This window comes from Lissotriton vulgaris, chromosome 7, assembly GCF_964263255.1.
Source record: "Lissotriton vulgaris chromosome 7, aLisVul1.2, whole genome shotgun sequence".
Classification (NCBI taxonomy): Eukaryota; Metazoa; Chordata; class Amphibia; order Caudata; family Salamandridae; genus Lissotriton; species Lissotriton vulgaris.
Window position 1 is genome coordinate 903,566,653 of NC_141695.1, and position 288,358 is coordinate 903,855,010.

At 47.3% G+C, this 288,358-nt stretch overlaps 1 protein-coding gene across 1 annotated transcript; it reads right to left on the bottom strand.

Moving 5' to 3' along the window:
• Positions 1–18,464: 18,464 nt before the first annotated feature.
• On the bottom strand, positions 18,465–203,891 carry MAML1 (mastermind like transcriptional coactivator 1). Its single transcript, XM_086931342.1, has 5 exons — positions 203,003–203,891; positions 163,261–164,694; positions 136,635–136,916; positions 62,765–62,882; positions 18,465–19,591 (listed from the first exon to the last, which is right to left on the bottom strand). The coding sequence occupies exons 1-5, from the start codon at positions 203,312–203,314 to the stop codon at positions 18,594–18,596; spliced, it is 3,144 nt and encodes a 1,047-aa protein (XP_086787468.1). The 5' UTR covers positions 203,315–203,891; the 3' UTR covers positions 18,465–18,593.
• Positions 203,892–288,358: the final 84,467 nt, after the last annotated feature.

The following is a 288,358-nucleotide window of genomic DNA, read 5'->3' on the forward strand; positions in this document are numbered from 1 at the left end:
GGGATGGCTTGGGGGGTTCTTTTTATTTGTTTGTTGTTGTTTAGGGCCGCCCCTGCGCAGAGTGTCGAATTTACGCGCAAAAGTAAAAATCTGGCCAAGCTCATAATCATTCCTATCTCTTTGGAATTTGTATGATTTTCTTGCCACGATTTTTGCCTCCTCTTTTTTTAGGCGTTCTTGCATGATTTTTGAAAGTCTATTCTTTTCATCCTCTTCCCTCAGGCCATCAATTTCTTCTTGTAAGTCCGCTATCTCTGTAAGGAGTTTGGCTCTGTCTATATCTGCATATTTAATGAGCACCTGCACCGGACGTCGCGATGCTTCTAAATTAATTTCTGCCCACTCCTTCATCAAGTCGGCGTTTGGATTTTCATAAGTGGGGGCTGTTAATATTCTTAAGCCCCGCGGGATGCGGTTCACCTCAATGTAGCGCTGTAGTGACTTCGACTCCCACCACTTAGCCTGTTCCTGAAATGACTTTTTTTCCAATAACTTGAAAAGTTCTTTAATTTTAGATGTACTGCTGCCACTAGCTTCAGTGTTTTTCTTCCCTTGTATGTTATCTTACATACATATATACATATATATACATATATATATATACATATATATATTTTTTTTCAGCTACTATGATTATTTTGTTCGAAAGTGTAGTGTAACTTATTGCATGTGTACAATGCGTGCAATTTTGTCAAAGTCTAAGAATTCAGTGCCCCTCCTATTAGAAGCCCCAAAACACAGTGCGTTTGACGTGATGAAACTTGAATATTTGAGGCGTGTGTTTGAAATGAAACCACAACTGAGATCTGCGCATCCTAAAGCACTGAAATAATGGGCTTGTGTAGCTAATGAGAAAAGGCATAATTTTTTTTTAAATGTCTGATTGGTAAGACTGTTAATAATTGGATGAGGGCAAGATTGTGTTTGCGCAAAAATGTGGGGCGTGAGGAAGTGCTCGAAATTGTGGGTGCATCTCCTGTAACTACTAGTGAAAAATCAAGAGAATAAAAATAAAGATAGGAAAAAAGGGTGATTCTGAGGACTAAGTTGAATTTATGGATGAATTAGTAGTTGGGATAAGACCACCTGCTTATAATGAGGTGCAGGAACAAATTCCTGAGCCAGAGTTGTGAGTCAGGTGAAAGGGAAGATGATTCAGAGACTGGTGAATTGTCAAAAAGTGAGACAAGCTTTGTGAAAAATATGGCTTCAAAAGAGAGTGCATTTAGAGGAATTTGTGGATTTAGATATTTACTGTTATAAATAATAACATTAAAAAATTGGCTTTTGATAAACTAGAGTTTTTGGATCTGAAAGCAGAGAAGCACGCATTTTGTACATATGAAAAGGGGTGTGAATCTAGCTAAATTACTGTTATAAATAATACAATTCAAAAATTGGCTTTTGATGTGTTTTTGGAACTGAAAGCAGAAAAGCACGCGTTTTGTACTTCACAGAATAGCTGAAGAAATGGGTCTGAATCTAGCTAAATGAGCTTGTGAATCTTATCAAATTAGAAAGAATCTTAATTACAATATAAAACCATAGTACATATTTCAGAGAAATTATAGATTTAATCAGAAACAGCGAGAACCTGAAAAAGCACTATGATGCTAGAAATGGGGTCTATAGTTGGCAGAGGCTTGCACCCTGTCCAAGCAGGGACCCATATCTTAGTCAGGGTAAGGGAGTTACACACCATAATAACCCATGCTAACTCTGTTGGTAGCTTGGCACGTGCAGTAAGGCTTTCTCATAGGCAATGTGTAAAGCATTTGTACAGAAACATCCAGTAAAAGTGAAAACAGAACAAAATGACACCACACCAGTTTAGAACAATAGCCAATATTTATCGGAGTAAATGAAGACCATAACAACAATCTAACATACACAAGCAAAGATATCACCTGTAAAATGTTCAAAATAGTTCAGTCCACAGAGAACTATTGATGCATCACTTTTATCACAAAGTACTTGGGATGTGTCAAAATCAAAGACGAAAAAAGATGCAAGGGAGGCGAGGTGCTGGAAAAGTAAAGTGATGCGTTGGTTCTTTACTCCCGGAGGTAGTGATGAGTCGGTTCCTTACTTCCAGGGGAGGTGATGTGCTCGTTCCTTATTGCAGTGGAGGGGAGTTGATGCGTCTGTTCCTTACTATGAGGGGAGGTGATGCATTGGTTTCCTGACATGCGACCACAGTTCCTTACTGCTGGGCAACATCGATGAAGAACTTAGCACGCAGGTTCGATGCCTCGAAAAAATCCAGACACGCTAGATTGATGCAGCGAAACAGGCTTTGCGTCTATTTTCCAGCTGTGAGCAGGTGGTTTGTCGATTTCTTCAGCTGCACAGCAGGGCCTGCGTTGGAGTCAGAGCGGGTGCCAAGGATGTGGGTGACTGCTCTGAACTCGGGCTGTGGCTCTCTTTCAGCTGCAAGGCAGGCGCTGTCTCGATTATTCGGCCGCACCGCAGCAATAAATTGTTTTTTCAACCGCACGGCGCTGAAGGTCGATGCATGGATTTTCTTTATTTTTCTGCAGGAAAACCTCCAATGGATTTTCTTCAGTTCCTTGCAGGAAAGTCACCTCCATGGGACCAGAACTGGAATTAGCACCACTTGGCAGGACACAGCTCCTAGCCGAGGAGTTCAGGGCCTACAGATGAAGTATTTGATGGCCCTGAGACTTGTTTACAAGAGCCAAGCACACACAAGCCCTTGGAGCACCTTGGCAAGCAGGATACAAAAGCAAAGCCCTGTCCTTTCACTGCCCAAGACAGAAGCAGGAAGCTTAGGTCAGCACAACACAGCAACAAGCAGAGTGCAGCTCCCCTCCTACAGATTCTTTAGCTCCTCTTGGCAGGTTTTCCTCTTAGTCTAGAAGTGTTCCTAAGTTATGGTGTCACAGCACCAGTACTTATACTAGTGTTTGCTTTTGAAGCAGGCAAACTTAAAAGGCAAGCCTCTGTAGTGTACAAGGCCCTGCCTTTCCCTAACTTGGCCCCAGACACACTACAGGGGGGTAGAGACAGCTGTGTGTGAGGACAGGCAGAGCCCTATGTAGGTGTCAGTGACAACTCCTCCCTCCCACCACTCTAGCTCAGGAAGATCCATCAGCCTGGTGATGGGCCATCAGGATATGTAGGGCATACCTCTGCTCTCTTTGTGTGACTGTCTAGAGTGAATGCACAAACAGCCCAACTGTCAGTCTAAACCAGACGTGTATTTCAGAGGCAGGCAAAGTCCCAGAATGGTAAAGCAAGAAAAAAACCACTTTCTCAAAGTGGCATTTTCAAACACGCCATTTAAAAAAACAACTTCACTAAGGATGTATTTTTAGATTGTGAGTTCAGGGACCCCAAGTTCCAAATCTCTATCTCTTCCCAATTGGAAGTTACATTTGTGAGAGGTTACAAAGCAGCTCCAATGATAACCTATGGGAGAGATGGTCCTTGCAGTAGTCAAAAACGAATTTGCCAGTATTTCACCATCAGGACATGTAACACACCAGTACATGTTCTACCATTCACATACACTGTACCTTGCCCATGAGGCTACCTTGGACCTACCTGAGGGGTGCTTTACATGTAGAAAAAGGGACAGTTTGGGCCTGACAAGTGGTTGCGCTTTCCAAGCTGACATGGCACTTTAAATCTGTACACACAGACACTGCAGTGGCAGGTCTGAGACATGGATGCAGGGCTACTCATGTGGGTGGCACAATCAGTGCTGCAGGCCCACTAGTAGCATTTTATTTACAGGGCATGGGCACACATGGTGCAAATTAGTAGGGACTTACTAATACATCAAATATGCCAATCATGGATAACAAATCACAATCATTATTTACACAGGGAGCACTTGCACTTTAGAACTGATCAGCAGTGATAAAGTGGTGCCCAGAGTTCTAAAACCAGCTAAAATCAAATGCAAAACACACTCCAAAACAGGAGTTCTGAAGCATAAAGGCAGGATTAAAACACACCAAAGATGCCATGTCTAACAGGTGCTCTCCCCCAGCTGAAAGTGGGGAGAACTACCTAACCCCATGGGAGTTCTCCTCACTAAGGAAGAAAAACCTGAAAAAAACCATCAGCATTGGCATATTTTGTGCCAAGGCGGGTCCACCGTAAAGTCCATTCCCTGTAGGGAGATGGACCACCTCAACATTTTTGGGTTCTCACCCTTCCATCTGCATCAACCATGTGAGAGGTCTGATCTGTCTGAACCCAGAAGTGAGTCCCAAACAAGTAAGGTCTTAGCTTATACAGGGCCCAGATCACAGGAAAGTTTTCCCTTTCAATTGCACCTCTGTTCCAGGGGAAGTAGCCTCCTACTAATGAAAGTGACAAGTTGATCTAGGCCCTCTTTGTTCAGCTGCAAAAGCATAGCTCCCACATCATGCTCTTAGGTATCAGTCTGCACTGCAAAGTCCCTGGAGAAGTCAGGAGCCTTGAGCACGGGCATCAAGCACATGGCCTCCTTTAGGTTATCACAAGCAGTCTGGCATGTCTAAGTACAGATCACCTGACATGGTTGCTTCCTTGAACTCAGTTCAGTCAAGGGGGCAACAATGGTGCCATAACCCTTGACAAACCTGCGGTAGTACCTGGTGAGACCTAAGAAGGCTCTCACCTCTGTCTGGGTCTTGGAGGTACCCAAGCAAGACTGATGTCAATCTTGATGCGTAGGGGCACCACCTGGAAGCTTTGATGTTCTCTCTTCTTTTGTCGACTTCTGTCTTCACTTGTCTTCCGGTGTCTTCTCCGGTGATATTTCAGATGGTTTTTCGATTTTCGTTGATTCTTCTCTCCAAAGTTTTAGAGCTCCTTCATTGTTGATTCAGGCGCAACGGCGGAAAAAAGAATCTGATGATGGCGACCAAAGGGGGGAGCTTCCGGAAAAAGTGCGTTGACGCCCACATGGTCCACGAAAAAAAAATAAAGTGAAGAAATACTACAATTCCGTACCCAACCACTAGATGGCGGAATAATGCACAGCATAGTGAATCCAGAAAGATTCATGCTGCAAAACGAATAGTTTCTTACCTGTCGGTGTAGATTTGCAGCTTGAAGATATTTCTGGATTCACTATGTTGTGCATATTCCGCTATCTGGTGCTTGGGTTCGGAATCGGAGTCTTTTTTTTTTTTGTTCGTAGCCCAGGTGGGCGTCGACGTCCCACCATTTGGTGTACCTTCAGTGACGCCGGCATGCTTCCGGCGGAAGCTCGCACCCTTGGGCGCCATCTTTGGATTCTTTTTTCTTTTTGTCCTTGTAGTGAATCCATGGCTATGTTTGTTAAACCTTTCTCCAACGTAATTCTTTTCATGTATCTTGTAAGCTTCAACGTGCTTTCTATTCCATGTGTTTCCACCTTCTTCTCCAGCCTCATCTTTCTGGCGGAGGGGGTGGGTTTCGCTAGTGAATCTAGAAAGATCTTCAAGCTGCAAAACTACACCGACAGGTAAGAAACTATTCGTTTTGCAGCGTGAATCTTTCTGGATTCATTATGCTGTGCATAGATTTTGTAGCGGTTTTGTTACTTTTGTGGCGGCTGGGTCGTAGATGAGCGTTGGTTGTTGAATATATGTTGAAGCACTCTTTGTCCTACTTGTGCTTCCTTGTTCATCTGTACATCCACGCAATAGAGCTTAGTGAACGTGTGCACAGAAGCTCATGTTGCCGCCAGGCATATGTCCAGAACTGGTGTGTTGGCCAGAAAAGGAATTGTTGCTCCGTTCTTTCTGGTCGAGTGGGCCTGTGCCCCTCCTGTTAGCTCCTGGCCCGCTTGTTTGTGGCAGAATTGTATTGTTTGTGCGATCCATCGAGCTATGGTGTTCTTAGTTACTAGTCTATCCAGGTAACTGTTTGCGAAGGATACGAAGAACTGTTTTGTCTTCCTGTGTTCCTTCGTCCTTTTAAATGTAGTGCATCACTGCCCTTCTTGCGTCTAGAGTGTGGAGCGCCCTCTCAGCGCTTGTCGTGGAGTTCTGGAAGAAGCTAGGAATTTGAATACTCTGATTCATGTGGAACCTTGACACCACCATTGGCATGAAGTGCGGATCTATTCTCATCACGACCCTGTCACTGTGTATCTGGATGTAGGGTTCCTGCAGTGTTAGTGCCTGTAGTTCGCTCACCCTGCGTAGCGAGGTGATTGCTACCAGGAAGGCCGCTTTCATTGTCAGCATTTGCAGTGATGCCTTGTGGATGGGTTCGAAAGGTGCTTTCATGAGCTCTGTCAGTGCCACATTCAGGTTCCAAGCCGGCGGCAGCATCCTTTTTGGTGGCGCTATTCTTTTAGTCCCTTCCAGGAATCTTTTTACTACTTGAGATGTAAAGAGGCTTCCCCCTGTTTCTCCTCTTGTGTATGGCACAATCGCTGCCAGGTGTACCCTCAGCGAGGATGAGCTTAGCTTAGCTTTTATTAGGTGCGTGAGGTATCTTAGCACCGTTGATTCCCTGGTCAGCTTTCTATGGAGTTTTTTCTTGCAGCACCATTGAGTGAATCTTTTCCATTTTTCCCCATAGCACTTGCGTGTGCTGGGCCTTCTTGCCTCCAGCAGCACCCGCAGGGTGCTCTCTGGTAGTTTTAGATGTGCCAACTCTAAGTCCTCAGGAGTCAAGCTGAGAGGCTGAGGCTCTCCGGCTCTGGGTGTAGAACGTCTCAGTTTTCCATGGAGAGTAGGTCTCTTCTTTTTGAGAACTTGTGGGGTGGGCCCTGCACCATCTCCATTATCTGTGAGTACCAGGTCTGCCTGGCCCATTGTGGTGCCACCAGGATGAGCGTCATGTTGCTCGTCATGCATTTGTTGAGAACCCTGGGGATCAGTAGTATCGGGATACGGGGGGAAAGCAGAGGCAAATGTTTTTGACCAGCTTATCCATAGGGCATTCCCCTGGGACAGTGCCTCTGGTTGTCTGGATGCAAAGTACTGGCATTTTGCATTCTGGCGTGTTGCAAACAGGTCTATTGTCCGAGTGCCCCACCTCCTGAATAGTCTCTGTTTCCTGTATGTTGAGTTCCCACTCGTGGGATGCTAAAGTCTGCCTGCTGAGCCAATCCGCTTCTACATTGTCCTTCCCTGGCAGGTGTATGGCTAACAGGTCTATTTTGAGTGGTATTGCCCATCTCCAGATTTCCTGTGCCAAGCTTGACAGAGGGAATGATTGAGTTCCCCCTGCTTGTTGATGTAAAACATTGTTGTGGTGTTGTCTGTTTGTATCAGCTCTAGGTAATAGATGTGTTTGACCGCATCCGCTGGGCTCCGCAGACCCCTCACTCTGAGCCTGTTCATGTGTGCGCCCCATCCCTTCTGGGATGCGTCTGTGGTGATGGTCACTGTTGGGTCAGGTGGCGTTAGAGGCTTTCCAACGTTATCCTCGCTTTGGTCCACCACTTCATTTCTTCCTGCACCTTGTGCGTTACAACCACTAGATCCTCCCAACTTCCTGTAGCTTGTGACCATTGCTGTTGCAGCCACTCTTGGAGTGCTCTCATCTGCAGGCGTACATTGGGGACCAGGTGTATGCATGACGCCATCATTTCCAAGATCTTGCTCACTGTCCTCACCGTCAGAGCTTGCCCCTTCTGGTAGTGACGTTTCTCCCTCAGTAGGCTGAGTGTCCTCTTTTCGCTGGGTAACACCCTGCATTGGACGGTGTTGATTTGAGCTCCCAGGAAGATCTTCACTTGCTCCGGTTCCATCGAGCATTTTCCCCAGTGTATGGAGAATCCCAGGCTTGCTAGCGTTCTTGTGACCTGTTCTGCATGATCCTTGCATGTCCTGTAAGAGCTTGCCTTTACAAGCCAGTCGTCGAGGTAGGGGTACACGTGTATCCCCTCTCTTCGCAAATGTGCGGCCGCTGCTGCGAGGCATTTGGTGAATACCCTTGGTGCGGACTTTAAACCGAATGCCAGGGTTGTGAATTGGTAGTGATCCTTGTTTACTGTGAATCTTAGCATGTGCTTGTGCTGCCTGTTCATGGGGATGTGCAGATACGCATCTTTGAGGTCTATGGTGGACAAGAAGTCCCGGCCTTTATCTGTGGGATGACCTCTTGTAGGAACGTCATCTTGAATTTTTGAGTCTTTACATATTTGTTTAGGAACCGTGGATCCAGGATGGGTCTTAGGCTTTCGTCCACTTATGGCACCATGAAGTAGTTTGAGTACACTCCCCTGTTCCGTTCTTTGAATGGGACCGGTTCGATGGCCTCTTTGAGGAGGAGTTCTTGAGCTTCCTCTTTGAGCAATTGCAGCTCCCTTCCAGAGTGCTCTCTTTTCTTTGGCTTTCTGTTTGGCGGTCTCTTTTCCAACTCTATGCAGTATCCGAACTGAATGATGTTGAGTATCCACTTGTCTGGTTATTTTTCTCCAATCTTGGAGGAAAAATCTCAGCCTGCCTCCTACTGGTGTTACATTTTGTGTCTTGTCCGTGTAGCCCTCTCCTCTTTGCTTTTCCGTTCTCTTCCCTCGGAGGGTTTGAGTGGGTGAGCACCTTTTCCTGTGTGAAGTCACTTAGAGGGGGGTTGTTCACCACCTCTCCTTCTCTGGCTCCGTCCGTTTCCTCTCCCGCGAAAGGACTGGCCCCTGTTCTGGTAGTTCCAGTTTTGCTTCTGCTGGCCCTGGTGACCTTGGTTGTCACTCTGTTGACCCTGGTGGAACGCCTGGTGTGGTTGTCCTTGCTAGTTTCCACCCCTTCCGTTCGGCCTCCGCGAAGGAGTGCCTCTTCTCATCCCCCTGAATTGCAGGGCCCCCCCATGGACCTTGCTGTCTCGTTGTCTTTCTTCAGTTGGGTGAGTTTCTCATCAACTGGGGCTCCGAACAGTGTTTCTCCATTGAAAGGGGTGTTCAGGATGTTGTTTTGAAACTCCGTCTTGAAGCCTGAGATCCTGAGCCAGGCTTGCCTTCTCTCTCTGATTCCTATAGGCATCAGCCTGCTGGATGTTTCTGCCCCATCAAAGGCTGTCTTCAGGCGCGAGTTTGCAATGCTTTTCCCCTCTTCCACGAGGTGAGCGGCTCTCTACTGGTGTTCCTCTGGGAGGTGCTTGCGCAATTGGTTCATCTCGTCCCAATGCTGGTACTGGTGCCTGGTGAGAAGGGCATTGGAGTTTGCCATCCTTCAGTGCATTGCTGCGTTTCTCTCAATTTTTCTGCCTGTTAGGTCCATCCTCCTGCTTTCCTGGTCAGGTGGTGGCCCAGCTGTTGTTGGGACGTTGGCCCTTCTTCTGGCCGTTGCGGCTATAATTGAGTCTGCTGAAACTGTCCCCTGGATGTAAGGGGGGTCCTGGGAGGAGAACTTGTACATTTTCTCCGTCCTTGGCGTGACTGACCTGCAGGTAGCTGGTTCTCTGAATGCCTCTTTGCCCTGTGCCATGATACTCTTTACCATGGGCAGGAAGAGGCTTTTTGTCTGTGCGGGGAGCAAGGTTTCCAGCAGGAAATCTGCCTTATCCTTCTCCTCCTCCAATTTGACTCCATAAGCTGCTGCAGCCTTCTTGATGACCTCATAGTAGGCCCCAATGTCTTCTGGCGGCGAAGGCCTCGAGGGGTAGGTCTCCACAGCCTCCTCCGGGTTTTCTGCCTCAATGTCCTGCCAATCCTGGTCCTGAGCCGTTGAGGATCCCGACTCGTAGCTCGAACGCAGGTCCCCATAATCACCCTCTGTGTAATAGAGGTCCTCCTCTTCTCCCTGCTCTGAGGGCTCCGGAGTTTTCGGTGGCTCTTCGGCGTCGAACTCCTCGTGTTCTTCTATCTCTTCGAGGACCGTCGTGGGCTTCAAAGGGATCCTATAGGTTTTCATTTTGTCTTCGAAATCCCTCTTCCTCTGGATGATTTTTTCCATCTCGGCCTCGAGCCTTCTTTTCTTTCTCTCCATCTGTGCGGCCTGCTCGGCGTCGAGCGTTTCGGCCGCCCTCTTAGACGGCCCCGTCGACGTTGACGCGGCTCTCGGCTCCTTCTCCTTCGAAGTCGAGGATCCCTTCATGGGAGCTTGCTCCAACGACCTTTGCTTTTCGCTGGTCTATGCCGTCTGGGAGTCCTTCGAAGGATCCGCTGGGCTGTTTATCGGGGACCGCAGCTTCGGTCGTCGAAGATTTCAACGCCGGTGCTCCCTTCGAGGTTCTAGACTCTGATTTTTGAGAGTCAGCCTCAGGTTTTCGAGGCTCTGTCGAGAGTTTCGGGGTCGTAGACTCTCCTACCTTGTCTGACGATTTCTTATCGGTCTCTGCGACCCTGGAGACATCTGGACCTTCGGCGATGTTGTCCTCATCGGTGGAGAGGCCCAGGTCGTACAGCGACAGGGCCTTGCCCTGCATCGTGTGGTGAGCTATCCTCTGTTTTTTCCAGAATCCTCAGCGTCTTTGGCGTGAAGATTGAGCAGGCGTTGGGAGTCCTTGCTACCGTGGTCGATAGGCAGACAGAGGTTGCAGACCGGGTGCTGGTCTCTCTGCGCGTACTTGTGGTGGCAATTACGGCAGAATTTAAATGGTGTATTGTCCATTACAGCGCTCAGGGGTCCACCTGTGTGCGCATTCTCCATCGGACGTCGAAGATCTCGAGGTTCCTCTCCTTCATCGTCCCAGCTCTGATGATCTTCTCCTGGTCTTCGAGTTTTTTTCCTGAAGAAATTCGCGTATTTTTCTGCTTTTCTCCTCCAAAACAGCTGGAGCTTCACGCGACGATCCAGACCCAACGGCGGAAAAAAGAATTTGAAGATGGTGTCCAAGGGTGGGAGCTTCCACCGGAAGCATGCCGATGTCACCAAAGGTATACCAAATGGTGGGACGTCGACGCCCACCTGGGCTACGAAAAAAGAAAAGAAAAAAAAGACTACGATTCCGGACCCAACCACCAGATAGCGGAATATGCACAGCATAGTGAATCCAGAAAGATTCACGCTGCAAAACTAACTCTGTACATGGATGAAAATAACTAGTGGGATTTATCAACAACTACCACAATGGTTGCAATATCATTAGGAAAACTCTTCCGTAAATATTGGATATTAGTAAAGAACAACCCAACACTCACGGATGAGGGCAATGATTGCCCGCAGATTGGGTGAACTGCAAGAGTCCTTTTATTTATAGCACCAAATGCCCGTCACAAAACGTATGTGGGTATCTTTTATGTTATATTCCACATAAAGAAAAGCTATAGGCAGAGGCAAGGGTACTCAACAATTTTTTTTAAATCCTGTATTGACAGACACTTGTATAGTCCATTTCTATCCCGGGCAAGGCCTAAATATTTTCTAGGTATTCAAGAGAGCAGCTATTAATTATTATTTATAAAACACTTCATACCCCTGGCTATATCACTAAATGCTCCAATTTGCATCAGGTCCTACGCACCTTTCAGAGCGCAAGTTTGTAACAACTGTTGGTTATACAGGAGCTGTGCATAAGCATGGCTTGTTGCAGAGTGTAAAAGAATGGTTATACTCTTGTTTGCAAGCAATTACCTAGCTTTAGGGACGGACTGTAATATTGGCAGAAAGAAACCAACTACTTGCCTGTAATAATTGTACTGCGGCTGGACTTTGACATAGGCGGAAGTTTGTTAACTCACCGTGAACTTCACAGTAAGCCCACAATGCCCGTTAATGTAAACTCCATTTTTCCCCCCTTTTCTTTCTTCACTTGGGAAGTGAGATGGGCACATATGAATCTAGAAGAGCTTCGAGGTACCACTGTTAGTCACAGGTAAGTAACTATGTAGCTACTTTGAACAATTCTTTTTGAGAAAGTCATGAATGCAAGCTTAGTCCCCTCTTCCTGGTAAAGAGTACCTTTGGTTTCACCCCCAGGGTTTTGTTCACTAACTGGTAACAGTAGTTTGTTTTCAGCACTATGTATCTTGCAATGGTACCTTTACTCACTACTGTACGCTGTGCCGGCACTGTGAAAACCTATACGGTCTTCTGATGCACGGTGTTTCTTGTATGTAGAACATGATCCCCCCCTTTCCTTCTTTCAGCACGGTGTATACTGTTCTCTGCTCTATAACTTGGCTTTTGGAAGAAAGTCAGGAGACTGATGGCCTTATTAATATGGTACGGTGAGACTTCCTCAGGTAGGCACTTAGGGTGCTTTCTTATAATAACCTTATCCTTGTAGATGGCCAGATCCAGTTCCAAGACTTCAGTATACGCGGCAATTGCTGATAAGTGGGCAGATGTTAGAATAGATCTCTTTACAACGTATGCTTTATATCGCATGCCATTACAATCCAGTCGTTACAACGACTGCGTTGGTACAATGCGTACCATTACATTGCATGTCGAGACGACTTGCTTTAGGAAGCGTTTGATTTAGGAATAGTATAATTTACTATTCCTACTCCAGTTTATGCAACAGCAGGGAAGGTGTTGGATTGTAAATCCAACACCTTCTGCCCCCTACAGCAAGTCATGGTAACAACTTGCTATGTAATGGTTTGCATTGTAACAACGCGATCGTTGTAGCGACTGCATTGTAATGGCATGCGATCTAAAGCATGAATTGTAATTTTCCCTGTATGTTAGCTTGCAGTCCATATGGGGTGGAAGGTACCTCTGAATGTTACTGATTTATCATCCACACCACGATGGAAATTGCTTTACTAGAGCACACTAGCTATCTGTTTCTCATTGGAGCATAAAACTTTGCGGCAGAAGGGGCTCCCTTTTTATATTCAGTCTGTATTCTGGTAGGTTCTAAGCGACTAAAATCATCTGTCTCAGGAGCTAAACCATTAGTTGTAGCCTCTGAATCTGGAGAGAAACCCCTCCCCCCTGCATTATGAGTGTGTCCTTATGTACTGGGACCTTGGAATTTCCCTGTATTACCTGTATTAGAAGGAGGTACCTAATTTTCTGTGGTCTTGATACCACACAAATCATTTCTGGTTGAAAAGAATTGGCAGTTGTAATTTTCTATTTTCAAATAGGTCTACTTGGAGAGTGCCCCGTTATAGGAATAATCTTTCAGCGAATTATGGTTTTAGCCCACATTTGTGAGAGAGTTGTAAGTCTGCTTAGCTCATTCCAGCTAACTGATGTGTTTGTCCGCCTCCTGCGGTCAAACACAGCATTATCTTAGAGGTCTCATTTATGCTCCACACCCTAGACACACAGCTGCTATGATGGCTTGTGTTTGAGGTGCCTTGAATGTTCTCCCATTGAACATATTTTTTTGGTTCCATCATTTTAGTTCTTTGCTGAATCTGTTTGTTACAGCCACTAGGCTCACATTTGCCCATCCTTTTTGACCATTAGTTGCTCAGCCATTCTTGAATGGGTCTCATACATAGTTGGTATGATACTACTTCAATGTATCCCGTACAACGCATTTACCACTACAACAAGTTAAAAGGCAATACAAGATCTTTCTTAGCCATGGAAGATTTGGGGTCGGGTAGTGTAGGATTCAATTATGGGAAGTATATATATGGGGCATGTTGTTTTTGTTTTTTAAGAGTTCAGCGATAGGTAGTGTCTAGGGTTTGTAAGTGTTTTTAGGAGTCAGGGAAAGGTATTGTATAGGTGTAGTAAAGAGTTTTGCAGGTTCAGAAATGGGTAGTCTTAAGGGGAATAAACGGTTCTAATGGTTTAACGATGGGTAGTGTTAAGGAGTGATAAGGAGATTTTCACGGCTCAGATGGGTAGTAATGAGTTGGTAAAGCTCGGGGTTGAGTGGTGCATAGGGGTACTAAGGTGTTTTAGGGCTCGTGGATGGGTTGTATATGTAGGTAGTGAGGAGTTTTAGGACCCGGGAATGGGTGGTACGTAGAGGCAGCACAGTTTTTAGTGCTCAGGGATAGGTGGTGCATAGAGTAGTACAGTGTTTTCAGGGCTCAGTGATCGATGGTGCATAGGGGTTATAAGGGGCTTTTAAGGTTTGGGGGATTAGTACATAGGGATAGTACGGAGCTTTTAGGGTTGAAGGATGGGTGATGCATAGGGTAGGTAAATGGGCTTAGGGATGGATGATGCAAAGGGGAAGTAAGGAATTGTAAGGGTTCAGGAATGAGTAGTGCTGAGGGGGTAAAGGTTTTTTTCGTTTAGGGAAGAATATCTGAGGGGTAGGATATTTTAGAGTGTAGGGATGCGTTGGAATCAATGGGAATATAGGAAGGGGATACAACTGAACAATTTAAATAAAATCTTGTATATTTCATGTGGGCAAAGAAATGGAAAGCTTGTGTCAAAACTTCAAATTAGACTAATCAAGCTATCTATTCATTTGTGGCTTTTTTACACAGTGCTTCTCTTTCCACTTGAGTTCCTGGAACCTTCCTGGTAAACCTTATAGCAATTTATTTCTCCCTTACTGTAAATTACAAGACAGTTTTCGAACAATAAGCACTTGTGTTTATGTGCAAACCACAGTGCCACAAAGATGAAGATCAGAGATATAAGAAAAAAAAACAGGAAACAAAGTCAGCAGAAAATGTGCAGCAGATCTTGGGTTCTTTCTGGCTGAAAAAGCTATTGCGTGCAGAAGTTTCAGAAAAAAATGTATACATCAATTTGAATACACTAGCAAAATACTTTTATTTATTTTTAGTAATGATAGGACAAACAGATGTGAGCGTTCAGTCTTTTTTGGTGTAAACCAGGTGTTAAAGTATAGCAGAAAAATAAAGGTATTAATGAGGTCATGTATACATTTGAATTACAAAAAATACAAATCTCAGATGTTAGCATCAAAATTTCAAATATTTTCCATTTACAAAGCATAAAAACTTACCACACCCCCAAAGAACATATATATATATATATAAAGAATTATACAGTTCTTTTGAATCTATAAAAAGTAAAAAATATACAGTCAAAAGACCTAAATCTTATTCAATCTTTCATATAAAACTGTAAACATTTTATTTACACATGGGAAATGTGTAGTACAAAATAAACATACGCACCCTTTCCACGGGTTTAGATTTTGGAAGGCAGCAAAACGTTCCACAGTGATCGATTTATCTTTCTCCCAATCCCCAAACCTCATTGACTGAGGTACCCTGAAGGTACATAGAAACCAAACTGTGGATAAAAACAGGGCTGTGGGGAGGGACAACCCACCTCACTCCTCATCCTGCAAGGAGTTTGAAGGTTGAGCCACAAGGAAAAGTACGATGTGAGGCAACATCAATGCCCAATTGCAGAAAGTAAGTAGAAGAACTCAGTTTTAGAAAATAGCAAGTCATGTGGACAGGTTTTACCTGTTGCAAGTGTGCAAAAAATGTTTTTTTCTGTAGAAAGATTTTCCTGTCGCCAATGAGCCTGTGCTTAAAAAACAGATGTTATACTACTTTGAACACATTTCAGAACCTCCTCATTTATAAAGTATTTCTTCTTTCTCTTAGCAATGTGAGAAATGGTTCTGGCCAGTCTAGGAGTTGCAGGAAATTGGGACAGGCCATTTCCAAAAAACCTACGATTTCGCCAACCTACCCTCACCCTCTAGCAAGTCAAGGCACTACAGTACAAAATGATGACCCATGTGTTACAAATGAGAGGATACAGCAGTCACTCTGAGCCCCTGGCAGACCATGGACACAATACATAAAACACTGTTCAAGTGTAGATGAAAGGACAAGTTCACCTTAAAAGTCACACAATTTCACCATACAATCAATTGTTTAGGATGGGATCTCTCAACACTGTTGACAATTAAGGGAGCTTTGTGCATGTTCCTTTGTTGAAGAGTTCATTAGGAGCAAACACTGGCATCTGAGAGCTTACTACCAAAGGTCCACCTTTTATGTTAAGTCCGAAATTTGAGACATACCCATTTCTGGCACAAATCAGAGCTTCAAGATTTGTGAATCAACCAATAGCATTCCCTTTACTCAAATTAAAATTTCCAGATTAATGTTTGTCTAAGACACTTAAATGACACGCCTGGTGGTATTATAAACTACCAGTGTGCACCATGCGTTTTTCTGTGGGTGCTCAGTGTGATAAAAAGCAACAAGCTGTGACTTCTACCAAGCAAAACACTGTCAGTGTGGGCTAATCTAAAACTATAGTGTGCATGCCCACATCTACTAAAATAAAAGAGAAAAGAAAAATGTTAGTGTAAAAAATGTAGTTAGAAGTCAAAGTGCAAAATGTGCTAACAATGAAGGAGATTGTGAAAGTTAATAGAAAGTCTGTCCCCACGCTTGCAATTCAATAACTTCATCTCCTGACACGGACAAATACCACACACCTGCCCAAGTACTCGTGAAGTAGTAACATGCAAAGGTAATTCCTCATTCTTGAAGCAATGGCACATAATACATACACTGGCTGACCTACACTGTCCCCATCGTCTTGGGAGCTTTCCTAATAAATGCCTTGAATACTATATCCAAGCAGCACAATTATAATCATACGCCCTGGGAACAGGGTGAAAACACGGGCCTCATCTGAACAAGGTCATCCTAAGAGGACAGCTGAATTGACAGTTTAACAAACATCTTCAGCAAAGGGCTTTTTGGGTGGTGAACCACTTAAACTTGCTGCTATACTGTGTTTATGCAAAACATTTTGAATGAACAAAAGCCTCCCTCGCGTACTTAGTATGCTCACAAGGAACTCCATGAATTCCGTGCCTTCCGGTATTTATTTTCTATACAGCAAAATAGAAGACTGCAAAGCAAATCTGGAAATAGTCATAAAAGGTGTGTGTCAGTGTTGAATTAAAAACACCTTCAAATTAAAGGCCCCAAAGGCACAAACACAATCAACGTTCTTTTTTCAGGCTTAGGTATTCTGTAAAGCAGGATGGTGTACTAATGAAGAATAGTTAAACACCAGACTATTAAAAAATTAACCCTAGATATAAATATCGAATACATCCGAGACAAACAGCATGAAAGATCTTTCCCAATGTAAAATATCTGCGGACACCAAACCTTGACTGACTGCTTCAAAGGTGACTCCCCCAGTTATGAAATGCAAATATTTGCATGAAATTATTTTCTCAATAACTTCACTGTATTCAACCCTGGTACTATAGCAGTACAGGGGGGTGGCATGGACAACTGCACCAGTTCACAGGGATTAGCAACAGCATACCGTTTATCCTTTCTGATTGACTACAGAACAAGTTTCAAAGACCCAACTGATACTTTTGTAAGGTGCACTTGAGCAGGAGCTCGACAAAAAGCAATGTTCATTTTTCAATGCAAACTCCCATAACGACAAGGAAATCTAATTGGGATTACATAGCACTAATACGTTGTGGCAGTAGGGACATGATCCCAAAGAGCCAGCTGGTTTTATGCAAGGAAAACCATGAATCTTGTTAAAACTCAACTCAGTTTCTGGATAGTAACTGATGTTTGAGAAAGCTCCTATAAGGAACAAAGACTTCAACCACAAGCTCAATCTACCAAAAAGATAGGTTGTTTGCCAGAAGCGTCATCCCAGCAGCATGAGGCCTTTTAAAAGGTCTTTTGAGGTAGAAGCAGCAGTCTTGGCAGTATCGGAGTACGGCAAGTGCAGTTAATCAGGCAAAAAAATTATACTCAGGGGGCCCAAGGCATCAAGTCGGGAAGAGGTGTACGAGATCCATGTGATGCATCCCAAATGCACTCCAAAACTCAGACCCATTTGCCTTCCATACTTTTAAAACAAGAAAACCAAGAACTGCTAGTCCTTAGGCCATGTAGGCTTACCAGTACCGCATAAGGGGAGGCAAGAAGCTGCAAAAGGAAGCGAAAAATGGCAGGCAGAAGGGAATGAGAGGGTTTAAGGTACAAGGACCGGGGGGTGTAAGTAGAATACTACAGTAATAAATAAATTGAAAAAAGTAACAATTGAAAGAAAGCACATGAAGTATATTTTAAAGCTAGTAAGACTGATGTGGTCCTGGGTTTACCTTGGAAGCACAACACAATGAGATGACAGGAAAGAAGAGTGAAGCCAGCTCACTCTTTATGCACTTCAGCCTCACAAAACCAGCGAAAAAGACGACGAAGGCTCATGGACCTAGACATTTACAGACTCTGCCACTAACAATTCAAATGTCTGGAACCATCATGTCTCATGGAAAAGTCCTTAAAAGAGAGTGCCCTAGGTCCACTGCCATGTTCTTCTACAAAACAGTCCTAAGTGTTTTCACAAGCGCATCCCATCCAATCCTACTGCCCAGGTTCATGATCATTCAAACCACCTCCTGTGAGCACCTTCTGAGGTATGAGGTGCTGGGCAAGTACAGCCATTACAAGAGCCAGCAATACCTTAGTGTAAAGTCACATAACCTTTTATAGCAGTTTATAATTGCTTTTAGAGTATTGCCCAAGTCTCAAAGCTTTTAGGGGCTTGTGGTTGTCGTTAAGTGATTGCCTGCTCACACAAAGGAGTCGGAAAATAGATGCTGGAACTCAGACTGCTCAGGGAGATTAGGGTCTCTCTTCCTTGGCTGCTTCCACTACATCTGCACAGCAGAAGTGGTTACATATCAGTGCCAAGCAGAACTGTTGCAGGCTTACCATGCGACAAAAACCTGGGGAATTTCTAGCTATTTCTCCTCAAGGAAGTATGAACAGATCATCTTCAACGCCCACAGGTTTTGGTCCCATGAAAAAGCAGAAAACCAGAATAAAAAATCATGACTTAACGTGTGCCAAGCAACTCATCCAGATCATCCATCCATTCCTCAGAAGTCCTATCTTTCAGTAAAGAGTCAATCAATTCTGCATCAGCAGTCAAGCCTTGCAATCCACTGTTGCCTGACTGGCTGCCATATGCAAATGTCAGCTCTTGATTGGACGTCCTTACTTGGTAACTTTGACCACAGTGCAGGCCAGCTCTATTGGCTAGTTGAGGATTTGAACTTTGGCTAAATCCAGCCATGTCAGGCACTGTCTGGCTTATGCCAGTCATCACTTGCTGGGGTGGTGCTGGCTGCTGACCAGGTGGATTGGTCCTTTGCTGAGTGCCCAATGAAGTCATCATCTGCCCAGTAACTGCAGAGTTCATTGATGCCATTGGCCTGCTTGCACCAAGACCTATCGGAGGCATTCCTTGTGCAAACTGCTGGTTGGCCATTTTGAGCTGGCTCTGCTGAAGGTGAAAACTTGTGGTCGCATTAAACTGCCCCAAACCACTACTTCCTTGGACCTGGTTGTTCATATTTTGTAAGGTTTGGTGCTGCCACGACGGATTTTGAGCAGTCATTGCTGTTGGCAACCGGGCCATCTGGGGCTTGGACAAGGTAGGATTTAATGCCCCCTTACTATGCTGCTGCTGTGCCATATTAGTGCTCCCCAAGGGGTTCTGTCCGTATCCAGTAGGAACCACACTGCCCTGAACCAGGTTTGGCTGCCGTTGCATTTGAGGCTGTCCGTTGGCCATCGTGGCCTGGGCTGCATGAGTCTGAACCATCTGGGAGATACCGGAGGCCATATTGTACATTCCTCCTCGCTGAACACTCTGCATGGTCGGATACTGAGCCACTCCGCGCTCCTGCTGGTTGGATCCTGGGGGCACCGAAGAAACAGAGTTGTGGCCTGCTCCGATTTGTACAAGGGTTTGAGATTGAGAGAACACCCGTGTGCTGCTCGAATTGGACTGCCCTAGACTGTTCACCCCGGTGATAGCTGGAGAAGACCCTGGAATACAGAAAATGTAACATTATTAATTGGCCAAACAGAGCTGGACAGTGAACTGCTTCTTTGCAGCTCAACTTCGGAGAGAGCTTATGAAAATATGTTTTTTCAAATTTAATCATCAAAGATGGCGGAAAACAACTTGGCCTGCAAACATCGTGATATGCTAATACGTCACCTTTAGATCGTAAAGTTTTGGATATGTTGTAACCAAGAGATCAGGAAAAATATTCATTTTAGCATGTTCAATCCTTTTGAAATATTTAATTTTTACATCTGAAGTGTGGTGCACACTAAAGTTTTATAGAAATTATTAACACAATTTTTTTATAATTCTATTTTAGAAAGGATGAGGTTACTTACCCTGTAAGTAGCTTTTCTTGGCATGTAGTGTGGTAGATTCACATGCTTTGCATAATCCTGCATTCTAGTGTTGGGTCCGGATGTGTGCAAGTTGTTTTTCTTCGAAGAAGTCTTTTAAGTCATAAGGTAAAGTGGCTCCTTCTCTTGGTGATAATGCAAATCTAACTCCATTGTTAGATTGTTTCCCCGCAGGTGGGGGAGAATGGAGTGTGAATAATGAATAGTAAAGAGATGTCTATGCGCATGAAAAGGAAAAACCTTCAACGGCCTCAGGTGTCTGGGAGGGCGGAGAGCGCATGTGAATCTACAGCAGTACACACCAAGAGCAGATGCTTACAGGGTAAGAACCTAATATGTTTGAGGCATGCATGGCTGCAGATACACATGCTTTGCAAAGACTATAAAGCCAGTGCTCCCCAAAATACGGTGGCCAACCTGTGGGTTTTGCATTTGTTTGGAAAAGTGTATATAAAAGAGAGTGACCTACATTAGCTTGTTGGCATACTAGAACATTCTCACACTGTTCGGTAAAAGTGTGTGAAGTAGATCAAGTGGCTGCCTTACTGATGTCAGCTAATGGGATACTACCCAGGAAAGCCACTATTTTAAAAGAAGTGTGTGCTCTAGGGGGTGTAGGTAACGTTTTTTTTTTAGCTTTGTGCTAACATGTCTGAATACATTTAATTAAACATTTAGAAATGCCCGATTTAGACATGGTCTTTCCTTTGTTAGGGGCGCTAAAGCAACAAAGAGTTGTTTGGTATTATGGAAATCTTTGGTCTGTCACTAATACACTAGAGCTCTTTCAACATCCAGTGTATAAAGAACGCTTTCCGCTACTGAATCTGGTTCAGAGAAGGAAATAGGTAACTCAACTGATTGGTTAAGGTGGAAAGGGGAAACCACCTTTGGAAGGAATTTTGGGTTGGTGGGAAGGACCATCCTATCTCTGTATAGTAGGAAGAAAGGTTCTTCCAACTACACAGACTGAGAATAATATTGAGATTCCATGTGGGTGCATTCCTTAAAGGCCTTACTAACAGACACTTTAAACAAAGATAAGTGCTACCTGTTTTGTAGATAGGCAGCCACTGCAGCAAGATGTAAGCCTTTTGAGTGTAAGCAAGGCCAGAGAGCAGTAATTAAAGAAGGTAGCAAACAGTGTTTAGCATAGTTGCATTAAATGGGTAAATGTGCTTATTAGGTCAGTAAAATACTAATCTTTTCCACTTAACAGCATAACATGCTCTAGTGGCAGGCCTACAAGCGTCTTTAAGAATGGTCATACATTCAGGTGGGTGATTCAGGTAACCAAATTCTATGACATCAGGAGCCAAATTGTAAGGTTGAGTTCCTTTGGATTTGGATGCCTGATTTCTCCATGGTACTGAGTGAGAAGGTCCGGGCTGAGGTGGAGCTTCTCGTGGGGAACTACTAAGAGTTTGAGTAGTGTTGTGAACCAGGATGTGCAAGTTCAAGTGGGAGCTGCTAACATGAGGCTAAAAGGTGTGCCTGAACTTTCGAACCGAAGGCTGAAAAGCATAGGCAAATTTCCCTGACCAGTTCATCCACAGAGCATTGCTTTTGGATAGATGGTGTGGGAACCTAGAGGCGAAGTCTGGGCACTTTGTGTTGTCTGCAGTTGCGAACAGGTCTATCTGTGGAAATCCCCACCTGTGTAAGTAGGGGAGGAAGACTTGGGGTGGAGTTCCCACTTGTGTACTTGTTGCCACATCCTGCTGAGGAGGTTGGCAAAGTTGTTGTCTGTGGCCGAGAAGTGTTCCGCTAACAGATGGATGTTGCGATGTATTTCCAAATGCCAAATGGTTTGAGAAAGGAGTGATAACTGTAGAGAGTGTGTCCCACTGTTTCTTGTACAAAGTACGTGGTTGTCATATTGTCCATCCAGACTAAGATAACCTTGCCTATTAGGTGAGGTAGGAATGCTTTCAACGCTAGGTGAACAGCTTGAAGCTTGAGGTAGTTTATGTGAAGACCTTAGTATTTGGTGTCCCAGAGACTCAGAAATGACAGAACCTGTAAGAATTATTGAACACTCCGAAACACAAGATAAATAAACAGACATTCAAAGGAACAGTACCATGTTTAAATTGTGGTAATTGCCATAACATCATGAAGGGTGCTAGTATTACTCACCCGATGAAAGGTCATAAAATTCCCTTAAACCTAAATGCAACATGTGATACAACCAACATCGTATACCTATTGAAATGCCCATGTGGATATGGTTATGTGGGCCACACAGAACGTAAACTTAAGACTCGTTTGAATGAACACAAAAGTAACATAAGAACAGGGCTAATAAAATCAACAGTGGCAGCACATTTTATGGACAAAAAGGATAACATAAGCCAATTGAGGGCTTGCGTGTTGGAAATAGTCCCTAAAAAGGAAGGACCTTTGAATAAAAAAACCCTCTTACAGAGGGAAAATCATTGGATCTATCACTTGTGCAACCTCAAACCAAATGGACTAAATGAAAGAATGGAATTTACGTGCTATTTATAATGTTGAGAGATTACTGTACATTGTGAATTTTCCAGCAATGGTTTATGTCTTAGAAATAGTATTGACCACACCATGACACTATGAATGTAATCGTCCATCACATTTAATCGTTTTTATAGTGCAGGACCCGCGAGATTGACTCACAGCAAACGAATGCATAGAGCCCGCAGAGCATGTCACCCGTGATAGTGCTCTTCGTGTCGATAAAGTTAGCCATACACTGCCTTTTTTTAAAAAAAGGCGGGACCCTTTTAATGTGCGCATGCGCGAGACTCGCGTTTGAACTAACTACGTTGAAGTTAAACGGAGCGGAGGGGCTCCGCGTAGCTGAAATTCTAATAGTTGGGAGAAAGGTGAGAGGCGAATACTGGGCATAGTTACTTACTAACGGCAAGTCGATCGTACACTTTAACAATAGAACGCCCGTATGGGCAGCAGCCAGCGCGTAATGGTTACTAACACGCACAGAGAATGAGTAGTAGCATCACACACTAACCGACGGTTAGAATCTGTAGGTGGTAAACACAGCAGGTATCGCACTGGATGCATATCTCGTATATCAAAGATAGTATACATAGAAAAGCCGAAGCGAAAGTATTGCATTTAATGTGTACATTAACGAAAGAAGTTATCCAGTGAGATAGAATGGAACTTTAAGAGTTACAAAGTGTGTTATTTGTTTAATTTTCAGGCGTTCCCTGATGAAGGTGCCGAATGCACAGAAATGCATTGGAACGAGGAATGATTTACATTTACGCCTAATATGATCAAATAAGAATGAAATGTGAATTAACATGCGGATTTAAGAATTAAAGAACTTTGATCAACCGAACCACCGAATGAACATTATCATTTATTAGAGCTGGTATCCAGCACATGAAGCTTGTGCCTAGGGTGATACGCCTGTGAGGCAACAGGCGTGCAACTAGTGGAGCTATCAGATACACCTCAGGAGGGAGGTGATACCCCATAGCACGGTCTAAAAACGCATACAAAAAACAAAGGAGCGGTGCACAACATATTGACTAGAAGCTATTTGCACATCCCCCCACAGGGAAGTGGCACGCCTGTTAAAATGCAGTATGAGGATATAACCCACTCGACGGACATAAGAGCGGAAACTTTCGCATTTACTGCAGAGGCCAGTGAAAGAATCTATTCATTAATCCAAACGGAAACTACTGAACACACATACAGTCGCAACAAGGAACAACATATTAAACATCTTCTCTATCTCACTATAAAGAAGATCAATCAGCGGCTCCACGCCAGCACTATGGTAAAATATCCCAAAGCACAACGAATTCCCAGAGGCCTACGGATCGCCCTAAGACCATCCTTGTGCAAAAACTCCAAACCCTTCACAGATCGCTGGTACGCAATTCTAAACAAATGTAGTTTAGATTTGATACTGCTAATAATAGAATAATTATCTAAGATTCTTGAATTCTTGAAGATCTCAAACAAGAAATCGAAACCACAACAGAAGAACTCAAAAAGGAGTTTCAGAAGATGAGTTAAAGAAGATACTAGATGATATTAATAACCAACTTCTGCGCCACACTGAAGAGGTGAATGAAAGGAAATTAAGAAAATATAAGAGAGACACATTGGATTATAAATTACAAGAGGTTTATACCTGGGCCGAAGTCTATGCCAAACGTCGCCAAACCAAACAATACACGTCACAAACGTCTTCTACTGATAGCGAAAAATCGGCGAAGAACTACTAAAACACCTAGGCCACAGAATAAAGCAGCACAACCCACATTGGAGCCTTTTTTAGTCGAAGGCCCAGAAGAAACAGAAGACCCCGGCGGGGACGCAACAAAAGCAAAAGAAAAATCTCAGCCACAAACGAGGTATGTGACTTCAAAGAAGGACAAAAAGAAAAATCATTGAGTGACCAAGAGAATCTGGTTATAAATATTTCAGATCAGCATTTGAGTACAATTCAGATAGAAACGCTACAACGAGGTTTGTCATTTGTACCCACAGCCCGAACCAATCAACTGGAACTAGAAGTGAGCCTTTTCAAACTGACACGGAAAATGAAACTTCGAAATTTTTTTGAAAATGTGGTAACAGATCCAACACCTAAACAGGAAGACGAATTGAAAGGATTGAAAACCAAAAGTACTTACATGCCACCCACATCGCACAAAACCATTGACTTGTTTGAGAACTTATGTAAACAAGAAATAAGCAAAATCAATACGAATATGAAAAACAAACATCGTAATATGTCCAACAAAAAGTTTGGGGTCATAGAAAGCATAGCGAATAATGAGAAGATAATCGGTCAGAAAGCAGATAAGGGAGGAGCGATGGTGATTCTTAATACAACATTCTATGAAAACACAGTTAAAGAACATTTAGAGGATCCAAACTTGTATATGGAGATCCAAGCAAACCCAACGGAAGACATGAGAAGGATTTTACAAGACATCCTTAAGAAAGCAGTGGACAACGGGACAATTAGTGAGAAAACTAGAAAGTTCCTAACACAAGACAGTCCAAAAAGCCCAACCATGTATATGGTACCAAAAGTACATAAAGACTTGTTTAAACCTCCTTGCCGCCCAATCGTCTCCACAAAAATGAGTATTCACGAACCAGTTGGAAAGTTTATTGATAAACACTTACAAGCCTTTGGTTTATAAGAGTCTATCATACATAAAAGACACGACAGACTTCTTGACAAAACTGCAACATGTGAGAACGATGGATGACAGTGTAATGGCGACAGTTGACGTAAAATCGTTGTATACTTCGATACCACACAAGGAAGGCCTGGAAGCCATAGAGAGTGCCTTATTGCAGAGTTCATACCCCCAAGATTTACAAGTCTTTTTGATGGAACTTATGCAGTTTACACTATTCAACAGCTATTTTTGTTACAAGGAGAAATGGTTTATTCAATTAAATGGTACTTCGATGGGAAATTGCGCCGCCCCGGCGTATGCTAATTTGTTTATGACAGCATTTGAAGATCAACATGTCTACCACGATGATGAATGGGCTACCAACCTCCTCATGTATGTGAGGTTTATAGATGACATCTTTCTGATATGGAAAGGCACAGAAGAGTCATTAAAACAAAAGTTGGAGATCCTGGATACCAAAAATGACAGAATCGGATTCACATGGAACATAAGCAAAGATGTCATACAATTTTTGGATGTAGAGATCACAAAAATAGGCAAAGAATTCAATACCAACATATATCGTAAGCCCACAGACAGAAATAATCTTTTACAATATAAAAGTCACCATCCTCAATCATTGAAAACACATCTACCCTACTCTCAATTTCTTAGGGTAAAAAGGCTGGTATCTGAAGAAAAGATGTGCCTACAACAGCTAGACACAATGGCCAAAAGGTTTGAGTCCCGAGGATATCCGGAAAAAATCAAAGAATCAAGGGAAAGAACCCAAAGTAAAACAAGGTCTGAGTTGCTAATAGCGAAACCAAAAATCAAGGAACAAAGAATTACGTGTGTAAGTAAATATTCCAACGTAAGTGCAAATTTCAAAAGAATCATCCGTAAAAACTGGCAAATGGTTACGTTGGAACCAGACTTCAAAGGAATATTCCAGAAGGAACCGCTGTTCGCATTCACCAGAGGGAAAAACATAGGAGAATTATTGAACACTCCGAAACACAAGATAAATAAACAGACATTCAAAGGAACAGTACCATGTTTAAATTGTGGTAATTGCCATAACATCATGAAGGGTGCTAGTATTATTCACCCGATGAAAGGTCATAAAATTCCCTTAAACCTAAATGCAACATGTGATACAACCAACATCGTATACCTATTGAAATGCCCATGTGGATATGGTTATGTGGGCCACACAGAACGTAAACTTAGGACTCGTTTGAACGAACACAAAAGTAACATAAGAACAAGGCTAATAAAATCAACAGTGGCAGCACATTTTATGGACAAAAAGCATAACATAAGCCAATTGAGGGCTTGCGTGTTGGAAATAGTTCCTAAAAAGGAAGGACCTTTGAATAAAAAAACCCTCTTACAGAGGGAAAATCATTGGATCTATCACTTGTGCAGCCTCAAACCGAATGGACTAAATGAAAGAATGGAATTTGTGCGCTATTTATAATGTTGAGAGATTACTGTACATTGTGAATTTTCCAGCAATAGTTTATGTCTTAGAAACAGCATTGACCACACCATGACACTATGAATGTAATCGTCCATCACATTTAATAGTTTTTATAGTGCAGGACCCGCGAGATTGACGCACAGCAAGCGATTGCATAGAGCCCGCAGAGCATGTCACCCGTGATAGTGCTCTTCGTGTCGATAAAGTTAGCCTTACACTGCCTTTTTTTTTAAAAAAAAAAGGTGGGACCCTTTTAATGTGCGCATGCGCGATACTCGCGTTTGAACTAACTACGTTGAAGTTAAACGGAGCGGAGGTGCTCCGCGTAGCTGAAATTCTAATAGTTGGGAGAAAGGTGAGAGGCGAATACTGGGCATAGTTACTTACTAATGGCAAGTCGATCGTACACTTTAACAATAAAACGCCCGTATGGGCAGCAGCCAGCGCGTAATGGTTAGTAACACGCTCAGAGAATGAGTTAGTAGCATCACACACTAACCGACGGTTAGAATCTGTAGGTGGTAAACACAGCGGGTATCGCACTGGATGCATATCTCGTATATCAAAGATAGTATACATAGAAAAGCTGAAGCGAAAGTATTGCATTTAATGTGTAGATGAACGAAAGAAGTTATCCAGTGAGATAGAATGGAACTTTAATAGTTACAAAGTGTGTTATTTGTTTAATTTTCAGGCGTTCCCTGATGAAGGTGCCGAATGCACAGACATGCATTGGAATGAGGAATGATTTACATTTACGCCTAATATGATCAAATAAGAATGAAATGTGAATTAACATGTGGATTTAAGAATTAAAGAACTTTGATCAATCGAACCACCGAATGAACATTATCATTTATTAGAGCTGGTATCCAGCACATGAAGCTTGTGCCTAGGGTGATACGCCTGTGAGGTAACAGGCTTGCAACTAGTGGAGAACCTGTAAGGGAGCACCCCATCTTGTGAGGGATGCGTGGAACAGGGTCTAGGGACGGCTGCCCTTTTGACAGGCTTTATGTGTTCCAAAATTGCAGAAACCGAGATGTGCAGCTGTCTATCAACACTATATCCTCTAACTGACTAAGTGACTGAAACCACTGTGGTGCTGAACATTCTTGCAGCGGACACAAATTTAATTGTGCAAGTGACACTATGGCGACGCACAAGGGTTTTGACTGTTAATTGTTGATTGGCTTGAAATTGTGGCAGCAGTATTTGGAAATTTTGAATTTGTGCTTTATTGGGATATGCTAACTCTACTTTTGTGTTGGGAATAGCCCCCAGATACAGCTGAACATGTAAGGGTTGAAGATGGGATTTTTTGGACATTGATGTTAGCAGATCTATAGTAGTGTGTGTTGGTGACACAGAGGGAGGGTACTGGCTTTGATAAGCCAGTCGTCCAGATATGGGAAGACACAGATGTTTTGTCGGCATAGACGTGCTGCTACCACCGCCAAGCATTTGGTGAATCCCCATGCGAGCAGTTGTAACCCTGAATGGGAGGACTTTCAACTGGTAATGTTTGCCAGCAATGACAAACCAAAGGTAATTGCAGTGAGCTTGATGGATCGGGACGTAAAAGTAAGCGTCCTTTAAGTCTAGTGCTGACAAAGTCACCTTGCTGGAGAAGTGGGATCACTTGTTGAAAGGTGACCATATGGAAACGCTGTGACAGAATGTAATGATTTAAAGGTCTGAGATCAAAGATTGGGCGTAGTGAGCTGTCCATTTTGGGAAGGAGATATGGAGTACACCCCGGACCGTTAACGTTGAAGAGGAACAGGCTCTATAGCTCCTTTGAGTGAGAGTGCTTTTATTTACTGTTTGAGCAGTTGTTGATGTTCCAGAGAGCATTTCTATGTGTAAGGTGGAATGTTTGGAGGCGTGCTATAGAGCTCCAGGCAATAACCACGTTGGATAATGTCTAACACCCACTGATCCAATGTTACGGATTGCCAGGTGGGGAAAAACTGCTGTAATCGACCCCTAACAGGAGTGATATGATCGGGGGTAAGTAGGGAGTCACTGCTTAGTGTTGGTTGGGGATTTATGTGAGGAAGCACCTTGCCCCAACCTTTTGAGTGGTTACCTCTGTACGTGCCTCTAAAATACCCTCGAGGGAAAGTTGTGAGTCTGTGGTCTGTAGGAGGAGGAAGAGGCATCAAAAGGTGCTGCTTTGGAGGCTGCCCTGTATGAGGAATGAATAAAGAAACCACAGGAGGTGGGTATCTAGAGTGCACCCAAGGACTTAGCAACCTACGTGCCCTTCATATTCTCTAGCACTTGGTCCAACTGTGGGCCAAACGGGTGTTCCTTGTCAAAGGGGGCATTTAAAAGTGTCTTCTGTGCTTCTGACTTAAAGCCAGCGATGCGCAGCCAAGCATGTCTGCGTATAAGGCACAACTAATGGAGGAATTGGATATTAATTTGTCCTCTAGGACAAGTTCTTGCCTTCTCTTTCTATGCTCCTCTGGAAGGTACAGGAGGAGTTCCTCCAGCTCGTCACTGTGGGTGTGTTCTTATCTGGCTAAGATGCCTTATGAATTTGCAATCTACCAGTAATTGGCAGACTGGGCAGCCACACATTTCCTTGAAGCATTAACGAGTTTAGACTACCAGGAGTTGGAGCGTCAGCAGTGGTTTACGAATTATCCCTTTTACGGGCATTTGAGACGGCCAACGAGTCAGGGTGAAGTGTCCCTTGAATATAAATAAGGACTGAGGGTGTGCTTTGTATTTCTTATCGACCCTGTGAGTGATGATATGTGCTAGTGCAGGGTTTTTAAAGACGTCATCTGTGTGACGCATCATGCCCTTCAACATAGGGAGGTATTGGGACGCCCTATGTGTAGTAGAAAAGTTTAAAAAAAAGAAAAGACCCCTATGATATGCTGCAACTCTACTGACGAATGCTTGATATGAGGTAGTGTCATCAGGAGGTGAGGGTTTAGCAGGGTAGAGGTCTGGATCAGTGTTTGCTGGGGGATCCACATCATAATCCGACCAGGTGTCTGTGGTTCATCATAGAAATCATCCACCCCCCTTCTGCCCACCCGGGAAGGTGTGTGGGGATCTCTGTGGCGTAATGTTTAGGGGATCATCCTGACAATGAGGTGGAGAGAGTGTAGGGGGAGGAAGGAAGGGTGGAGGTAGTGGTAATGGTGGCGGAGAAGCAGGTGGATCAGGGTCTTGTGGCATTGTCGAACAAGTTACTTCCCTTCGGTAACGATACATTAGAAACATTACTTAGTGATAGATTCCTTACCTTAGAATTACCCCCAGGCGTCAGACTGGATCTGGGAAGTTTTCGCCAGCAGTACCCCTGCGCGTTGGAAGTTGGCGTTGTGCAGCTCTGCGTCCGTTATTGGTGTTGTGGTAGCTGAGATGGCGTCACGGCAGCTACTTAGAGGCCTTCCTCGCGAGTTGATGTCAGTCTCTACATGACTTTCCGCGCCAGGAACACAGAGCCATGATAAATACTGACCACTGGTGCATTGAAACTAGGGCCTGAAAGGGATGACCTTAACCCTAGAAATCAGTTCGCAAAACGTGGAGGATGGGTGGGACGTTAAGGAATCTATCACTTACTAATGTTTCTTACAGATATATTGTTACCAAAGGTAAGTAACTTGTTCATCTGAAAGAAACACGTAGTGATGCACGAGTTACTTACCTTTAATAACGATATATCTGTAAGAAACATTAGTGTTGGATTCCTTACCTTAGAATATCCCTAGGTGTCAGACTGGATCCGGAAAGTTTTTGTCAGCAGGACCCTGCGCGTCGCTAGGCGTCATCTGCGGCTGGATGACGGAGTACTTAGACGCCGCCCTCGCTCGCTGACGTCAGTTCTGTAAATAGCTTTCCGCGCCAGTAACGCAGAGCCATGATAGAATCCGACACTGGTGTCATGAAACTAGGGCCCTGAAAGGGATGTCCTTTACCCTAGATGTCGGTTCGCAGAACAAGGAGGATGGGTGGGACGTTAAGGAATCTATCACTTACTAATGTTTCTTACAGTTATATCGTTACCAAAGGCAAGTAACGTGTGCATCTGAAAGAAACACGTTGGTGTTCGATTCCCTACCTTAGAATAGATACCCCAGCAATACCAACACCGGTGGTGGGTCTGCGAACCAAGATCACACCAGAAAGGAAAGGAGAAAAGAACGGCCGAAGAAGCCATCTCTCCGGACTTGGCTGTCCAGGCAGTAGTGCCTAACAAACGTGTGCAGCGAGGCCCACGTAGCTGTCTGACAGATGTCCTGCAAGGGGACTCCCCGGCCCAGGGCAGTAGTAGCCACTGTAGCCCGAGTGGAATGGGCACGCAACCGAACAGGAATCTCCTTGTTCATCAAGGAGTAGCAAACATTGATGCACATGACGACCCACCGAGAGATGGTCCGCTTGTGCACCGCCTGTCCCTTCTTAGCGCCCACATAACCAACAAATAGCTGGTCGTCCACTCGGAACTAGCATGTGCGATCTAGATAGAAAGAGAGCGCACGTTTTGGGTCCAGACGGTGGAGCCTCTCCTCCTCCTTCGAGGGATGCGAAGGCGGAAAGAAGGTGGGCAAGGTGATGGACTGCCCGATGTGAAAGGCTCGTCCTCCTTTCCTGCCCAAGGTAGTCACCTTGACTACCTTGGGCAGGAAAGGAGGGCGTGTCCTGAGAACTACTTTTTCCGGATGGACAGAGAGGTAAGGAGTCTTTGAAGATAGAGCCTGGAGCTCACTCACTCTCCTGGCAGAGGTGATGCCAACCAGGAATGCAGTTTTAAGAGTCAGAAGACGAAGAGGACAGTTATGAAGTGGCTCAACGGGAGCGCACATCAGAAAAGTCAGAACAAGATTCAAGTCCCACTGGGGCATCACGAAGGGAACAGGAGGAAACGTGTGTGATGCTTTTCAAAAATCTATTTACAACAGGGGACTTGAAAAGAGAAGACTGATCAGGAAGCCTTAAGAAGGCTGAAATGGCCGAGAGGTAGCCCTTGAGAGTGCCCAGAGCAGAGCCCTGTTGGGCTAGAGACAGAAGGAAGAGGAGAACCTTTGAAAGGGGGCAGAGAGTGGATCCACAGCCTTTGCTGTGCGCCATGCCACAAATTTGTTCCACCTGCAGACGTATACAGTTTTGTGGAGGGACGCCTGGCTGCTAGAATCACATCACAGACTTCAGGCAGGAGGCAAGTCAAATGGCCTCAACTGTCGCCGCTCAATCTCCACTCATGGAGGTGGAGACTGGACAGTTTTGGATGGAGGACCGCCCCCTGCTGCTGCGACAGAAGGTCCTCCTGAAGAGGCAGATGAATCAGGGGATCGACTGACATGCTGAGTAGCTCAGGATACCAGCATCTTCTTGCCCAGTTTGGAGCCACAAGGATGACTTGGGCCCGGTCTCGCCGGGTCTTCTTCAGCACTCAGGGCAAAAGTGGTATAGGCGGAAAGGCGAACAACAGACCGCAGCTCCACTCACAACGAAAAGCATCTCCGAGAAAGTGCCGCCTTGGAAATTCCAACGCGCAGAACTGATGACACTGTGCGTTCTCTTCGGTGGCGAATAGATCTAACCAAGCCTCTCCCCAACACAGAAAGAGACCTTGCACCACGTCCGAGTTCAGACGCCATTCGTGATCCATCATGCACCCGCGGCTGAGTTCATCCGCCCTGACGTTCAGGGAACCTGGCAGGTTTTGAACCACCAGGGTGACGCCCTGGTGTTCCAGCCATGTCCAGAGGCGCAGAGCCTCCTGACAGAGGGTCCACGACCCCACCCCGCCCTGTTTGTTGCAGTACCACATGGAGGTGGTGTTGTCCGTGAACACCTGCACTACACTTCCCCGGACAGAGGGAAGGATAGCCTTCAGTGCAAGACGGATCGCCCGCAGCTCCAGAAGGTTGACAGAGCCAGGACTCCGCCGGAGACCAGAGGCCTCTGATCTCCCTCTCTCCCATGTGGCCCCCCCCCCAACCCAGGAGGGATGCATCTGTTACCACTACCCGCTGACCCAATCGCGGTCCGTGAGGCACCACTGCAACTGACTCGCAGTGCCCTCCGAGTTTCAGGACGTGGTCGGACAGGTTGCCCTGATGCTGAGCCTATTGAAACGTCAGGTCCCACTACAGAGCCCGCATCCGCCACCTGGCGTGATGCACCAGAAGGATGCAGGAGGCGATCAGCCCCAGGAGCCGCAGCGTCAACCTGACAGAGACTCGGGATAAAGGCTGAAAGATCGGAATCAGAGCCTGAATATCCCGAACGCGCTGTTCGGGGGGATAAACCCGAAACTTCGCCGAGTCCAGAACCGCTCCAATGAAAAGGAGCTTCTGATAGGGGCACAGGTGTGACTTCAGCACGTTGATGGAGAACCCCAGAGTGTGCAGGAGGTCGGCCGACTGTCTGGGGCGAGCCCGCCTTCAACAACCAATCGTCGAGATCGGGGAAGACTGAAACCCCTAATCTGCGCAGATGAGCTGCGACCACCGCCATCACTTTCGTGAACACCCGTGGGGCGCTGGTAAGGCCGAAGGGGAGCACAGTAAACTGAAAGTGCTCATGGCCTGCCGTGAACCGCAGGTAACGCCGGTGGGCCGGCAGGACGGGGATGTGGAAATACGCATCCTGCAAGTCTAACGCTACCATCCTGTCTTGTGGGTCTAGGACGGCTAGAACCTGAGCCAAAGTCAGCATCTTGAACTTCTCCTTCCGGAGGAAGCCGTTGAAGCTCTGTAGGTCCAAGATAGGGCGTAGACCTCCTTTGCCCTTCTTGGGTACCAGAAAGTAGTGGGAATAACCACGTCCTACTTCTGGCCCAGGAACGTGTTCGATGGCCCCCTTGGCCAAGAGGGCCGTAACTACCTCCTGCAGAAGTTGCATGTGATCCCCCGACATGCAGTGGTACTGCAGTGGCATGGCTGGAGGGGTTGCCTCGAAGGGGAGGGAGTAGCTCCTTCGGACGATTTGCAGCACTCACCTGACCGACATGATGGTACGCCAGTGGGGGAGGTGATGGCGGACCCTGCCGCCCACTGGCAACGAATGGGCCTGAAATGCCAGACTAGGAAGGCTTAGAGGCAGTTGCTGCAGGGGCGGGTGTGGACTGACCCTGCCGGTGTCCCCCGGTACCGCCACGGCGGTAACCACGTCCACGACCGCGTTGTGCCTGGGTCTGTGGCTGGCTGGACGTGTGGGGGCGCCCCTTCCCTGGCCACGAAAGAAGCAAAAAGCGGAAGTTTGCTGGGGTTGGCCGAGGCCCAAGGGCTTGGCCGTAGCCCTAAAGTCCTTGAAATGCTCCAGCGCACTATCCGCCTTGTCGCCAAAGAGGCAACGGCAATCAAAGGGCTTGTCCATGAGGGTGGCCTGGAAATCCCCCCGAAAAGTTGGCTGACCTCAGCCAGGTGTGGCGGCGAACCGCCACTGTCGTTGCATTCGCCCTACCCAGCGAGTCCGTTGTGTCGAGTCCACACCGTATGGAATAGCGTGCTGCATCCCGCCCTTACGCAAGGGCTTGGGCGAGCTTTGCCCGGGCCTCCTCCAGGCACTGTGGCAGCACCTCCGCAACCGTATCCCACAGAGTGGGTGTAACGGCCCAAAAGGCAGGCGGTGTTGACAGACCGCAGCCCCAAACTCAAGGAGAACAGTTTCTTCCCAAACTGATCGTACCTTTTGGATTCCCGATCCGGAGGAGCGGTCGGGAATGCGGTCTGGGATGTAGTAGCCTGGATCACCAGGCTCTCGGGGGTGGGATGAATGGACAGGAAACTAGGGTCGCCCGGAACCGGGTGGTGGCGTCGGGCCACGTTCCGATTCATAGGGAGGCCTGTGGAGAGCTTGGACCAGGTGCCCAACAGAACGTCGGTGAGGGCTTCGTTAAACGGCAGTAGAGGCTCAGAGGAGCTTGCCTGCGGTTGGAGCACCTCATTGAGGAGGTTAGTCCTCACTGCCGCGACAGGGAGCCCAAGAGCCAAGGCCTTGTCCGCCCTGGTCAACACCATGCTGCAAGCAGCCCCCTCCTCTGTAGCCACGGAAGGAGGAGAGACTCCATTGTCAGGTGAAGTGTCCAGACCACTGGCCTCCCCTAGCTAGTCTGCCCAGTCCTGGCTCAACTGGCACTGCAGGGCCAGAGGGTCCTCAGACCCGTCTAAGTCCTCCCAGTCATCCTTCTCCTGATAGTCAGGGAAAAATGATGGAGCCGGGTCGTAGGTTAATTGCTTACCTGTCGTCGCCGGAGACGGCGCCGGTCCGACGCCAGACCGGGACTGGGGACGACGTCGTCCGGGGACAGCGTTGTGGGCGACACCCTCTGGGTCGGCGCCAGCGGAGGAATCATAAGGTCGACTGGCGACGATCCGGATCCAGGCATGGATCCTACAGGGCCCTGCGGCGTCTGGACCGGAGTAGACGACGGCTCCGGGGCCGAAGCACCCGACGGCGCCGGAGCCACCGGCCCTCTAGGGCTCCCAGACAGACCCGCAGGGCCTAAAGGCGCCTCAGAACGGTCCGTCGGAGGGAAGTGACTCCACAAGGCCACGAGGAAGTCACGTATCTCATCCGGTGTCGCGAGCAGCCCAGGGACCGGCGGGTGTGGAGCTGGACGCGGTGCTTGCGGCTCCAGCGGAGCCGCGTGGGCGGTGTCGCACGACGTCCCCGGCCGCATCGCGCGAGCGTCGGGGGGAGTCCGAAGAGCAATGACGCCTCGGGGGGAGTCGGAAGAGCAATGACGCCTCTTTGACTTCTTTTTCGAGTGCCTCGACTTACCTGAGGACTTGGAGCCCGACGAGTGGTGGTGACTCGTCGAGCGGCGATGACTGTGGCTCCTCGACCGGGACCTCGAGCGGCGCAGAGCCGACTGCCAGAGCTCGAGCCGCTTACGGGACCGCTCCTATCTAGCCTTCGAGGTCAAGGCCCGGCAGTCGAGGCACGACTTGTCATCGTGGTCGGCCCTGAGACAGTAAAGGCACCGACGGTGGGGGTCGGTGACCGACATTAAGCGGTGATAGTCCTCGCAAGGTTTAAAACCAGGCATCCCTACCAGCACCGTGAATCGAAGGTCGACTCGAGAAGTGATCAAAAAAGTTAGTCAAAAAATGACTAAGAGTACTGCTCTTCCCGGATCTGCGCTTACTGGCGCGGAAAAAAGAATTACTGACGTCAGCGCACGAGGGCGGCGTCTAAGTACTCCGACAGCGTCATACCGGCGATCACGACGCCGCTGATGGACGCGGAGCCGCAGACGCCGCCTAGCGAAGCGCAGGGGGTACTGCTGATGAAAACTTTCCGGATCCGGTCTGACGCCTGGGGATATTCTAAGGTAAGGAATCTAACAATAACGTGTTTCTTTCAGATAGATTCTGTAGGAGAGTAGGGTCTGCAATCCTATGATCACCCAGATTTTTTGCTTTTGTTTCACTGGTTTACGACTTTCTCTGGCTGTGGGCCTGCCAATCAGACCCACAGCCTGGCTGTTCTCTCTCTAAATTACAACATGTACCCTAGGTGCATTTACCAATTGGTACTGGGCCACCTTATCAGACCCTGTAACTCAGGGCATAGGTGTACCCAGGGCCTACCAGGGGCTGAAGCATGTATTATGCCACCCCTGGCTGGCCTCCTAAATTTGACACAACTGGCTGCATGACAGCTGGGGCAAAGTCGTGTAATCACCCTTTGCTGTAGATATAGTATACCTATATCTAACCCTAAAATGGACACACAGATTCCTATCAGTCACTCCTATGGCAGGCCTTAACCATCCTGAAGGCAGAGTGCTTGGAATCGTGTGAGGTGGTGCTCTGGCATGAGCTGAGCCTGTCTGCAGCTTGCGGAATCAAGTCCTAATAGCTGTTCCATGATATCGCATACCATATACTCTTAAGTGCATTATAATCCTCGCGGTTAAATGCTATCTTTGGTATTGCTTTATCAAAACATGTCGAGTAAGGTGTCATACGAATTGGAATACTAACCCCTCGCCAATTCTGGCGACGGGGTTAGCATTCCACCCTTCTAGAGGGACACGACATGTATGTAACTGTGAACCCCGGTTAAAGTTAAACGAAGCCTCAGCTCCACAAAATAGATGCTGCCACCACAGACACGAGTCTGACCCCCTGCAGCTGGGAGTCCTTTCAGCGAGGGGAGCCTGGACAAAGGGTTTCCTGTCAGGGGCGGTGCTAGCACCGTCCCAGACATGGTTTTGTGTATCCTGGGTAGGCAGGGCTTTTCAAGAAGGTGACTGCTGAGTGGCACCCCGGTGCTCACTACACATAGGCCAGTCAGAACCAGTTCCAGGGGCACACCAGCCCCTGGCCTGGGGAAGTCCGGCATGGGAGAGGGGTGTAACCACCCCCCTCCTAGTCCCACCCATAGGCAGGACCTAGTCACCGGGTCAGCCCCTTTTTTAGTATAAAGATGGGAGCGGGCCCCCTGTTCAAATTAGATCATCTTTGGAATCAAGACACGACTTTCTGCGAAAGGACTTCAAGATTTCCTTCTTCAAGATTCTCCCTTGTGGCTAAGGAGTAGTCACCCTGCATCCGCAGGCACCATCCTAAGAACACTGCGGTCTGCTGCAAGTCCTTCTTCACGAATCCGACGACCCAGCTCGACGAGACCCGGCTTCCCTGGCACCTCTGACCTCTACTCACCTCTACAGCAAAGCTGAGAACCGTGAGTGCGACGAGACCTCGAGGGACCGACGATCGCCAAGACTGCACGACTTCTTTGCAACAAGCCCACCGTGTGCTCCACTGGTGAGTGCTTTGGGGTCCGAGAAGCCCCAACCCTGAGCAGCTCCAGCACCGAAGATCAGCCCTCCAGCATCTCCACGATCTGCGTGGGGCCCTTCTGCTTTTGCGTGCTCACCGCGCTGTGTGGCTACTAGCCGGCTGGCTTGTGGCCTTCTTCACGACGCCCGACGACATCACTGCTGCTGGTCTGGTTGCTCCAGACTGGCCCTTGCTTCCTTCTTCAAGAGAGGCACCCCGGACCCTCCTGGTCCACTCCAGACGCCATTTTGAGTCCCCCGCGTGGGCTTGAATTTGCCAAGGCTTTGTTGCCCAATCCTGGGTCCAGCGACGCCGACAGCTTCAATCTTCGTGGGACAGCTCGCTCCTCCATCCTGGTCGCCGACAACGCCTCCTGGTCTGTGAGATCTGCGAGCACAGCGTCACCCACTCACCTAGTCGAGGTGACTACCATCCGGTGCCCTCCTTGTGCCACCTGACTACTGGCTAGTAGTCTCGAACTTGGTCCCCTCTGCTTTCAGGTGTCATCTTCCTTCGATCCAGGCTTGGATCCATCGAACTTTCTTCACTGGTCGCCTGCCAGCAACTTCTTTCTTCCAGGCTCCTGGTCCGTCTACGAGGATTCCCGACGTCTTTTGAGACCTATGCAGCTGCAGCCCCTGGGTTAGGTAACTTCGGCATTTCGGTGCCCCAGCATAGCCTCACTATCCAAGGGTCCGAATCCACTTTCGTTTTCCTCCTACCAGGTCGGGTTCGCCCGAGAACACTAACTTTGTCATTACTCGCTACCATAGACTTTGTCCCGCATCACGCGTGAGAGTGCACACTCTGCACCCGAGTCCCCTAGGCTTCCTAGAAGTAATCTGAAGATTCTAAAGTCAAGTCCTAGCGATTCCTAAGCCTATTAGTACTGTACTTACCTGCTAGTAATTTCGCATTCCACTTTCAGAGTATATGGTTTTCCGTGCCCCTCGGGCATTTGTATATACTGTGCTAACTTGAGTATTTTCGTAAGAGTTTTGTTTTGTGCTCAGTACCCTGTCCTCATAAAGAGTACAGGGCTGTTGTGATTCTTAATAAATATCTTGTTTATTTTCATAACACTTGTGTGGTGTCCTTTCACTTGGTATTCAAGGGGTATATGTGTGGTAAACAGCTGGCTTAACACGCCCTCTCGAGTCTTTAGCCTTAGACTGCTCGTATCCACGCTACTAGGATAGCTGGTCTATAAGGTTGACTTACAACCAATCATCAATAAGGGTTGCTGGACTGATACATAGTGTTCACTAGAATAGTGACCACTGCAGATCAGGCCACCTTCTCACAGATTCCTTACCCTAGAACAGATACCCCAGCAATACCAACCCCAGTGGTGGGTCTGCGAACCAAGATCACACCAGGATGTCCCAGAGAACATAACGGCCGAAGAAGCTGTCTCTCCGGACTTGGCTGCCCAGGCAACAGTGCTTAATAAAAGTGTGCAACAAGGCCCACGTAGTTGCCCGACAGATGTCTTGTAAGGGGACACCACGTCCCAATGCCGTAGTGGCAGCCATCACCCTGGTGGAATTGGCACGCAGCCCCACCGGAGGTTCCTTCTTCGCCAGAGAATAGCAGGCTTTTATACACAAGACGACCCATCGAGAGATAGTCCGCTTGTGTATGGCCAGACCTTTCTTGACACCTACGTAGCCAACAAAGAGCAGGTCATCCACCCGGAACTGTTATGTGCGATGGAGATAAAATAAGAGTGCACATTGGGGTCCAGACAGCAGAGCCTCTCTTCCTCTCTGGAAGGGTGAGGAGGCGGGAAGAAGGTGGGTAAAGTGATGGTTTGCCCAATGTGAACGGCAGTGACAACTTTTGGCAGAACGTGTTGCCACGTTCCTGATGACCATGTTGTAGGCCCCAATGTCATCTGGCAGCGAAGGCCTCGAAGGGTACGTCTCCACGGGTTCTTCCGGGTTTTTGGCGTTGAGGTCCTGCCACTCCAGGTCCTGTGCCATCGAAGATGCCGCGCCGAAAATCGTTCGCTGGTCATCGTCCCCTTCTTCCTCGTAGTATAGGCCCTCTTCCTCTAAGTGTTCCTGGGGCTCGGGGGTTTTCGGCAGTTCTTCGGCGTCAAACTCCTCCTCCTCTTCTATTTCCACGATAGTCGTCGGCATTTGACGGAATCGTGAACCTTTTCATTTTCTCGTCGAACTCTCTCTTCCTTTGCAGGATGTTATCCATTTCGGCCTCAAGCCTTCTCTTCTTTCTCTCCAGCTCGGCGGCCTGTTCGTCGTCGAGCGTTTCGGCCGATCTCTTGGACGTAGTCGTCGACGTCGAAGCAACCTTCGGGTCCTTCTTTTTCGAAATCGAGCAGTCCTTTTCGGGGACCTGCTTCGACGACCTTGGCTTTTCCCCAGTCTTCGCCGCCTGGGAGTCCTTTTCGAAGGATCTGCTGGGCTGTTGGTCCTTGGATGCAGCTGTGGCCGTCGAGATTTTCGGCGCCAGCGCTCCCTTCGAGGAGTTAGACTCTGTTTATCGAGAGTCTAACTCAGGTTTTCGAGTCTGTCGGGGTCGACGTCTCTCCTACCTAATCAGATGTTTTCTTATCGGTCTCTACGACAGTGTAGTCATCTGGTACCTCAGCGATGTTGTCCTCGTCTCACTGGAGAGGCCCAAGTCCCGAAGCGACGGGGGTTGGCCTTTGCCTTGCATGCTGTAGTTGGCTCTTCTCGGTCTCTCTCTAACCCGGAGGGTCTTTGGGGTGAAGATGGCGCAGGCGTTGCAGTCCTTGTTCTAGTGGTCGACCGGTAGGCAGAGGTTGCAAACCGGGTGCTGGTCCTTTTGCGCGTATTTGTGGTGGCAGTTACGGCAGAATTTAAAAGGTGTCTTGTCCATTCCTGTGCTCAGAGAGCCACTTGTGTGCGTATTCGCCGTTGGACGGCGAAGTTCTCCTCCTTCTTCGTCGTCCCGGCTTGGTGATCTTGTTCCACTGTGTCTTCTCTAATCTTTTCTGTGTACAATTAGTCTTTTTAGTCTTCTTTCCTCCAAAAACTCTGGAGCCTCTCGTGACGATCCATACCCAACCTCTGAAAAAAAAATCTGGCGCCCAAAGGTGGGAGCTTCCGCAGGAAGCGTGTCGATGTCACAGGAAGTACACCAGAAGGTGGGACGTCGACGCCCACCTGGGCAACAAAAAAAAAAAAAAGAAGAAAGAAAAGACTACTATTCCGTACCCAACCACTAGACCGCGGAATATAGCACAGCATAGTGAATCCAGAAAGATTCACGCTAAAAATATTAGTAATGCCTTTGAGGAATCTATTTACAACAGGGGACTTAAAAAAAGAGGGCTGATCAGGGAGCCTGAGAAAGGCCGAAATAGCAGAAAGGTAGCCCTTGATAGTGCCCAGAGCAGAGCCCTGCTGGGCCAAAGAATGTAGAAACAGTAGGACTTTGATGTGCAGCATGCTGTGCACCATGCCACAAATTTGTTCCACCTGCAGGCGTATACCAACTTAGTGGAGGGACGCCTGGCTGCCAGAATGACATCACAGACTTCAGGAGGCATGTCGAAAGGAATCAACTGCTGCTGCTCAATCTCCATGTGCAGAGGTGGAGACTGGACAGGTTTGGGTGGTGGACCGTCCCCTGCAACAGAAGATCTTCCCGAAGAGGCAGTCGAATCGGGGGATCAATGGTCATACTGAGTAGCTCGGGATACCACACTCTTCGAGCCCAGTCCGGAGCCACAAGAATGACTTGGGCCGGGTCATGCCTGATCTTCTTCAGCACTCTGGGCATAAGCGGTATAGACGAAAAGGAGTTCAACAGACCACAACTCCACTCGCGACGAAAAGCGTCGCCTAGGAAATTCAAACACGCAGAATGCAAATGCTACTTACCAGTATGCATCTGTTCTTGGCATGTAGGGCTGCTGACATTCATATCTGTGCATAGATCGCCGCCTAGTGTTGGGTCCGGATGATTGCACATTGTTGTCCTGGAAGAGTCTTCGAAGTATCACGAGATAGGTGGCTCCTCCCCTGGACTACAGTGCGCATGGGCATCGCCTCCATCCCCAGATTGTTTTTAGCCATTGGCAGAGATGGAGTGAAGTATGTGAGTGATGACCATGCTATGAGCATATATATATATATGAATACTGCAGCTGCTACAGGCGCCGGGGAGGAGGGCGGGCGATATGAATGTCAGCAGCCCTACATGCCAAGAACAGATGCATACTGGTAAGTAGCATTTGCAGTTCGAGGCATGTGGGCTGCTGAATTCATATCTGTGCATAGAATACATAGCAGTCCCTCCATTAGCGGCGGCCGCCCGTGCCAGCTGCAGCAGTTTGGAAAAGTGTCTTGAGAACAGCCTGCCCTACAGCTGCCTGCTGTTTGGAGTGCACGTCTACACAGTAATGTTTAGTGAAAGTATGTGTGGTAGACCATGTGGCTGTTCTACAAATATCTTCTAAGGGAATGTTACCTAGGAAAGCCATAGAGGCCCCCAACTTCCTGGTGGAGTGGGCTCTTGGTGGGATAGTGAGAGTGCGTTTGGCTTTAGCGTAACAGATTTGAATGCACTTCACGATCCACCTAGCGATCCCAGCTTTGGAGATAGCGTTTCCCTTGTGGTGTGTGGCAAAAGCAACGAAAAGCTGCTTGGTTTTGCGAAAATCTTTTGTCCTGTCCACGTAGTACATCAAGGCTCTTTTAACGTCAAGGGTGTGGAGCATCCGCTCCGCCAGCGTCTCTGGGTTTTGGAAAAACACCGGCAACTCAATTGTCTGGTTCATATGGAATTGAGATACAACCTTGGGTAAGAATTTAGGGTTAGTGCGGAGCACAACCCTGTTAGCATGAACTTGGAAGAAAGGTTCTTGGATGGTGAGCGCCTGCAACTCGCTAACCCTCCGTAGCGATGTAATTGCTACTAAGAAAGCAACCTTCCAAGTCAGAAACTGAAGCTCACAAGAGTGCAGTGCTCGAAGGGAGGACCCATCAGTCTTGTAAGAACCACATTGAGGTTCCATTCTGGAGCTGGTGGGGTCCTTGGCGGAATGACTCTCTTGAGTCCTTCCAAAAAAGCCTTGATAGCAGGGACCTTAAAAAGTGACAGGTGTTGCCTATTCTGGAGGTATGCTGCCATAGCAGACAGGTGAATGCGGATGGAAGAGTACGCTAAATTGCATTGGTACAGGTGGAACAGGTAACAAATGATGTTTTGAATGGAGGCATCTAGCGGGTCAATACCGTGGTTAACACAGTAAATGACAAACCTCTTCCATTTAGCCGCATAACAAGCTCTAGTAGTGGGCTTCCTTGCCTCCCGAATGATGTTCATGCAATCGGGAGGAAGATTGAGGTAGCCAAACTCTAGGACTTCAGGAGCCAGATCGCCAGGTTGAGCTGTTGCGGATCTGGGTGCTGAATGTCGCCATGGTTCTGCGTCAGAAGGCTGGGAGTGAGATGAAGCCTTTGATGCGGTACCACGGAGAGCTCCAGAAACGTGGTGTACCACGGTTGGCGAGCCCACGTTGGAGCAACCAGGATGAGAGTCATCGAGTGCTGCCTGAGCTTGCGTGCCACCAGCGGTATCAGAGGTGCTGGGGGAAAAGCGTACGCAAATCTGCCTGACCAGTTCATCCACATCGCATTGCCCTGTGATTGCGGGTGTGGGAACCTGGCGGCGAAGCTTTGGCATTTTGCGTTCTCCTTTGTGGCGAACAGGTCTATCTCTGGATGACCCCACCTTTGGAAGTACGGTTGGAGTACTGATGGGTGTATCTCCCACTCGTGCATTTGATGGCTGTGCCTGCTGAGCAGGTCCGCCATCTGGTTGTCCTGGCCCGGGAGATGCTCTGCCATGAGGAAGATGTTCCTCTGAATGGCCCACTTCCACATGCTCTGAGCCAGATGAGACAGCTGCGGAGAGTGTGTGCCTCCCTGCTTCTGAATGTAGTACATGGCTGTCATGTTGTCCGTCCGGATCAACACGACTTTGTTGCACAGATGTACTTTGAACGCCTTTAAGGCCATGAAGATTGCCATCAGTTCCAACACATTGATGTGCATCTTCCGTTGCTGTAGTGTCCATAGTCCCTGCACCGTGTACTGGAGTACATGCGCTCCCCATCCCTGGAGAGAAGCGTCCGTAGTCAGGATAATCTGTGGCACAGGCTCCTGGAACGGTCGGCCCTTGCAAAGGTTTTGTGGATTCCACCAATGCAGAGAGCTGTATGCCCGACCGCTCACCAACACTAGGTCTGTCAGTTGCCCATGAGCCTGAGTCCACTGACGTGCTAGGCACTCCTGAAGCGGACGCATATGTAGTCTCGCGTGCGGGACGATGGAGATGCAGGAGGCCATCATGCCTATCAACGGCATGAACACCTTCGCTGGAAGCGAGTGCTGAGGTCTGAATCGTTGGATCAGCGTTTGGATACTGGCGATTCTCACTGAATTTGGCTGCGCAGTGGCTGCCAGAGTGTCTATTGTCGCGCCCAGATACTGCCGTATATGGGCGGGTTGGAGATGGGATTTTGGATAGTTCAGCGAGAATCCCAGATCGTGCAGGAGATGAATGGTGCGGGACACGTGGTCGACGCACTGCTGTTCTGACTTTGCCTGAATGAGCCAGTCGTCCAGATATGGATAGACGTGGACGTTCTGGCGTCGTAGATGCGCCGCCACAGTCGCCAGACACTTTGTAAAGACTCTTGGTGCTGTGGTGACCCCGAACGGCAGGACCCTGAACTGGTAGTGCTGGTCTAGAATCGTGAATCTGAGATACTTCCTGTGGGAAGGATGCAAGGGGATATGGAAGTATGCATCTTTTAGATCCAACGTAGCCAGGAAGTCCCCCTGTTGGAGCAGAGGGAGTACCTGCTGCAACGTGAGCATATGGAAGTGCTCCGAGAGAATGTACCGGTTGAGGGGCCTGAGGTCCAGATGGGCCGTAGGGATCCGTCCTTTTTGGGGATTAGAAAGTACAGAGAGTAAACCCCTGTTCCCCTTTCTTGTAGTGGGACGAGCTCTATTGCTCCTTTTTGCAGCATGACTTGAACTTCCTGCTGCAACAAGTGCAAATGCTCGCCGGACATAGGACGGCTTCTTGGAGGAATGTTTGGTGGAGTGGAAGTAAGTTCCAGACAGTAACCGTACTGGACAAGAGATTTGACCCACCTGTCCGTGGTGATGGGTCTCCACACGGGCAGGAACTGCTGGAGTCTCCCCCCGACTGGTGTTGTGTGGTCGGGGGGCAGTGACAAGACGTCACTGCTTGTTGGCGGCGGTGGACCTGGAGCTGTTGTTTCCACGTCCCCTGCCCTTGACATTGTTGCCTCTGTAGCCACCTCTACCCTTGTTGGTGTATGAGGATTGGGTATTGCTCTTGTAGTACTGGGTTGACTGCGATGCCTGACTCCTTGAGGTGCCTCTGGTATTGGAGCGGCGAAAGGAACCACCCCGAAACTGCTGAGACTGGAGGGCCCCCATTGACTTAGCAGTGTCTGTATCTTTTTTCATTTTCTCAAGCGTCGCATCAACCTCGGGACCAAACAAATGGTCAGGATTAACCGTCTGGTTGAGGAAGGTTGTTTGTATATCAGGTTTAAACCCAGAGATCCGAAGCCATGCATGCCTTCTGAGCAACACACTGGTGTTGATTGCCCTGGAGGCCGTATCAGCCACATCTAGCGCACATTTGATGGAAGCGTTTGTAATGAGCTTTCCCTCTTGAATTAACATTTCCCCTGCCTTCTTGTATTGGTCAGGCAAGTGCTGGAGCAGTGCTTCTAGGGTGTCGTAATGAGCCCTATCGTATCGTGCGAGTAGGGCCTGCGTGTTTGATATGCGCCAAATGTTTGCTGCTTGTGCGGCAATCCGTTTCCCTGAGGCCTCAATATTTTCAACTCTTTGTCTGGGGGAGGAGCGTCACCAGTTGTCTGTGAGTTCGCCCTCTTGCGAGCGTTGGATACCACCAAAGAGTCCAGTGGCAAGTGTCCCTTGATATATGTTGGATCCGAGGGCGCTGCCTTATATTTCTTATCAATGCGTGGATTGATGACACGCGCCCGAGTGGGCTCCTTGAAGACCTCCTGCGCGTGCTTGAGCACTCCTTTGAGCATTGGCAGAGTCTTGATTGACTTTTCAGCCACTGAGAAAGTGTCAAATAAAAAGTCCACATCCACAGGGTCGGAGTGCAGCTCGACATCATGGTTAGCTGCAGCTCTCTCGATCAAAGCGTTGAAGGCTGCAGAGTCCTCAGTCGGCGATGTTTTCGCCGCAAAGAGCTGCGGTTCTTGACCCGACTGCGGGTCCTCGGGGTCGCCTCCGGCAGTCCAAGGTTCATGTTCCTCCTCCGGATCCGAGTACGCTGGATAGTTGTACTCGACCTCCTCTTCGTCACCATCACCTGCGGTAGAAGGAGTCGGTGAACGCGGCAAGTCTTTTGGAGACGCCGGCTCCATAGGTGCTGAAGTACCCGCAGAGCCCTTCTTGTTCTTGAGAGGAATCCGAAAAGGTTCCAACAACGGCTCCGTGGTGATTCTTCTTTTGAGGAGGGACAGTTTCCCGGTATTGGCGTCGATGATGACCTCACGACGCTCTTCCTCCGCAAGTGGCTGGAGCCGAGGCGTTGGCACCATTGAAGACGCATTGGGCGTCGACACCTCCTTCGAGGGCACGCCTGCCCCATGCTTCGAAGCGAAGGCCTTCGGCGTCGACTTCGGCGGCAGGGTGAAGCGGATAGGCGTTTGCGCCTTTGACGGCTTCAGTGCGGGCTTCAACACCCCCTCCTCCTGTTCGGGAAGGACAGATACCTTCCGAATCCGTTGCAAGGACTCCTCGACCTTCTTCGAAAGGGCTGGAGAGGGCTTGACCGGCTTGGGCGACTTCCCAGTCTTGGGAGTGGTGTTGGCGAGAGGTCCCGTCTTCGGAGCCGACGCTGCGCCGTCCTTGGCCCCGACGGCCGGAGCCGGCGCAGCCAGAGCCTTGGGATCGCCTTGACGCTTCTTCGAAGCCTTCTTCGGGTCAACGACCGCGACTATCTTCGGCGCCGACGCAGCTGCGTCGGTCGACTTCGCCTTCGGCATCGACCCCGAGGCCATCGGGTCGGCCATCTTGGCGTGACTCTCCATGTCGGCCATTTTGGTTTTCTTAGGCTTTGACTCCTCCAGAGCCTTTAGTACAGCTTTCACTTTCGGTTTTGGAGCCGGAGCTGCAGATCCCGAAGGCTTCACTTTCGTTTTCGGAAACGGGAGTGGCACTTGCAAAATGTCCGTGGCCGGGCCCGGAGGCGGGGCTGCTGGACTAGGAACGAGGTCTTGGGTAAGGCCCGAAGGCGATCCCTCGACCCGGGCCGCAGGAAGGGGGTCGACCCCTGAGTCAATTTGGGGATGCTCTTTCTCCGAGCTATCCCCCACGGTGGCAATGGCCCCATCGTCGTCCCCTACCTCGTCGCCGGCTTCGTCAAACTCCTCGTCTCCTGCGTCGTAGGCACCCTCCTCGGACGCAGGGCTAGAGTCCGAAACCTGTTGGACATCGTCGTCTCCGACGTCTACTTCGAAGATGTCGTCCGGCGGGGGCGCAGACATCTGGGCCTGGAGTCTCGCAGCGCGACGAATCTTGAGGGTCTTTTTGCACCGGAACCTGGAGCAGGCCATACACCTGGCCTCGTCATGGTCCGGCGACAGACAAGTGTTGCACACTGGGTGCACGTCGAGGTGCGAGTATTTCGAGTTGCACACCGGGCACTGTTTAAACGGCGTCCGTTCCATGTCTGGAGCGCCGTGTAGGCCCGTCCGCGCCGACAGCACGCGGAAGGGCAGCAAGAGTTCGGAGCTGAAGTAACAGTAAGACCCGAACGAAAACGATACCGGCGCCAAGCCTAAAGACCTTTTGGTCTCGAGTAAAGAGAGTTAACAACTATCGGTTCCGACAGAGGGAACCGACACACATCCGAACCCAATGGCGGAAAAAAAACAATCTGGGGATGGAGGCGATGCCCATGCGCACTGTAGTCCAGGGGAGGAGCCACCTATCTCGTGATACTTCGAAGACTCTTCCAGGACAACAATGTGCAATCATCCGGACCCAACACTAGGCGGCGATCTATGCACAGATATGAATTCAGCAGCCCACATGCCTCGAACCTGCCGACATTGCGCGTTCTCTTCGGTGCGAATAGATCTAACCAAGGCTCTCCCCACTATTGAAAGAGACCTTGCGCCACGTCCGAGTGAAGACGCCATTCGTGATCCCTCATGCACCTGCGGCTGAGTTCGTCCGCCCTGGCGTTCAGTGAACCTGCAAGGTGTTGAACCACCAGGGAAATCCCCTGATGTTCCAGCCATGTCCAGAGGTGGAGGGCCTCTTGACAGTGTCCACGACCCCGCCCTGTTTGTTGCAGTACCACATGGCAGTGGTGTTGTCTGTGAACACCTGCACTACTCTCCCCTTGACAGAGGGAAGGAATGCCTTCAGTGCAAGTCGTAGCGACCGAAGTTCCAGAACGTGGATATGGAGCCTGGACTCCGCCGGATACAGAGGCCTATGATCTCCGCCTCTCTCATGTGGCCCCCCCCCCCCCCATCCCAGAGGGACGCATCCATCACCATTGTGTGCTCCGGTTTGGATCTGCCATTGACCCAATGCCGGTTCGTGAGCCACCACTGCAGCTGGTGTGCAGTGCCCTCTGAGATCTGGACGTAAATCGGACAGGTTCCCCCCGATGCTGCGCCCACAGGAACTTAAGGTCCCACTGCAAAGCCCACATATGCCATCTGGCCAGCAGGATGCAGGAGGCCATGAGGCCCAGCAGATTCAGGGTCATCCTGACCGAAACCCAGGAAAGAGGCTGAAAGATCGGAATCCTAGCCTGAATATCCTGGACTCGCTGTTCGGGAGGATAGGCCCGAAAGTGCATTGTATCCAGAACCGCTCCGATTAGGAGGCGCTTCTGAGAGGGAATCAGGTGCGACTTCGGCACATTGATGGAGAACCCCAGCAAATGCAGGAGGTAAGCAGTAGTCTGGAGGTGGGACACGACTGTCCGGGGCGAGCCCGCCTTCAACAGCCAGTCGTCGAGATAGGGGAAGACTGGATCCCCTGATCTGCGCAGATGAGCTGCGACCACCGCCATCACTTTCGTGAACACCCAAGGGGCACTGGTAAGGCCAAAGGGGAGCACGGTAAACTAAAAGTGCTTGTGGCCTACCGTGAACCACAGGTAACGTCTGTGGGCCGGCAGGATGGGAATGTGGAAATATGAGTCCTGCAGGTCCAACGCTACCATCCAGTCTCCAGGGTCGAAGGCAGACAAGACCTGAGCCAGAGTTAACATCTTGAACTTCTCCTTCTGGAGGAAGCGATTGACGTCCCTGAGGTCCAAGATAGGACGCAGGCCCTTGTCCTTCTTTGGTACCAGAAAGTAGTGGGAATAACTACCACGTCCTACTTCTGACACTGGAACGCGCTCGCTGGCCCCCTTGGCCAGGAGGGCTGCGACTTCCTGTTGAATAAGTACCAAGTCATCCCCGACATGCGGTGGTACTGGGGTGGCATTGCTGGTGGGGTAGCCTCCAAGGGGAGGGAGTAGCCCCTTCGGACTATTTGTAAAACCCACCTATCCGAAGTGATGGTGTGCCAGTGGGGGAGGTGATGGTGAATCCTGCTGCCCACTGGTGTTTGATGGCCTGAAAGACTGGACTAGGAAGGTTTGGAGGGAGTGGTGGCTGGGGTGGAGGTGGACTGACCCGCCCGCTGGCACCCTGACCCGCCTCTGCGGATTCCACATCCGCTCCGAGACTGTTGCTGTGCAGGCCAGTGACTCTGAAGCGAACGTGTTGGGCGCCCCTTCCGTGGCCACGAAAGGAGCGAAAAGCAGATGGTGGAAGAGGGTGTGTGGCGGAAAGGCCCATGGACTTGGCCGTAGCCCGCGAGTCCTTAAAGCGCTCTAACGCACTGTCTGCTTTGTTGCCAAAAAGGTGAATGCCATCAAAGGCAATGTCCATCAGGGAAACCGGTAGTCCTTAGCCAGGCGTGGCGACGGATCGCCACTGTCGTGGAAAATCGCCCTGCCAGCTTGTCGGCAGTGTCAAAGTCACATCGAATCGTGAACTTTGCTGCATCTCTCCCTTCAGCAATAGTTTGAGATCGCACTGTCTGGGCCTCCTCCGGACACTGAGGCAGCACTTGTGCCACTGTATCTCACACAGACAGGGAATAACGGCCCAAGAAGCAAGCAGTGTTCACAGATCGCAGCCCCGAACTGACGGAAGAAAAAATCTTCTTACTGAACTGCTCCAGTTTCTTGGTTCCCTGTCCAGTGGTGTGGAAGGGAATGCGCTTGGGGACTCAAAGGCGTTGTCAAACAAGCTCTCAGGGGTCGGGTATTGAGAAGGGAAAATGGTGTCGCTCAGGGCCAGGCGATGTCTTTGGCCACGCTCCTATCTAACAGGAGCCCCTGTGCTGGACCTGGACCAAGTGCCCAAAAGAACGTCTGAAAGTGCATCATTAAAAGGCAGCAGTGGCTCCGCAGAGGTAGCTGCTGGCTAAAGCACTTCTGTCAGGAGCTTAGTCCGGACGGCCACTGTATGGCCACTGTAGCGAGTTCGAGGTGGAGAGCCTCGGCCGCCCTATGCAACACCACTGCGTAACTTGCACACTCTTCCATAGCCACGGTAGGAGGAGTTAGCATACCATGGTCAGGAGAGGTATCAAGACCACTGGCATCCCCGGTTCCTCTGCCCAGTCCGGGTCAAACTCACACTGTGCTGTGAGAGGGTCCTCCGACCCCTCCCAGTCCTGCCCTTCTTCCGAAGGTTGATGAACAGGCCGAAAATAAGGAGGATGGACATAGGTGTAGAAAGGCCCCATCGGTGTCGGAATCGGCGACGAGAGACGCTGTCCACATCAGGGCTGAAACTGGGGACGGCGTCGTCCGGGGGCACGGGCGACGTAGGAGGAAGTGTCACAAGGTCAACCGGCGTCGACCGGCAGCCAGGCCTGGATCCTTGGGGGACCTGCGGCACCGGAGTCGACAGCAATGCCGGATCCACCGGCAGAGAAGGGCGAGGGCCCACAGTTAAGCCCGGCAGGGGCCGACGGCCTAAAGAGGCGGGCCATGGCTGACAGAAATTCCTGCAGCTGGGCCGGAGTCGCCGACGAACCCGGAAAGGGTGGGTAGGCCGACCGACTGCGTATGATCTGCCGGATCCGCTGGGAAGGCACCACCTGCACCCTCAGCCGCAAAGGGAAGGCGGATACGATGACTCTTGATCGACTTCTTGCTTATTTATTTCAAAGGTTTTAAAAAGTGCAAACAAGTCCAGTGAGGTATCAGAACGCTTTAAAAGATTGAATGGTGGTATACAATAGATTTAGAAGGGGAGGGTACTATTGGGGTAAAAATAGGTAAATACAATATAAAATCAAAAACAAGCAGTACAAAGTCCCGGATACTTTTGGGATTAAAAAAAATAGGTAGATACATTAAACAAGAAGGCACGCAGTCTCAAACTCTTAGGTGGGATGCCCAGGAGTGCAGGGTAGGTATCAATCGTAAAAGTCATGGATAATGCCGAAGTGGTGGGAGGAACAGATCGTTGAGGTGATTGTAATATGATCGTTATGTGAGGAATTTGCCCATTAGGAACGTTTTGGTCTACTTTTTAAAGCGTGCCAAAGACAGAAGTCTTCTGGTGGCGGCTGGGAGAGAGTTCCATATTCTTGGAGCGGCCCCAGAGAAGGCTAGTTTTTTTTCCCGGAAGCGTGCTGGTTGGAGAAAAAGGTCTCTGGCAGATGGGGAGTTTCTGGCTCCTCCAGATATCACGAGTTTCTTGGAGAGAAATGCAGGGGAATTGGAGTAAAGAGACTTGTGAGTAATGCAGGCCAGTTTAAGTTGGATTCTGGCCTCAAGGGGAAGCCAGTTCAGAGTTTTTAAGGTGGGGAGAGATGTGGTCGAATTTCTTTGAGTCAGTTAGGAGTCTGCTGGCGGCGTTGAGGCAGGCTTTCAAAGGGGCCAGAGAGCTCTTGGGTAGCCCTGCGAGAGTAGAGCATACATTTTTGTTTAAATCTTTTTATTAGCATTTTGCACATTTTTAGGTACACTCTGAGCAATGCCCATTTATTGTGAATAAATGTTTGGCAGTAGCATATAATCAAGCTCTCAACAGGAGAGGATGTAGCAGGTAAATTGCATAACAATGACTACAAGGATTCCAAAGACCGCGCCTATCAGGGGGCGCATCGGAGTTAAAAAAAAAAAAAAAATAATAAAAAAAGAAGAAGCAGGTCGTACCACTGCTAGATGTGTAGATAAGTCAGACATGGTACAAATTGCATCAACTGTAAACATAGGCTGCAACAAAAGGAGGACAACATAGAACAAGAGAGGGTAAGAGTCGCTTGAGACCTGCCGCCTCATTTAGTGCACACGAGAGGGGGGCTGGATCAATCAGGACTCAGGGATGAGGTTCTATAACCAAAAGGTCAGGGTGTTTTGGAATTCAGGGCTACTCAGAGCCCATAGGGGCGGAGGATGGGCCGAGAATATCCGCCTCGGCTAGTACATGTGGGCACCCTATGTTAGTGACCGATTCCCGGAGATTCAATATTATGTCGTCCCACTGAGGCGCTATGGTAAATTTGCAGAGACCAAGAAGGTCTTCCCGACGGAGTGCCATCCCTTCTGCTTCAGCACAGTTGGGCAGGGATAGACGTCAGGCGGCTGTGTGGGGTAGCAGAGGGGATTTCCATAGCTTGGTAGAGAGTAGAGCATCCATATTTGAGTCTGTAAAGGACTGGGGCCTGGATTGCCGTTTTTTGGTCAGAAGTGTCGAGGAAGAGTTTCAGGTTTTTTAGGTAACTCAGGTGAAGGGTCACTTGACCCTATTCCTCCTCAAATTCTAAAAAAACTGGACAATACCTCCCTTGAACTCATCATGGAGCTTCTAAACTCCTCTCTAAAAGAAGCCACGGTACCTCCCGCATGGAAACATGCGATGGTAATGCCTCTATTAAAAAAGGCTAATGCGGATCCCAGCATTCTGGCCAACTTCCGCCCCATCTCACTTATCCCAGTATTTTCTAAAATTTTAGATAAACATTAACTCTCAACTTTCCACCCATGTTGAGCTAAACAGAATCCTACATCCATCACAGTCAGGCTTCAGAGCCGGCTTCTCAACAGAATCTACCTTGTTGGGAGTCTCAGAAAGCATCCGCTATAGAGTCGACAGGGGGGAAACCGTGGCACTCATCCTGCTGGATTTGAGTGCCGCATTTGATACGGTTTCCCATCCCATCCTCATCAACGCCCTTCGATCATCAGGCATCACTGGCTCTGCTCTCAATTGGCTTATTAGCTTCTTATCTAACCGCACCTTCCAAGTCTTCTCCTCCTCTGCTGCTTCTCAAACCTTCACATCTGCGTATGGAGTACCACAGGGTTGCATCCTAAGCCCCTTACTCTTCAACTTATAAGTCAGACCTCTGGCGTCTATTGCGGAGCAAGCTGGGCTCACAATTTACTCCTACGCGGATGACACCCAGATCATCTACTCCCTTTCCTCAGACCCTTATGCCCACTCATCCGCCCTCTGTTCAGGACTGAGTAACATCGCAGCCTGGATGTTGGACAACAAACTCCAACTGAATGGACTCTGCGAAATCCCTTGGAATAACGCTTGACGGCAGCTTAAACATGCAGGGCCATATCAACTCGATGGCCAAAACCGCCAGATTTATTATTATTATTATTATATTTAAATTTGTAAAGCGCTCAGCTACCCGTAGGTTTCCCGGCGCTAACTCAGCAACTTCTAGGCACTGAGAAAAGGTGTTGATTAGGTAGCTGAATGGAATTGGACACAATACCACTCTCTGGGGACCCCAACACTGGCCCGCCCAAATGGGCACCCCACCCACTCCCTCTAAATCAGCTCGAAACTTAGGAGTGCTCTTTGACAATCAGCTATCCATGAAAAGCCATGTGATCAAAACTTCTTCCACCTGCATCACAATCATTAAATGGCTGCGCAAAATCATCTGGATGCTGCCTGTGGATACCCAGAAAACTGCTGTCCAAGCTCTAATTACTTCCAGACTGGACTATAGTAACATCCTTCTTCTGGGCGCCAGCAAAGAGGTAACCCGAAAACTCCAAACCATTCAGAACATGGCAGCACGACTACTCTGCAAACTACCCAATACCGCCCCCACCTCTAACTCCCTCCGCACACTACACTGGTTACGCATTGAAAATCGCTCAAAATTCAAAGCACTCTGCATTATGCACAAAATAAACAATGGTTTCGCCCCACCATATCTCACATCTCTGGTCCATCAACACTGTCACTCCGCACTTTGCGTTCATCTAATCAACACCTTTTCTCAGTGCCTAGAAGTTGCTGAGTTAGCGCCGGGAAACCTACGGGTAGCTGAGCGCTTTACAAATTTAAATATAATAATAATAATAATAATAATAATAATAATAATAATAAATCTGGCGGTTTTGGCCATCGAGTTGATATGGCCCTGCATGTTTAAGCTGCCGTCAAGCGTTATTCCAAGGGATTTCGCAGAGTCTACAATGGTAGGAAGGCAGTTTAGCGGTGTGATAGCCTTGATACATTCTTGGATGTCTGGATTGGTTTTGGGTGGGGAGATTAGAAGAAACTCAGTTTTATTTGCTTTAAGTTTGAGCTGGTTCGCGGTGAGCCAGTGAACAGTCAGCTTCAAGGCCTCATTAAGGGAGGGAATGTCCCCAGGGGAAGAGATTTTAATGTAGATGTGTGTCGCCCGCATACATGAGGTAGGAGATATTGGTGGTGCGTAGCACCTCTGAGAGGTTCAAGGTAAAGATTGAAGGGGGTAGGGGAAAGGGTTGATCCTTGTGGGACTCAAACCGTGATCCGAGAGGGAGCGGATAGGTTACCGTTGATGAGCGGACTCTGTGAGCGATTTTGGAGAAAGAGCCTAAACCATTCGAGGAAGGTGCCATCCAGACCCATCTTGAGTTTGAGGCGTTCAAGGGGTGTTTTGTGGTTGACTGTATCAAATGCCGAATATAGGAGGATTAGGAGACAGTTTTTGGCTTGGTTGAGGGCTTGGAGAGAGTCATCCACGATATGGAGGAGGGTGGTTTCAATGCAGTGTCCAGGTCTGAACCCATATTGGAAGTCATCTAGAAGGTGGAAGTTGGTGATGTGTCGGCTCAGCTGCTGTTACACACATTTATCCAGAACTTTGACTAGGAGTGGGATGTTTGATATGGGGCCGTGGTTGCCGGCGGAAGCAGGATCCAGCGTAGGTTTTTTTAAGATGGGGACGACTTGGCCGGCTTTAAAAGAGTCAGGTATCAAGCCCTGTTGGAGGGAGGCGTTGATTATTGCAGTCCAGGAAGGGATGATAGCCTGAGAGGCGGGAGCTAGGCAGTTGGTGATGTTTCGCCTTACCTGACCCCGAGTGTGAAACGCGACAAACAATGGTGGTGGCCCTCGACCTCCCACGAGACCGGGACCTTGAACGGCGCGGAGCCAACTGCCGGATTTCAAGCAACTTCCAGGACTGCTCCCGAAAAGTCTTCGGCACCATTGGCCGGCAGTCGGGGCACGACTTGGGGTTGTGGTCGTGCCCCAGGAAGTAGAAACGCATGCGGTGCGGGTCCGTCACTGACATAATGCAATGACAGTCTCCGCAGGACTTAAAGCCGGGCATCCCTATGGCACCAGGTGTCGATCGACTCGAAAAATAGAGACAAAAAGGCCTCGAAAAACTCCGTCAAAAAGTGCCTGGAGGTACCGCTCTCTGCGGATCTGCGCTTGCTGGCGCGGGAAAAGAAAGAACTGACATCAGCGCAAGAGGGCGGCGTCTAAGTAGCTGCCACAACGTCATCGTGGCGACCACGACAGGCGCGAAGCCCCACAAAGCCACCTTCCGACAAACAGGGGTACTGCTGACGAAAACTTTCTGGATCCAGTCTGACGCCTGGGGGTAATTCTAAGGTAAGGAATCTATCACTACGTGTTTCTTTCAGATCTTTCTCTTTTTAACAGGCATCAGCAAGTCACTTGCTTTCTGAATGGAAAGTGGATGCTTTGATTAAGGGGGCACCAACACTAATCTTTAATAGGATGCGGCCAGCCTTAAGCTGGATATATATATATATATATCCAGCTTAAGGCTGGCCGCATCCTATTAAAGATTAGTGTTGGTGCCCCCTTAATCAAAGCATCCACAAGTCACTTGCTTTCTGAATGGAAAGTGGATGCTTTGATTAAGGGGGCACCAACACTAATCTTTAATAGGATGCGGCCAGCCTTAAGCTGGATATATATATATATATATCCAGCTTAAGGCTGGCCGCATCCTATTAAAGATTAGTGTTGGTGCCCCCTTAATCAAAGCATCCACTTTCCATTCAGAAAGCAAGTGACTTGCTGATGCCTGTTAAAAAGAGAAAGATCTGAAAGAAACACGTAGTGATAGATTCCTTACCTTAGAATTACCCCCAGGCGTCAGACTGGATCCAGAAAGTTTTCGTCAGCAGTACCCCTGTTTGTCGGAATATATATATATATATATATATATATATATATATATATATATATATATATATATATATATATATATATATATATATTTTTTTTTTTTATTTTGGATCGAGACGTCCCTGTGTGGTCTGGCTCCACCATAGTGCTGGGAGAGGATTTTGGTGCTGGTACTGAAAGGTTCGATGCCAATACAGGTTTGGGTGCTGAAGGGGTCGATGCAGACATGGCTGGAGCAGAGGAAGTGGATGGCGGTTTGGTACAGAACCTGACAGCTGTGTGTGTACTTTTGGTGCGGAGCCCGATGGCGGGCAGCCGGAGCTGTTGTTCGATGTCCACCACGGCCTGTTGCCACTGGTGGCCCGGCACCCTTATGTTCGGTTGAAACAAACAAGTTTCTGAGGTGGCAGGATGGGGGACGTGAGTACTCTCAGTATGGGGACCCTGTGGAAGACCCTGCATTTGGAGATCGATCTCCAAGTCGGAGTCCTGCATGGAAACACTCTCTTCCTCAGCCGCAGAGGTTTCGTGGAGTTTCTCCTCCTTGATATCGTGTTGCCCGAAGATTTCAGGTATCTACCTCCTGACACTGCATCTCCATGCGACGTGCCCTTCAGTTCTATAAGTTCTTCTTGATTCAAAAATGATTGGCGGGCCTCGAAGACTCTGTCCTTGTGAGCGGGAGACAAGCACAGGTTGCAGAACTGGTGAAGGTTGGTCTGCGGGTACTTAGCGTGATACCTTGGGCAGAAACGGAAAAAAAGCCGTTCCGTCAGCAGGGCATTCTAGACGAAGCCAAAGAAATGGAAAGGTAGGCCCGAAAGAGCAAGGAACAAAGGCCACAGTTGGAGCGCATCAATCTGTCATGCGAAAGTCTTCGAAATTTTGAAATGCAAAGATGGGAACACATTCGATAACAATAGACTCGGGTAAGGGTGGATTACTAACCAAAAGCAATCTGAAACGGTCTTGATCCGGAGCACAGTAATACACGCCCCACGGTGGAAAGAAAACAATCTAACAACGGAGTAGATACCCATGCTCATTATAACCAAGAGGAGGAGTTACTTTACCTCATGACTCGAAAGATTTCTTTGAAGCAAAACAACGTGCACACATCTGGACCAAACACTAGATGGCAGGAGTAAGTAAAGGCATGTGTATTTACAGCCACACATGCCACAAACATAACGTTACAAAGTTTCCAAGTTATTTTATGTATCAAATTCGGAAAAACTTCTATTAAATGGCAGGTGTAGGAAGCTGGCTCTGTATATACCATACCAAAGTAAGTATAGTGTGCACAGAGTCCAGTGGATCCCCAGAGACCTAGCAGATAATACCTTACTCTGTTTTGTGGTAGTGTGGTTAAGCAGTCAGGCTTATCAGAAGGTAGTGTTAAGCATTTGTTGTACACACTCGGGCAAGAAATGATGTCACACACTCAAAGATTAAATCCAGACCAACTGTTTGTAAAAAAAAAAAAAAAAAGGTATTTTGTTGTTTTATTTCTATAACCAAGATTTACTTAGTAGCAGGTAAGGGAAACTGTTCATAAAATGTTACTTTTCAAAATATAGTTAACACTGGTTTTGTAGGGACATCTAGATTACTTTTGCAGTTGAGAAAACGATTTGTAAACTGTTCAAAAACACTTCAAATTACTTTTAGACTACTTTTGGATTACTTTTCTAGTTTGGCCTGAACCACACTCCTAGCACAGTTTAAGCAACACAGGACATTGCTAAACAGGCTAACTCTTGTCAGGGCACTAAGTTACTTTTTGATGCAGTTTAACACTTAAAAGAATTTTCAGAGAAAGCCCACCATTCAGTCCTATGGAGAAATACGAAGTGTTTAGTTTACAGGTAAGTAGAAGGTTTTACGATTGGAGTTTGGGGGGCAGAAACAAAGTTCCCCAAGGTTCAGGTTGGCACTCAAAGGGCACCACAAGCGGCACTAGGGTGTCAAGCTGCAGGGTGCCAACGTTAGTCAATGGGGCTAAGAGGCACCTTGGTTGGGGGGTTGCTCTCGGACAGGCAACGTGGTCTTGGGAGTCAAGCTCATAGGCTTATTTTAGGCATACGTTTTTGGTGTCAAATGTATGGATGCAATAGCAGAAAACTCACAAAAAGGTGCTTAAAGACTGGTCTGGCAGCATGCTTTGCGTAAAGCACAGGCTGCAATTAATGTTTTAAGACACACCCTTAATTAGTCAGGCCATTCCCCTTTTTGAAACCCCATCTTTTTCATCGTACTTAAAAGCACTGTGATCCACAACAGCCTTTTGACTACAGACTACTAAAAGCTGTCTAGTCGGCAAAAACTAAAAATTGTTATGATGCAAAACTGGAGTTTATGGAGTCCAATCTAAAGCTTGTGCAGCAGAAAGAAGTAGCAAATACTTAGCTCCTCTGCAGCACTCACTTTTAGCATCTCTGGGATGGCGGAAGCACAGTTGATTTATGGGTGGCGGGGGACATGGGTGTTGTGCACTTAACTGAAAGAAAGCAGAGGGCCTGACATTCTCCAGTGTGACACCCTAGGCTGTGATTGTAGGTATCGGCGCTCTTGGTCCCCTTCAGCTGTGGAGCGGCAGTATTTGTTTCCTGGGAAAGTTGATCCAAAAAATGAGTTGTGACGGTCATTTGCTCACTGGCATAGCAAATCCAAATATCCTCAGCTTCTTAGGGACTCGAGCGCAAAGAGAGAAACAGGGGCGAGAGAAAGCAACGTGGAGCCGGGTGGGTCAAAAGAAGCAATACAGAGGGCGGGGAACTAAAGATGGATGCAGTGGCAGAAGCAACATGCAAGGTAGGTTTAAACAACACGGAGGTTGTGGGAGGGAAACAAACAAAGGGGATATAAAATAACGTTGAACAGGGGAGGAAAGGTAAACAAGGTGAGAGGGCAACAGGAGCGGGCAGGGGAGAAGCACACAGGCACAAGAGGGAGAGCAACACAGTGGGAAAGAGAAGAAAACAAGGGAGATAGGAGGAAAATATGCACCGTTGTGGAATGCTTAAACAAAAAGATAAAGGAGCACTTGAAAAACTGACCCAATGGAAGTGCTCTTGGAGTCAAATGTATAAAGAGAGAAACACGGGCCAGAGACCGTAATGTGGAGTAGGAGGGAAGGGGGCCATGAGAAACAATACAGTGGGTGGGGCATATATTGGAAGATAGGGTGGGGAAAAGCAACAGGTGGGCGAGTGGAGCAAAACAGGGCACGAGTGGGGAAGAACACAGCATTTTTCTTTAGCAAAGCATACCTAAATACACTTTACTTTTCATTGTGCAAGGTCCAACTTTGGGTTTCTCCAAACAGGGTTTTCCCTTAGTTGTATGCTTGTGTTGCTTATAGTTTAGTTGTGTTGTGTAGCTGCCTTGTCGGGCGCCAGGACGCTCCTTAGCTGGAGCATCTGTGCGCCAAATAAAAATCACATAACATAACATAACATAACAATGCAAGATTGTTGCTTGGTCTTGAGAATGGATTTTTGATGCTGACTGAGGATGTGAAAAAAAACACAAAACAATGGTCTGAGTGAGGCAGAATGGGGCATGGAATCGTGCATTTCTCATCTGGGTGACCTGCTCTCTAGGAACCAGGATGAAAAAACCTCCAAATCACTAACTAGTCATTCACTAGTGATTGCTACTAGACATTCTAATTTCGAGAAGAGGAACTACATCTGGCAAGACAGTAATGGTTCAAAGGGCTGTCCCACAAGTCTAGTGTGCACGACAATAAAGAGTATAATATGCTTTACATGCCATGTAGACTGCCGTCATGTTCAAGAAATTGATATGCACTTTTGTTGATGGGTCTGTCCACAAGGCCTGCACGGTCAGGCTGTGCAGCTGTGCTCTCCACCCGGCAACTGAGGAATCTATGGAAATGGTTACCTGTTTTTCAGGTTAATAAATGTTCTGCCTGGGAAAATATTTTGTTTTTCCACCATATGAAAATATGCGGACTGAACTCTGAGCTCTACCAACACTAGATCCCCCCACTGACCCATTGCTTGTGACCATTTGGATGCCCAAAGAAAGTTTTAATTTTTTTTTTTTTTAACGGAATGTGTTGCTGGTCTTTATCAGCCAGTAGTCCAGATATGGTTAGGCATGAATAGCAGAGCAGATGACCTGCTAACACTGATAAACATTTGGTGATTATCCTTGGGGCTGTTGTGATCCAGCAAGGTAATCCATTAAATTGATAGTGTTATCCACTTGCAACCAATCTAAGGTGGTGATGTGCCAGATGGATGAGGATAGGAAAGTAGGCACTCTTGAGATCTGTGCAGGGCACATGTTCTACATTGAGAACATCTTGAAATGCTCAGACTGCATAAATTACCAGCTTGAGGTCAAGGATAGGCTTTAGTCTGCCGCGCTACAATTACCATAGGGCCTTCGGGTGACAGAGGATGGATTTAAATATCTGTGAATATTTTTAACTCCTCTGGAAGATCTATCAATTCGTTGGACTCTGGGACGGTTGTTGTCTAACTTTCAGACTGATGTTGCTAGGTGGAGTGGTCTCTCCCTCTTGTTGATGGTGCAGGCTGCTCTCTTTAAAATTATACACGCCCAAATACACATTTTCCAAATTCCCAAACAGTATTCACCAGAATTAATGAGGGATTGAGGACACTGTTGTGGGATGTGGGCCACCCCAGGATATCACTCCGGACACTACAATGCTCTCAATACAATGGGGGGCTGGCACTCTGACATTTAGGGTCATTACTTAATGGCACACATCATTAATATCAATGATTGGGTCTATGCCACTCATGAGCATCCAAAGTTCAGATTTGAACAGCATTCTTACCTACACTACCTTTATGGAGGGAGGGGCTCCCATAGGCTAGCACCAGAGAAAAAGGTGACATTTGCATGGGTGAAGGCGAACAAGATATTGGGATGGGCACACAAAATCACAAGGGAAACACCCTATTGGAAAGGAACATGTTTGAAGGAGGTGGCGAAGTTGCAGGGCTTTAAGGCATGGGACATTATTGGCCTCTCTAAAGTCAGGGATGTACTTGAGGAGGGAGACAATATGCCCTTTACCTTGGCGCAGAGGGTTTACCATTACCACCCAACTCAATTCTTGAAACACACTCAACTCCGCCAAGAGTGGTGAGCGGAGAGCCTTGGCGAGAGGGAAATGCTAGAATATGCCCCTTTCGAGGGACGCATCCTAATGGGGAACTGGACAGAGATGCCATATCCCAGACGTATAGAACAATAGACAATAACATGCCTGATTTCCCGGGCCGCCTCAAGGAGAGATGGCAGCAGGACCTGGGTGAGTTTGAGGCTATTGATTGGGAGGTGGAACTGATGCACCCACTTGAGGTTTCAATTGGGGCTCGTCTGCTCCTCATACCGTTTAAAATCCTTCACAGTGCATTATGTCAGTAGCAGACTGCATGCCATGGGCAGGGCACCAATAGCGAGCAATTTATGCTGCAATATGGTCTTTTTTGCACATAATATGGGCACGCCGCTTACCCAGAATTAATGGTCAACTATCACTTGGGTGCTCTCCTGTGTATTAGACACACAAATTCAACTTGACCCGAAATATATACTATTGGGTGTCCCGAATGATGTTGACCTCCCTTGCTTCAGGTTCCTGTTCAGAGCTTTAGGCTTAGTGGTGGCCAAGAGGAACACAGAGAGGCATTGGGGTGCATCTGAAGCCCCCTCAGACAGGAATGGAGACAGGGAATATATCTCTACATGGCAGCCGAAAAGGTGACATACCAGAGTAGAGGTTGTCGCCGTAACTTTTATACAGTCTGGGGCTGGTGGAGGACATACTATGGGATGAATATTACTGAAAGGTCTTCTGGAACGATGAATGGCACACCAGTAGTACAGGTTCTACCGAAATGAGGGGTTTATCACTGTACCACATATATGCTGTCCAGGGTCTATCTGTGTTTTTTTTCCTTTATGTCTGTGTGGCCGGAAGTTAAAGATACACCTTCTACGATGCCTGCATGATGGCACCAGTTGCTCGACAGTTTTGTTTTCACTGGGTATTTGTAGAAAGCAAAAACAAAAACATTTATAAAAAAAGAAAAAAAACAGAAGGATAGGCTTTAGTGTTCAAGCATTTTGCAATGAGGAAGTACAAGTAGCATGTCCTTGGACATCTTTGGTGTGGAAAAACCGGTTCTATAGCACCCTTGTTGAGAAATGCTTGAACCTTCTCTTTCAGCAAACTTTGATGTTCCAGACTGAATATGTGGGGTGGGATGTTTGGTGGTGTGTTTTGCAACTCCAAGTATCCTGGACAACTGACAAGACCCATTTCACCAAAATTAATTTCTGCCGTTGAGGGAAGGAATACCCTGATCCTTCTACCGAAAGGTTTTGTTTGATAGGGGTGGGGCAGGGCTGAGGATGGGTAATGGTAGGAAAGTCATTGCCTGGAGGCGGAGGTGCCCTTCCCATAGTCGCCTCTCAAGTTTTCTCTGGATAAAGTTTTCTGAGCCCGTCAATGCCAAGTGGTCTCATGGAAAGTGGATGGATGAACTGGCGGGGCCTCTTTGGCATAGTCTTGGAGAGCCAACAGAATTGTGCACTTTTTAAAGTAGCCGGACTTTTTTTGATCTTCTCAAGGGCTTATTCAAGGTGTACTAAAGAAGAAGTTACTTACCTTCTGTACGTATATTTCTGGTAACAATCTTTTCTATCTAAGCGTAATTTTATCAGCTTGTGGCCTCTAAGCTCCTAGGGACTATGCACAAGTAACGTGTGATTAGAAGTATCCATCAGAAAACCAGTGTAATAGAAAGGCAAAATGTATCAGAAATTCTTTACTCGTCCTACCTGGGAATTGGCCAACCTGCTGCTGTGGATAGGAGTTTTGTGCCTGGTCCTGGTATTGAGGAGGAGGTCTGGTCAGATGCCGTTGCAGCTGCTGTTCTTGCTGATGGCGCTGCTTCTCCTGCAAACACATTTAAAAGAGTTACTCTTCAAAATGTGGGGACAGGAACATGTCGAAAGTACAACATAATTTATTCAGTCAAATTCCATCACTAAAAACACCCCACAATAACCCATTTTGGTTCTTGCTAGCAATGATGTGATAAGTCAAAGGATAACAAGGAGTTTTGGCCAAGGCCCTTCTATGCTCAAAGAGGGAAGTTGCCACTAGGATGTCCAACCCCCAGTCTGCAAATACTTTGGGGTTGGATGCCCTAGGCAACATAAACCAAAACCAATGGCCTTGTCCCATGTGATAGTCAAATGGGTCTGGCTAGCCAAACAATACACCATATTTTGTATTGTAATTGTATTTATATAGCGCTTACTACCCCTGACGATTCTAAGCACGCTACTCTGGATCCCAAAAAGGATTAGTGGTGGATTAGTATAGGGAAACAGGAGTTCATTTGAGCAGTGGACATGCAAGTCTGTTAACTGAATAGGATAATGGAGGGAGGGAAGAGTCGAGAAAGTGTTATTGGGGAGAGCATAGCAGTAAGATCAGGTTCGGCATACGTAAAAGGAGAGCTAGAGGAAGGAAAAGTTTCTAGAAATAGATTAGGCAGATCATAGTGGTAAAATGAGGTTTAGGATGAGGTAGAGGATATATTGAGAGAGGTATAGGGTGAGACGGTAGTGCATTAGAGAGAGTCGAATGTTTTTTTTTCCTGCAGTAGGAGTAAAGTAATAAATATTTAAATAGATCAGTACATAGAGAGGGTATACATGTACAAGCAAGATAATATATCGAGATTTAAAGTTGTATTTTATATACTCAGACTTTCAAATGTTGCTGTACTTTAAGCTAATTTATTTGTGCATTTTTTTTAAATTTCACATTTTCCTCAGTATTCAAATAATGAAGCATTTGTAGATAATAAATTAGCATATTGACATTGTGATCGATAAATAAAACAGACTCGTAAGCATCTATTTAAGTAACTTATATGAAAACTATGCAGTAACCTATATGCATGTTAAGCATAGAATAATATATATATTTAACAGTGTTAAGTCGACCGAAGGATATCTATATAATATAAAAACCATAATTATACACATTTGTACAAAGAAATGCACTTATCTACATGCACACATGTTTATATACATAGGGATATGCTGTACATTAGTATTGGAGTATGGTGGTTATGTAGGAAAAAGCCAATTACTGACTAGTCTTCTGAAGAGAAGATCGTATCCGTGGATCTTTTGTTTGGGGATAATAAATGCCATAATGTGGCTGCATGAACAGAGAAAGATGTACCACCTATGGTTTTTCCCTTGCATAGTGGGATTTTGAGCCGAGGTGCCAATGTAGAGCGGAGGCTACATTGATGAATGTATTTGGCGATTTTATTCCTGATGAAAAGCAGTCTTTTTTCATGTATTTCTTTGTGGGTGATACAAAGCAGCTTGAAGGTGGATCTTCTGGCAACTGGTAACCAATGTAGGGCCCTGAAGTCAGAGGAGAAGTGGGCTTGTTTCTTTATAGGTAGGAGTAATCCAGCAGCAGAGTTCTGATTCCATTTTAGTCTTTTCATAGTTGATAAAGATGATCCGTGGTAGAGGCCACTGGCGTAATCCAGTTATTACAGTACAAGAGAGATACAAGCTTCAACCTTGTGTGGAAATCCCAGTTTGGGGGAAGATGCATTGCAGAGTTTTCATTGTGATGAAGAATGATCTTGCTAATTTGTCCCCTTGGGCATTCATTAATAACTTGGGAGTCCATGGTAATTGCAAATGCTACTTACCAGTATGCATCTGTTCTTGGCATGTAGGGCTGCTGACATTCATATCTGTGCATAGATCGCCGCCTAGTGTTGGGTCCGGATGATTGCACATTGTTGTCCTGGAAGAGTCTTCGAAGTATCACGAGATAGGTGGCTCCTCCCCTGGACTACAGTGCGCATGGGCATCGACTCCATCCCCAGATTGTTTTTAGCCATTGTGGCCGAGATGGAGTGAACTTTGTGAGTGATGACCATGGCATGAAATGCATGTAAATACTGCAGCTGCTACAGGCGCCGGGGAGGAGGGCGGGCGATATGAATGTCAGCAGCCCTACATGCCAAGAACAGATGCATACTGGTAAGTAGCATTTGCAGTTCGAGGCATGTGGGCTGCTGAATTCATATCTGTGCATAGAATACATAGCAGTCCCTCCATTAGCGGCGGCCGCCCGTGCCAGCTGCAGCAGTTTGGAAAAGTGTCTTGAGAACAGCCTGCCCTACAGCTGCCTGCTGTTTAGAGTGCACGTCTACACAGTAATGTTTTGTAAATGTATGTGTGGTAGACCATGTGGCTGCTCTACATATGTCCTCTAAGGGAATGTTTCCAAGGAAGGCCATAGAGGCCCCCAACTTTCTGGTGGAGTGGGCTCTTGGTGGAATTGTAAGAGTACGTTTAGCTTTTGCATAACAGATCTGAATACATTTCACGATCCACCTAGCAATACCAGCCTTGGAAATAGCGTTACCTTTGTGGTGTGACGCAAAGGCAACGAAAAGCTGCTTAGTCTTTCTAAAATCTTTGGTTCTGTCAATGTAATACATTAGTGCCCTCTTGACGTCAAGGGTGTGGAGCATCCGCTCTGCCAGTGACTCAGGATTTTGGAAAAACACTGGCAACTCAATTGTTTGGTTTATGTGGAATTGAGACACAACCTTGGGTAGAAATTTAGGATTAGTGCGGAGCACTACCCTGTTCGCATGGACCTGGAAGAAAGGTTCCTGAATTGTGAGGGCCTGCAGCTCACTAACCCTCCGTAGCAATGTAATTGCTACTAGGAAAGCCACCTTCCAAGTCAAGAATTGAAGTTCGCAGGAATGTAGTGGCTCAAAGGGAGGACCCATCAGCCGTGTAAGAACCACATTGAGGTTCCATTCTGGAGCTGGAGGGGTCCGTGGTGGAATGACCCTTTTGAGTCCTTCCAGGAAAGCTTTGATAGCAGGCACCTTGAAAAGTGAAAGGTGCTGTCTATTCTGGAGGTATGCGGCCATCGCAGACAGGTGAATGCGGATGGAAGTATATGCCAAATTACACTGGTACAGATGAAACAGGTAACAGATGATGTTCTGAATGGAAGCATCTAGTGGATTGATGTTGTGGTTTGCACAATAAATGACAAACCGCTTCCAATTGGCCGCATAACAGGCTCTAGTAGTGGGCTTTCTTGCCTCCCGAATGATGTCCATGCAATTCGGAGGAAGGTTAAGGTAGCCAAACTCTAGGACTTCAGGAGCCAGATCGCCAGGTTGAGCTGTTGCGGATCTGGGTGCTGAATGTCGCCATGGCTCTGCGTCAGAAGGCTGGGTGTGGGGCGAAACCTTTGATGCGGTACCACGGACAGTTCCAGAAACGTGGTGTACCATGGTTGGCGAGCCCACGTTGGAGCAACCAGGATGAGGGTCATCGAGTGCTGCCTGAGCTTGCGTGCCACCAGCGGTATCAGGGGTGCTGGGGGAAAAGCGTACGCAAATTTGCCTGACCAGTTCATCCATATCGCATTGCCCTGCGATTGCGGGTGTGGGAACCTGGCGGCGAAGCTTTGGCATTTTGCGTTCTCCCTTGTGGCGAACAGGTCTATTTCTGGATGACCCCACGTCTGAAAGTACGGCTGGAGTACTGATGGGTGTATCTCCCACTCGTGCATCTGGTGGCTGTGCCTGCTGAGCAGGTCCGCCATCTGGTTGTCCTTGCCTGGGAGGTGTTCTGCCATGAGAAAGATGTTCCTCTGAATGGCCCACTTCCACATGCTCTGAGCCAGATGAGACAGCTGTGGAGAGTGTGTCCCTCCCTGTTTCTGAATGTAGTACATGGCCGTCATGTTGTCCGACCGGATCAACACGACCTTGTTGCACAGATGTACTTTGAACGCCTTTAAGGCCATGAAGATTACCATCAGTTCCAACACATTGATGTGCATCTTCTTTTGCTGTAATGTCCATAGTCCCTGCACTGTGTAGTGGAGTACATGCTCTCCCCAACCCTGGAGAGAAGCGTCCGTCGTCAGGATAATCTGTGGCACAGGCTCCTGGAACGGTCGGCCCTTGCAAAGGTTTTGTGGATTCCACCAATGCAGAGAGTTGTATGCCCGACCGCTCACCAACACTAGGTCTTTTAATTGCCCATGAGCCTGAGTCCACTGACGTGCTAAGCACTCCTGAAGCGGGCGCATATGTAGTCTCGTGTGCGGGACAGTGGAGATGCAGGAGGCCATCATGCCGATCAACTGCATGAACACTCGTGCTGGAAGTGAGTGTTGAGGTCTGAATTTCTGAATCAGCGATAGAATGCTGTTGATCCTCACTGAATTTGGCTGTGCAGTAGCCACCAGAGTGTTTATGGTCGCGCCCAGATACTGCCGTATGTGAGCGGGCTGGAGATGGGACTTTGGGTAATTCAGTGAGAATCCCAGATCGTGCAGAAGGTGAATGGTTTGGGACACGTGGTCGGCGCACTGATTGTGCGACTTTGCTTGGATGAGCCAGTCGTCCAGATAGGGGTATACGTGGATTTTCCGACGTCTTAGATGCGCCGCCACTGTCGCCAGGCACTTTGTGAAGACCCTGGGCGCTGTGGTGACCCCAAAGGGCAGAACCTTGAATTGGTAGTGCTGGTCTTGAATGGTGAACCTTAGATACTTTCTGTGTGAAGGATGCAGGGGAATGTGGAAATATGCATCCTTGAGGTCCAGAGTTGCCAGGAAGTCCCCTTGCTGAAGCAGTGGGAGAACCTGTTGCAGAGTAAGCATATGAAAATGCTCTGACAGAATGTACATGTTGAGAGGTCTGAGGTCCAGGATGGGCCTGAGAGATCCGTCCTTTTTTGGGATTAGAAAGTACAGGGAGTAAACCCCTGTTCCCCTTTCCTGCAGTGGAACGAGCTCTATTGCCCCTTTTTGCAGCATGACCTGAACTTCTTGCTGCAACAAGTGCAAGTGCTCGCCGGACATAGGACGGTTTTTTGGAGGTATGTTTGGTGGGATGGAAGTGAGTTCCAGACAATAACCGTACTGAATAAGAGATTTGACCCACCTGTCCGTGGTGATGGACCTCCACACGGGCAGGAACTGCTGGAGTCTCCCCCCGACCGGTGTTGTGTGGTCGGGGGGCAGTGACAAGGCGTCACTGTTTGCTGGCGGTGGAGGACCTGGAGCTGTTATTTCCACGTCCTCTGCCCTTGACGTTGTTGCCACGGTATCCACCCCTACCTTTGTTGGTATATGAGGTTTGGGTGTTAGTCTTATAGAATTGTGTGGATTGTGACGCTTGACCCCTTGAGGTGCCTCTGTTATTGGAGCGGCGAAAGGAACCACCCCGAAACTGCTGGGACTGAAGGGCACCCATAGATTTAGCGGTGTCAGTGTCCTTCATCTTTTCGAGTGTGGCATCTACTTCAGGTCCAAACAGGTGGTCTGGATTTACTGTTTGGTTGAGGATGGTGGTCTGAATGTCTGGTTTAAAGCCTGATATTCTGAGCCATGCATGCCGGCGCAGCAGAACGCTAGTATTTATCGCTCGTGAGGCGGTATCAGCCACATCTAGGGCACACTTGATGGAGGCATTGGTAATGAGTTTACCCTCCTGAATCAGCATTTCTGCACCCTCCTTATACTGATCTGGCAAGTGCTGTAGAAGTGTTTCTAGGGTGTCATAGTGTGCCCTATCGTAGCGTGCAAGTAACGCCTGCGTGTTTGATATGCGCCATATATTGGCTGCCTGCGCAGCAATACGTTTCCCTGATGCCTCAAACACCTTTGATTCCTTGTCAGGGGGAGGAGCATCACCCGTGGTCTGTGAATTGGCTCGTTTACGTGCGTTGGAGACAACCAAAGAGTCCAGTGGCAACTGTCCCTTGATGTATGTTGGGTCAGTGGGCGCTGCCTTGTATTTTTTATCAATGCGAGGATTGATGACTCTTGCCCGGGTGGGCTCCTTGAAAACCTCTGGCGCATGCTTTAGCACACTGTAGGAGAGTAGGGTCTGCAATCCTATGATCACCCAGATTTTTTGCTTTTGTTTCACTGGTTTACGACTTTCTCTGGCTGTGGGCCTGCCAATCAGACCCACAGCCTGGCTGTTCTCTCTCTAAATTACAACATGTACCCTAGGTGCATTTACCAATTGGTACTGGGCCACCTTATCAGACCCTGTAACTCAGGGCATAGGTGTACCCAGGGCTGCCAGGGGCTGCAGCATGTATTATGCCACCCCTGGCTGGCCTTCTAAATTTGACACAACTGGCTGCATGACAGCTGGGGCAAAGTCGTGTAATCACCCTTTGCTGTAGGTGTAGTATACCTATACCTAACCCTAAAATGGACACACAGATTCCTATCAGTCACTCCTATGGCAGGCCTTGACAATCCTGAAGGCAGAGTGCTTGGAATCGTGTGAGATGGTGCTCTGGCATGAGCTGAGCCTGTCTGCAGCTTGCGGAATCAAGTCCTAATAGCTGTTCCATGATATCGCATACCATATATTCTTAAGTGCATTATAATCCTCGCGGTTAAATGCTATCTTTGGTATTGCTTTATCAAAACATGTCGAGTAAGGTGTCATACGAATTGGAATACTAACCCCTCGCCAATTCTGGCGACGGGGTTAGCATTCCACCCTTCTAGAGGGACACGACATGTATGTAACTGTGAACCCCGGTTAAAGTTAAACGAAGCCTCAGCTCCACAAAATGGATGCTGCCACCACGGACACGAGTCTGACCCCCTGCAGCTGGGAGTCCTCCCAGCGAGGGGAGCCTGGACAAAGGGTTTCCTGTTAGGGGCGGTGCTAGCACCGTCCCAGACATGGTTTTGTGTATCCTGGGTAGGCAGGGCTTTTCAGGAAGGTGACTGCTGAGTGGCACCCCGGTGCTCACTACGCATAGGCCGGTCAGAACCAGTTCCAGGGGCACACCAGCCCCTGGCCTGGGGAAAGTCCGGCATGGCAGAGGGGTGTAACCACCCCCCTCCTAGTCCCACCCATAGGCAGGACCTAGTCACCGGGTCAGCCCCCTTTTTTAGTATAAAGATGGAAGCGGGCCCCCTGTTCAAATTAGATCATCTTTGGAATCAAGACTAGACTTTCTGCGAAAGGACATCAAGATTTCTTCTTCAAGATTCTCCCTTGTGGCTAAGGAGTAGTCACCCTGCATCCGCAGGCACCATCCTAAGAACACTGCGGTCTGCTGCAAGTCCTTATTCACGAATCCGACGACCCAGCTCGACGAGACCCGGCTTCCCTGGCACCTCCGACCTCTACTCACCTCTACAGCAAAGCTGAGAACCGTGAGTGCGACGAGACCTCGAGGGACCGACGATCGCCAAGACTGCACGACTTCTTTGCAACAAGCCCACCGTGTACTCCACTGGTGAGTGCTTTGGGGTCCGAGAAGCCCCAACCCTGAGCAGCTCCAGCACCGAAGATCAGCCCTCCAGCATCTCCACGATCTGCGTGGGGCCCTTCTGCTTTTGCGTGCTCACCGCGCTGTGTGGCTACTAGCCGGCAGGCTTGTGGCCTTCTTCACGACGCCCGACGACATCACTGCTGCTGGTCTGGTTGCTCCAGACTGGCCCTTGCTTCCTTCTTCAAGAGAGGCACCCCGGACCCTCCTGGTCCACTCCAGACGCCATTTTGAGTCCACCGCGTGGGCTTGAATTTGCCAAGGCTTTGTTGCCCAATCCTGGGTCCAGCGACGCCGACAGCTTCATCCATCGTGGGACAGCTCGCTCCTCCATCCTGGTCGCCGACAACGCCTCCTGGTCCGTGAGATCTGCGAGCACAGCGTCACCCACTCACCTGGTCGAGGTGGCTACCATCCGGTGCCCTCCTGGTGCCCACTGACTACTGGCTAGTAGTCTCGAACTTGGTCCCCTCTGCTTTCAGGTGTCATCTTCCATCGATCCAGGCTTGGATCCATCGAACATTCTTCACTGGTCGCCTGCCAGCAACTTCTTTCTTCCAGGCTCCTGGTCCGTCTACGAGGATTCCCGACGTCTTTTGAGACATATGCAGCTGCAGCCCCTGGGCTAGGTAACTTCGGCATTTCGGTGCCCCAGCATAGCCTCACTATCCAAGGGTCAGGATCCACTTTCGTTTTCTCCCTACTAGGTCGGGTTCGCCCGAGAACACTAACTTTGTCATTACTAGCTACCATAGACTTTGTCCCGCATCACGCGTGAGAGTGCACACTCTGCACCCGAGTCCCCTAGGCCTCCTAGAAGTAATCTGAAGATTCTATAGTCAAGTCCTAGCGATTCCTAAGCCTATTAGTACTGTACTTACCTGCTAGTAATTTCGCATTCCACTTTCAGAGTATATGGTTTTCCGTGCCCCCCGGGCATTTGTATATACTGTGCTAACTTAAATATTTTCGTAAGAGTTTTTGTTTGTGCTTAGTACCCTGTCCTCATAAAGAGTACAGGGCTGTTGTGATTCTTAATAAATATCTTGTTTATTTTCATAACACTTGTGTGGTGTCCTTTCACTGGGTATTCAAGGGGTATATGTGTGGTAAACAGCTGGCTTAACACGCCCTCTCGAGTCTTTAGCCTTAGACTGCTCGTATCCATGCTACTAGGATAGCTGGTCTATAAGGTTGACTTACAACCAATCATCAATAAGGGTTGCTGGACTGATACATAGTGTTCACTAGAATAGTGACCACTGCATATCAGGCCACCTTCTCACACACACCTTTGAGCATTGGCAATGTCTTGACGGTCTTTTCAGCCACTGAGAAAGTGTCAAAAAGAAAATCGACATCCACTGGGTCGGCGTGGAGGTCGACATCATGGTTGGCCGCAGCCCTTTCAATCAAAGCGTTGAAGGCTGCAGAGTCCTCAGTTGGTGACGTTTTTGCAGCAAAAAGCTGCGGCTCGTGTCCCGACTGAGGGTCCTCGGGGTCGCCCCCCGCAGACCATGGCTCATGGACATCCTCTGGGTCCGAGTATGCTGGATAATTATACTCGTCCTCCTCGTCTCCGTCACCCTCCCCAGCGTTAGAGTGAGTGGGTGAGAGGTCCAGACCCTGTGGAGATGTCGGCTCCATAGGGGCAGATGCACCGGCAGAGTCCAACTTCTTTTTAAGGGGAATATGGAAATGTTCCAGCGCAGGCTCCGGAGTGATTTTCCTCTTGAGGAGAGAGAGCTTGCCTGTGTTGGCGTCGATGATGACCTCTCGACGCTCCTCTTCTGCCAGTGGTTGATGCCGTGTCTTCGGCACCACCAATGGTGCCTTCGGCGTTGAAACCAGCTTTAAAGGTACCCCGACTCCATGTTTCGGAGCGAAGGCCTTCGGCGCCGTTCTCGGCGGTAGCGTGAAGTGAATCGGCTTCTGCGCCTTTGCCGGCTTCTGTGGAGGCTTGTGCGGCACAGCGTCCTTTGGCTCGGTCGCCGCGGCTTCCTCCCGAATCCGCTGCAGGGACTCCGAGACCTTCTTGGTGAGGGATGGGGAGGGCCGGATCGGCTCGAGCGAGTCCTCCGAGTCCGGATGTGAGTCGGCGACCAACGCAGCCGTCTTCGGAGCCGACGCGGCACCTGCCTTCGCCTTATCGACTGGGATTGGTGCAGTCATAGGCTTGGGGTCGTCCGGACGCTTCTTCGGGGCCTTCTTATGGTCATCGACCTTCTTGGCGTCGACGCGACTCTTTAGAGCGTCGACCAGCTTTGGCGTCGACGCCGCCGCGTCGGGGGTCTTAGCCTTAGGCTTGGGCACCGTGATCTTCGGATCGGCCATTTTGGCGTGGCTCTTAGGCTCGACAGCCATTTTGGATTTCTTCGGCGCCGAGGTCTCCGGCGCCTTTGACCCAACCAGTGCGACTTGCACTTTCGGTTTCGATCCTGATGGTGTTGACCCCGATGGCTTCACTTTCGGTTTCTGGACCGGGAGTGGCGCATCACTAATGTCCGTGGCCGGGCCAGGAGGCGAAGCCGTGGGACGAGTATTAGGGTCTTGGGTAAGGCCCGAAGGCGATCCCTCGACCTGGGCCTTATGATGGGGATTGACCCCGGAGTCAGTCTGAGGATGCTCCTCCTCTGAGCTATCCTCCACGGTGGCAATTGCCCCGTCGTCGTCCCCTACCTCCTCGACGACTTCTTCGAACTCTTCGTCTCCCGCGTCGTAGTCTTCGCCCTCCGACGCCGGGTTAGAGTCCGAAACATTTAGGACGGTGTCGTCTTCAACATCCTCTTCAAAGATGTTTGCTGGTGGGGGTGCCGAACTCTGGGCCTGCAGTCTTGCGGCCCGGCGTAGCTTGAGAGTCTTCTTCGACCGGAACTTGGAGCAGGCCATACACTTGGCCTCGTCGTGGTCCGGCGACAAGCACTTGTTGCACACAGGGTGCACGTCGATGTGCGGGTACTTTGAGGCACACACTGGGCACCTCTTAAACGGACTTCGTTCCATGTTGAAGTAGTCTGGAACGTCGTGTAGGCCCGACCGCGCCGACAGCACGCGGAAGGGCAGCAGTTGATCGGAGCCGATGAATAACCAACCCGACCGATAACAATACCGACGCGAGATCCTAAAGACCTTTTGGTCTCAAGTAAGGAAAGTTAAACAACTATCGATTCCGACAGAGGGAACCGAAACACATCCGAACCCAATGGCGGAAAAAAACAATCTGGGGATGGAGTCGATGCCCATGCGCACTGTAGTCCAGGGGAGGAGCCACCTATCTCGTGATACTTCGAAGACTCTTCCAGGACAACAATGTGCAATCATCCGGACCCAACACTAGGCGGCGATCTATGCACAGATATGAATTCAGCAGCCCACATGCCTCGAACATCAAGGTTTCTTAATTCCTTAGATACTTCAAGAGGTGGTCCCATATCATCGGGTCAGAGGAAGAGTATAATTTTTTTAATCGCCACCTGTGAGTATTTCAGTTTTGGAAGCATTTAATTTCAGACGGCTCCATGTAATCCACGGATCGACTGCACTGAGGCAACTGAAGATTTTGGAAAATGTTGGCACTAGGTCATAGGACCATAATACTCTGTGTGTAGCTTTTTTGTATTTTAATATCCAGTGCGGCTCCACTAATGAAGGGATAGCGGGATCTACAGGAGGATTTTTATCTTTATACCCTCTAGCCATTCCTTCCTAAGTGGCTCCCTGAAACAACGTCGAGCCCACCATGACCTTTAGGAGTCAGGGTGAACCCGATGATGAAGCATGACACTACTAGAGCATGTGAGGGCTATAGTCACAAAAGGAATTGCTTCCTTTCCCACAATCTAGCGGGTAACAGTTGAAAGGTCACTTGCATTTTTACCATTTCATTCTTGGAGCTATTAGACTGTGTCTATAAGCCCGTGGGGTACTATTTGTGGCAGAAGATTTAGTACGGGAGGATGTATCCCCACCAGGAGTATCCTCTCTGCCCTTGAGGCTCTGGAGGAGGTTCCCTTCTCTTGGTAGCTGTAGTTCATGCTCATTGTTAGATACCTTTTTGAACTGGAGTCATTTTTCCTTTGCTCCATTTATTCCAACTTGAGTAGGTTATGTCACTAAGATCTGCTTTATGCCTTCCATTTGGGACATTAACATTCTGCAGCAGCTAACTTGCGTATCCTCTTGCATGAAGATATGGTCATATGGGTCAAGCCAGAAATCTGTGCTACATGGGAATAAGTTCCAACTGAAACCCTAGCTTTCAGAAAGGAATAATATAACTTTTCCACAGGAGATGCTAGACTACATCAGGACGGTGAGGCACAATGTTTCTGACAATCAGTATATCCCAGACTTCTTTCCGGCCTGTGAGACAGCCAACAGCTCCTCTATGTGGAGGTCCCTCTCACCAGCTTGGTCAGGAATAAAGAACCAAGTTGCAAGACTAGCTTTCCTACATATGACACAACCAAGACCTGTACATCCTATTAAGATAAGATGTGTTGTGCACCCGGGAGCAGAGCAGTCTTTGGGGAATATAGAGTCATCTACTGTAGAGACCAGTTTGCACTGCCCAGGTAAGCACAGCTACTGTAGTAGGTGGCGAGATCTGAAAGGTCGCCAAACACAAGTTTCAAGGTTTAAAATTACGTTAAGGCTAGAACTGTTGGATTATTTTATTTGGTTGTGCCAGTAGAAAAAAGGGTTAAAAATAGAAAAAGGCTTGGGGTGCTAGGTAACTTAGGATCCCTCCCTCACTGCCTTATATTGGTCGATATATTTCAGTCTTACCTATGTAGTAAACGTATCCAGGGGCTTTATTTGTTACCAATGGGATCCCCCATTTCTTCGTTAAGTGCTTTCTACTTAGTGTGAAAATGAGTGATTGAACATACGAGTGATCAATGGACATTCTCTCACTGTATGTAGCCTAACTTCCTTTACAGAATTATTACTGGAGTTAGGAGGACACACCATCTGGGTTTATCATGTGCTATATAGAAAATGCTCCCTCAAGGCGTTTGTGGACAACCTATTGCGTTCCTCCTGGAACAGAGCCCAGGGAACAGGAATATGTTAAAGGACTACAATAGAGAAAACCTCCTCTTCTATCTACAAGAAAAGGAAGGCATCTCTGACAACAGGATACATATGAGGCACTCTCACTGAAGCAAGTTGAAGGGCTTGGGTTAAAATGATTTGTCAGCTGCTTCTACTTAGTTGTTTAGACAAATATAATATCTGGCATAAAACCTTTACCCGGCATTAATCTAAGGATGCCTCAATGTACTTTAGATTTTACCAATAAAGAGCTAACAATTCTGTGCGTATTAGATCCAAATTCATTTACTTTCAGACATCAAGAGGCATTTATGCCAGTAAAGTCTAAAACGTTATTTTATTTAAAATACAAGGTTATAGGCAACTTCCAAAAAAACAGCTTTTGAATGATAATTTAAAAGTTGCCATCATGGAACTTAAATAAAACAAAAATGAGATTTACAACTCGATACTGGATATACCTAAACCTCTCTATATTTGCAGGTCATCCATATGCAGAAGGAAGGCTAATCTCTGTACAGTTCTTATTTTAGTATAAATGATCTTAAAAGAGTACAAGACGAACTGGTAAAAGATGTTTGACCTAAACAATATATTTCATGTAATCCGACAATTTTTTTTAAAACATGGTCCTCAAGGCATGCAAGGGTAAAGTCAAGTAGTGGCAGATGTTACTTCACTAGTTTCCATCTGATGTTGAAGACGTTTGTCAAGTTTGCCACTGTTGGGCAAACCTGTACATTTGGAACTATGACCTGTTTCAAGATAAAATCTCGTTGTTTAGAGGTTTAACCAATCTCCTTAGGCTGTGAGAAGTTGGATGAGAAAGGGTGTACATGAAAGGTTCAAAGAATTTCCCAGTCAGCTTGACACTGAATTTGTAAGATAGACAACTTAGGTCTATTCATTGTTTAAAAAACACCCCTTCTTTAAAAGCCCTGACCAACCCAAGCTTCTTTTAAAAGAAAAAGAACACACTGCCATTCAAGACAGTAGCTAGCCAAGCCGGGGAAACCATCACCTTGGAATTTATTTTTTTTATTCTATTTTAGTGAACCATACCTTTTTCAGCCATTTGCATCAAGTGTTCCCTTAGAGGACGTTTGATGTTTAAACAATTCGACTCAGACTTTGCAGGAAATGCAACATTTAAATACAAACCTTTAGGCCCTACAACTTATGAAGAAATACGATATAAACTGGCCCTTGAGAGTGCAAAGGAAAATCTTTAGAAAAAAGTGCCACTCCTACAAATATGGCAGCATGGTGGCTTCTAAAAATAGATAGCCCACCCAGCTACTTGAGGACACACTCTGAAGACTATATTTAGATGACAGTCTAACCTCACTTTCCCTGTCAACGCCTGCTTATTTGGGTTTATTGGCTACTTTTATTTTGTGCAGAAAAACCGAGTAGTGGTGAAAAACACTGCATACTACCACATATTGTCAGACTTAAAAATCAACAAAGTAAAAGACAAGCATACCAGATGTCAAGGAAGTAGAGAATTAAGGCCTGCATGCAGTTTTTAAAGGTGAAGAGATACTTTACAGTAAGAGTAATACCCACCTCCCAGCGGTGTTGGTCACCACCCCTCGCACTCCCACTTTACAATGTATCCTCCTGACACAGAGAGGAACATCCGGTGCGCAAGGAAAGGAGGAAAAGCAACGCTAGGAGACCTCTTCTGCGGGATGGTGTCAGAAAGGATTAGGTAGAAGCATATCTAATTCATAGCTCCTTTACTGCACTGACCCTTAATCCAATTGAGACAACGGCTCTGAAAGGTCATTTACTCTCTGTACGGCAATGTCAATTACATTTCTCCCCTCAAAAGTCCTAGGTCTGTGATGAAGTCATCCTTTTCTCCCGAAAAAAGCCTAGAAATAATCATTACGAGAACCTGAGCATGCACTTCTAAAAGCACTTTAGGGACTATCTTTGACTGCAAAAAGGGAGCCTCTACTAACACAAAAGATGTGAAAATCAATGCTTGCTTGTCATGTAAAAAAGTCTACATAACCTAATAAGAACAAGATGTCACATGAGGCAAAAATAATGTTTTAAGCGTTTCTGATAAATGAACGGAAAAAAAAGCGTTGAGCGCGTGGTTCTCGGATTTTTCTCCAAGATTATTGTTATATATTATTATTTACGATACAGGAAAACAAACTGAAGGACTGTCACAGTGTGCATGCTGGATTGTCGTGGCCCAATGGCAGCCTTAAAGTGACAGTATAGTTTTTTTCCACTCTGCTAAGCCATAGGCTTAGGACAACAATTTTTCACTGTTAAAAGTGAAAACAGAAGGTCTGTTTTAGAACAGCATTGCTGCTATACGTTTTAAATCAATTTTTTTAAACTTTAACCTCTTCCGTGCGTCAGACGGCCACTGGCCGTCTGACCTCATGGTGGGTGTGTATGCTGATTTGGGCACGCGTAGAATTCGCCCGCACAGCAGCGAAATGTGCGCCACATTCAAGCGGTTATAATGGAACCCTGAACTTTTTATATTTGTTTGGCTTTAAAAGTTTAGATAAGTAAATCAAGTGTTGCATTATGAGGAAATTGAATCAGTCGGAGATTTTTTCCCCCTCACTTTTAAACATTTTCAGTACCCTGCACAAATGCAGGAGTATTCAATATTCATGTGTTTTAATAAATGTCTCCACGCCCGACAGAAAGGAAAATGTTACTTACTCAGTAAGCATCTGTTCTTGGCATGTAGAGCTGTAGCTTCACATGCTTTGCATACTCCTGCCATCTAGTGTTGGGTTTGGATGTTTGCAAGTTGTTTTGCATTGAAGAAGTTTCTCCAGGCACAAGGCAGGGGACTCCTCCTTTCGGCGATAGTGCGCATGGGCATCAACTCTATTGTTATATTGTTTTCCAGCGGAGGGCGAGTATGGAGTTAGTAAAGGTAGAATAGAGATGTCCATGCGTATATAAGAGAAGGAAGAACTGCAACAGGTACAGGTACCCGGGGAGGTGGGTGGGCGCATGTGAATCTACATGCCAAGAAAAGATGCTTACTGGGTAAGTAACATTTTCCGTTCAAGGCATGCGAGCTGTAGATTACATGCTTTGCATAGACTATACGCTGAAAATACAAAAAATAATGCGGCGGAATAGATCAGAAAAAGGATTATTTTTTTTTAAGAAAATTAAATTAGTCCCTCACATGGAAAGTAATATCCGAAAACTTATTTTTTTTAAAAACCAACAGGGGTATTTATATTTATATATATTTGTTGAATGGGACAATACACACAAATATATATACAAAAAACAACACATCTGTACATCAACATCAATCCTGGTTACCCTATTTGCTATTACGGATGCAAAAAAAATCCAGATACAATAATCAATAGCAATCCGTATACAACGAAAGAAGATAGCCTTAGAACAAAGCATAACCGAGGGATTTTTTTTTAAACCTCTTTCGAAATTTGACTGTGGAATCATTTCTTTACAATTAATTCAAACTTTTGAAGGGCTTCTCCAAACTGTGGAGTAGACTAAATAAGAAGTTTTCGGATATTAATTTCATTTAATTTTCCTTAAAATAATAATCCTTTTTCTGATCCATTCCGCCACATTATTTTTTGTATTTTCAGTGTCTTTCTGCCCAGATGTGGTTGGATTATTAGGGCCAACCCCCTTCATATTAATAGTTTGCATAGACTATACATCAGTATTCTCCCAAAGCAGTGGCTAACCTGTAGCTGTAGCAGTGGTTTGAAAAAGTGTTTTAAGTACTGCCTGGTCCATATTAGCTTGTTGCCTCGCTAACACATCTACACAATAGTGTTTGGTGAATTGGTGAATGTGTGTGGTGTAGACCATGTTGCTGCCTTACAGATGCTGGCTAAGGGAATATTTCCTAAGAAGGCCACAGTAGCCCCTATTTTGCATGTGGAATGTGCTCTAGGGGGATATTGTCAAGGTTCTTTTCGCTTTCACATAACAGGTTTGGATATATTTCACGATCCATCTTGCAGTGCCATTTAGAGATGGGATGGCCTTTGTGTGGAGGCGGAAAAGGCAACAAAAAGTGGTTTTGTTTTACAAAAATCTTTTGTTCTTTCTACATAATATAGTAGAGCTCTTATAACATCTATGTAGTGTGTGTAGAGCTCGATCTGCTACAGAATCAAGTTGAGGAAAGAACATAGGTAGCGCAACAGTTTGACGTGTAAAGCAGAAACCACTTTAGGTAGACATTTGGGATTGGTTCGATGAACCAGCTTGTCTTCGTGATGTTTAAAGAAAGGCTCTTGGATAGTTAGTGTCTGGAGTTTGCCAACTCTCGGTAGGGAAGTGATTGCAATAAGAAAAGAGGAATTGGAAATTAACACCTGTGCATCGGTTCAAAAGGTGGACCCATTAGCCTTGTAAGGACTATGTTCAAGTTTCATACTGGTGCAGGTGGAACTCTTGGTGGAATTACTCTTAGGTCCTTCCATAAAGGCTTTAATCACTGGTATTCTGAATAGAGAGAAGCGTTGTCTGTTTTGTAAGTATGCAGCTACTGCTGCTAAATGCAATCTAATGGATGTACAAACTAATCCAGATTGCTGCAAGTGTAAAAGATAAAATATGATGTTTTGTTCTGAAGCATCGAGGGGACTGACATAGAATATAACAAAACATTTCCACATTGCTGCATAACATGCCCTAGTAGTAGGTCTCCTAGCCTCCTTTAGGATGTTCATACAGTCTGGTGTTAATTGTAAATAACCAAACTATGACTTCAGGAGCCAAATCTCCAGGGTGAATTCCTTGGGATTTGGATGCCAGATTTCTCCATGGCTTTGAGTGAAGAGACTGGAGTTGAGATGCAGCTTTTGGTGTGGAACTACTGAGAGCTCTAACAGGGTGGTGAACCAAGGTTGACGTGCCAAAGTGGGAGCTATGAGAATGAGTTTGAGGGATGATCGTCTGAGCTTCCGACATATCAGCGGAATGAGTGGAAGAGGCGGAAAAGTGTAGGCAAATATCCCTGACCACTTTATCCATAGGGAATTGCCTTTGGAAAGCGGGTGTGGGAACCGGGAGGAGAAGCTTGGGCATTTCGCGTTTTTACACCATTGGCCTGCTATGCATGCTCCTGGCGCCCGGCTCCCCCATGCTTTGACTCTGCGATCCCCCGTGTGTGCGATGAAGGCCTGTGAGTGACTGTCCCCCCCCCCCCCCCCCCACCCTGTGGACCGCTATGCTTGTTCCTGGCGCCCGATTCCCCCAAGCTTTGACTTTGCGATCCCCCGTGTGTGCGGTGAAGGCCTGTGAGTGACTGCCCCCCGCCCTACTCTGCTTGCTCCTGGCGCCCAGCTCCCCCACGATTTAACTCTGCGACTGCCACTCTCCCCAACCCTGGCAGCCCCAGTGTGCACAAATTACCCCCTTTACACACCATCCACTTAGTTGCCCATAAGTAGGGGGAGAAAACACAATGCCAGAGTTGTGGATCCAGAGCGCAGGATGGACGGGCAGGTCTCTCTCAGCACAATGTGCCTGCTTAAAGTGAGGTCCAGTCTCACTTCCCTGCGATGCATTGCCTGTGAGGAGCGAGCACTATTTAGCACTTGTACTGAAGAGTTGTGTAGTTACTGTAGTCCGTGTGCTTAACCCCGCCCGCCCACCCTTTGTTGTCAATGTGCATATCCCTCTGTCATTCTCTGTATGCATGACCACACCTGCCCACCCATCGTTGTCTGTGTGCTTAACTCCACCCGCCGTTGTCTGTGTGCATAACCCCGCCTTCCTACCCTTTGTTGTCAATGTGCATATCCCTCTGTCATTCTCCATCTGCATAACCACACCTGCCCACCAATCGTTGTCCATGTGCATGACCCCGCCCGCCATTGTCAATGTGCATAACCTACCCACCCTTGTCTGCATGCATTATCTCGCCTGCCCGCCGTTATCCATGTGCCTAACCCTGCCAGCCTGCTTTTGTTGCTGTGCATAACGCCTTTGTTTGTTTGCATAACACCACCTGCCATTCTCTCTGTACAATACTGTGCATGTTGTCCTTGTGCATATCCCTGCCCATCCTCTGATGTCTGTGTGCCTATCTCCATCCGGCCATTGTTCGTGTGCATAATCCCACCCACCTGCCATTGTCCGTGTGCATAACCCAACCTATCCAATGTTTTTCATGTGAATAACCCTGCCTGCCCTGCTGCTGCGGTCCTTGTGCAGAATCCCAAACGACCACACTCCATTGTTCGTGTGCGTATCCCCATCTGCATACCCTCTGTTGTCAGTGTGCATATCCTTATCTGCGGTTGTCCGTGTGTATAACTCCGCCTGCCCTCCCATTGTTGTCTGTGTGTATAACCCCACCCGCTATTGTCTTGTGCGCATAACTGCACAATTACCCCCCACCCCACTCCAGTGGAGGATACCCGCATCTCTCCTCTACCCCCTCACACTTAGTGAAGTCAAACCCCAGCACTATTGCTTTTCTTGTTAGAGGCATATGCATGCATTCTGTTGTAACTCATCCTGCAACCCACACTTTTCTTGCACAGGCAGTGAAATGCAATGCAATAGGTCTTACAATTGCGCGAGTGTTGGACCTGGGGTTACCAGTCCACATAGGATAGCATGACACCGAGTAGGTAAGACTAAACTCAGAGGCACATTGTGTTATACTTGCATCACACCTCGTTCAGTAACTCAGCGCCCATCCACTAAAAAGAAGGACTCTACACCATGTTAGAAAAGTATAAAATCTTTATATTCTCTTTTGGTTGCAAAAATCAATATCACGTTTACATTTGCGTCAGTACAGTTGTATTACTGGCTTTTGGTTCTCTGATCACCCTTACTTGGTCAACACATATTTGTTTAGCAGATTAATGGTGTAGTTAAACTCACTTTACTATTCCCCCTCTCTTTATCTGTAAGAGGATTGGACCCTAGGCAACTCTGTTGTACTCTGTCACCCTGCCTAGGTCTCTAACTTAACATGTATGAGTTCTACACACTCTATTATGGGTCAATACAAATTACCAGGCAAGAATGTAATTAAATTGCTCTAGAAAACATTTCACAAATTATCAGGCAAAAATGTCATTAAATTGCTCTAGAAAACATTTCATCCAGGACTTTAAATCCAGCAGACAGTTATTCTTAGTCTCTCAACCCAGCCGTGATGTATTCGGCAGTTCCCACTCGTTAGCCGTTCTCCTGCCGTTTGACTTTCCTCCTCTAAAGAACTGTGGGGAGAAGGAGCATGGTTACAAATGCCTTCCCCCGGTCTTTGTTCCACTCCTCCCTGTCTCTCAGCAGAACCTTAACAACTCCATGGGCGACAGAGAGGCACTCTCAGCACCTGGGGCTCCCACCCACACTTTCTCAGTCTTACCAGGTTCTGCCGGATATCTTCCTGCTCACTCGCGCCTCTGTGGTGTTAATCTGTCCCCAGCCCTCACGATGCAGGAATGCAGCAGCTGACCGGGCCAGGCTTACACAGCGGTTCTCACAGTACTCCTCTCGGCCTGGTGTCCCGCCCTCCTCTCGCTCGTCAGAGAGGGTGGGTGCAACACGGGCCGGCCTCCTCTGCTTCCCGCCCCCTTCTTCCGGCGCACGCTGGGGGCAGTGTTCACAATCTCCCGCAATGCAATCCCCGGGGAACTGTCACTCCGCTCACCAGAACCGGGCCCCCTCGCCTTTCCCTAGATCTCCTCAGCGGGGCCCGAGGGCGCTGTCAAACCACACCGGAGGCACAGCTCGGCAGCGGGGACTTCAGCGGACCAGAGGCCCTTAGGTAGGATTACGTTTACTCCGCGTTTGGACACGAAGAGTTCTGGGGGCAGTGGCGGTGTCTACCTAACTTCCCCTTTTCCTTATTCTGTACAATGACAGCAAATCAATTTAGATTATGGCTGCAGGGGTGGGGGGAAACATGTCAGTCTTAAGACCCTATAACTCCGAGCAGTAGTCAAATGACGGTGAGCTCGGGCAGGATTGTAAAAACTTGGTCCCCCTCAGCCTGGCTGCTTTCCACCCTCCTTTTCCCTCCGATCAGAGATCCCTCATCGGCTAGGTGCGTGACCGGGTTTCTCTCAGCAGTTCAATGGAGAACAATATTCCCAAACAGGTTGGAGGGGTTCAGGGCTCGGTCAGCTAGTAGGGGGCAGCGTCAGATGAAAAGGTCAGAGAGTCCAGTACTAGACAACTCCCCCTTCGCAGTGCACCTCCCTCCCCACAGGCAGCCTCAACTCCTGACCTCTCTCTCTGGTCACTCTACAAAATGGCCGCCCTGACACTGGCCTTTTATAGACGGGCCTTTGCCTATCAGAACCAGCTGGAACGTTCTAGAACCTTTCCCATACACTCCTATGGCGCCAGTTTCTGAGGTAAAAATATGTGACAGTTAGAAGCCACCATTTTGTGTGGACAGCTAGGCCTCAAAAAAATTAGAGGGCAAGGTAGCACCTAACCCCAAAGACCACACCAAAAATTCCAATGGACATAAAAAATAGAAAACTTAGGAGGCAAAAAGGGAACAAAATAAATAAATAATAGGAGGGACCACCCAAAGGGCTCTTTTGGAAAATTGGGGCCCCTGCCTGAAAGGATAAACCCTAGCAAGGTCTAGTATTTTTTTTTGTAAAGAATAGACTGTACACACCGGGTTACGTGCACTTGTATTTTATCTTGTTCCAATCCTGCTCTTGAATGTATCCTTTCTAGGATGAACCACGCTATGTTATCTGGTGTATGGTTATGTTCTACATAGTGGCTCACCATAGGTGCTGCAAATTTTTTTGTTCTTATTGCTGACCTGTGTTCTGTCAGTCTGACATTAAGGGCTCTGCCTGTCTGTCCTACATAACCTTTTTTACACGGACAAATGAGGTCCAACATACTACAAGCTCCCATCTACAAGCAAGAGATTAGTTTTCAATTGTCTGAATGTAAGTAATATGCTACTTACCAGTATGCATCTGTTCTTGGCATAGAGGGCTGCAGAGTGGTACATTATGAATAGATCGCCATCTGGCGTTGGGCTCGGATGATTGCACTTTGTTTTTCTCTTGGAGAGTCTTTTGTATCTTGGTGACTCCTCCCTTGGTTGGTAGTGCGCATGGGCATCGGCTCCATCCTTAGATTGTTTTGCCATAGTAGGGTTAGATGGAGTAGTGTAGTAGAATACAGATAAGAATGCCCATGTAAGTGTATCTAAATAAGATAATGTTGGAACAGACACAGGTTTCCGGGGAGGCTGGGAGGGCATGTACCACTCTGCAGCCCTCTATGCCAAGAACAGATGCATACTGGTAAGTAGCATATTCCGTTCGAGGCATATGGGCTGCAGATGGTACATTATGAATAGACTATACAGCAGTTCTCTCCCTAGCGGTGGTCGCCCGTGTCTGTTGCAACTGTCTGAAATAAAGTTTTTAATACTGCTTGTCCCACTCTAGCTTGTTGTGTTGTGTGCACATCTACACAATAGTGTTTTGTGAAGGTGTGCGGTGTAACCCAGGTAGCTGCTTTGCATATGTCATCTAGTGGAATGTTTCCCAAAAATGCCATAGATGCTCCTAGTTTACGTGTAGAGTGAGCTCTAGGAGGAACAGTTAATGTTCTCTTTGCTTTTAAGTAGCATATTTGAATGCATTTTACAATCCATCTGGCAATGCCCGCTTTAGAGATGGGATTGCCTTTGTGTGTTGGAGAAAACGCAACAAATAGCTGTTTTGTCTTTCTGAAAGTTTGTGTTCTTTCTATATAGTACAATATGGCCCTTCTAACATCTAATGTATGTAGGGCTCTTTCTGCTACTGTTTGTGGTTTTGGAAAGAAAACCGGTAATTCCACTGACTGATTGATGTGGAATGCTGAAATTACTTTTGGTAAGAATTTTGGGTTTGTTCTAAGAACCACCTTATTTTGGTGTAACTGCATAAATGGTTCTTGAATTGTAAAAGCCTGCAGCTCACTTACTCTTCTAAGTGACGTGATAGCTATGAGGAAGGCCACCTTCCATGTGAGGAATTGTATTTCACACCTATGCATAGGTTCAAAGGGTGGCCCCATTAGTCTGGTAAGTACTATGTTGAGATTCCAGACTGGGGAAGGTGGTCTTCTTGGTGGAATGACTCTTTTGAGTCCTTCCATGAAAGCTTTAATTGCTGGTACTTTAAACAGGGAAAGATGTTGCCTGTTTTGTAGGTACGCCGCTATAGCTGCGAGATGAACTCTTATCGAGGTATATGCTAAGTTACATTGCTGCAAGTGTAGTAAATAGCAAATGATTTGTTTAGTGGATGCGTCCAGAGGGTTGATGTGCTTACTGTTACAGTGTATAGCAAACCTTTTCAATTTTGCTGCATAGCATGCTCTGGTGGTAGGACGTCTTGCTTGTTTAATGATTTCCATACATTCTGGTGGTAAATCTAAATATCCAAACTCTATGACCTCAGGAGCCAGATCGCTAGGTTCAGTTGTTTGGGATCTGGGTGCATTATTTCTCCATGGTTCTGTGTAAGATGCATGGGTAACAATCTTAGCTTTTGATGTGGTACTTGTGAGAGTTGTAGCAGTGTGGTGAACCACGGCTGCCTTGCCCACGTGGGTGCCACTAGTATCATGGTCATTGAGTGTTGCTGCAGCTTCCGAACCAGTAACGGAATTAGTGGTAGAGGAGGGAACGCGTAAGCAAATTTGTTGGACCAATTTATCCATAGTGCATTGCCCTGGGACCGTTGGTGTGGGTACCTGGATGCGAAGTTTTTGCATTTTGCGTTCTGATGATTGGCAAACAGATCTATCTCTGGTTGCCCCCATTTTTGGAAGAATGGCTGCAGTATTTGGTCGTGCAGCTTCCATTCGTGTACTTGTTCTGACTGTCTGCTTAGGATGTCTGCTATCTGATTTTGAACTCCTGGTAGGTGTTCTGCTAACAGATCGATCTTTTGCGGAATGGCCCATCTCCAAATGTCCTGTGCTAGTTTGGATAGTTGGAGAGAGTGTGTCCCCCCCTGTTTTTGAATATAATACATTGCAGTCATTTTGTCTGTTCTGATCAGGACTGCCTTGCCTGTTATTTGCATTTGGAAAGCTTTTAGTGCTAGAAATACTGCTAATAGTTCTAGGTAGTTGATGTGCAGTTTCTTTTTCTGCACACTCCACTTCCCCTGCACTGTGTATTTGTCCATATGCGCTCCCCATCCTGAGAGCGATGCGCCCGCTGTTATTATCACTTGTGGAATTGGCTCTAGGAACGACCACTTCAGAGAGCGATACGTCCGGTCGTTTACCAACACCAGATCTGTAATCTGACCTTGAGCCTGATTCCACTGTGTCGCTAGACACTCCTGTAGAGGACGCATTTGTAGTCTGGCATGTGGTATTAGCAGTATGCAGGAGGACATCATGCCTAATAGTTGCATAAACACTTGTGCTGGTAGTGAGTGTTGTGGTTGAAATCTTTGTATTAACCCGACCATTGTTTGTATCCTGATTGGGTTGGGGTATGCTATTGCCTTTTCTGTGTCTATCGTAGCCCCCAGGTATTGCTGAATCTGGTTTGGTTGCAGGTGTGATTTTTTGTAGTTCACCGTGAACCCTAGGTGGTGCAGCAATTGAATTGTCTTCTGTGTGTTGTGAAGACATTCTTCTTTTGACTTGGCCTTTATTAGCCAATCGTCTAAGTATGGGAAGACATGTATTTGTTGTCTTCTTAGGTGTGCTGCCACCACAGCTAGGCATTTTGTGAAAACTCTTGGTGCTGTTGTGACACCGAACGGAAGGACTTTGAACTGATAGTGTTGTCCTTCTAATACAAACCTTAGGTATTTTCTGTGGGCTTTGTGAATTGGGATATGAAAGTAAGCGTCTTTTAGATCCAGTGTAGAAAGAAAGTCCCCTTTCTTCAGTAAAGGGAGTACTTGTTGGAGCGTGACCATGTGGAAATGCTCCGAATTTATGTAAGCATTGAGAGGTCTGAGGTCTAATATTGGTCTTAGGGACCCATCCTTTTTGGGGATCAGGAAGTATAGAGAGTATACTCCTGTTCCTTGTTGATCTTTTGGGACCTTCTCTATTGCATGTGCTAGTACTTCTTCTCTTAACAATGTCAGATGATCTTGACTCATTGGACGCTGTTTGGGGGGGATGTTTGGTGGGGTAGCTGTGAGTTCCAGGCAATAACCATGTTGGATAATTTGTCTCACCCACTTGTCTGATGTGATGTTCTCCCAGACAGGTAGGAACTGTGATAGACGTCTCCCGACCGGTGTTATGTGGTCTGGGGGGAGTTCTATGAAGTCACTGTTTTGGTGTTGAGGCGTTGCGGTTGTTATTATTTCCGCGGCCTCTACCCTTGTTGTTGTTACCTCTGTAACTGCCTCTTGAATTACCTCTGGGTGATGTTGGTGTGAAAGAGGTGGATTGCTGATTTGTTCCTGTATTCTTTGAGCCCCCTCTATAGGTGGATCTACGAAAGGAACCTCTTTGTGTTGGCTGTTGCAATGCTCCCATTGACTTAGCCGTTTCTGTATCTTTTTTCATTTTTTCTAATGTCTCATCTGTGCTTGAACCAAACAGTGTCTTTTGATCAAATGGTTTGTTCAGTAGGGCCGTTTGTACTTCCTGTTTGAATCCTGAGATTCTAAGCCATGCATGTCTCCTTAACATGACACTGGTGTTGATAGATCTTGCTGCAGTGTCTGCTGCGTCTAGGGCGCACTTAATGGAAGTATTAGTTATTATTTTACCTTCCTGTATTAACTGATCTGCCTTTTTCTGATGTTCTTTGGGGAGATGTGTGATGAGTTTTTCTAATTCATCATAATGTGCCCTGTCATAATGTGCGAGTAGTGCCTGTGTATTGGCTATACGCCAGCTATTTGCCGCCTGTGATGCTACTCTTTTGCCTGATGCATCTATTAATTTTGACTCTTTATCTCCTGTAGATAATGAGTTTGCTCTTTTACGAGCGTTTGAGACCACCAGCGAGTCTAGAGGTACATGCCCTTTAATAAATATTGGATCCTTTGGAGCCGCCTTATATTTTTTATCAATTCTTGGGTTTAACACCCTAGCCCTCACTGGGTCTTTGAATATTTCTTCTGTGTGACTGAGAAGACCCTTCAACATAGGAAGAGTACTTGATGTTCTTTGTGCATTAGGTAGCGTCTCTAACAGGAAATCCTCTATTTGAGGTTCTGTATGTATATCTACTTTATGATATTTTGCTGCCCTATTAATGAGCTGCACAAACCCTGTGTTATCATCAGGTGGTGAAGGCTTTGAGGGATATAACTCTGGGTCGTTGTCCTCATCTGACCCTACGTCATAATTTTCCCATGGGTCATCCTCATCTGGGATGGTTTTGTCATCCCCTTGAGGTTCTCCCTCCCCTAGATCACTGTCTACATCAGACTGAGGTGTAGCTGGTCTTGGTGTGGAAGGTGTAGGAATATTTGGCCTAGTGTGAGGAATAGGAGAAGAGGGTGTGACTTTAGGTCGAGGAGAAGCAAGAGGAGTTATATTTGTCCCCATTGTTCTCTTTTTTGAAGGAAGAGATTTATCTTCTGTCTGTTCATTCTTTCTCTTCTTCGTGACTACTTTGCCAGTTTGCGGATCGATAAACAAGATCTTTTGTTTGGGATCTGTCTGTTGCTCCTGAATCGGTACCGAAGGTCCTGGTTCCGAAAGGTGCTTATGTTTTCGATCGTCAGTGTTTGGTGTTTTCGGCACCGAATGTCTACTCGATTCCGACTTCCTGGGTATCGAGTGAATCTTGGACGACGAATCATATTTATGTTTCGACATGGAATGTTTCGATACCGAGCTTTCCCTTGTATGTAGCCTCGGTGCCGAAGTCGATGTCGCCCTTTTCTCGGATCCGACATGGTGGGAGTCCGAGTGTTTTGGTTTCAGTTTCGGTTTCGTTGCCGGGCCCGAGGGCGGGGCGTCGGAAACTTTTTTCTGCGGTTTGACCGGGCCCGAAGGCGGGGTCGTTACCGCACGGGGTCGGTTTTTCGGTAAGGGGACGTCGTCACTCACGGTTTGTTGCTCGACGAGTTCTTCAACCTCTGACTGGTCCCCTTCCGACCCCGACTGATCCTCTTCTTCCTCAATTTGCTCGTCTCCGAACAGCTCCGGGATCGCCTCCGATTGCATTCTGGAAACCTCGTGTCTTCGAGCTCGACGATTTCTAATCGTTAGCTTGGAGGAGAATGCTGCGCAGGCTTCGCAGTCCCTGGATTCGTGTTCAGGCGATAGACAGAGGTTGCACACCTCGTGTAGGTCCTTGTGTGGGAACTTAGCACCACACGTTGGACATTTTTTGAATGGAGTCCTTTCCATGGACTCCGGGCTTGACTGCGTCGAGAAAGGCCTCCTGTTCGTCGACGTAGATCCAAGTTTTTCTCTTCGATTTTGAATTTGCAACGCGTCGGAATGGAAATGAAACGCGTCCGATAACAATACCGTCGAATTGGAAAGGGAATACGCGCCGATAAATCACTTTTCTCTGAAGTTGATCTGGAGCGTCTCGATCCTCATCCGAACCCGATGGCGGAAAAAAACAATCTAAGGATGGAGCTGATGCCCATGCGCACTACCAACCAAGGGAGGAGTCACCAAGATACAAAAGACTCTCCAAGAGAAAAACAAAGTGCAATCATCCGAGCCCAACACCAGATGGCGATCTATTCATAATGTACCATCTGCAGCCCATATGCCTCGAACATATTGTATTGAGAAATCCAGTAATAGATGTGTATATTGTATATAATAGCTTGAGAAAAGTGTAAAATATGTATATACATTTATAGTTTCTATGAATATATGTATATAAGTGGAGATACGATAGCACCTAACCAGGCAGGGCCGACTTATGGCAATGGGTAAATCACAACAAAATTGACAGATAGAATCAATGATATAGATAAAAGAACAGAAGTAATTACCTAGACGTTGAGAATGAATAACATGTTGTAAAAGAGTAAATACTAAAATATTGTCTTTCATCACTATAGCCACTGTTGATAAAAAAAGAAAATGCAGAATTCCTGAGGAAGGCGAACGGCCGAAACGCGTTGAAGGGAATATATTCTCTGTTGAAGAAATGAAGCTATAAATTTTTCAAATATTTTAAGGATTATTTAATGTGAAATTATTGTCATGTATTATATGTAAAAAATCTTTGTACAAAAATAACAAAAATGTGTTGATATATATAAAAAACAGAAATGAAATAAGAGTTAAGAAAAAACAATAGAAAGAAGAAATATAAATAAAAACGCTTAACAGAAGCTACTTGGTGGAATATTGATTTATCTAAATACAACGTCTAGTTTACTCAAAAAGTACAAGTGCACGTAACCCGGTGTATACAGTCTATTCTTTACAACAAAAAAAAACACCCAAAGGGCTGACAGGTCTAACACGCGTCCCCCCAGCTGAAAGTGGGGAGAGCTACCCAACCCCTTGGGAGTTCTCATCACTAAGGCGGAAATACTTAGAGAGACCGTCTGCATTGGTGTGGTCCACTCCAGGCCGATGTTCCACCCGGAAGTCCATTCCCTGTAGGGAAATAGATCATCTCAACAGCTTGGGATTTTCTCCCTTCATTTGCATTAGCCAACGAAGGGGTCGGTGGTCGGTCTGCACCAGGAAGTGCGAGCCAAACAGGTATGGCCGCAGCTTCTTCAGAGCCCATACCACCGCAAAAGCTTCCCGCTCAATTTCACTCCACCTCTGCTCCCGGGGAAGCAGTCTCCTGGACAGGAAGAAAACAGGTTGATCCAGATCCTCTTCACGGAGTTGCGATAACACCGCCCCAATGCCATGTTCTGACGCGTCTGTTTGGAAAATGAATTCCTTGGAAAAATCAGGGGCCCTGAGGACTGGAGCAGCACACATTGCTTGTTTTAAGGTGTCAAAGGCTTGCTGACAAGCCTCTGTCCAGACTACTCGTCTGGGTTGCTTCTTGGAAGTGAGTTCAGTTAAGGGTGCCACAATGGTGCCATACCGTTTCACAAAGCGACGGTAGTAACCAGTGAGGCCCAGGAAAGCTCGGACCTCGGTTTGGGTCTTGGGGGGCTCCCAGGCCATGATAGCCTCAATCTTCGCCTGGAGGGCAGCACCGTTCCCCTGCCCACCAAGTGGCCTAAGTACACCACCGACCCCTGCCCGATCTGACATTTGCTGGCCTTGATTGTCAAGCCAGCCTGTTTCAGGGCCTGGAGAACAGCTTGTAGATGACACAAGTGGTCCTCCCAGCTGCTGCTGAAGACAGCAATGTCATCCAGTTAAGCAGCGGAGAAGGCCTCCATCCCAGAGAGGACCTCGTTCACCAGCCGCTGAAATGTGGCAGGGGCGTTCTTGAGCCCAAAGGGCATCACACAGAACTGGTAATGGCCCTCAGGCATGGAGAAGGCTGACCTCTCCCCTGCTCCATCTGTTAGGGAGATCTGCCAGTACCCTGAGGTGAGGTCAAAGGTACTCAAATATTGGGCAGCTCTCAGTGGGTCAATGAGTTCATCCGCCCTCGGGTTCGGATGCGCATCAGTTTTTGTTACTGAATTCAGTCCCCGGTAATCCACACAAAACCTTAGTTCTGGAGTGGTGCCCGGTGGGGCAGCTTTTGGTACCAGAACCACCGGACTGGACCAGGGGCTACTTGAAGGTTCAATCACTCCTAGCTCCAGCATCTTAGTGACTTCACTGTGGATGCTGGCCTACACCTTATCTGACAGCCGGTAGGTCTTAGACTTCACAGGAGGGCTGTCTCCTGTATCCACATCATAGGTACACAGGTGGGTCCTTCCCGGGATAAGGAGAGAACAGCGAGGAATATTGCTCCAGGACCTGGCAGCAGTCCCTCCGCTGTTCAGGAGTCAGGGATGGTGAGAACCACTCCCTCCACCGACCCATCCTTTTCCTGAGACGAAAAAAGATCAGGGAGAGGTTCGCTTTCCTCTTCCTCTGCTCCATCAGTCACCATCATCAAGATGACCTCGGGCCTCTCATGGTGGGGTTTGAGACGATTGGCATGGATCACCCGATGGGGCTGCCGGGGGGTCTTAAGATCCACTAGATAAGTGGCCTTACCCTTTTTCTCAATCACCTCAAAGGGGCCTGTCCAGCGATCCTGGAGGGCACTGAGCTCACCAGGTTGCATCATCCACACTTTTTGGCCAGGCTCCAATTCCACAGGGTGAGCATTGTGGTCATACCACTCCTTCAACACTGCCCAAAGGGCTGATAGGTCTAACAGAGATTAAGCTATTGTCATTGTAAATGACAATGCCATTTATTTATCCGTTTTCAAAACGAACACATAAAAAGTTTGACATTTACAATGCCAATAGCTCTATCTTTTGCAAAGGCGAGACCGTTGTATTGTAAATGCTTGTTTTATAGAGCTATGAGATCCCAGCCAATGACAGAGAAATGTGAATATCATTATTTTAGAACTGTATTCAACAGTATAAAACAGGCTGCTTCAAAATAGAGTAGGAGACACCTTGATTTGGGCACCAGATGGCAAGGACGGACATGATGAGAGATGGGAGAGAAAGGGATGGTGAGATTGGAGTGCATGTTAAGAAAAGGCAGAGGAAACACCTTGCTTTGCAAGGCATTAGTTCTCATTATTGAAGCAGGTGCAGTAGGATTTTTGCTCAAGGGCCTGAGGGGACCACTGAATCACAATCATTAATGCTTTACTTTAAACAATCATTGTTAAATGCATTAGGTTGCCTATGTGATTAATAATGAGCTGTTTGTGTAGGCAAAACCAAAAAACAAAGTTATCCGACTTGATATCCAAGTTGACTGGCGGTACCCGGTTAAGTATTTGAGCAACATAAAACCTGAAGAGAAAACGTATGCAAGAGAAATTTTATATTCAATTAACCCCTTGGCCGCGGCGGTAATTCCGCTGGGTGGGAATGGGTGTGGGGAGAGGGGGGGGGGGGGGGGGGGTCACACTATGCTTGTGACGGAACCACTCAGTCACAAGCCACGGGCGCGCTGTGCTTATGACGGAGTGGTTCCATCACCGCTCCGCCCACTCATTAATTCGCACACACAGGCAGGAAATCAGTGCCGCATGGGCGGAGCGGCTGCTGCGTAATGGAACTACTCCGTCATGAGCTCATGATGGAGTGGTTCGGTCACTAGCACGTGAGTGACGTGAGATCTTCATACAGGCTTGTGCAGGCACATTAATATAACTGCCTCAAACAAAGTCATAAAACCGAGGTCAAGAACTTAAGCCCACACAAAATATAGAGTGAAATCAAATCAATACTCTGCTGTGTTGTCACAATGAAAATATCAAAAATGTAAGCTGTTTCAATGCATGCAGACAGAGAAAGTAAACCCCCAAAAATGTTCCACAGAACAGCAGATGGGCACAGTAATTCAGCAACGGAAACTGATAAGAGCCCCTTTTAAGATATATTAAATACAATAGATTTCATAAGCACAGCGCAAGAGCTGTGCAGGAAAACCTAAAAGGGGGCTTGGAGGCTCATTTTCCTTGCTAGTATTAATGCAGATGGCACTCTTGCTGCAAAAAGAGAGGCAATATGTAGGAGGTTTTTTTTCCTTTCAGAAAGGGACAGAGTTTGTTTCAGAAGTGAAGTGGTAGTCAGGCATTGTGAGGAAGGAGTGAAAGAAAGGAGTCCAACTTCAATTTTTTTTACTATAGGGGGAGGGGGCCAGGAGCAAAAACTTTTGAAGGCCTCTGATTTAGAGGCCTTGAAAGATGCTATGTTATTCTCAATTCTAGTGATCAATGCCCTGGAGGAAGCACGTTTTGCAAACACTTTCCTGCCTTGCTGAAGGATACTGGGAAACATTGGTAGATGCACGTTCCTTTTACATATTAAAAATAAATTTAAAAAAAAGATTTGGTGTCTAAAAGAAATTGGGTATCCCTTTTTTTAAAATCTCCATTTTCATTCCAAAATTGTCTGCTGCCCTCTTGACTATTTTATTTATTTATTTATTTATTTAGGGATTTGTAAAGCGCCTGGTGACCCGGAGGCATCCCCGCGCTGTGAGGGCTAGAAATTGGCCAAGAGGGGAGGAAAAAACTTATTTAGGGAAAAGCAGAGTTTTGAGCTGCTTGCGAAAACGCAAGTAGCAGGGTTCCAACCGCAAACTGCAGGGAATCGAATTCCAGCATGTGGCTGCCTTTACGGAGAAGCGACGACCTCCAGTACGCACCCTCCTGAACTTGAGACATTTGCCAGTCGCTCCTTGTCCGAGCGCAAAGATCTCGAGGCTTTGTAAGGGGTAACCATCTCTCCTAGGATCGAAGGGCCTTGTCCATTGAGGAGCTTATGAGCGATGCCTGGGTACATGGAAATATCAACTGATGTGGAAGCTTTTGAAGGATATGCATCCAATTACTCTTCGGAGGAGAGTGCGGCTATATTCTCCAATATTCTGAATTCTTTCCCTATGTGCCGCCATCTCTTGTGTCAGGTGTACAGTATTTCCTCCTTCATCACGTCCACGTCTTATTCTACAAGTAGTGTTGCTAGGGGGGTTTCCGATTACTGTCTTAAGTATCTTTAACCTCAAAGGGATTTTCATTTGAAGGTGTCTGCCCTCATCCAATTTCAAGGTCGACTGTCCCTGGAAGCAGAGCCAACGTCTTTCAGGAGCTCCTTACAGATGTCTTTCTATTGACCTGGTAAGATGGAAGAATTTAAACTCTTTTGGAGTCTAGGGATTGCAGGGGTCGAAAAATGTACTCGCCCGCTCGCAAATGCGAGTGAATTTTGTGAAGGGCGAGTCAGTTTCAAGGCCTACTTGACCGGCCTGGCGAATGCTATCTGGCAGTGGTGCAGTAGCATGTGAAGGCTCTAGGGGGCAGCATCATACGAGTGCAGGTGGTGCGGTGCAAGGCTCTAGGGGGCAGCATTCACGCACCACCTAACTTAGTGGTGGTGGTGTTGTGGTGCGCTGCCTATTGTTTGGGTGCCAGGGCCGTCAATCTTGTAGCGTGCGAAAGCGCTACCAATGACGGCTCTGGCCTGCCCCGCGCTGTGCTTCTTAAAGTGCAGCAGTGACGTGGCACGCCACCACGTGCTCTCCTCGGTGGAGTCAAGACTCGGGACAGAGTGCAGGGCGATTGGGCCTGCAGTGGTGAGTCCGTTTCGACAACTTGCGTTAACATTTCGTCAAACGAGGCTGAGCTGACTGGTCTGTTACGCTGAGTGGAGTATCCACACTGTACATGTGCCACCCTTTCCCCGGCCTAGCTCCGACTGCCTCCCTCCACCCCCATGACGATGGCTGATTTCATGTGTGCAATGATGTGTTCAGAGCTACTGCCTCGCTTTGTGTACTTGTCAGTCACCCTTGCTCCAGCTCCCACCCTCCACCCCCACGACGGTGTCTGATTTATAGGGGCAATGACCAGAGCTACCGCTGTTGTGTTTTTAAATAGCAGTCAGAAGAGATTCAGCGCTGAAAGAACCTCGGCGCTGCCAATCAAATTAGTCCGGAATAAATTAGAGGAACATTATAACAGCAATCACTAAGGAAGCAGCGCAGAGAGTGGTATTATCCTGCCTGTTTATCTCGTTGTGGAGCACAGCATCTTTATTCCTTAATTAGAGCATTTGTTACCGTTCTGCCTCTGCGTCCACTTTTGTAGCAGCTTGCCTTTTCCTGCCACGTTATGTTCCGAGTGTATTTTAGTGGTCCTTGAGCATAATGAGGTATTTCATGTAAAGAATTTTTAAAGGGTTGTGAGTTTTGAACATTGGTAGGACTCCCCATTGTAGAACCTGGATGAGCCTAGCAGCCCAAACAAGTGAGATTTATCCACTCTCGGACAAATGCAGCTCTTAAGGCTTCATAACTTTTTTTGTAAGTAAAATTGCTCTAAATGATTCAGGTGTTTTTGAACACAGAGCTATTAATGAATCTGGTATTTTAAACGTCCTTCAAAGTACTATGCTTTTGTGAAGGTCGACCACCTCTGCAGTGTCTTAATATTCAGGAAGGAGTAGGGGAATGACCCCAAATGTGTCCAGGAATTAGTTTATTAAAGAACATTTGAATATAACAGTTACTTAATCCGTTAATACTCCTGTCAAGTAGACAGCATTGGTGTGAGGTACTAAGATGTGTGTGCATGTGGTGAAGTCTGAGTGAGTCCAATACGCAGACTTTTATTTTAAGCACAGTCTACCATACGTCCATTAAACACTAGAGGGCCCTAACCCCCTCATTTCCTTTCACTTGATTTCACTTGTTTTTAGGTTTTGCCTGGCGAAAGATGCGCTCTGCGCATCTTTTTCGCGCAGGCGAAAAACCTAATGATTATGGTAGGGGAGACAGGAACGGCCCCCGTCTTCCATTGGCTAGCTCCATAAATGGAGGCTAGCCATTGGAAGACGGGCCTGTCCGTCAATGCCGGACCAGATTCGGGGGCGTTCCCGAGAATTTTTGGCTTTTGGCGACGTCATGCTACGTCAGCCAAAAGCCCTCAGGAACGCCCCCGAATCTGTTCCAGCATTGACGGCACCCGGAAGAAGTCCAGGTGAGTGCTTGCTTTTATTTTTTGGCCGTTTCCCACCCCCTCTCCCGCTCTCCGTGTCTTCGGCCCCGTTCCCGCCCCCCTCCCGCTCTCCGTGTCTCCGGCCCCGTTCCGGCCCCCCTCCCGCTCTCCGTGTCTCCGGGCCCGTTCCCGCCCCCCCTCCTACTCTCCGTGTCTCCGGCTCCGTTCCCGCCCCCCTCCCGCTGCCTCTCACGCTCAGTGCTTTATTTGTTACTTCAACAAATTCGTCTAAAAACTGGGTCAGTTTACACGCACCGTCCCCTCAAACCTCTCTGCAAACGATACCTCTACTTCCCGCATTCGCGGAATGTTAGGGCCGTGAGGCTGCGCGGGTGGAGCAGAGAGCAGAGCCCCGCCTCGGCTGCTTTCAGTTTCGTTTTTCACACGCACCGTCCCCTCAAACCTCTCTGCAAACGATACCGCTACTTCCCGCATTCACGGAATGTTAGGGCCGTGAGGCTGCACGGGTGGAGCAGAGAGCAGAGCCCCGCCTCGGCTGCTTTCAGTTTCGTTTTTCAATAAAAGAAAATAAAACACGAGAGACACGCCGAGTTAAAAGACTGCGAACGGACAGAGGATATTCAGTGCTCGCCGGGCTTTATATGATATTCACACTTGGCGCCAGAAGAGAAGCAGCCAACGAGCAGGAGACCCGGACTACTTCAGTCAATTGGACTCCTACGAACGAACAAAAGGAAGCAGGTCCTCCCGTAGTGATTGGCTGACATGGGTGCACCAGCTGGCCGCTAGGAAGACAGCTGCAAGAAATCGTTCGTGACCAATCAAACGCTCCGCGGGAAATATGAGCCTGCCTGACTGTCAGGACCTGAGAAAGCACGCGCAAATTCTTGTTACACAAGCGGCAGCTTTATTTGAAAAAAATCCCGCTCCGTCGGCCATAGTATGAAATACAAACTTCACAAGACAGAAAAGTCTCTGCAAAAATACTGCATGCACAGACAAAGTTTGGAAAGACGTCAACTCGGCCGTGCAGTCTGTGGCATTTTGCTTGTACGATTACAAAGTCAGAGAAGACCTACAAATGGTGGGTCGTAAATGCATGGCATAGGCTGGTGCAGGTTACAAGGAACACGGCCATCCGCGCTGGGATTGGCCCAGCCGGCCGAGCCTCCGCCGCGTCATCGGGAGGAGGAGTGGAGAGCAGGAAGCAAGAGATCTGCCGGAAGAAGTCCAGGTGAGTGCTTTGTTTTTTTGTTTGTTGCTTTATGTCCGTGTGTGTCTGTTCCCGCCCCCCCTCCCGCTGTCAGTGTGTGGCCGTTCCCGACCCGCTCCCGCTCTCCATGCCTTTCCGCCCCCCCCTCCATTGCATTGTAAATGCTTGTTTTTATGTGCTTGCACCCTGAGAACTACTCATCTCACAGGGGTGTAGAGGGGAGATCTGAGGTTGTGAGCTCCTCAAAACACTCACAGGTGTCAGTCACATCAGTCAGGCTATACATGGGATGGAAGCAGGTGGTGGGGCGGAGGTCTAGTGTGTACATCAAGAAGGTATCTGCTTCTGTGGAAGAGAAAAGGCCCTCCGTGCATGTCCAGAGGAATGGAACGAGAACGAGTGCACTAGTATCCAATCTGAGGAGGAAGAAGGGCTCTCCGTATCGACTTTTAGGGGCAAAGGCTAACTAAATGCTCCACTGGGGCACATTTGGAATGCGTGCAAGACCACTAATGCAGTGTAGATTTGGAAGCGCAACTATTGTAAGCAGAGACACGTGCACCCTAAGTGATGGTATTGCACAATATGGTTCAGTACCCTTCGGGAGCGACGACCAAATGTGCTTCCGATTTAAGGTAGTTTTTTGCTACATATGTGCCCTAATTTGCTGCATCCTTTTTCGTGGACAAATGTGCACTAAGTACACACCTACCACTGGAGATTACGGCATTACTAATGGGCAGTACTAGCACACCTTGGGCGGAGACATCCGAATTTGTGTGGGTGGGCGATGGAGGTTAGAGAGAAGAACCTACCATTAATGTGTAGATTCTTTGGATATTACGGATCTATATTCTGCTGAAATACTGGTTTAATGATGGAAATTATCCGAGAATGTGCGGCTGTCTTGGCGATAACCGCCTGTAATGGGGAGGGCACCTGTGGCAGGATCCTGGCATCTTAATGTCAGGCACCTCTGGAAGGTACCACTTTTCAGTTTGCTAAGAAAAATGAAAGACCCATTCATAGCTTGTGTACATTCCTTTGATGAGTTCGTCTCCGGGGATGCGGGCCCTGTGTGCACCATAGGTGAGTTGGGGTAGGGGTTGGGGTAGCTGTTCAGCACTCAAACTCTGTAGGTGCAGGCTGGACCTTAAATGGTATGGAGAAAGACTTTGGCATACTATAGGATAAGACGTATGCTTCCTTATGAAGGGGATGCGGTAGTGCATGGGATCTGGTGTGCAAGACTACCAATAGAGTGGGGTATTTTTGCGCACCTATACCCCTTGTGTGATGCACCATTGGAGCTGCAATTTTTAGTGCTAATCAAGGATGACAGAAGTAGTTTACTACAGACTGCTACTACAGGCTGCTGTGCAGCACTTAAAGTCGAGACGTGTAGTATTGGTAAACACTTTTTCAAACCCTGATTAATGTGCAACATTTATTTGAGCTATCTATCCATAAATTGGATCACCCATTACAGATTTGAAAGGATCTCTGGGGGGATGGATTGGGGAAGGGGGGGGGGGGGAGTTAAATCGTTAAAATGAACATAACTGAGGGTGGCTATTCTTAATGTGAAGCTCCTTGTTTTAAAACATTTCAAAAACTGGAATAAACCTTTGTGTTTAGTGTAGTGAATGTGCACATTATAAATTATTACTATTTATTTAAGTAATTTGTCTCTGAATCGTGACAGATATTGTTCATTACTATCCACTACGCATTTGTTCCTTGATAGTCTTGACAGTGAATGAAGTTAAAAATTGTAATTAGCATTGTAATAAGATACACATGGGTACGAGCACAACTGTCACAGCATTTATCAACTATCATGTGTTTCTAAGGATAGAATGAACGCGTAATCGGGTGAAAGAGTGCTGGAAAGATGAGGAATTAAGATAATTGAGTGTTATTGGCTTTGTTAGGTCCAACCGTCTTTCTTTGGTGACTGTCCTTGCTGCTGGAGACTAGATTTTGGCATTTTCATTTGTTTTTTTGTTTGTTGCTTTATGTCCGTGTGTGGCCGTTCCCGACCCCCTCCCGCTCTCCGTGCCTTTCCGCCCCCCCTCCGTTGCATTGTAAATGCTTGTTTTTATGTGCTTGCACCCATCGGAGTGATCCACCACTTCCTATGTAGGCGTCCACCCTGTCCAACCTTCCCTCCCTGTAAGCCTCCACCCAGTGCGCAAGCATATTCATGCCCCCCAATCTGCCGTGTCCCCCCCTTGCTATGGGTCCTTTCCTCTGCGCTCCGCCCCTAGCCACTCCACCCTCCAACTCTTCAAACTCTACTGGCTGATGCAACCCAGCTTGCTGCTGGCTAGGCATCCCGCTCTCCGTGCCTTTCCGCCCCCCCTCCGTTGCATTGTAAATGCTTGTTTTTATGTGCTTGCACCCATCGGAGTGATCCACCACTTCCTATGTAGGCGTCCACCCTGTCCAACCTTCCCTCCCTGTAAGCCTCCACCCAGTGCGCAAGCATATTCATGCCCCCCAATCTGCCGTGTCCCCCCCTTGCTATGGGTCCTTTACTCTGCGCTCCGCCCCTAGCCACTCCACCCTCCAACTCTTCAAACTCTAATGGCTGATGCAACCCAGCTTGCTGCTGGCTAGGCCGCAGGCTCTGTTCCACCACTTGGGACTCCCCCCTGCCTCATACCCCACCCTTCTGCGCATCCCCCAAACTCACATAGCACCACGTGAAGCTCAACAGATGCAGCTTGTTTATATCCTCCCCCCTCGATACCCATAAAGAGCGTCAACTCTACTGATACTGCATGCTTCCTCGCTTCTTTACAACTCGTGGCCCCATAGCTGTGCACACTGTGCGGATGGTCCGCTGTGCCCCGACTTTCTTCTTCTAAACAACCCCCCCTTGGTCAAGGGTTCCACCACGCCTGACTCCCTAGTGTCTCCTCACCACATCCCCTCCCCTCCCCTCCCACCTGCAGCGCCGGCTCTCACTCAGGCCGCGCCCCAGCCCAAGCTTGAGGGCCCGCCCCCTATTTCCAGGTAATCTGTTCACAGTGTGGCACCTCGCACTCACCTCTTCAACGATGGCCCTAACCCCCTGCCACTTTCTCAGGTGGAGAAAATACTACAACCGTGGCAGCAACACCCACCAATGCCTGCCTCTCCACTTATCATGAGCTCTAACCTTCCAACCTCCCTCAGGAGCCTCATCACCTGTGCCACATGAGTGTCACTGGATACGCTTCACAGTAAGGCACTCATGAACAAATAATATACTGGGGAAACGTTTAATACCACAAAGGCTAATTTACCTCACCAGAAATTAAACACTGCTGTGCTTCCTGCCACCAGGTCACCTGAACATAATATGGTGGAAGGGAACCCAACATGACCCCTTAAATATAGATTGGGATATTTTTGTGCGACATATGCAGTCCAATACAAAATGGCAGTCACTGGACTGCACCACCCTCCTAATCTGCCCAGGGGGCAGACTTCCCACTGGTCAGCTGCCACCCAAAATACCCCATGTGAAGAAGCATAACTGGTGCTCTATAATAATTACTGGATTTTCTAGGGATGCCCCTATCTTACATTGAGGTTCTAGGTCACCCTTCCGTGCTCCCTCCGAATGCAACCTTTTTTTCACCGAATGTGGAATATTACACAGTGCGAGTTACCTCAACTTTTTTGCAATTTGGTGACGGGCTCACTCCTTGATTAATCTGTCAAAATATTAATTTGCATTTTTCTGGTTGGGGTTTAATGACAATGCCATTTATTTATGTTAAAAAAAAAAACAAATAAAAATAATGTCAAGAGCAATGCCTATAGCTCTAACTTTAACAAAGGCAAAACCATTGCATTGTAAATGCTTGTTTATACTTGTCGTCCGTGTTTTCTCTTTGTCACCTTCTAACTATCTTTCTATTCTGCCAACTTTTCCCCTTTCTGCCTTTTTGGGTCATGATCTGATGACCAAAAAAGAAGTCCCCGTCGCTAAAATGAAGTGCCGGTACTCTCTACCTACCACCCCTGGCACAGCCTATCTTACTGTTATTACCACACCCGAAAATCTTTTCTATCCTGCACATTATCTTATACATGGGTATAAGATACATATACATATACATCTTATACAACGTTTTCCTGGGTTGTTGGCGCTGCAAATATTTTGAAAAAAGTCCATTATGCGATCAATTTGTGGGTCGAGTGCATTTCTGTTAGGTCGAGTAGAAAAGTCTACTCACTCGACCTGCAGGTCAAGTAAGATTTTTTAGATTTGTCGAGCCCTGGCTTGCATTTGTGCACATCAGATTTTTTGCTCAAAGACATTGGCATCCTTACCAGCTCCTGATTTCTTCTCATTTTTAGGTCGAGGACCGGAAATGCTGACTTGCCAGCTTATGGTTGGAGATTTAATGATTTTGAGTACGGGGCTTGAACCCGACTCTGTACTCCACCTCTCCTCGATTGGCTGGCTTCCTAAACAAAGCCAGCCATTGGAGGAGAAGGGAGTCACTCGAAACAAGCCCCGTCTCTTTCGGATTTGGAGGCGTGTTTTTGGCGTTCTTTCGCCCTGTGATGTCAGCCGTCACTCAGAACCCAAAAACACGCCCCCGAATTTGCGGAGCTTTGTGGCCGCCATTTTTTTTTCTACACTGATTTCCAAGTAAAACAAAATGCCTCCTGCGGTTCCGATCTTGAACGTTTGGCTCAAGAAGGGTTTTTGGGACTCTGCTCCGGTCTCCGGTATATTCCAAGACGCTGGCTGTCCCTCCAGGTATGGACGCCGCTTCTCGCCTGTTTCAGGTGGACGGGGGCAGAGGAGGTTTGTGCAAACGCGGGCTCCGGTAGATTACAAGACCGTGGCGGCTCCCGTCAGGTACAGGCGCCGCATCTCACCGGTTTCAGCCGCGAAGGGTGGTGCAAGTTGTTTGTGTGTCCTCCATTACCGAGCAAGCGGCGGAGAGCACCAGAGGACCGGCAAACTTCGGGCGGCTGTTGGCGGACGGGATCTGCTGCGCCGGAGCGCCTTCCCACTGCTCTGGCTGAAGGAGTGTTGGTCCCGAGGATCGGAGTCAACGGTCCCCCACCCCCCCCGCAGAGACTCACTGCCTGCGCGGCCGATACCCAGCCTTGGAGAGGGTGAGTCACGCGCTCGGGGGCTCGGGGATGCCGAGGTGACCGCGCTGACATGGTTGCCTTCCCAGACATGACCCGCCCATGCTCAGAGACTGCAGTGCAGGCAGTGAGCTCGATGCAGACCCTTGCAGCCGGTGCATGATCGGCCCAGGCTTCTTACCATCTTCCTAACCTGTTTGGCTCGGCTCGTCCCCCCTTCTGTCTGGCTCGGCTTGCCCCCCCTTCTGTCTGGCTTGGCTCGCCCCCCCCCCTTCTGTCTGGCTTGCCCCCCCCCTTCTGTCTGGCTCGGCCCCCCCCCTTCTGTCTGGCTTGGCTCGCCACCCCCCTTCTGTCTGGCTTGGCTTAGCCCCCCCCTTCTGTCTGGCTCAGCTCGCCCCCCCCCCTCTGTCTGGCTCGGCTCGCCCCCCCCCCTTCTGTCTGGCTCGCCCCCCCCTTCTGTCCGGCTCGCCCCTCCTTCTACCCGTCTTGCCCTCCCCCTTGTCTGCCTGGCTCGGGTCCCCCCCCCCCCCCCCCCCCCCCCTGCCTGGCTCGGCTCGACCCTCCCTTCTGCCGGGCTCGACCCCCCCCTTCTGCCTGGCTCGGCTCGCCCCCTCTTTCTGCCTGGCTCGGCTCCCCCCCATCTTCTGCCTGGCTCGCCTCGCCCCCCCCCCCTTCTGTCTGGCTCGCCCCTCCTACCTGACTCGCCCTCCCCCTTTTCTGCCTGGCTCGACTCACCCCCCTCTGTTTCTACCTGGCTCGGCTCCACATTATGCCTGGCTCGTTTCCCCTCCTGCCTGGCTCGATTCGCCCCCCCCCACCCCCCCTTTCTACTGGCTCAGCCCCCCCCTCCCCTCTCCTGCCCGGTCTCTTGCTTGGTTTAGGTTCTGGTTTTGCGTTTTACCCTCTTGCTTCAAGTAGGGTTGAAGTGACGTGAAGGGGTAACGGGGTCGGGGGGAGGGGTAAATGCCGGCAGGGGGTGTCCTCTGCCGGGTCTGGAACGGGGAAGAACCAGTTGGATCCAAGAAACTGTAAAGGTCCAGTTTGGGGTCTCCGTTCCCACGGCAACTTCCGGTGGGGGTAGAGGTTACTTGTATTCTTCAATGCAGCTCGGGGGTGGGGGGGTAGTACTCTGTAATGCAGGCTGGGGTAGGGAGTAGTATTGTGCAATGCTAACTGGGTGTTTACTTTATACAAATGTGACAGGGCATTCTTTGCCAGGCTTACATTTATAGGATCTGGCGCGCTGAGCTGAGGCTGTGACCCCCCCCCCCCCCCCCCCAACTCACGCCATGACACTAGGAGACCCCCCGACCCTTCCCGGAAATATTAATTCTTTGCTCCAACACCGGGGGTGTTTCTGTGCCCGTAGGTACACCCGCCATCCCTGGCTAATAGGTGGTGCTCTTGGGTGCAGGGTATCCCTGTGTCTCCTCTGCTCTTTGGATGCAGGGGTGTCCCTGTGTCTCTTCCGCTCTTGGGTGCAGGGGTGTCCTTGTGTCTTCTCTGCTCTTGGGTGCAGTGCTCTTGGGTGCAGGGGTGGCCCTGTGTCTCCTCTGCTCTTGGGTGCAGGGGTGGCCCTGTGTCTCCTCTGCTCTTGGGTGCAGGGGTGGCCCTGTGTCTCCTCTGCTCTTGGGTGCAGTGGTGTCCCTGTGTCTCCTCTGCTCTTGGGTGCAGTGGTGTCCCTGTGTCTTCTCTGCTCTTGGGTGCAGGGGTGTCCCTGTGTCTTCTCTGCTCTTGAGTGCAGTGGTGTCCCTGTGTCTTCTCTGCTCTTTGGTGAAGGGGTGGCCCCTTGTCTCCTCTGCGCTTGGGTGCAGGGGGTGGCTCTGTGTCTCCTCTGACCTATTCATGTGATATATCACCTTAGGGTTACTGCTATGTTAAATAAATATTTTAGTGATCCTCTGTGTGTCCTTTACTTCTTGAGAATAGAAAGAGAGAAAACAGAAGAGAGAGGGAGGCGTATGAAAGTTCACTTACACAATTCCCCATTTAGTAGCAGTAATTCCCAGTTTTATCACATTTCTTTTTCTCCACTCCTTTGTTGTATCCTTCAGCCATTTGTTCCATCATTTCTTTCTTCTGACGTTCTTTCTTTATTATATTCTCGCTGACTTCTTTTATTTCCATTTCTCCCTTCCTTCATTCACTCTGTTACTGTCTTTCTTCCCCCTCTTCCCTATTTCTTTCATTCTTTCTTATTTCTGTTCTTTTGAAAAACTGTCAAAAAAGGAACCCCAGTAGCCCAGAGGGGCTACTCTTATAATAATCATTACATGTAGAGCCAAGGGTCAGATGTACGAATAGACAGATCATCAAAAGTGGTCACAAATTTAGCTCCAACTTTTTACAATTCTGCGATGTGACCTACATGCTAATAATTACATCGCAAAATCGCTATCCACAAGGGGCATCAGAACGACTAGCTTAAATAAAATTAACTAGGCAGGTTGCTATTTGTGACTCCCTGTATTTGATGACACACAAAAAAATATGGTCTACAAGGAACAGTAGACCATCGTCCCTGTGTTTTATTCCCGAAAAGGAAGGGTGTGTGTGTGTGTGTGTGTGTGTGTGTGTGTGTGTGTGTGTGTGTGTGTGTGTGTGTGTGTGTGTGTGTGTGTGGGGGGGGGGGGGGGGCTGTGTGTGTGTGTGGGGGCTGTGTGTGTGTGTGTGTGGGGGGGGGGCTGTGTGTGTGTGGGGGGGCTGTGTGTGTGTGTGGGGGCTGTGTGTGTGTGTGTGGGGGCTGTGTGTGTGGGGGATGTGTGTGTGGGGGCTGTGTGTGTGTGTGGGGGGGCTCTGTGTGTGTGTGTGGGGGGGCTCTGTGTGTGTGTGTGGGGGGGCTCTGTGTGTGTGTGTGGGGGGCTCTGTGTGTGTGTGGGGGGGGCTCTGTGTGTGTGTGGGGGGGCTCTGTGTGTGTGTGGGGGGGCTCTGTGTGTGTGGGGGGGGGCTCTGTGTGTGTGGGGGGCTCTGTGTGTGTGGGGGGGCTCTGTGTGTGTGGGGGGGCTCTGTGTGTGTGGGGGGGCTCTGTGTGTGTGGGGGGGCTCTGTGTGTGTGGGGGGGCTCTGTGTGTGTGGGGGGTCTCTGGGTTTGTGGGGGGGCTCTGTGTGTGGGGGGGCTCTGTGTGTGGGGGGGGCTCTGTGTGTGGGGGGGCTCTGTGTGTGGGGGGGCTCTGTGTGTGGGGGGCTCTGTGTGGGGGGGGCTCTGTGTGTGGGGGGGGCTCTGTGTGTGGGGGGGGCTCTGTGTGTGGGGGGGGCTCTGTGTGTGGGGGGGGCTCTGTGTGTGGGGGGGCTCTGTGTGTGGGGGGGCTCTGTGTGTGGGGGGGGGCTCTGTGTGTGTGGGGGGGCTCTGTGTGTGTGGGGGGGCTCTGTGTGTGTGGGGGGGGGGGCTCTGTGTGTGTGGGGGCTCTGTGTGTGTGTGGGGGCTCTGTGTGTGTGTGGGCTCTGTGTGTGTGGGGGCTCTGTGTGTGGGGGGGGCTCTGTGTGTGGGGGGGGCTCTGTGTGTGGGGGGGCTCTGTGTGTGGGGGGGGCTCTGTGTGTGGGGGGGGCTCTGTGTGTGGGGGGGGCTCTGTGTGTGGGGGGGGCTCTGTGTGTGGGGGGGGCTCTGTGTGTGTGTGGGGGGCTCTGTGTGTGGCTCTGTGTGTGTGGGGGGGGCTCTGTGTGTGGGGGGGGCTCTGTGTGTGGGGGGGGCTCTGTGTGTGGGGGGGGGCTCTGTGTGTGGGGGGGGGCTCTGTGTGTGGGGGGGCTCTGTGTGTGTGGGGGGGCTCTGTGTGTGTGGGGGGGCTGTGTGTGGGGGGGGCTGTGTGTGGGGGGGGCTCTGTGTGTGGGGGGGGCTCTGTGTGTGGGGGGGGCTCTGTGTGTGTGGGGGGGCTCTGTGTGTGTGGGGGGGCTCTGTGTGTGTGTGGGGGGCTCTGTGTGTGGCTCTGTGTGTGTGGGGGGGGCTCTGTGTGTGGGGGGGGCTCTGTGTGTGGGGGGGGCTCTGTGTGTGGGGGGGGGCTCTGTGTGTGGGGGGGGCTCTGTGTGTGGGGGGGGCTCTGTGTGTGTGGGGGGGCTCTGTGTGTGTGGGGGGGCTGTGTGTGGGGGGGGCTGTGTGTGTGGGGGGGGGGCTCTGTGTGTGGGGGGGGCTCTGTGTGTGGGGGGGGCTCTGTGTGTGGGGGGGGCTCTGTGTGTGGGGGGGGCTCTGTGTGTGGGGGGGGCTCTGTGTGTGGGGGGCTCTGTGTGTGGGGGGGCTCTGTGTGTGTGGGGGGGCTCTGTGTGTGTGCGGGGGCTCTGTGTGGGTGTGGGTGGCTTTGTGTGTGTGTGGGTGGCTTTGTGTGTATGGCTCTGTGTGGGTGTAAATGCAATAGGTCATGCATTTGCGAGCGATTAACCTATTGGCATTGTAAATGACAATGCCATTTATATTAAGCTATTAGCAATGTAAATGACAATGCCATTTATTTAAGATTTTAAAAAAAAAATTGTCATGAGCAATGCCAATAGCTCTACCTTTAATAATGCCGAGACCATTGCATTGTAAATGCTTGTTTCTATCTTGAGGCATTGTGGTCTTAGGAAGGACTCTATGCACCAAACCACTCCCTGCTGGAATAACGTCCACAAGGGATGGTTAATTTTGGTGTTCTTCCCTCAGCCTCCTTGAAATTGAACTCTGAAATCAACTGAGCATTTCTCTTATGCATTTCTGGCTCTGAGTATCCGGTCATATCTGTCGACACCCAATGTGCAGGTAAAACCTTGTGCCTATGTATCAGCCTTGGACTTAAAGTGTACCGACATAGAGACTATGTTACGCAACTGCTTCAAAGTCCCTTTTTGGAATTCTTCAGTGGCTACTACAGGAGCTACCGCAATGCACCTCCCAACCCAATGCAAAATAAACAAGCATTGGTATAGCTAATAGGTCTCGCCTTTGGGACCTTATAAGTGCTGGATAACTAAACACTTATAAGGTCACAGAAAAGTCGCACATGCACCCCTTTAAAGTTTTGCAGTGCGAATACTTTAATGCTGCCCGTCAGATATCCAGGGTGTGTACCTAAATGGATGTGCACACAGATCATAAATTTACTTGGGCGTTCTTTATGTCCTGCAATAAGATACAGGTAGTTTACATCCATACTCCAATTACAATCAACTAGGGAAGTAATGGACAGCTGCATTACCCATGAGATTTAGCAGTAAGTAGAAACAAATTTTTTCGTACAGAAACTTGTGTCTGTCAACACAGATGGCAGGGATAAAGTTCGTATAAGCAAATCGGAAACCTCTGGTCTTCATAGGTGTGGAGTGCTGCAGTCGGGCCGGAGCTGAATTTTAATCAGGGAGACTGCAATGTGTTTGCAGTTATACTGACGGCATAAATTACGGCAAGCCCGACTCTGCACCCGCAGGCACCAGCTCCCAACTGTCAGGGCAGTCGGGAGGCAGCAGGAAAGGTCGGAGGTGCCAGTGAGATGGGGCTGGACACGGAGAGGAACAGAGGAACCAAGGAAGAGAGGGGAAGACGAGGGAAGAAAGGAGAGGAGGAAGAAAATAAGATGAGAAGAAAGGAGGAGGGGTGACGAGAGAAGAGAGGGATAAAAGGAGGAAGGGGTTTAGAGGGAGAACAGAAAGGGAGTGAAACTCTAGGATCGACATGGATGAAAGAAGAGAATGGAAGCAATAACAAGAGGAAGATCAAAGGCAAGGGAGAGCGGTGGCTGGTAAAACAAGCGCTGCCCCCTCAGGTAACATGCCGCTTCTTCTCAGTGTTGAAAGCAGGGAAACATAAGGTGTGCACCGCGGATTTAAAAAAACAAGTGGGATGGGTGGGGGAGTGCGACCAAGAGCACACACAGCGTTTCCTGTGTGGAGCGAGCAGGGGTACCATCTGTTTGAAAGTTAATTACAAACAGATGGTTTCAAAGCTCACTCCTGCAAGGGAATTGCCAAACGTGCAAGCGTTGCCATTGAAAGCAATGCAAAGCGTGCAAGTTTTTGGTCGAAAAAGTTAATCGATTCCTAAAGGTCTCCTCGTATGCAGCGCATGCGCGATGAGTAGGCGACACCTGAAAAGGGAATCTAAAATGGTGTTCACATAATGGGGCATTGTGTGCTCGTCACTATCAGGCTCTATGTCAACACCCACTTTTAGTAGAAGAAAAAAAGTTTCTCCCTAAAGTTACAATTCCAAACACAATCAATAGAAAGTGGGATTATGTCCAGCATGTGAATCAAGAAAAGATTTCACCCAGCAGAAGGAAAGGAATATGCTACTTACCAGTATGCATCTGTTCTTGGCATGTAGGGCTGCTGACATTCATATCTGTGCATAGATCGCCGCCTAGTGTTGGGTCCGGATGATTGCACATTGTTGTCCAGGAAGAGTTTTCGAAGTATCACGAGATAGGTGGCTCCTCCCCTGGACTACAGTGCACATGGGCATCCTCTCCATCCCCAGATTGTTCTTCGCCATTGTGGCAGAGATGGAGTGTAATACTGAAAGTGATGACCATGCCTGAAAATGATTCCGAGTGCTACAGCTGCGACAGGCACCGGGGAGGAGGGCGGGCGATATGAATGTCAGCAGCCCTACATGCCAAGAACAGATGCATACCGGTAAGTAGCATATTCCGTTCGAGGCATGTGGGCTGCTGAATTCATATCTGTGCATAGAATAAATAGCAGTAACCTCCTTAGCGGCGGTTGCCCGTGCCAGCTGCAGCAGTCTGAAAGAGAGTTCTGAGAACAGCTTGTCCTACCACGGCTTGCTGTTTGGAGTGTACATCTACGCAGTAGTGTTTGGTAAATGCATGTATGGTGGACCATGTGGCTGCTCTACATATATCCTCTAGAGGAATGTTACCTAGGAAAGCCATGGATGCCGCTAGCTTGCGTGTGGAATGCGCTCTTGGGGGAACTGTTAAAGTGCGTTTAGCCTTGTGATAACAGATTTGTATGCATTTAACAATCCATCTGGCTGTACCGGATTTGGAAATAGGGTTGCCTTTGCGTTGTGGAGAGAAGGCAACAAACAGTTGTTTAGTCTTTCTAAAGTCTTTTGTCCTGTCGATGTAATACAGGAGAGCTCTTTTGACATCTAAGGTGTGCAGTGCCCGGTCTGCCACTGAATCTGGGTTTGGAAAGTAAACTGGCAGTTCTATGGTTTGATTAATGTGGAACTGCGAGATTACCTTAGGCATGAATTTGGGGTTGGTGCGCAGCACTACCCTATTAGCATGAATTTGTAGGAAGGGCTCTTGAATTGTCAGGGCTTGAAGCTCACTGACTCTTCGTAGCGATGTGATGGCTATCAGAAAAGCCACTTTCCATGTAAGAAACTGTATCTCACAAGAATGAAGAGGCTCAAAGGGTGGCCCCATGAGCCTGGTGAGAACGATGTTTAGATTCCAGACAGGCGAAGGAGGGTGTCTGGGAGGGATCACTCTTTTAAGGCCTTCCAAGAAGGCTTTAAAGGCAGGCACTTTGAAGAGGGAAAGATGCTGCCTGTTTTGAAGATAAGCTGCCATGGCGGCCAAATGTATCCTAATGGAACTATACGCTAGATTGCATCGATATAGATGCAGCAAGTAACATTTGATGTTTTGCGTGGACGCATCTAGCGGATTAATGTCATTGTTGGAACAGTAGATGACAAAACGTTTCCATTTGGCTGCATAGCACACTCTAGTAGTAGGTTGCCTTGCCTCCTTGATCAATCAATCAATGACATTTATAGAGCGCGCTACATACCCGTAGGGTCTCAAGGCGCAGGGGGGGGGGGGGATGCCGCTACTGCTCGAACAGCCAGGTCTTCAGCTTCTTCCTGAAGGAGAGGTGGTCTTGGGTCAGGCGCAGGTCGGTTGGGAGGGAGTTCCAGGTCTTGGCGGCCAGGTGGGAGAAGGACCTTCCTCCTGTAGTCGCTCTTCGGATGCGGGGGACGGCGGCGAGGGCGTGGTTGGCTGATCGGAGGTGGCGTTTGGGAGCGTAGAAGTTGATCCGGCTGTTGAGGTAGCGCGGGCCTTGGTCGTGTAGGGCTTTGTGTGCGTGGGTGAGGAGGCGGAAGGTGATTCTTTTGTTGACGGGGAGCCAGTGAAGGTCTCTCAGATGTCGGGTGATGTGGCTGGTTCGTGGGATGTCGAGGATGAGTCTGGCTGAGGCATTCTGGATCCGCTGGAGTCTCTTCTGGAGCTTGGCGGTGGTACCGGCGTAGAGGGCGTTGCCGTAGTCCAGTCGGCTGGTGACGAGGGCCTGGGTGACGGTCTTCCTGGTCTCGGTGGGGATCCACCGGAAGATCTTCCGTAGCATGCGTAGGATGTTGAAGCACGCCGAGGAGACGTTGTTGACCTGCCTGGTCATGGAGAGGGAGGAGTCCAGGATGAAGCCCAGGTTGCGTGCATGGTCTGTCGGTTTGGGTGCGGTGCCCAGGGCGGGAGGCCACCAGGAGTCGTCCCAGGCGGAGGGGGAAGAGCCCAGGATGAGGACCTCCGTCTTGTCTGAGTTCAGTTTCAGGCGGCTGGTCGTCATCCACTCGGCTACCTCTTTCATCCCTTCGTGCAGGTTGGCTCTGGCGTAGGCGGGGTCGTTGGTCAGGGAGAGGATCAGCTGGGTGTCGTCGGCGTAGGAGATTATGCTGAGGTTGTGTTTGCGTACGATGGCCGCGAGGGGGCTCATGTAGACGTTGAAGAGGGTGGGGCTCAGAGATGATCCTTGAGGGACGCCGCAGATGACTTCGGAGGCCTCTGACTTGTACGGTGGTAGGCGGACTCTCTGTGTTCTTCCGTCGAGGAAGGAGGTGATCCATTCCAGCGCCTTGTCCTGGATTCCGATGTTGCTGAGGCGCTGTACTAGGGTGCGGTGGCAGACCGTGTCGAATGCCGCGGAGAGGTCTAGGAGGATGAGGGCCGCTGTTTCTCCATTGTCCATCAGGGCTCGGATGTCATCGGTGGCGGCGATGAGGGCGGTCTCGGTGCTGTGATTGGCTCGGAAGCCGGACTGTGAGGGGTCGAGGGATCCGTTCGTCTCGAGGAAGGCGGCCATCTGCTTGTTGACGGTCTTCTCGATGACTTTGGCTGGAAACGGGAGGAGCGAGATGGGGCGGTAGTTCTTGAGTTCGGTGGGGTCCGCTGTTGGTTTCTTGAGTAGAGCGCTGAGTTCGGCGTGTTTCCAGCTCTCAGGGAAGGTGGCGGTGTCGAAGGATGTGTTGATGATGTCTCGCAGGTGGGGAGCGATGACAGCGTCGGCCTTGCTGAAGACGTGGTGAGGGCAGGGGTCGGTCGGTGATCCGGAGTGGATGGAGTTCATCGTGCGGATGGTGTCTTCGGTGCTGATCGGGGTCCAGGCGTGGAGGGTGGTGGTGGGGGGTGATTGTTCGGTCATGGTGTGCGTTGGTTGGTTGTTGAAGCCGTTGTGTATGTCCGCGATCTTGTTGTGGAAGTATGAAGCGAGTGAGTTGCAGAGGTCTTGCGATGGGGTGATGTCGTTGTTTCCTGCGCTGGGGTTGGAACGCTCTTACACGATGTTGAAGAGTTCCTTGCAGTTGTGTGCGTTGTTGTCCAGCCGTTCCTTGAATGCTGTTTTCTTGGCGGCGCGGATCAGCTGGTGGTGCTTCCGGGTGGCAAGCTTGAAGGAGGTCCTGTTGTCCGGTGTAGGTTCCCTTCTCCAGACTTTCTCGAGGGCTCGGCAGTTCTTCTTGGAGCTCTTGAGTTCGTCGGTGAACCATGGGGCTTTCTTGCTGCCGGGTCTGCTGGGCGGGGTCCTCAGCGGGGCGAGCTCATCCGCGCAGCTGCTGATCCAGCTGATGATGTTCATACAGTCAGGGGGCAAGTTGAGGTAGCCAAACTATGACCTCAGGAGCCAAATCGTAAGGCTCAACTGTTGCGGATCTGGGTGCTGAATGTCTCCATGGCTCCGAGTGAGGAGACTGGGCGTGAGGCGCAGCCGTTAGTGAGGCACCACTGAAAGTTCCAGGAACGTGGTGTACCAAGCCTGCCGTGCCCACGTTTGAGCAACCAGGATGAGCACCATGGAGTGCTGCCGCAGTTTGCGCGCCACTAGCGGTATGAGTGGGGCTGGGGAAAAAGCGTACGCAAATCTGCCGGACCAGTTCATCCATATCGCATTGCCCTGAGACTGCGGGTGTGGGAACCTGGCGGCAAAGTTTTGGCATTTTGCGTTCTCTTTTGTGGCGAAGAGGTCGATCTGTGGATGACCCCACTGCTGGAAATATGGTTGGAGCACTGAGGGGTGAATCTCCCACTCGTGCATCTGATGACTGTGCCTGCTGAGCAGGTCCGCCATCTGGTTGTCTTTGCCCGGGAGATGTTCCGCCATGAGGAAGATGTTCCTTTGGATGGCCCACTTCCACATGCTCTGGGCTAGGTGAGACAGCTGCGGGGAGTGTGTGCCTCCCTGTTTCTGGATGTAATACATGGCAGTCATGTTGTCCGTCCGGATCAACACGACCTTGTTGCACAGGTGCCACTTGAACGCTTTCAGTGCCATGAAGATTGTCATCAGCTCCAAAAGACTGATAGGCATCCATAGTGTAATGGAGGACATGCGCTCCCCAGCCCTGGAGAGATGCGTCCGTCGTCAGCACTATCTGTGGGACAGGCTCTTGGAACGGTCGCCCCCTGCATAGGTTTTGTGGATTCCACCAATGCAGAGAGTTGTATGCACAACCGGTCACCAACACTAGGTCTTTCAGATGCCCATGAGCCTGGTTCCACTGTCGTGCTAAGCATTCTTTAAGGGAACGCATGTGCAGCCTCGCGTGCGGGACTATGAATATGCAGGAGGCCATCATACTGATAAGCTGCATGAAAACTTGCGCTGGGAGCGATTGTTGAGGCCTGAACTTCTGAATCAGCAGCTGAATGCTGTTGACTCTGGCAGAATTTGGCTGCGCTGTTGCCATTAGAGTGTTTAATGTTGCCCCTAGGTACTGTTGCACATGAGCGGGCTTAAGGTGCGACTTTTGGTAGTTTGGTGAGAATCCTAGACTGTGTAGGAGGTGAATTGTGCGTGACATGTGGCTGGCACACTGCTGGGCCGACTTCGCTTGAACAAGCCAGTCGTCCAGGTAGGGATAGACATGGATGTGTTGTCTCCGAAGGTGCGCAGCCACAGTTGCTAAGCACTTGGTGAACACTCTGGGGGCAGTGGTGACCCCGAAAGGCATGACCTTGAATTGGTAATGCTGATTGTTGATGGTGAATCTGAGATATTTCCTGTGACTTGGGTGAATGGGAATGTGGAAATATGCATCCTTGAGGTCCAGGGTTGCTAGGAAGTCGCCCTGACTGAGCAATGGTAGGACCTGCTGTAAGGTTAACATATGAAAGTGTTCTGACAGTATGTATTGGTTGAGGGGTCTGAGGTCCAGAATGGGCCGCAGAGAACCGTCCTTTTTTGGGATTAAGAAGTACAGAAAGTACACCCCTGTACCTTGCTCTTTTGCAGGCACGAGCTCTATTGCCCCTTTTTGCAGCATGGAGGGTACTTCTTGCTGCAATGAGTGCATGTGCTCTGCGGACATAGGACGGTGCCTTGGGGGTAGGTTGGGGGGAGTGGAGGTTAGTTCTAGACAACAGCTGTATTGGATAAGTTGTCACACCCACTTGTCTGTGGTAATGCCTTCCCAGACTGGCAGGAACTGCTGGAGTCTTCCCCCAACAGGTGTTAAATGGTGGGGGGCAGTGACAAGGCGTCACTGTTTGTTGGGAGCAGTGGATCTGGCATTGTTATTTCCACGTCCTCTGCCCTTGGCGCTGTTCCCACGATATCCACCCCTGTTATTTTTTGTATAGGTGGTTTGCGTGCTCCCTTTGCTGTACTGGGCTTGCTGTAAGGCTTGTCCTCTAGAGGCTCCCCTATTACCGGAGCGACGAAAGGAACTGCCCCGAAACGGCTGTGACTGCAGAGCCCCCATGGATTTTGCCGTCTGTGTCCTTTTTAATTTTTTCAAGGGTTGTGTCTACCTCGGGACCAAAGAGGAAGTCAGGGTTAACTGGCTGGTTGAGCAAAGTTGTTTGAATCTCTGGTTTAAACCCAGAGATGCGGAGCCAGGCGTGACGTCTCCACATTACACTAGTATTAATTGCCCTAGCTGCCGTGTCTGCCGCATCCAATGCACATTTGATGGATGCTTTAGAAATCAAATTCCCTTCCTGTATGATCATTTCTGCTCCCTCTTTGTAAGCATCAGGCAGGTGTTGCAACAGCTGTTCTAACGTGTCGTAGTGAGCCCTATCGTATCTAGCCAATAGGGCCTGTGTATTTGAAATCCTCCAAATATTAGCAGCCTGTGCTGCCACCCGCTTTCCTGACGCCTCCGAAATCTTTGATTCTTTGTCCGGAGGAGGAGCATCACCACTAGTTTGCGAGTTCGCCCTCTTGCGAGCATTGGCCACTACGAGGGAGTCCAATGGGAGCTGGCCTTTGATGTAGGTAGGGTCCACAGGAGCAGGCCTATACTTTTTTCAATCCTAGGGTTGATAACCCTTGCCTTTGTGGGCTCTTTGAAAATGTCTGCAGCATGTTTGAGGACTCCTTTTAGCATAGGCAATGTCTTTGCCGATCTTTCAGAGGTGGAGAAAGTATCAAATAAGAAATCTTCTTCCACAGGTTCTGCGTGCATTTCCACGTCATGGTTGAGGGCTGCCCTTTCTATCAAAGCGTTAAACACCGCCGTGTCTTCAGTAGGCGAGGTTTTGACATTGTAAGACTGAATGTCCGGTGCAGCTTGTGGATCACCAGGGTCTACAGCATCAGTCCATTGCTGAGGCTCCTCCTGATCAGTGTCAGTCTGATAAGTGAACGCCGTCTGACCGTATTCATCACCCACGTCCTCCTCGCTTTGCGCTGGAGAATATGCCATTTGTTGTGAATAGCTCTCAACATGTTCAAAGAGAACTGGTGAGGTGGTAGAGTCTTTTTTCCGTTTAAGAGGGATTTTATAGGCCTCCAAGGGATGTTCAGGTGCGATCTTCCGTTTAAGAATGGTGAGCCTGCCAGATTCCGAGTCGATGAAGAGTTTCGACTGGTTGTCATACGAGGGTTCTTGGAACACAACCCCCTCAGGAGTGGACTTCGAAGGCGCGGACACTGTTTTGGACGGGTCGGTGCCTTTGTGGTGCTCTAGATGCTTGGCTCGAGCCGGCGGCGGCAGACCGTATTTAATTGGAGGGTGACCTGTGGACGGGCCGACCTTCTTAAAGCTTGCCGTAGTGTTCGATCCGAGCTGCTTCGGCGACCCACTAGCATGCTTGATTCCTTGCGTGGACTCGAGCTCACGGTGCGTAGCATCTACGGCCTTGGGAGTCTATGCAATATGCTGCTTCGGGTCGGTTTTGGTCTTCGACTCGAGAGCTTTGCCCAGTAGCGGTTTGAACGCTGAAATCTTTGGCTCGACAGCCTTTTTGGTCTGGAGACCTTTGGTCGTCGCCATGCTTGGGCATCGACGTAGACGCCGACTGCGTCGAGGTGACGTGCTTGACTGTAGAGCCTGGCTTCGGCGCCCCGGTCTTCGAGGCGGCGCCCCCTTTCGACCCCGAAGGGTTGCCGACAGTCTTCGACTTGACTGGCGTCGATGTGTCGGATGGCGCCGATCCGATGACCACCTTTAGTAGTTTCGGTTTCGGGATTGGCTCTGTAGGTTTCGGTTTTGAAAGATCGACCGATGGCTCGTTTGAAGTATTTTTATCCAGGCCTGGACGCGGGGCTATAGAATGTGGAGTAAGATCTTGGCTAAGGCCTTCCGGCGATGCCTCGACCTGAGCCGCAGGGAGCGTATTGTCAGTATTAGGCCCCGCTACTGCGGTTGGGCCTGCCTCATCACTGGAGTCGTCATTGACGGCCCTGATGGCCTCTGCGTCGTGCCCTACCTCGACGACGTCTTCTTCATGGACGTAGTCCTCATCCTCTTCGTCCACATCGAAGTTGGAGTCATGCTCCGACGCTGGGTCCGACTGCTCGTCAGGATCTTCTTCGTCGGCGCCTTCTTCATCACCGGCCCCGAAGATGTTGACCGGCTCGGGCGCCGACTTCTGCGCTGACTGTCTTGCTGCTCGTCGAACTCGAAGAGTCTTCTTGGACCGGAACTTCGAGCAGGCCATACAGCTGGCCTCGTCGTGGTCCGGGGATAAACATTTATTGCACACTGGGTGCACATCAATGTGAGGGTATTTAGAATTGCAGACGGGGCATCGTTTGTACCGGCTCCGTTCCATCGTCGTCGTAGTTTGGGCCTTTGGTGTCGAAAGTCAAAATCTGCCTTCGACGTCCGGTTCGAAGAACTGGAGAAAAACAGGCACCGAACCAGACACTACCGACGCCCCGAAGGCCTTTTGGCCTTAGTAAAGAGTTATAACAAAGTTTCCGAACTGGAGTCGAGAAAGTACATCCGAACCCAATGGCGGAAAAAAACAATCTGGGGATGGAGAGGATGCCCATGCGCACTGTAGTCCAGGGGAGGAGCCACCTATCTCGTGATACTTCGAAAACTCTTCCAGGACAACAATGTGCAATCATCGGGACCCAACACTAGGCGGCGATCTATGCACAGATATGAATTCAGCAGCCCACATGCCTCGAACATGCTACTTACCCAGTAGGCATCTGTTCTTGGCATATAGAGCTGTAGAGTCATATGCTTTAGCATAGATCTTATCTTATCTTATGCTGTATTTATAAAGCGCACTGACACCGGAGGTTTCCTGGCGCTGTGATTAAGATTCAAGGTGAGGACCATAGCTTAAATGAGGTTCGAGAAGAGCCAAGTTTTTAGGCTCTTTCGGAAGCTTAGGGTGCCAGAGGTTTTAATTTGAAGGGGGAGGGAGTTCCACAATTTGGGTGCTAGATAGCTGAATCTGCGGCCGCCCAGTTTCTTTAGTTTAACCACAAGAGTGGTGAGGAGGTGGAGATGGGCAGAACGTGGTTACGAGCCGGGCAGTGAGAGTTGATGAGAGATTTCAGGAAAGCCGGACCCTTGGTCTGCCGGACCTTATAAACCAGGCAGCCTATTTTAAAAGCAGCTCTTTGATCGATTGGCAGCCAGTGCAGCTTGGCCAAGAGGGGTCTAGCGTATTGCCATTTGGGGGCTTTACAGATAAGCCTAGCTGCCTGGTTCTGCACCAACTGAAGACGATGAAGGAGGGACTTAGGTAGTCCCCAGTAAAGAGAATTAGAAAAGTCCAGGCGGGAGAAAACAAGACAAATGACGATTTGCACCAAGGATTCGTAGGAGAGTAGATGGGAGATTTTACGAATTTTTCGTAACTGGAACACGCTGGCCGAAATGATGGTACCGACATGGGTTTTAAGAGAAAGGTCGGTGTCGATGGTAACCCCCAGGCTTTTTACCGAGTTCGAGGGACTAGGGGGAGTGCCTAGCTCGTTTGGCCAGAAATGGGGGCCCCAGTATGAAGGGCTAGTGCCGGGCAAGATGAGTTCCGTCTTCTCAGGGTTTAATTTAAGCTGGTTGGAAATCATCCATTGTTGGATGTGAAGCATCACTGCCTGAAAGTCGGATGCAGCGTCAGGGGTGTCTAAAGGAAAAATAATCTGCATGTCATCAGCATAATTGAGGACAGTGCAGTTCCAGTTACTCAATGAATGGATCAGTGGACGAAGATATAAATTAAACAATAATGGGGAGAGGGAGGATCCCTGAGGGACTCCGCAGGTAGTGGGGACCTGGGTTGCAGTAAAGGGGCCTAGGTGGACTGTTTGTACTCTGCCCGAGAGGAAGGACTTGATCCATTCCCGGGCTGGTCCCTGGATGCCCGCCTGTCCGACACGGTGGGGAAGGAGGTCATGATCCACCGTGTCGAACGCGGTCGATAAATCCAGGAGGACCAGTGCCTGGGGGGACCCTCTGTCGGCATTCTCCCGAAGGGTGTCGAGAACTTTTAAGATGACTGCTTCAGTAGAATGTGCTGGTCTTAAGCCAGCTTGATTAGGTTCCAAGAACCCAGAGCTCTCGAATGCCGAAAGGCAGGTGGTCACGTAGGCCTCCAAAAGTTTAGATGTGTAACGCAAAAGAGAAATGGGCCTGTAGTTAGCAGGGTTGGCGGGGTCAGCTCCTGTTTTTTTCAGAAGGGGAACCAGAATGGCTTTCTTGAACGCACTGGGGACCATGCCAGTGCTGAGGAAGGTGTTCAGAAGGGGGAGAATGCGGTCAGGCAGGGCAGCAAAAATCGCCCTGAGGATTGGGGGGGGACAGCAGACCCTGGGAGATCCCGATTTGACACGAGTGGTGAGCTCTGAAAGAGTGCTGATGGTGATAGGTGGGAACTGGGTGAAAGAGCAGGGATTGAGAGGGGGGGGGGGGGGGAGTCAGAGGGGCTGACAGGAGTGGAGAAGGGGATAGCATTCTTAATATTTACAATTTTCTGAATTAAGTAGGAGTTGAGCGCATTACAGGTTTCTTGGGTGGGGGCCTGAGTTGGAAGTACTCTATGATCGGATGAGAAATCGTTCAGAATTTTGAAAATTTCTTTAGATTTATTACTGGCTGTGTCAATTCTTTCCGTAATATGTGAGGCCTTTGCTTTAGTGATAGCGTTTTTATATTCATTGCGGGCCCTCACAAACTCAGCGCGGTCCTCCTTGGAGTAGCCCCGTCTCCAGTTGCGTTCTAAATGGCGTAGTTTGGATTTTTGTGCTTTAAGTTCCTCAGGAGAACCAGCGATGGGAGTTGCCATGTCTGGTATGAGCAAATTTAGTGAGATGGGCGAATCTATCACTGGCTGATAACAGCCAGGTGGTTATTCCGACCTGCATAGAGTCGATGCCTGATTCGGGGTGGATGGTGGGGCGGGTGTTGGCCAATAAGTCAAGGAACCCCTGGGAGTCATAGGAATTCCATTTACGACACAGTCCACCAGCCATCTGGAGTTGGGTCCCGATGTTTGCACTTTATTTTGTGTGAAGGAGTCTTGTAGGTGACCTCTCCTTTCAGTGATAGTGCGCATGGGCATCAACTCCATCCTTGGATTGTTTTCCCATAAAGAGTGATAATGGAGTTAGTAAAGTAGTAAAGATAGATGTCCATGTAAATTGTATCAAAGTAAGATATCACTGCAACAGGTAAAGGTACCCAGGGAGGTGGGTGGGTGCATATGACTCTACAGCTCGATATGCCAAGAACAGATGCATAATGGGTAAGTAGCATTTTCCATTCCAGGCATATGAGCTGTAGATCATATGCTTTAGCATAGACTATAAAGCAGTTCTTTCTGAAGCAGTGGCTAACCTGTAGCTGTAGCAGTTGTTTGAAATAGTGTTCGTAAAACTGCCTGACCCACAAAGCTTGTTGATTTGCTAACACATCAACAGAATTATATTTTGTGAATGTGTGTGGTGTAGACCATGTTGTAGATTTGCAGATGTCTTTATGGGTATGTTTCCTAAGAATGCCATATAAGCCTCTAGTTTGCATGTAGAGTGCGCCCTAGGGGGAAATTGTTAATGTTGTGCGTTTAGCTTTAATGTAGCATATTTGAATATACTTAACTATCCACCTTGCAATGCCTGATTTTTTCGAATGGATTGTCTTTATATGGTGGAGCAAAAGCAGCAAAAAGTTATTTGGTTTTCCTGAAAGATTTTGTTCTATGTAGTATAGTAATGCCCTCTTGACATCTAGTGTGTGAAGGGCACATTCTGCCACTGAATCTGGTTGAGGGAGAGAGAAGAGAACTTTTGGTATAAATTTTGGGTTAGTCCTACGAACCACTTGTTTTGGTGTATTTGTAATATGGTTAGTGCCTGAAGCTCACCGACTTTTCTTAAAGAAGTGATGGCTATGAGGAAGGCTACCTTCCAGGTGAGAAATTGCATTTCAAATTTGTGCAATGGCTCAAAGGGTGGACCCATGAGTCTTGTAAGGACTATGTTGAGATTCCACACTGGAGAAGGTGGAAGTCTGGGGGAAATGAGTCTTAAGGTCTTCCATAAAAGCTTTAATAGTGGGCACTCGAAAAAGAGACAAGTGCTGTCTATTTTGCAGATATGCAGCTATTGCAGCAAGGTGTAAGCCACAGCTTTCCAAACTTTTGATGTTGGTGACACACCTTTTTGTGAAAAAAATTTCAGGGACACAGTAATGCATGCGCAGCGAGCAAGCCCAAACACCTTAGGGGGTTGCGAGAAATTTTTGAAAAGGTAGTGGGCAAATGGTGCATTTCCATGCAATTTTGAGAAAGCAGGAAGATTAATAAAGCAATTGGTAATCTGGTCGAACAAAGCCATTTACTGTCAAAACTGAGAGTAAGCAAGGTTAGGTTTGTGCATGAAACAAGAATATAATCATGCACACATTGACACATGACCCAGTGATTTACGGCACAACCCCACCCACACACAACCCCACACACACAAAACCCTACACACCCCCACGCACACACACAACCCCATCCATGATGTCACTTGCATACTGCCACACACACAACCCCAACACCCCCCCCCCCCACCACACACAACCCCCCCCCCCTCCCCACACACACACACACACTCCCACATTCAGGGGGAAAAAAATCAATATAACTGAGAGACACTTAACAGCAGTCCTGGGAACAAGGCATGTTGTGATGTCACAAGCTGTGATGTTTCTTCATGCGATTAATAATCTCCACCAAACACAACAGTCGCATAGTTCGAGCAAGTTATCACCAATTTTTGGCTCATCTCAAATGCCCAGATTACCGCAATTGTTGCTGGTAACGTCAGAGCAAGTACACTGCCTTAAATAATTCCACTATGTTAGCTGTGATAGAGTAATGAGCTGAAGAAGTATATGGAAGATCTACTATCTGCGAGGTAAGGTGCTGATGTTAACAGGCAATCACTGTGTCTGAAGCACTACCTACTTTCTTGTAAACCAATAACATTTGTTTGTAAAAACAAACTGACTCGACGGACATATTAGCATTTTATTTTCCTTCACTAAGTTGTATACCCGGTACTACATTTCAGCCTGTGTCACCCTACTCTACTTGTTTTCTACGAAAATAAGATCTGGTCTGTTCTTCCTCACATGGTTCAGAGTATTATTTAGCATATTTTAATAACCTTGCAGAAATCTAAAATGTGTTTGTGATGCGCTCTTTACACTAACATTTTCATGGCAAATCTGTATTCCTATCAAATTAACGTTCCTTTTATTCCATTCAAAATTAATCGTGCGGGGTGGGAGGGGCCTACCACCTCATCTACTCCTATGTTTCCTGCTTTAACTGGCATTTTAATTTACCAAAATATTTCTTGACCGGAGCCACCAAAATCCTTATCACACTGGCTGGATATACAGGATTAAAGCAAATGAAGCAATATCCCTCCTTCTGCAAAGCACTGTTTTCACCTACAGCCATGGGCCTAACCTCCCACTTTGTGATCCACCCAATCGAATGTCCGAAAAAGCGAGAATAAAGGAACCCAAAGGACAGTTGCGCTGCTCTTCACTGTGACCTCTGTGTCTGGCATATACACCTGCGTGCAGCAGAAGGATTTATGATTCTTCAGCTCCCCACTCAGACGTAATCTGGTCCTTCGAGCGGAGCCACAAATGCAAGATGAATGGCACGTCGCCAAACTCCGGGGGACAAAATAGTGGGAGATATATTTTAGCCTTTATTCTGGGAGAGGACATGTTCTAGTTGAGAGCAACAGATGTTTGTCTCCGCGAGCGAATAACACCTCATTATCAAGCCCTCTGCACCATGTCGTGTGGGGTCAAACTCTTGGACTTCTGAGCTGCGCTTTTGCCCTGTGTGGTGTATATGGACATGCACTCTGCTGCATTCAGAAATCTCAGGACTGGATTGCGAAAGGATGGAGGGCGGAACGGTTCTGACTCATACATAAGTGCCATTGATAGACTGCTGCGTTTACCACAGAATTTCACAGGCCATGGAGATGGGGTAGATGAGGAGAGACAGCAAAAGGAGGTATCAGTGTCCCAGCAAGGCCGCGCGCTCAGGGCCGTGAGCAGCGCCGTAGCACCCCCGAAGGGGGGGGGGGGCGAAGGGGGGCCGGGTGTTCAATACTCACTGGAGCTCCTGTCCACGAGGCTCCACTCTGCAGCTGCTCCGCCTTCCGCCTTCACGTCGTGTGCACTTTGCGATCACTGAGTGAGGGGGATAGAGTCGCATTCCCTTAATATCGGCCGGCCGGCAGACATCATAGCGTCGCATCGCGCGACACACCTACGTGTGGGTCGCAACACATTACAGTGTCGCGCCACACAGTTTGGAAAGCTGTGGTGTAAGCGTATGGATGTGTACGCTAAATTAGAACGTTGTAAGTGTAATAGATAGCAATGATGTCTTGAATTGAAGCATCTAGTGGATCGATGGGATTGATGTTACAGTAAACGACAAACCTCTTCCACTTTGCTGCGTAGCATGCTCTTGTGGTAGGGCGTCTAGCCTCTATGATAACATTCATATAGTCTGATTAAGATTAAGGTAGCCAAACTCTAGGATTTCAGGTGCCAGATTGCAAGGTTGAGCTGATTGGAATCTGGATGTCTTATCGCTCCATGGTTCTGAGTAAGAAACCTGGGGGAAAGGTGTAGTTTTTGGTGAGGACCTACGATAGAAACATAATTGTGAACCAGAGTTGTCGGGCCCATGTGGGAGCAACTAGGATAAGCATCAGGGACTGTTTTTTAAAAAATTTATTTTTATTTGCATTTCCAACACAAAACATAATAAGCATGTCACATTGAATCGCCCACCAGCTTCTACCCTACCACCACCCGCCACCCACCTCCCCCAGCATAGCACAAAACATAACAATGCATTGATATAGGAGTACCCATCATCCGTGTAGGAAATTAACAGCATCCAAGTCCTCCCTCTATGCAATAGGGCTGCCTGAATAACCTTCTCTACCCCCTCAGAGCCCCCCCATCCAGGCCATAATAACGTCGCCATTCCCCCCACACTCTGGAAAAAGTCTACAGGCAGCCTCTCGCTTTGTAAGTAACTCTTTCAGCCGCCATATATATGTCCATCCCCCTCCTCCAGTCGTCAAGTTTTGGGGAGGGGGGTGGGGGGGATCCCCATTTCTGGGCCATATCCCTCTTGGCCACCACTAGTGCTAGTGTCAGGAAGATGAGATGGGGTTGAGTCAGATCTACATTGTTCGTTATCCCCAGTAGATCTAGTTTGGGCTCCAGGGGTAGGGACACTTCATGTATTTCCCAGAGTTCTCTCATTATCCTGGCACAGTAGCTTTGGAGGACCCCACACTCCCAAAGGGTGTGATAAAAGTTGCCCTCGGCATGGCCACATCGCAAGCAGCTAGGGTCCGTGGCTCACCCCATCCGGTGTAGGCGGAGTCGATCATAGTAGACTCTGTGGAGGATCTTGAATTGGATGAGTCAGCGTCGAGATTTTATTGCCACTTCCCTAGGGTGCATCAGGGCAGTTTCCCAGTCAAGCGTGTCATCTCCTCTAGGTCCGATTCCCACACCCTCTTCAGTTTCACCAGGCCGTCCGGGATGTTGTTAAGCAGTGTTTTGTAAGTCAAGGGAACGAGCTTGGCTTGAACCTGGTCCTGTAGTAGGTGGCCCTCCAGTGGAGCATATTCCATCAGGGGGTCCGAGAGCGCCTCTTCCGCCTGCCAGGCATGGCGTACTTGTGCATTTTTAAAAACAGAGGTGCAGGCCATACTCTGCCCTCAAATCCTGGAAGGACTTCAAGGCTCCCTGGCGCTGGAGGTCACCCAACACGGAAATGCCAATATCGTCCTACTGCCGGAAGCCTTTCAGCTTATGTAATTCCGGTAACCATGCGCATTTCCAAATTGGGGTTTGTCTCGATGGTTTATGCCACCAGCCTATTCGACTTTTCGCCCTGTCCCAGAGCTCTACGGTCACCCTTGTTGCCGATAGTAGTGCTGCCTTCTCCTTCACTCCATAGATATAGTGCCGGCAGTTGTGACAGTCCAATTTCCTCCTTTCCAATCTATACGTGGGGTAATCCGCCGGGGCATGTAACCAGTCACTGATTGGTGCAATATGTTCCGCCCAGTAGTATGCTTCTACGTTTGGGAGTGAAATCCCTCCATTAAACTGGTTCCTCAGTAGAGTCTCCAGCGCTATCCTAGGCTGTTTCCCCAACCAAAGCAACTCTCTAAGGCCCTCATTTATTTCTAGAAAAACCTGACGCAGAAGGGGAAAATACTTGTTTTGTAGAGCATAAAGGAACCTCCGTAGAGTGATCATTTTATACATCGCCGCCCGCCCTAGCACTGTGAGTGGGAGGGAGGGTCTTCCACCTGCCTGCATCCTCTGAAGTTCAGTAGAACCCGTTGGATGTTCTTCGTATATGAGACAGAACTACTACTTATGTAAATTCCTAAATAGACAAACCCTTCAGTCGTCACCCGTAATGCCTCAGGTATAGCCGGCCCCAGGTCTCCCCCCCCCCCGGGGTTGTACAAGACCGATTTATGCCAATTTATAGTATAGACTAAGCATGACCCATAATGGTCCAGCAGAAAAATAGGCGCGGTATTGAGACCTCCGGAGATGTAACATTCAGCAGGAGGTCATCCGCGTACAACGAGATCTTCTCTTCATACCCCTCACCTTGGTGGATTTTAAAACCAGATATCTGACCATCCTGCCGTATTGCACATGCCACCACCTCTATTGTGAGGGCAAATAGAAGCGGTGACAGGGGACATCAGTGACTGGTCCCTCTTTGTATAGGGAAATCCTCATCCGCGTACAACGAGATCTTCTCTTCATACCCCTCACCTTGGTGGATTTTAAAACCAGATATCTGACCATCCTGCCGTATTGCACATGCCACCACCTCTATGGTGAGGGCAAATAGAAGCGGTGACAGGGGACATCAGTGACTGGTCCCTCTTTGTATAGGGAAATCCTCCGAAAGGGTACCATTAACTTTAGCCCTCGCTCGTGGGTCCGCGTAAAGAAGCGCAATCCACTTCCTAAACTTTGGACCAAAGCCAAACTTCATCAGCACACTCTCTAGGAAAGGCCAGTGCACCGCGTCAAACGCTTTTTCAGCGTCTAAAGAGAGAAACACAAGGGGCTTGTCACGTACACACACCTCTATCAACCAGTTGTGTGCCCTCCTCAGGTTGTGACTAGTTGCCCTGTCTGGCAAAAAACCCGTATGATCTAGATGAATCAGGCCTGTTATCACATTTCGAAGTCGGAGGGCCAGGCTCGCCGCTAAGAGTTTCACCTCCACATTCAATAACGATATAGGGCGGTATGATGAGCACATTTCCGGCGGTTTGCCCTGCTTATAGATAGGTACTATCGTGGCCATGCGGAGATCTGGCGGGAGCATCCCTTCCTCCAACGCCCCGTTGAATAGGGCCAATATATGCATGGTGAGGAGGTCTGCCATTCTTTTAAAGAATTCCGCTGGGAACCCGTTGGTGCCAGGAGATTTCCCCGGGCGCAGCTTAGCGATCGCTTCCCGCACCTCCGCTATAGTAATCTCTGCCTCCAGATTCTCTTGTTCTTCCACTTCTAGACTGGGGGTCTTAACCTCCTCTAAATACTGAATAATCTCAGCCGACGTGCCTAGATCTCTAGCTCCATAAAATTCTTCATAATAATCTGCCAATGTCTGCGCTAACTGAGCGTCTGTTCTACTAGGCCTGCCATCTGCACCCACCACCTGATCCACCCACCTCGCCTCCTGTTCTCTGAGACTCAGCCATGCCAACAATTCTCCCGATTTATCCTCCACGTCGTATAATCTATGCAAAGTCGCCAGTGCCTGCATCCTGGCCTCGTTGTTCATCATGTCCTTATACTGCTGCTGGGCATCCAGCACCCGCCGGAGGGTGGGTGCTCCCCTGCCCATAACGTGTTGCTGCTCCAGTTCAAGAATATGCGTTTCAAGGTCCCTAACGTCCCCCTGTTGCCTTCTCCTGTCCTCTGCTATCATATTTTGCATTTTATCACGAAGGACCGCCTTCATGGCCTCCCAGATCGTCACTCCCGACTCCACAGAGCCCAAATTGTCCGCCAAATAGGCTTTCACGTCCGCCCAGAATCCTCATAAGAGGTCCCTATTCTGTAGATCCCAGGCAGCCAGCCTCTACCTCCCGGCCCTCGCCCCCTGTCTCAGTCCCAACGTCACAAACAGCGGCGAGTGGTCGGAGATGCCACGTGCCAGGAATTCTGCTCGGCTTCTCGCATCCAGCACATGGCGGGGTAGGAAGACAATCTAGTCGGGAGTACACCTTGTGCACCCCTGAGAAATAAGAGTACACCCTAGCCTCTGGATGAAGCCATCTTCAGGTGTCCGTCAGCCCAACCATATCTGTAACTCGTGCTGAGGCGAGTGCACCGAAAGGGCCTGACGTTCCCCGGATCTGTCCAGTGAGGGGGTGCATCACGTCATTAAAATCTCCACCCACCACGTGCTGCGAGTCCGGCATGCTCAGAATGATATCAGTCACCTGTGCAAGGGTCCTAGCCTATAGCCTAGGGGGGCATATACTGACACCACCGCCATCTTCTGGCGTCTCCATGTACCCGTCACTTCGACATATGTACCTTGTGGGTCCGACCAGGTGTCTGTAACTATGAAAGGAGGGGATTTCCTCACTAGAATTGCCACCCCTCTGGAGCCTGACGTGTACCCCGCATGGGCCAGCACCTTGTGTGCCCCTCTAGCCAAGAATATGCATTGTGTCCCCTGTAGGTGTGTTTCCTGCAAGTACTATAGTAGGGGCCCTCCGTTTCACTAAGGCCATGACCAATCCCCTCTTTATCTTTGTACCCCGTCCATTAACATTCCAGGTGAGTATTTTGACCGATCTATCATCTCTTTCCCCTGACCCGGAGTCACCCACCCTTTCAGAAGACATCAAACTGGGTCAGGACATGTCCCGGTAGTCCCCTGTGTAGGGTCTATAGGTGTGGTGAACCTTCCCCTCTGCGGCATGCTTAAAAACAAAAAACCAGAACCTCAAACCCCCCCCCAACCTACCACCCTCCGAACCCTCCCGCCCTTCGCCAACCCCCCCCCAACTAGCACACCCCAAGAATATCCCCCACCCCCTCCCCAGTCCAGACCCATCGCCATCCTAACGACAGAGATACAGCTGTTCAGGTGAAGGAGGTCTGTCGCCCACCCTCTAATAACCTTGCTACGAACTTGCCCGCTTCACCCCTTCACAGGAAGTTTGTACCAAAGCATAAACCGCCTACATAAGACTAAAGAAACAACAGAACAATATAAAGCAATCCAAGTACTGTTAATATAAACAGTAATAACAAGGGGAAAAAGAAAAGGGGAAAAAAGGGTGAGGCGAACAACAACTTGCGTGCTCTTGGCTACAGTGTCCACGACTGGCTAACCCCTTGTGTCCCTTCATCACGAGTTAGAGTTCTGTGATTCACCCCGCGAGGTCTCTGTGTCTTGCGTTTGTCCCTGCTCCATATCCTTTGTGGCGGTCAAAAGGGAATGCATCGATCGTCCTTCCAGGTCCTCCCCTTCCGAGGTGGTGTCACCAAGTTAGTCTTCCCCCTCTGAACGTGCCTCCTCTGCCTGTCAGGCAGCAAAAGCGCGAGCCCGTTAGCCGGACCGAGCCGAGGGAGGCTGCACTGTTCCGTCTCCCTCTCCGGGTTCCAGTGTCCCCATACAGGGCGGCCGCCAAGTCCCGGCTGCAACGCCGCCGTCTCACTCGCTGCAGCCTCTGTGATCCGTGAGAGTCTGCCCCAGGGTGGTCCCGCTCTGGCAGCCCCCAGTCCCCAGTCTGCTCAGAGGTAGGCGTTCCTCCAGCCACTGCAGCGTCAGGGAGGGTTTGCATTTCCCAACCACTAACGGAATGAGCGGGAGAGGTGGAGAAGCGTAGGCAAATATCGCTGACCAATTCATCCATAGTGCATTGCCTTTGGACAATGGGTGTGGATGCCTGGACGCTAAGTTTGGGCATTTTGCGTTTAGGTGGGTGGCGACCAGATCTATCTCTGGGAAGCCCCACATTTGGAAGAATAGGAGGAGAACTTGAGGGTGGAGTTCCCACTTGTGGATCTGCTGTCGTTGACGACTGAGCGCATCTGCAAGTTGGTTATCTACTCCTGGATGATGTTCTGCAAGGAGCTATTTCTTTTGAGGTATGGGCCATCTCCAGATGCCCTGTACTAGCTGTGAGAGCCGGAGCGAGTGCGTCCTCCCTTCCTTTGTATGTAGTACATCACTGTCATGTTGTCTGTGCGAACCAAGACAGCTTTGCCTACTAGATTTAGTTGAAAGGCTTTCAATGCTAGAAAAATTGCAAGCAGTTCAAGATGGTTTATGTGGAGTTGTTTTGTTGCAGAGTCCACATGCCCTGAATGATGTTTTACCAGATTAGCTCCCCAACCAGTAGGGATGCGTCTGCCGTTAGCACTATCTGTGGGATCGGTTTGAGAAATGGCCACCCCTTGGAAAGGTTTTGTATGTCCCACCACTGCAGAGAGCGAGGAGTAAGGCCATCTATCAACACCAGATCTGATAACTGACCTTGAGCCTGGTTCCACTGACGTGCTGAGCATTCCTCTAGGGGGCATTTGAAGTCTTGCATAAGGAACGATTAAAATGCAAGAAGCCATCATCCTGATCAATTGCATGAACACTCGGCCTGGTAATGAGTGTTGAGGTTGAAACTGATATATTAGAGCTTGCATGTTGCGAATACTAACTGGGTTGGGGTACGCTAGAGCTTTGCGAGTGTCTATTGTGACTCCTAGATACACTTGTGTGTTGGATGGCCGGAGGTGAGACTAGGTGAGGTTTACGGTGAACCCCAAACCGTGAAGCAGTTGGACTGTCTTTTGAGTGTGATGTGGGCAGCTTTGTTATGATCTGGCTTTTATCAGCCAGTCGTAAATGTAAGGGAAGACATTAATGTGCTGCCTTCTTAGTTGAGCTGAGAATACTGCCAGGCACTTAGTGAAAACACTGGGGGCTGTAGCTACTCTGAATGGGATAACTTTGAACTGGTAATGTTGTCCGTCTATCACAAACCTGAGTTATTTTCTGTGAGCAGGGTGAATGGGAATATGGAAATAGGCGTTCTTTAAGTCTAGAGTGGACAGAAAGTCGCATTGCAGAAGTAGTGGAAGCACCTATTGGTGTGACCATGTGAAAGTGTCCGACTATATGTACAGATTCAGCAGTCTGAGGTCTAATATGGGACTGAGAGAGACGTCCTTCTTGGGAATTAAGAAATACAGGGAGTACACCCCAGTCCCTTGATAAATTAATGAGACAGGTTCTATAGAATTTTTTTAACAGAGATAGAACCTCTTGCTTTAAGAGTCTGAGATGTTCCGGTGACATTGCATGTGCTCTTGGAAGAATATGTGGGGGGAATGCTTGTAAGCTCCAGGCAGTAACCATATTGAATAATTTGTAGCACCCACTTGTCTGACGTGATTGAATTCCAGACAGGTAGGAATGGGGGAGAATCCCCCGACAGGAGTGGAATGATCGGGGGTAGCAGAGGGAAGGGTGATTGGTTTTTGCCCTTGTAAGAGGAGGAGGCATTCTCAGTGGACACAGTTTTTGAGCCATCCCTGTAAAATGAGGGCAAAAAGAAACCCTACTGGCAGGCAAGCCCCCATGGACTTTGCGACCTCAGTGTCTTTTTTTCATCTTTTCCAGCAAGGTATCAACAGCTGGGCCGAAAAGATGCTCTTTGTCAAAGAGTTGGTTAAGTATGGAGGTTTGGACCTCCGGCTTAAATCCAGAAAGTCTGAGCCAAGCGTGTCTGCGTAATAGTGCAATGGTGTTAATTGCACAAGCTGCTTTGTCTGCTGCGTCTAGTGCACATGTAACGGAGGTATTGGTGAGTCATTAGCCCTAGATTTATATTTGTCAGGCAAATCTTTCATGAGTTTTTCTTGCTCATTGTAATGAGCCCTGTCATAACGAGCTAGCAGCTCCTGGGAGTTGGTGTTGCGCCAGTTGTTTGGTACCTGTGAAGCTACTTTTTTATCTGAGGCATCAATAAGCTTGGACTCCTTGTCAGAAGGAGGAGTCTCTCCTGTGGCTTGTGAGATAGCCCTCTTACGTGCGTTGGAGAATACAAGAGAGTTTAAGGGCAGTTGGCCTTTAATATAAATAGGATCGGTAGGAGCGGATTTGTATTTTTTATCCACTCTAGGTGTGATTATTCTTCCCCTTACAAGATCTTTAAAAACCTTGTCTATGTGTTTTAACAGGCCTTTTAGCATTGGCAAGGTATGAGTAGTTCTTTGTGAGGAATTAAAAGTCTCAAAGAGGAAATCCTCTTCCAAGGGCTATTTATGAAGCTCTATTCCATGATAATGAGCAGCCCTGTTAAGGAGCTCGATATAGCCAATGTTGTCTTCAGATCTGGAGGGATACAAATCAGGCTCATTATCTGTATTTGGATCTGTGTGGTAAGCCTCCCAAGGGTCAGTATATTGTAGTGGATCCTGATCTTCATCCCCTTCATGCTGTGGGACAGGTGCAATTGGTGTTGGTGGTGAATTTGATGGTGTTGTGGTGAATTTAATGGTGTAATCAAGTTAGGATTAGGAGGAGGAGGAGGATAAGGAGGTGGAATAGAAGGAGGAGAAGGGTTAGTACCCACATTCTTCTTAAGTGGGATAGGATAGTCCTCTGGTAGGTCGATTTTCAGTTTTTTTTGGAAGGGTTGCCTGAATATGTCCTGTTTTAGGGTTTATCACCAGATTTTTCTGTTTTGGGTCCAAAGTTGGCTCATTGGACGGAGGGTCACTGGGGAGAGTGTCTTTTCTCTTTACGTGGTGATTTCGGCGCTGAAGGTTTCGGCTCCGAGCCTTTGGGTAACGAAGGTTTCGGCTCCGAGCCTTTGGGTGGCGAAGGTTTCGGCTCCGAGCCTTTGGGTGGCGAAGGTTTCGGCTCCGAGCCTTTGGGTGGCGAAGGTTTCGGCTCCGAGCCTTTGGGTGGCGAAGGTTTCGGCTCCGAGCCTTTGGGTGGCGAAGGTTTCGGCTCCGAGCCTTTGGGTGGCGAAGGTTTCGGCTCCGAGCCTTTGGGTGGCGAAGGTTTCGGCTCCGAGCCTTTGGCCTTGGAGGGTTTCGGCTCCGAGCCTTTGGCCTTGGAGGGTTTCGGCTCCGAGCCTTTGGCCTTGGAGGGTTTCGGCTCCGAGCCTTTGGCCTTGGAGGGTTTCGGCTCCGAGCCTTTGGCCTTGGAGGGTTTCGGCTCCGAGCCTTTGGCCTTGGAGGGTTTCGGCTCCGAGCCTTTGGCCTTGGAGGGTTTCGGCTCCGAGCCTTTGGCCTTGGAGGGTTTCGGCTCCGAGCCTTTGGCCTTGGAGGGTTTCGGCTCCGAGCCTTTGGCCTTGGAGGGTTTCGGCTCCGAGCCTTTGGCCTTGGAGGGTTTCGGCTCCGAGCCTTTGGCCTTGGAGGGTTTCGGCTCCGAGCCTTTGGCCTTGGAGGGTTTCGGCTCCGAGCCTTTGGCCTTGGGAGGGTTTCGGCAACGAGCCTTTGGCCTTGGGAGGGTTTCGGCTCCGAGCCTTTGGCCTTGGGAGGGTTTCGGCTCCGAGCCTTTGGCCTTTGAGGGTTTCAGCTCAGAGTCTTTGGTCTTGGAAGGTTTCGGGTCCGAGCCTTTCAGTGTCTTGGTGCCAAAGGTGTCGGTTTGGGATCAGAGTGGGGCTGGCTCGAGTCCGAACCAGAAGACTTCTCTTTTTGTTTCAGAGCCGGGCCAGAGGGCGGGGCATCAGAAACTTTTTGTCAGTGCCGACCTGAACCCGAGGGCGAAGGAGGGACTATAGCCTTTGTCTCATGTGGAATGCGCACAGGGGGATCTGTACTCAGGGTATGCTGACCCGCAGGGATGTCTTCTTCTTCCATATCGGAGTCTGCCTCGGAGAACTGCTCCTCTTCCTCTGGCCGTTAGGCTGGGTGTTGGGTTTTGTAAACTTCCCCAAAGGTGTCCGGAACAGAGTTGCTCTGATGTTGCAACTTGTGGCGTCGAGACCGACAATCACGAAGTATCTTTTTCGGTCGGAATGATCGACACGCGTCACAGTCCTTCTCGTAGTGTTCCGGGGACAAGCGGAGGTTGCACACTTTGTGCAAGTCGGTGCGTGGGAATTTAGCACAACACTTGGTACATAGCTTGAATGGAGTCCGTTCCATCGCCTGCTAGCGCGGTCGGCACGGGTAGGCCCAACGGCCTGCCTCAAGTTTTCCGGTAGAAAGTTTTTCAAAGTGGGACGATGAACATTGAACGAGGAACCGTGATTGTTAATACCGTCGAAGGTAATGGATTGATTGTTGAAGGGGTCCGAAAACTGTACCAAACTGGAGTGCAGCAATACAAAACCGAACCAGATGGCGGTAAAAAACTATTAAGGATGGAGTCGATGCCCATGCAAACATCCGGACCCAACATCCTCTATCAGTCGATTTTCTGAAAGGTCAATTTGTGAAAGATGTTAAAATAAAAATAACTTTCACTTATGGGTCTCTTGAAAAAACATTGTGCAGCACATCTGGTTTAAACCTGGTTAGGTGGACTGAAGTGATCGAAGTTCTGTACCTCTAGTTACTGAATAATAGACTGAGCTTCTACGTACGAGGGTCATGACTGCTTCAACCTTTACATTTTCAGGTAGTACAATCTTCCAATGTTGCCTGTTTGGTGCATTTAAGAGCCTACCTTGATGGTGGGGACCAAAGTATTCAAGTCAAGATACAGTGCATGGAGCGTAAATAAGCTGATATGGTAGAATACCTTCTTCGGCGACCACCTGCCATACACCTGTAGCAGAGTCATGTGACCTCCACATCTGGTCCACTAGGTGTTGGCCACAAAAGCACCTGATAATCATGCAAGCTCACTGTAACGCCTCCCTATAATATAGACCATGATCCCAGAGCAAGGCACAAAGATTAAGGTGGGCATCTAAAGTGCACACCCTATCTGACAGTGACTAACACCCTCTCCAACACAACTTTGTGGGACTTGTGTTGGTGGTAGTGGGATTCCTAGTTAGGGGACAGGTCTTTAGACCCATCGTCTTGAAGCCTCTCTTGCAGGTAAAGTGCTGTCAGTCTAAAAATCAAATAATTTAGGACAATGGAAAAAAAATTATTTGAGCTCCAAACAGGTGAATCTACAGCCACACATGCCTACAAACATCAAGTTTAGCTAACTTATGTAAGGCAAGTGCCTAGATTTTGAGGGTGCTTTTGACGTTACAAGGACACTCAATATCAATGTAGCCCTCAAGAGCCTTTGCCTTTCTAAAACAGATCTTCAACATTCAATACGTAAATGGCGAACAGATAGTTGGATGTTGATTACCCCCAAGGCAAAGATTGGTTGAAAATGTGATGTCCTTTGTGACAGAAATGCTTCCGCGACCTCCTTCGAAAGGGGCCCTGATGTAAGATAGGCTGTACAATTCTTTGACTTCCCAGAGTGCAAAATGTCCGATTAAGGAACATGGTTCTGTTTTTGCAGTCTGTTTGCTTATCACAGAGTTTTGGTCCTCCAAAATGTGTTTTAAAAGAATTTACATTCTTCCACTATTTTAAAAGTTTGAAAATATACCTGCATGTGGGCACACTGGATTGTTTTTTCCACACAGAGAACTCTTTACAAACTATGATGAAAATGGCTGAGGGGCTGTCAAGAACAGTGTCAAAGACAACGCTTTTCAAATAAAATTCAACAGAACAACCTGCCCCTCAAAGATGTTCAGTGGACGAGGAATTAAAAAAGAAATATTAATCTACAGAATATATCATCCCTTTTAAAAACACTTTGGGATTCAGCTTTGGGATTCCGCTCATCAGTACATCTATTCAGAGTATTTGAATAAGACAGTCCCATTATGGGAAACAGGTTATTGACAGCATTTGGAGAGTCCAAAAAATAACAGTACTAAACGTTATCTAAAACATTATTTTACATAATAATCTGCAAAACAAACTGGCAAGCACTACCATTGTTTACCACCTGATGTTTCAGGCCACTTTATAAACCTATTGTCTGGTATTCCCCAAGCTTTGGAGACCTAGGGCCACCACCCTTCACGGTCCTGCTGGGATAAGGTACCGAGCATGTGCAGGTGGAGACCACTAGCTTTAGTACACACAGTAAACCTGCACATAGGAAAGCCATAGGTACATATGACAATAATATTTTCCTCCAAAATCAAAACCTAACAATCATTTGCTTTATGAAATGTCCATGCAAAAAACGTAAAGCCACCTTTCCAGCTAGCCAGAAGAAACAAAATCAGCAGGATCAGAAATTTGGGGTTTTGCTCCCTTTTTATGCATCACAATAGTTGGTTTTAAAAGAGGGGCATCATGTATATGTAGGTAAAGGCCAGGTAAATAGAATGTTAAAGATATTAAAACTCAGCAAATCAGTGCCCTCCATCTATGCTGAAAAATCCTATACAACAGACAGAAAAGAAAAAAAGATCAAATTTGAAAAATCAGAAATTCACTTTTTGGTAGTGTTGCAACATCAGAGGATAGAGATAGAGCTCACAATGAATTTCTTAGAAATGTTTTTTCATGATTTTGTTATGCTTCCCCAAGGTCACCAAATAGGGCCTCCTGGGAGTCAGCATTCTTGTGAGAGCTGAATAGTAGTGGTGTTGTGACCTTGATCGTTTTGCAGCTTTTTAATCAATTGACCATGCCACCATTTGTCCAGTGCCTGTGTGCAACATCAAAGACAATACCCTACTTTGAGGCCAGTTATTTGGCATATCAGTAGTCAGTGTCACTTCCACCCTATTATTCCAATCTCCCGACTGGAGAGGTCAGACAACTTTGAGGATGTGCTCTTCTCTAACCTTTCAATCAAACCTTTGTTAAGAGGATCTGATACGATTATTACACTTCTGAACTATGCGGCCAGGCCATGCTCTGGCTGCATAGTAAATTATTGGTTTTCGGCTTGTATATAAAATTTTGACCAATGGACTCCCTGCCAGCGACCTACGCTAATGCCAACAAGATAAAGTTGATTGTTTGGGTGAAACTCCCAAGTGTGATTAGTTTGTCACCCCCTAACGAATACCAGTCAAGAACCATTTTTAACAGGATGGTAAATCCTTCCACTTAGGAATCAATATCCACTTTCAATTTCCCCCACAAATCATCCAAGACTCAACTACAGACACAGATGATAGCCTCTTAATCCTCACCAATTAGAAGTTTAACCAATCTAAAACTTCTAACCCAACAAACAAAACTATGATGTCAAAGTAAATAAACAGCAGTCCATTTAAGTATGCCAAGTATAGCTTATATTCTGGGGCCTGCCAGTGCCTCTGTCAATGCAATCACTTAAGGAAGTAAAGACATCATCCTAACCTAGTCAGCCAAACAGAGAACAGGCAACCACCATATGACATACATTACTCTAGCCTGTGCTAGAAGCTGGTAGAATATTCCAGTACCTGCTCCGCAATAAGCTGCTGCTGCCTCTGGCCCATCAAGAACTGGTGTTTCTGCTGCTCCATCAGCAGCTGTTGCTGCTGCTGCTGCTGTTGTTGCTGCTGCTGCTTTTGCTGGTCTAGTAGCATTTGATGCTGCTTCATTACAACTGCTTGCTGCTGGTTATTGAGGTACACTGTGCTGTTATGGGTACCTGCCATCGACACCACAGGTGCCTGAGTACCAACACTGGGGCCCTGCACAGAAACTGCAACCCGGGAAACAGTTGTTGCTGGGGTTTGGTCCTGCAAAATTAAACAGATTAAAATGAAATACCAAAATACGGAGGCAATGTGTGCTTCAAACACTACGTACAAAAAGCTATACGACAGTAAAATGGAAGATAAAAAAAACACACTGCCCTAACGCAAGACAATTCCAATAAAAAAGTAAAAAAGTCATACATGTAACGTAGAACTGTGTTAACATTTTCAAGGGGGATAACTTAATTTAACAATTCTGGAAAATATTGGATTATGCACAAGGGACAGTGCTTCGGGTCAGACTACCAAAATAAGGAAGCTGACATTTGAGAAAGCAGCCAAAGATCAAACCTTGCCAGGGAGCAATAGAATGCTGTACATAATGTGGGTAAGAAAGTGGTTCGGGGTCATATTTAAAATTGGGAACTCGTGACCACTTATATAAGCAAGTGGAAGTGAAACTCTCTATAGGGCTGCAAAAGCAAAGTGATTCCATATCAATAAGGTCCTCCTTAAAGAAAATGAATTTCGGCACTTCTGATGTTCAGGAGTTAGTGGAATATGTCTAAAATTTGTAGATATATTTTGGTTTAAATCCTGTGAGCAAGGCTCGAGAATACTGGTCTTCAAATCTATTTTTAGCTTCTGAATTTCAAGGGGCATCATTGAGCCTTATCCTGCATGGACCTCGTGAGATGGTTTGTGTTTTGTTTGTGGCAGTTTCAGTGGCATGCCATTTATTATTGTTTTATAGCTATTACCCAAGATCTTCAAGATGGAAAGGAGATTACAAGGGCCACCAGTGCTGAACAATTAGACAGGGTAGTGATGTGGTCCTACAATTTCAGCCCATTAGTAGAATAGCAGCTTGCAAGGTACACATTAAGGAGCTGGTGATTTTAAAGTGAGTCAAGGTGCAAAGTTTTATTCTGCATCTAAAAAGAGCTAGTACTAGGCCTGTTCATGAAACTGGTCTATTGGTTTTGTGCCAACCATGCTTTTCATGCCTTTCAATATGATGGAACGAATAGTTTCTTACCTGTAGGTAAGAAACTGCAAAATGAATAGTTTCTTACCTGTCTGTAGTTTTGCAGCTTGAAGATCTTTCTGGATTCACTATGCTGTGCATTATTCGCGGTCTAGAGGCTGGGTCCTGAATCGTAGTGTTTTTTCAGGGTTTTTTCCCTATAGCCCAGGTGGGCGTCAACATACCACCTTTTGGTGTCCTTCATGTGATGTCGGCACGCTTCCTGCTGAAGCTCCCACCTTTGGGCACCATCTATGGATTCTTTTTTTCTGGTTTTTGTGTCATGTTTGTTCATCCTTTTCCAATCATTTCAAGTTCTTCCTCAATCTAGAGGAATTCCAGATTTGTCTCTTTAAGATGTCTGATTGTATATGGTCTTTGTATTTCCTCCTTCTCCTGCCTCATCTTTCTGGTGAAGGTGGGTGGGTTCGCTAGTGAATCCAGAAAGATCTTCAAACTGCAAAACTACACAGACAGGTAAGAAACTATTCATTTTGCAGCGTGAATCTTTCTGGATTCACTATGCTGTGCATAGACTTGGTAGCGGTTTGTTAAATTTGTGGTGGCTGGGTGGAAGATGAGCGTTGGTTGTTGAATATATGTTGAAGCACTTTCTGTCCTACTTGTGCTTCCTTGTTTATTTGTATATCCACACAGTAGTGCTTAGTAAAAGTGTGCACTGAAGCCCATGTTGCCGCCAGGCATATGTCTTGAATGGATGTTTTAGCCAGGAAGGCTATTGTTGCCTCCTTTTTCCTGGTAGAGTGGGCTTGTGCCCCTCCAAGTAGTTCTTGACCTGCCTGCTTGTGGCAGAATTGTATAGTTTGTGCGATACATCATGCGATGGTGCCCTTTGTTACTGGTCTTCCCAGGAAACTGCTTGCGAAGGACACAAAGAACTGCTTTGTTTGCCTGTGCTCTTTAGTTCTTTCCATGTAATGCATTACTGCCCTTCTAGTGTCCAGAGTGTGCAGTGCTCTCTCCGCGCTTGTGGATGGTTTTTGAAAGAAGCTTGGTATCTATATTGTTTGGTTCATGTGAAACCTCGACACCACCTTTGGCATAAAGTGTGGGTCCGTTCTCATTACCACCCAGTCATTGAGTATTTGAATGAAGGGTTCCTGGAGCGTCAGCGCTTGTAGCTCACTTACCCTGCGTAGCGAGGCGTTTACTACTAGGAAGTCTGTCTTCATTGTGAGCATTTGTAGTGAGGCCTTATGGATGGGTTCAAAAGGCACTTTCATAAGTTCTGATAGAACTAAATTAAGGTTCCATGCCGGTGGCTGCATCCTTTTTGGTGGGGCGATCCTTTTAGCCCCTTCCAGGAATCTCTTTACTACTTGGGATGTAAAGAAGCTCTTTCCCGCCTCTCCTCTTTTGTAGGCTACTATCGCTGCTAGGTGTACTCTCAGCGAGGTAGAGCTTAGGTTTGCATTTAGCAGGTGTGTTAAATATTTTAGCACAGTTGATTCCTTGGTCATTTTATTGTGTAGTTTTTCACTGATGCACCATAGTGTGAATCTTTTCCATTTTGCCACATAGCACCTCCGTGTGGTAGGTCTCTCTGCCTCCCGTAGCACCTGCAGTGTGCTCTCTGGGAGTTTTAGGTGTGCAAACTCTACGTCTTCAGGAGCCATGCAGCTAGGCAGAGGCTCTCTGGCTGTGGGTGGAGAACCTCCCTGTTTTGCATGGAGAGCAAGTCTTTTCTTTTTGCGAACTTGTAGGGTGGTCCCTATGCCATCTCCACTATTTGAGAGAACCAGGACTGCCTGGCCCACTGTGGTGCCACCAGAATCAGTGACATGTTGCTGGATCAGCACTTGCGGAGTACCCTGTGTTTCAGTGGTATCGGGGGAAAAGCATGGGCAAATGTTTTCGACCAGCTTATCCACTGGGCATTCCCCTGGGATTGTTTCCCTGGTTGCATGGATGTGAGGTATTGTCATTTTGCATTCTGGTTTGTTGCAAATATGTCTATTTTTGTTGTCCCCCACTTCTTGAATAGCTTTTGCGTTTCCTGTGCATTGAGCTCCCACTCGAGGGATGCAGATGTCTGTCTGCTGAGCCTGTCTGCCTCCAGGTTGTCCTTTCCTGGTAGGTGTATAGCCAGGAGGTCTATTTCGAGTGGGAGGGCCCACCTCCATATCTCCTACGCTAGGTTGGATAGTGCAACTGATTGTGTTCCTCCCTGTTGGTTGATGTAGAACATCGTTGTTGTGTTGACGGTTTGTATCATTACTCTTTGCTTCTACAGTTGTTTCTGCAAGGATTTTAGGGCAAGGAACCCGGTCTTTAGTTCCAGGTAGTTAATGTGCTTGATCGCATCTGTTGGAGTCCACAGACCGTGCACCGTAGAGCTGGTTCATGTGTGCTCCCATCCCCTCTGGGATGAGTCTGTGGTGATGGTCACTGTTGGGTTTGGTGGTGTTAAAGGCTTCCTCCTGGTTAAGTTCTCCTTGTTCCACCATGCTATTTCCTCTTGCACGGCGTGTATTACAGCCACTAGATCTTCCCAACTTCCTGTAGCTTGTGATCATTGTTGTTGGAGCCATTCCTGGAATGTTCTCATGTGGAGTCATATATTGGGGACTAGGTGTATGCAGGACGCCATCATCCCCATGATCTTGCTCGCAGTCCTCACGGTCAGAGCTCGCCCCTTCTAGTATTGACACATCTCCTTCAGCAGGGCAAGTGTTCTCTTGTCACTGGGGAACACCTTGCTCTGTATGGTGTTGATCTGTGAGCCTAGAAAGATCTTCGCTTGTTCCGGTTCCATTGAGGATTTCCCCCCGGATTGAGAATCCTAGTTCTGTCAGCGTCTCTGTGACCCGCTGTGCATGTATTTGGCATTGTTTGTAGGAACTTGCTTTTATTAGCCAGTCTTCAAGGTAGGGCTATACATGAATCCCTTCCCTCCGTAGGTGTGCTGCTACCCTCCAAGGCATTTGGTGAAGACCCTTGGTGCGGTTTTTAGTCTGAAGGCCAGGGCTGTGAACTGGTAGTGCTCTTTTTCGATGGCAAATCTCACTAGATGTTTGTGTTGTCTGTTCATGGGAATGTGTAGGTAGGCATCTTTGAGGTCTATGGTGGACATAGAGTCTCTGTTCCTTATCTGAGGGATGACTTCTTGTAGGGATGTCATTTTGAATTTTTGAGTCTTTATGTATTGGTTTAGGAACCGTAGATCCAGGATGGGTTTTAACGTTTCGTCCACCTTTGGTTTGAGGAAGTATTTGAGTACACTCCCTTGTTTCTTTCTTTGAATGGTACTTTTTCTATCGCCTCCTTGTGGAGGAGTTCTTGTGCTTCCTTTAGGAGCAGCGCAAGTTCTTTTGCTGAGCGTGCCTTTCTTTTTGGTTTCCTGTTTGGAGGCTCCTTTTCCAGTTCTATACAGTATCCGAACTGTATGATGTTCAGTATCCATTTGTCTGTTATTTTCTTCCACTCCTGGAAGAAGTGTTTTAGTCTGCCTCCTACTGGTGTTACATGTTCGTTGATCCCTGATTTTAGAGCGTGTAAAACTTTTTTGCTTATTTTGTTGTGCCCCTCTCTTAGAGGTGTTGTGTGGGTGGGCACGTTTGGTAGAGCGGAGTCACTTAAAGGTGGTTTGTTGGCCCCTTCTTGTTTGTCCTCGTCCATTCGCCCTCCCACAAAAGAACTGGCCCCATGGCTGGTATTGCCAGGTTTGCTGTTGCTGGCCCTGCTGCGCTTGGTTGTTGCCCTGGCAATTCTGATGGAATGTCTGATGTGACGTTCCCGTCTGGTTTCCCCCTCTTCCGTTTGGTCTCCCTGTCGGGGTGCCCCTTCTCATTCCTCTGAATTGCAACGCCTCCATGGACCTTGCAGTTTCATTTTCAGTCTTGAGTTGCGTCAGTTTCTCATCTACTGGCGCTCTGAACAGTGTTTCTCCATTGAAGGGTGTGTTCAGAATATTAGTCTGGACTTCCGGCTTGAAACCTGAGATCCTCAGCTAGGCATGCCTTCTTTCAGCAACCCAAATCATCATGAGCCTCCTGGATGTGTCTGCCACACCCAGGGCGGATTTTAGGAATGAGTTTGCCACGTTCTTGCCATCTTACACCAGGTGTGTTGCTCTCGGTTGGTATAGTACAGGGAGGTGTTGAGGAGTTGTCCGACCTCCTCCCAATGCTGGTACATATGCCTGTTGAGTAGGGCATTAGAGTTGGCAATGTGCCAGTGGATAGCTGCATTCTACTCCATTTTCCTTCCAGTAAGGTCTATCCTCTTACTTTACTTCTCTGGAGGTGGGCCGGAGTTTGTGGGAATGTTGGTCTTTTAGGAATGAGTTTGCCACGTTCTTGCCATCTTACACCAGGTGTGTTGCTCTCGGTTGGTATAGTACAGGGAGGTGTTGAGGAGTTGTCCGACCTCCTCCCAATGCTGGTACATATGCCTGTTGAGTAGGGCATTAGAGTTGGCAATGTGCCAGTGGATAGCTGCATTCTACTCCATTTTCCTTCCAGTAAGGTCTATCCTCTTACTTTACTTCTCTGGAGGTGGGCCGGAGTTTGTGGGAATGTTGGTCCTCTTTCTGGCTGCTGCTGCAATGATGGAGTCCGCCGCAACATATCCCAGGATGTATGGTGGATCCTTAGAGGAATGTTCATACTTCTCCTCTGTCCTAGGTGTGACAGACCTGCAGCTTGATGGTTCATTGAATGCTTCCCTTCCCTGGCCCAGGACACTTGGGAGCATGGGTAGGAATGGACTCCTAGTTTGAGTGGGGAGCAGGGTCTCCAAGACGAAGCAGGCTTTTGGTTTCTCTTCCTCCAGTTTCACCCCATATGCTGCTGCCGCAATCCTGATGACCATATTGTAGATGCCAATGTCAATATCATCTGGCGGCGAAGGCCTCAAAGGATACGTTTCTACGGCCTTTTCCGGGCTTTCAGCGTCAAGGTCCTGCCAATCCAGGTCCTGCGCCACCGAGGATGCCGAGCCTACACTTATTTGCTGGTCTTCCTCGCCTTCTCCCTCGTAATAGTTTAGGCCCTCTTCCTCTTGGTGTTCCTGGTGCTCCGAAGTTTTCAGCGGCTCTTCGGTGTTGAACTCCTCTTCGTCCTAGACTACGATGGGAAGGTGAACCTTTTCATCCTTTGGTCGAATTCCTTTTTCCTTTGCAGGGTGCTGTCCATTTCGGCTTTGAGCCTTCTCTTTTTTCTCTCCATCTCGGCGGCCTGTTGGGCGTCAAGGGTTTCGGACGAACTCTTCGATGTCGAAGTTGCCTTTGGGTCCTTTTCCTTCGGCGTGGAGCGCGCCTTTTGGGAGACGTGCTTTGATGACCTAGGCTGGTCTTGTGTTTTCGCCGACTGGAAGTCCTTTTCGCAGGATCCACTGGGTGTGTGTCCCTGTATGCAGCTGCGTTCGTCGAATGTTTCGCCGCCAGTGCTCCTTTCGAGAACTTAGACTCTATTTTTCGAGAATCTGTCGGGGTCTTAGAGGTCGGCGTCTCTTACCTCCTTCGTGGTTTTTGTATCGGTCACTACGACCGTGTAGTCATCTGATCCCTCGGCGATGTTGTCCTCTTCCCCACTGGAGAGGCCCAAGTCCCGGAGCGACGGGGGTTGACCTTGGCCTTGCATGTTGTAGTTGGCTCTCCTCTGTCTTTCTCTTACCCGGAGCGTCTTCGGAGTAAAAACCGAGCAGGCGTTGCAATTGTTGCTCTCGTGGTCGAACGGCAGGCAGATGTTGCAAACCAGATGCTGGTCCTTCTGCACGTATTTGTGGTTGCAATTGCGACAGAATTTAAAAGGTGTTTTGCCCATTCCTGCGCTCAGGGGGCCCCCTGTGTGCGCATTCTCAGTTGGACGTCCAAGTTTTCGATGTTTTCCTCCTTCGTCGTCCCGGTTCAGTGGTCTTGATTGTGAGATGTATTCTCCAATTTTTTTTCGGTGGTTTTCAGTCTTTCTTCTCCTTTTCTCCAAAAACTCTGGAACCTCTCGGTGACGATCCAGACCCAACGGAGGAAAAAGGTATCTGGAGATGGCGCCCACAGGTGGGAGCTTCCGCAGGAAGCGTGCCGACGTCACAGGAAGGACACCAAAACGTGGGACGTCGACGCACTGAGCTACTGAACAAAAAAAAACCAGAAACAAATACTACAATTCTAGACTTAACCACTAGACCGTGGAATAATGCACAGCATAGTCAATCCAGAAAGATTCATGCTGCCAAACTGGTATATTTTGTGGTGCAGGAGACTTGTCATGGAGGCAGTAATCTAACCTGTGTTTTGTAAACTGTAATCCAACAGAACTCTAAACCTTTTTGCGCAATATGGGTACATCCAATGGTACGCAGTTTATCACTAGAGACTTCTATCACCATGAAATGGCTATGAGATGACTAATGCATGAAGTAATTTGATTGACAATCAAGACATGAATGCTTTTCCACTTGCACTCGGGGAGACTGCCTATTGGCTGTCACCTAGCAATTCTGTGCAGTCTGTCATGATTTGGTGTCAATACCTGGTTAGTTGAGAGGTGGGTGGAAGGAGTAGTTTCTGTCCTGTATCTCCAGTTCTGTAGTAGGGGTATCTTTGTTTTAGTCATAATCTAGTGAATAGTCCTGCTAATGAGCGTGGACCCCGGAGCAAACAAAAATAATCTCTTAAATTGTCAGAAAATGCAAACCTGCACAGACACTTAAGAGAGAATTTAAAGACAGATAATGCAGCCTATATCCACAGGCTACACTGTCCAGTACTTCAACTAGAAATCCCACCAAAAACAACAAACAGCACAGCCTGTCCAGTTTTTCCTCAGAGAAAACTTCCCTTTTCTCACGAAAGCCTCTGGAATGATAGAGATGAAGGGGTGGACAGACAAGCCCCATAGGTTGCCATTATGTGGCTCAGACAGGGATACTGTGCCTTTAAGAAAACTTTCCAAAACTCTCTCAGTATCCAAGAATGCACAGTAGGTCCCTTTTACTATCAGTTCTTTTTTGAAGGTGTAACACGCCAGACCTGTAGCATTCCTTACATGAATATCATTCTCCACCAGGGACGAGGGCGGGCGCTTATGACTAACAGAGATACCCCTACTATAGAACTGGAGTTACAGGACAGAAACTACTCCTTCTGTAGTAGGTGATCTCTGTGTATAGTCATAATCTAGTGAGTAGAATGGCAAGCCCATCCCCACACTAAAGCGGCGGTGAAGAAGAGAAATAACACCACTACTGTGCGAAAAGATTTCGCAGCCAAGCATGCCCAACCTGAGCATCTGTCCTGGCATCAGTGTCCAGACAGTAATGCTTAGCAAAGGTATGGACCGACTTTCAAGTGGCCCCCTTGCAGATTTATGCAATGGGAACATTACGTAGCAAAGCCATCGTGGCAGCTTTGCCCCTGGCGGAATGAGCCTTAGGTTTACCCCCAAGGTCTTATTAGCCTTCTGGTAAAACAATTGTATACAGGACACGATCCACTTCGAAATGGACTGTTTAGAGGAAGCAAGACCGGTCCTGACTGATCCATAATTGATAAACTATTAGTCTGACCTACGAATATCTTTGGTTTTATCCAGATAAAATTTCAACACCCTCCTAACATCCAGGGAATGTAGAGACCTTTCCGCTGGAGATGAAGGATTCTGAAAAAACGTAGGTAAAGTTATGGTCTGGTTAACATAGAAATCAGAGATAACCTTTGGAAGAAATTTAGGGTGAGTACGCATAACAACCTTAGCAGCATGAAATGCGGTATAAGGTTCTTGGAAACACAACGCCTGAATTTCACTCACCCTGCGTGCCGAAGTAATGGCCATTAGGAACGCCGCCTTCCAGGACAGGTGCTGCAACGAAGCCTTATGAATCGGTTCAAAGGGCTCCTTCATCAATCTGGACAGCGCCACATTCAATTCCCATGAAGGCGAAGGAAGCCGTACAGGAGGGAATACTTTCTTCAAGCCTTCCAAAAAATCCTTGATCACAGGGATCTGGAAGAACGAGGTCTGTGAAGGGCATTTCCTGTAGGCAGTCAGCGCAGCGAGATGAACCTTAATGGAATGAAAATTAAGGCCAGACTGCGCTAAATGTAACAGATATGGAAGGATGACATCTTCCTTACATGTCGTCGGATCATAGCTCTTGGACTTGCACCAGATGCAGAGTCTCTTCCACGTGTAAGCATAAGAAGTCCTAGTGGAAGGACGATTAGCCTCCTTCAGTATGTCCATACAATCTTCAGGAGCCATGCCGCCAAACTCAAAGACGAGAGGTTGGGGTGCACCATCTGCCCCCGAACTTCGTGAGAAGGTCGGGCCGGCACGGCAGCCGTATGTGAGGAAGGAGAGACCGGTGAAGCATCTCCGTGAACCACCACTGCCCGGGCCATTCCGGGGCAATCAGGATCATCCATGCCCTGGACTGGGACAGCTTGATGAGCACCGTCGGAATCAGGTGAATGGGTGGAAAAGCGTACAGAAAGCTGTTCGACCAGTTGATCCATAGCGCATTCCCCAGTGTCCCCTGCTGGTAGTACCTGGATGTGAAGTCTCGGCATTTGCTCTTTTTGGCGGTGGTGAACAGATCTACGTCTGGAGTCCCCCACCTTGCAAAGTCTTCTCCTAGTACTTCGACGTTTATGACCCATTCGTGGTTTTCCTGAATCAGTCTGCTCAGTGCGTCCGCCTGAACATTCTGCACACCTGGATGGGTAGCCGTTATCGCCAGTCCTCTGGCTAGCAGCCAGTGCTAGATCGCCTGCGCTTCCTGCGACAGGGTGCGCGGTCTCGAACCCCACTGCTTGTTGAGGTTTTCATCGTGGTCGTATTGTCCGTCTGTACAAGCAGAGAGTTGGTCTGGAAGGACGGATGAAAGGCCTTCAGTGCCAAGTTAACTGCTCTGAGTTCCAGGAAATTGATATGATACGTGAACTCAGTCGGGGACCACGTTCCTTGGATCTGTAAGTCTCCGGAACGCATCCATCACGATAGTCTGTGTTGGAATGTCCTTGTGGAAGGGAACCCCTCTGAGGAGATTCTCCGCTGAACAACACCACTTCAGAGACTGAAGAGCATCCAGAGACAGTCGTATCTTGTCGTCCCAAGACCCTTTCCTCTGATCCCACCGATCCTCCAAGCACTCCTGCAGCGGTCTCATGTGCAGGCGTGCGTTTGGCGTGAGGAAAATACAAGAGGCCATCGACCCCACTGTTGTAGATGGAGCGCATAAGAGTCTGAGCCTTCCGAAGGAGTGATAATCGTCTTTCCTCCGAAGGAGATACGCTTGCCGACAGCGTGTTGATGGAGGCCCCCCCCCCCCCCCCAAGTACTGAATGCACTGGACCGGAGTCGGGACAGACTTGGACATGTTGATGTGCAACCCCAGTTTGTTCAAGATAACGCACGCCCTCCGGAAGTGCGCTTGAGCTTCCGAGAAGGAGGAGGCGTTGATCAACCAATCGTCTAGGTACGTGTAGAAAAACACCTTGTTCTTCCTCAGGTGTGCCGCTACCACTGCCATACACTTCGAAAATGTCCTGGGCGCAGACTTCAGCCCGAATGGCAGTACTGTGTACTGATAATGATTGGCTCGCAGGAACTTCCTGTGTTTCGGTGCAATGGGCACATGGAAGTACGCATCCTGTAGGTCTATAGCACATAGTCAGTCTCCCCGTTGCAGCTGAGGGTAAATCTGATGCAACAACAGCATGTGAAACTTCTCTCTGCGAATCCACTTGTTTGCTTGTCGCAAATGCAGAATAGGCCTGAACTCGTTCTTGTCCTTCTTGCGAACCAGAAAGAACCAGGAGTACAGACCTCTTCCCCTTTGAGACAGAGGGACATCTTCTGTAGCCCTTTTCCTTAACAGGGTATCGGCCTCCAGCTGGAGCTCGCGCAGCTGAACCTGCGAGCTGATCGGTGGAATTGCTGGAGGTGGGCGGGTGAACTGAAGACTGTATCCATTGCAAACAATATTCAGCACCCACTTGTCCCAAGTAATTTTGCTCCACTCTGCCAGAAAATATTGAACGCTTCCCCCCACCGGAGTGGGTAACGGGTGACAGGGAAGTAACCGCTCAGGGTCGAGACCCGGCCGGGCCTTTGGACGCGGTGGCAGATTGTTGACCACTCGTGCCCTTCTTAAGCTTCTGGAAGGGCTTCCTCTGGAACTGCTGCTGTTGCTGTCTAGACTGCTGTCCTCACCCTCCACCTTGTGCCCCATATCGTCTTTGGAACGGGCGGTAGTTTTTCTTTTGGTCCTTGGGCTTCTCCAAGCCCACTGCTGTCAGAGTCTCGGCCTCCGCCTTCATGCGGGCCATCTCGTCGTCAGCGTGCTTCCCGAAGAGGGACTCTCCCGAGAAGGGCAGATTGGCCACCCTCTGCTGGGCTTCAGGCATTAAAGATGTAAATTTAAGCCAAGCGTGGCGCCTCTGGTTGATACCATGGCAGTAACCATGGGCTGCCAGGAGTGACAAGTCTGCAGCTGCACTGATAAGCCGGCTGGAATCTTCTCGGCGCCGACGACGTCGAAGATGACGACAAGGATGATTTCTTCGGCAGCGACCTCGACGGTGGTCTCGTCAGTCCCCTCGACGTCATCTCGACCCAGAGCCCTGGGGAGAAGGGGAACAGACCGCCGTCATGTCTCTCGCCGCCGTCGATGCGATCGGCGGACAACGGCGACGCTTTCTGGCCTTCTTGGCGCAGGGGAGCCCCCCCCCCAGAGGCCTTAGCACGTGCAGAGAAGGCAGATCCAGCCTTTCCAGACCCACCTTGATTCTGCAGCCTTCTTTCTTACAGTCCTTGGAGCCTAATCTTCCTTCTGTCTCTCAGGGTCCTGGAGGAGAAAGACTGGCAGATCTCACACTTCTCAGGAAAATGAGAAGCAGGGAGACACAGGATACACAGTTCATGCGGATCCGACTTGGCCTTCTTCCTGGAGCACTCCGGGCATTTATCAAATAATGCAGGCATATTTGATAAAAATAGAGTGCTCAGATGATAGAAACAAGGAAGAGGGCACCAAAACACGTTGTGTGAAAACACTTAAAAGTGCAAAAAATTCTTTCATAAACCCAAAAAAGGAAGAGCTCAATGCTCCAGGGTCCTGCTAGCAGGAGCCGGAAAAAAGAACTGGAAGTAAAAGGGACCTGCTGTGCATTCTGGGATACTGAGAGAGTTCTAAAAAGTTTTCTTAAAGGCACAGTATCCCGGTCTGAGCCACATAATGGCAGCCTATGGGGCTTGTCTGTCCACCCCTTCATCTCCATCATTCCAGAGGCGTTTGTGATAAAAGGGAAGTTTTCTCTGTGAAGAAAAACTGGACAGGCTGTGCTGTTTGTGGTTTTTGGTGGAATTTCTAGTTGAAATACTGGACAGTGTAGCCTGTGGATATAGGCTGCATTATCTGTCTTTAAATTCTCTCTTAAGTGTCTGTGCATGTCTGCATTTTCTGACAACTTAAGAGATTTTTGATTGCTTCGGAGTCCACGCTCATGAGCGGGACTATTCACTAGATTATGACTATACACAGAGATGCCCTACTACAGAAGTAAGAGCGATGTATGCATGGTTCTCCATAGGATTTTGTGTTTGGACAGATGGGGGTGAAATCAAACTATACTGGCACTAGTGGGGTCTTTATGGTTCCTGGACAAAGTTGCCTCCAGGGAAAAGACTTCCGGTCCAATACCTCCTATGTCTTGCTCTGCCCAAGAAGTCAGGACCCAGCAATAGCCCCTTATTGGACCCAAGGAAAATAGCTCCATTTTACAAAAAAGCAGGTGAAAGTTCCCTTTGGTAGGTGGTTGCCAATGAGCTGTATCACATTTATTGAAATTATAAAGTAGACGATTACCAGAGGATGTCCTGACCCTAGCAGAATTTATGAGACAGTAGCTACTGAATAAATAGCCAATGTTTAAGCTGCTTCTTGAAATCTATCAGCTTGATCAAGCTCTGGGGATGAGAGGGGAGCAGGTTCCACTCTGGGCATCCTGAAAGACAAATTGCATACCACCTTATTGAATTTTCTCAAGCTCGAGAATATTGCAAACGCGGGCAAAAGAGGATCGTGGGATCTAAAGGAAGATTAAGGGGTGCACATTTGTTTAATAAATGCGGAACCTAAATTATGTAAAGCCTTAATGCACATACACAGACTCTTGCAAACACTGAGTTTATCCACTGGAAGCCAGTGGAGCGAACAAAGATGATTGGAAATGAGTGCATGACGTTGCAGAGGTAATTTATTTTAATTTTTTTTAAACATGCAGTTCTGTAAAAGTTGAAGTCAATGGAACCGACAGACCAGCAGGGCTAAGTACAATGACTTGACATAATCAAGACAAGAACACGAGAACTACTTGAATAATGGAGTATTGGGCTAATGTTGGAATAAAAGGCAGCATCTTTCTTCAGTTCTTAACGAGAACAAGAACACAGAACTGTTTATTTATGAAGTAAATGGCAAAGAGTCATCCATGAGCCCCAGATTTCGGACAGCATGGGCTAAAAACCAGAATGAACCAAATTCAGCAAGCCATCAATTACCTGTTCAATGAGAAGAAACACCACCTAAAATGAATACTTTGGTTGTACATAGATATCCAGTCCTACACTGTTTTTTGCCCTTTTAAAAAATAGTCTGATGCAGAATCTCCATTCCTATCAATTCTCAATATAATCAAAATAACGGATGACTCTTGATAAACTCAGCCAAAGGAGTTACATACAAATTTTAAAAAGTCAGGCTCAAGAATGACCCATGTGGAAATCCACAATTTGAGGCCTTGAAGGTGATTTTAAAGCTGGCAAAGCTACTGCTTAACCGGGCCGCAAATTCCGCCACGGTGTTGGCGGAATAATGAGTGGGCGGGGTTCGGACGGCCCCCCGGCCGTCCTCAGCACACGCCCACCTTGACATCAGCATGGAAGGGGTTAACTTCTACCAGTGGAGAACGAGCCAATCCAGGACAAGCTCTCTTTTTCCAATCTCTGCCAAACTATTTAAAATCAAAGTATGACAAACTGAGTCAAAGGCAGTAAAATTAGTGCCACCTGGTTGAATATCATGTAAAGTTAATTTTAGACATCAACCAGAGCAATTTCAGTGCCACAGTGAGGTTGAATTCCTGCCTAAGAGCAGTGATGAAGAAATTTATTGGAGAAATGTTTTTAAAAGCTACTTATTTACAATCTTTTCTGTAACTTTTGTCCCATACAGCAAAAGTGATACGGGGAGCTAGTTGCTTGGATTAAGAGGCTCAAATAAAGGCTCATTTTCAATAATGGGACCATAAATGCACGTTTCCAATAAAAAGGGTACATGGTCCGTTTTAAAATCAGAATTAGGGAGATAGCAAGAGGGTACGCCATTGAATGGTACTCGGATATGAAATAAACTAACAGTGAAATTATCATCTTGGGATCTGGATTTAGCAGATTTAATTGTTTGAATCTGTTGTCACACATCAATGTACTACTGTTCAATTGTTGTCTCCACTATGAGAAGCCTGGGCTAACAATAAAACTGACCAGTTACTTGTTGGAGACAAGCTAGCTTCATCTGCTAATTCAGAGTTACATTTTATACCCGAAAGGGCTCTGCAGTGATTAGAAGAAAAAACAGAAGACTACTGGCAGGAAACTGTGGCTCCCCCTAGACGAGATGGGAACATAATATAGGACTGTAGAAAAGACTTGCTGTTGCAACCCTGATCAACAGAAAGAAGAAGAATGCCTGACATGCAGGGAACAGTAGGGCAGGGGCAAAATCAGTGGGCCTTGTCCTCTTCTTAGCTTTGGCACGTCTTCTTCGGTCATTCTTTTCTTCTTAGTCGGTTCTTGTCTGAGGCAGCAAGGTTCAGGGGTGCCCCCTAAATACTAGATTTAGGGGCGTTATAGCTAAGTAAAGGTTGTGACCAATGGATGCCTTCCTTGGGGTGGGTACAACCCTTATAAGACCCCCTCCAGCGGGAGGGGGGCATATGCATCAGTCAGGTTGGCTGGATCCAATCTGCAAAATGGCGGGAAATGAGAGTTGTGTTTCACCTCGCCTCCCCCATCTGAGGGGTGGGGTTGGCAAAGGTGGGCACGCCTCCCTCCCACACTTGGATTTCCCACTGATTCTCCCGCCCAAAGTGGGGGTCAGAACCGGTGGCAGGCCAGTTGCTGGAAGCAGCCAAAGGCCAGAGGAAGCTCACAAAGAGGCAAGCCTTTAAAGCTTCCCCTTCATGGACCCTGCCCAACCTGGGGGAGGAGGACTGGCATCTCGTCCCAGGATGTACATTGTTTTAGACCCACAGGAGTAGCAGGCTCTCCACCCAAGGGTCCAGAAACATGTCTGGTGGTGCCAGCTGGTGAGCAGGCACTCAGCCTGGCACTAGTGTTAGGTCGTTTTTCAGCGGCCATCTCCAAGATGCCCTCTGTGTGCATTTTACATTAAATCCCACACAGACATCAGTGTGGGTTTAATGTGCTAAGAAGTTAGATACCAAACTTCCCAGTTTTCAGGAAAGCCAATATGGTATGTTGGAGTTCGTAATGACAAACTCCCAGCACCATATACTCTTAATGGCAGTACTGCACTTACAATGTCTAAGAATTGGCTTAGACACTGTAGGAGTACAGGGCCCATGCACCTGTACCTTCACCACTGGTATAGGGCTGGCTGATCTATGCCAGGGCAGTGGGTTGTAGGCATGGCACACAGGGATGTGTGCCATGTCGACTCTTCACTTTGTTCAGCACCAAAACATGCAGCCTGCAAAAAAAAAAAAAAAAAAAAAAGGTGTGTGTGGGGATATATATATCTATCCTACTGGCAGTCGCCAGTAGGTAGTTCTAGTTAGGACCTAGTTACCATAGTATAATCGCAACATTCTATTCCCAATAACTTTGCCACCGATTGACAAATCTTCGCGAAAATTTCAAAACTCTTGGGGCGCTCCGATCTTGAAAGTTTTGGGGCGATTCGGCAAATGATGGCCGAGAAAAAAGGGGGGTCCCAAAACATGTTTTCCCCAATGCAATTTTCCATAGGAAACTTTAGCTACGACTACAGACCGACCTGCTGAACGGAATTACACCAAATTTGGCAAAAGGGTAGCCCTTGGCAAAAGGTAAATTTGTTCAATAGTTGCTGAGAAAATCAAAATAAAAAAAAACATTGATATATAGGAGGCGTGCAGGATCCGCACACCCTCCCGATCACGAGCTTCATGCTAATTGGCTGTCAACACTCCAAACCAGGAAGTCTTGGCAGCCATCCTGTGCCTCGGGAGAACCGAGGCACAAGATAACAGAAAAACTAAGGTGCAAAACAAGAAAAGGGGGCAGGGTAGAAACACCCTGACCCCCTAGGCCTGCTTAGGGGGTCGGACATGGACCCCTAGGGCCAAGCAAAATGTTTTCCTTCTTTTTTTTTTTTTTTATCGCGGGATGTGCGGAGGATACACAGATCCGGCTGCGAAGATGAAAAAAAAAAAGAAGCTTCGTTATTAATTAGCACCCGTGGGCAACTATAAAAATATTTGCTGGGGCCCAAGGGGACCCCCGAGTCACAGGGGCTTTCTAGAAAAATTTGCGGGGGGCCCAGAGCCCCCCTTTTTAAAATGTATGGGGGTGGCCTCAAAGGCCCCCCTAAGCCCCGGGGACCGCCACCCCAGGGCTGTCTAATTATTGTGCGGGGCACACTGCCCCCGCGGACCCCCACCCCCGGGCTTATATTTAAATAAATATCTGTGTGGGGGATGTGCCTCAGGGACCGCCACCTCCCCGGCTCAGATTATTAGAATAGGGGGGGGGGGGTATCCTTGACGGAACCCCCCCCCCCCCCACACTCCCCCCCCCCCCCTGGCTTTGCAAATGGTGGGAGGGGGTCCGCGCGGCCCCCCTCCTGGAGGCCTTGATGACCCTGGGGCATAATAGGGCAGGGGGATTAAAACTACCTCTCAAAATGTGCTATAGGGTGCGTTGTAAATGTAAATTGATACTTGTATAGCGCACTACTCATCCGCAAGGGCCTCACGCCGCTTGTAGGAATACCGCTGTGGAACCCATCCTGGCTTTACCTGTGAGGCGTCCACTCCTGGGCTCCCCCAAGGTGAGGCCAGGCATCCTTAGCGTTGTGGGGGCCGTTGTGGAGATTAAGCAAGCTATTGCCCAGAGTTGCAGAGTGGGACTCCATGATTGGAATAGGCACCGAGGCGAGAATTATCAGGTCCGTGGAATTTTGAGTCCAAGACCCGCCGGGGAATCGAACCCTGGTCCCGGGCTAGACCTCTGCATCAGGGTCTGCCGCTCTAATCATTGAGCCACACTTGCGTTTTAATTTGGGAATAAAGTCCTCTTGAATCCGGAGGGTCCCTTGGGTCCAACTAGCCCACCAGGTATCTCCAGTAAGCGCCACATAGCTGCGTTGCAGAGAGGTGTAAAAAGGGGCACGGCCTGGACCACCTCGCGCTTACTGGAAGCACCTGGTGGGCAAGTTAACGCCCAGGACTCCTCAGGATTGAAGGGGAATTATTTCCCCAAGTTAAAACGTGCCACGGGATACTATTCCTGGCTGCTAGACTAGTTGCAATAAAATTAACTCTAGTACAGGATACTCTATTTGTTTCAGACAATTGTTCTGCCAATCCAGGCTAAGCTCCTCAAATAATTTTAGATGATGGTCAACCATCGGGTGATGGGAAAAAAACAAAAGTTACAAGCAGTTATTCAAGCAGTTAATCAAGCAGTTATTCATACTTCCCAGGTGATTCATTTTGATCAACTGGACATATTACTATCATGCAACAGAGTTATACATCCGGGAAAAATGAGGGAAAAGGAAAAGCAGCGGAGCATGGTGGACAGCTTGGCAGATGTTGTGGAGTTTCCAATGGTGGGAAAAAGAGACAGATACTTTACTACTCCCCCTCCATTTGACAACTTAGACGTTCCAAGACTTCAACTACATTCTGATCCCTGTTCACACACTTGGCTGTGCAAAACCTTACATTACTTGTGTTTGGCAAGAGAGGAGTACAAGGCATGGATAGACATCAGATGTTTAATGGTGAAATCAAATCTTTTAAGATGCTATATTTCCGATAACGCTTTGGACGAAAGGGAGTAGTTTCAGTGCAAGCAGGTTGGCAGTCGAATGTCATCCAGATCAGGGGGTCTTGAGAGAACACAAATCCTTCGGGAAATGGATGTTGAAAGGAAACCATAGTAAATACCTCCTCTCCAATCTGTACACTTTGATCCTCACAGAAAGGACACTGTGCCACAAAAAGTGGAAGAGAGAACTAAGTTGAGACATTACACAGAAGTGGAATGGGGTTATTGTACGAAACACTAGTCCTTTAGCAACACAGAGGGGATTGAAACTCAATGAAAAATATCTATGTCCTGGCACTATACACCAATGAAGCTATACAACTGAAACCAGTACAAATGAATAAAGGTGTTGGACAGGGAACATCCGCAATGGCATTGAACATAACTTGCTGCAGAAGCGGTATCCAGGGCCATGAATAAAATGTTTGCAATCACGCTCTAACTGGACATGCTTCTGTACCACTGAGGGAAATTTGTTAGGTCCTATAGAAGGAGACCAGTGGTGCTGGCCTTGGTAGCGGTGCTCCAAACTTTACTAGAACAAGGCAGGGAAGAGGACCATGCAAGACTAGATATATGCAACATGGAACTCCCTAGCAATGGAAAATATATTTCTGTCAGTAAATCACAAGTCTTGAGACTTTGAGACGGCCTGGGCACGATTGTCAACCTACCACTTAAAGAATTAAGAGAGATGACTTGCCAGAGTTATGACCTGTTGTGTATCATTTTAGGACCCTAATGTAAGTTTGCTGATTCATGCCCTTATATAGGTATAAATCACCATATCCTTATATAGGTATAGAAATCATAACCATATTTAGGCATAGCTCATGCAGTCCAAGTACAGCAGGGCTACTTCTACTAGTTCCAAAAATCCATAACGATTTCTTGAAACCCGCCTTCAGCAGTCAGGGACTTCCCCTTGCTTGAGTATTGATTTATCCAAGAACTAATGGAGTTTTCAAAGAACTGAGACTCTTTGATGACAATATTATGTCCAACTGTACGTCAAACTCGGCACCTTGAAGGTATAAATATGCCTACACTCGCCCAAGCAAACACACAGTGGTTTGGAGCAGTTAGACTATCTACTTGCCCGACGCGCCCTTCTACAGCAAGTGCCGAAGGAAGCCGACCCTCCAGCAGACGCACTGAGAGAGACGCTGTCTTTTCTCCTGCAGAGAAATCCAGCTCCAGTGTTTCCAAGCTACCCTTGCGGGTTGTTAGGAAATAGAGTCCTGAGCCTGACCTTCTCCATTCTAAACTAAGGTAGGTAGCCGATTAGACCCGTAGAGAAATCTGGAGCAGATTCTTGGCAAAAGAATACTACATTTATGCTACACCTAACTTACTTCTTCCCTCGTACTAAGCTTAGGTTAGGTACCCCGGGGTGGGTGTATTTTAGAAGCACCAGTTGAGTACTTTTAGCCTCTGTTATTTATGTATGTATTTATATATGGTTTAGGAACCATACAATGCTCTTACAGTATTATTTTATTCTACTATTTATACTGTACGCATTATATTTTACAGTTTTACTATTGTAGCAGTTCATTTCTTATGCTTGAGAAAGAAGACTGTTCAATAAAACCTTTTATTGAAAACGCCCGTCTTTCTACTTTCTCTGCACCTCTAGTGAAACTAAGCATGCACGATTGACTGAGTGAAATATCTATCTATTGTTTCCACGACTCTGAAGATACGTTTTATCTTGGGGAAACAAAGTTGTCATGTTTATGCGGTTGTCGGAGACTAATCCCTTCTTGTGAATTCGAACAAGTTTCTAGTGATCTCTGAGCAAACTGGCACACACAATTAAATCTAGTATATTCGATAGAGACCTAGTCGACCTCAGTCCTACGTCTAATCTATAGGATATATTATTCCAAAGCGCAGAGCCTATTGGGAATATAGGAACTACACTACAGACCAAGTCCTTGAAAAAATATTTGCAAGTATGGGTGCTGCATGGGTACAGTGACTCATGGAGATGATGATGAATCCAAAAAACAGTGGCACCTAGATTGAGATGGATACAAAGGATCTTGGCGCACTCATACTTATTTTTTTACATTGATGACTTTGAATAGAAACTCTTGGCAGAGTCAGTCGAGGTAGGTGAGTTTGCTGGAGGAGGAGAGGTAGTACACATATATAATTTCTATCAGGCCTGTAAGTTAATTGGGTAAGATCATGTATCTTCCCTATGCCGCGTGTATACAGCTGAGCTCAGAAACATGCCCTTCAATCTGTACTATGGGTGCTGCATAACTTAACTTCTGAAAGAAATTCTCATCTATGTGCTAAGCCAGGTAGCCTTGAAAAAAAGGATTGTGTTATGGACTTGGCAGTTTTATTTCTTATATATCCCAGTGACTTACAGCCCTACTTTCTTTAGGGAAGTATACTCATAATGCAGGTCTGTTAGGGAACAACAGTTAGAAGAGAGTGGCGGTGGAAAAATTGCACATACAATCATTTCAGGGTGGTCTGGGCTTCTCAGATTTCAAATGTTTATTTGGCAGCCAACTGTAGAATGCGGTGAAGTGTTTCAATGAAGAACCTACTAACAAAGCTGACATCCTGTACTGAGATGTAAGAGGTTTGGGGAACTAAGTCCACCCCTGTGAAAAGCCCCTGGCACAACATCTATGAGGCTGTTTATGGTGGTCAGACATCGTTGGAAACACTGCACAAGGAGAAGAGGAAAATGTGTTGCATATGCACCAAAGATCTGATTGTGGACAGTCCCCACAGTCGCTGAAGGGGTTTGTCGAGTAGGTAGAGCATCTCGGAATGAGCAAGGGATAATCATTCTGGAATGCTGAATGTTTGACAATATGAGAAGGTCTAACCCAATACCAGTAGATCACTTCTAAACATACACACTATTGACCCAATTGGCAAGATTGAAGTGGGATGTGGAACTCGGGGACATGTGATGGGAGTACTGAAAGTCCTCCTGATACACACCATTAGGAAACAAGCATTGGCATAGCACATAGGTCTCGCCTTTGGGGCCTTATAAGTGTTTTGCCAGAGCTATTGGCTTTGTTAATGTGTTTAAGCTATGTTGTGGTTAGAGGGGCTCCTACAGCTTTGGGCCCCAGTGTCACTACACCTGCTGAACCATCTAAATAAAGCCTCTATCAAGGTAACTGCAATTTGACTGCCCATTTATTAGTAAAATATAGCAATATTAGGGTTTTTAAGATAAGTTCTGACAAAAGGGTGATTATTACCCTGTTTAACAGTGCACAATTTATTAACCTGAGAAAGATGAAAGGTGGAGATGGCCTACCAGATTTTGAACTTGTTTTCTGAATGAGGAAGGGGGAGAAAGAGGAAGGGTCATGCCATTGAAAGAGAGGGAGAGAAAAACTGGATTATGCTTCAAAAGAATTCTAGAATTTGCAAGAATTAGTAATAATCAGCAGAGGCAAAAGACACTGAAAATAACATACTTAAGTACGAACTTGATCTGGACAATCACTCACTTTTTATCGATCAGGATTCCTTTCAGGGCCTGTGAATGCATCATTATTGAAAACATATTTTAATCAAGGATGCCGCGCATTTCTACATCATGTGGAGAATCGCATTACGCGCACAATGATTTAGCAGTCACTGTAGGCGCACCTGAGGAATTGCATACCTGCCGCGGAGTGATTGCAGTCCCCAACACAGTGCTTAGCTGTCTACGCAGAACACGTCTGATTTTAACAGCGCGTGGTCAATTGCAAAAGATTTGTTATTGAGAAATGGCTGCTGCGGAGCAGACACAAAGAATGCACGCACAGCAGGCAAAGATGGATTATATTACATTGATGGGTGTAGACAGGACTTTGGCCTGTGATGGCTTGTATTTTGTCCTTTGCTGTCCAAATTCACTCTTTTGAGCATAATAAAAGTGGCTGCCGAATGACGTGGAACCACAACAGTGTAATCTACCTTTTTTACAACTAGGCTTTAAAGAAAAGCATCGCCGAGGTTTGGTAAAGGTTTGCACAACACGCAAAGACAAATAACATACCGCAATAGAACACGGAGTGGAGCGTCTGAAAGAAACAAGCACGGCACGAAAGTGAAAGCGACTGCGAGACAGGCAAATGTAAACAAGCGCGGCTATGCTAATTAGAAAGAGATGGCCCATGTGCATAGCGGCTCACTCCCGCAAAGTGGATGCCGTGGGAGTCAACATTTTGAGAAAAAAGTGGGACATGTATCAGCTCTAGGCCAATTGAGTGCTTTCTTTTCTGAAAGACAAACGCAAAGGCCATACAATTACTGCAACAATCAGGGGTGTGGAATTTAATAAAATATCTACTTGTCCATGGGGCAGGTTGTTTCATAAATCTACTTGCCCTGTAACAAAATCCACTTGTCCCTTTTGTGCCATGTAATGCGGCGACAAATTACGGCAGCAATCTCATTATATAAGAGTTATGATATAACCTCTCTAATTATGCCAGGGCTCGAATCATAGTAGGATTGCATACTAGCAATTCCCTTATGCTGCCACGTTTCTGCAGGTCTGCATACTGGGCTGAAGGTATTGGTAAGAAATAGTTCAGAATAGAATGCCTTTTGAGTCTGTGCAAACCTACTGACATGCGTGTTGGGTTGCACCAACTCTTTTCTAATATTTTCCTGTACTGAAAAAGGTTGGAAATTTACTCTTGACAGTCGCAGACTTAAAACTTCTTCCAGGGTTGGGAAAAAAAAGGTTGGAGGAAAAGTGAACTTGAAACATTAAGATTTTCACATGAGACCATCTACACATGCATATGTGCTCATGCTAAAATGCAGTTCACAAATAATTTCTAGGAGTACTATTTCTTGGCCTACTTCTGTAAATTCTTGTGAATTCATGGAAACTGTATATATGCACTTAATGCAAGGGTATATACCATGGATGCACTTTGAGACTTTCGTTAATAATTGGGCTTCTAATTAGGCCTGGCGTTAACCATGAACTAATGCGTGTAATAAAATTCTGTATCTCTCTCGCTCTCTTTTTCTCTCTGTCAGATGGCTTCACTGTCAGTGACCGTATTCTGCTCTTTGACAAGGAGCATATTGGCACACAAAGTAGTTTTGTTCAGTGCCCGGAACTGCTGTGGCAATGTGTGCTTTTTGAGACCAAAAACAATTTTTGCTTTTGCCAATGCTTGTTAGAATGGTGAGGGCCCAGCAGCTCCCACACGGATACGGTTTTACAAAAACCATGCCTGAACAAGTCATGCATTGACAAAACCAAAAGGCTGACCAATTTCAGACCAACTGGCTTTGCCAATGCTTGTTTATTTTTGTTTCCGATAATCGTATTTAAACTGGTTACACTGATTTTCCATTATGAATAGGTTTTGGGAAATACAAGCATACATCAACATGTTGCTAAATGATGCTGCAAAGATATGGTACCTACAATCTCACAGTAGCAAAATGTTTTTTTTCCTACTTTTATTTTGAAAGGAAAAAATCATCACTCTTGCTTTGAAGCTTCGGCAAATATTTGCATATAATCAGAGAGCATTCTGGGAACATTATACTTAGCCTCATATTACTAAACTTTGAAAACGTGTATACACATTTATACTGAAACCACTGTCAGTAGTGCAGGCAGACTTTACAGTGTTTACTTTTAGTGCTCACCCTAATAATAAAGGCTCTGCATTAATGAACCATAAATACAAGCTTGAACAGCAGTTAACACATGGACACAAATATTACCTTAACTGCAGACATTGCCCTTTCCTGATCCATAAAGTAATTCTGTAAACTGTCCTACTTGTCCCAAGGACAAAATACACTTGAAAACTTGTTGCCCTTGACCCCAAACAATATGTCCTGGGAGTCGGGCTATAGGAATTCCACATCCCTGACAATAAAAGGCCACACGCACGAGTTTTAGCAAAGTGCAGACCGATTCCAAGAGGTCATCTCCTAGACCAGAGCATGTGCGCTGCACTAGGCTCGACCTAAAAAAGTAGTTAAGATACTGTACAGGATAGCAGCTGACATGTGGAAAACCTGTCTAGAAAAAATAAGAATGGGCTGGGTGTCGGACACTGTCACCAGGTTTTTCAGACTACAAGTTGGAGTTAGTCACAGGAATTATTGTCACAGCATCTTGAAATATGTTCTTTCAATAAATACAATGTAATTACCTGCAACTCACTTATCTTTCTTACTCTAAAAAAATTTAGGATTTATGTCACCCACCCAGAAAAACATCCAAGCTGCAGAGCAGGTGAGAAAGTTTTACTGAATGTCATGGGGAATGTGTTCATTTTAATTTTCCATATTACTGGTGGAACCTATCAACACTAGCTTGAGATCTACTTACTTAAGCTATGATCTTACCCGAAGAAAGCTAAATAGGCCCATAAATTCTCTGACTTGACCTTTGTACGAGCAAATCACACTGTTGCCATGTCCTGGAAAACAATTAATGGTCCTAGATATGCGGACTGAAAATCTGATGCATGGAGGTAAACAGAAAGTACTATCTTGAGATAACAAGTTTAGGAGTTGGGTGTGTGTAAGCTGCAATGGCCCGAGCTGCATTACTTGTTAAGCTAGCCAGGGAGGAGAATGACAGGATTGCAATGAAAACAAATTAAATCAGAACGACAGTGCACAAATGCAATTTATGAGGATTTATTTATTTATTTATGGCATTTGTAGAGCGCTCTGCAACCCTACGGGCATCCTGGCGCTAGGTACATATAGCTGAGAATGCTGTAGAACTGAAGAGGACAGTGGTCAGGGTGCTAATCAATTAGATTTTTGGGAAGAGCCAAGTTTTAACCTTTTTCTGAAAGGCCATCAGTTCGCTTGTTTTCCTGATGTCGGTAGGGAGGTTGTTCCATAAATGAGCTGCAGCTATACTGAAGGCTCTTCCCCCACAGGTGGCCTTCTTGATCATAGGAATGCTGATAAGGTTTAAAGATGAGGATCGAAGACAACGGATGGGCTCATACCAGTTAAATTTATTTTGGAGTGGTCGGGGGCCTAGCCCATGAACTGCCCTGAAGACAGTACATAAGGATTTGAAGCAAATCCTCTGTTGTATAGGCAGCCAGTGGAGGTCGGCTAAGGCAAGCGTGGTAGAGGATCTTCGTTCTCGAGAGAGTGCCAGTTTAGCTGCAGCCACCTGGATACTTTGAAGTCTGGAAATGAGATAGGCAGGGGATTCCAGCAAAAGGGCGTTGCAGTAATCCCGGCGGCTGAGGATGATACTCCTGACTATGTTGGCTCTGGTCTGTGGGGGCAGGAGAGGTAGTAGCTTTCGCAGTCCTCGCAATAAGGCAAGGGAGCTGCTGACCTGCTTGTTGACGTTGGTCTCTAGGCTCAGGCTGTTATTGATAGTGACTCCGAGATTCTTCACTGATTTCACTGGGGTAGGCGAGTCTCCCAACGACTGAGGCCAGAAGTCAGTAGGTAGACTTTTGGGGATTCTTCCTACCAGACAGTGCAGTATTTCAGTTTTGTCACTATTAAATTGTAGAGAGTTCTGGTTTAACCAGAGTGACATTTCTAGCATGCAAGTGTGGAAGGTCTCCAGTGAGTTTGCATGAGCTCCATCAAGAGAGATCATTAGCCGAGTGTCATCTGCGTAAATTATCACGCTGATGCCATGGCTTTTAATGATCCTCATCAGGGGCTGCATATAAATGTTAAAAAGTATGGGGCTGATTGCAGACCCCTGTGGAACCCCATGCAGAACTTTAACGAACTCTGATTGATATGGAGGGATAGCTACTGCCTGCCATCTATCCGTCAGGTAGGAGCGGAACCAGTCAAGCGAGACACCTCTGACTCCAATGTTCTTTAGTCTTTTTATCAGGATGTCGTGGTTCACCGTATCTAATGCGTGGTAGTATAGGGTGGTGGTTCCAAAGACAGTGCAGATTGGTCCAAAATGCTGAACTATATATTGATGGCCAGGAGCAATCAGACGGAGGTGGGTGTGTGTCCAACATGAAGGTTTTGTTTAAGATCAAGATTGTAAAACCTTAACACTGTTATGTAGCCTCTACTTTAAGCCGATCATGCGACAGAGAGGGCCAATGGTGGATGATTAACCTTTAAAGGAGTACTATGTAATTAATAAAAGCTGTGAGGTGGGGAACAAGCTGACAGGAAAATGCCCTTGCTGTGTATCATGCTGGAGCTACAAATGTATTGTTTTATTTAATGAAAATGCAATATAAATGTGAATACATTCATTAGCCACTATGACACAGGATAAACAAAAATGCAATCATACCTGATTGTGTGGCACCAGTGGTCTGCATGTCATTAAAGCTTTCCGTTTCATCAACATAATTTGAGCTTGTTCTTCTGTCATGTGAGACACCTGTGCCTGCTGACGCTGTTGCTGTTGCTGCTGAAGGTAAGCCAACATGGCTGCCTTGTTAGGAGCCTGGGCTGAATTTCCGGGACCACAATCTGCCTTGTAATGGGTGAGGGGTTTAGTATTGCCATAGTCCAGCATTGAGTTTTGTCCAGCTACAGGGTTTGAGTTCAAAGTGTTAGGCTGATGGGGCAGCATGCCAACATGGTTCTGCTGAAGGTAGTTCCCACTGGCCCTGGGGGAGCTCTTGTTTGCCATGTTAGGCATTATGAGTTTCTGGTTATTGAAGTCCTGCTGGTAAACCAAAGGGCTCGAGGGCTTCTCTATGCTGTATGTGACACCAAGTGGGCTCCGAGATGGTCCTGGCTGCTGCCAGTTGGGCACTGCATTGGACTGGTGAATCTGCTGTGCCTGCTGCTGTGCCTGCTGTTGATTTTGCATCAACTGGTCTCTTTTCTGCTTGGCCGCAATCTGTTGAAGCTGATGTGCTGAAGACATCTCTTTGGCAGTTCCAGTTACCTGGCCAGACAGCATCACACTAGGTAATGGCCGCTGAACATTTTGAGTCTGCTTAGGCACCTGCATCAAGGATTGGTTAGCATTTTCAGTCACTACTGGGTTAGATGTCTGAAACATTGCCTGAGAGCCACCAAGAACTGGGGACGCCCTGCTAGCAGGCACAGATCTAGGCCCAGAGGAGGTGGATCTAACTTGTGGGGACCCAATTTGCTCTTGCTCAAAGGCTGATGGAGAAAACTCAGTCTTGATATGAATGTCTTGTGCCAGCGGAGCTTGTGGAGCCAAAGTTGAAGCTTCTGGGTCCTTTTTCCCCCCAAAGTCTTCATTAAATAGATCCTTCATATCCTCATCAGGCACAGACCTGTTAAGCTCATCAATAAGCTCCTTCCACTCCTGTTCATTTAGGTTTAGGTCAGGCATCAAGTTATTCTGTGAAATTGAACTTCCAGTGCCTGAAAGCATGCATGGAAGATCATCTACTGGTTCTTGCTTGAGGTCTTTACTCAGGATGTGGAAAGCATCCTCCATGTCACTACTGCCGTTCAGCTGGAGGTTAGAATCAGTAAGACACTTCTTGTTGATTCCATCCACTCCCACTGAGTGATTACCGTTAAGCTGCAAGCCATCGCCAGTAGGTGGTTTGTTGTCAAGCGAGTGCATAGGGGACACTGGTAGCATACCGTTGGAGGAGCCACCACTGCCACCGAGACCATCTTCAAGGCGTAACTTTTTAGACACGGAAAACAAGTCTCCATACCCATTTGCCTGGTCTCCATTCTGAGGGGAGGAAGTGTTGTCCCGTTTTCTTTTCACAGTCTCATGAAGCTGCTGCAAGACAAAATATAAAACATGGATTAGATCTACTAATACTAATAATTAAACCTCTTAAAAGATACCAGTTTGTAGTTATGCACATACTACTGACTCTGGAAGCTACAGATTGGTGTATAAAAACATGCTCAAACAAACAGAATAACGTATATATGCACTTGCGAGGGCAACCCATTTAGCTTGCAAAGTGTAAATCGTCTTTTACTAGAAATGTAGGTGGTGCTTATGTTCATTCATGAGATAATAGCTTCAAACGACTACACTAAGAGCAAACTTCCTGACAATAAATGTTCTATGACAGCAAAAAACAAAAGCAGAACACAAGGGTTTAGATAACAAAAATGTGACTTTTTACAAGAGCAACATCAAATCAAGGAATGGATTCACACTCTTACCAGTGAGCTACATTCCAAGGTCACATGACAAGCAGAGTGCTGCTGGATTTGTCGTGGCTATCAGATTAGCCAAGGTACCCACAGCAGATAAAAGCCAAGCAAAAGAGTAAGTGAAATTCTGTGAACACAATGTCTTCAATATTAAGCCAAAAATACACACAATGTAGTAAGTGCATCAATCTGTAATATAGGTCTCCCTTTATACTGCTCCATTCACTGAGATGGTGCCCTTTTGAACGCCGACTCACCATTTTTAGGTCTCGGGCCTAGCCTAAACACTGCATACGCAGTGTGGGCGGAGCCCAGAGTCCTGTTCCAGGGGTTTTGAAAATGGCCCTTGGATTCCACAATGCTCGTTCCCTTGTGGAATCCAAGGTCCAATTTCATTGGCTTTTGGGTGCGTGCTGCTTTCAAACAAAACATGCAATAGGCCATAGGCGGGAGCGTAGCTCCGCCTATGGCCTATTGGTGTCCGTTACACGCACCAGAGGCCATAAGTTTTAAATTATCGCGGCTTGACAGCCGAGATAATTCAAAACATATGCTCGCAGTGGTGCGCGCACCACTGTGGGTTTCTTTTTAGGTCTTGTTATCTGCTTGTTTATATAACAAGCAAATAAGAGCACGCTCTTTGAGGCACGGGAGAGCGGAGGCGCAGGGGGCATGGGTAGTGCAGCTCTACCCCCACCTACCCCGGCCGGGCCAACTTGTCTTCTTGCCTTTCTGTGGCATTTATTTATGCACCTGAGGGTCGGACAATTGCTATAGGCCGGCAGGGGCAAACACAACCTGCATATTAGTTCTGGTTTATGATACCCCTTAGAGCGCATAGTAGAACCTTTGAACACGTTTCCACAATAATCTTGCATCATCAACCTCATGTTCACACACGAGTAACTTTACTCTCTTACCGGCCAGCACAAACACCTTGAACGGCTGCACGAGCTTGAAGAGCTCAGACTGGCTGATGGGATGAAAGGCTTAGAGATCTCGCTCTCTGTTGCAGAGTGAGAGAGTGCAGAGTGAGAGAGTGCAGAGTGAGAGAGTGCAGAGTGAGAGAGTGCAGAGTGAGAGAGTGCAGAGTGAGAGAGCAGAGAGTGAGAGAGCAGAGAGTGAGAGAGCAGAGAGTGAGAGAGCAGAGAGTGAGAGAGCAGAGAGTGAGAGAGCAGAGAGTGAGAGAGCAGAGAGTGAGAGAGCAGAGAGTGAGAGAGCAGAGAGTGAGAGAGCAGAGAGTGAGAGAGCAGAGAGTGAGAGAGCGAGTGCAGAGAGAGAGAGAGTGCAGAGTGATGAGTGAGTGCGCAGAGAGAGAGAGAGTGAGTGCGCAGAGAGAGAGAGAGTGAGTGCAGAGAGAGAGAGTGAGTAGAGAGAGAGAGAGAGTGAGTGCAGAGAGAGAGAGAGTGCAGAGTGAGAGTGAGTGCAGAGAGAGTGAGTGGAGAGTGAGAGAGTGAGTGGAGAGTGAGAGAGTGAGTGGAGAGAGAGAGTGAGTGCAGAGAGAGTGAGTGCAGAGAGAGAGAGTGAGTGCAGAGAGAGAGAGTGAGTGCAGAGAGAGAGAGTGAGTGCAGAGAGAGTGAGTGCAGAGAGAGAGAGTGAGTGCAGAGAGAGAGTGAGTGCAGAGAGAGAGTGAGTGCAGAGTGAGAGTGAGTGCAGAGTGAGAGTGAGTGCAGAGAGAGAGAGTGAGTGGAGAGAGAGAGTGAGTGGAGAGAGAGAGTGAGTGGAGAGAGAGAGTGAGTGGAGAGAGAGAGTGAGTGGAGAGAGAGAGTGAGTGCAGAGAGAGAGAGTGAGTGCAGAGAGAGAGAGAGAGTGAGTGCAGAGAGAGAGAGAGTGAGTGCAGAGTGAGAGAGAGTGAGTGCAGAGTGAGAGAGAGTGAGTGCAGAGTGAGAGAGAGTGAGTGCAGAGTGAGAGAGAGTGAGTGCAGAGTGAGAGAGAGTGAGTGCAGAGTGAGAGAGAGTGAGTGCAGAGTGAGAGAGAGTGAGTGCAGAGAGTGAGTGCAGAGAGTGAGTGCAGAGAGAGTGAGTGCAGAGAGAGTGAGTGCAGAGAGAGTGAGTGCAGAGAGAGTGAGTGCAGAGAGAGTGAGTGCAGAGAGAGTGAGTGCAGAGAGAGTGAGTGCAGAGAGTGAGTGCAGAGAGAGTGAGTGCAGAGAGAGTGAGTGCAGAGAGAGTGAGTGCAGAGAGAGTGAGTGCAGAGAGAGTGAGTGCAGAGAGAGTGAGTGCAGAGAGAGTGAGTGCAGAGTGAGTGAGTGCAGAGTGAGTGAGTGCAGAGAGAGTGAGTGCAGAGAGAGTGAGTGCAGAGAGAGTGAGTGCAGAGAGAGTGAGTGCAGAAACCTGATCACGTGGTATTCGGTCACGTTGAATCGCGGAAGTGATAAAGAATGTTGTGAACGCGGGTCGAGTTGTTATCCGAGCCGTGGATGAGCCAACATTAGGTGATAACGTGGGGAGCCGCCAGTTAGCTGGTGAGTAAACAATGCGTGACAACACGCCTTTTCCTGAACTTATAGTTAGATGCCCTACTGAGCTTTCCACGTTCGCGTAGCTACCAGCACTATGCGACTATTTCAATCGCCACAAAGTAGCGTAATGAAACCTATAAGTGCACTTTTGTTTTCCGGTTTTCTGAATTTCATACGCCATCTGGTTTTCAACCAGCTGCCAGTATTTTCAGGGGCACAGACTAAATAATCTCATTTGTTTCCGTCTTATTGGGGATTAACTTTACTTTCACGTTGCTTTTAACCAGACGCTGACGTGAAGATTTCCTCCACCATGGACTCATGGGGATATTTATTTAGGAATAATGAAGTAAGTCATGAGAAAAACTTGAAATGGTTTTATCACCTATTGTAAATCTAAGCGATTATAATATCCTTTCAAGACTAATATCATTGTGTTATATAAAAAAAGAGAGATTATAAATGACCTGTTTTTTCGTCTGTCTGCTTGCTCCCAACAGATCCTAAAAAGAAGGCTTGTCCTTCATTATGTTTGGGATGAAACTGGAAATCTAGCAGAGTGAGTTCCATAATACAAAGGATTACCAAGCTCAGTCCTGAGTCTTCTGATTATATAAGCGTGATTTTACTGTGTAGACACGGGTAGGGATATGTAGTATTACTGGCCCGTACGTTTTTTCTCGAAGGAAAACGGTCTATTTTAAACTTAACCATTTAAAGAAGATCCCAAGCGGGAACGAGTAGCCATGATCTAGTACGACAAAATGTTACTTGTTACTGCAGAGTAACATGAGGGACCGAAAAGATAATCCACTTCCGCCAAAAAGGTTAACAATGATGGGGGTCTACCTATCCTTCTAGCAGAACGGCAAAAGGTTTTAAGTATGTTTTTTTGTAGTAAACACACTTGGTTGGGTTGTGTCACAGGGTGAGTGATTGTTAGTTTACAGTAAATACTGTGGAATAAATTTGAAACGGAGGAAATATTTTAATAATGAATGGCTATAAATTTTGCTTACCGGTTTCTTTACAGATTCCATAAACCTCATAGAACAGAGGTAATGCACAACAGTCTTTTACCAACACAAGGAACACAAGTTGGTAAAAACGCGTCTTATTTGAAGATCCATCCACCGCGAGTAGACACTTTAGGGGGTGTACTGCCGCGCTGGGTGAATTTTTTTGCTGGTCCTGAGGAATGCTGGGTCGAACAAGACTAGATAGCTGAAACATATCGACTGATTTTTAGGACAGGGAGTTCAAATTTGCTTAACTCTTATTTGTCCGTTTACACACACTGATTTTAACTGAGTTCGAATCACCCCTCCATTAAAAGTGTTGGTTGAGGGAGTGATCTATACTCATTTTAATTTGCACTTTTCTGTTTGGTTTGATGTATTCTTACACGTACTAACCACAGGAACCAGATGAAGATAAACGGCTCACTACCCAGTGTGGGTGCCTGAGGGTTCCTTTTTTACTCTTGATAATTTCACTACCTTTTTTCTGACACAGCTAATAAGTTTGCATGGGGCACTGATGGGTGTCAGTGGATGGTCTGTCTCACCGTTTCTCCTTTCGAGCTCTATGTATTTTACAGTTTAAGATACTCTTTAGTTGTTTTTGATTGATTATCCCAAGGGGTGGAAGAGTATTCTATCTTGCCCTTTCTCTCTTGTTGTTTATACATTCATCAAAAGAGTGCCAGAAATAACATACATGAAGATACCACAATCAAACTTTAAACCACCTACCAACCTAACCTCTGGCAAATACTGAAAACCAATGTTTTAAAAGCATTTCCCCAAAAATATCAAAGCTGCCCACAACTGCCATCTCACAAAACCTTCTTGAAAAGCACACCAAAGCAGACTTTGCACTCTGAAGAGGTATCTTACCTCAGATGGTGTCAGGGATATCAAAAACAATTTATATATTTTATGTATGGACATACAATTACAAACGACTAGGTTTAAAATTGATAAACTGTGTTAGACCTGGCATCTTTTGGCATGTATCCCCTGAGATTTTGCTTTCTGCCTCCCGGTTTTCTACTAGTGGGCCTGCAGCACGGATTGTGCCACCCACGTGAGTAGCCCTAAAACAGTAACTCAGACCGGTCATTGCAGAGTCTGCGTGCAGATTGTACCTGCTATGTCAACTTGGCGGGTGCACCCACTTGCCAGGCCCTAAACCCTCCCTTTTCTACAGGTCAGTCACCCTAATGTAGGCCCAAGGTAACTCTGTGGGAAGGGTGCAGTGTATGTGAAAGGTAGGACATGCCCGGTGTGTGTGGCATGTCCTGATCGTGAATTACAGCCCATTTCACTATGGGAAGGCTACCTGTTCCCCATAGGATAGAACACGAAGTTTGTTTATAACATCTTATAAACAAACTGGCCCTGGGAACTAGGTGGGAAAATAAAGTTTAGTACACCTGAACTCAGAATCTAAACATGTATCTATTAGTGAAGTTGATTTTTCGGTCTCACGCGTAGCGGTGCACAGCACAGCACAGCAGTGCTTGCGCAGCAATGCTCGAGACATTTAAGGGAAAAACGGGGAATTGCACACGCTATTGCGTGTTAGTTTCCTTTTCAGCTCCCCTATTGGCCTTCACGTGCGTCTTTCTAAAAGACTGCATGCAATTGGCCCGAGGCGGGAGCATTGCTCCTCCCATGGCCTATTGGTGTCTATTACGTGCTTGGCGCGCGTAATAGACACCAATAGGCCATGGCTCGCAGTGGCCCGGGCGCACCACTCGGGAGCTTCTTTGTTGTTCGAGCGGATGTGAATGCAAACGCTTTCCCTGCCACTTGTTTTTTGGCTTTCGCTTACCTGTTCCCCATTTCTCATCCCATCTGCCACTCTTCTCCCTGCCCATGCATCTTATCCCCTTACCCACTTTGTGTTCACACTTCCTGTCCCCTTCCCCCCACCTGCCCTTGGTCTCTTACAGGCTTTACCTCTTTCTGCCAGTCTCTCCTTTAAATACGTCTTTGCTCTGAACAGTGCCAGTGCCTCTCTCCACAGTCTCCCAATATCTGAACTGGTCTCCTTTCATAGCGCCTACAATCTAGCGGTCTCTGCCCTTCATGCTCTCTGCCCCTCCTCTGCCTGTACCTCTCTGCGCTTGTTTTTTTAATGTTGCCAGTTTAGTGGTAGATTCTGTTTCGATGGCACTCATGCTGAAATACGGGGCTCTTGGATTATTTGCCCTTCATGGAAAACTTAGCAGGACAGTTTTCCGTAACAACAATGACCAGTGCTGGTAACAAACTCTGTCCGGTGTAGAGCAAGGGGCTTGTGGGGCAGTTAGCAGTACGCGTGGTTCAAGAGGTGAAGATATCTTGTGTACTGACTTCATAAGGACTGCCTGCTCTAATCTGAGTTGCTATCCTTCAGTGAGTTTGTACCTGGTGTATGTGAGGGTAACCTTCCAGAACTCGACCAGCATTTGCCCTTTAGTGGATTCAGACATTTCCAAAAGTCAGTTTTCTTCTTATTCGCCTGACATCGTCTGGGCAGCCCCATGGTTCTCAAGAGGCTGATCTTACAGGCACTAGTTTCTACTTGACCTGGGTTGGTCGTTGATCAGCTTCTGGTCTTGTCCAGCTAGTCTCTAACTGGAGACTAAAGTGGGTGCCATGCCAGGAGAATGCGCTGTGGACCTGATTGTGAACACTGACTTGGGAATGTGACCGTGAGGTGGCTGGGTCGGTTCTGCTTCCGAGTCACCCAGGGGCACGTGGACGCACACGTGTTGTCCTTTATCAACTAAATGCAGAAGCATAAAGTTCCAAGGACTTGGCTCGTCCTGACACAGCCCCCAGAGCAGTTATGCTTCTGCTATATGAAAGTCTTTTCTTGGCCCATTGCCCCCTCACAAACTTTATTATTCTGTGGTAAAACCAACACGATTCCTCTTCATCGTTGATAGCTTGCTGCTCACAGCCGTGACTAATGTAAACTGCAGGCCTAAATCCAGGCGAGACCAACAATTTCGCTTTCCGTGCTTTGGAATGGTGGCAATAGGCCCACAAGTTCTTCTCTGCTCTATGGCCACAGGAATGGAATCAGGCATTTGAACCAAGGTAACCTCACGGCAGACTCGGCGCATTGCCAGTCTAGTTGATTCAGCCCACGGCAGAGCTGGGTGATCATTGGCTAGAGGAGCGTCAGCTTTTCGCACTTGTGCGCCCTAGGCCCTTTCTGCCATAAACAGTTCCTCATTTCATCCCTGCACGGTAGTACGAATAAGGCGGTGCAAGCAGCCATCAAGCCACTAACACTTCTGTTGCTTTATGGTAGATGCAGTGCAGTTCATGATCTTTTTTAAGTACTCACACGTACAAAATTGGTTACCGTCCATTTGGGCGCATCCAGAGCTTGCGTGTCTTGATGTGTTATTGTCCATCTTAAGCAGAAAGTAGCTGGTAGGTTTGGGGTGCTTAATGCGGTCTCTAAATGTGAAGCACCACTGCAAGCGAAAACAGGAGCATCCCATGGCATGTCAACTAGATAACTCTGAGAGGAGGGAGAACACTGCCAGCAAGTAGGTAGCAATTATCCATTGCATTCTGGTAGATGCAGTTCAGTGTTTTGAGATTACTCTCCAGTAGGCAAGTGCTTGCCATCAGCGTGTGTGCAGCCAGTACTTGCATTTCTGGGCAAGTTTCTTCAACTCTCGTTGCCAACAGTTCGTTACCTATGAGCAGTTGATAAGACCGTGGACTGCTTGTCATGTGCGGGTCCATCGCCATCTACTTCCTAGCCACTGTGATTACTCTGTACTTGCTGCTCTCAGATGGGCCAAAGTCAAGAGACCTTGGGGATTTGTACTGATGTTCCCTCTGGTGATGCTCTTGCCTTCTTTTAAAGATTAGATCCTTCCCCAAGCACCCTGGGGAGATAACAGTGCCGGAGCAAGGTTGGCTGGATAGTATTTTTCTCTGTGAGACCTGGTTACAAGAATGCTCTAGTCTTAATTTAAATCTAACCATTTCATGAGGGTTCAAGATCCTTCGGTGTGACAGAATAGGAAGAAGTGGTACAGTAGCTATTATTTTCTGGAAGTCCCTTGTTATAGATGTAAATAGAGAATGTACTGGAGTCATGTCTGAAATGCTAGTATGTAGTTTGCGTTTGACATCTACCTTTCTTTCCCTGATATTGGTTTATTTTCCTCCTAGCTTTGAGTAGAAGTTTGTAGGATTATGCTGCTTGATTTCCCTTAATCATTCTATTCAAGTCGGAGTTGGAAGAACTTTGTCTGAGACAGAAAGTTTGTACAGAAAGCATGTGCGTACTTTTGATCTGTGCTCTTTTAGGTCAGTATGTTGAAAGGAATCGAAACGCCGTCAACCACTTGAATAGTTGCACACAGTCAAATCAATGTATTCTACCAGTGTGTTAACTATCAGGGATAGCTTGTTTCTGTATTAACATTGACCTAAGCTCCCCTCCACTTGACGCCTGACCAACTTTTTGTTTGCCCTAAAACAAACCGTTTCTCTGTATGTTTTCTTTAGAAAATCAGATGCAGGAATGTGTCCCACTGTATTGTTTGTTTGTTCCTTTGATCATTTATCACGTTTATTTAACTAATTCAATTGTGTCCGGCTGGACACCAATGAATATAGGACTCATTGAAGGCTACATTTTATTTGTTTTACCTTATATCCTTTTCTAAGGACCACTGTTGTTATTGAAACTGCTACCCAAGATCCTTAGCTAACTACGGGTTCCCCTTGTATTTTTTTTAACCCCCCCTTTTAGGTCACAGCATACTTTGCTAAAGACATCTTGGAGGCATTCAGGGACTTTCCCTAGGAATGCGTTTTGCCCCTTGTTTACTATTTGGATTTGTGGCTTGTAACTCACATTTTCTGACTATTTGCTGCCTCAATTTATTTTAGGCTGTCCACTTCAGTTTTTCCCTCCCAAGGAGCAAAGCCTTTTCACCTCTCCTTGTATTCTCCCACAATTTCTCCTTTCAGTAAACAGTTCTGTAAACTTTGTTCCTATCGTGTCACATTTGTTGTGCATTCAAAGACAGCGGTGAAATGTTATGGTACATCTCCTGAGGGAGCTTGGTGTTTACTTTTCTTTCCCTGACTTCAAAGTGAGAGGATTTGTAACTATCTTGCTGGATACTTGGGAGTAAGAAAGGTTTTTTCTTTTTCCTTCCACACAACATTTAAATGGACTGTGTGTATTTCAGAATTAGGAGAGCACAAATGGAAGCACTTTTTTTGATAATTCTGAAGTGTGTTGGAAACCAATACTTTATGATCAAATCAATACACTAGATGCAATTTCCACATATCGTTTGGGCACTATATAGTTTAATTAGTAAAAGTGTCCGTGCAAAAGTAAGTCTTTTCAATTGAAAATGTGCGGTCTTTAATTGCAGTGTCCTACCACACCAAGACTAAGCCACTGAATGCCTCTGCACTGTACTCTGCACCACTCCACTTTACACCACTCTATGCCACTGCACTCTGCACCAAAACACTGCCACTCTAATCTACTCTATGCCACTCTACTCTACCCTGTCCCACTCAGTCATTTCACTTCACCCCCCAACGCCAAGCTGCACTCTATGCAACGCTAACGCACTGCACGCCACTCACTTCACTCTTGTCTACACTACTCCACTTTATTCTACACTATTTAACTCTAAACTGACAAAATCTGCTTTGTGCCACTGAACTCTACGCTGAATTACTGCACTCTACTATGCGCCACTAATCTGTTGCTGCAGTCTACACCTCTCTGCACCACTGAACACTGCATTCTTTGCTAATGCACTCTGCAGCACTGTAGCCTACACTGCACTCTACTTAGCAACACTAATCTACGCCACTGTATTGTACGCCGCTGCGCTCTACACCACAATACTCTGCAACATTCAACACCAGTCCACTCTACACCTCTCAACTGTATGCCACTCTGCGCGACCTGCAATGCCTCATAATAGTTGCCTGTAGAGTTGGGGAGGGGGGCAATGTCTCAGCAGATGGATGAAAGCATGCAATCCAATTCAAGAAGTATTTAGAAAAAGTCTGATGGGATACCCTAAGAAGGTAATGAAGAATGTTTAATATTAGAATAGGCAAAAAGAACTAGTCAATTAGCCCAGCGATGTATTAACAATTCTTAATAAATTCTAACCATCCTTCTAAATTGCTGAACGGTTTCTCCAGCTAAAACCCTTTTAAGATAATTCTCTATGATCTGTGGCATGTGCAGCTCTCCATGAGCTGCCTCGGAGTCCTGTATTAAGACATCTTAGTCTCAGTTATGTCGGAGTTTCCAGACTACTACTGTTATCCCATCAATATCTTTAAAGAAATGTTCCTCTTGTTGAAGCTCAGGGATATTTTTCCTCCTTGTAAATAGAGGCTCACTAAAAGCTATTTCGGTACTCTGCGCATTTAAGATCACTTGTTATTATTACTACTCTCAACTGTACTGGTTTTATCACCGTAAACTGGATAATAATCGGAGTGAGTCCTGGGAGATTAAGTGATTTGCCCACAATCACAGGATAGTCAGCAAATGCTGTAAATCAATCTGATTCTCAGGTCCTAAGTCGACAGCTCTGGGAGTGTGGCCTATATTAATTACTAACTTATCAGAAGATGAGGGCTTACCTCTATTTTATATAATATAGAGATGGCAACCTGGCCATTGCTTAGCCCTTTGTTGGAATCTCTGTCATTCTGCTTTATTACATCCTAAATGCACACCAGATTCCATGTGTCACTTCCATCCCTTTCTCTGGCTCAGGGAGCAGGCACAGATTCATTACATTTAATTGGTGTCCATTCGCTTGCGCCTTAATTAAAGTGCTATTTAATTAAAGTGCAATTTTTTTTACATGGGTTGCTGCTTTCCGCTCACCCACCACCTTCCATGTTGCTGTTCGCTTCGCCCCACCTCTCCGGTCTGGCTTATTTTGCTTTCATTGGGATTGTTACACAACACCGAATTCCACAACTAACAATTGCAATCAAACCCACATACATCAACTCCATACCAAACTGCATAAAAAAGCACATTGCCATTTACGACAATAGCTCTAACTCTCACAAATGCAAGACCTATTGCATTGCAAATGCTTGTTACATTCTTTGTTTGAAAATACCACTTTTAGAAAGTAGGTATTTTCTTGCTCAATCATCCTGTGTGCCTCTATTGGAATGTGGATTGCCTGTCTGGGTTTTGGATGACAGAAGGCTGGGGAGCAGGAGTGTCTCCAGATAGTCTAGGTAGGGTCAGTAAAGGGCTGAATACACTTGGGCTGCAATGGGGGAAGGGGTTTGGAGATTTCCTTGCACCTTAAAGGGCCTGGTCTGCCTCTGACCATGCCGTCTCCACCTCCTGCCAGGAAATCACACCAGAGAAGGCAGAACGGGTTCTGGCTGGGCACAGAGACTCCTCAACTTTAGAACTCTTCAAGAAGACTGCCAAGAAGAAGAGCTGGAGAAGCTATGAGGAGGGACTAGCACTTCTCTGTGTGCTTCCCTGTGTTGGCCTGCAGTGGCTGCTTCAGTCTTGGGCAGTGAAAGGACTGGACTGAACTGTTGCAATTAACTTGTCTGAGTTTCTCCAGGGCTTGAGGTAGAGCTTGCCGCCGCCCCCCCCCCTCCCCCAAATTCAAGTAGTCTCAGGAACAGCATAGACTTCAAGCTCTTCTGCCCTCAGCACTGGGGACTGTGTGTTTTGTGCTGCAACAGAAGAAAAGCAACTAGAGGATGTTTACGGCGCTGCTGCCGACTCAGTGTCCTGAAGGCACCGCCAAGGGCACCACCGCACCGTGACCCTGGTCTCACCGAAGATGCCTGCTGGCGCCGCCACCGAGCCGCTGCTCGCACTGCCACCTGTGGGCACCACACTCCCCACCGCTTCACGGCGACGCCGTGGCACCGCAGAGGCCACTGCCGCACCACGACCCTGGTCTCACCGACAACACCTGTTGACGCCGCCACCAAGCAGTTGCTCGCACCGCGACCTGTGGGCACTGCACTCTACTCCGCCTTACTTCACAACAATGCCCTGGTATCCCAGACGACGCAGCCCACGCCGAAATTGACATTGCTGCTTGCACCGTGGTTCGAGGGTACCGCTCTTATAGTTACATGACACATGGCCCTCATCCCGCACCGCAGCCTTGGCCTACCGACGCCGGCACCATCGACTCCAGTTCGTCAGCCGACAACCCTTCAGCACCGATGACAACGCAGCTTGAATCGTGACCTTCCAGCACCGTGACGACCACCGCCTTCATCTTGGACCTCAACGCTGGTCTCACCAACGACGCCATCCGATGCTGCCACCGAGCCGATGCTCGCACTGCGACTTGAGGGCACTGCACGCCGCACTTCGCACCGCAGCACACAACACCTGTAGACGACTGCTCTCCTGACTCCATCAGAGAGAAGATCGACCTGCAACGTGTGTGACTTAGAGGGTCCCGACGACTCCTGCACCGACCTCCGGAACAGACGCCTGCGGACGCCGTGTTTTCGGAAGCGCAACGAGAGGTCATTGATGTCTTGCATTTCCAAAAGGTACTGTTTGCACGTCTTCCCGCCACCCTAGCTGGCCCGCGACACCGCGGTCAGCCAGAACGGTTTGATCACGATGCCATGATAGCCCCGGACGGAGCTAACAACATCAAGGAACTATTTTTAAAGCATATTTTGATAAGTGAAGATTTTGAAGTACTGTATTGTGGATTTTTATTGTTTTTGGTCTTTTCTTAAGTATATAAAAATATTGGATATTTTTCGTAACTGGTGTGGTGTCCTTTTGTAGTGCTTACACAGTATTAATTTTGGTTATGTGCAAATGCTTTACACACTACCTCTGAGATAAGCTACCAAGGGGTGAGCAGGGATTATTTTAGGAGTGTAACTCCCTTATCCTGACTAGGAAGAAGGGTCCCTAGTTGGACAAAGGTGCAAACCCTTGCCAAATAGAGACCCCCATTGCTAACAAAGTGTAAGTAAAACAAATCTTAGCGGTGTTCACAGTCTTCTGGATAAACTAGTCGAGGTGGACCGTAGTCCCGCTCACGTCAAAAAAGGCTTCAAATAGTTGGGACAAACACAACTCTAGGTACACAAAGGAGTGCAACAGATGTAAGCTGCAGGGACCTCTAGAACAATTCAAATCTGATGTGTTACACAGTCAAAAACTCACTGTTGGGCAGGGATACATTATATAAAATGGTGTTTGTGGTAAAGGGTGGATGGTGGGGTGTTTGGTGTAGACATAATAAATATACATAAACATCCCATTCTGTCTGCCACATACTACCTTTACGCATCACAGGCAGAAAGGATAGTCAATGTATTGTTCTAAGATTAAAAGATTGTGTGTCTATCATTATCAAAATATCAGGGTGCACGATAGAAAGATGGGTCTTGGAGATTCACACAAATATTTGAGCTTCCCAGATAGTGGCAGTCAACAAATAGGCATTGACCCCCTACCCGGATGAGTCTCTTCCAAAAACTGAACGGCACGCCATGGAGAATAAGAGGACCTGTGATGATCCATGGTAGCAATAACCTACACAAACAGCCAGAACCCACATGGATGGTGATGCAATTCATCCAGAGCTGCCACACATGATGCAAAAGAAAGGTATTATAATGAGATAACTCCTTCAATGGAACAAGTTTATCCTGAAGAAGCTTAGTCTGTGCAGGGATTCCTTGGTTGAAATACCATGGAAAGTAGGTGATATCTGGGGCACAAAAGAGCTGAAGAGTATCTTAGAGAGGAGAATACGTATGTTAGGCATTTAAATACACACAAATGAGACATCATGCGCTATTATAAAACAATGTAATATATTCAGGAACATTCCACCCTAGAAAATAGAGGGCGGATGGATCCTTTACAACAGAAGATGTCCTGAACTTAAAACCATTAGCCAGAATTATTGATTGATTGTAAGTCAGTAAAAACGAAATTGGTAAGGGAAGTTGGTGTGCAGGCTGGAAGACTGCAAAGTGGTATTGAAGAAAAGTGACCAAAAGAGCAAGTTTCAAACTAGTGCAGCTCGCATTATTGCATCAAACTAACTATATTCGGACCCAACAAAAGTTTTAGACTCATACAGTCTGACCTATGTCTGAGAGGCTGGGACTTGAGGGGGAACTATTTTCACAGTGGGAGTGTCTAGTGATGTGGGAGTTCTGGTGCAAGTTGGAAGACTGCCTTCTGGCAATGCTAAAACCTTGCATTGAACAGGTTGTTAAAACTATGCTACTGCGGATCAGGGATGACCATCCACCACTGACATACAGCAAACCGGTTTGCGATACTAGCCTAGGGGTGGCCAAGCAAGGTATCACAAGGTTATGGGCAAAAAGATTTTCTCCCAAATTCCGAGACTGGTGTATGGCTGCTGAACGGGTCTACATAAGAGTAGTGAATGCCCATGCACATTTACAAAAATGTGGGGCTAACGGATTGAATTCCAGAATCTTTCATGAGGTAATGAAAATCCTCGAGGAACAAGAGGCAGCTGATGTCCAGAGATTGCTTAAGGTCTCTAGCTATATGCTTTTCCATGTTTGCCAACCCCACAGATGCAGAAGTGTCAAATTATAATATTGATTACAACATTATGCTGGTCATATTGATCTGATCCATTATTCTGACTAGCTCCATGGTAATATGCTCAACATCCAATTGAGTTACTGATAATATCATTAAAAGTGGAAAACAAAAAAGTTTCTGAAAAAAGGTATAAATTGATATCTACTGTGTTAATTTTTTCTTTGCCTACATAGTTTACATATTGCATGCAAACTACAGCCAGACTTACTACAAGCAGGGAAACCAAGACCGTGGGACACCGACACAGGTGTCACAACGTGTATCGCTTTAAATTCAGAAAAGAATGCAACAAAATGGTTCTCCTCCATTGGAAAGGGAGGGTGCTTCACATTCAAGTAGTGGAATTTGCTAGAGTTTACAAAAAATCCAGCAGGGAGAAGACCCTAGTGCAATACATGTTGTATACCAATAAGCGTTGACCAAGCCTTCAGGTTTGGATTTTGTAAAGGGTATGCACTGATGACACAACATCCATGCCTTAGATCACACAAATGTCCAGAGAGCAATACAGACGTACATACTAATGCAGCACACACAAACACACCTGCAGGACAATCAAGCACACAGACCACTGCACTGACACTAGCTAAAAGGCCCACGACACTCAAACACAGCTACTCATGGGAGATGTAGTTCCTGTAAACACAGACCTACAGGTAGTCCAAGAAGGCACATGTAAACATACAAAATCCTATAAAACACACATGAAGCTGGTATAACAAAATGTGTACATAGGACAGCCAGGGTTCAAGGCGGATGGACCAATGGATGCAGGCTTTCTGTATACTTTGCCCTAATGTGCAGCACATAAAAAGATGTACAAAACCATGGAGAATAAATGCCCACTGAATCCTTGATCTGTCTGAAATGTTAACATATGTCAGTCTCCATGCCCATACAGTAGACAAAATATAGAAGAAAGAAAATAGTAGTACTACACTAAAAAAATCCGTCCATGCCATGACGGTGAAAAAAGTAGTAAGTAACAGATCTGAGAAGGCACCAAGGATCATGGAATGATGGAACACATTTGTTTACTACTTCTCAAACTAGATGGCAAATTGCAGAACAGTATTTACAAGACTGGATATGAACACTGGAATTCTTCACCATAAAACATGTGATGAATGTAGATTACAGCCTTCCAGCAAGAGTGGTATTAAAATTATTGGGAACAATGTCTAATGAAGAAAAGGAACAGTGTTAAAAAAGCAAGGGGAAACTTCAGATTATGGTATGAAATAGGCAGTCAGGCAATGGGCAAGCTAAACTGGACCTACACACTATCAGCAGTCCCATATTAAATGCAAAGAGTAAGCCCAAGGCAGATTTGGCTTTTAATCTTGTACAATAAATTAATGGCTAGAAAATAGGGTCACACGTAGATGAATGGGCCAATGGATGCTTAACCGGTGCTGGTTACATTCAGGCTTAAGGCCCAATTAAAATTAAACCCATTGCGGAGGAAATCACTTTTAAAGTAGAGATTGAACTTGAATATAATTTCAACTAGATTACTTAAATCTCTAGATTCCAGCTAAAACGACAACTTTTTGTGCTACTGAAATTCAGTACCTGCATCTCAGAGTGTGATATCTCAAGATTACGTTAGCCAGACTGATCCATACAACAAAACAGCATGCATCCTGTGCTTTCATTTTATATATTTTTTCTGCTAATTAATGAAATGAAGCGAACCGATATTTCTGGAAGATAGTGATTCATTAATCAAAGGCTAGAAACATTATTTCATATGCATATGGATACTAACGCCAATCCTATTTGCACACTGCACTTTGTATACAAATGCTTACATTATATTCATGCAAAAAGTATATTGGATACTTGCAATATGGACAATTTCATTTAATTTGATTTGTTTTCCCACTTACAAAGGAAAACGTATTCAGCAGCATAATCAATTGTTCAAGTTTTAGAGCCATGAAAAGCATAATTTAGCGTGTATTTATTTACAATCACATCAGACAATCCGTTGCCTGTAATACATCTTCGTAAAGAGAACACCAGGGATTAAAGACTTGTTACCATGGTTTGGCAAGTCCACAAATATTCAACCAATAGGAGAGACCTTGATTTCTAAAGGTGTCAAATCACTGAAAACTAGCAGATGCCCTATTTCTCTCTATGAAGCAGTCCTAAAGTCTGTAATCACTTGCCATGTCACCTTTCAGTTTACGTTCACTATGCTTTGACAAACGAAAGCAGCAAACCACATCAAAAGAAATGGTACCTGAACAATTCAGAGTGCTCTAATTGAGCTGGGGTAGTTGCAAAGTGCTGGTTCTTGAAACACCATTAAACAAGCATTGACATAGCCAATAGGTCTCGCCTTTGGAACCTTATAAATGTATAGCCATGCAACACATTATACTGGGTGCTGTGCTGCCAGGGATTGAAGAGCTATAAAACTACTATACACCGGGTTATGTAGTGTGATTTAGGAATACAAGTTTGCCTCAGGAAACATTCATGGACACACTACAAGGCTTTTTAACACACAGACAGACAAGTGTCTCGATGAAAATCAACAGCACTATAGCATTCTGTGTGTAACTGCATCACTAGAATATTGAACAGCCTATGAAAAAAAAGTAGTGACGTACTTTCCAATGGCAGAGACGCCGCGCTCCTTCTCCCACAAGCCTCTATTCACCAGGCACCCTTCTCCAGAGTTGTCCATTGAAAACACTACTTGACCCATATGTTTACCAGCAAGCCCCTGGCCTTGCACTCTGTCCAAGTCTAATGGGTATAGGACCACTGGACATTGCAACAACAACAAAATGCTCCCATTTGTCAGGTAGAGTGGAAATAATGAATAAACAGAGGCGGCGTTGGAATCACTTAATATATGTGCACCTATAATGAATAAACAGAGGCGGCGTTGGAATCACTTAATATATGTGCACCTAAAAAACATTTAACCTGACCTTGTGTAATGTAACTGGCGCGTTTGTAAAGCGCTTCAATACCTTTGGGTCAGTCGAGTTTGCCCTCTATATAAATACCCCCCAAAATGTATCTGACATTACGTAATGCAACTAGTGCTCATGTAAAGCGCTCAAACACCTCTGGGTCGCTCAAGTTCACATTATATATCAAAAAATGCCTCATAGTCCCCGGTGAGCTGCCGTGAACGTGCTTTCAAATTAGAGCTCTGAGAAGGGGAGGACAACAGGAAGAGGCAGCGGAGCCGGCATCAGCGTCATGGGAGGAGGTGGGAGGTGTGAATGCTGCTCCCATTTGTCAGCTAGAGGGGAAAAAAATTCATAAACAGGGGTGACGTCAGCCTCACTTAACCCGTTCGCTGCTTCTGTCAGCCAAGGGCCGTCGCAAGCACTACCTCTGTAGTGCTGCACACGTCCGTTGGCCGAGGCGGCCCTGCCCTATTAATAGAACGCTCCGCACCGGTGCGGAATGTTCGAAGCCGCAAACGGGTTAATCTGCGCACACCCAAAAACAAAAACAAAATAACCTGACCATGTGCAATCAATGTATGGTCAATATAATTGTGCAATGTAATTTGCGCTTTTGTTAAGCGTATCAATATATTTGAGTCAGTCAAGTTGGGACTCTTTAAAAATGCCCCCAAAATGAATCCGACTGTGTTATGTAGCAAGCGTTCATGTAAAGCGCTTCAACACATTCAGGTCACTCGAGTTCACATGATCTAAACAAGCGTCAGAGAACATGCAATGGGAGTTGCTTAAGCCTTACCCTTAACTGCGCTGCAAGGTTGGGTTGTTGAAGGTCTGGTGACCGTGGCTCGCTAAAGCAACAAGCAGCAAACTCTCCTTCCCCGGGTCGTGCTCCTGGTCTCCACCGAGGATGATGTGGTTGGCTGGTCTTGCCACTGTACATCCTTTTGGGCCCCTCGCTTGCGCCCTCTTCCTCTGCCCCAACCTCTGTCTAAACAAGCATTGGAAATGCAATAGGTCTCGCATTAGGAAAGTTTGAGCTATTGGTCTTATAAATGACATTTTTTTAATTTATGTGTTGTTTTTTAAAATAGCTAAATTAATAGCTTTGTCATTTACAATGCCAATAGTTCTAACTTCCGCAAATGTGACACCTATAGCATTTGTAATGCAACACGTTTTGTATTTACATGACTTAGATGTATTGATATAACAAATAACAATGGCTTTTAATTTTTTTAAATAATTAATACTTAAATAATGTATTTAATTTGTAATGTCAGTAGCTTAAACTTTTGTAAATCACTTTTGTGAAGATTATGTTCAGTGTTTTTATTGTGTCGAAAATCCAAGAACAGAAGTGAAATATTGACATCTTTTTGTGATTTATAATAAAGCTTGAAAACAGCTTGAAACATTGAAAGAACATATTTGAACCAGTGATGCTGTGGTTGCGCTGAGTGACGCTGTGGTTGCGCTGAGTGACGCTGTGGTTGCGCTGAGTGATGCTGTGGTTGCGCTGAGTGACGCTGTGGTGATGCGATAGCTAGAGTGAGGGCGATAGATAGCTAGAGTGAGGGCGATAGATAGCTAGAGTGAGGCCGATAGATAGATCGATAGAATAGAGGGAAGGGCCAGGGGTGGGAGAATAAATTGCAATTAGAAAGTTGCCATTTTAACCATATTCTACTCTAGAAACCGAGGCAACAGATCAGGCCAATGAAAAAGGACACTACCTCTTCAGCGCTAATTTAAGAGATTTTGACTCTTCCCTACTTTCTAATGTAGTGCATTTGCCTATGCATCAATTGCTTAGCTAAGCACTTTATTGTCAGGAGCAAAAATGCCTCTCTCTTCTATTGGCATGTGTGTCAAATTAATTGCTTCAAGAACAATGAAGTCTTATGCTATCTATTTTCCCATAGTATGGAAAGCAGTTGTGCAAGTGATCACAGCTTGGGGGACACATATCTACTATTGGTCATGACCACTCTTTGTAGTGCTGTTCAATGCATCGGGTTTCTCCTATGCAAGACCCTCCATTGTTTGGTACCACCTCAGGTATAGTGCTATGGCCAATCTTTTTGATCCAAGTAGGCAGAGATCAGAATCCTGCTCTAATGTGAGTGGGATGATTCACCACTGGCAAACCCATCCCGAGTCAAACATACCTATGCCTTGGTTTCTCTAGAAGCATAAGATTATACGTAGTACCAACTAATGTTTGCTTGTTTCTCTGCCATATGCTGATCGCAAAGTTTAGTTATGCCCACTAGTGAGATAAAACTATCTCAGACAGCTGTTCTAAAAATTGTGATAAAGATAAAGTCTATGTGCAGTTAACACAATCAAGTTATACAAGTCTACACACTAACCTTTGAGAGTAAAAAAGGAATACATGTTGATTGAGCACTGGAGGCATACATGAACTGGAAGAAATGTACACACACATATCTGGTCAATTGAGGTCATTGCTGGAAGTTGGGCCAGTTGTTCAGATAAGGGCATGAGTTGCGTTCAAGCCAAAATGGAATTAGTTAGCAAGTGAGAGGGGTATCCTGCCTTAATTGCACGAAAGGTACGTCTCTATACCCTGGACGTGATCGACAAAAATGCCAGAGGTAGGTGTTCTGTAATGAGCGTCACATAATTTGACCCCAATGACAGAACAGAAGGTGCCTCAAATGTCAAAAGTGAATACTAATTCTACCACAGAAAGTGCACACAAGATGATGCCTACTTGACACATAATTTAGCAAATCACATCGCATAATTTGGGCCTCCATTGCCTCATAATGTCAATGGCCTGCATAGAGGGCATTAAAACCTCATGTAAGCAATCAGAAAATATCACACATAAGCAAAGCGAATGTATGGCACTATAAGGGAACACTATTGCAAATGAAACTAATAAATAAAATAAAGCGGCCCTCCCGAAGTACGTGCTAAAGTGCCAGGTCACCCAAAATTAATGCAGCCCAGGAGATCGGGTCACACCAATTAAACAATACTGCACAAATCGCAAAGCTCTTACTCGTGAAAGCCTTTCAAGTGGCCGTCGAACTGTCATTTTATTTTGAAAAATGATTGTAGGTTTGGCGTTATTTTTTGTGTACATTTACCCAAAATTACAATATTACTGGAGATGGGCGAGGTGTTGGCCTAGCGGCTAGGGCGCACGACCTCTGACCTGGGATCAGGGTTCGAGTCTCTGTAGCGACGCCAAACATGCTGTGATTCAGAGCAAATCACTTATCTCCCTGTGCCTAACAAACACAAGTCAATGTTAACTAGAAATAAAAACTTTTCTTCAATAAAAAAAAGCTATCCACCTGAGCTATCTCGGTTCAGTTCGGGTTTATGTTCATTAATATTAGCCTTTAATGTGGGGACTGAATACACAGAGGAGAAATGAGTAACCCAACCTCTAGCGAAAGTAGCGTTTTAATAATCCGATCACTAGATTAAACCAGGGAGGTGTCGTTTTTGCAGGTAGACGACACTGAGCATCCGAATACAGAATTAATGAGTAAAAGGCTTTGTGAATCGGGCTTAGAGAAAGTTCTTCTGTTTACAAGCAAAGTATGCAGAGGCAATTGTTAGTACACTGATGTGTTTTAAGCTAGGCCCTTAATTACATTGGCCACGCCCCTTTGAGAGGGCCCACTATTTTTTTCATCCCACTTAAAGCCCTGCTCCTGAGGGTATTCATACTTAAGGTATGATTTGGTGAACTTGGATTGCCCCAGAGATAGGGAAAATCAGTGCTTAGTCAGTTAGTATTGTGTATGGTAGAGTCACCGTCATTCTGTTACAGACTATGTGGGTTGACAAAAAGTGTCATGGGAAAAACAATTAAAACTGTGTTACTGTAAGGGCGGACGTAACTTACCCAAGCATGTTGTAGTCTGCGGAAGGAACGGACGCAAAACAGAGAGTAAAAAGTCTAATATGGTCCTTACCCTATAATTAACAGTAAGTGATTGTACAGGTGTACAGTGACTTATGGCGATCTAACCTGAAGGCGCAGTGAACACAAACAAAAAGTGCTGTGAGATAGAGAAGAAAGGTAGGGAGTGCAAAACGAAACTTGAAAATCTAATGTCAGAGAGATTGTAACTCCTAATGCGTCCTGTCTGCGTGAGTGCTTTCTTTACAGAAGTGCTTCCGAATGTCGTGAAAATGAAATTGTTTCAAACAGTAGATATTAAAATTAAAACTGGGAAATAGTGGTGGCCGGGCGGCCTTCATGTAAGGATGGTTGGTGTAGTGCACCCTTGAGATTTTGGTGTGCGATGAAATTAGCCTAGAGTGGGCCCGGGAAAAACTTCCTGTCGTGGTTTGTATCTATCCAAGGTACGGGAACGGTCTCTGCTGTTGTATTTATAAAGTAGTGAACACGTCTCATGGTGCATATAAATGATAATGTCTACGATCAAACGTGTCTCGTACCAGAAACGAGGGGCCTGGCATGGTATGAAAGAAGTCATATTGGAGACAAGGGGAGTTGCTGTGTGTGAAAGTCGTGTTGGAGACGGGGGATTGGGTGAGACCGAGTGGTTGTATGGGTGTAGCATGAATCATGACACAGGAGTTGGCCAGGTGCGTCATCGGTCATGAGTGAAGGGCTGGCTGTGGCAGGAGTCGTGGCACAGGAGCTGGCTGAGTGTGGCAAAAGTCACGACAGAGGGGCTATTTGGTATTGGAAGACGTGATGAGAGGTGGGGTGTGGCACGAGGCATGAGAGGGGCTGTGGTGTGGCAGGTGCAATGAAACAGAGGGGCTATCTGTGCGTGGCAGAAGTCATGAGAGGGCAGGCATGGTGTAGTTGGAGTCATGACAAAGACGGGCTGCGCATGTCTTGGGTGAGGAGGATAGTATGCAGGCTCGTGGGGTGGATGAGCTGGTGCGGGGGGTGGATGAGCTGGTGGGGGGGGTGGTGGATGAGCTGGCACAGGGGGTGGAGGTGGATGAGCAGGCGCGGGGAGACATTCACAACTTTCAAAAAATACTTGTAAGGTCCCAAAAGCGAGACCTATTGGCTATGCCAATACGTGTTCTTTATGCTCCTGAGTGTAAGCATAACACCCCGTTAAACAGAATAAACAAACAAAAAATTTGCACATCCTGGCAACTAGAAGCATGACCTCAAGTTCCTTCTCAGGCTGTTAAAACTGAGCTCTGCACTTCGGTGCAACATGCATGTTAAATGCCCCATCCCGGCACATATACACACACCCACTTCCCTTCCTGAAACACTGAGCCAAGTGATGCATATTCTGACCAACGACTGAAGGGTTTATGTAAGGGCACCAATAATTGGATAGAGCTTACGATCCAAGAGTAAGAAAGTTGCCATAAAGGTAACATTTATCCTAGCCCTCACCTTGTCTGAATTAGTGTGTAGATTCCATGGAAAATGAAAATGAGAAAGAAAGATAGCTCTGGACAGCCAAGATGTATCTTGCATCACAGCATTGAGTGTGTATGTAGTGCTGGCAGAAAGCTTGTGTGTACAGTCCATGCAAGTGCTGTTATGTGCCTCCGACAGGTAAAATACCTGGTTTTGATTTGGAACTCCCGCTGCAGTAGAGGAACAGAGTGGTGAGATTTATGGGTATGAAAGATGAGGCATCATGTGATTCTAGGCAAATCACTTAATCTCTTGGCCTTAAAAATGTGAAATGCTGTTCGGTGCTCGGGTAAGGTGCTATATAAATCTGCAACAAAAAATGATAAATATGGATTCGCAGTATACAGAGAGATGGTGAATGGGAATTATGGGTCTGTGATTCCCGTCAATAAGGGGATATACACCACTGATCAGTATAGTGCTGCTGCCTCAGCTTCTGGGTATGTTTATTAATATTCCAATATTGCCGACACATATGCTATGGGCAGCCCATACAGTTAATGTAAACAACAAAGAGTAAACTGGGGAGGCACACTCACGGTGTCTTACCGGGTTTGGGCGGGGAAAGCGGCACTGGCAAGTAGCACTGTCAGCAGTGTGTGCTCATTTTTAGGTCTCGGCTAGCCGCGCGGAAACGCGTCTCCGCCGAGATCTTTTGTCAGCGAGTGTGCTTCCCAGGAGACACTCCTGGCCGCGCGCAGGCGAATCTAAACTGGCACGAGCATAAGTACGAGCGCTGCGCGAGGCTCCCACACAACACACGCATGCGCATATATAGAAACAGAAGCCCTCACGCACGCACATACATACAGAACCCCCCCCACTCATACACACACACGCGCGCGCACACACACAAACACATACACACGTGCTCCGGAGCCCCCCCCCCCCATTCCCCCCTTCCCCCATCCCCTTTAACTTACTGTGGCAATCTGGGGGACTCTGCTCTCCGCACCGGCAGGGAGAGTTGACGCTGCGGCTCTTGGTAGCTCCTTTCCCGGGACTCTCTCTTGGTCAAGGGAGCCCCGCAACACGTGTGCAACGTCCTGTTGTCGGCCCCGGGGCTCTCCACGCTCGCAGGAGCCCCGGGCCGCTCCACGCATTTCCTCCGCCTGCCTCCTCTTCCGGTCCGGACGCGGCTCCGCCCCCATCACAGGCGACCTTGCCTGACTTCCGGTGCGGCCGCGGCGGAATTCCGGGATGACTACAGTACTTGGTTAGGTAATGCTCTGTCTTTATAATCTTATTTCTATGTATAAATACTGTCATACGCTTGTTTTGACTGTGAGGAATTTGTGCTTTTCTTTATTTGTCTGTATCTATTCCTCTTTGGCTACAATGGGGCAGTGCTGACATGGTCCGCCAGAGTAATGAGTGCAGAGTGCAGAGTAATGAGTGCAGAGTGCAGAGTGCAGAGTAATGAGTGCAGAGTAATGAGTGCAGAGTGCAGAGTAATGAGTGCAGAGTGCAGAGTAATGAGTGCAGAGTGAGTGTGCAGAATGCAGAATAGTGAGTGCAGAGTAGTGAGTGCAGAGTAGTGAGTGCAGAGTAGTGAGTGCAGAGTAGTGAGTGCAGAGTAGTGAGTGCAGAGTAGTGAGTGCAGAGTAGCGAGTGCAGAGTAGCGAGTGCAGAGTAGCGAGTGCAGAGTAGCGAGTGCAGAGTAGCGAGTGCAGAGTAGCGAGTGCAGAGTAGCGAGTGCAGAGTAGCGAGTGCAGAGTAGCGAGTGCAGAGTAGCGAGTGCAGAGTAGCGAGTGCAGAGTAGCGAGTGCAGAGTGAGTGTGCAGAATGCAGAATAGTGAGTGCAGAGTCGTGAGTGCAGAGTCGTGAGTGCAGAGTCGTGAGTGCAGAGTAGTGAGTGCAGAGTAGTGAGTGCAGAGTAGCGAGTGCAGAGTAGCGAGTGCAGAGTAGCGAGTGCAGAGTAGCGAGTGCAGAGTAGCGAGTGCAGAGTAGCGAGTGCAGAGTAGCGAGTGCAGAGTAGCGAGTGCAGAGTAGCGAGTGCAGAGTGAGTGTGCAGAGTGAGTGTGCAGAGTGAGTGTGCAGAGTGAGTGTGCAGAGCAGTGAGTGCAGGTTCAGAGTGGTGTGTGCTGTTGAGTGCAGAGTGCTGTGTATTGGCAATGTAAATGACAATGCCATTTATTTATGATTTAAAGAAAAAAGAAATGTCATGAGCAATGCCAATAGCTCTACCTTTAATGATGCCGAGACCATTGCATTGCAAATGCTTGTTAGTGTCTTTCTGCTGTCCCGCTGCCGCTTGTGGAGGTGGACAGACAGAAATGAATATTACACTGAATACAGTCTTGTCTCATCCTGTTCCCAGAATCGAACAGTATATAAATACAGAAGCATGCCCAAAGTGGGCCTTATACCGCTTGTCGGTGGGAGGGAGGGGGGGATGCACTGACCTGTCTTCTCCATAGCTGGGTTTTTGAAAGAACACCTATGTGCCCCAAAGGCAGAACCCACAGCGCACCAGCAGCTGGTGAAACCCAAACATCCATAATTACTTGAGCTCAGTAGTTTCCAGATGCCCGCCTGGGATGAAAGGGCTCCGTGTCCGGTGTCAATGCTCCCCCTCCCATCGGGTGCTCCCGGAAGCAGAGGCATGCAGGCATCACAGGCAGAGCTCAGGTTGTGCGTGTTGCGGACAGTGCACGTGCTGCCAGAGTAACGGCATTCATGGAAGCACTGCACAGGAGACTGTATTCAATACAATGCTAGTGAGGGAGGCAGCAGAAGGGTGCCATACTTCTAAAACAAAAGGTGCATGGCCACCGCGCTGGAACAAGAAGTGTGGTGGCCATGCCGCTTTCTTTTAGCAACAGGGCGCCCGCTTCACGGATGCAGAGCAATGGAGAACAAACGGAACAGATGCCCGGCGAAACAAACAGGAATGCAGGGGCAGCTGAGGGGGGGCAACATGGGAGGAGGTGGCAGCTACGGGCACAGAAGGGCAAACAGTATCACACGCTGTGCCAGGGACACAATGTTCAGGAACTTAAAAAAAAATATATTGAACAGAAAGTAAAATAGACAAGAATTGACCGTACTGCCATGAAAGCAACACGGCCGCCGTGAAAACGTAATGCGAGGCTCTTGGGAGAGCACTGTAAGCCTGTAAACAGGCACTGGCCGCATCCGCGCCTCGGGCTTAAAGTTAAAACAAGTCATTTGCAAGAGACCTTGAAACATGAATATACATACTGGTTGTATGTTCGTTGTCCAGTTACAGAAGTGGATTTCATTGTAAAAAAAAATTACGTTGAAAAGGTAAAAGGAGAGGGAACGGGGAGAGGGTGGGAGGGATGAGAGAGAAGACAAGCGGCAGGGGGGGGGGATGGAAGGGGGGGGGGGGGGGAGGGCAAATGGTGGCGGCCTGAAGCAGTGGAGTGGGAGAGGTGAAGGGGGAGTCACGGGGAGATTAAGGGACAGAAGGCAAGCGGCCGTGAAGTGCGGGCAGGGAGCAGAGCCTTTGAAGAGCCAGAGTGAGTGAAGTGAATAATTAGGGGAGGAGAACTGGCAGGCTGATAGGCAGAAGGCTCAGGCCTGCACTTCCCAAAATCCTCTGGAGAGCCCTTGCTTGGCCTGAAGTATGGGTTGGCTGCATTAGGGCTCTTTTCCTATTCCTACGGAATAGGAAAGGCGAGCCCTAAAAATGGGCGCAAGCACAGGTAGTAGTGGAAGGGGCCTGGGGAACTAGGGTAGGCCTGTGGCATGAGAATACCATGCAGGAAGCTTGACTGAACACAGGTAGGACTAAAGTAGCTTTCACTGTGGTGGAGGGCACAGAGCTTCAGCTACCTACAGTAGATAAAAACAAGCATTGGCAAAGCCAACAGGCTCTCGCCTTTGGGGCCTATTGACTTTGCCAATGACTTACAGCCATTTAGCATTCCCAATGCTGTGCAGCATGACTAAAGAATATACAAAAAAAGCTTTTGATTCTGGTAACTGATGTTTGTATATGTAATCTGTGGTTTCCAGGGACAAGAATAAACACATCGTTTTCAGAAATAAAATGCCTGGAGAAAATACTTTGATAATTATGTGGTCCTAATCTAAAGACGGACAATTTGCAGAATCTAAAAATCCTGCAATAATGGGTGAATCTCAAAGCCACACAGTCCTGGTGTGTCACATATTGGTGTACTTCTGGAGTAATTATAGCAGATGAGAAAGGTAAAATTGTGTATGGGGTAAGTTCATCACCTTCAAGGACCTACTCAGAGTAGTGTTGTTAGCACCATAACCCATATTTATAGGTCTAACTATATCACATCTTATTTTTTCACGTTCAGCGCCCGGCTGGGTTCCATGTGAGTATTTATTTCTTCACTACACTCAAGGTGCCACACCTTTTACACAAGGCTGCACAGACTACCCTTCAGGTACTACACTGACTGTTCTCTCCATTTACAAGCTCAGCTGCTTAATCACAGCCACATACTGACGTTATCCCTCCCTCTTTTTGTAGGTGTCCCTACACCCCTAGGTCCTGAAGAGACTCTACATTGCACACAGGGTCGAAACGCCTTCGGCTGTTCACAAAATCGAACCATTTAAAACCAGCACTTATCACTGTATAGAGCGCAGTTTATATACTGTATATCTCCTAATGGTCGTCTTTATGATATATAGGAAACAATGTACAAATGTCACAATTATGTAACCACTGTTTAGGTTCTATTTTTCTCTGGGACACCATTCACTATTGTTAGAGTATTATTTAAATACCATGTGTGTATTTTGTTTCAAAAACTGTATACATGATTGCCCATGAAATTCAAATTTAAGGTGTGTTAGACTGCTCCTCCTTTTGACATTACATCTAAACCATTACATTGCCATTGTGCATTTCTATATCAAGATTAAGTTGTCATTAGTCCACATGAGCCATCGATTTTGATAATAAATTAAGTACCCTGGTTCCAAGTGAGTAGGGTTCCCTTGTTTTTGGTTCTCAACACCCTGGGCAGCTGCATATGTATGACACAGGGCGCCTGCCGCTGCACAAGATCCCTTAAAGTGCAACTGGTATTCTGTTTGTCAATCACATCCCTCCATAGGACGTTGGTGTTCGAGGGCGCAACAAGTTGGGGGTGGAGGGGGCAGACATGGGTCACAGCTGTATATACATGATGTGTAACAGGATGGCTCTATGAGCATCGGGTCGTGAGGAAGAGGTCAGTAACACTTCTCAGATGAGCACAGGGAGGCAGTGACTGCTCAGGGCAGAGGGGACACACAGTGTAAACAAACAAACAGTAGGGATTATGTGCACATGAATAGCATCTCTAGGTGGGTGCATGAGATCACATGGGCTGTGGTATGTGCACGGATACCCCGGCTCTCAGTCACATCCTGCACAGGCTGCACTCACCTGTCGAGTCAGGCACGGGGGCAATCCCATAGGCATGTCACTGGTGCTGACTCAGAAGTCGGTGCATGCTGGAGGATGGACAAGAGCAGGAAAGCGAAGGGCACAAAAACGAGGGTGACAATGGCCTACAGAGCTGTGCTGCCATGGACCAGGTGGGCCCCGGGCTTTAATGCCACTGCTGTGCACCTAGAGACATCGAGGAGGTGCTGCCTCATCTGGTAAAAAAGGTGCACTTGGGGCACAACCCAGCACAAAAATCTGACACTCACCAGGTGAATTTTTTCCTGCACAAATGGGAAAAACGTTGCCCATTTGTGCGGGAAATAGCCCCTTCTGGCACGCTGCTGGCAGGGCGATTTGGAGGCTGAAGTGGTAATCCTGTTTCCGCCATGCGAGTGTGTGCCGCATAAAAAAGTACTTAAGTAATCAACTACATGAAGAGTAAGAGCACATTTAACAGGTGAGGTCTTCATGGGAGGTTACAAAAGTAGAGAAGGAGGGACTACTGAGCATATTACCCAAAGAAAGGCAGCCATTACCGAAGGACAGTAAAAGGAGCCAATTACAAAGATGGATGGGGCTTAAAGCCCATATTCTAGATGCCGGATGTCTCAAAGAGACAGCGCATGTGCAGCCTAGGCAAGACCTTACAAGAAAAACACCGCCCCAGGCGGTGGATCACAGGCTTGCAGCAGGTCACATGTTGGGCCATGGCACCTGTATTGCCAGCTGTATGTTGGCCATAAAACATAAAAGACTGCTTCTCCCTGTTGTGTGTTAAATGTGTGTGGCGGGGGTGGGGGGTGTATGCAAATAGCAGCTAGTCAACCAAATTATTCAGCAGTGAGTATGGAAAGGGGCAGGGCATATGGGAAACTTGTTTACAACTAAATGGTCCTGGCCCCCTGATATACCTCCGTAAAAAATTGATGTCCATACATTTACATTTTTTATTTGTGTTCTTGGATCATTAAGAAGTCATTTAGCTTGGGTAGACATTGCTGATCCGAGTCGAATTTTTCTAGACGACAATTGTAAAAATGGCGTATGTGTTGCAGTGATGATGCCGTATTTTAGGAACCGTGAGACCTACATACTTCATTTTGGTGTCAAGTAGTCTTAGAGACAGAAAATAAGTCCTCAGAGCAACCCTTCCGACATTTTCCAAAATCGTTATAATAGAGGAAGAAGAGATATATAGAAATGAAACAAATCGTGTTTTTTTAAAAATCTTTTAAGTATACACCAAACAATGTTTAAGATCTGAATATGAAAAAATAATGTTAATTACTCCTAGTTTAGACACATTCTCATAGTTTCACTTTGTTTCTGCAATCACTCGTATTTCATTTGCAGAATATTGAACATTTGAGAAGAACATATAGAAAGGGACATCTTTTTGTAGCACGTTTTGCAAGTACATGCAAGTTCTGTGGGTAAAGGCTTTAGAAATGTGTTGGGTTTTAGCACCCCATCAATATATTCCCAACCAAATTCACATGGATCTTTATCTACATATGCAGGATCTAAAGCATTTACACATCTTCTGATCAAGTAGAAAACTCTTTTAATGTGTCCACGCACAAAATAGGACGTCGGTGGAATGTCATGTAGCGGGACTGATTTCTTGAACTCACTGTACTGAAGACTGTCAAACACGCGACAGTCAAAACTCGTTTTCCACAAATGCACAAGGTATTTTTCTACGTCTTTAAAGTCACATTCTTCTTCTGTCTCAGCAAATCCTTTTAGAAACGTCACCATTCAGCAGTAAAAGCTTCAAGCTGTTGTCCAAATTTGCTCATTGTGTTATCACCCGTAAGAATATGTGCCTTGATAACACTGGGCAACTCTGGGTCAAGTTACTTGTACAGAATATGAAGTGGGATTGTCTTTTCTCGCCTGTTCCACAACGTACCCATAACTCTGTCAAACCTTTACTTATGAACATTGTAACAAATCTAAGTAGTACAATAATAACCGTCTGTCATTTAACAGTAAGTACTCAATTGGAACCATTTAGAACAGCCCACTCAACATGTGGCACACACCAAGGTCCTCGTCCTCCAATTTTTTGTTAAGTTCTTCAGCAATATGGCCCTTACATTTAGAACATCTCTCTGGAGGCACAAATTCCTCATTGACAATCATTCCACATGCAATAATTGGAAGAATTTCAGTGTTCACTAAAGCATCAGCAATGTTTTGGCGAGTTAACATCTCCAAGTTCATCTTGTTTGATGTTGATGACCAGAATTTATCAAGTTGCACAGGTATAGGTTGCAAATTTTCGATGCAGGAAATGTCAATTGTTCCACTTGTAGGCATTCATCTGATTCTCGTACATTCTTTGACAGATAGTTTAAGATAACTGTCAAAGACAATGTGCAGTTCTTGCAGGATGCACACTGACTTGTATATCTGTAAACAGTCTTAACTACCTCTCCGACGTTTTGCATGGATGAAATCTTGACCTTTTGCAATTGTGATATACAGTCCACAACAACAGCAGTTTTCAATGAGGGGACCATTTTGAATTGAAATTCTTAAGGTGAAAGTTTTGTTTTCAAGCTCTTGTACAAGTTCGTGCTTCACTAGTTTGGTTTCAGCTCCATCAAATAATGGCTTTGTTGGAAGAAGACCATGCAACAGAATGTCCTTGATAAATTCACCAGTTTCTTTTGCTGTATCCATCTCTCTATGTATGTGGTTTTTTTTGTAACCTGTTTTTAGTGGCTGTTTGGACGAAACTCCTATTATGGCAATTAAAGAGTGAAGTTTAGCTTTAACAATGTCAAACAGCTTTTTCTCTTTCAATAGAAATCTCTCCTGCTTCAGTTCTGCATAAAGTTTTGATCCATATTCCAGGGCAACTAGTAGGTGTCTTTATATCTTATCCACATATTGTTTAGTCACTAACTTGTGTAGTCAGACAGGCTCAAGTCATTTCAAAGTGGTTTCCTTTGCTGCTCACATCTTCCAGCCTACAATGCGAAGTGTTGGCCAAATTCTTTCTGGAGAAGGTGGAACGCATCTATAGAAGCTTTCATCCAGGGGACACCTCCAGCGGCACAGGGAGGAACGTGTCCGCGGGCTCTGAGACCTATTCTCTTGCGCGCTCCCATCCATCTCTCCTAAAGCTATGGAAGCACTGTTTGTCAAAGTAAAATCATGGTCTCTGGATGACCCTATGAGACCTAATGCTTTCAAAAATTCCCATCAGTGTCTCCTGCCTGAGTGCTTCGAGTTAATCTACCTCTATCCTCGGCGGTGGTCCCCAAGACTTGGAAACACTGCAAAGTGGTCCCCATACTGAAAAAAACAACACAAGATGTGTCCAAGCCAGAAAACTTCCGACCGATCTTGCTGCTTCCGTTCTGATCTAAAATCATGGAATCGCATGTCAATTCGATTCTAACTCATTACTTGGAAATAAACTCAATACTAGGCACATCCCAAAATGTGTTCCTTCCTCGGCACAGTACAGAGCCCGCTTTGCTGGCGGTCATATAACAGCTGAGGACCGCCTCGGATGCCGGCAGAACTACAGCGTTAGTTCTGCTGGATCCGAGTGCAGCCTTTAACAAGGTCTCCCACGAAATCCTGCTCCAACGCCTGGAGGAGATCGGGGTCAACAATAAACACTTTTCTTGGTTCTCGTCTTTCATGGCCAATCTGACTTTCCAAATAGCTGCCCCTCCTTTCTCCTCCCACACAAACCCATTATCCTGCGGTGTTCCCCAGGGGCCAGAACTGAGCCATACCTTATTTAATGTGTGTGTGAGACAATTGCCGCTGATGGCCAAAGCCTGTGGAATCTCCTTGGTGTCAAATGCTGATGACACCCAGCTGGTGATCACCTTTTCCAACAATCAAAGCCAGGACGCGGCAAAATTCAGATAAGATTTAATAGCCATCTCGGAGTTGATGACCGCTAATTATCTGCAGCTAAACTTAGCCAAATCCGAGATCCTTCTGGTAGGCAGGGACTTCCTTCTCTAGGGCAACTAATGAAAGGTGGTCTAAAGCTCTTGGAATGCCCCCCGTACCTAAATCTGTGGTGAAGAACTTGGGTATTATGACGGATAATGAACTCAATGTTGATGTGCATGCCAAATCTGTGGCAGGGAAATGTCTCAGACTGTTGCGAGGTCTAAAACCTATACTTGTTTTTTTTATTCTCAACCCCGTCGGCTGATCATCCAAGCCTCCACCCTGGCCTACTGGACTATTGTAACATGCTACTTTTGGGTTCCAACAAATCAGTGATCAAAAGATTGCTGTGGCCCGTGCTATCTTTGCCCGCCCTAAAAACTGTCATGTTTCCAACCTCCTCCACCGACTACATTGGCTACCCCTTGAGCAAGGAGTTCGCTTCAAAACGCTATGTATCACCCATAAGATTCTCTCAGGCATTGGCACAGGAATCCTGAGTGAGCTATGCTCCTATTGTGTACCTATACGAGCGGTTCGCTCGGCCAACATGCTCCTTGCCAGAATCCCACGAATACGGAGGGTCAGGTAAGGTGGTCGATCTTTTAAGCGGTTGGCCCCCGCCTTATGGAACTCCCTTCCTCTCCATATCTGTAGCATCAAGATCACCTGACTTTCAGAAAGCTTGTGAAGACCTGGCTTTTCTCCCACTGCTAATCCTTGTTCTGCTTCCCCACTCAGTGTTCTACTTCAGCGCTGGGACACCCCAATGATGGGGCAGCCATGGGCTATATAAATATTATAACATAACATATTATACCATTCAAAAAACACCTGTTTACATATAATGGGCAGAGAACCGCGGTTGGCATTAAAGAACATGGAACAAATCAGATGCTTATTTAGAAGAGACTGCACAGAGGAAGGCAACACTCAATGACGCCATGAAATGGACTACCATCCCATCCAAGCAGACCACCAATATCTTACAATAAGGGCCTCTGCTGGACTATACTGCCGAATATGATAAATACCAATAACTCAGGACCAATTAAATCTTACATGAAATTAAAGTGAAATCTTTGAGTCACATTGACATCATAGACCGTTCACATGGTAGCCACAATAAGCAACGGCAACAAAGGTCTTCCAGGATGCTGCAATTGTTAAGCTTTTCCCTGCATTTCAGTGAGGCTCTTTTATTTAAACCTAGTAGTAACTGGTCATAAAACTGAATGCAGGTAAAAGCATGTGGCAGGAAGCACTGCATCTACAAAATACCATTAATTACAATGAAGACTCCAAAGTTCAATTGAAAAGGGCCATACTTTGTCAAAGGAGAGCCGCACTAATGAGGTTTTTCATTCGGTTTCATGGCTGCATTGGTGTTGAGTAAGCTTTGAACTACTATAATCCCCGCCTCTGGTCCAGACATTGAATACAAAGCCTCCTAGCTATCGAAAAGGAAAGTTTTCAGCCCTATTTAGGACACAGAGGTGGGGATTAACCCCACCCACCAATCAGAGACTAGTATTCCACTCTAGGGTTTGTACAAGGAGCTCGGTGTGTGAGGTTTTTATTACCGGCGAGTAATTAATTCCTGGTTACACTAGTGTAACTGTTCAGGATTGTTCAATACATTATGATTTGTGCTTAAAAAGATTGTGTGATGTTGCAAGTATTGGACTTATTAGTGTATGAGATGCTTGGTGGCTCTCCTATGTATACAGTATTTGTCTCCACAGTTATGGATACCTCTAAATAAGAATAGGATACTGATGACATGATATTCATCCCACGAAGAAAGAGGGAGATTACACACTGATAAAGCACTATGTAATATGAACTACCTATTGATTGCATGTTGTGATTCAGGTTTTTTTTATTTCCACTTTCTCTGGTGTTCATGGAAAAGAAGTTTATTGACATGTTAATATTCCTTGAGGCTGCTGCGTTAAGTGAAGAAGAAACAGCATAATTCGCACCTCCGTGTCCTTAGTAGAATTGAAAACTTTCCTTTACGATAGCTAGGAAATGTTGTATTCAAATCGGAAACAAAGGAAGTTTGCTTCAAATGCGTGTTTAGAGCAAGCAATATCCACATTAATAAAGGTGGATACTAACTAGATCAACATCCATGCACACACTGACACCGACCTCACATGATGCAAATATTTATAGAAACCCTCATACAGATACCTATGCATGCATGCACAGAGCAACACAGCGACGGATATCTATATAAAAAAAAAGACCAGGACATTTACAGATTAACACGTAGAGACGTGCACACTAGCCTACAGCAACCCATAGATGGACCAGCAAACATGCAGACACCAATGCACTCAAGGCAAAAGACAAACAAGTGCCCATTACATTAAATAAATATACAGAAATCCGTTACAGATGCATACAGTAACAAAAGAAACATGCAAACAAACACACACAAGATGACGAAATAATGGGAAATGGAGATCGTAGTGAGTGTTACCAGTAATTCACGCATCGGCTTTTCCTGTGGTGATTGACTGCTCCAGTCATCATCCCATGCACATCCAGTGGTAAAAGTATTTTTTTTGTTTAAACAGAGAAACTGGAATCAAGAAAAGTCAGATGGATATGGCACGGGGAAGTGCCAACACAAATATTTCGCTCACTGATGAAGCGTTGAGGGATTAAGTTATGAATGGCAAAGCAAGGGAGTGCCCAAAGTGTTGGTTGAGAATCTGAGCATGCCACAAATACTTTTAACAATGGGTGTCAAATAAGAGCAGAGGTTGCAAATGTTGGCATGCCACTGGAAGTACTAAAGAAACAAGGTCATGAAAGAAATGGCCGAATTAAGTTAAGCCACTGGCGATCACACGGGGATGCGTTCCAGCCTATTGTCTTTCACCCACTATGCAAATCTGTCTTAGTCCTGTCCAAACTTCCAGGTCAGGTCCTCTTCAGACAGGAACATGGTCAACCCTAGACTGCTTTCGGCCTACTTAGGCCTCATCTTTGAGATATAGCTTGAGTTCTTGGAGCACAGGATCTAGGCATATCCGCTGTACATTCTATTCTGCATTCACTGTCTCATGGTGCAACATGTGAAAACAAAAACCACGCATGTAAAATGTCAATAAGGGCTTCTTCTGAACAGAAGGGGAAATCAAACAGCTGTCTAAGATGGCTCAACACACCACTTCGTTTGATATTTCACCGCAAGAATATGCAAGCAAAACTTAAGAACCCTTGAATGGAGGGAATCATGTTCTCTGGTGAGGCAAAACCATGGAACTTGTCAGGTCATTCCAACCAAAAGGACCCGGCAGTCACAGAATCAAAACCAGAATGTGTGTCCTTAGTACCGGCTCTGAAGGTTCCAGAATGAACTCTACTTACGATATGAATTACTACACCCCTCTTTTCCTAACTTTCCATCCTTTCCTCCTTACATTTCCTTCTCTATTAAAATCTAACCAGCAAGAGGGCAATCACATTTATAACAATGTACTAAGGACCTATGCCAATTGTGGTCTACCCACAACAGTATTAATGATTGTATACAGTATATAAAAACAAAGTCCCCAACTTAAATATAAAAACTTCGGTGGAAAAAAAAACGAGTGTAATCTGCTCTACTGCTTGAAATTCCTCGTCCGTGAAGCTGAGATGAACGAAAAACTAAAACCTAACACCCTCTTTATACCAACAGTGTGCTTCGTCCCCTATTCATAACGCCCAAGTGCAGGCATGCTGAGGACTGGATTACCTCCGCAGTTCGTTAGAAAAGAAACAACTAGTACTCTCAATACTGCAGTGACGACATATTCTTCCCCCAACAACCAACCTGTAAAAGTGCCAGGACATTGCCATCAGCACCCTGGAGAGGGTTTGCCCTCCAACAGCGCCACTTCAGTGCTTTTATGAGGCAAAAGAGCGTAAGGAAGTCACGGAGCATATAAATGGCACCACCCCGCTCTCTCCAATAGTACACCTCTTGACTACCATCTCGCTGACAGGCCCTCAATGTAACATTATCACCTCTAATTTTTTGTAACCAACTCCAACCTTTAGGGTTCCCCTCTGACCGAACCGGCATGGTTTCACCGTAACACACCTTTCTCTGCAAGAGTGAAGGCACAAACGATTGAAAGACACTATTGGCGTTCCTCTTTTCTTGACGGTACAAGTATTGGCCGATTGGAACTACTGTGGCCCTTCTATCGAAGATGCACATTTGCAGTGTGACAACCGCTATGAAGTGGCCACTAGTCGACAAAATACCTAAATACATTTTCCCTGGCTTCACTTATTTTTGCTCCTTCTTCGGGCCAGCTTCCTCTTACACCACCCACGAAAACCTTCACGACTCTTTCGTCAGAATATACACATTTTGCATAATTGTCTTCACAAAATACCTCCCAATCGTTCGGGCAGGGGCTTCGCAACAACAATAGTTGTAACTATTATGATGAATAGGTAAAAATGTACAGTCACATCTTTTTATCCTTGGATCATTAATAAAAAAAAAAGGACATGCTGATCTTATTATACTGCAGCTGGTAACAGGGGCCAAAATGATCACGCCAACTGCCATCATGCTACCGCTCTATGAACTTCTACAGATACCAATATCCCCACAATGTCCAAAACGACTTCATGCAATACCACTCCTCCCAAGCTCCGTGACAGGAGTGTGATATTAGTATAGCCTGACGCTCACAACATATTGTTTAAGTCCAAAATAACAAGTTTAGGGTTTTTAGCACACTGAACAAGAGTGTCTATCCTCTCACAGCACAAATCCTTGGGATGCCGGTTTACAATACCACAGTGTGTAGCTGTGAAAGATAGTCTGCCACTAAGGCAAAATATGGCTCTAATAAGTTGTTCAAAGCTGCATATATAGTTTATTAATACAAAGCATTTATTAGAGCGCATGCTAAAGAAATGCAATGATTACAGCTTCCAATACTGGCAGCAGTTGCAGTATACACATGTGTACACAGTAGCAAAAATATAAATATTTTCAAGCTACTTATTAATGCTTCTAGAATGCTAAATACTGTAAAACATTTTTATAATCGACATTATGTACAAAATGAAAGTAATTTAGGTACCCCATACCAAGCCTATATACCCTTGCATTGGTGCATATTAACAATTCAAATAGGTTTGCAGATGTAGACTGTTTTAACTACTTTAATGTGCGTGGCACTCCACTTACTGTTGTGGGGGTTCTCTCTCTGTGTGTCAGTTGGTTACAGACTGGCTTGGGATGAGACACGTCCTTCCCGCAGGCTACTCATCAAGTTAATAAAGCCTTCCACATACTTACCTCGCCTTCAAGAGTCTTCTTTAAAGCTTTCATGACAGACCTTCTAACCGCACTACTGACAACGTTTTGTGAATTCATTTTTTTCCATGAAAACACACTATATATATATATATATATATATACATACATACACATATACACACACACACACACTTGCGAATTTATTATAAACGACTGCAAATTCTCTTTCCCTACCCGCACCCCCGACCCCTTTCCTTACCAAGGAAAAGGCTAAGCTACTATTTTACTGTGAGAAGTGATCAGAGAGGATTTGGTGATTACCGTTAAATATGCGAACATGATGCGAGCATGCTCAGACTCACACGTTATCGCACACTACCAATTTCTGCATAATCTAGTCCCAGCATGTAGGTTTCAGAAAGATGGCAAAATCAGTGCCTAGCAACAATCGGAATATATAACGAGTCATGGCATAGTCACTGAGACAGTTATCAGAGATTTGATATAAGAATGCCGTCATAATCGTCTACCTCACTGAAACCAAGAGACAAGTTTCTTAAAATAAAAACAGGACAAGACGAGTTATAAAGCATACTATCGACAAGTAGACAATTTATAAAATTCTAAACTCCAGCATTAACGTCAACGTTCTATATATTATGTGCACCTGTCCTCACGCCTGCATCCATGGCCTGAAATGCAACCTTACTGTGGTGATACGGCTTCTGCCCGCCGATCTCCTATTCTTGTACCATGACTTCCTATTAGCAATGTCTCCACCTCCCTATAAATCTCCGCAAAGTGGTGCCACCTGATTGCCAATCTATAGAAGCCATATATTACCACTACTCCACCAGGGTCCTTACCGCTATGACGGCGCTGTTGCTCCGGTCCCCATCTGTCCCTGTGCCGTTATCACCGCCACCGGACCCTGCCACTCCCCGGTCACCAGCCCCTGAGGCGATGGATGGCGCCCGGTGCTTGCCTGCTCGCTTTGCCTTGGCTTGGAGGCAGCGTTGGTGCAAGCTGTAAGTCTGTTGTCGCTCTAAGTCTAACCGCTCGGCCGAAACTGCGTCGTAGCGGCTCTCACAAGAGCCGTGATGCCGGCGGCAGAGTTCGATCCGGCGACGGAGGCGTTCCATCACCGCACTGTGCCGGGGCACTGCGAACTCCGCCATGGGAGGGTAGAAGTATCTACCCCCAGGGGGTGTACATCGAGAACCCGGGACTGGGCTTCAGAGATCCCCAGTCTCGGGTAGAAAGACCAGACAGCACTGCCGCAAATCAATATCCAAGGTAACCACCAGTACAGTTTCTTCGCTCCAAGATTGGCCACACAGAATCCCCGGTCTTGGGTAAAAACAGTCCAAATGCTTGATGCCACTTTGGCGGAACGGAGTCACCAATTATACCCTTAAACTCCTTCGTTCAGGATCCAGCTGGACACATCGCGCTGTACTCAAGAGGTCTCCTGGCACTGCCGCCAGTGATATGGCCCGCCTCAGTTTCTTACTACTCCAGGCCCAGACGTCCTGGGACAGATCCCTCTGCTCGTAGAAGGCCTTTAACAGTTCCTGGGAGCGCCTGGAAAGGATTTCCAGGGCTGGAGGACCGCCGCAAGGGATGGAACCTCGCAGAGCCCCCTGGCCTCCCAGGGCCCTGGGCTCCTCCGGTCCTCAGAGGTTACTATCTTGCGCCCAGCCTCCGCCCGCCATTGTTATCTTTCTCTCTTCGGCCATCTTGGAAATTGTTTTCGGCTCTCAGGGAGTTCAGCGAAGGGGGCTGCGTTTGACGTCACTACGCTCATAGGAAGGACGGGCAGCACAGTATCCGGGATATTTACAAACCAATAGGAACTCAGTGAAGAAACCGGTGTAAACAACCTTACGCCCTAAATTACATTGACAACTTCCGGAGCGACAATCCTGATTAGTTTAAAGCGGCAATGTTTGGTCGGTGGCGTATTGTATTATGTAGAGGTGGGCGACCCACTGAAGGCTCGAGACAGTTGGTAGGCGCTGGCTTAGCTCGAAGTTCTCTTGGACCCTCGAGCTTAAAATGAGCCGGGCTTTACGATGCGCACCTGTGCTCTCTTCCTCCGTAACGATTCTGGTAATTATGCAAGGAAGCTTCCCATAACTTTCTTTTCAGACGTTGGGAGAAAAGAAAGGAGGCTCGTTTGATAGTTTTTTTCCAAGCACTCCCCCACCCCTGTCCTCTTTTGCTCGGGGAAGTCTCTTTCTATTGGTCGTGCTTGTCTGTGTGTCAACGGGACAAAACCAATTGGGCAGAGAGAGGGAGAGAGTGTACATCTCCCACGTTCTGAATTTTTGCCGAGGTAAGTGGATGTAACCATGTATGCATTAGTTTTCTTCGCAAATAGCCAATGGGAGTTTTGTTAGATGGAGCATGTGTGTGCACTTTATTATGCTGAATATATAAGACTGGACTTCCGTTTTCATTAGACACAAATAATAACAAGCATTGGCATAGCCAATAGGTCTCGCTTTTGGGACCTAACATGAGTTTAGTCGTTCACCACATTATCCCGGGTGCTGTTCCGCCAGGTATTGAAGAGCAATACAATTACTACACACAGGGTGTGAAAGAAAGCGTGAATAGTTTTTGTGCAATGAAATGGTGCTGGGTGAGTGTGTGTAAGAAACAGCAGGACTGTACCATAAAAAATGCATACATCTTGACTGTTCGTAGGTAGACAAATCAATGAAAAAAACCAGCAAACACACAACCCCTCGGTCCTGAGACCCATCCAGGCAGCCTTGCGCATCACCCCTCCACGAAGCGCCTAGAGGCGGTCTAGTGCGCAAGCCCACTAAGTTCTATTCCGGGCCCTCAAGGAGGAGGAAAGTGGTGAGGCTTCCAATACCAAGCAACGAAGGACGAGGAGACTGTAGAGATGACTCTTACTCCAAGATCATAAACAAGTTCTTTATTGGCAACTCTGCTAAACACCGCAAAGACGATCACAACATATTGCCGTTCCCTCATCAACTGTCCGTCCCTGGAACCCCACGCATGCACCCTTATTCTAAGAACACACAGACATTCTGACAAGGAATACTACAACACAACACATCTTACACCTTAACAATAATAAAAGAGCAAAGGAAAATTATGTATAAACTACATACAACAAAAAAAAAAAAAACGAATTAACATACAGTCCTAAAGTCTGTGAGGAACATTCTTCCAGTTCTTACTTCATCTTCCACTTCGTCTTCCCACAACCAATCCTAGAACATAGCTGCAGCCCCCCGACATCCTCCTCTTCCGTTTTATATATTTTACACTAGCTATTCGACTCACATGCCATACAGTCACTCCACAACTCCACATGGCTTGGGAAACACACTTCCTCCCTTTGCCACTTTCCCCACTTCTTAGTTTTTTTACCCAGTCACCTACTACAAGTTCTTCCACCCTTGTCACACTCTTTTTGTCAAAGTTCTCTTGGTACCCTTGTTGTGCTTTTATAATATTCCCCTTAACTCTTTCTGGTGACGTACTATCCATCCATCCTCTCATGAACACTTTCCTAGCACTCATCGTCACAAATGGACAAAACCTACCCACTCCATTCCTGCTCTGGACTGGAGCAACAAAATCAAAGGCAAACAAATTCCAAACCATCTCAAAACATCTTTCAGGTGACAAAGATGGTCTTAACTTTGTTAAACTTTTATTTGAATCAACACACTCCCTGCATTCCCTCACTACCCTTCCCAACTCAATATCAACACCTGCCCACCAGAATGAACTTTCCACTCTTCTCTTTGTCCTAACAATTCCAAAATGTCCTTCATGACGTAAACCTACTATTCTTCCCCTCAAAGTTCTGGGTGGTATGACTTTCCCTCCTCCGTAAACAAATCCCGATTCTACACTCAACTCACCTTTCACATTCCAAAAGTGCCTTCCTTCATCTGCATTCGGTTTCCCTTCACTCCAAACTTCAAAAACCTTCTTTTTTTTTTTTTTTTTTTTTTTTTCCTCCATCAACCCATCTTTTCCATAATGCAGAAGCCAATCAATTGACTTCTCAAACTCTTCCTCCACCACAGCAATTTGATACCCATTCCACTCACTCCTAGGTACTTCTTTAATCGGTAAGGGCAATCTACTCAAACAGTCCGCAACTTCACTTCGTACACCAGGAACATATTTAATCCCGTAATTGTAATCCTGCAATATCTTTGAAGGTCTTGCTGTAATGAAATATTCCATTTTCCACACACAACCAAAGGCCCCCCTTGCTGTTGCAGAATAAAGTTCTTCTGCTGGTGTCAAACTCCTTGATGCAAATCCAAAAACAACTTCTTTTCCTTCACCATCATTTTGTGTTAAAACCGCACCCATCCATACCGATGACTCAACCCTCTCAAGACTGCTTTAAAATCACGCTCCACGCACCAACACGTCTCTTTTAGGTACAGTTCCTCTCTTTTTTTTTTTTTTCCTTTGCCACTCAATTCCGCTTTTATCGCGCTATAAACGCTTAATGTATATGCGGTCAATCAGTACCAAAATACGCTTCAATTGTCCCGTCCTCCTCACCTCTTAACTTCATTCGCTCAAAAGTTTATCTCTTCATGTATCATGCCTTCCTTTCTCAATGATCGTCTGTATCTTCTTATCACTTCACTTCACTTCACCTCCTCAAACTCCGTGGGTCCACGCAGAGTTGCCCAATCCTCGTCGCCAAAATTGTAGAGATGACTCTTACTCCAAGATCATAAACAAGTTCTTTATTGGCAACTCTGCTAAACACCGCAAAGACTATCACAACATATCGCCGTTCCCTCATCAACTGTCCCTCCCTGGAACCCCACGAATGCACCCTTATTCTAAGAACACACAGACATTCTGACAAGGAATACTACAACACGACACATCTTCCCCCTTAACAATAATAAAAGAGCAAAGGAAAACTATAAATAAACTATATACGACAGAGACAGCAATCCTCTGAAGGAATGCACCTTTAACTAACTAAAACAGCAAATATGCCTGTGCTCGCATTACACGTCATAACTCCGAAACCATTCACTACTCATTTTCATTCTGTCCCAACCTTTCACACTAGAAAAAGGTGATATGTTTAAAAAAAAATGCATTAGAATGGCGTGTGCTGTATTTGTTGGGAGCTCACGCACTCTATTCAAAGTTTCACTTAAGGAGAGCACAGATACAGTGCTCATTTAGCTGGTGCGATGCTTCTCGCATGCATGTGTGTGTAAGTATACATGGGCATGCCTTTTCCAGACTATCTTACTTTTAGCACCTCTGCCTCAAATAAAAAATGCGAAGCAAAATGCTTAGGCAAGTTTCACAACGTTTTTCATCACTACCTGCACCTATGCAGTTTTTAGAATTTGAAGCAGATATATCAGTGTGTTATTTCCACCCATTAGCTTTCCAACTCAGACAGCAGCTCTTTAACCAGGGATATTTCGAAACACACAACATCCATGATGTTATGTGACCTCTTAGCCTGACAGAGCGGTGCTGGACAGGGTTGCGGGATGAAGTAAGCTGAGAACAGGAAACATCAAAGATGCTGATGATGGGGGAAGGAAAAAAACACAATCGGTGCATTGCACGTAGTCTCTGGGGCCCGAGGTTTTACATGTCGGAGTCCGTGCAGGACTGTTGTGCGTGATGCACAATAAATAGATGCAAATCCAGTTTATTGTGTTTAAAGCTAGATGTTTCTTAAAAAGTATATAGAAGTATGTCTGCCACACAATGAAAGGTCAATGTGAAAAAAGGATGGTAGGACCTTTGTTGAAAGATGGGATACAAAAGTTTTGACTTGTATATGTGTGTGTGTGTGTGTGTGTTTAAGTATATTTACATCATATGTACAGGGCACATTCTGACATCGGGAAGGCATGGAATAGCTGTCAGCAATTCAGTAACTTTCCAGTGCCAACAATATAAAAGTGTAAAAATACTAAGCCTGGCCCCATTTAGAAAAATAAACCATCCCCAATACGGAGAGAAGCAGAAATGTCCCAGTTCCCTGCGGGTTCAGTGTGTGATCTGTGAGCTAAGACACTTGATACAGACACCCCTCCACTGAGGGGGGTGTGACTCATGTAAAACTTTTGTTTCTTTTTCAGGACTCTTGGAAGGGCCCAGGTGCAGAATTTGATCGGGATTGGGACATTTCCCAAGACCACGACGTATGGGGTTACCTCAGTAGGCAGGTTAAGTATATCCCTAATATGCTGTAGATGGAATGGCGCTATGATTCGGTGGCAACTGGGTTTGAGGGCCTTGGGAATATCATTAAGGCCCCTCCTCTACATGGGGGACATGCTGTTGTGTCAGGAGCCCCATTAGTGAGGGTAGTGCTATACACCATAGCATAAGCTCCAGAAGCGACTGACTCCGGGGGGGCTAATCTACCTGGTCTGCGAAACCCCCCACCTTAATTAGAGCCAGAATTTCAGACACTCTGGTCTCAATGTTATTTAACCTAGATAGAATTGGTTCGAGTGTGGCATGTAATACCGCCATGAGTTCGGAAATTAAATCCTTGCTAAGAGAATCCCCCAGCAGGACATGGTAGATTAGAATCGAACAGGGGAACCACATGGGTGCTTGAAGTACCTGATTCCACATTCGCCCCTCCGCTTACTAATGGAGCCAGGGGGAGTTGAGTCAAGAGGTAGGGCCCTAATTCCCCATGCCTCCTCCAGTGCTATACTTCTGGCTACCAGGAACCCCCATGGCCTAAAATTATCCCTTTCACCCTCCTGGGGATTACCACATGTGAGGGATGACCTGTTGAAGATTGAAGTGGGCTACCTCTGGCTAGCATCAGCCTTCTTTCCACTGGCTCAATTTCTTCGGACACCACTGAGACTTTAATTGTCGTGACTCGTGGTGTTTTGGGTGGCGAGGATGCCTTTACAAAAGGAACTTTCCTCTTTCCCATGATTGAGCCACTCAAATGACACAACCCTTTCTAGCCAGCAGCCACGGAGCCATCAGGGCCCCTCCAGAAACCCTGTGTCAAGCAAACCGCAGCAAGTCAAGCCCACACAATAGTACAATCCCCACCCGCTAGCCCTTATGTGAAAATCAGGTGGTTCGCCCTGACCAGTCACCAAGCGCTAATACAACAAAGATCTGCTAAAAGCACCGCCCAGTGAGTCCAGAACAAGACCGAAAATGTTGTTGGTCCCTGCCACACTTGCTGCATGCTTGGAGCCAGACCTGTAGAGCCCTTGGTGTTTCTCCTGCACTTAAGGATGTTCTTAAACCAGACTACAATTAATCCAGTACCTTGATCTGTCTGGAGATTGGCCCCACAGCACACCAACAACAAGCCTAGGACGGGGAGTAAAGAAAAAAGACCAAAGAGGGTGGCCCGCCTGCCTCTTCCTGGTGCTGGCAGGCACAGGACGGTCCTGCCCATGGACATCCCTGCATGACTGCAGTGCGCCTTAAATGATGCAAATGATCCTGAGGTGCGGTAGCAGAGGGAATTGTGAAACTTGCAATCTCCAGCCCCCTCGTCCACAGCGGCTCTCCCCAATGATGCTTCTGTCAAGGATGCTTTGGCAGCTGCCCAGAGTCCCTCTCAGTAACAAGTTATGCAGAATGATGGCCACACTCCCAAGAAAACAACAAACCCGACTGAACACGTCCCCCAGAGTGAGGGACTGTAGTGCATTTTAAATGGTGCAAATGATCCTCAGGTGCGGTAGCAAAGGGGATTGTGGGACTTGTATTCCCCAGTGGCAACAATCTCTTCCGCAGCTACTCTCCCCTATGATGCTTCTGTCATGGGTCCTTTGGCTGCAGCCCAGAGTCCCTTACAGTAACAAGTTATGCAGAATGATGGTCGCATCAACAAGAAAATATCCAAACATACTGAGCACGTCCCCCAGAGTGCCGGACTTCAGTGCACCTTAAAGGGTGCAAAAGGTCCTCTGGTGGTCTCCTCCACAGTGGCTCTCCCAGTGATGCTTCTGTCAGGGTCTTTTGGCAGCGGTCCAGAGTCCCTCACTGTAACAAGTTATGCTGAATAATGGTCGCACCTATAAGAAAACAGCAAAACCAGTTTTGACCCGCCCCCCTTTCTGTACTCTTGTTTTATGCTGCTCTAAATAACGCCTAACAAAGGGCCACCTAAATAAATAACTTCCAAAAAGGCCAGTGCAATGAATAAACAATACGTTTTTCAGGTATATAGTGTGGCGTATAAAACGTTAATGTCAATTGTCTTTTGACATTTAAATAACTGTACTCTGGTGTTTTTCTTTATTACAGATGTAGCGCTGAAAGGTTGTGGTCATTTTCCTCAGATAAACAAACAAGGTATCTAGCGACAGGCAACGTTAATATTGCCAGGCTGCTGTAATTAATATAAACACAAATGGACCTTTTGTTGCCTTAGCACGTTAAATGTGTCTGATGGACACTGAAAGAGGTGAAGCTTTACCGCTTGCTTAGCTCTGGGGCGCCTGGAGCACTGTTTTGCATAGAATGTGCAGGTAGGGTTGAGCTGAGGTTGCCCTGTTAGATTCCTCCTTGGCTATCACCACAACTGGCAGTAGGATAAGACGGTTAAGTATAAAGCAGTTTGCAGAGTAACCTGGAAGCCATTAATCTTTTATTTGCTGCACTCAAACCTCGATGAGTTGAGAATGTATCAATAGCAATATCAGTGAACTGCGCACTGTTAAAATGACAGAGCTATGCCTGATTGCAATGGTTTATGCTCAATGAGCCATAGCAGCCAAGTGGATTTTGTCTCATGTGACACCATCAACTAGTCCATGTTATTTACCAGTTGCACTTTACATTCTGTGTGTTGTAGTTTCCCTTTTAGTATTAGGAGTATAGGATTGAAAATCTCAGCATGGATATTTTTCTACATTTCTTTTTAAGTAATCTTGACGTATCTGTTTTGCACAGAGCATATACTTTCTGTGGTATCTCCATTTTTTGCTGGCTAGTTTACTTTTTTTTTCTCCTGGCTCAGATTGTGCTTCAGCTCTTCGAGCCAAGCCAGGCCTCTTGTCCAGATCATAGCACTCACAAAGTTTCATTGTCCCTCGAAGAAACATTTAAAAATAATTACAATTTATAGTGATGTCACAACAGTGATCATTAATCTGATTACGCATTGAAATTTTGCACAAATACCAGAATATATAAAAAAAAAAAGTGTATTATTTATTCAATTGGACTTTTTAACGTTTTTATCAATTGCAGCCTGGCAACGGACATACTACCAAGATTGATTGGTAGTAGTATATGAAACACCTTTTTCCTTGGATTATGGATAATTAAAACACCATATTCAACAGAAATTCAACATAACAAATCATCAAATTTGTAGTCAATAGAATTTACATATAAGCAAAGCTATGTTGGGCGTCGAAGTTTTGGTCCCCCGTTGGTCTATAAGATCCTCAGGACCATCATCATGACGATAATGTTGCACATTTAAATCTAGTGTAAAAAGAATATATACTTACCATCCCTGCATCTACAAGAGGTATCGTCTGCTCAACGCATGAAGACGACAATGGTGAACCACACCCACGGTGTCAACACAAAATCCATGTACCAGAAAACATGCCACCACACACTTGTGTTCCCAATCTATGTGACATAATCAACATTGAGCTACAACAATTTAAAAAACTCACTTCTCAAAATACTTCCAGCCGGAAGTGATAAAGGAGATTAAGGTATAAATCCCAAGAATCTAATAGAAAAACAGAAGACGTCCAAATGTCATTTCTCTATAGGACCCTAAAACTTACACGAAACACTATAGGAGTCAATGACAGTACTCACAAGTCTTCTTGAATATTAGAGCATATAACCGCCTAAGTCATATTGAAACCAGAGAATAATATTAACTCAGTGTCTCAACTGAGTAGTCAAGAAACCTTTACCCCACATGATGATAAGTGTCTAGATATAAAGGAATACTCACAAAGTTAATTGTATCACACGTATAATTGCCTGAAATAAAAATCAATGGGCTATATCAATACCAGCCTCATAAGTTGCAAGGCACAAACAGATGTTTTTCAACTAATTTGTGGAAACCTTAAACCCATCAGAATAACACCAAACGTGGCAAGGTGTATGTTGTACTCACGAAATAGATCGTTACGCAAGTGTTTAAATCGCCTGAAATAAAGCAAAAACAAAACTTTTGATATCAGTAAAGGCTTAAAGGATTGTGAGATGCAAAAAACTGTTTGTGAGCCGAAATCGATCAAAGCAGACACTTACTTAATGCTGAAACCAGCGTTGCAGATCATAGCACAGCCGGCTAGCCCACCTCTAGTATTTCCCCACATAGGGCTGACTGAAAACTGAACATTTTAGGCCTGCTTCTAACAAGGCTACTACTCCCAGCTGAGAAACACCATTCTTTTTAATCCAAAATGATTCATGTGGTGCTGTACAAATGTTCACTTGAAAAATGTGTAAACTCTTCAAGTATCTTTGGGCTCTGCCATGTTGGACGGCTCTGACAATTGTACTGCAGCCTCGCGCACAGAAGTACCTTCGTGTCACGACCTTCCTTTGGCTGAGCACTGAAGTTAGCATAGATACTTTTGCCTTCAGGATGCAATGTTAGCACATAACAGGCCCGAGTTTTCCAGAGTAAGCGTTCCCTTCTTGGCTACTGCTATAAGATATAGTATCAGAATATTTATAGCACTTACTACTCCTTTTAAGTTGCTGAAGTGCTTTACAGACTGGAAGCATGCTACTCTGTAGGATGTTTACATAACTGTATGAGACAAGCTTCCTTAATAACACCACTCGCTTTCCTGGTCGGGCCAGCTGAACAGTTTTCAGTTTGAATACCTTGCATTTAGCTCTAGATACTGGTGGGAGTACTGTACCCATGGAAAATCCAAAATTCAATAGTGCACCCAGATGTTGTGTGGATCAGGGTTGGTGTTAGCCTTAAATCATGAGGCAATATGCCTTGTAGGTAAGGTTGAAAATGAGTTCTATATCGAAGTTTAGGAAAACCATGAAGGTTCATTACAAAAATTCAAAGGTACAATACAGAAATTGTACATGCAGATGCAGCAATAGTCATTTTAAGGCCTAAAGTTATTGCCATGAAGACTTTCAATATTAAAATCAGTGCATAGCACTAGGCAACATCAGAAACAGACTAAGTCCCAAATATGCAGCTAAATCAATGAAAAATCGGGCAGCATTCAAAGGAGTCAATAAAGTCTTCTGGCTCACCCCCACCCCCCAATACAAAGGTTTAAATAGCTATTTCCTTCACAAGAAAGCAGTAAAATCACAAATTCATCATGGTATGAGCAAAAAATTACATTCTCAACAAATCATATAACAGTAATTTGAATCGTCATATAACCCTATCACCTTAGCACTAACCCATGTTATGAATATTGATTTGGCCCTTCTGATCTAATTTCGTACGAAGGTGTCAGAACAAATTAGTTACACAAACAACAATGAACAACTGAATTAATCAAAATACCACTTGCAAGCAAAAGGTCATTGGAAATTATTACTAATGCTTCCTCTGGCAGGCCCTCTTCAAGATCAGTACCCCTCAGTAATAAACAATCCACATCTTGAAGCACATACTGTATATTAGAAATATAAACAGAGTACAAACATAGTGATACAACATCCATTTAAATAAGATGGTGTTGAGGCCTAACTGAAGCCTAGTCAGCCTAAGCCAGAAAAGCACATTTTAGCATGTCATAGCGAGTTTTTTAAAATTGTATTCGTTTTATATCTGCATACACATGTGAATTCTTAATTACTCTGCACACTATTATTAATGCACATTTTGATTTAAACCCACAAACGTTTTAACAACTTGTTCTTTGATCCTCCTAGCAGAGGATCATAAATAGATATGACATTTAAAATAACTTTTTGATATGTTGGCATCAAGCAGAGGAAAAGCCTGCATGAACCATCTGACTGCTAGGGCTTCCCCCTAATTATGGTGAGGGTAGGATGGTGGTGGTTGTTAGGTGTTCAGCCATGCAGCCTTGAAAGGTTGACGTGTAAGTGCTCTTTAATAAAGCAGCTAATGGTACTTTGTAATGGTTAGTTACAGTACTAAGAAGCAGCCCTGACTGGGGTTTTAAGTAGTACACCAAAAAACAATTGATTATGTTAAAAAGGAATGAAGCGCAGCACGCATAATTTTCCTACCAGCCCCATATATTTTGCATTCTTAATGCAATGGAGCACAGAAATAAGGCTAGGAAAGGGAAATTAACTATTGTTAATCTGAACAGGTGTTAAGGAGATGTGGTCTTGAGTCTAAGTGACCGACCTCAGAGGCTTAGGTATCCCTCTCCACCATTTGTGCAAACTATGTATTCCTGTGTGTATCATATGTCGTATTATTTTACTCGGCCTGGATTTTGTTTGCCAATATTCCAGCGTGCAAGGACGGGGTCTGATTTGCAGTTTGTGCTTTATGTATCTTGCTATACATTATCAAAAAAACAGCCTGAAAGTATCTATTACCCAGGCATCATCTCCCATTTCACGTAACCTACTACCCACGTCGATATGGCGCCATGCTTACTTTGAGTGATGTGCACTCTTCATAGATCTGAAACAGGCTCACCATCAGTAGTGTGCATTACATTTGGACATTTGCATTTAGCTAAATGTTAATAATAATGTAAGCGTGCAGCGTATGGCCGACTGACACGAGTTTAGATTGGAAAAACCCAGTTATTGCACCACAGGACAATCCTGAGCCACTCTGTTTCCTTCTGCCACTAGCAGTATCTACTTCTGAGCTTGCCTGCCTACCCTCTCTCGTTGCCCAGGTACATCATGTGCAGACCTGCTCTTTCGCTACAACTACCCCCCTCCCATCCCCTAGTCCTGAGCACTTTTGTGGATGTTTGAGGTAATTTGCACTTAAACCTTCATAACTATTTTCCTCAAAAGGTATCAATGTCAAATTTGTGTCCTCTTTTCCCGCCAACATCATGGGCATTTTAAAGGTAACCAGGCTATGTGAATTCCCTTAGAGGGGACAGAGAAAATAGGCAAAATGAGACCATTTCTTTTTGGGGTGGGGGTGGGGGGTTTAGAGGAATGCTATGGAAGAAAGCCTATTTTTTCCTGAAAATGATATCGACGAATGGCTTACTATGCTAGGATCACCATCTTACTAGCTTGCAGAACACACAGAGTTGCTCAAATATTTTTTGATTACCACAGTTATTGCTTTTACCTAAGAGGTAGTCAATTTTCCTTATTTTTGTGGTCTCAAACTGCTTGCAGTTTGTGGTAGAATCATGCATGAAATGTATGGGTGATCTCAGAACAGTAAATGTTTCAAAAATAGACAGAATTCTGAATTCAGCAAGGGGTAATTTGTGAAGACCCCTCAAGGGTTTCCCAAAAAACAAGTCGTTGACATAAAAAATAATTAAAATGATTAAATAATAGCTATTGTTGAGCCTGATCTCAGTGTTTCATATGTGTATGTTTGTTATAATCATTTGCCTGTATTCCTGGATCTTCATTCCGCCTGGCAATACAAGTCGGCGCTTTATCAGTATGTAGTTGGTGTACGGTCGAGTATAAGTGGTAGGTCCCTTTTTTCCATCTTTTATTAAAAATCAAGGTTTCAAAGGAGGTCAACTCCCTGTTAGCCATGGGTTGTATCGGTCTGTTTCTTGCTGATTGTAATAATTGGATTGCATAAATCCATCATGAGGATGGAGAATGAATTGTTCTATACATGACTCCTTGTCCAATATTGTTCCATATACGAATAGATCTTCCAATCGCATTGAATTCCTACTATTCCAATGCTGAAATCCTACATTCCCAATCCCAAATGAGAAATCCAGATTGTATGTTATTGGGGTCATGGGAGATGGGAATGTGGTCGTATATTTTTTATGGGTTAAGTCCCAATATTCTAATGGTATGTTGGTTGCGCTAAGAAGTTTAGCTGTGTGAAGTCATAATTGTCAAGGAAGCCACAGTAAGTTCAATAGTGGGAGCTGTGGGTAGGTTTGCTCAATATTTTCCTAGAGTTACTTGAGCAGAGTGTACAACCTGCCCAGTGCTGATCTCCGTTGGGCAGTGTTAGAAATGGGGGTCTCTAGTTGGCAGAGGTAGAGACCTTTTGTCCAAATGAGGACCCTTACTTCTAGTCAGGGTAAGGGGGTACACACTTTAGATAACCCCTGCTCACCCCCTTGGTACCTTGGCACGAGCAGACCGGCTTATCCCTAAGGCAATGTGTACAGTATTTGTACCAACACTCCCTGGCTCCTGGCTGCTGGTATCGTAGCGCTATCACGCTCCCTGCTTATAGCCGCTGCCAGCTGATTTGCGCATCGCTCGATTTAGCAAGAACTGCTGTGTTACACTGTCTGTGCTTGTCTGCTTGCTCCTAGCGCTGCATTCAATTTACATTGCTCCCAGCCATTTTGTGATCGTAATATTGCCTGTGCTTGTCTTGCTCCTAGCGCTGCATTCATCGTACTTTGCTCCCAGCCATTTTGTTTTTGTTGTGCCTCATAGCCCGTCCCTCCGCCCCCCGCTCCCGCCTCCCAGCTGATCCTCCCTCCCACAGATAGTAGTAGTATCTCGTGCCGTCCTCGCTTGCGCTGTGACCCTCCTGACCCGCTCAGAGGCGGTCGCTCCCCACGCTCCCTGGCTCCTGGCTGCTGGTATCGTAGCGCTATCACGCTCCCTGCTTATAGCCGCTGCCAGCTGATTTGCGCATCGCTCGGTTTAGCAAGAACTGCTGTGTTACACTGTCTGTGCTTGTCTGCTTGCTCCTAGCGCTGCATTCATTTTACATTGCTCCCAGCCATTTTGTGATCGTAATATTGCCTGTGCTTGTCTTGCTCTTAGCGCTGCATTCATCGTACTTTGCTCCCACCCATTTTGTTGTTGTTGTGCCTCGTAGCCCGTCCCTCCGCCCCCGCTCCCGCCTCCCAGCTGATCCTCCCTTGCCCTACCCCCCTCCACCATCCACTTATGACATACAATTTTGCACGCAGCGTTGACGCGCCCTTGCGCGCCGAAGGTGCGCCAAAGGTAAGCCCGTCTACGCCGGTCCGCGCCCAGCGCCAGACCCCCTGGCCTTCGCAAAACCCACTCCTCCCGCATTACGTATGACGCCGCCACCCTCTTTGCCCTTAACCCCGGTCGCAAACCACAGTGCTGCGAATCTGCCCCAGAACACACACATGGACCCTTCGCCTGCCCCTCCTGCAAATTCGCCTGCATCAGGACCCAAACCAAATCCACGAACTCCAAACACAGCTCCCACTCTAACCACCTGAAGTGCATCCTGCTGAACACCCGCTCGGTCCACAGACACGCCACTGAACTCTGGGACCTACTCGACACCACATCGCCGGACGTCGCCTTCCTTACAGAAACCTGGATGAACGCATCATCAGCCCCCGACATCGCCATAGCCATCCCAGATGCTTACAAGATCATCCGGAAAGACCGCACCAACCAAACAGGAGGAGGCATCGCCATCGTCCATAAGAACACCATCCGAATCACGACCAGCTCCGACGATAACCTCTCGACCGCCGAACACCTTCACTTCCAGATCCACACCGACCCCAGGACCACACTTAGAGGCACCCTCATCTACAGACCACCAGGAACCCGCACACAATTCAACGAAGACATCACTGACTTCATCAGCCCACAAGCCCTCACCTCCGAGAACTACATTCTACTGGGAGACCTCAACTTCCACCTGGAAAAGAAAAACCACAGCAACACCACCACCTTTCTGGACAACCTGGCCAATCTCGGACTCAAACAACTTGTTGACACCCCCACCCACCTTGCCGGACACACGCTCGACCCTATCTTCACCTCCAGCAAACACATCTCCTTCGATCACACCACAGCCCTCCATTGGACGGACCACAGCTGCATTCACTTCAGCTACAAAAAGGCCACGACCCTCAACCCCCCACAACCTATTCCTCGAAGAAACTGGAACAAAATCACCACCGACCAACTATTCACATCGCTTAACCAAAACCCTCCTGCCATATCATCGGACCCAAACCATGCTGCCACCACACTCACACAATGGATCACCTACAGCGCTGACTAATTAGCACCCTTGAAAAACCACCAGACCAAACAAGGTAACAAAAAGGCCCCCTGGTTCAAAGATGACCTTAAGAAATCCAAGAAGTTATGTCGTACTCTCGAGAAAACCTGGAGAAAAAAACCCAACCACGGACAACCTGACCACCTTCAAGGACGCCACCCGCAAACACCACCAATTGATCCGATCCACCAAGAAATCAGCATTCGAGGATCGACTCGACAACAACGCCCACAACAGTAAGGAACTATTCAACATCGTCAAAGAATTTACCAACCCCACCGCCGACACCAACGACATCACTCCCTCTCAAGACCTCTGCGACTCTTTATCCTCTTTCTTCCACAACAAAATCGCTGACATACATAACAGCTTTGAAAACCAATCCGAAGAACAGTCCACTCCACCCACCTCCGAACCAAAACAGCACTCTCACAACCTTTGCGCCTGGAACCCCATCACCACTAAAGACACCATCCGCCTGATGAACTCCATCCACTCAGGTTCACCTACCGACCCATGTCCCCACCACATTTTCAACAAAGCAGACTCCATCATCGCACCCCATCTCCGCGATGTCATCAACTGTTCCTTCAACTCCGCTACCTTCCCGGAAAGCTGGAAACATGCCGAACTCAGCGCCCTTCTGAAGAAACCCACAGCTGACCCCTCAGAACTTAAGAACTACCGCCCCATCTCACTCCTCCCATTCCCTGCCAAAGTCATTGAGAAAGCCGTCAATAGTCAACTCGCCGCCTTCCTTGAATCCAACAATTCCCTCGACCCCTCACAGTCCAGCTTCCGAGCCAAACACTGCACCGAAACCGCCCTCATCGCAGCTACAGACGACATCCGAACGCTACTAGACAACGGAGAAACAGTCGCCCTCATTCTACTCGACCTCTCCGCCTCCTTCGACAAAGTCTGTCATAACACCCTCATACAACGTCTCAACAACGTCAGAATACAAGGAAAAGCTTTGGACTGGATCATCTCGTTCCTCGCCGGGAGAACGCAGAGAGTCCGCCTCCCCCCATTAAAATCAGAGGCCACCGAAGTCATCTGCAGCATACCACAAGGATAATCACTCAGTCCCACCCTCTTCAACGTTTACATGAGTCCCCTCGCTTCCATCACACGACAACACAACCTCATCATCATCTCCTACGCAGACGACACCCAGCTGATCCTCTCCCTCACCAAAGACCCAAACACCGCCAAAACCAATCTACATGAAGGAATGAAAGAAGTAGCCGTATGGATGAAGAACAGTCGTTTAAAACTAAACTCAGACAAAACGGAAGTCCTCATCTTAAGATCATCCCCCTCATCCTGGGACGACTCATGGTGGCCAACGGCCCTGGGTACAGCACCCATACCTACAGATCAAGCACGTAACCTGGGATTCATCCTGGACTCCTCCCTCTCGATGACCAGACAAGTCAACGCCGTCTCATCTTCATGCTTCAACATTCTACGCATGCTCAAAAAAACTTCCGTTGGATCCCCGCCGAAACAAGAAAGACAAGTCACCCACGCACTGGTTACTAGCCGACTGCATTATGGAAATACCCTTTACGCCGGAACCACTGCCAAACTACAGAAAAAACTCCAACGCATTCAAAACGCCTCAGCCAGACTCATACTGGACATCCCCAGTCAAGCTCACATTTCCGGTCACCTGAAAGACCTCCACTGGCTCCCAGTCAACAAGAGAATGACGTTCCGTCTCCTCACCCACGCACACAAGGCCCTCTACGACCTAGGACCCGAATGCCTCAACACAAGACTGTCATTCTACACACCCACCCGCCAACTACGATCATCCAATCAAGCCCTCGCCGCAATTCCGAGCATCCACAGATCCACCATGGGAGGAAGATCCTTCTCCTACTCAGCGGCCAAAACCTGGAATTCTCTCCCCACTCACCTCCGCCTTACACAGAACCACCTCTCCTTCAGAAAGCAGCTAAAAACCTGGCTTTTCGATAAGTAATTCACCCTCCCTCAAGCGCCTTGAGACCCTCTGGGTGAGTAGTGCGCTGTATAAATTCTTGAACTTGAACAGTATCATAGTGAAAACACCACAAATGGACACCACACCAGTTTAGAAAAATAAAATATCTTTATCTAAACATAACAAGACCAAAATGGCAAAAATCCAACATACACAGTTAAAAGTATGACTTTCAAAAGGTTTCAAAACTTGTACCATAGAAAAATATGGATGTGTGACTTTTACCTGTAATTTGTCAAAATTCACATGGCCAAACAACTACAGAGTGAAGAAGCATCAAAAATAAAGAGATGCGTCCGTTCCTGAGACCATGGGGAGGCGATGCAACAGTTCTGCTACAGGCAGGAGAATTGATGGGTCAAATCTGGGCTGTAAGGGGAAGTGATGCAGCGATTCTTCGTGACTGTTATGGTCCGCAGGTGATGCGTCTGGAAAACTTGTCGCACAGGTGCGATGCTTGGAAATCCGGGATGCATCTGTTATCGATGCGGCAGCAGTGCTGCGTCCTTTTCTTCAGTCGTGACCCCTCGATGCAGTGACCCCTCGATGCATCGATTCTTGCAGCAACACGAGACTCTGCGTCGGTATTTGTAGTGGCACAGCGATGCATTGTACTTCTTCTTTTCCCAGAAATACAGCCGCAAGAAGAGTGATGTCATTTTTGTAGTTCAAGTTCCTTCATTCTTCCAGCTCCCAAACAGCAGCAACAACCTACATAAGTCAAATACTGGCACAGGCTTCGTCTGGCAAGTCAGACCTCACAGCAGCAGAGTTCAGGGGAGTTCGAGGTGAAGTCTTTGTGTCCCTGAGATTTCAGAACAGGAAGCCAGCACACACAGGCCCTTGGAGATCTCCTTCAAGCAGGGGACATCAAAGTCCTTCTCCTTTCCATGGCAGAAACAGCAACTGCAGGCCAACCCCACACAGCACACATCAAATGGGCAGTACTTCTCATCATTCTCTCAGCTCTTCTCCTTGGCAATTCCAGGGAATTCAAAAAGTTTGGGGATACCCCTGCAAAAATGGCCATTTCCAACAGGCAGCCATTTGTATAAAGTTTCGCCACGAGGTAGCCCCCCCCCCTTTAGCATGGGTACTGTGGGGGCTTTGTATTTTTCTTTCCTTATGAAGGCCATGAATTTGTTCTGAATTTGTGTGATGGTAGTACTATACGTTCATAGTGGGAAGGCTTGTAGAAAATATAAAAGTCTTGGGAGGAGGTTAAATTGTAATGCTCGCCATTTGGCCCAACCATGAAATCTCCATTGTGCCATATCTGTAAAGGTCCTTATGTAAGACATCCAGCAGTGGAGGGTTATTATGAATGAATTTGTGGTCAACCTCAGTCGTAGGTATTGGATAAATGTTTCATCCACTGCATACCAAATCTCAGTATTCTCACTTTAGTTGTTCCTTCTGGCAGAAGACTTTGTGTAAATAACTTTAGACCTAGAGGCTTCTGTAAAATCTAATTCTTGGAGTAGGGCCAGAATAGAAATATTTGGTTCAGTGACCAAAGAAAGGATGTATTCTGTAAAAAGTATTATTTTATATGCAGTACATCCTTGCCTAATTCCCTTAATGTTATGATTGTTTTTCTTTAGTTTTTGTATTAAGGGTTTCATTCAGAGGGCCAAAAATTACTGGGGGAGGGGGCGCTGCTGTCTCAACTCTCTAATTATGTTTATTTGTAGGGGAAATACTCCATTTATTTTGAGTTTCAAAAAGGTTCATGTGGTTTCTATCATTGTCTGTTTATTTTTTCCAGACCTCAACATTGAACTGAACAATGTTTTTAGTGGATGGCGTAGAAGGTTAATATAGGCTTTATATAAGTCCATTTGGGTCATGTGTTTTATTATTTTTAGGCTGTTTCATTACAGTTTGGACTTCATCCATGGTAATAGGGGTTTCTATGAGAGATCAGTCGAGTTCATTTCTTCTCGAAAATGATAAGCTCTCCAAATATCCATTTTGAATTGCTTTGCCTATATGTAGGGAGCTATATAGGCTAGTATAATATGAATGAAAGTTGTCAATAATTGAGGCCTGTAAGGTATTAGTATTGTCACAGACTGAAAGTATAAGATTCCTGTTGTGCAGTTTATAAGCCAGAATTCTGTCTGCCTTATTGCTTTTTTTCATAATAACATTGACTCGTGTAGAGCATTTTTTTTTGTCTGTGATTTTCATCAGACGTTTTTCTAGTCGGCCTAATGGTTTCCTAAGAACGCAATAAACTCTGAGGGAACCTTCGTTTTTGTGTTTCATTCCTTTGTCTCTAAGCAAGCTTGTTTGTAATTTGCTTCACTAAGTGTGCGCAGGGGGCCTTGTGAGAAATCAACTGTCCCCTGATGACAGCGTTGGCAGCATACATGATTACATCCCATTCCACTTCAGTTTCTATTAACTAGTTTTCTAAGACTTCTTGAGTAGTAGTGCCTAATTAAGAGTCTCCGAAAGCTGTTTTTTCAATTGTCCATTGTGTATGCAGGGCTCTTTCAGTCAGTGTAATGTCTAGGCAGAGATAGACAGTTGAGGGATCAGATTTGGTAATATATTGTTTGATCACGCAGCACATTATCCATTAAGAAGTAGTTTATTCTGGTAACGCTTATATGAACATTGGAGAAAAACATGTAATCCCTCTCTCCTTCATGATGACTTCTCCAGATGTCTGTGAGTGCCGAATCGTCCAGACCATGCAATAGGGAAGAGGGGGGCTTGTGCAGTTGCATCTCTAAATATGTATCAATCTAGCAAGAGATTGCATGTGGTATTAACACCTGATCCACAATGACTCTCACTCACCTGCAAAACTGGGGAATAATGGGAAAATCATTCTTCCTAAAACTGGTGCATGTTTTAGTTTGGGCCAATATTGAAGCAATGCCTCCTGCTTCATTGGCGAGTTTAGGCCTTGTATACTCGCAGTAGCTATCAATAGCTGGGTCAGTGTAGATTTTAGTCAGAGCTGTTCGCTATAACTTGACTAACTATAAAAGGACTGCATATAGGATACACCATTTTCCACAGATTAGGATGATGAGCCAGTTGCTCACTGGAAAAGTCCTCTGCATGGTAATGGACGTGTACCCCTTTACCCTGGTGTGTTCTGACCGCATGTGTGTTTGCAAGTGGTAACACAGAAAGGCTCCAGTTCTGAGTAGTGCATGCAGTGTGAATGTGTGTGCTGAATGTATATGTGTCTGGTGGCTTAATACATGGGGTAACGATACTGGATAGGGTGTGCGCTATGTCAATATACTGAGTGCAAGTGTGGAGGTCTCGGGGTTCCATTTTGGGAGGCCAAGGCCTGTGAAGATATGAGGAGAAAGAGGAATATCCCCAAACTGATTTGTGTATTGCTTCATGCCTGGGAGCTGGGTGGGACACACTTGAGAAGGGAGAGCGAGGTTTCCCCTATACACGTCAAAGGGTGCTCCTTGATTCAGTGAGAGATCTCAAGGAAAGGGCCAGGACACAACTTAGGAAGAAGATGGCACTGATGAGGGAATCATAAAGAGTGGGCCTGGGAACCCAGGATTAACCTTTTGATACACAGATCACAGTGGCTGATATCGAGGTGTGAGCTCTAGTCACTTCCATGGCCTGTCTTGTGGGGCGATCCGCTTTGGAGTCTGCTGCTGTGACAGATGACTTTTCAAGAGGGAGAGGATAAACATGTACTTCAAAAAAAGCAGAACCCCAACATAAAACTTTAAAGACTCAGATCCTTAATCACATTTGGTGTCTGTAAATGAACTATAAGTAGTGGAGATTGAAACTCCAAAAGTTGTCATCTGTCAGGCAGCCAGACAGGCTGTGTGAGGAGAGAAGGTCTGCAAGATTTCTGCCTATGACCAGGCCTTGAAGCCAAGGCCTGCTAGTCTCCCTGTGGGGTAAGGGGACATCAAGCCGGGAAAGAAAGATTCACCTTTCCTGGAGCACCAGTATCTGTCTGCTTGCCAAGACCAGTGTTCCCTGTGAGAAAGAGGAGAGCGGTAGAGGGAGGAAGGTTCAATGGGGAGCCCTTTTGAGTGGACTCCCGTGCGAGTTGTGAAGACACAGCTATCGCACCAATCGTGTTGTTGCTGTGTGCAGACTGAGGCAGTGACCCCCATCTGCAGAAGAGGGCTGCCATGAAGATAGCCATGTAAACATTGCTGTGCAGTAAGGACTGAGCCCTGTGTAGCCCTGCTGCGGTGACCTCGTTTGCAAGGTTGGGAAAGACTGCCTTGTAAAAAAGGGGCGTAGCCTGTGCATCTCTTTAGCAACGACCAGGAGGGGCCACCATGGTAAGGACTGCCATGTGGAAAAGGCTGAAGCCTTGTGAGGCAGTGGCATGGCAACTTTATATTTTCAAAATTGAACTGCTGTGCCATCGCACGTAGTTTCAAGCCTCACAGCCACACAATAATGCACTGTAGCATCAGTCAGCGTAATTCCAAGTAAACCATCGTAATCCATGTTTATTCAGCAATTCTCTTTAAATTCGCAATAGAGGCAATGTGATTCCAAAATTTAGATGCAGAATAAATGCCCATCCAGGCCTTTTTATTACGGCACGTTAGAATTCACTTTTCATCCTAGGTAACCATACGAGTGTTCACCTAATGCATTTCGGGCAATGCGGTAAGGGGTAGCTGTAGTATGAGAACAAACAGCACTCTTGAATAATTGCATAGCATTTGACAATATATTAATGTAAATGTCCCCACCCCCCAAAAAAAACCCATAACATCCAAGAAGTAAATGCACGAAACTCATCTGAAAACACATCACTAGACAATAGCATTTGTGCAACGTTAACAAAAAATTGACAAAAACTAAGAAACATGTTAATAAAAAATATTAAAATGTGACTTTCATCCGATGTCTCTCATACTAAACTGTGTGCATGAAAACAAAGAGAGTGTAAAAAAGGTACACTTGCAATACAACAGATATGATCCACTTCTCCAATATCTCAGCGCCGTGACCAGCACTGTGACTCCTTCATCTTCAAATCTCAAATGTGTGCAAGAGAAACTGATTCTCATTAAACCCTGATGTGCTCTAGGTGCAACCAATCCATTTAATATTTTGTATGCCAGGAGGTGCTGTTGGGAGTAATTGTGCTGTGTGGATAGGGCAGGAGCCCGCGAATTGTAAGCAGCCGTGAACCCCAGGTCTATGAGATCGAGATCAATATCATCGGAATCATCCCCCCCCACCCCTTTCTCTGGGAGCGTGGACACTTACTCTACATGAGGAGCACAACACACCTCTGATAATTACTGGAGAACAACCGCATAGGCTCAGATGAGAGCCTACACCTGCCGAGTGCTAATACAATGGTCGCGTTCAGCTGAAACACCTGAAAAGGACCGTAGCTGTTGAGAGTGCCCGCAGTTAGGGCACACTCCAAGATGCTGCATGTCTTCTTTCCCGGAGTGGGTAAGACTGTGACAAGCCTACCTGTCTGCACCACTAAGAACCTTGCGGCACTAAGGCACTTTTCACTATAATTAAAGAACCAAAGTGGACTCTTGAGTTAAAGTCCTGGATGCAGTACCAGTGAATGGGGAATTACCCTGATCACATCGCGAGGAGATGGTGGGACAGCGACTTGCCAGCAATGCCAGGAAATATATTGTTGTCTGTAAGTACTATAACTTTCTTTTGCTTGAGTAGAGTTAGAAATAAAATGTTTATTTTTATATAAAATAAGTATTTCGTTGGAGATTGATTTATTGCTGCTCCTGCATGCTCTTTGAGTTAGGAGCCTTGTTCACTAATCTGTATCCACACCTTTCCCCCAGAGGGTGCTTTAGACGGCTCGTTCACATCTATCACTGAGAGTCAAGTGCAGAAGGGGTACTTGGCCCAGTTGCTCAGGATCAATAGTGGGCCTGACCCCAGGACATCATGAGTAAAAGGCCTTACCCATTTGGTTGGGACCAGTAGCCGCAGAATGTCCTGTGGCCCTCTGAACAGGGTTCTAACAGGTCCTGATAAATATTGCCTGTTTCCGTGGATTTGTACAAACATGAAAGAACAAACAACCACATAACAAGAAAAACAACTATTGAACTAGAAAAAAAGAATTTTTTTTTGCCCATGGTGGACAGAAAACATAGGTGTGATTTAAGAATAGCTGCAACATGACTGGTTGATGGAAAAAAACTTCAATGTTCTTACTCCAGATGCACGAGAGTCCCTTTATGGCTGTTTTGTCTCCGTTCTGCAATGTGAACAATGGCAATTACACATATTTGCCCTCAAGGTCAATCATTTCACTCTCCCCTTTCCCAAATTGGTTACTTATTGTTGGTGAATCAAATGTTTTTATAGTTTCAGTTAATATCATTGTCTACTTGACAGCAGACATGAGTAAGTTCCAAAGTTCAGTGTTCTCATCTGATGTAGCGGTGTGACATTTTTGCTCCAAACATTGCTGGGTGTGTCTAGCTAGACAGTTTGATCTACTATTGCATTGAGTTCTCCATTCCCCTAGTTTCCCTGATCAGTGAGGTTGTAAGTGGATCCTGATGTTCTTCAGCTGGTTGTAAGCGGAGGACCTCTTGGACTCTCTTGGCATTTTTACTGAGTATTGCTTGTTAGCTTTAGTAAAAATCAAGCACAATTGGTAACCTCATATGTATGGGACCTTCTCCTGATGTAAGTATAGTGTTACAGCTTTGAATTTCCAACGTCTCTATAACGTTGCAGCGGAAACATCTTGAAACAGAGATCGGTGGTCTCCTTTAAATTGGATGGGATCTTGCTGCTTGGTTGCCGCTATTATAGATTATATTATTCTTTAAATTTGAAGTAGTGGATTATTGTCAAAATGTCTTGAGTTTATTTGACCTTTTATTAGAAAGATGAGTAAACTCTGTGCCTGCAATCTAGTGTCATTACTGCATCTTCTGGTAATTAAAGTTGACAAAGCAATTCCTGGACATGTTCTAGTTAAGCATTTGAAATGTCTCTGTTCAGTACCCTAATGCGGGTATTGTTTCTCTCAGCTCTATTTGGGCAGTCTTCAATTTTCTCTAACCAGAACTATTTCAATTCTAGTGGGTGTCCTTAGATCCCAAGGACCTCTGCCTCTCTTGCTGTGCTTGTGCCCGCAAACACACCGGCAACACACCTCGAGGGGAACTGAGCCAGATCGAACTAGCGAAGCTTGGGTTGCTGATCACACTGTGATTGCCCGTGGGCAAGAACGGGCGTATCTTCCCACTATACGCACTACATGTTAGGTTGTTACCCCTTGTTGCTGCTAGTATAGTGACAACGCTACATAGGGGGCAGTCTCTGGGTCACGACCCCCACCGTCACTGTGCTCACCTCCGCTGGGAACAATGGGTGTGGTGTGCGGTAGGGTGGCAGCGGGCAGCAGGAGGTGACTGGGACCAAAGAGCTTGCTTCTGGACAAAAAAGGAAAAGAGGAAGTAATTGACCACGCTAGCCACAGAGTTAACATTCAAGGTTGTGGGTGGTGGTGGTGGCAGGTGCAGGGATTTGGTGCAAGTGATAAAGGACAGTAGGAGTTAAGCAAGCAACTCTTTTGTAATCCTTAAGGAACATAAGGAACAACTGTTAGAGAGAGTTAGAGGACCTTATAAAGATCCTTAAACATGCCTTGACTAAAACTGCTTTGGCCTCCCACCATTGGCTCTCCATCAAGAAAAATAATAACATTCAAAACACGGTCTAGCACATAGAGGGCCCAACTCCAAAGGACCCTCCTTCATTAGGGCTCTTTTGACACCATATTCTCACAGTAGGACATCAACATCCTCTAAAGCCCTCGTTATGTGGTACCCTGCAATCTTAGGTGACATGCTATGACTCATCCAGCGCTGGAAAGCCTTCGGGTAGCTACGTGCTTTAGAAGTTCGCATAGCACAAAGATGCAAACATTGTTATTGACAAATGGGTCTTGTTTGGAATGCTTACACATGGTATCCCCTCGAATCAGTATTGATATTCAACCCCACAGTGAGTGTGTCTGTGTTGTGTGTTACGAGCTTCACAAGGAATGCCACAGGGATTTGTGAAGGATACTTATATAAAGGAAAAGGCAAGCAATATGTACAAAACCCTCTCTAAACTTAGAGGTAACCCAGTGACATACCATTTGCGATCAATGCGGGTGAGACCTATTACTATGACTATTGGGGCAGCTCATCATGTCATACACTCAGCTTGGTGATCCGATAGGATCCCTGATTACACAGCTTTGTTACATAAATGATAGTACATTTTGGAGATGGAAAAACTGCCCCTAGCAGTGAAGTTGAAACAGGACACATATCCTGAGCTGTGGGCCCCCTTCATTTCTATTCTGTCTACCGAATTCAACTAATTGACCTGCCTGACGTATCTCAGGCTGCTACACTTGATTCCACCATTGCAGACGTCTACTGGACATTTCAGTAGCAGCCCATGCCGGCTCTAGTCCACAGCCTGGATTGCCATATGTGGGGTGTTTTAGGTCTCGTAGCGAAAACACAGCGCGTCAGCGCTGTGTCTCGCTAGAGATCTATTGTTAGCGACTGTGCTTCCCAGGAGACAGTTTCGGCCGCGCGCATCGCCTTGGAGCGGATTTGAAACGGGAACGCGCGCTGTGGCCAGGCGCTGTCTCCTGGGAAGCGCAAGCACCACACACGCATGCGCATACACACACACACAAGCGCCCATGCACGCACATACATACATACATACATACAGAGACACCCCCCTGACACATACACACACACACACACGCGCACACACACACACACAAGTGCACCAAGGCCCCCCCCTCCCCCGCCGTCACCGTCGCATAAACACACGAGCATACACGCACACACACACACACACACACAAGTGCACCAAGCCCCCCCCCCCAACCAGCCTTTTGAAACTTCCCTGGGCAATGTCGGGGACTCTTCTCTCAGCACGCGGCGCCCAACCTCCTGCTAGCGCGGCCCCGGGGCTCCACACCGCTCACAGGAGCCCCGGGCCGCAAGACGCATCGACTCCGCCTGCCTCCTCTTCCGGTCTGGACGTGGCCCCGCCCCCGCCCCCGTCACAGGCGACCGCGCCTGACTTCCGGGGCGGCCGCGGCGGACTTCCGGGGGCATTTAGGATGCTGCTGCTGATTTCTCTGTCCTCCGTGTATTCCGTCTGTGGATTCTTTCCGTCTTCTGTTTTTCTTGTTTACGTGTCCTGTCGTTTCCGTGTACCGACGTGCGTGGTGCCGACATAGCTTTAAAGCGACCAGCAGTGTACTTGTTCGGTTTTTGCATTTGAGGACAAGTCTTTCAGAGTGGTAATCAGAGTTGAAATAACAACCGCATTAAGACCAATGAAAAGTTTGGATGAATAGTCCCTTCTTTCTGCCGGAAGATGCTACCACTCGTTTCTCCCCCAGTCTCGCCATTCAATCTTCCTGCACCATTCCTTAACTCAGGAGCACCAGAATTCCCCCACCTCCCACCAGCAGCACGCACATCACCCATAAGCTTTGTATGGATTGGGCTCAAAGGTGAGACGTGGGTGGTACTGCTACACACATAAAAAACCCGCAAACGTTTGTGCGGCACAAGCTTATTCATCAAGCCACAATACCCCACGGCACCACGCTGCCCCCCTTCATAGCCCATTAACAATAAAGTGATCTTTTTACCAGTACTTTTGTGTGCACCCATTCTCACGCACACATATGCACATGTACACACAGACCCGCACACACACATGCGTGTGCACACACATGCACGCGCACACACACACAGTTTCATGGTAGTGGTGCTCACTTTCACAGAGAAACCACCAAATCCATCAAAAATGGGCCATCAGAGTTCAATTAAAGTTATTGATCTCAAATATCCGATTTTGCCAATTTGATAAAATGGCTGAAAAGGCACTTCATTACTGATTGCCTTATTTAGCTCATGGCTGATGAATTATGCCTGCAAGGCTTAAAATGTATTTTCAAATGAACGAATGTTCATGCCTATGCACAACACTGCGTACTTCACTTTCTACTCACAGAAACGCACACTTGCCCCCTCAAACAAAACACTCACACACTCTGATCACACCCTTAGTCTAATCTATGGCCACAGGCCAAGCACACTTATATACGTAGCACCACTGCCATACACACACGGACACCATCACTGCCATGCACACACGGACACCATCACTGCCATGCACACAGGGACACCACCACTGCCATACACACAGGGAAACCACCACTGCCATACACACACAGACACCACCACTGCCATGCACACAAGGACACCACCACTGCCATGCACACACGGACACCACCACTGCCATACACACAGGGAAACCACCACTGCCATGCACGCACGGACACCACCATTGCCATACACACACACGGACACCACCTTTGCCATGTACACACAGACACCACCCCTCCCATGCACACACGGACACCACCCCTCCCATGCACACACGGACACCACCACTGGCATGCACACACAGACACCACCACTGCCATGCACACACAGACACCACTGCCATGCACACACAGACACCACCACTGCCATGCACACACAGACACCACCACTGCCATGCACACACGGACACCAAAAAACAAAAATTATGCAAAGCATTGTCATTTACAATGCCAGTAACTCAAACTTAAATGCTGCGAGACCTATTGCATTGCAAATGCTTGTTCGTTTATATTTTTGCTGTCGGACCAAGGGTTGTAGGCAGACAGTTGTGTATGTTGATTGCTTGCTTCTGCTTTTATATAATAATAATGAACATAATCGATCCATAAATAGAGAGGTATGCTAAAGGAAAAGAGAAACAGATTAGGGTATGCAAGATGCAAGCAGTATAGGTAAAAGTACTATAATCTCTCGAGACTTCCACTGGTTTAATTTTTCTGCAAATAACCCAGAAGGGGGGAATTATTAGTTTGGAAAGGTCATGTTGGATCTACTCCATCGTCCACTGCATCATTACTGGCAAGCTCAATAAACAAGAATGTAGAGAAGCATTTTAGAGTAAGCTGGCAGGATGCTCTGTCAATATCAAATGAGCATAAGGAGGTAAATTGGTCCTCCGAAGAAGAAATACTCCTACAGACCGTGTTACAGACTAATGGTTCCATCACCTCTGGATCGAAAAAGACAAACTGGCAGTACAGCTATGAGACAATCGCACCGGTATATTATCATTATTGTTAGTAACACCATCAAAAAACACTCAGCGGTTTGTTATCCTACTGCCCATGAAGCACCACATACAAACAAAAACTTTTTGAACCAAAATAAGACCGGAGCGTTTGTTATATAAAACATGTATTATTCTTCGTAGTTGAGAAAGATGGCACTTCATTATCATCTTCAGTTTCTTTTACATTTCCATCATTAACAGTATTTGTGATATATCCATTCAATCCTACCCAAATCTATGGTAATCACAATCGGAAGTACAACTTAGCCACGTGGTCTCGATGAAAAATTTCTCGATTTATTTCTATTCTTTTGAAGATATAGACAATTATTCAGCCCAGCCAACACGTTTAGTCCTAACAGACTTCCTCAGGGCTGAAAAGATTAAAACATATACAAAAATTGATATAATGTGGTTGTGAATATTTATATTTTTGATAAGCATTATCATACACCTGATTCTACAAAGTGAATGAAAAAAGAACAAGTGCATCTAAAAGACTGTGACTCCATCACACGAGGAATTTAGCATTGTGTACATTTATACACAATCAATTGTCACTATTTACAAATATTGAGAATATATATATATATATATATATATATATATATACATACATACATCAGGGTTGGAATTCCAATGGGTTGTATGCATTCAGGTTTATATACAACATCCATTTTTTAACAGTAAGACAGTCACTTCGAAGATTAATCATCTGTATTGTTCTGATGAACAAAGGTATCTCTTTAATGCCTAGACATTCACATATAATTTATCACCAAATCCCAACGGTGACTCTCTTCAAGTACTCTCAGACATTTCAGTCTGCCCCTCTCCGTGAATGTTGGATGTACTGTTCTTGATGCAGACAACACTATATGGGATACTGAAGTCGTTATTACTGAATAATGATGCAATGCAAAATCAAGCAATTTTATTAAAAACAATAGCTGCAGAGTTGAAAAGCCTTAAATCGTTTATACCAGCTCTGGTGCGGCAGGTAGAGGCTTACATGAAGGGCATTGTGTCTAATAAAAATGAAGGAAGCAAATGGTCTTTGTGCCCCATAAACCCATTCTGCTCACATATTCTAAAGGAAAAGTTGGTCTTTTAAATATTAAAAAAATAGGGTACAGAGCAGCGATGTGAAAGAAAGACCATTGCAGAGAAGAAGGAAAATAATAAATATGGAACACATTCAAAGGGGATAGTGTTCACTGTAAGTCATAACAAGCATTGGCATAGCCAATAGGTCTCGCCTTTGGGACTTTATAAGTGGTTAGTCATGCAGCACACTATCCTGGGGGCTCTGCCACTCTGCAGAAATAGCGATCAGAGTCACGGTGTTGGGCGGCTGATAGAGCAAAGGAAATGCAGACAATGGGAGGAGGGTGGGAGCATGGTGAACACGGTGGGAAGAGGGGCGGGAGCATAGTGAACACGGCAGGAAGGGAGGCAGGAGCAAAGTAGAAAACTGGAACCGAAAGTACAGTGGGAGGGGGGCGGGGGCAAAGGAAATGAAGACAACTTAGGGGGGCAGGAGCATGGTGAACATGGCGAGAAGGGGGCAGAGGCATGGTGAACACGGCGGGAAGGGGGGCAGGAGTATAGTGAACGAAGCAAGAAGGGGGGAAGGAGCACAGTAAAACAATAGGAAATTAGGAAACAAACAGTGCGCTTGGGTACACCTGTCATAAACTGCGTACCGCTTAGAAGCAAACTGGGACGGATATCTAACAGCAGTTCGCACAGCTCAGTTCTGAAGCCTGCAGCTCTGCAGAAATAGTGAGAAGGGCACAAGGACAAACCAGTCGGAAAGGAGATTTAAAATAAAAGTGGAGGTTGGTGAGTTTGCATGGTGAAAGTGACAACTCCCTTGGACCAGGAATAGAGGAGTGCCTGGATAATCATTATATTTAACAACAAGGGGTGGTGATGGACAGAGTCTCTGAATTAAGCAGAATACTCTCACCCAGTCAAAAGATCAGGGCTAGATCCAACACCGTTTTTTAGCTCACTGCACCATCCCAGCTCAGAACCTGGCTATATGCAAATTAGTCTGTTCCTGTCCCTGTGCATGATGGGAACAGGGCAAACCAAACTACCAAGCCAATTCTTACACTGGGAAGGAAACCAGCTTCCGGGGACCGGTTTCTGGCATTTCAGCCGTCGTCGGCCCGGCTTGCTTGAATCCTGATGGTGCAATGAGCAAGGGACTCACATCTGAGTATACCCTTCCACGCTAAGTTGTGGCAGGGTATACTCAGACATGAGTCCCTTGCTCACTGCACCATCAGGATTCAAGCAAGCCGGGCCGACGACGGCTGAAATGCCAGAAAATGGTGCAGTGAGCTAAATAACGGTGATGGATCAAGCCCTGATCTTTGGACTGGGTAAGAGTGGTCTGCTTAATTCAGACACTCTGTTCATCACCACCCCCTTTTCTGAATCGTTTTTGGCCACTATAGGTGTGGCAGGGTATGCTCAGACATGAGTCCCTTGCTCACTGCACCATCAGGATTCAAGCAAGCCGGGCCGACGACGGCTGAAATGCCAGAAACCGGTCCCCGGAAGCTTGTCTCCTTTCAGGTGAAGAATTGGCTTGGTAGTTTAGTCTGCCCTGTTCCCATGACGCACTGGGCCAGGGACAGACTGATTTGCATATAGCCAGGTTCTAAGCTGGGATGGTGCAGTGAGCTAAATAACGGTGATGGATCAAGCCCTGATCTTTGGACTGGGTAAGAGTGGTCTGCTTAATTCAGACACTCTGTTCATCACCACCCCCTTTTCTGAATTGGATAATCATTATGGCGTCTTACTTGTGGGGAAACGTCCAAGTGGTTGGCGTGTGTGCTCGATCTAACAGCAAGAAGTGACGACTGTGTGGGCAATATGGAGGCACTGACCTGCCAGCTTCGATTACTACCAAACCGGGTCAGAGTCCATGGCGGCTGCCGGGCAATACCGCACTAATTACCCTCCCCTGTAAATCAAAAGTACTCGGCGCTACCGGCAGCGTAGGTGTTGGGGCGTGTGAGGACTGGGCCTCACACGTGGTCGTAGGACGCAGACAAATGGACAACAGGTATGCTTTGTTGTAGGGTGCTGGAAAGATGCCGAGCGGTCTTCCGCCTCTTTATTATATACCCAGGAGCGAGCCCGCCCCGGGGGAGTGGGGATGCATGAGATAGTGGTTACAATGTATAGAGAGGCCCGGGTGGCTCTCTACATCCCTCTTTCAATTTAGTCTGTCCTTATGGCCGAGGACTCATCAGGGTGAAGTCCAGGCAAACTCTCTCAGTCTCTGGCTCGTGTCCAGATTGGGCCTTAGATTGTACTGACGGCTCCGTCATGCCGGGGAAGCCACAACCCCAGCCGGGGTTGTCTCTCTACTCACGGCTGGAGAGGCCGTGCACGACGGGGTGGTGTTTTGTGCAGTGGTGGGACTGGCATCTCCGACCGGCCTTCCCCCACCCGGTTGCGGGGAGGGGGCCCCAACCCATGGCTCGCCACCTTCTAGACCGTAGTCCTCTTCGGGCTCCTGACTGGTGACTCTCGCGGGAGAGCCGGCCGGCCCTCCCACCTTCTTGAAACAGGATGTGTTCCAGGTCACCGTTTGATGACCCTGACGAACAGTGACCATAGTTCCTTGAATCTTCTCTACCGTCCATTTCTCAGGCTCATAGGGTGTTCGGAATTTCCACCCTGAGTGACGATCTTGGACCACCACGGTGTCTCCTTCTCGTAGACTCGGATGTCGGGCATGCCGAGCCCCACTTGCCTTCTGGTTGGTGGTTTGTCTCCGTGACTGGATGGCCTCATCATCTCTTGCCTCAGGCGTCCAGTTGGATGCGGTCGGGATATTGCCTCGAGGTGCCTTCTTGAATAGCACGTGCGCTGGGGCACATTTCGTGGTGCTATGTGGAGTCTGTCGTTAGGCACTCAAGAACTGATCCAGAGCTGTTTCTGGGTCGTTGCCACTGTCCACAGTAATCCTGAGAGCTCTGTTGATGGTTCTCATTAGTCTCTCTACTTCCCCGTTTGCCTGGGGCCACAGCGGTGTGATCTTTCGGTGTCTGATTCAGAGGCTTTCTAGATAGTTTTGGAATTCTCTTCCTTGGAATGGCGGTCCGTTGTCGGCTTTTATCTCTTCGGGGAGCCCCATAGTGGCGAAGATGTGGTCGAGGGCTTTCTTGACTTGAGAAAAGGTGACAGATTGAATCACTTCTACCACTGGAAATTTGGAAAAAGAGTCCACCACTATGAGCATGTGTCTGCCATCAGGGAAGCTCCCAAAGTCGATGCTAAGGTGAGTCCATGGAGTTTGAGGGGCATCTTCTGTAATGACTGGCGCCGGGCCTCCGCCGGTAATGGTGCAGGCATGGCAGGCGCGTACCATCTCGTCCACCATGTTGTCCATGGCGGGGAACCAGACTTTGTTCCTCAGCCTGGCCTTGGTCTTGGCCATTACCTTGTGGCCCGCGTGTGCGATCGTCAGCATATGTCGTTGAAGACCCTCTGGCACGACAATCGGGTGCCCTCGGAGTATGACCCCTTCGTCTCCTATGCTCAGTTCATTCCGGACCTGCCACATCTGCTGCCGGGCATGGCTGACTTCCGGCCTTAGACTCTGGATCCCGTCTAGGAAACTTGTCCAGCGATTCTCCTCAAGAGCGCGCTTGACCCGGGACAGTGTTTCATCATTGGCAGTGTTCTCGCCTATCTCCTACAGTGTCATTGTGTCAGGACAGGCCGCTTGGGATATCATGTGGACGAACTCCTCCACACCTGGTCCATCGGCGAGAGGAAGAGCCTGCTTCGTCACGTCTGGATGCCTGGAGAGATAATCTGCAGGGTTGTGTGCTCCCGGTCGGAACACAAGTTTGAAGTTGTATCATTGCAGTTGAACGGCCCACCGTTCTATCCGCGGGGGCGCAAGTCTGGATCATCCCATAAACAGAGGCAACAGTGGCTTGTGGTCGGTCACTACAGTGAAATCTTGTCCACATAGGTATAAGTGAAAATGCTGGCACGCCCACTTGATTGCCAGGGCTTCACGCTCGATCTGAGCATACCGAGTCTCCCTGTCAGTCAGGGCTTTACTTGCGCATGCAACGGGTTTCTACTCATCTAGTCCGTACTCTTGCAGTAATACGGCTCCCAGGCCCACTGGGCTGGCATCCACGATTAGTTCTGTCTTCCGGCGCGGCTGGAAGTATGCCATTACTGTCTTGTCGAGAAGGCTTGCTTTGACGTCCTGGAATGCCTGGTTAGCTGTGCTGGTCCACTCCCACTCATGATCTTGTCAAGTGAGTTCTCGCAAGGGTTCTGCTAGAGCTGCTAGATTGGGGATGAACCGGCCACAGTAAGTGGCCATGCCGAGGAAGCTCCGCACCTCGAAGGGGTTTCGCGGAGTGCTCGCGGTCAGGATTGCATCCTCCTTTCTGGGGTCCACTTGTAGCCCTTCTCGTGTAAATGTGTAACCAAAGTCGTCGACGGATTATTGGTAGAACGAACACTTGGATCGATGCAGGGTCAGTCCGTGTTCCGCCAGCCGCTGCAGGGTGACTCTCAGATGGGCATGGTGTTCCTTGCGAGTGTTGGAGTAAATGAGGATTTCATCGCTGAGGTTGATGACCCCACTCAGCCCGGACAACACCTCACGTATTGCGTTCTTGAATACCTCCGCGACTGAGGATATGCCAAAGCTCAGCCGCCGGTACCATCTAAGCCCCACGTGGGTCGAAAAAGTGGTTATAGAGAGGAGCTACGCCAGCAAACAAGATGGCCGCTTATTCTCCCGGCTCCGCCGACCTCCGTCTTTCGCTTGAAGATCCTGTCATCTATCCAGATTTTCTGCCACATATCCGTGTCTATGAACTAATCTGCAGTCCGATGGAGCAATCCCGAGACTTTTCCGACATTGTGGAGTGGAGTAATGTCGAGGTTTGACTCGAGGCCTAACCCAGTCTGGAAGCCGGGGTCTCGAGTGCTGGTCCAGCCGGATCCCAGTTGAACAACAGCGGACTGGTGAGGGCGGCAGGGTCCGGTCCATGGAACTTTCGACATCTTTTGGACTGCTTTGCTGCCGATCTGCTGCCTGGTCTCGTATCGAAGGTGAGGAGATGTGTGAATCCCAAGGCGGTGTGGCGGGGGTCCCTACACTGTGGCCTAGTGTTCGCATCGCCGGTGCCTTTGGGTTGGGGACTTGGCGCGCACCAACGCATGTTGACGATCTGTCCCTCACGGTTCATCCCTGCTCTGCCTAATCTTCCCCCGGGGAGAGTGGCTCTCTACGAGGGGATCACTATGCCTGATGTCATGCGAGACCCGGCGGTGCGGGCTGAGTGCGGCCCGTCACTGCGGTCAGTGCTGGCAGCCCTCGAGGCACTTCAGGTGACTATGGAGGCCCAGGTCTGTAAACTGATGTCGGCAGCAGATGGAATTAGGCGATTGGGACCGGACCCTGATTCATCGCTCGGGACTCGGCGGCCAGCTCTACTCCCGATAGACACCCCAGCGGTGCATTCAGACTCGGTGCATGGAGCTGTGCCTGCCCCTACAGAAGTGGAACTGATCGAAGATGCTGCGATCTGTGTATCGACTGTGTGGTCGGAATCCTTGGTTTCGCTACCAGTGGAACATTTAACTGCTGTTCCCACTCTGGAAACTTTTGGTCGAGATTGTGAACTGCGTTGGATTGTGTCGCACCCCCTTCCCAGCTGGTTCATCAAGATGGCGGAGGAGACAGTGTCTGGCCTTGGAGTCGGGGAGAGGCACCGTTGGACCCGGCCATGTACATTGAGGTTTGCCATCCTTTCTCCATCTAGCAGTCTATATTTCAGCAACTTCTATGTATATTTTGACAATTTGTGGATGGAGCTCTACTTACCAGAGGGAGTCAGCAAGTTTGATCGACAGGGTCAAGGCTGAGACTGTTGTTTTGGGTTTACTATTGTGGTTTCATCGGTAACGGGATTTGCTTTATTAGGTTAACGGAGACCGGGCGGGGTTTATAGTTTCCTCCGGTGTAATCTTTTATTGTGTTCTGCTCGATTGTGTCGGCTTTGTGGGGGATTCTTTGTTAAGGCGGGGGGGAGACCGGGAATGTGTACGACAATGCCCTCCTCCATCACTACTTTTAGTGTAGGGGTTTAGTTACTCTTTTATATCTCTTCGTTCTTTCTATATTTTGGGTTTCAGTTCTTTGGGGCGACAGGCACGCTGCTGGGGGGGGTAGGCCGTAGTCATCTGCAGGTTGGGGGAGGGGATTTTTTGTTTTGCCTTTATTGTTTCTATGGCCTTTTTTTTTTTTTTCTCTCTCTTTCTTTTCTTTTGCCTTTTCTTTCGTTTCTTCTTTTTCCGGGTCAGCGTAGTGGGTCCACTCTTGTGTCTATTATCGATTTTTCCTTATTTGTGCCTATACTTTCTACAGTATAATCAGTATCATTGGGCGGGCGCTTAACTGGTGCGAACTGTGATTGTATGCTTGTTTATCCTGCATTGTAAGCCTTAGCACCACTGTTCTAAATGAGATCGTTCTAACTGTGGATGTCTTACTATTATGCCCGCCCTTTATGCGAATCTGTGTTATTGTATGGCACCTGATCCTTTCATTTTTTTTTTACATTATAAAATGGAGCCTTTAGAATCCTGTAATTTGCTTGGTATGCTCAATAACAAGTTTTAACCGAATTTATGGTACCTTCGATTCACGGGCTGCCGAGTCGTGTCCTAACTGACTTTCTGTGATGAAACTGATTAGCGGCCGGCCCTGGTGGTTGTAGGCCCATACTTGTAACTGTTTGAAGTAACAATAAAGGTCCCCCCCCCCCCCCCCCCCAATAAAAGTGGTTATATATCGACTCTCTGGTTCCAGTTCGAGTTGGTGGTACCCCGAGTTGAGATCCAGCTTGGAAAACCACATTGCCCCGTTCAGGTCCGCAACGATGTCATCCATGGTTCGGGTAATATGACGTTCTCTCTTCACGGCAGCATTGGGAGCCTCATATCGACGCACAGCCTGATTGCGCCTGGTTGTTTGGGCTTGGGTGCTACGACCATGGGGTCGGACCTGACACCTTTTCTATGACCCCGAGATCCTCTAACTTTTTGAGTTCAGCTTCCACTTGTGGTCGGAGGTTGAATGGAACACGCCGGTGTCTGAGAGCGACTGGGCGCACTGAGGTGTCTATGTGTAGACGAACTTTCATCCCTTTCAGCTTCCCCAGTCCGCTGAACAGCACTGGAAACTGCTGCTGCATGTTGTCCGCATGCGATTGATGTATTTGATTTGCGAAAAACACCAGTCCTAAGTCTTCGGCTGTGTGACAGCTCAGAAGAGTGCCCTTTTTCCCTTCGGTGATATGGAATCGAGCTTCTGTCGAGTACTCGCCATTCACGATGGTGGTGCTGATGACTCCGAGCAGTGGGAGCGGATCCGTGCCTCCATAAGTGTACATGCGTGCACTTGAGGGTGCCAGTGCAGGCTTGGGTAACATTTGTTCATATTGTTCCGAGTCCATGACATTCACAGACGTCCCGTGTCTATGAGTGCGCACAATTCGGTGCCTTCAACGGAGACGGTGCACATGGGTGGTGGTCTCCTCTTTGTGGATACCCTGCTGACATACGAGATGACGTACACTTCGTCATCATCATCATCATCTTCATACCGTGGCCTTTCCTGAGGTTGGTTGTCGGACGCTCGGACTCTATTGACAGTTGCCTGACTAGCTGTGTCAGTTGCCTGGGCCCATATCCTGCGCGGACCTTGGTGCATTCGGCCTGTATCTCCCTCCCTGGCACACTGCTGCAAAATGATTTAGTCGGCCACACTTTAGACAAGTTTTTCCTTTTGCACTGCATGTCGCAGTTGCCGGGTTGTCTTCCCCGCAGTAGGCGCACTGCGTTCCCCTGGAGGGCATTTGTCGCGAACGATTGTACTGTGGTCTTCTTTGTGTTGCGTCTACTCTTTCTTCTTTGATCAGCGCCATTTTGGATACCGTGGGAATCGCCATTGGGGAACGTAGGGCAGCCTCCTTTTCTTCAGCCCGCGCGTCCGACAGCTCGTGCGAATGGGCAAGGACAAGTATTTTGTCTAGTGTTATTCCAGGCTGCCGGAGGATGAGTTTTCTCAGCAGTTTCGAGCGACACCCCACAATGATTTGGTCTCTTATCTCCTCTCTCGGATTGAGGAATGGGCAGCTGCTGGCCAGCCGGCGCAGCCTTGCATAATACATGTCAACCGACTCAGACTCTGTTTGCCATGCCCTCTTGAACTTGAACTTCTCTAAATCATTGTTTAGTTGGGGGTCGAAGTGAGCGTTAAGCGCGTCGACCGCTGCATCATAGTCGTTCTCCCGTCCGGTGTCAGGGAGAGTCTCGAAGAGGTCATATATTTCAGGGCCTCTGTATAGGATGAGGAGGGACCTCTTGACTGTTCCGTCTGTTTCGCGGGTTCTCTTGAAATATAGGTTGAGTCTTCCGAGCCATGCCTTCCACCTCGGCTCTGCCGTCGCAGGGTCAGCCGACTCGCTGAACGGGGGAAGGGGCGCGATGCCTGTGTGGGCATGGCTGACTACTTGGGGCCCGGTAACTCTGGCTTGGTTCTGGGCGTTTCCTGCCGGGCCAGGTGGTGGCGGTGCGGGCGCTGCTGCCCCTGGTGCTGGGTCTGTCATGGTGTACCCCTGCATGAGTTGTGTCGTGGCATCTTAGGATGTGATTGGCTGAGAGATGCTCTCCCCTTTCGTGATGTTGTCACGGTTGCACTGGATAGTCTTTTGCCCCCCTTTTACTTTTATGGGTGTGTAGGGCCACTGATAAGTAGTGTAGGCGGGGCTGGAACAGAGGAACGTGGTGTCACTCTGCAGTTTGCCGTTAAAGTGTAGCTCCAGTGCCTGGAAGGGCCACTAATTCCACAATGCTTCTTTCCTCCATTTTTAGGTCTCGTAGCGATACAGCGCGTTAGCTCTGTACTCGCCGAGATCTTTTGTCACGGACTGTGCTTCCCAGGCGACAGCCTCGGCCACGCGCATTGCCTCTTCAAGGAGACGATTTCCGCTGGCCACGCGCTCGCGAACGTGCTGAGCTGCTCTCTCCTGGGAAGCAGCAACACCACACTCGCATGCGTCAAGCACCACACACGCATGCGCATACACACAGACACACACAAGCGCCCACGCACTCACATACATACATACAGAGACACCCCCTCACACATACATACACGCGCGCGCACACACACACACACACAAGTGCACCGAGGCCCCCCCTCCCTCCCCCGCCGTCACCGTCGCACACATACATACACACACGAGCATACACACACACACACAAGTGCACCAAGCCTTTTGGAACTTACCTGGCCAATGTCGGGGACTCTGCTCTCAGCACGCGGCGCCCAACCTCCTGCTGGCGCTGCCCCGGGGCTCTACACCGCTCACAGGAGCCCTGGGCCGCGAGACGCATTGACTCCGCCTGCCTCCTCTTCCGGTCTGGGCGTGGCCCCGCCCCCGTCACAGGCGACCGTGCCTGACTTCCGGGGCGGCCGCGGTGGGATTCCGGGGGCATTTTAATAGCAGTCATTGTTTTAATTTCTACAGCTTGAATTCTATCAAGTGTAATTTTTTGGATGCAATTCGCTCTGTTTGCAGCTAGCGCCTAGTTGTGACTCTGTCAGTTGTCCCAGTATGTCTATGTACTTCACTATACAATGTTTTGTTGTTATATTTCGAGTGCCTCACATAATTAGTTTATTCACCTTTGTTTTTCGTTTTATTTACATTGATTTTGTCCTTTGTCGTTGTATAGGCGCATTGTTTATGTGCCGCAATCTAGGATCTTCGGATAATAACCCTTTTCAATATGGCGCGTATGGAAGTCCGTCTTTCCTGCTTACATTTTTCTTGTTAACTTCGTATAATATGGCGCGGATGGTAGTCCTTCCTCCGTGTTTACCGTGCTCTTTCCAATCACGTGAAGGGGCCGGGTGTATTTCAATGGAGACTCTTAGTATGGCGGGTCCTTTGAATCCACCGCATTTCGAGGACAGGTCTCCTGATCTTAGGTAAGCAGACTTTGATTCATGTCATCGCTCCCGGTAACCTTTTCACGTAATGTGGGGGTTTATGTGGTCCTTCGTCACGCTTTATAATATCGCCACTGGCAGAAGGCTTTGTTTTGTAGATCCGCCAACCGATAATACTGTTGCCGTTTGACCTATGATGCGCTAAAGTTCCCATTTGCGTTGATATGTAGCACTTGTATAACACACATGCAGAGGTCGCTCTCGTCTTATCTCCCACGCGCTACTGGTTTTATTAAATTCTGAAGTTAGCAATGTTCTACGGAGGGGGGTGAGGGGGACGTCTGCCTTTGGCTATCTACATACTTTTTCAATGTACTAGAGGCGTAGGTGTTAACGTGGTAATGCCTAGCACTATGACCGTGATGTCATGTTTGTTATACATTTCTATGTGCGCTATGTACAGCCAGTCTTCTCCTTACGTTGCCTGCTAATATGGGACCATACTTTCGGGATATGCAACATAGACTGCGGACACGGAGCCTGATGGCCTGCTGCCGCTGAATCCGAGCCCAGAAACATTATATCATGGTGTTATAAAGCGATTACCGCGTCCCCAGGGGAGGGGGCGCTCGGGTCATCCAGCCATTCACACGTGTCATGTAAATACAACTCATATTGCATTACAAATGCTATAGGTGTCACATTTGCAAATGTTATAGCTATTGGCATTGTCATACACAATGCCAATAACTCAAACTTTAATGCTGCGAGACCTATTGCATTGTAAATGCTTGTTTTTTCTTCTTTCCGTGGCTAATGCTTGTTTGCTGTGCTAACTGCGGGGCTGAAGAGCAGTGACTCGTGCTGGCTGGGAGAGACTAGGCAGGCCAGGAGGAGTGTGGAGCCGACGTGCAGCGTCGCTCAGCTTCACCCCTCCCGAGGGGGGGGGGGAGGAGAGAGAGGGGGGAAGAGAGCGAGAAGAGAGAGAGAGAGAGTGAGTGAGAGAGAGAGAACAAAACACAACAAGGGAGGAATCCAGCTGCCGGCCTGTGCACCGCTGCTCGCTCTCGAGAGGCCAATAGAATGTGTGGGAGTTGCCAGATCCACATGGAGAAGTCTTGGGGGAAGTTTGGAGTGCTCACAAGAAGTCTCCCATAGGGCAGCGCATGCACTAGGCTCGACCTGAAAAGGAAGCAATGAGCTAAAGTTCTGTCATCTATGGGAAGAGGCAGAGCAAGACAACCAAGATTGAGAAAAGGCGGCAAAGTGGTAGTAAAAGAAATGGATACATGTCCCAGCCCTAAGGTTGGGAATCCTATGCCCTCCCAGAGGAGTTGGGCAGAAAGGAAGGGGCCTGTGGGCAAACTAAGGTAAGCTCAAGCAGTTGAGTCGAGTAACTTATTGTTACATATGTATGTTTTTAGAAGGTGGGGGGGAAGCATCAAGCTGAAACCATTAAAAAGAGAACCCCTCTTGGGAATGTTTAGGAATTGTAAGGGATTAGCCACAATTTTGTCAGATGATATTTTGGTTGGCTTTGTAATAATTAATGAAGGGATAGAAATTTCCCTTCTAGCAAAAGATCAGATAATGAAGGAGGAAGGGGCTTTGAATGAGAAGGGCATCATAATACTCATTAATTAACTGAAAGTCCTGACTCATAGCCTTCCTGTGCCATCATTCTGCCTTAATTCACAAATTAGAAATAGGTAGAAACAAGGCTATAGAATAGGCCAGTATGGATAAGAGGGTAAAGAGAGATTACAGATAAGAATATACAACAGTAAGTGGGAAGGAATGGCACAAAATTGGTCAATAAAGGATAGTTATGTTCAAGTCTACCAGGAAAGGGTAGGTTTAAGTCATATTGACTGGGGCAATCGCACCACGACCACACAGCTTAGAGTAGTGAGCTGGAATTCCCATGATTTAAGAAGAGGAAAAGATACAGGAAATGTATTTGCAGTGTTAAAAACAAATGAAGTTTTATGCATCAAGGAATCATATCTCTGGATGGAGTCAATGACGTTTGGGGGCTTTCTACTGATAGACTCTATGGCAAGAGAAAATCCACAGGGATGGCCTTCAGGAGGTTTGTTATCCCTAGTATCAGAAAGCATAGCAATGGAGGAAAAACAACTTCAGCTGAGATGTAAATGGATGCAGATATGTAAAATTGATCTCCATCAGAATGTCTCATTGTGGTGATGGTGTGCCTGCAAGGGATGGACATAAGGAAAATGAGCTGGAACGTAATTATTTTCTAAGGGATATGCTGAATTTTATTGGGCTAATGCTGATAAGCGTGATTTTAATGCAAACATTAAATAATATTGCTTATAATGAATTCCACGATGCCTATCATGAAGTGGTCTTTCCGGCCACCAGTCGCTCTGAGTTAGACATAAAATGCCTAGAGGTGAGGCAAATGTTAGGATTAATTTGTTTGAATGGGCTTTCCCAACGGATTCACCAGCAGGCCAACCTTTCTGAGAGTATAATAAAAATGTGATACGGATTACATCTTTATGCCAATTAGGTATTTCTACTTGGTTTCAGAATTTCCGGTGCTTACAGTAGGTGGATGTGATCACAGGCCCTTGCAAGCATGTTTTCATCTTAAAATCGTGAGGGAATGTAATAAGATAGTAATAACAGATGTCAGTTGTCTGAGAAAATCAACTCTTAGACCAGAGGAGCGAGAGCTGCAACTGCTTGCAAATGTTCAGGTACAGTGGGAAGTTGAAGACCAAGGAAAAAAAGAATTCAGAGGTAGTAAATTGGTATAGTAAGTTAATTATAGGAGTTATAAATTATATAAAAACAGAATGTAACAAGATCGATAAGGCACCTGTAAAGAGATTGAAATGGCAAATCATTAAAAAACGATGGTACGACGCAGAATGGCAAAAACAAAAGAGTAATTTGAAGACTCTTGAGATGCAGCGGAAAAGAGTGCAGGTAGAACAAGTGGAGAGGGAAATGTGTAGTGTACAGCATGTGTATGAGAGATTTAACAGAGAAAAACGTGACTACTATAACTCTGGGTGGAAATGCAGCAAAAAATATTTTCTAAAGAAGTTAGGACATTTTGCAAATTTGTGCACTTTGGGATGGGGGACATTGTCAGCACAGAGTTGAGTTTATGGTATCATAATTACGTGGATAAATCATTTAGACGGCATCTATGCGACTGGATGTACACAGCATCTTTACCAGGTAACTATGAGGTGGACGAGGAGTTTTTGACAAGAAATACGGTGAACTCCATAAAGGATGTTATAAAGACTCTTTGTTGGACCCGGCCCTTTAGGCAGGTTCACCCCTAGACTTTTTGCTTTTTCCTAGCCTGTTTCTGGAACCTGGTGTTGGTGATTTTAGGCCTCTGCTCACTTTTTCACTGTGGTACAGTGTAAAGTGCTGGAGCTCTCTGTGTATGTATGGTGAGTGACCTGCCCTCCCATAGGAATGAATGGGGAATATATATGCCCATGGTAGTTCCTGATGTGTGGGGAGTGCAGGGGCGAGTTTGGTATGTATGAACTCGTGAGAATGAATGCTGCAAAATTATATATGCGGCATGAATGTGTCTAGTCTAGAAGTACTACTTTTGGAAGTTGGCATATTTGTGTAAGTTGGTGCTGGCGTGTGATTGGCTGGTGAGCCTGGCCCAGAGTGCCTGGGTCTGCTTGTGGATTGACTGTCTGGTTTGAGGATGACAGGGGCTGGAGAGCCCAGGAGGTTGTCTGAAGTCAGCCCATGGATGAAAGGCAGCATCCGCTGCCAGGGAAGTGGGAGGAGATGGCACCTGATAGTGAAGGGCTGTGCCTGCCTAACTACAAAGCTGGCTCCACCTCCCGCTGGGCGACTGTCACCTCTGTCCCTGAAGGGACTTCCTTATAACCAGTTCTAGCTGGTTCTCACAGTGCCTGCTTCAAAGGACTTCAAAGACTTTTCACTGTATATGAAGGGGCTGTGCCCCCTTCCAAAATGTTCTTGTTTCTAACTTGAATCTGCCAGGGGCATGCTGCTGCTGGGGCCCAGGGGAATCCCTGGGCCCTGCCCAGCTCCTGGACACCTGATGGACTGATGGGGGACTCTTCCTGACTGTCCCCCTGCTTACTGGACTCCTGAAGGACTTATTGCTGGGACCTGCTGTGTGCTGTCCTTGTTGGGGGCTGGCTGGACTCTGCCCCCTTTGTTCCAGGGGGGACTTTATTGTTGGACTTGCTGTGTCCCTGGGACCCTTCTTGATGCAAGGGTCGTTCCTGTGGGCTTGTCTATGCCCCTAGCGCCTTGAGAGCGCTCTTTGCGATATTACGAGCATTTTTGGCACCTCACACCCGATGCGTGAGACTTGGCAGGTACCTACCCTGCGATGTTGTTCGCAGTTTTATTATATTTGCATGCGAGTGCCCATCTCGCTTATATTTGATTTATGTGCCCTCTGGCAGGTGCCTACCTTGCCAGGACCTTGCCGCAATTTTACTTTCCATGAGGGAGCCCACTCCTCGGGAAAATCTCTGCCCGCCTGCCTGTCTGGAAACGGGCCGCCGCGCTGCCCGCGACGACCCGGAAATGCTGCTGGAGATGCCCCGGAAGTACCGCCTCGGGACCCGAGTGAGAGGAGTAGCCACGGGCAGCATGGCGGCCGGGCTGCAGGGCTCCCGAGATGCGAGGGAGCCCTGCTGCATCTAAAGGAGCCCAGGAGAAGCGGAGTAGTGGCGGAGGGGGTGCGGGGCACATTGCCGGTGCCCACCCCCGCCGCAGAGACCGACCCCGGAGAGGACAAAAGCAGAAGCAGATCACCGGCCGGTGCAGGCGGGGCTCCGGTATGGAAGAGGAGCCCCGCGCCGCCTGATGGAAGAAACCGGCAGTGGTTCCTGCCCCCCGCAGCACCAGCGAGATCCCGGTGAGTGCGGGGCAAGGGCTGTACATTTAGAGCGGCCCCGGTTGACAGCGGGCCGCTCCAACGCACGTGGGGGCATTTTCTTTGCTCGGAGCCAGTGAGGCTCGCAAGGGCATTTTCTATTTTGGCAGAAGTGATGCTTTGGGTGGCCCCGGATGGCAGAGGGCCGCCCCGACGTGATTTAGAGCCTGTTAAGGCTCCGGGGGCCATTTGTTGTTAGAGGGGGCGTCGGGGCACATTGCCGGTGCCCGCCCCCTCCTGCCAGCAAGATTTGTGTTTAGAGCCATGGAGGCTCTAAGGGGCCCATCGTTATTTAGAGCCATGAGGGGCTCTTGGGGGCCATGTTAGTTAAGCGGGGGCGTCGGGGCACATTGCCGGTGCCCGCCCCCCTCCTGCCTGCGAGAAGCTTGTGTCCAGAGCCATGAGAAGGCTCGAGGGGACATGGTTTACAGAGCCTGAGGGCGCCAACGGCACAGTAGTTTCAGAGCCTGTGTGGCTCAATGTGGCGCAGTTTGTGCTCAAGGGGCACCCCTTTATTTCAGAGCTCCTGCCACAGTTTGTGATTCCCCAGCTGCCCAGCACTTTGTGGGCAGCTGCCACATTTAGGTTTTTATACTTTGAGACTGGCGCTGCATGGCATCGCACCCTGACATTGAGACTCAGGGCGTCTGAGCCCCCACAAGGCCAGTTGGCCTAGGGACTGCCACAGGTGGTGGCTTATGTAAGTTATGCACAATGTGATTCCTATGTTTTTAATAGTAATTGCGTACTGTGTGTATTTGCGCTATTGTGTTGTTCTGGCACCTCTGAATGTTTTTAAGGCATCATGTGTCTTTCTTTCCATGCGCTGCACCTCTGAATGTTTAGTCATCATGTGTCTTCTGCACCCCTGAATGTATTCTATTGCATCATGTGCTTTATTCTTAACACCTCTGAATGTTTTAGGCATCATGTGTTTCTCTTTATTACTCTTCTGAATGTGGTTCATGCATCATGGGTAATATGTTCTGGTATACCCCTAAATGTATTTTATTCTTAGGTGGTTGTCCTTTTTTTAGTACAGGTGGTCCTAGTAATGTCCTGGTTCCTGTTACCAGTGGATACAGGTTGTGATCTTTTTGATTACCATTTTATGTTTAGTATTTCTTATTCTAAAAGTACTATATCTGATTCTGACATTGGCCATGTGGCCCTGTCTTGTGAATAATCCCTTGTAAATATTGCCCGTGCCAGTGGGCACAATGTACATGTGTGATTCTATCTGATATGTTTTTACAATACAGAAGTTATTTTTATAATAACCTTGTGTGGAGTCTCTTTTGTGGTGTGCCTAGTATGTTGTTGCTGTTGTGCGCTGGCGCAAATGCTTTACACATTGCCTCCGAGTTTAGCCTTCCTGCTTGTGCCAAGCTACCAAGGGGGTGAGCAGGGGTTACCTTGGCGTGTGACTTCCTTGCCCTGACTAGAATGGTGGTTTCTGCCTGGCTTTGGCGTCACCCTTAGCCTACCAGAAATAGCCAGTTCTAACACTCTTTCTCTGACAAGGTCAGCTGGGCAAGATCTAGCAAGAATGTAAATATTAATTTGCAGGCTGGATTTTTTGGTGGCTATTTAGAGCACTAAACTTTACAGAGGTGATGCCCGAAAGCTGGACCTATTCATAAAAAAGGTGCGTCATCTGATCCCAAGAATCATAGCTGATTATCTTGATGGATGTGAAAGTTTATGGAACATTTGTTCTGAGGGAGCTGAAGGAATGGACTGATGAGAATGCCCTAATCCTGAATGAACTGGGAGGGTTGAAGGAAGGACATTGTACTAAGAGCTTTGTTTTCATCTTTGGTCAATTGGCAGGAAGATAATAGACTGTTGTAGTATGCCCTAAGGCCTGCTTTGCTCGCATGTTATGTTAGCATGGCTTGTTAGAAGTTTAAACGCCATTTTACCTTTTGCTGCTCTTGCACACGACACTGCATAGCTGTTTTTGTAAGTTGGCCTTCACGAAGGTCTACACATGAGAAAAGGTTTTGTTTTCAACATCTCTAGACTTACATCGTGCCCTTAGTCTACACAGTGAGTGCTGAAGCCGTCAAGGTTATCAAAACATGTTAGCTGTTTTTTGACATGTTCGAGTAACACTTTCTAGACACAACAATTTGCCAGCTGTGAGCCAACTACGATTCTGGTGTCCTTATCACACACTTGCCATGATTTCACACACTTGTAAGATTTTCAGTTTCTAGGGATGCAGAGAACTTTGGCTGATCCGAATGTGATTCACTCTTTCTGAGCGGAAAGGTAATGGGGTCCCTCAAGCAAGCCTAAGAGACCTTCTTTAGTTTATAATACATAGTTCCTATATAGGGAAACTAGGGGCTATAGGACCTGTTTTCACCATCATCGTAATATGATTTCTCCTTTTGTATTTTATGGAATTGTAACAATGCTAACCGTATTATTTTGAATCATATGCCTCCTTATGTTGGCTAAGATACTGCATTTGAGATCACGTCGTAAAAATAAATATTTTAACCTTACTGTATCTCTTCTTTACTCCTGTTGTCGACTGGTATGAGAGTATAATGAAAGAGTGTTCTCACTTCCCACCATTCCTGAGTTGGTACTTAATCGCATGTTCTAGGTTGTCTAATCATTGGTTACTTTGCTATAGGACGTAGAGCTGATGTAACACTGATGCTAGCTGGTTGGGCTTTTTCTAGGTACTGAGGTAAGTTTCTGGTACACCACAATTCACTGATGTCCTAGGTCTCTGTGCACAGTTCTGTGTGTGAGCAAGATCCTTGCAACACTGTGAGGGGAACTTGTATGGTTTTTATTTGGATTTCAGGGTGGCATTCAACCTTGGTGACTGAGAAATATTGTGGAACAAATTAGAAAAGCTCGAAATTTAAAAATGGTTGCCAGGGATTCTGTAGGAATTTCACTCCGGTAACTAGGCAAGAGTGGAATTAAATTAAGATGGTAATTTTTCAGAGATTGAAATTACGAATCAATTGCAACAAGGTGTGTGTTGGCCCCAACACTATTTGCACTTTACCTAAGAGATTTAGCTGCAGTCTTATCAAGGAATATTTCATTCTCACTTAAGATAGGAGCCCGACATGTGTCCTGATTTGTTTATGCAGATTATCTAGTAATTATGGACAGAACCCACATAGGTCTCCAGAGAAAATTGGATGTATTCACCTGTTACTGTACAGAAACTAAGTTAGTGGTAAATAGGGAGAAAACCCAACCACCAATCATGGTCCGCAGTCCATATAAGAAGATATCACCATCTTGAGTCTCCTCTTTGCTCCAAACAGTCCATAATCTCAAACTACGACAATAACCAACTGCATCTGCAGGGCCAGCTCCAGCGGCCATCTTCAACATATAAGCAACAGCTCATCCAGCAACAAGAGCGCTAAGCGCCAACACAGTGGTGAAAACTGGAGCAGGATCACTCTGCCTTCTGATCTGAACCTGGAAATAAAACAAGACATACAAAATCCATGTAACACAGACTAAATACGAACAGGTAGAAGAACAATTAAATCATGACAATCAAGAAATGACTGACAATATGGGTGGGATAATCCTCGCCTCCATGTCTTTAACACAATTGAAAATTCTTGGCACCAATGCTAGCACACCAGAGGCCCTGATTATGTTATTTCATCGCCTATTGAAAACCACAGAAGTAATAGCACCCACAGATTTGTAATAAAGCTGTTTAAAAATAGACTCTAATGACCAGTCAGCTGATCTCATAATGTCCTGAAGGGTAGAACCCAACATAAATGATTTGGAGGCCATTGCCCCTTGAACAAAATGAGCCCCAAACACTCTAGTGTCTATACCAGCTTCTGCTATTATTGATTTTAAGCATTTAGCAATTGTGGCAGATAACACTAGTTTAAACGGCTTCGGTAAAGCAATCAGTAATTGAGCAGACTCATCAGTTCTCCACTCCCACATCCATTCCTCCTAAGCCTTCAAGCATTTAACCACACACTACTTGTCATTATTAGGCAACACATTATATTCAATATATCATGAGAAACGTTTAGTTCTGCCAGTAATGGTAAAGGAATATCCTTCTGGAGTAAATATTCTACCTGTCAAATCCAGAACTCGTGCATCCGAAGTTCTTCAACATGCAAATAGACATAAAAGCATAGCTAATTTTGCTGACAACTGCGTCCTGGATAGATAAGCATTATCCAGCCATTTGTCAAAAAGAGCCAAAACCAAAGAAACCTTCCATAGGAAAGAATACTTAGCATTGGGAGGATTAGCCACCCGTATGCCTTTAAGAAGTTTACAGATTAGAGGGTGCATTCCTACCATTTTACAATCGAATTGTGCATGTCCTTCTGAAATAGCTGAGCTAAAATTATTCACTGACCTGTAGGACAAACTACCTAAAGCTTTCTGACACAAAAGAAAATCATAATGAGTGGTAACTCCACCACCACGGGATCCACGTACCTTTCCAGGCACCAAGCCATCCAACATCACCATGCTGAAAAGTGCCTCTTGCTTGTGGAGGGGGCTCAGACTCACTTGATGAACTCACTGATTTGTAGGACAAACCATCCGAAGCTTTCTTAGGCAAAAAATTCACAATAAGGGCTAACTCTACCGCCACGGGATCCACTTATTGTTCGAGGCACTAATCCATCCAACATCGCCATGCTGAAGAGTACCTCTTGTTTGTGGAGGGGGCTCAGGCTCACTTGATGAACTCTGAAGCTGCCTTCGAAATGCCTGGCAAGTTTCACTGTTGCCAGAAAGCCTCCAGGCCATCGGGGACAACTGCCCCAACATTACCATCGGGTGCAGTTCTCATTGATAGCCCCAGAAGCATTGCCTTGAGACCAAAGCAGAATGCAAGGGCAATCGCACATCATCTCCAAAAGAATCAGAAACCAAGGCTGTGCTTTCCAAAGAGGGCTGACTAACACCACTTCCGCTACCTGTCAGTTGATCTGAGCACCACCCTGGGTTTTGTTGTGAATGAAGGAAAAGCATAATTCAGTGTTGTTGACCAATCTTGAGAAAAATCATCCATTGCTTTGGCTAACAGATCTGGCTTACAGCTGAAGAATACCTTTAGCCGTCAGTTCAATCTAAAGGCATGAAGATCTACAGTGAATCGGCCCCAAATCGATTGTATTCACTGAAACAGATGTGGATAGAGATGCTAGTCTGCTAGATACCTGAAGTTCCAATCCGCCACTCTGTTGGATTGTCCCGTAATGTATTCTGCTATCACTGATATTTTGCGGCTCAGGCAATAGTGTCAAAAGTCCTTGGCTATATCCACTAAAAAAGGTTGACTTTGTACGTTCCAACTTGTTGATATACTTCACTGCCAATACATTGTCAACCCTGAGAAGGATGCAACAAGATACTTTCTTGGGGGAGAGAGTCCTGATCACAAAGGACCCAGCTAGCAACTCCAGGCAGTTGATGTGGAGGGTTAATTTCTGGAGGGAACACCTGCCACCAGTGGTGATATCTCCACAGCGTGCTCCCCAGCCCCTACTCTAATACTACCTCTGGTTGGGACTCAAAGATGGCTCTGCCGATCCAGGCATCCACGTGTCCCAACCACCATCGGAGTTCTTCTCTCACGTCCTCTGTCAGGGGAACCTAGTCTTTGTAAGACCAGCCCTTCCGTAGGAGTTGAATTTTCAATCTATGGCGTGCCCTGTAGTGAAAGGGTGCCAGAAAGATGGCCTGGATGGAAGTAAACAGCAGGCCAATCAAACGAGGGATCGCCTGCAGGGAAACTACATCACGAGAAAGGACTGATTTCAGTTCCTTTTTCATGTCTCGTAATTTGGTTTTTCGGGAGCCTCAGTTGTTCAGGCTGAGAATCGATCACAAACCCCAGAAAGTCTATTGACGTAGAAGGACAGAGTACTGACTTGGTTTCGTTCATGACACACCCCAGATCCTACAAGAGAGAAATTGTCATCTGTGCAGGTGGAGGTTGGACAATGTTTCGGAATGAGCCATGATAAGAATGTCGCCCAAGCGAGCAATCATACAGTTTCCCTTCTCTCTGAGATGTGCTACCACTGACTTCATCACCTTGGTATAAGGAACCCAAAAGGAAGGACCAAGTATTCCAGCCACCTGTCCCTCCACCGGAAATGAAGATATCGCCAATGTGGAGGGAAGATGGGGATGGTTGGATATGCATCTTAAAAGTTCCAGACGACCATCCAGTTCAGATCTGCTAAGAGATGGATGCCCTCCATCCTGAAATGTCTGTAAATTATGTAATAGCTGGTCACGCAAATTCAGAACCAGTCTGTGACTGCCTCCTCTCTTTTGTACCAAACAGACGTTGCTGCAGAAGCCCACAATGTTGTTGTCGCAATAGGCCACCGCACGCTTCTGCAGCAGGCTTCTATTTCCGTGTCTGTAAAAGCAGACTCTTGTAGGGAAAAATGTAACTGTTGAGGGAGGATCAGTTGCTAAAGAGGTCGATTAAGTCCCAGGTGAAAACCCTGAATGATCTGCAGAACCCATACATCTTTATTAAGAGTACTCCAATTGTGAAGAAAGAATTGAACTCGACCCCCCCAATTGCACTTTGGAGCCATTGAATTACTTGTATTATTGTGGGACTGGAAACCTTGTCTGGGACCGCCTCTGCCGTAACAGGGTCAGGCGAACCATTTTCTTGTTGGGTAGAATGTACCTTCCCTAGTAAAGTCTTGCCAATTTCATACACCATGACTGTAAGTACCTGTGGGAGGGCCTTGGTAATAGTAATAGCCTGGGGAAGTGGCCCCTGCCTCACCTGGCGCAATTAAAAAGGCCAACTTGGAATGCCCTCTTGATATTTGATTGTGCTTTATCTAGAGTTGTAAAGGTACCGACATACTTGCAAATGTCCTTCACAAACTTGTCACCGAAGAGGTGGCACTCGGCTAAGAGACCAGCTTCAGCCTAAGCGAGTTTAGTCTGGTTGAAATCCTTGCGCCTAGGAAGGGACTTTAGTCTCTCAGATGACATAGCTGGATTTGCAATACCCAATAAGCAAATAGCTCGCTGGGTCCAGCCTGCTAGTATATTGGGGTCAACAGGAGCACCAGTTTCTTTGACAAAGGCCATTTCTAGGATTTTTGCTAGGAGTCCTGCAAGATCCAGCATCTTGTCGACATCCACGCTAGGCGCGGTCATTACCCTTTTTAGCGTCTTTGGCAAATTTCTTGAGAAATGTCAACATGCTTGGGTTGATTTCAGGAGTCTCAGCCACCCTGTCAGGGATATCCGGCCTGGGGTATTCCGCCCTAAGACTTGCAAACTTCTTTGTTGAACCCTTTATGTAGATTTTCATGTAGGTATTCTGACACTGTCGGAGCGGGGGTACAATCAGACGATCTTGGGTGAGCTATATATTGGGGATTAAAGGTTAAGGGAGTGGATGGAGACCTAGAAGGTGCCAAAGGTTTGGCTGAGGCCGACTTTTTAGCCTTTTTTCGTTTAGGGTTATCATCATGGTCTGAATGGGTGGAATCTGAATGTGTATAGTCAGTGTCCTTATCAACTTTATGCTTGGACTGCGATCCTTTCGATGTAGATGGGGCTGAGTATCCATAATCTCCAAGTGGACCTTGAGGGAGATTGGACGAGGACACTCAGACGACTTTGGTTTTGGTTTTTCGGGGCACAGTTGAAGTGCCGCCCTTAAGATCCAGTGTCCCTGGATGGTGACAACCATGTAATTTGGCAAAATATTCAGGTTGAGCTGTAATGGGTTTCAGTGCAGCCGCCAGAGCCTGATTAACTCTTAAAGGAACAGCAGTCTCATTTGCCCTGTTGACAGACTGCTGCTCAGAGGCATCTAGAATGTCAACCAAATTGTCCACTAAAAAGGCCCCCTGTGGTTGTTCATCATAATAGCATTTGTACTCCTCCTCCTCAAAGGGGACCCAATTTTCCATTATCAATTAAGAATGTAAATATATAATAATATACAATAGAATGCCAAGTTTATCTCGAGAAAATAGATCGGGGATGCCAAAACCCCAAGTAATCTGTAAAGAATCATCACTGGCTCCTCAGCCGATATTATAATGCTATTATTCCAGCCCTTGAAGATCAAAGGGCATACAGAGCTTTAATCGTTATATGAGAGAGCACACCGCTCACGAGGGCAACTCAGTTCTTATAGTCGGAGCCAGGGGTCTCTTCCAATCTGCAAGAGTCGATTACAAAACCAGTGGGAAGCCGAGCGTTACAAGAACGCTACCGCGATGAAGCATAGAAATAGAAAGCGGACAGCGCGTAGCCCAAATGAGCTCAAATACTCAGCCCAGTTGGGCATGCGCATCCCAAGGCTCAACAGAGGCAAGTCAGGCCCGATGGGGACCCAGAAGAGCCCGCGACGCGAGCCGGTGTCCCCCTGGGATTTTTGGCACGGTGGAAGGATCCACACAGCGCGTGGGTATTCAGTCAGGTAGGGGCGGGGCTTGTAGCTCTAGGTATTTAGTGGGGACGGTTAGCGGGAGCGGCTACATTCTGAGGAGATTTGGAAGGCTGTTGTTGAATTGACTTCAGCCTTATATTTTTCCTCATAACTTCTGTCAGCCTAGCGTGGGAGGATGTCTGCGTCAGCGGCGGTAAAGGGCGCGCTCCGCGTCATCTATGAGTGTCCAGTGTGTCGGTTGTCTTGGCGGCGACTGGGAGACGCCCGAAGCGTGTAGCGGCACAGGGCATCTCGGAGGCTGTGGCAGTGTGCTTACCTTCACAGTGCCAGTCCCAAGCAGAGGAAGACCGCGCTGACACGGTACCTCTTAAGCTCCAGATCAGAGGCCGTCCTGCGTGCCGGAGCGGAGGAGGAAGGCTCCAGGTCTCACGCTGCTATTCATTTTCTGGAAGGGAATCAGGTCAGTTGGGGGCGGTTATCGCCCCTCGTGTGGGCCCTTCTAGGAGGCGTGTTCAGGGTAAGGGTGGTGCTGACTCTAGGAGCCTTCCTGCCTCAATTTTTCGGGGGAATAGTGGTAAGGGGAGGGTTTATGTCCACTTGGATGAGGAAGCATTTGTTTTACCGGCTTCTCCTTTGTCTGCTAAGAGGGCACATTTAAGTGGCAAGGTGCTTACAAAGGGTGCACATTCTACTGAAGGAGTGACTTCTATTAATATAGTGCCTCCTGTTTCTTCTGAGGGACGCTCTGCTGTTTTGGTGGATTATTCCAGTGACAGTGGGGAGGAGGATGAGGGGGTACAAATTCTGTCAAATGAGGTTAATCGTATTAATGTTAATAATAATGCTCATGTGGAGGGACCGGAAGATGATGGAGCTATTACTGAGATGATTCTGTCGCCGGTTCCTAGAGGTCCTCCTGGGACAAATTCCAGTTTATATTTACAAGACAATACTTCCACTGGCCAATGTGATTTAACGGAATCAGCCATGGGGATAATGTTCAGGAGTTTTTGAATGATGTTGACTATTTGCCACACAGTGTACATCCTTCTTCACGATCAGTCCTGCTGGTTATTCATCAGGTTTTGAATCTATTTTTCTGGAGTCGCGCTCAACTCCTTGTTACTCACAGATCTCTTTTGACTCTGCATTAGGGCCTCATCGTGGGCAATGGGTTTTGGTGGAGCATTCCACTCCATCATCAGCAGCTGACAGCTCAGCACAGGTGCCTGAAGTTGGTAACATCTTCTGGCAAGAGCGGCTGGAAGCCTACATCATCTACAGTCCCTCATCTGGCGCCTGGTGTTTCCAGGTTTGTGAATACGAAGCAGGTTGCGGCTTTGGGTAAGGTTGTTAGTAAACAGAGTGGATCAAGTGCGGATTTTTCTGTTACGGCCGGGCGCTCTGAGCGGTGGCCTGTGACCAATTGGGATTTCTATGATGGCGGGGTGGAGGACGGGGAAATGCCGAGCGGTAGCAATACGGAGTTGATTATACCTGTGGAACATGCTGGTCACGGGCTGGTGGCGGAAAATATAAATGAAGGGGTTCTTGTTGATAATTTGAATGTTGATTCAAGATATATGGGTCACGAGCAGGATTTGTCAAAAGGGGGTTCGGGTTCAAACGATTCTTATAGTATTTTGCAGAAGTCAAGATCGGACTATACAGCGAGGCAAGAACGGCTTCATGGTCATCATCGTCGGGATGATCCACGGGAGTTCCAAAAGCGTGCTGCTCAATTGACATCAGGTAGGCATCAGTGGTGGTCTTCTTGGTCAAGACCTTTAGCGGGCAAGCACAATATGCGTTCTGTGGGTGATGGCGATGCATCTGTGAATGAAGTTTCGGGTTTGAGGCAGGGGAGGTGGTGGCGAAAACAACAGAGCAGGCACGAATAAGTACAGGGGTTACTGAGTCAAATAAGGTTTCAAGTCCTGACAAACAGGTTCCTGATGTGGTTAAATCCTCTTAGGAGCAGGATTCGGTTGTCGTTAATCCCATACATAAGAAGCTCCCTTATATGGGTTTGGCTATGCCACTGGGGACACATCTGGTCGAGAAAACAAAGAAGAGGATTTGGGACCACGAGTTTGTTGACGTTTTCAAACTCCTTCATAGGGACATTCAAGCTAAGGAGGGGTCCAAATTTGAGGAATGAGAGCTTTCTAGACGTCCCAGAGTATTTAAAAATATTGAAAACTGGACAACTGCATTTTAAATCCATGCAAGCGTTTACTGTGAGAGACACCAAGACAGGGCTGTGGACATGTTTAAATTCCAGGATATTATTCGCAAAGCTCATTTACAATTCAGTGGTTTCGCATGGCTCAGCTATGATGAGGAGTTCAGGGCTAGAGTCAGTATTTTTCACGACAAACCTTGGGGGCAGGTGGATCAGGAACTTTGGCTTCAGTGGATGTCCTCTACTCAACTGCCTGAGACGACCCATACTGCAAGCGGTCTTCCAATTACTTACTGCCCCATTCTGCCTCTCCCCGCCCAATTTGGGGCGGGTGGGTTGGGAAGAGGACAACTGCCAACTACAGGATCCTGTTGGAACTTTAACCGAGGTTCATGCATCAGGCAATTTTGTAGGTTTAAACACAAATGTTCTCAGTGTGGAGGGAAACATGCCATCATCCAGTGTTTTGCCAATCAGAGGTTTGGGGATCAAGGGAAATCGCCAAGATGTAGGGGAACATTTCCACCGTTTATTCCAAAGGGCTCATACGCCAATTAAGTTATCGGTTATGATACCATGGTTGGAAGGGTGCCCTGACTCAGAAACTGCCTCTAAACTTAATTGGGATTTTAAGGAAGGTTTTAAGATAGGTTACTAAGGTCCACGTGACAATAGATGGTCTGACAACTTGAAAACTGCCAAGGAATTGCTGCATGTTGTTCAGAAGAAGCTGGATGTTGAGTTACAAGCGGGAAGGATAGCAGGTCCTTTTAAGCAGTATCCTTTGCAGACGTTGATGATATCCCCGTTGGGCTTACTTCCCCAAAAATTGGCTGGTGAATTTAGATTAATTTATCGTGGCCGGAGTGCCAATCTATTAATGATTTAATTTCCCCTTCAGACTCTAATCTATCATATACGTCTGTTGATGCATTACGGATGGTACTTATGGTTGGGTATGGTGCTGAACTTGCAAAATGCGATATTCAGTCAGCTTTTCGCCTACTGCCCATTCATCCGTCGGACTTCGAGCTTCTCTGCATGTTTTTTAATGACTCTTTTTACATGGACAGAGTCCTTCCGATGGGTTGTTCAGTGTCCTGTGCACTGTTCAAAATGTAGTACTTTCCTACAATGGTGTTTTTCGGAAAAAGTTTTCACAAACAGGTTTTTTCACTATGTAGACAGTTTCTTGTTCATTGGTAAGGCACATTCAGATCAGTGCCACAGAGTTTTATGCATCTTTCAGGACGTGGCTGAGGAGTTCGGCGTTCCACTGGCTCCGGAAAAAACGGAAGGTCCGTGTACCAAACTTACATTTTTGGGTATAGAAATTGACACGGAAGTTATGATGGCTCGGTTGCCGGCAGTAAGGTGAGCAAAATCAGGTCCTTGTTGTTGGAGATTATCGACAGGGAAACAATTGACCTCAGGCAGGTTCAGCGCTTGTTAGGCTATTTGAATTTTGCTTGTCGGGTGGTCCGTGCTTGGAGAACTTTTTGTAGGCAGTTGGGGATGGCAATGTCAGGAGCATTCCTTCCTCATCACAGGATTAGACTCACTAAAGCTATCAAAGAAGATCTTTTGATTTGGCTACAATTTTTGAAGGATTTCAATGGAGTCTCTCTATTTTTTGTGGAGGATAATACTATTTGGCAGTTTCAGATTTTTTCAGACGCCTCTGGGGCACACGGTTTTGGTCTTTTTTGGGAGGGGCGTTGGTGTGCAGAGAAATGCCTCCTCATTGGCTCCAGCAAGGTCGCAGCATAGCTTTTCTTGAATTGTTTCCTCTCATTGTGGCTCTGTTAGTATGGGCTGATGAATTTAAGGACAGAAGCGTTCTCTTCCAAACTAATAATATGACTGTGGTTGAGCTAATTAACAATCAAAAGGCAAAAGATGTGCGGTGCTACGCCTTTAAAGGCAAAAGATGTGCCGGTGCTACGCCTTTTGCGTTTTTTAATTCTGCAGAGCCTTAGAATCAATATTGTGTTTAGAGCTAGATACATTCCGGGTGTTAATAATTCAATTGAAGATGCGTTGTCTCGCTTCAATTGGCAGAAATTCCGCAATCTGGCACAGGGGGCGGACAGCTTCAAAACTACGATCCCGCGAGACATCTGGGTGCTGGGGGAATGAGAATTGTCGATTTGGTTGAAAAATCTCTAACCCCTTCTACCAGACGCAGTTATCCACGGGCCTGGACGGACTTTTTTAAGTTATGCTAAGTTACACTGTTTTGATTGATCTACAGTTGGTAACAAATGTTTTATTTTACAGTTTGTTTTGTATTTGATTAATAAGGGGCTGTCTCATACAACCATTTCCGGAAAATTGGCTGGCATTTATTTTTATAGTCAGTTGTGGTGGGGGCAAGAGATGGTGGGGGATGTTTTGTTACAACGAATGTTGAAGGGTCTTGGGAGGGAGCGTTCTGTTTCTTCGCCTTTACGCAACCCAGTTACTTTTTCCCTTTTGCTCAACTTTTAATACAATTACCAGTTTGCTGCTATGACGTGGGAGGTTTCTCGTTTTCAACTTTGCATGATTTGGTTGTTTTTCTGCGCTTTTAGAGTTTCCGAAGTGTTGGGTTTGTGGGATCAGTTGGGTATTCAGACAAGGGAGGTTCAGGTGCAAGGATGGAAGATCAGGGTTCTTTTGAGGAGTTCTAAAACTGACCAGCTAGGTAAAGGCACATGGATTCATTTAAACGGTAGTGGTGTGCAGGACTGCTGTCCTTTAGGGGAATGGGAGTCATTCGTAACTTCTGCTGATTTTCAATATGGGGCCATATTCACTCATCGTAATGGGAACAGAATTACTAGTGCACATTTATTGGCTGTGTTACGCAAATCTTTGATATTGTTGGGAAGAAACCCCTTACTTTTTGGGACTCACTCTTTTCGTATAGGGGCAGCTACTGAAGCGTCTAGATGGGGTTGGGGTTGGGATGACATTTAAAGGATTGGTAGATGGAAATCTGATTGTTGTGCTAGTTATGTGAGGAAATAATAGCAACTGTTTTAACATAATCACAGACTAATTTGTTTTTTCCGCCTAGGTGGTGTAAAAAGTTCATTATCAACAAAGAGGCGTACATGCATAGTAGGCCATTCTTTCGTTACATGGTCAGCCATCTTCGCAGAACAGCAGATTTACGGCAGAGCGTTTCGATTGCCTAGTAAAGGCCATGAAGTTTTATGGGAAGGGAAACGTGGTATGAGGTGGGAGGGTTTATTTTCCATGCTATCTGAGCTGCCATCTGCAAGAGGTTTCCCAGATCTATTAAATATCCATTTGGGGTAAAATGATCTTGTGCCATTGTCTGGTTTATCCCTTTTAAAGAAAATGAAATTGGACTTGGCTGTGATCAAGAGCAATTGGGTAGGTACAACACTGGTTTGGACAGAGTTTATTTACAAGCACCATTGGAGGGGAGCTCGCAATCACACTGCGATGGAAAGGGCTCGCAGGAAACTCAATCGGGACATGAAATTTTTTTGTTCTGCAATGGGCATTAAGGTTTTGACTCCTGATGATATATTACGGGTGTGGAATATCATCTTTTTAGGGAAGATGGGGTCCACTTATCCCAAATGAGTCAAGCATACTATTTGATGAAGTTGCGAGATTTGTTAGCTGATTTTTGGAACGAAAATCTCTGGTGTTCGGTCAATGCAAGTTAAATTCGCTTTACCAAAAACATTTTGGGGTGGGGCCAGGAAAACTGTGGTTTTCCTGGGTGGCGTTTTCTTGGGTGACACTGCGCCTGTCCTAGGCCTGGTTGCCCCTTCCTACTCCCGCTGACGCCGAATGCCTTCCTGAGCGACCCAGCCACCGCTGAGCCGGCCGCTCGCACCTACTTTCCCGCCGCTGCCTCCCTGCGGCCCCGCCCCCGTCGCCCATTCGCCGCCACCCGGCTGACCCGCCCTCCCGGCTCCTTACTCATGTCGCCCACTCCCACGCGCAGCGTTGATGCACAGCGAGTGCGCCGAAGGCGCGCCAAAGGTAAGCCCGTCTGCGCCCGGACCGTGCCCAGCGCCAGAACCCCTGGCCCCCGACGATGCCTGCCAACACGAGGGACCTACGACGCCGCCACCCTCATCGCACCGACCCGACCGAACAAGAGCCTGCCACCGAGCCACCCCGAGACGCACCCACAGACTCTTCACCTGCCAAGCCTGCAAGTTCACCTGCATCCGGACCTGCACCACAGCCACCAAGCCGAGCACAAACATCAGCCACCTGAAGTGCATCCTGCTCAACACCCACTCCATCCACAGACACGCCATCGAACTTTGGAACCTGCTCGACACTACCTCACCAAACGTCGCCTTCCTCACAGAAACCTGGATGAACGCCTCCTCTGCACCAGACATCGCCATCGCCATCCCAGACGGATACAAGATCACCCGGAGAGACCGCGTCAACCAGATTGGTGGAGGCATCGCCATCGTACACAAGAACACCATCCGCATCACGACCGACTCCAACGACACCTTCGCCGCCGCCGAGCACCTCCTCTTCCAGATACACACCGAAGACCACCCTCAGAGGCACCCTCGTCTACAGACCCCCGGGACCACGTACACAATTCAGCGAAGACATCACGGACTTCATCAGCCCGCACGCCCGCCGCTCCGCTGACTACATCCTCCTAGGGGACCTCAACTTCCACCTGGAGAACAACAAGGACCGCAACACCGTCGCCCTGCTGGTCAACCTCGCCAACCTCCGACTCAAGCAACTGGTCAACACCCCCACCCACTACGCCGGCCACACGCTTGATCCCGTCTTCTCATCCAGCAAGCACATCACCTTCAGCCACTCCACCGGACTTCACTGGATCGACCACAGCTGCGTCCACTTCAGCTTCAGAAGAACCACAACCCACCACCACCCGCAACCGGTTCCTCACAGGAGCTGGAGCAAGATCACCGCCGAGAAGCTCACCACCTCCCTCAGCCAGAACCCACCCGCCAGCACAACGGACCCCATCATAGCAGCACGCAACTTCACGAAGTGGCTGAGCACCTGCGCCGATGACCTCGCGCCACTAAAGAACCCTCCCAACAGACCCAGAAGCAAGAAAGCCTCCTGGTTCACCGATGAACTCAAGGACTCCAAGAAAAACTGCAGCACCCTCGAGAAAGCCTGGCTCCTCGACCAGACCACAGACAACATGACCGCCCTCAAACACGCCACCCGCAAGCACCACCAGCTTATCCGCACCACAAAGAAGAAATCACTGAAGGAACGACTGGACAACAACGCCCACGACAGCATGGAACTCTTCAGCATCGTCAAGGAGTTCTCCAACCCCAGCACCAGCAACAACGACATCACTCCTTCACAAGATCTCTGCGACTCTCTCGCCTCGTTCTTCCACCGCAAGATCGCCGACATCCACAACCGCTTCAGCGCACCATCCACGCACCCAATCGTCGAACCAATGCCCCCCACCGCCACCCTCCACACCTGGACCACGGTGACCACCGAGGACACAGCCCGCACGATGAACACCATCCACTCCGGATCTCCAACCGACCCCTGCCCCCACCACGTCTTCAACAAGGCCGACTCCATCATCGCACCCCAACTCCGGGACGTCATCAACACCTCCTTCAACACCGCCACCTTCCCGGAGAGCTGGAAGCATGCCGAGCTCACCGCCCTACTGAAGAAACCAACAGCTGACCCCACCGACCTCAAGAACTTCCGCCCCATCTCGCTCCTCCCTTTTCCTGCCAAAGTCATCGAGAAGACCGTCAACAGACAGCTTGCAGCCTTCCTCGAGACAAACGGATCCCTCGACCCCTCGCAGTCCGGTTTCCGAGCCAACCACAGCACCGAGACCGCCCTCATCGCAGCCACCGACGACATCAGAACCCTGCTCGACAACGGAGAAACAGCGGCCCTCATCCTCCTGGACCTCTCTGCAGTGTTCGACATTGTCTGCCACCGCACCCTAGTTCAACGCCTCAGCAACATCGGTATCCAAGAGAAGGCACTGGAGTGGATCATCTCGTTCCTCACCGGAAGAACACAGAGAGTCCGCCTCCCCTCATTTCGATCCGAGGCCACCGAAGTCCTCTGCGGCGTACCGCAAGGATCATCACTCAGCCCCACCCTCTTCAACGTCTGCATGAGACCTCTTGCAGCCATCGCACGCCAGCACAACCTCAACATCATCTCCTACGCCGACGACACCCAACTGATCCTCTCCCTCACCAGAGACCCCGCCACCGCCAGAACGAGCCTACACGAAGGGATGAAAGACGTCGCCGAGTGGATGAAGAACAGCCGCCTGAAACTGAACTCAGACAAGACGGAAGTCCTCGTCCTTGGACCATCGCCCTCCGCCTGGGACAACTCCTGGTGGCCCCCCGCCCTGGGCGCCACCCCCAAGCCAACAAACCACGCACGCAACCTGGGCTTCATCCTGGACTCCTCCCTCTCGATGACCAGACAAGTCAACGCCGTCTCCTCATCATGCTTCAACACATTATGCATGCTCCGCAAGATCTTCCAATGGATCCCGACTGAAACCAGGAAGACGGTCACCCAGGCACTCGTCACCAGCCGACTGGACTACGGAAACACCCTCTACGCCGGAACCACAGCCAAGCTACAGAAAAGACTCCAACGCATCCAGAACGCCTCCGCCCGACTCATCCTGGACATCCCCGGCGCAGCCACATCTCAGGCCACCTGAAGGACCTGCACTGGCTCCCCGTCAGCAAAAGAATCACGTTCAGTCTCCTCACCCACGCACACAAGTCTCTCCACGACCTGGGCCCAAGTACCTCAACCACCGCTTGACCTTCTACACGCCCACCCGCCAGCTACGTTCTACAAGCCTCGCCCTCGTCGCCGTACCACGCATCCGAAGAGCCACGCCGGAGGTAGATCCTTCTCCTACCTGGCGGCCAAGACATGGAACTCCCTCCCCATCCATCTTCGGCTGACCCAGGACCATCTCTCCTTCAGGAGACAACTCAAGACCTGGCTGTTCGAGCAATAGCGGACCCCTTCCCCCAAGCACCTTGAGACCCTGCCGGGTGAGTAGTGCGCTATACAAATGTTATGATTGATTGATTGATTGATTGGGGGGTTGGATAGTCTGGAGCAGGCTTATCCTTCCCTCTGGGGTGGGGGAGGGGGGTTGGAAAGCTGAATTGGGATTGTGCAGTTTATGGGGTATTTTGCTGAAAAGTCTTGTTGGGAATATTTGGTTTTCTATCAAAACATTTTAAAGCTTAATAACAATGTGGTATTTTCTTCAACAATGTTTATTCTAGGGAAAAACTATTTTCTGTTACCTGGCTTAATAAAGTGACCTTTTATGCTAAGTCAAATAACTGTGTATGGGTTGTTCTTATTGCGCGATGGGGACCAAGGAGGACCCCGGCGCGAGCCGGTGTCCCCCTGGGATTTTTCGCTCAATGGAACGATACACACAGTGCGTGGGTATTCAGTCAGGTAGGTGGCAGGGCTTGTAGCGCTAGGTATTTAGTGGGGATGGTTGGCGGGAGCGGTTACATTCTGAGGAGATTTGGAAGACTGTTGTTGAATTGACCCACCCACCCACTTTTTCCGTTAGTTTACTGTAGGCACACCTTGCTGTATATGTTTTATAAAAAAGCTTTAAAAAATCTGTTACGTCACGTTAGGTCAGGTAATAGTTTTTTCCTTCCTTTGTTTGATTTTTCTTCTACAGGCGTTTTCTTGGGGGTTTGGATAGTCTGGAGTGGGCTTATCCTTCCCTCTGGGGTGGGGGAGGGGGGTGGAAAGCTTGATTGGGATTGTGCAGTTCATGGGGTATTTTGCAGAAAAGTCTTGTTGGGAATATTCAGTTTTCTATCAAAACGTTTTAAAGCTTAATGACAATGTGGTATTTTCTTCAACAATGTTTATTCTAGGGAAAAACTATTTTCTGTTACCTGGCTTAATAAAGTGACCTTTTATACTAAGTCAAATAACGGTGTGTGGATTGTTCTTATTGCACGATTAGGGAAGGCACAAAGGAATATCCAGCATGGTTGACACAACAGTTTGATCTGCTCGGTCCAGTGAGCAATAGACAGGGTGAAAAGACTACGCTGTACTCAAACTGAGGTCGGCGAACAGAGAGCCATAGCTCACTTCCTCGCGATGAAGTGGCGCAGGGAAGGAGCCCTTGAATAACTGATGAATAAATATTGAATAATTGATTACCATAATACTACAGAATGAAGATGAATATCATAGACAGTATCACAATCAGATAAACCAAAGAAAGTCACTTATCTTGGATGCAAGAACCCAAGAAAGAGGCTCTCAAATATCTTATATAGAGTCTATATAAGATATTTTCTCTTATATAGACTGCTGGACCATGATTGGTGGATTTGAGAAGGGTGTCATGGGATGTGGAGTTTTTGCTAATGTTAACAAGTTTTTCATTGGCTGCTGTGCTTTTGCAATACAAGAAAGAGAAGCATAATCGGAGCCTCCGGTCCTGAAATAGAACTGCTGGAGTCAAGATACAATAATTGCCGGTAACTTTCTTGCCATACATGACCCTTTTCTAGGCAGCAAGGACTGGCCTGATAGAAACATTGCTGTCACATAATGCGAACTTCCATGGCGCAGATGGCAGGAATGACTTCCCACCCCTCCCGTATCGTCCTCAAGAAGCCTTGTGCTTGTTCTACACTGTCCTGCCCGCACACGCAGATATTTCCAACTATTCCATACTGGAGCATGGGCAAGGACCAGGTACCCAGCTACACAAAATCTAGAAGACTGTACAGGTTAGCAGGACAGCACTGAAACTCCTTCTACTCCCAGTTGTAGTTTGGTTCATTGGATTGGGGAGCTTATGAACAATAGGCTGGAATGAGAAACGTCTTCACCTCTTACTGGGCCTCAATGTTTCGCTCCTCATTCCTCCAAGTCGCTGCCAATACATTATAATGGTCACACCGACGAAGAGCCAGCTTTTAGGCAAGTTTAATCCATGACTGAGAAGGAAACATTCATGCCCTTCTCCAGCCTGGCTCGTCAGCACTCTAAACTGTGAGTCGCTGAATTTTTCTACCTCACATTCAAACGTATCCATGCCAGTAAGCTATCACAACTAGAAGGAAAGTAAAATATGTAATATTAAGGAAAGGCGGTGAAAAACGTCAATAGCAGAATTTAATTGATTTTAATTGTGGAGAAGTGTGGCTCACTGGTTAGAGCAGGCAGACCCTGAAGCAGAGGTCAGACCCGGGACCAGGGTTCAATTCCCGACGCGGCAGGGTCTTGAGCTCAAATGTCCATGGACTCGATAATTCTCGCTTCGGTGCCTGACCTAATCATGGGTTCACACTCTGCAACTCTGGGCATTCAGCGTGCTTAATCTCCACAACGGCCCCCCGCGGCGGGATGCCTGGCTTTCACCTTGGGGATGCCCTGTAGGGGCTATCTCACAGGGAAAAGCCAGGACGGGTTCCCAAGGCAAGCGCGGAGATACCCCTTCGGGTGTCGATTCAGGCGCTATATAAGAAACATAATAATAATTATGTATTTCTGGACCTTTAAGAAATACACCTGTGTCGTTGAAGTAAAAAGATGCATAATGCAGTAAACTTTCTATCAGAGCATTAAATGGGGTCCATAACTTAAACTATAAATTAATATTTATTAGCAAATAAGACCCATATACTTTGAAAAAGTACATTGTTACGGAGCATATTAATTTTGTATACAGTAACGTCATCTCATTGTTTCGCATTAATCACAACATTTGCATAACACATGCCTATAGGTCATAAATAGTAACCTGGATCAATAGTAACCCCATATTCTAATCTATATCCTATCCTATTCAAAGAGGGAAATAGAGTTGAAGATTTAAGTATGAGGCAATAAGGCAAAAGTGTCACCTTTGTTTCGGGACTTCTACTGAGTGATAGTATCCTTCCTTAGGACAATAATTTTTTCATAAGAACCAAACTAATCATGGTATAGGGATCAATTTGCTTCCAATATGCAGGTATCTCCATTTGAGCCTCATCAGTTACTGCACTTTAAATATATCGGTCCCGGGGCAGGTACAACCATAAGCCACATGGTGCACTATGCTGTGTGGCACCTTCTGTCAGGCCTCCCTTTTTTAGCCCACTGCAAGTTGCATTCAGGGACTTGTAGTTATGTGTTTTTTTAGCAATATTTGCTTTGGATCAGTTGATATTGTTATTGCTGCCCCAGCTGCAGCATGCAACCCAGTAGTTGTTTCCTGCTGCCCCCAGGGCAGCACCATCTTCATTATAGTGGCTGTGGCCATTGTAATAGTCCATGACTAGTGCCTAAGAGCAGCTCTATTGCATAGCCTGTGGTTGCTGCCACTAGAGCGCCACATACAACTATGGCTGGTGATTGTTGCCCCAAGGCAGCATGGAGTGCTATGTTCGGAGACTGCTGTTCCAATGGCAGTGTTCACCTACAGTTGGTCAGTTTCCTTATGCTATTACTAGGGAATGCCGCCAGCGGGACAGCCGTTACTGCAATAGCTGACTACTGTTGCCCCCAAAGCAGCACCCACTGGAATGCCTGATTACTGCTGCCCTCAAGGGGGCCTCCCCTGCTTTGGCTATTTGCTGCTGCCCTGGTAATAGTAAATAAATACTGTTCTTGCTAATGATAGTTGCCCGCAAGGCAGTGCACCAGAGTGGTAGTTTATTATTGCCCAAGAGATTGCACTGGATGTTATTTCTGGAGTCTGCTACCAGGTGAAAGATACTCAATCATTGTGTCCCGAAAATATGAACTGCAATTCCACCTCCAATGCATACTTTAATATCCTTTCAATCCTTCAAAAGAGTACTTAAATGCTTTCTCTTGGATCAGTGCTACCCTTATACTCCGCATATGACAACTTATGTCTTTCCTGCCCTTTTGAACTCTAACTGGCATAGAAGTTTGCCTAATGGTTTGTTTAATTGGTTTATCTCCCCTGAGAGAAACACTTACATTCTTCTTTGTCATCTATGAGTTGATTTGCATATAATTTGTCATAACAGTGTTTATTTGCCAGATGCCTATCAAATTTTTATTGAACACACTGAATACCTGGAGCCAAATCATGCAGGCTTTCGGCCAGCCCACTCAACGAAGGCGGTAGTTCTCGCTGTCCTCGACACTTTAAGAGCTAACTCAGATAGGGGAACACCTCAGACCCTGGTGCTTCTGGATTTGTCGGCGGCGTTTGCAACGGTCGACCATAACATTCTGTTGAACCGTGTTGAACAAGCAGGTATCCAAGGCCCTGCCTATAATTGGCTCAAGTCATTTCTTATCGGCAGAACGCAGGCAGTACGACTTGGTACTTTTACTGCCCCCACAGTGACCACCTTTTGTGGTGTTCCGCTGGGCTCGTCCCTGTCGTCATTACTGTTTAATCTTTACTTGAGGCCTCTGCTCCACTCACTAAAAAATCGGAAAGTAACCATCTTTAATTATGCAGATAATCTCCAGCTGATTTTCCCCCTAGACTCCCCTAATGCTGCTGTGGAATTTCAAACGACCATGCTCCACATCCAGAATTGGATGGACAGGAACCATCTGAAACTCAACCCAGGCAAGATGGAACTGGTGTTGCCTGGGAAGAGCAAGGACTGCTGGGGTCTACACTTCTGGCCTAGTGAATTGGGTCCCCCCCTACTGCGTCCTCGTCAGTAAAAAGCTTAGGGGTAGTAATCAACGCTGACCTTTCACTCAGAAGGCAGGTGGGCGCAGTGATCTCCACCAGTCTCTACCAACTCTGCAAAATTAGGAAGATCGCTCACCTGCTGACCCACTCAGCTCTAATCCAAGTGGTGATAGCGCTGGTCCTTTCACGCCTGGATTTGATCAAATTCCCTTTATATTGATCTGCCTCAGTACCTACTAAAACGGCTGCAAATAGTACAGAACCAGGCGGTTAGACTAATATACAACCAGCCAAAATGACACTCTGCCAGGTCCCTGTTGATCAAGCTCCACTGGCTTCCTGTGGAGCAACATGCTGCATTTAAGACTGGGTGCCTAGCTTTTAAAGCACTGCATGGCAACAGCACAAAATTCATCATGACCATGATCCACAAACATGTCCCTCGGCGTAATTTACGTTCATCTTATCTGCATCTTCTATCTGTCCCGACTATAAAACTCAAACGTGTGGGAGGCTGCAGATTCTCCTATTTGGCACCCACTTTCTGGAATTCCCTCCCGTTAACAATGAGAAGCTGCGACAACTTACTTGGCTTAAAAAAGGCACTTAATACCTGGCTGTTTGGGCTAGCCTATTAACTGGGTCTTATGTAACAACTTAAAGCATGATTAGCGCCATGAAACCTTTGGTAACCGTGCGCTCTACATTTGTGTTCTTACACATTCTGGCTTTGATTCTGCTGTATTTATCATTACTTCTTGCTCTCTTGTATGTTATTATTTTCCAAGTTGTTATGTGAAGTGTTCTGATGCTCCTGGGCTTTGTACGTGGTCCATAGAAATAATTGTAATATCACGTCTCCATGTGTTTTGTTTTAAACTTGTTTGCAATTTTAATTTGCCTGAATATTTTTCTTTCATGGCGCCACTTTCTTATTGGTATCTCTGAGTGGAACAGAGGACCACACCTAGAAGAAGGGAAAGGGTTGTTGGAGAAGAGAGAAAGACACATTTCTTAATCTGCTCCATTTTTTGTTTACCGTGGTGAACACCGCTCGATTCTACCAAACTTCTTGCTTGGCTTGGCTTTCTAACCAATGTGTAACAAGAGACTGGTTACTGGGGACATTAATTTGGGTTACAGTATAAACGTAGACTAACTTTTCTGAGGCATAACTGATTAACTTGTAACCTCACATACTCTTATGTTGTTCAATTCTTCCTGTTCAGACAAAAAAAAATACGTCTAAACTCTTTCACCGTTTGAACACATACAACAAATACTATCCTACTGTTATTTACTCACCAATATCCTTCTCTGATGGCAATATGTAGACTAGGTTGCTGATGATCGCTTTATCGAAAATGTTATGGCATACTTTGCAGGACTTTGTATGCATCAATAGTCTGTTGTAAGCAATATTTGTCCTGAATACCTCTGCGAAATGTTTATTTTTCAGTCCTTAAAATTAACAGATGTTCAATTATATCTCTGAACTTTAGTATTGTGTCAATGTAAACTTTCAAATTAATTATATAATTGTGTTATCTACAGTGCCAACCTCTGCTCTTATTCATCATGTGCGGTAGTGGGCTTCACCTAAGGAAGCAAACTTTCAGGTAAAGTTTATTCTAGTAGGGCGGCCCAGCGAATCTCACTTTGGGATTGTTCACTTCCCCTCTCTATTCAGGTGTTTCCAATGCAGATTTCTCAAATGCTGAATGAAGGAAGCAAGAAACAACAGGAGCCAGCGGCTTCTTGACAGAAGAAGACTTCAGCTTCAGATAAAAGCAAACAGGAGCCTCTTCTACAGATGCCCTCAAATACTGACATCCAATGGAGAATAGGTGTGCTCTAAATACTGTCCTGTCCCCAACATGGTTGTCATTCTTGCAACAGTTGAATTTTTCATGGGGGCTGGAGTCTTCTGATTCCAGAGAGCCTCGCTCTCCTTCTACAATTGCCCTCTGGACTGTTCAACCAGTGCGAATAGGTTCTAGTCCCTTGATGGTGAATGCTAGACCAAATGAGACTTTATTCCTACTTTGTTGGCCAGCATAGTTGGTTACTGCAACCAACTCCCACTAGCATTGCAACAGAGAAGTGGTTAGCGTGAGAGCAGGAGTTCGAGGGGTAGCCTGAGAGACACCATGAACCTGAGCAAGGCAGGCTGACATGGATACATATACAAAAGGTTATAACATGCACATTAGATTTTTAAGGTATCATTTTCATGTGCCTATGTGCGAAACATGTCAGTGTAGACTGACATCTTAGTTGCTCCAGTGCATTCATTCAGGCCAGTCGCTTTCTGTTAAAACAGCAGCGGGCTGGAACTCGCTTCCTCCGGACCTTCAGCTCACTCAAGACTTTCCACTCTTCAAAAAAACGTCTAAAGACACATCTGTTCAGTCAACTCATTTAATTGGCTCCCACCTCTTTGCCCCAGTTCACTCTCGCGCCAGGACACTCCAGAGTATTAGTGCGCGCTACAAATTCTTTATAACATAACATTCAATGGCAGCTACGCAGTCCTTGTGATGAGTATTCCCATTGGTTTTGGAACCACAGGAACCAGCTGGCACACTCACTGATTTACCATTGTGTTTAAGCTTTGACTTTTCTTGGCATAGCAAGGCTTTCCCTGAACTCTTTTTTTGTAAGGCAGGACATGTGTTTCAGTCAGTATATAGGTATATTGCACATACCTTAAATGCCTAAGTAGTGCAATGTTGTTCTTATCAAAGAAATAGCACCCACATGCATCAAAGTCAATTGCATTCGCAAACGGTGTGAATCGCAATTTTTGGCCGTTTTTGCGAATGCAATTGACTAATTTGGAATGCATCATGCATTTTGCAATTTTAGGAATGCAACCATGTTGCGATTTCTAAAATTGCGATTGCATTTAAGAAATTGCAATTTCAGATTTCTTAAATGCAATGCATGATCATTTTTGAATTGCGAATTCGCAATTTGGAAGGGGTAAATTAGCATGAAGTTGAACTTCATGCTAATTTACCGAAAACTTCCAAAAATATGCACAAATTGCATTTTTGAAAGTTTTAATTTACACACACACATGCCCAAAGGGCATGTGTGTGTGTAAATTGCATTTAAAGTTACATTTCAGGGGTACAGGGAGGGGCTCTTTGGACACCCCCCGCACCCTTGAAATTGCATTCACATTTTGCGATTCGCAATTTGAAATTCGCAAAATGTGAATGCCTTCCCATTCATTCCTATGGGCCTTTTGGCCAGGAATCAATGGGAAGGGTTTTCCTTAATTGCGATTCGCAAATTGTGAATCGCAATTAAGAAAAAATATAGAATCGCAAAAAATATTGCGTTTTTTTTAATACATAGCATTTTGCAATTTCTTAATTGCGATTCCTTAATTTTCACAATTAAGAAATCGCAAAATGTAACAATGATGCATGTGGGCCTAAGACTTTAATCCTGTTATGTGCAAAAGCACGTGACAGAAACAGAGCATACGATTTCTGAATGATTTGTGAGATAGCAGCAACATGATAAATTTTTTAGCAGTCTCTGGGCTTGCATATATATATATAGATATATATCTATATATATATATATATATATATCAACAGCGCGACCAGTCATGCACAGTGTATGGTTTATTGGCTGTGGGCTGGCATTCGCAGTGTCAGTCGTAGTTCACTTTGTTCCTACCACGTCGTTCAGGACCGGGCACACTTCCAACGCATGAGCCTGATCAGGGAGCAGCGTTCTCTCTATCAGCAGGTGTGGCTGCAGTCTGCACTGCAGCAGGGGAGTTCGGGACTCATGTGTCTTCTGAGTGTGGTCACAAAGGTGTAAGTGTTTTAGACCAACATGAGTGTTGGTCCAGGGGGGCGTGGCTTAGCACGCGAAGCGAATGGACGCCTGTGGGTAGAGCTCCGTGCCGAGCTCCCCTTCTTGACGCTCTTATCCGGGATTATCCTCGGCGAAGCCAGCCGAAAACCACCAGCGACTGCTCCGGTAGTCCCGACGCGGCGCCTGTCCGACTTTGGTGCAGATCGGACACACAACACTGCACCGGGGAACACTGGCCGCTCGCGGCCGCGAACAATGCATCCGGTCCCGGCGTGAGCCCAGGAAACACCGGGGATCCGGGCGAGGCGGAGGGCCCGAAAACGCGGCCTACCCTCAATCCAGGCAGCCTGCATGTCGGCGCACCGGAGAACTCCCGAGTGACGACCATACCAGCCCGACCGGAACCCTCCTGTAATGACGGAAGAGCGCTGACGGGCGGACCCCGAGACTGGAGCTAGCAGCAGCCAGGACTGGAAGCGACCCTCCTGCGACAGGCAGCGCATGCACCCGCCGCACAGCGGAAAACAGAGGTGAGTGGTCCGACCTTGGACTCTTGGGGGCCTAACAGTCAGCGGCGATAGAAGCACACTGCGCGGCGGCCGCAGGTAGGAGGCGGCGGACGAGCAGGCCGCAAAGCACTACAAACGCAACCCTGGCCACCGGCAATACCAACACAGTGCCAAACACCCGCAACTACACGCAGAGCCCTGACTCCCTGCGGCGGTACACCCCCAGCTCATAGACGGCAATACCACCAGAAACCCACAGCGGGAGCGGCGATACCCAGGCAAATCGGACCAGACCGAGGGAAACGGCAGCTGTCGCCGCCCACAGCCGCGGGCATCGCCTCTAGCCCCGGCGTAAACGCAGGAGACGCTGGGGATCCGGACAGGCCGGAGGGCCCGAAAACGCGGCCCACACCGATCTCACACAACCCACGCGCCGGCGTACCGGAGATCTACCGCAACGCGCGCTGAAGGGACATTGTGGAGAACCGACCACACAGGCACTGCCGAAAACCCCACGCAAACACTGGAGTTATGTTATGTTAAATTGTTATGTTAAATTGGGACTTGTATAGCGCAACGGCTACTCCAAAGGAGTGTCCCGGCGCTTTGAGCTCCAAACCAAAAGTGGGACAGGAAACATAACAATAACAGAGAAAAAGGGCCACAGAGGGGAGAATTATCCGGCAAACAGCCAAGTTTTCAAGTTTTTCCTGAAGACAAGCAGATTAGAAGTGCTCCGCAGGGACAACGGCAACGAGTTCCAAAGCTTAGGAGCAAGAAAGCTAAAGGACCGGCCGCCTAGCCGAGCCTTTTTGATACGTGGGACCCGAGCCAAGGCCAAGGTTTCTGACCTAAGGGAGCGTGCCGGTCGGTAAAAATCAAGCCTCCTCTGAAGATACTTGGCCCCAGTGCCATATAAGGCCTTGTGGGCGAGAGTCATGGTCTTAAACAGTATCCTCTTCCGCACCGGGAGCCAGTGGAGGGATGCAAGAAGATTAGAGGCACTAGTCCGACGATGAAGGCCAAAGATGGCACGCGCAGCAGCGTTCTGAGTGATCTGCAGGCGTTGGAGGAGGTATTCAGGCAGGCCCAGATATAGAGCATTGGCATAGTCCAATCTGGACCCTATAAGGGCCTGAACAGTGATCCTCCGATGTTGCTCCGAAAGTAAGGGGAAAAACTTGCGCAACATTCTGAGGATGCCAAAACAGGTTCCCGTAAGGGTAGAAACCTGGGATTTGAGCGACAGCTCATTATCGATTTTGACTCCCAGGTTCTTGGCCCACTTAGATGACTGTGTGGGAGGGAACTTGTCAGCAGGCCACCAGCCTCGCCAGTCTGGTTCAGAGGGGCATCCGAAGAATAGTATTTCGGACTTATCCGAGTTGCACTTGAGGCTGTTTTGTGAAAACCAGCTAAAAACAGCCCCAAGGCACTCGCGGATCCCTTCACCATCAAACTCTTCACCCTTACGACAGGTGAAGAGGAGCTGAGTGTCGTCAGCATAAGAGACGATCCGGGCCCCATGGGACTCCGCCAATGTCGCCAGAGGGGTCATCAAGATGTTGAAAAGAGTGGGGCTCAGGATAGAGCCCTGAGGCACTCCGATTCCCAATGGCGGCATCTCGGCGGATCCGGGTGGAACCCAGACCGTCTGGCGGCGGCTGGCCAAAAAGGAAGAAAACCAATTGAGCACCGTCCCCCCTAGCCCGATGTCATGGAGCCTAGTGAGGAGATCCTCATGGGGGACGGTGTCAAACGCCGCCGACAGGTCTAGCATGACTAACAACACCCTGCCTCCCATATCCAGCACCTCTCTGATGATCTCCGAGACTTCCAAGAGCGCCGTCTCGGTGCTTAAGTTGGAGCGGAATCCCGATTGGGATTCATGGAGCAGATCATTAGACTCCAAGAAATTGGAGAGCACGCCATGTACGTGCTTTTCCAAGATCTTGGTCAGTGCTGGGAGGAGCGAGATTGGTCTATAGTTGGAAGGTGCCTCCGGGTCAAGATTAGGTTTCTTGATCAGAGGAATGACCATGGCTTGCTTCCATGTCGGAGGCAGAGAGCCCTCGCTCAGAGATAGATTAAGGATGGGATTGGCTATAGGATTTATAGCATCAGCCACTCTCGCCAGAAATTTTGCCGGGCAGGGATCTAATGGTGAGCCCGACTTAAGGTTCCTCATCAAGGTTAAAGATGTGTCAACCGAGAGAGGAGGAAAATCGAGCAGAACTGGGCCCGGTGGAGACAGAGGCGCTGCCTCAATCGGCCTCACAGACACATGATCCGGATCTCTCTGCGGAAAGGAGGCCTGGATTTGCCTGATTTTGGTGGTAAAAAAGTTGGCAATAGTGTTAGTCCAGGTCTCTGTCGGGGCACTCTGAGTGGAGATAGACCGGGGGCCAGTGAATTCACGCACGATTGAGAAAATCTCCTTACAGGAGTTGGCAGCGTCATCAATCCTTTTGGCGAGATATCGTTTCTTGCTCTGAAGAACAAGATCATGGTATGCCTTCATCGTTGTTTTATAACGTTGTTTAGCCTCAAGCTCATACTGGGCTCTCCATGTACGCTCTACCACTTTACAATGCCTGCGGGCAATGGCTAAGTCCTCCGTGAACCAGGGAGCAGAAACCCGTCGAGCAACGGACCTAGGTGGCTGGAGGGGAGCGAACTCATCGAGTCTGGCAAGGAGCCATGATTGTAAGCTCTCCAGATCTTCCTCCAGATCCCCAGTGCAGACCACAGGGTGATCAATTAAGGCATGTGTGAGCATGTCCGAGGTCACCCTGTGCAGTGTCCTGTAGTTGCTGCCCTGCTGTCTCGTGGTTCTAGCAGGGGGGGCCGGGATAGAATGTATTTCAAAGTGGGCCAGGAAATGGTCGGACCAAACGATTGGCAAGAGTGTGACATTCATGATAGGTATGGTGGAAAAAACCTGATCAAGTGTGTGGCCTTTATCGTGGGTGGGACCAGAAAGATAAGGGGAAAGACCAAGGGTAGATGTAATATCCAGCAATTTGATGGCATTTTGATCATTGTGGTCGTCCATGTGAAAGTTAAAATCGCCTACCAATAAGCACTGCTCCGATCTCAAGACAAGGACCGACATGGCCTGTTGGAGGTCCTCGAAAAAAGAGCCGACAGGGCCCGGGGGTCTGTAAACGATCATACCCTTCAATGCTTGTTGTGGTGATAGAGCGATGGTGAAGGCTAATGAATCAGCCCCTTCGATAGTATGTGTGTGCATGACTGTGCACGGAAGAGAATTCTTCACAATCAGGGCGACTCCGCCTCCCCTACCCTTGTCTCTATCCTGTCGATGGATAGTGTAGTCAGTGGGAATGGCAGCCACTATGTCCGGATTAGAGGAATCATTGAGCCATGTCTCAGTAAGCATCAGGCATGTGGGACTGATAGTTGACAGGAGATCAAAGATCTCTTGAGTGTGGCGATGCAATGACCTCGTATTAAGGAGTAGACAAAGATGTTTAGAGCTACTCTCCTTACCAGGCAAAGGGGAAGAGAGGGTGCGAACAGGATGCCAAAGACAGGCAGGGCATTTATGCTTACCCCTATACCGGCTGGGGAAGACTGAAAGGCATGAAGTATAACTATTGCGCAACGATAAAAGCTCCTGAGCGGAATAGCGGTACATAGTGGTCAGAGGTACCTGCCACGCCGAACGCCTCCGGGACGCTGACGGGCGCAGACGGGCAGGACTCTGGCACGACTCCGGCGCAGATCCGGCGCGGCCGCTGAACGCGTCCGCTGCGCGGAAAGAGAGGTGAGCTTTTTATAGCGCTGCTAGAGCGCGCGTGTGGAAGTCCTACCCCCAAGATGTCTGCCAAGATGAGATCCCAGCCCTCGGCGTCAATACTCAGCCGAGGGCGGTCTCAGAGTCCCAGGCAATGGAGGGGTGGGAAGCAAAGCGCTTACAAGCGCTGGGAGATCGAGAAATAAGCAGCACTGTGCTCCAGCACGCTTTAAACACAAGCGCGAGCACAAACTGCAAGAGGCACACAATGAAAATGAAAATTTTAAAATACACGAGTCAAGTGTTCTAAATAAAAGAAAAGTAGGGAGACCTCCCGGCTTCCGCCTCAGGAGGGGAAAGTAGGTTCAAGGCAGATGGTAATCTGATAGAAGGGCGCGCCCCGAAGCTGGGAACAACCGCTGGGCCTGACCGCAACCCCCCTGAGGCGAACATCGTGCAGACCCAAACGCACGGAGAAGGGGAAAGGTGAGCGACTGGGCTCCCGGCACCTGGGGAACAGATAGACAGAGGAAGCTGGGGCACACACTGAGGCGACTGCCGGCCAACAGCGGTGGACACTCGGACAATACCACATCGGCGCAGCACACAACACCCATGAACGCACACGGAGCCTGAGCCCCTCCACGCAAACAAGCTTGTAACCTGCCGGAAACACCACGCCAACACGCCGCGAGCACGGCAACGCCCGGACATACTGAGCTGCACCGGGGAGAACGACGCCCCAAAATTGCCTACCCTCTAGGAGTGGACAAGTGCCACGCAATCACCACACAAGCAGAGCCTATTGACATTCATTGCCAAGCTCCCACCAGAAGCCGACGACCCACAACCGCCCACCTGCCATCAGCTGGGCTGGACAAGACCAGGTTGTGCCTGAAAGACACACCACACCCCACGAGGCCAGAAACACCTGTGAAGAGGGACACGACACGGCGCACAACGCCAACGGCCGACCCGGCCAGAGAACGCCTGGGAACGGGCCGGCGGAAACACGCACCCGACCCGGCCCCCAACATCCGACGCTGCGTACCTGGGCGTACACCCCACTGATTGACTGTGACACCTGGCCCACCCGCTCAACATCCCCCCAACACGGACCTCTACAAGGAAAGCGAGCTCTACCTCGGACACCGATGTCTGGCGGGACCAGGGCACGGACCGGCACTGGGGGCGCGATGACTAAAGGCAGAATGGACAAACCCGGCAAAACCACAGACCAGGACCAAACAGCAGCAAAACTCGATACCATGCTTGCAGCCATGGAGCGACTGGAAGAATCAATTCAACTCACACGCACCTCCCTGGCCACCAAGATCGACAGTGTGGCCATAGACCTCACGCACCTCCGCGCAGACCACAAAAAACTTGCTGACCGCACCACGTCACTGGAGGGAACTGTGAAGGAGCTCCAACCCCAAGCCAGTCAGACACATGCCCACGTACAGGACTTGCTGAATCGAGTGGAGTTCCTAGAAGACAGGTCCGAGGATGCGGAAGGCAGGGCGCGAAGGAATAATGTACGCCTGGTCGGCGTTCCGGAGAAATGGGAAGGGAGGAAGCCGGAGGAACACATGGAAAGGTGGCTGACATCCATCCTACCTGAGGGCACACTCTCGCCTCACTTCGTGGTGGAACGCGCCCATAGAGTCCCGACCAAACCCCTGGCGACGGGCTCCAATCCAAGACCCATGCTTCTCCGCATTCTAAATTACAGAGACAGAGACTCCATACTGAGAGAAGCGCGCAAACTTGATGATGTGAGAATCGAAAACACCAAGGTGATGTTCTTCCCGGACTACACCATACAAGTACAGAGGCAGAGACAATCCTTCTTAGCGGCGAAAAGGCGTCTACGCCAGCAGGGCCTACAGTACTCCTTGCTATTCCCTGCGAAACTAAGAGTGATAGCCGGAGAGAGGACCCATTTCTTTACAGACCCAGACGAAGTGGAGGCATGGCTAGACAGCGGCACATATACAGCCCCCAGGACGCCAGCGGACCGCACAAGCGGACGCCAATCTGGCGGGAGCAGGAGACGACGCCGCCCAAGGCAACGGGCGCAGGAGCACGTGAACAGGCCACAGAAGACGCCTCCCCCTGCGGACGCTGCGCAGCAAGAAAAGCAGGAGGCCCTCCGGCTTGTGCGGGAACTCAGTCGCTCCCCGGCGCCCAGCGAACCAACTGGCAGTGGTACACAAGACCCCCCAAGCGACGACGAAGCAATATATGGAATGTCGGACTCTCCTGTGACGGATCCTGGACCGGACGTCACTCCCCAAACATCAGAATATATCAGCTAACTGGCTCCTAGACCATATCCACCGTGAATCCCACACGAACACTCGAAAGGCCGTCCGCGAGGAGATCGCAGATCCAGACTGAACAACACTGGCTCAGCGAGACCCCTGGAGCGCTGTGATCTACGATTTGCCCTGATGATGCTCCAACGGACACTGAACGACCGACCCCCTACTCCTGTGGCCACTTGTCCTGCCGCATACTGATCAAGACACGTAATGTATGGCATTAAATGTTTATTTTGTATCCATGACTCTTAAGATTGAGGCTGGCTTCGGCATCCATACACCCCCCGGGAAGGGGAGCGACCCCAATATGATGACTCTGAAAACACTTACCCAGCCGCTACTGCTGGCATTGCACGGCTGCCCCCAGAACTGAACTAAACTTTGTTACTCTCCTTGAGAGCATGGACGGGAGCACGTTTGCCCACCGACCTTTTGGTATTACGCGTGTTTGCGTTGTTCATTGGCTAACTGTTTTATTGGCCATGTTAATTGCCTATTTTCCCCCCTTACAATATTGCAATGGCGTGTGGGATGGATAATACTTCTTGCGAACAGTGGGCGGGTTGGGGGTGGGGCGGAGAGGCCGCTCAGGAGAGACCGTTAACATAATGCAATGTCTGTGATCAATATATGCACATGGAATGTGAGAGGGATGCACACACCGTCTAGACGGTACCAAATATATTCATACCTCAAACGCCACAACGTGCAGATCGCCCTCTTACAAGAGACGCACCTTTGTGAAACAGAAGTCACTACCTTACGCCGCAGATGGAGAGGCCACCTTTACGCCACACATCACTCCTCCTATGCTAGGGGGGCACTGGTGTGGATACGCCTGGGCACCCCATGGATAGCACAGGATACCTTGGTGGACCCCGAGGGGAGACACGTAGCAGTTAAAGGCAGAATAGACGGGAACCCAATAGTATTAGCCTCGATCTATGCACCCAACACAGGGATACAGGATTTCTTAACACAATTGTCCAACACCCTGGCGCCATGGCACGGCATACAGTGGATACTGGGCGGGGACTATAACTGTACACTGGACCCTTCCCTGGACCGCTCCCGTCCTCCACTACCCAACTCCCCAACTCATCATGCAGCGCGAGCCCTCCTGGACTGGTCCATGCAATGGGACCTACAAGACGCGTGGCGCAGCCACAACCCAGACACTAGGGCCTAATCCTTCCACTCAGGAGCACACAACTTACATGTACGCCTAGATAGGTACATGGTCTCTAGAGACCTACTGCCGGCGATCAGAGACACACAATACATGGGCCGCACACATTCAGACCATAACCCACACCTCATGACAATCGCTTGGGAGCAGCCGAGACCGCCAATCCCCACCTGGAGACTACAACCAGACCTCTTGCTTGACGGCGCATTCAGAAATTCGATAGGGGCGCAAACAGCACAGCACTTCGAAGATAACGACAACACTGCTTCCACACCCCAGCTAGAGTGGGACGCGTTCAAAGTAGTACTAAGGGGGCTATGCCTCGGCACCCAGGCACACACCCGCCGACAGCTGGAGGCAGACCTGAAACGGGTGGAAGGGGATTTGCTGCAAAAAGAACAAGAGGCGGCAGGAGGGGATAACGCAGGGCTGCTTGAGGCGAGGACGGAACACGACAGACTGATAGGCAGACTGAAACAGGTCAATTTCACTGCACACTCGGCACGCACACACCGCTACGGCGACAAGCCAGGCAAATTATTGGCCTGGCTGATACGGCGAGAGGACCGCTCCGCCCCGCCATAAGCCCGACCGCAGACAAAACAGTATACACCCAGGCGGGCATACATGCTGCCTTCGTGGCACATTATAAGACGTTATACCGGTCACAAATGGGCAACCCACAACCAGACATCCAAGCATACCTAGAGGAAATCACACTCCCCGCCCCAACTGACAACCAACGAGACGATCTCGGGTCTCCGTTGATGGCGGAAGAGCTACGTGACGCCATATTTGCACTCTCTAATGGGAAAACTCCTGGCCCAGACGGGCTGCCTGCAGAATATTACAAAGCATACTCAGATATCCTCATCCCTGAACTGCTCAGAACGTATTCAGCAGCTCTAGACAGCTCATCCCTACCAGCATCCATGAACGAAGCAATATTGGTATCGCTTCTCAAACCAAGCAGGGAAGGGACGCTCCTCGGGTCATATAGGCCGCTAGCCCTGCTCAACACGGACTACAAGATCCTGGCATCAACACTGGCCCGCAGACTGGCGGCCTTGGTACCAGCCCTAGTACACAAAGACCAAAACGGGTTTGTCCCAACAAGATGCACCTCCCAAAATATTCGGAGGCTATTCCGAGTGCAGGAGTATGCAGTCCAGACGTGGCCGAGATCGGGTTGCCTAGTGCTGGACCTGGAGAAGGCGTTCGACTCCGTCGAATGGCCCTATCTACTAACAGTACTGCGTAAGTTTGACCTGGGTGATGACTTTATAGAACTAGTGGGCTTGCTATATGGGAAGCCTGAGGTAAGAGTACGCACTGGGAAATTGATATCCGAGCCCATCAATGTCAGAAGAGGCACCAGACAAGGCTGCCCACTCTCCCCATTATTATTCTCCCTGGCGATCGAACCTCTGGCTGAACGACTGCGCACCAGTGGATCACGATGGGGCATTCCGCTAGCAGATGGCACACACGTCGTGTCACTATATGCGGACGATTTACTTTTGTACATCAAAGACCTAGATAATGTGCCACCGGAACTGTCGGACATTTTCCGCACGTTCGAATTAATGTCAGGCCTCAGAGTCAACTGGGCCAAATCGGGGGCATACTTGTTCACCCCTGACGCCCCGGACCCTGTACTCTACATCAATAATGAACGACTACCATGGTATCAAACCACGTTCAAATACCTGGGTATACAAATATATAGGACCCCTCCGGACATCTTAGACGGCAATCTGACACGGGCCATAACGTCTGTCAGAACACAGATCACCTTCTGGAAAACCCTCCCCATCAACGTACCAAGCAGGGTTACCTTAGCGAAAATGATAATACTCCCCAGGCTCCTGTACTATTTTGCCAACCTCCCACTATACATTCCTGTCCGTATATTCAGGGAGCTGGAGTCCATGCTCAGAGATCTGATCTGGAACACAGGCAGGCCAAGAGTGGCACTGACGAAACTATACAACCCGGTCACTGAAGGCGGCATGGCAGTCCCGAACCTGGAGCTCTATTATTTGGCAGCACAGGTGCAATGGGCGGTGGCCTGGATCTCGGGCAGGAACCTCGAAGACACAGCTACGGCCACAGATATCCTCTCCCCACTGCAGATAGATAACCTATTCCACCCACTAACGAGCCCTAGGAAACTACATGCAGCTGTGGCCGCGAAATGCTATGATAGATGCTTACGTCTCACTAGAACCACCACACCATACGCGTCAGCATTGCCACTCCTGGGCACCCCCAAGGCCACATCAGTCGTGACAGAGGCGGCACTGGAACAGTGGACGCGCGCAGGCATAGAAACAATGGCAGATCTGTACGCAGATGGCGCTCTGCTCTCCTTCGAGACCCTGACAGCTGACACGGGGCTACCTGCGGGACAATTCCTGCAACATGCCTCAATACTGCGGACAATCACGCAGAAATGGGGGAACATCGCTGACGAACCGCCCACGCACCAGCTAGTTCAGTGCATGCACGTGATGGGCAACGGGACGCATGTGGTGCACTGGCTGACACAAGCGCTGCTCTCGCACACACAAACCACATTGCAACCTCTACGTGATAAATGGGCGGCAGACAGATGGAAGGCATGGACAGACAAAGAGTGGGCAGTGATACTTTCAGGCCCCCACAACATTCCTCGTAATGCACGCTTCAAACAGATCCAATTTTATGTCCTACACCGCGCATATCTGTCCCCGGACAAGATAAACTCATATTTCCCGGGCACAGAGGCCAAATGCCCGAGATGTGACACGGAGGGAGCAGACCTCCACCATATGCTGTGGCAATGTCCCCGGCTTCAAGCATACTGGCAATCGATACTAACACTGGTGAAGCGCTGCACGGCGATGCCGGTCCCATTCTCGTGGGAAGCATGCCTGCTGGGCCTCTTCCATAGGACCAAGCTAAACAGGGTACCTTCCCGCTTCTGGGATCTTGGCCTCATCACGGCAAAAAGACTTATCACAAAGCACTGGAAACGGGCGACACCACCTGCGATGGAACACTGGCACGTTTCACTAGATAACTGGGCGAAAGCGGAGAGTATATCCCTACATAATGAGGAGACGGCGGGGCTGCGTAAATACCCCATAGCGACACTCTGGGACGACATACTCTGCTCCTTCCATAGTGGACTCCAGACGCCAGAGACCCCGGAGAGACAGACACCCCTGGACGAGGAACACAGAGATGGCTCCCACACTCCAGACGCTGCAGACAACAGACATAACGCCCACACACCTGACGCCTAGATCCCCTCCCCTTTTTTTTTTTTCCTCCCCCTGCCCCGCCAACACGCCAAGACTGCTGCCACCCTCCCACACTGCCATCATAGCGCCTGAACATGCAAGAGCGGACACGAACCGACCGAAGCACTATCACTGGGCCCCCCCCCTCTCCCTCCTTGCCCCCCCCACACACTGTAGCCCCTGCTGTCCGTCACGCCACATGCCACATGACCCCAAGTTCGATATCCTCTTCCCCTCACGCTTTTATTGACTTTGCTCACTTAACAAGCCGCAACAACAGAGACAACATGATCACGCAATGTTTAAATATTGACTTTATCTGCGCACTTCTGCAATGTAATTTGTGATCCGCTCCACGATCTATGTATGCAATTCTTTATCTATTGAACTTTCATACATCGAGACTCTGTATAACATATGCTTGTTTTTTTTCCTTGCACTGAATAAAAGATATATTTAAAAAAAAAAATGTGTTGGTCCAGTCTCGCACTGTTCATATAGTGTTAACCACAACTTGTGTTTTTATCAATGTAAACTAAAATTAATCAGATGCTTTTCATTGATTTATTTATCACTCTATTATTCAATCGAATTCATGTTATATATCACATGATGTTTCAAAAACATTTATCATTAAATTCATTACATATATTCTCTATGATGATCACATTTACTGTAAATAAATCACAACCACATTATCAATCCTCGACACATCCTAATCGCATGCCCAATGCATTTCGGCACCTTCAGTGCCTTCCTCAGGGGCTGTCTCTAAAAGAAATAAAAATAAAAACCAAATGTTTATCGTGTCTGCACATGGAAGCTTAAGTTATTGGATTGTTATCATGTTTACTCATACCTCGTGAATGTGCTGGGTCAACGTCTGCAATCTGTAATAAATGTATGTCAGAGTTTGAATTATATGTACCTGCTGATTTCTCTGAGGGAAAATAATCCCCATTTACTCTTAATCTTACTGTTTCTATGGTAGTGGATCTGCTTATATGCTGTAACGAAAAACATATGTAGACCGTATAATAACACCTTACGATGGGTTTACAGTGTTGTACTCATGGAAGTGTTCGATGAAGGTGATTGAGCATACCTGTGGTAATGCGTCTTTACTTTGAACCTGGACGATAAAACAATATACGGGGTCACTCATGGATTCATATTAATCTCCATGTTATATGGCATAAGATTATATGATATTAATGATTATATGATTATATGATCATAAGATTATAAGATTATATATGGCATGGTTCACATACCTGTGATCGAAACTAGTTTGATGTATCTGAAAAGAGATACAAAAAATATATTCAGATAATGCCCGCCTTTCTATGTGTAGTGACCGCAAATGCGCGGTATACACGATATTTTAAGTCCTTAATATTCGTGTTCAAACGGACCCATACTGGTTAAACATAAAGCGTGGTTATCTCCGCTTACCTCAAAAATACTGCTGTCTCGCGTTGTATAATGATTTCTTAGCTCGTTTGCTAGAGCCTCGTTAGCGGTATTTGTTATGTTGAAACCGCGGTTTCCTGGATAGTATCTAACGACGGACTATTGGTTGGGTCTGCATTACCGTTCCATGTACTACATCGCCATCTTGGAATAGTATTTCTATAATCGGTTAGAACGACTCCTAATGTTTAATCTCCCCTACTGGACCTATTAAGTTCCAGTTTTCAAAGATATGCTCAATCCCGCAAGGGATGTAAAAGGGAGATAATATTTGCTAAGTGTTATTTAGCGAAAAAGAATATTTTATGCTATTAGTGAAATGACGGCGTATAGCCTATAATTGTGGTGCTTAATCCTTGTGTCGGCGGGATCAATTTATCAAGAAATGTGCATGCGTTTGTTGGTATGCTGATAAAATGAACTACATTAAATGATTGTGTATCACCTCTCTTGCTTATTGTGTTTATGTCCAATTGTAACATTGTCATTATTGACAGTTCCTACCATGCTTATTTAAATGCTCTGGTTTCTTACGTGAACTAACAAATTAAACTTATTCTCACAGTTACAAATAAATTTGCATTTCCTCACAATACTTCGCAATGCTTTCCATATATCTCTATCAACATGAACATATTCCTCAAACAATTATGGCCATTACTAACCAATATTTTCTACATTGCCTGTAGGTATCATACCTGGTTCACATCTTTATGTAATGAATGACCTGCTATCCCATAATATAGATCGATTTTTCATAATTCATATATGTCATGAGCACTATTTCAAAATATTTGCCAAATTATTCATGATTTATACATATCTTGTACACTTGTTCTTCGGGATTTTTACAGTCCTTTTCACGATTTGTATAGGTCCCATTGCTGTTTACACCTCCTTCGTTGTGCACTATAAACATTGTACATAACCCATCCCTCCTGATAATTTTAATAATTTTAGACAATATCCAGAATGGGTAAACCGTCTACTGTTAGTATTTGATCTTGTCTACAATCCCTCTTCTAATAGGTATCATGACCTCATATTCAACATAGGTTGAGCCAACATTGTTGTATGTAATTCATAAATAACACGTTAGATCAGATCTGTCATTAAGTCCTACTGGCTTCATGGTTTTTAAAGTTTTGATCCAGTACAACTCTCGCTGTAAAAGTTTCTGTCTCATATCTGTACCTTGTTTCACTGCCATGTTTTCAATGATCATAAACCTAAGTTGTGAAATGGAATGATTCTGTTCCTTCCAATGAGTGGCCAAGAGTGATGTTAGAGATTGGTTTCTGATTTTACTTTTATGTTCTGTAATTCTGATTTTAATTTTGCGTTCTGTCTTGCCCACATACATTTTTCCGCATGGACATTTGATCCCATAGATTACATTCTGTGAGTTACAATCACTCGTGTGCTTGAGTTTGATAGGTGGACCAGTTGTTGGATGAGTGAATATATTTCCAGTGATCACGTTGTTGCAGTGTATACAATTTAGACACCGTGTAGTGCCTTTATTGTTAGTGTCTTCTCTGGCAATCCTTGGTGTTTTCAATAGTTCTTTTAGATTCCTCCCTCTCGTGTATGCATGAAGTGGTTTCTCTTCAAACAAACCTTTAAAATCTGGTTCATTGGATAATAGTTCCCACCTGTTGTTGATAATCCTTTTGATAGCTATGGATTGTGATGTATATTTGGATACAAAAACCATTTTTTTGTCATTCGTTTTGATTTTAGGTTGTAGTAACTCTTGTCTGTTGAGGGATAAAGCTCTCTGTTTGCTCTGGTTCAACACCTCTGGTGGGTATCCTTTTTCTTTGTATTTAACAAGATGTTCCTCCATTGTAGTTTCTCCAATCTGTGTATCTGAACATATTCGTTTTATTCTGATCATTTGGGAATACAGTAAATTTTTAAGTAAGCTTCTTGGGTGGAAGCTGGAGTATAGCATGGCATTATTTCTGTCTGTAGGTTTAGTGTATAATCTTGTTTGAAATCCTGTTGAAGTTTTTGATATTCTTACATCCAGAAAATCCATTGTTGACTGATTGATTTTATAGGTCAGTTGTATCCTTGGGTTTACCATATTTAGGTCTTTGATCAGTTGTTCTAGTTCTCCTGTTGTAGCTTGCCATATCAGAAATATATCATCGATAAATCGACAATACATCTTGATATTCTTCCATTTCTCAGTGCTTATCAGGTTTTCAGCT

What these genes read in the sequence shown, in the direction of transcription:
- MAML1 (XM_086931342.1), bottom strand. Translation starts at nt 203,314, where the DNA reads ATGGCGGAGTTCGCAGTGCCCCGGCACAGTGCGGTGATGGAACGCCTC. An exon ending in GCAACAGCGCCGTCATAGCG is followed by an intron (nt 164,695 to 203,002) that starts GTAAGGACCCTG and finishes TTTGTCTTGCAG; the next exon opens with CAGCTTCATGAGACTGTGAA. An exon ending in AGCAGCTTATTGCGGAGCAG is followed by an intron (nt 62,883 to 136,634) that starts GTACTGGAATAT and finishes ATGTGTTTGCAG; the next exon opens with GAGAAGCAGCGCCATCAGCA.